The 243,793-nt window shown below is 36.1% G+C and overlaps 1 protein-coding gene across 3 annotated transcripts; it reads right to left on the reverse strand.

The window, feature by feature from the left end:
- Nucleotides 1-5,462: 5,462 nt before the first annotated feature.
- On the reverse strand, nt 5,463-243,547 carry LOC144372373 (interleukin-20 receptor subunit beta-like). Of its 3 annotated transcripts, XM_078035767.1 has the most exons (7): nt 243,428-243,547; nt 241,701-241,891; nt 237,686-237,810; nt 235,485-235,635; nt 231,457-231,599; nt 225,861-227,114; nt 225,429-225,749 (listed from the first exon to the last, which is right to left on the reverse strand). In XM_078035767.1, exons 1-6 carry the CDS (start codon nt 243,499-243,501, stop codon nt 227,007-227,009), a joined length of 792 nt encoding a protein of 263 aa, XP_077891893.1. In that variant the 5' UTR covers nt 243,502-243,547; the 3' UTR covers nt 225,429-225,749; nt 225,861-227,006. The 3 variants fall into 3 exon arrangements, 2 of the variants coding, with proteins under 2 accessions (XP_077891892.1, XP_077891893.1); XM_078035766.1 differs by lacking the exons at nt 225,429-225,749; nt 225,861-227,114; nt 237,686-237,810; nt 241,701-241,891; nt 243,428-243,547 and adding exons at nt 5,463-5,815; nt 36,890-37,088; nt 51,159-51,252; nt 153,814-153,909 and having other exon boundaries at nt 235,485-235,628; XR_013432393.1 differs by lacking the exons at nt 231,457-231,599; nt 235,485-235,635; nt 237,686-237,810; nt 241,701-241,891; nt 243,428-243,547 and adding an exon at nt 227,588-229,259.
- Between the last annotated feature and the right edge of the window lie 246 nt (nt 243,548-243,793).

Below are 243,793 nucleotides of genomic sequence, written 5' to 3' on the forward strand. Positions count from 1 at the left end.
AGCACATGACATATGGCATAGTACAGGCACCTGTGTGGTCCTTTGGGGACTGAGGTGGTGCATGTTAATTAGCCCCTGGAAAATAAAATCTGTTTCCCTCTGAGAAAAACAACCTCAGTGCTTATTGGCTGCAGACATCAAAGGAATCAGGTGAAATACTGCTTGGCTCTGTCTACACTCATTAAAGATCTGACTAGAAGTAGACACTGAATCAACTGTTTCTGAATTAATTCTTGACTGAATCCTGCACAAGAAACAGAGTAGCCATGCATTTCTTTGGCCTTGTTGATTGGATTTTTGGCTGAAGACATCAAAATTACCATTTTGGTTACAGCAAGCTACATAAAGGTGTAACGAAAACAAAATAATATAATCAGAAGCTTAAAAATTGGAAGCAGCTTCTTTTTCTTCAAGCTACTTGAAACTGCCTTAATTTAATATTTTACTTTGCGAATTCTGACTCAATCTGAGTATGAGATTATAAATGCCTTTAAGAAATATGTCATCTTTCAATAAACCAAGTCTCAAGATTTTTAGGTGAAGGCACTTTACATCTTTGAAAGATAAAGGAAAGGTATTATAGAACTAAAACTCTGACTGATTAACATGTATTTATCTTGTGTTGGGTAGATCTTAAAATTAGTTCTCAGTGAGAAAAAAAAATGTCTATCCCCATTACCAGAGTGTACCTGGAAAAAGAAAACAGAAAATTGAGTGGACAGAGAGAGAGGATTAGAAAGGGCTACATTTTACAAATTTCTTTTGCTACTCATCTTCACGCCACTTATAATTCTGAGATGTACAAAACAAATCCACTTATCTGAAATATATTCACATTTAATGGGGATATTTAGAACACTGAAGCTTTTTAGGATCTTTTAGAATAGCAAAATTTAATGAGGCTTTTTTAAAGTTAGCAATTTAAACTCATGTAAGAATACAAATTCACAAGTATGACTGGGCAAATTATTTCTTTTCTAAAATAACACGTTGCTCCCCGCCCCCCGCCCACCCCAGGCTGCATTCATGATCCTGTTATCAAAGTGTTACATTGATGATATGTTTATTGGAATATTTGGGCCCATTTCCCTTCCACTCAACACATGGATTAGCAGTTTAAAATAATTCCTTTCTATTAAGCAAATGTGTGACTAAGGCACACTTAAACAGCCTATTAAACCAATGAGATGACAATGTGCTATCCTCAGAGAAAGTTTAATTTTTGAAGTAATTAATTACACATACCACAAAATGTCTCAGGGGAACATTTTGGCTAGGCCTATCAACTTATCGTGCAAATAATTATAGTATTTTATTTGAGGCAAAGATGCTGATTCATCATTAGTAAGATTGCAACAAACAATTTATTTTTGTGACACTCATCTTTCCAGTGGGGAAACTGCTGTCTGCTATATATTTATTTAATTTAAAAAGTCGATTAGTTGTTCTGAGGTTTTAAAACTGATATAAAACTGTGGTTCTAAATCACGGTATATGCCTTTTTTTTTTTTAATCTCAACAAAATCACATAGGCATTTGGAAGGGGAAATTGTGACTATGGTTTCTGTTTTCCTTTTCCTATTTATGGGTCTAGTTGCCCTGATAGTCTACAATAGTATACGTCTGATGCCTAGATATATCCCCAAATTTACTCACATGTGCATATCATTATTGAGGTAGGCTACCACCATAAGGACTCCTTTCTTCAAACTCTTTCACCATATTACAGAAGAAGTAGATAAGACAATCTGGTCAGTGGTTTTAAAACTTTCAATTATATAAATTTCTCGAATCAAAAGATTCTTCTGATGTTTTCTGTAGTGCTCAGTGTGAAGAACACAGGAGTGGACAGTAGAAGGTTCCGCAGAGAAAAGGGAAACACCTCACTATCTTTTATTAACCTTGGAATTTTGGACAAGTCACTTAACCTAGTTTCCTCATTTTAAAAATTGGTTGTTAAAGTGATTCAATTAGGGAAAAAAAAATCAACCATGCCTGACATGTAGCAGGCACAAATGCTGACTGCTTCAGAATGGTTTTCTTAGAGATAAAATAGGACCTTTTTTTTTTCTTTCAGATAATGTCATTTAATAAAACTTTATGGTCCTTCTGATTAACTTAGCTATGTTCCAACTAATGTTTTCTCAAGACCCAGAATTAATACAGATGAGAAAATCTTAACCTTTAGTGTGCTTAAGGATCATCCAGAAATCAAAAGATATTTTAAGGCTTTTTATCCCAATTTTCACATTTTGAGAAATATTACTTTAGATTGCTGATTGTACACTGAGCTGAAAAGTGCTTTCATAATTTTTTTTTTAATTTTGGTAGTAGAGACTGAACCCAAGGGTGCTTAATCACAGAGCCACATCCTCAGCTCTTTTTATCTATTTTGAGACAGGACTCACTAAGTTGCTTAGAGCCTCAATAAGTTCCTGAGGCTAGCATGAATTTATAATCCTCCGGCCTCAGCCTCCCAAGTCACTAGGACTATAGGTATGCACCACCACGCCTGGCTGAAGTGTTCATTTGTAGAAACATTATGCTCAATGTCTTCCCTCCTGTTGTCTCTTGCTTCCTGCAGAGAGGTTCTCCACTTGTTTCCCTGTCACCAGTCTCTGTACTTTGCCTGGATTCCCTGGGAAATTTTGATTTGTCAGTTATAGTCAGAGAGTAAGCCAGTGTGGAATGAAAAAGTGGTGTGCCTAACCCAGACAACATTTGACAGAATGGCTGGGTACATAGAATATACTGGATGAGGTCATGTAACCTTGTCTCCTTAGGGAGAGAGCATGATGCACAAGAAAGCAGAGAATCTGACATTCCAGCTGGGTTTTTTTCCTGTCACTAAATATGTGACTATTTCTAAATTTCTTAGTCACTGTATCATGACAGTACCTTCTCTGGTTGAAGGCAAGATCCTAGGGCTTAGATCAAAGTGTCTCTCAGGCTTCCTCACATCTCTAGGACCCAGGCTTTCCATAAAAGGGCAGTGGGTACTCTACCTGAACACAAATTCCAGAGATACACATTTGCCATGTTTTCTTAGGAAAATAATCACTTATGATTCATTATCTCCTGGCACAATTCTACCTATGAAGTATTTTGAGAAGTACCAGACACCTAGATGTCTTGGAAACAATTTAAATGTTACTATGAATTCACATAACACTTGCTGTGTGTGTTCAGGATTTTTATTTACTTGGATTTATTGTGGGGAGAAATTAAAATGATACAAATCTGGAGGGGGGCCTTGAGGTAATCATATCATAGTTGTAATGCTGTTAGTGAAGCGGATTGTCATAGTGAAAGGTGTAGAGCAGAATCTATAGAATTGCTGAACATCTATTGTAAATGTGATTAAGCTTCTTCACACAATCTCTTAAATAAACTAATAAAGACATGTTAATTCATATACTTAACTGCAGTATTTTCATATAACAAATACCTCATGATATAGAAGTAAAGAACGTAAAATAATGAGATTTTTTTTTATGTATGCCAGGTGATTTACCTATGTAAACAGTCTTTAAAAAAATAAAGAGGAAAAACAATTTTCTGCTTTCAATACTATTGTGAGTTATGGGAGTGAATTTATTTTATGTTTTTTTTTCCTAAAGTGGTAGACTACCAAATTGATAATAGTTTGTCATTATCTGTTATATAATTCAACTCCACATGAGAAACTGAGTGAACACATTGGACTTTGACTGAATATTTAAGATCCTGATATCAGGCGTTCTGCATAGGCCCATACTTGTCTGTGTGGGTAGTCTGACTGCTTGTGTGCTATTGATCTTTGCAGAGCATTCAGGGAGCTGACATCAATGCACGCAGGAACCTAATACTTTTAACCCTTTCCTAAACACATTCTTCAACATGGAAAATATTTTCAAATAAGTAAATGGGTCAAAAAGAATTGTAAAGTACTTATATTTTTCATGTAAAAATATGTGCACACAGGCAATTCAGATGCAAAAGAATTTTTGTTTGAATTGTCTAGTTAATTGCCTTAATTCTCTGCTTTGAACATATAAATATTACTTAGGGTAGAAGCAGCAGATCATATAAATCAATTAATCAATATTGATTAATTCTTCCCCTTCAGCTTTATCTTAAACTAAGGTTAGGTTTATGCTTCTCCATAAGAAGTAAAGATTCAGATGTCTAGGGATGGTCTACAATGTTGTTCTGGCAATGTGTAATGGGGAAGTGTGTGTGAATGTTGAGTTTGGGAGGGAAAATGTATTAACAGACATTTGTAAGGAGTTATCCAATATCAGAAGAACATTTTACAAATAGTTTTTAAAGGTAAGCTAAAGTTTAACCTGTCCATTAACAGAAAATTATTTTAGAATTTGTGGGGATAATGGATACTGGAGCTAGTCAATGACAAGATCAGTGTGAACAGCTGAATTTCTTACTTGAGAGAAGAACAGAAGTGAGGGAGAGATACCCTTATGGAAACATGGCATTGTGTGCAAGAATGAAGTATGCATATTTTCTACATTTTTACCTAAGCCACAACTATGGATAAAGAAGGAAAAAAATCAATTTTTTAATAGATTTACAGAAGTTTTCGTTGACGAAAACAAATATTTCTTTCATAGTAACTTCTTTTTTGTCAGGAGCATAAAAAGCACTTTGGTGATATTTTTGGTTTTCAAAGAGAAACTTTGCTATTTTGCTGAAAAAATTATATAGTGTTCTGTGAAAACTGCCTTACAGCAAGGAGTTTTAGAAAAGATGGGAAGGAAAAGCCATGTGAGATGTTTTCATTTTAGAAGTAACCTCTGTTTCATTGATTCCAACAGACACCACAGAAAAAGAAATAAGAAATGTTTTTTTTTCCCTCATAAGACGAATATATCACTCCCCAAATTCTTACAAAACCAACTGAGGCAAATTAGGGGTTTCAAAGCTAGTCACCTTATAAGTTGTTCAGAAAAAAATTTGCATTTAAATTGCTCTGTGCAGCTACCGTGAGATTTTCCCCTGGAATGTTTATGGCTCTTTTTTTTTCATTAATACTTAAAAAATACAATTTCATAACCAGTGTATTACTACATCTAGTTGTGTTAAAAAAAGGGAACTTCATTTCATAAAGTAGAAACATTCAAAGTGGTTTTGGGCAACCAATCACTCAGTCAAAATACTAGAATTCTTCATATTGAACACTTAATAGTAAAGTTAATCTGAAACCATATCAACTCTACATTTCTATTATAAAAACTCGATCATTAATAGTTCTATCAGAGAGAATAACTTGTGCTCCTACACATTTTATCTAGAGAAGTGAAGATATACAGAACTTCTTGGAACTTTCCCCCAAAATAGTTTATATATAAAAATACAGCAGATTTTTTTTAACAGATAAATCTTAACTATTTTTTTCAAATAACTTGCCTTTACATATTCAGAAATGTAGATTTAAGAAAAATACTAAATGTTCAAAGTGCTCTTTTATATGTACATTAAAAAAATACAATGTAATAATAGCTTTAAACATGTCAAAGAATCATAGGAGGGAGAGTCTTCAATGTCAGAAAATCTGGTCTGATTAGAGCTTTTGCTTGTAGAATTGTAAACAAACTTTTTAAAATGCTGAGAGTTTTCTCAGTTCTTTCCAACCAAGACACTCTCAAATACATCAAGTCCTGCTTTGAAGTAAACCTGAGCTGAATTAATGCTGTTCAACACATCTGACAGGGCTTCTTGAAGAGTCTCATTTGATGTAAGTGACTTGCAGTGTTCCCAAGCCTCCATGAGTATGGAAAACTGGCTTGTCTTCTCATCAGTGTGGTACAGGATGTTTCTGAAAGGAAAAAAGGAATATGTAAATGTTTTATGCACAATGCCACTTTCATATCAAACACCGTAATGAATACTGCCAGAAGCAGTGTTGTTTGCAATATATGAAGACATTATAAAGGTAATATTGCTATTTTTTGATACTTAATGAATTAAGAGATTGAGACATTGACCATTAGTAGTTTCCCATTTTGATGACATTAGAGGAGATAATCAGACATGGGCCTCCTGATGGAAGTATGGTACATTATGAAATAGCATAAACAATTTTGCTAAAAAAAAATGATGTGTATCTGATGAAGCTTCCAAATTTAATTGCTAATAATTCAAAGGACAGAATTATGCTAAATCATAGCACAGTATGTTCTAGAAAACCACAGACTGCAACAATATCTAGACAACCAATAACTCAGTTTGTTCAACTACTAAATTTCATTTAAAAAGTAGAGAAAGGAGGAACCTGTAGACCAGAGTTTCTCAACCATGTCCTACTAACACTTTGGGCCAGATGGGTCTTTACTGTGGTGACTCTCCCATGCACTGTGGGATGATAAGCAGTATCCCTGGACTACATGGGCTAGCTATTAATAGCATCCTTCTTTTTGTATCAAGAAATGAAAATGTGTGCAAACATTGCCAAAATATTCCTAATAGGGCAAAAGTAACCCCAATTAAGAACTAGTGTTCTAGACTAAAAGAAACATGTCAACCAGTCACAAAATAAAGATTTTGTTAGATTTTATGCAAACAAATACATTAATATGGGAAGTACAAAATTGAATGTTGATTATTGATTGATATAAAGCAATTATTAATATTTTAGATATCATGGTATCATTAGCATGTCTTCTAAAATTGCTGTTGTCTTACAATAGTATGTAAAGTAATATTTGCAAATAAATGTTATGATTTCTGAGATTTACTTTAAAAATACTTGGAGGGAAAATATAGAGTGGAGTTATAAACAGTATATATAAAATAATATGAACCATTAGGTAATAATTGTCAAAAGTGGGAAATGAAATTTATTATACTATTCCCTCTTCTTTCTTACATGTTTGACATCTAGAATGACATTGTCTTAGTGTGTAATATGATGGTTTCCTGATACTTAGTCAAATGATTGAGAAAGATGAATTTAGGTACACAATAGCATATTCCTATAATCCCAGCAGCTCAGGAGGCTGAAGTAGAAGGATCAAAACCAGCCTCAGCAAATTTGTGGCAAATATATTTCCAGAGCTTAAAAGTAAATAGATATTTTCAAAAGTTGTATCAAATACTTCTATTCCTTGAGGACATATTGCTCAGCTTGCTCACAAACAAAAATATTATAATCATTATTATCAAAACTCTTCATTAAATGAACTGTAACACTGCAGTTAGTACATTATGAAGAACCTACTTAATGTTTCTTAGGCTATTACAGTGATTTTCTCCACTATTTAAAAACCGATATAAAGTACATTCATATTTATACAGTCTATGCCTATTAAATTTTAGATATTAATATTCAGTCAAATGATAAGATGATATTAATAAAACATGCTCATAAAGGTTACAGGATTGATCCCTTGATGACAATTCATTCAATCATGAATAGTCTCTAATATATTTATGTAAAATTTTAGTCCTAACTACTGCAAAATATCTAGAAGAGAGATAATATGGAAGAATAAAAATACATCCTACAATGAATGTCCAGGTATAAAGAACAAAAAATACAATGATTATAATTACTTTTTAAATACCCACATTTGCTCTTCCTAACTAGGAAGCTACATAGTAACATGCTTTTATAATGACTGTAAACATTCCATGTGAATAAAAATGAATCTTTTTTGCTTTGTGAAATTCTACAAGGAGCTAACCACATTTTCCATATGCTACGTGAATCGAGTAGTAAAGTTATAGCAAGCTATTATACAGATAAACACTCATATCCATTTCTACCAAAATTGGATACAAATCAGAATAAAACTACAGATACTGAGATTCTAGTTGAGTACAAGACACTAAAATGTTTTCATCTCAATTTATGAGAAAAATCTTCATTTGTGTAGATGCCGATGTAACTTAAGTTAGTTTATCATTATTATAATAACAAAAGCTCATTTTCCACCTTGAAAGACTGCATTACCTGAAAAACAAATTATGGATAACAAAAATTTAAAAAATCTTTAAATTTTCATTAGATGGATCATTTCTCCTACTGATTTGCAGAAGTAGCTCATCTTTTCCAATTTCTTTGTGTGTGTGTATGTGTGTGTGTGTGTGTGTGTGTGTGTGTGTGTACTAAAAACCATATAGCTTCCTGCTTACATAAAATAAAATTCTGCATTTTCATTCCTTTCTGAAAGGTAGCATTATGTTATTTTATTTTTAATATTTGAATTAAGCCTAAAACAAAACCCAGGTAATGCTTAAATTCCATCACATATATTCTTTCATATTTCTTAGTTCTGAGATCTTTCTTATATACTCAACCATTAAACTTACATATTCCAGGATAATCTCTGAGTACCAAAACTATGACTGTACCATTTTTAATATGCAAATGCTTCTTTTCTTTTAAATATTTTAGTTAAATCAATGCTTCTGATGGTAACCTCTAAATCTTCTAAACATCTTTGTATTACCACGTGATGCCACCAAAATTGAACTTTAGTCCAACAAAATGCAGAGATTTCAACAGCATATCTGTATCAGGCTGCTTAAATGTTTCTTCTTTCTAATTATGGATCAATATTATTCCAATTAGGTCAGACCCGGAATGGATCCATAGTCTGTCAAAAGTCACAGGTCTGGAAGGAAAACTGAGTGGAAGTGAAAAAAAAATACATTTGAAGAGTTTCTATGTCAATAATCTGTATTTTACAACCACAAAAATGTATACCACTTAGTGAACCATTCATGCTCTTAGATACATCTGCTTCAGTACATTTCAGAAAGTTTCTCTACATAAAGAATGGACTGTATTAGCATGGCTCTAAATCAATAAATCAGAATCCTATTTGCATACACACAACATGCATCTCAGCATGGCATGTAGAGACATCAGACCTAATTAAAATATTATTTAATTGAAATCATTTTAGTAGCTATCATGTTTAAAATAACATTAATTCCACCCTCATGCCTATCTCCCCTCATCTGTAACAATTTGGATCTTATAAATGTAATTCATACAGTCATCCTGACCCACACACAACACAAAGAGACTACTAAAAGGAAAGTGTAATACATTATTGATGACACTAATGAAATTACAACACACATCACTCATTTTAATGGGTCTGTTTCAATGACACATCATGGTGACCAGGAAAGAGCAGTGCCAAACTCAGAAACCTAATTAATAACTCCCGGCAGCATTGGTGAGGGAGATGAAGTGTCTTTACTCAACTGACAAATCTTTCCCATTCAACTAATGCAAAAGAAAACTGGAAAAAAATGAATTTTGAAATAAAGGCATTTAAAATCTTCATGAGTCATTACCCTGTGTGTGAATTAGCAATTAATTATGGAAATGATAACTCTCTTTCAAATATTCCTTTGTATATTCATCAATGGCACAGGATGCCACTCATTGTAAACCTGAATTAACATTCCTTATACCTCATGTTGAGAAACTCTTAATGAAATCACACTAAATAATAAGTCATGTCTTGCAAAGCTGATTGTGTATACATGCTGAATGCAAAGAGAAAGGGCTAGCTCTAGTTCTCATAATTGTTTCTAATTATTTTAGGGATTGTACTAACTGTACTCCATAGTTAACAGTGGACTATTATATTTATATCAATATTCGAAAAAAATTATTTGACTTGGATGAAAATTCACTAAACACATGTCTACCCTATTTAAAGTGCAAACAAATATCCTTTCAGTTAAATTTGAATTTTGTCTCTCCTAGTCAAAGCAGAAGGAAAATTAAGACCATGGTTGATATTGTCAAGTCTTAAACTTATGCTCCAGACATCTGAGACAGAAAGACATGCATGGTAGATGGTTTGAAAAAATGGACTGGGGATCTAGCTCAGTGGTAGAGTGTGTGCTTAGCATGCATGAGATCTGGGCTCAATCTCCAGCACCAATAAATAAACAAACAAACAAATAAATAAATTTTAAAAATGGCTACAATGAGTCCTCTTTCTGTTATTAGACTCCATTAAAACTTGACTTTGCATCTCATTCCATCAAGGTAAAGAATTTATTTGAATGCTTGAAACTGGTTTGGCCTTAATATTTGCTTTGAGAAATAAGAGTGTGGCATACTTACTATGCGAAAGCCTCAATAGATCCTACATGCTGCCGTTCTGTCTCTTCCCCAAGCTATTGTGAAATTCATACTGGGTTACCTGCTGGAAGAACAGGTACCACACGGAATACCGAAGACCTGAACAGCGAGGCCTTCCTTTTCCAGTTAAAAATCAGATGAGTTGGTGCTCATCTTGTTAAGACAACCAGTGCTCACTGATTACAGACACAAATACAGCTAGGACAGAACCTCTCCATCCCAGACCAAGAACCACACAACTGACTTCAGCCTAAATGGTCAAGCTAAAGAAATATGGACAAAATAAACAATTATCATTTCAAGCCACTAAATTTTGGAATGATTTTCAAAAGATAGGTGATATAATTTGGTAGTGCTTCTTTTCCGGAAGAGAAAGGTTTATGTTGATATAAGAATGAGTTCTCTGTTATCTTTTAACACATTGACAGGGTACAAGGTGTAGTAGGATTATACAAGTCTTCAAATGACCAACTAAATTCAGAGAACAATGAGAAAATCATGTCAAACAGTCCTCATGAGGTACACATTACAAAGTTTATTTGTGTTGATTCATTCAGTTTTAAAGTTGTTTACAGAGTGCCAAGTGGGATTTTTTTTTTCGTTAAACACACACAAAGTCAACCAACATTATGAACTGAATATTTGTGTTCCTTCAAATTTATATATTAAAATCTTATCCCCACAATGTGATAGTACCAGGAAATGAGGGCTTTGGAAAGTAAATAGGTTTAGATGAGGTCATGAGGGTGAAACCTCCAGCAAAAGACTATTGCCATTATGAGAAGAAAAAGCAAGAACACAGCTTCTTGTCTCCACTATGTGAGAATACTGCAAGAAGGCAATGGTCTGCAACCCAGGAAGTGGAGTCCTCTCCAGAACCCAACCATGATGGTACCTTGATCATAGACTTCCCAGGCTCTCTACTGTCAGAAGGACATGTGTATTGTTGAAGTCATCCATTTTATGCTATTTTGTCTTAGGAAGTCTGAGTTAAGAAAATTATATAAATATAAAGTATAGATCATTTTGCTGTGGTATAGCCCAAGAAATGGACAAAAATTATCCTATTTGTTTCCACTCTTATTCTGCTATATTTTATATTTAATATCAAAGATAAACAACAATTTTTCTATTTAGTTATTGTCAAGACATCTCAGTCCACATAACTACATTGTTTTTCAAGAGAAGTTTCCTGAATAAGAGGTTATCTTTTAGGATATTTCAGAAAGACTCTCCTTCCATGCGATAGAGTACATGATGGCTGGCCAACAAGAAAAATTATATTTTTACACTTAGAAACCTTCTGATAATTCCAAAGGGGAAACAGAAATTATATGAAGATTATCATAATTCTTAGAACCTTCCAGAATTTTAAGAAGATGGTAGTACTGTTTACTACTTATTTCATGCTCACATAATTGGTTTCTTATTTTAATTGGTCTCTTATTTTTATTTTTTTTCACTACTATTACTTACTTTCCCACCACTAACGAATGTATGACCTGAAGCTTAATATTTAGATAACTTTCTTTTAACTTATTTGGAACCCATTATCTCTTAGTATTTCAACTTTCATTCCATAGAAAAGACCTTTACGCTTCAAAGACAATTTCACTTGAATACCCTAAAGGTCTTTTGACAAATAATAAAGATGCATTTCCTTTACACTTACACCCCAAATATTTGCATTTGCCCTTTCTCCATTATTCTTTTAGCTACTTTCATTAACTCTGGTAAACAGTAATGCCCAGGTCAAAAAAAAAAGGGCAATTCAGGTTTTTCTTTCATTTATATTTGATTCCAATGAGAAGGATATGATGGATTTGTTTTGGAAAGTTCACTCTAAAGGAAAAAGTTCATAATTTAGCTATATCTATTTAAATAAAGTGAGTAACAGAGTCAATATTGATCTTTTTTGCTTATTCTACTTAACAGCATTTTTTAACATCCTAGATGAGGAAGTCACTGCGTTACGTGCTCAGGGAAACAAAAGACAACTTTATTGTCTGTGTTGGAAACAAAGGACATAAACAAAAAGTTAAAATATTATTTAAGCATATTATATAAATAATTATAAACATTATTTTCCATATAATTATAATTTTATATAGTTATTATTATAGATATAAAGTTATTTTTCATATTATTATCCATATGTTTAAAATATTATGTGGAATATTATTTAATTTTATGTCTTACAATTTCCCCTTATTCTATGCATGTTAAACTATTAGAAAATTTTGCTTCAATATAAGTATTCTATCTTATAGCCTTTGCCATAATGCAGTAAAAAGTCTGTAACTATTTCTCATAGTAGAGATTCTTTGCCTTTTGGTTTAGAAAACTACAGAGATAGTTCTTGATAATATCAATTTAACTTGGGTGATCTGATTCCAATTGCCATAATATGGATTTCAGAAATAGGCATATGACCAAGTTTGGGAAATTAAATTAGAAGGGAAACTTTCTACAGGATTGTAAGAGTGGTAATTCCTTCAATTTCTGAGAAAAGTAATAAAAGCTAATCCTTTTTCTCCTTTTCAATAGCATGGTTAACAGAATCAGAAACTGTAAATGCCACGATTTTTTCCCCCCAATGGAAAACCAGTCTCTAGATGAAGCTGATACAGTATCCTGTAGGGTATTTAACATCCTAGATGAGTAAGTCACTGTGTTACATGCTCAGAGAAACAAAAGACAACTGTAAAGTTGAGAAATAAAAGTAAATTAAATCTTACTGATATGATTGATATGTGTAACCAAACTAACCTAAAATCTTCCCTTCCTTTCGATTTTCAATTTGAGGAGTATTATGGTTTAGGTATGAGGTATCCCCCAACAGCTCATGTGTGAGACAATGCTGGAACATTCAGAGGTGAATGATTGGGCTTTAAGCTAATCCACTGATAGGGATTAACTGGGTAGGAACTGTAGGCTGGGTAGGGTGTGGCTGGAGAAGGTGGCTCACTGGGTGCATATTTTGTCTCTGGTGAGAAAACTTTCTTTCTTTGTTTCCTGAGCTGCCTTCCTCTGTCATATTCTTCCACCTTGATGTTCTGCCTTATCTTGTGCCCTGAACAGTGTGGTTCTCCATCTATGGACTGAGATCTCTGAATCCATGAGCCCCAAATAAACTTTTCCTTCTTTAAAATTGTTCTTTGCAGGTCTTTTGGTCACAGGGGTGAAAAAGCTGATTAAAACAGTAGGTAAAGTTATGTTACTCTTCAAGCCAATTTCAACCAGTTTTATGTTACTTTCAATCAAATGTATCCATATATACAATATTTATTGATTTGCTAGGTGATTATTAGAACATGTGCATATTTATTTAATAGCTGTAGATGTGATTTTATTTTGAACTAAATAATTTGGAAAATTCATTTACTTGACATTTAAATATGACTGTTTTGGGATAAAAATGGCATGGTTTCTTTTCTATAACAAACATATTATTCAAGATAAACACTTCAAAATCAACAGAATATTGTAATGTTTGCTTAATCTTAGCTGGAAGGAAAAATAAATATGAAGTATAGTGATTGACCTATTGAAGCTATGAATATTGATCTCAAAGTTTGAAAGTACTTAATGGACAAATGTTTTAATATTAAATTACTCAGAGACTAGAAATATTGCATTTCATATTTTAAGAAATTGTTACAGATGCTGAAGTACCAAATATTCACTTTGAAAATGTGATAAGAAATAATATTTTAAATGAACTCTCTGGCATTGTTCCTTCACAATTTGCTCAAAATTTATTGATACATTACTATCTGTAACTCTTAGCATAAGGAAATAAAAAGGCTTTGGTTTTAATCTGTAAACAAATGAAGCATAAACAATTTACTATGTATTTTTTTTAAAAAAAGCTAAAATCATCTGATTTAATAGTACTATTAATTTTCTCAAAATACATGTACTAAGGCTGGGGTTGTGGCTCAGTGGCAGAGCACTTTCCTTGCACACCTGAGGCTCTGGGTTCAATTCTCAGCACCACATAAAAATAAATAAACGCAATAAAGATATTGTGTCCATGTGTAATTGAAAAAATATTTTTAAAAAAGTACTAGATAGGCAAACTTCTATTGATTATGTTAAAGTTAAAAAAAATACAAATTGTGAGTAGATAGTAGAAATAGTTTTATGCTTTGGGAATTCTAAAAGGAGATTCCTTCATTCATTTTAGCCAAGAATGTCAGAGGGCTAAAGAGGGCTCTTGAGTCTCTGACACAAAGTAGGAGCGCATCTAGTTATACCATCCAGAAAAAAAAATAATGTCTTATTTAAGAATAAATAAATGTATGTACATGTATACTATACATTTAGTTTCATAAATCATTTAATGGTTACAGATGTGATGGAAGATATTAAAAACCCGACAGTAATCAAAGGAAGCCGAATATTCGAAAGCACTGACAAAATCTTCTACAGGAATAGTCAGTTTAAAGCATTGATACCAGAGACCCCATCATTGCATGGGGAACACTCCACCATGGAAATACTGCTGTTTGTCAGCATTCGATCAACCCCAGCCAGTCTTGATCCCATCTTCAATGAATAATTTGGAATAGTTCTACCTCTTTGTTTCACTTCTTTCAGATTTGAAGTCCTTGGAGGTTCTCATGCAATTAGCTGAGCTAAGGTCACATGCCTGTACTGTAGATCAGGTATAAAATATGTCTTGTCACTAAATTCTAGGTCTCCCCTCATATGGGAAAGAGGCTCTGATATCAAACACTCAAAAATAATCTAAAAAACAGCAACCCAGACAATATTCACTGCACTGGTTGCTGGGAAAGAAAAGTGAATTTCAAGAGGATTTTTTAAAAGAATTATTCTCTATACTGATGTTGTATTGGACAGTGTTTTTCCTCCTCAAATTAGTTGATAAGTACTCTGTAATATTCCAGCAGAGGCTATTAAATTAAATGTGAATAAGAATAACCTGACATACATTTGAGTCAGATAGGATATATGTCAAGGTCATTGTATTTTCATGTGTAACTAATTAAACAAACAAACAAATAAATAAATTTTTAAAAATAATTTAAAAAGAAAAAAGAATAACCTGAGGGCTGGGATTGTGGCTCAGCAGTACAGCACTCTCCTAGCACCTGCAAGGCCCTGCGTTCGATCCTCAGCACCACATAAAAATAAATAAATAAAATAAAGATATTGTGTCCAAATACAATTAAAAAATAAATATTAAAAAAAGAATAACCTGAGAAATTTTAAACTGCTTAAAAGATTCTGATGCAATGGATCTGAGATACCTTCCATGAATTTGTATATTTTTTCCTTCTCCCTGACTTACCCATATTAAGCAATACGTACATATACTCCACAGTCCCTCCAGTGAGTTTTTCATTTAGCAACTGGTCTTATTTTGTTCTCAAACTAGTTTCCTCCAGGGACTTACGTAATTATATACAAAATTACATGATTTAATTAACACTGTATAAATAGTGACATATTAAGTGTGAAGGAAATAGTTATTTCTGTGAAAATGAACCCGAATGTTTTGGGAAACTTCACAAAGATTAATTGATACAAAGTATTGGTGCATTACATGTGGAGAGGTAATTGAAAAGATTATCAGGGAAGGGAGGAGTAGAGTGATGCATAAAAAAAAATCTGCATTTAGACTGTTTTGCAAGTAAACTGCAAAAAATGGGGATATTGAAACTGGAAATTTTAGATGATGTCTCACTTGTGCAGTTTAAAGAAGAGAGAAAAATCTAAAATTACAATTGTCAGAAAAATACTTTAAAAATGTGCTTCATCCCTTATCAAAAGAGTGGTGACACATGCTTCAGTTAAAACAAATTGGTTTCTCAAACATTTGAACATCTACTAGTTCTGCTTGTTTCAGATTCAAGGACGTTCACCCTCCGGGCAGTTGGACAGCCAATGCTTTACTCTTAAAAACAAAACAGCCATAATCTTGAATTCCAGTCTTTATGGACTAGCAGTGATGGCTTGAAGTTTTCGATGAACAGTGGATATGGGCTGTTGAGGGGCTCATTACTTAGACTTATATTCACAGACCTGACTTCATTTAAGATTGCTTAGCCCATTTCCTTTGTAATTATGCCAAGGAAAAGGATAAGGATATATAAATCACATTATTAAGGTGAAGGGAGAAAGTCATAATCATTTGGTTTTGCTGATTAAGGTTAAGTCAAACCCAGTAATTTCTTCTAAATGTTATTCAAAATTCTTTGCTGGTTATAAAATCAGAATCAATTTTTTTTGGGGGGGGGCAGGGATTGAATTTAGTGGCACTCAATCACTAAGCCACATCCTCAGCCCTATTTTGTATTTTATTTAGAGACAGAGTCTCATTGAGTTGCTTAGTGCCTTGATTTTGCTGAGGCTGACTTTGAACTTGCAATTCTCCTGTCTCAGCACCCTGAGCTGCTGGGATTACAGGCTTGTGCCACTGTGACTGGCTTTTTGAATTAATTAATTGCTAACTTTCCCCTTTAGTAAGAAACCAGATACTGTGGTCACTGTTTATTTAAAAATTAATCCTATCTTTTCTTAATCGATTAAATTATACCTAAATAAATTGATTAAAATTTATGTGTATTTTAGTTAATAACTATATATTATGAGTGGGTAGTTAGCTCTTTTGCAGAATGTAGATGTTAATGTCTGAAATACAGACTAGTTTTTGAAGCCATTAGTTTTCTCCAGTTGACTGTGTTCTGGTAATCTATGTCCATCCCGTTTCTCTCTTGAAGCCTTATACTGACTGACTCTGTGCAAAAAATAGTACTTGGATCTCTTATCCAGACCCTTTGGAACTGTGGCCCTGAGTTGAGAGGGAGAAAACTAATGGGTTCTTTGCACTAAACATCTTGAAACAAGTCACCTTGACATTTTATTCTATGCTTAGTGAATGTTCTGGCAGACATAATAACCCAATATCCCCCAAACACTTTCACTCATTGAATTCTGTGCCATACAAAAGCCAAGACCTCTAATAGTAAAGTGTGTTCTATGTCGAAATTATATAAATGTCAGGTAGTCAGTGAAATGATTTTTGAATTTCATAAAATACAATAAGATGATTAAGTCTCATGATGTTTCGATTATAAAATTTTTATTTTTTTAACACTTAGAAAAGATGAATTCAGGATGGCCTACATTTTGCTAGAAAAAGAAGAAAGTGGTTACAATGGTATTATTCTCATCATACCTATGAAAATTTAGGAAGACTTTTAAAAGATATTTCATTGAATCTCTCTACCTAGCTCTATACAGCCAGGTAAACTTTGCTTTGCCTTTTGTAATAGAATTTGAAAATTGTTTTTCACTTTCTGAATGGAAATGAGGTACAATGATAATGATCATTAGTGCTACTATTGAACAGCTGTGAATAAATAGAGACTTGGAGGATAAGCCATACAAGCTTTTCCCCCCTGTGGTTTTATTAGCATATAAAGTATCAACTCAGAGAAACACTTCATATCTGATAGCATTTTGGAACCATTTCTTCCTTATTCTTGCTATTTCAGTATTTATCATCTGTATATACATTTTGAGGTATATACATTTTGTATATATATGTATTTTATGTGTGTAAATACATATATATGTTTATATATGTGATACATATATGTATGGATAAGAATAGATATATATGTACATAATCAAAATATATGTGTGTATATGTACAGTAATTCTTTCCTATGATGAAATATGAAAAAAAAATCTAAATTCTGTGCCTCCATCCCCAAATCATATAACTGAACAGAAAGCTGTTTATTATACTGTAAAATGCTATGTTTAGTCTCATAAAAATCAAGAATAAAAGACATTCCAAACTCTCTCTCTCTCTCTCTCTCTCTCTCTTTATATATATATACACATATATATATCACACTGTGTTTTAAGAGGTAAAGTGCTGGTTGTATTGTTTCATGGGCACCAATGTAAATATGTGGAGGTAGAAAGCCATGGATTTCTTACAGGCTGTAGAATATTTCCACAGCAGCCTGTCTTGGTATTTACTCTCAAATCATCATACTCTTCTTTCCATTCCAAGAACCATCTTCAAATCTTAATATTCATTACATATGCTTTATCAAAATAGGACATTATTTATGGAAGTGCTATTTATACCAGTAATCAATTCATTCGATTGCATAGTGTGAGGTTCACCAATATACCTAATTTTTATGATTTATGCTGTAACGGACTCATTTATTCCCTATTGAGGAAGAACAATTTAAAGAAGGAACATATTTGAAAATAATATATACTACATCTAAAACATAATAATTGAGGGAAGTTTAAGAGGGGAATACTAAGTGGTCCGTATCAAAATTATGTCCATCTGGGTCTAAAATCAAGGAGTCCAAACATGGCATTATAACACATATCACTTTGTCTATAATTATTTTTAGCTGAACACACTTGAAAAGCAGCAAATACATGAAGGGTTCTCTCTTCATTATTTTTCTTCCTGAATGCCTGAGATAGAACAAAGATGCACTCCTTGGACAGTGGGAGGGGGGAGACATTTTGTCATGAGCAATGAGAAGTAGAGGCCAAGGGAAATGTACAAATTGTGTCCAGGTGAGCCATTTCTTTCTACAGTTCATTGTCCTAGCCCAGTTCCCTTTGTCTTACCACAGTTTCATAAATACTCACTTTTCTTGGTGTAGTATAGGAATTTGGCTCTCAATTTGAGTCTTCAATTTCATTTTATGGCTCCAAGGTACTTAAAAAAATCATCAAACAAATTGTGGTATGCCTTCTTCTATTAATCTCTCAAATGTTAATTTTCAGGGCCAGCCAGAAATGATAAGAGGGTAGAGGTTCTATTTTACCTCTCTATGCCCACAACACAAGCCACCAGACCCATCACCACCATGTTCTGGCCTGATGATCTAGAATATTGTGAAGCTATTTACCTTCTCTGAAACCCTTTCTCTTCATTTGTAAAATGGGAAACACCAGTTCCTACAATGTTTATAATATATCATTTATTTGTTATTCTAAATATACGTATTTCTAATAAATGAGTTATTACATGTGAAATGCTTTGCGCAGTACCTGGTAGGGTCAACAACAAAATGCTCTATCTTCTGTTGTTATTTGAAATTTCTGTTTTGTTTTCTGGGATAACACACATACTAACCCCCTTAACTTTCAGCTGACTTTACTCTTAGTTTCATAGAACTCTTGAGATCATTAGATGACTTCTCTTGCCCAGAAAAATGTGGATCAAAAGCAACAGTTAGAGAACAAGGGAAAGGGCACTTCCATGGATTTTACAAGACACATATGCCCTGCAAGTGTCTGTGCAAATAAAACCACCTGTCCCTTTGTACTTCAACATGCTGTTAACTACTAGATCACATACCTGTTTGCTTTTCCTGTAACTCTACTTCCCTAGTAGAGTTTTCTGAGATACATTTGTAGATTGATAGGGAAGGTCTTTTTTTGTAATTTTTTAAATGATCGTAGCAAATTAGCTAATGCGATTTCTGTGACTTGGAATCCAACTGCTAAATCAGAGATACTAATGGGAAAAGAAGTTCCTCATGGTCTGAATGAACACAGCACACGTTTGATGTAGTTAAGAAAGGAGTCCTGCTACTAGTACTTTGCAACAAACTCAGGCAAAGTTTATTAATCTTTCCTCAGTACCACCATGGTACAGAGCTGGATGAATCTACTATAGTATTAATCACAGACCATTGTGACTCTTTTATTGATACTTATCTTTCTTCAGGCAGAACTGCTCAAGAATGAAGAGAGTTTCTTGTTCATTGTTTATCTTCTCAGGTTTCTATCAAGTACACACCAAATAAATTTGATTATATAAAGTATTTATGGTGATAGTAGTAATCGCTAAGATTCCTTGAGCATTTAATGTATGCTTGACAACATTCTAAGCATTTTGTGTACTTTAACTCATATAATTCTCAAAACAATTTAATGTAAGCAGCCTTATTTTTATAGCGTTTTTTTTTTTTTTTGTACTGGGATTGAACCCAGGGCTACAGCTCCACACCTTTTTAATTTTATTTTGAGACTGGGGCCTGATAAATTGTGAGGCTGGTCTTAAACTTGCTATCCTTCTACCTCAGCCTCCAAAATTGCTGAGATTACAGGCATATACCTGGCCTCTTATAGCATTTGTGGGGGATTACCAGGGACTGAACTCAGGGGCACCTAAACACTGAGTCACATCCCCAGCCCTATTTTGTATTTTATTTAGAGACAGGGTCTCACTGAGTTGCTTAGTGCCTCACCATTTTTGAGGCTGGCTTTGAACTTGCGTCAGCCTCTTGAGCTTCTGGGATTACAGGTATGCACCACTGTGCCCAGTTTATAGCATTTTTTTTTGTATAGAAAGAAACTAGACATGGAGAGATTAGTCTGCCTAACATCCACAGGCCTGAGGAGCAGAATTGAGATTTATAAAAGCATACAGTGGAAAGGGTATTAATCCCAATATCTTATGGGTTTTTATACTTATGCTAAAACAATAGTCCAACAAATATGAAACTTGAAATTCATGGCTCACACACAGAAAAGGCTTCCAGCAGAAACAACAAAATAAACCTTTTCCAATCTTCCAGAGTATAGCATGTCCCAAACCTACAATAATTCATAGCTTCATCAATAAGAAAACTGCTTATAAATGTTCTTCCTTTCTTCATGACAATGGTTTCCTTTCAAACATCATGTTAGATGGGCAGAGATACTTGCTTCAGGGTGTTTTCTAACAAAAGCAGCAGTTTATCACAGACATTAAACCTTGTCCACCCACTCTGAACACTTAAAATCTATGTCTCTTTTAACACACCAATAGAGGGTTGAACTAGCAGAAACTTTTCGAGCATAATAAAGACATTGTTCTAAAAGAAAGTAGGAACATAAAAAAGAATATGACCTTCAAGTATGTGCTTTATAACCTCTGACTCTATTCACTTCTTATTGAATCTATCTTTGTGAAATCCCTGCCTCTTTTGATAGTTAAAAAAATAGGAAACCTCATTAATTGGGATTTTATCATTGTGAAATTCTTAGTCCATTTTCTGATGCTAAAACAGAATATCACAGACTGGGTAATTTATAAAGAAAATCCTCTCTCACAATTCTGAGACTGAGAAATCCAAGATTGAAGGGCGCCCTCTGGTGAAGGCCTTCCTGCTGCATCTTAACATGTCCAAAGAAAAAAAGCAAGAAAGCAAGTGAGGGCAAAAGGCTGGGAGGAAGAGAGCATAGGGGTAAAAGAGCTCACATGCACAGCAAGACCACTCTAACTAACCACCCAGTCCTTTGATAAAGGCATTAATCCTTTCACAGGGGCAGATTTGCATGACCTAATCACTCTTTAAGATCCCATCTGCCAATACCATCACAGTGGAAACTAAATTCAGCACGGGTTTTGAAGGAGACATTCGAACCACAGTATTGACTTTGTTAAAAAAAATAGTAATAATAATAATCATAAAATATTGAACTATTTATTTTAAGCAAAATTGGCTATGAGTCCAAACTTCTGGATGTTAACTTTGGGAAAAAGTACTTCTTAATTTAAAGAGAGTCTAACAAGTAACTTGAAAGAAAAACTTCTAAGATAAAAGTGAGCAACTGAAAACAGAATGGGGAAACTGAGGCAACCCGAGTTGGGTACACTCCACCAAGGATGAAAATGGAGGGCTTCCAAAAGAGAGTTGAAAACCGAGTGGTAGTCTTCAATGATATGGAGATAATAACAGCAGTACAATGCTACATGAGGAAGGGGAGCCAACGCTACAGGCTTAAAAAATAAGTGGGTGAATTGGACATAACTTTTCTACACATGTTTGTGAATACATGACCAATGTAACTTCACATCATGTACAACCACAAAAATGGGACCCTAATTAGAATAAGTTATACTCCATGTATGTATAATATGTCAAAATACACTCTATTGCCATGTATATATATAAAAAAGAACAAATTAAAAAAGAGAAGAGAGAAGCCATAGAAAAATATATATGTGTATAAAAGAATATGTATATATATATGTGTGTGTGTGTGTGTGTGTATATATAATATATATATTAAAGTTATATATATATATGTATATTAAAACTTTAATCCTACTTTAAAATGCAGGATTAAAGTAACCAGGTAAAGTAAACCAGGCTTTGGGAAAGTAGGTCAATGAATAAAGAAGGGTATGGTAGTGTAAAAGAGTTGGGGAAAATGATTTATTTTCACATAGGCCTTAGGAATACGTTTTCAAAGCAAAAGGTAGAAATCACTGCAGCAACCAAAACTGATAATCAATGTGTAGAAATAGAGGTGGGAGGATTTTGGAAAATTGGTAGAGTAAGGTCAGGAGTGAAAGGGTTAAAGAACGGACATGACCAAGTTAGTGTTGAAAAGGTCATATTTTTATCTTAGTCAGAAGAAAAAAAGAGGGTAAAAATAGCAAAAAAATAATTCATAATTAATAAAAAGAAAGTTACTAAGCTAATTTGGTTAAAATATTTTCATCTCAATTTTAACATTTGCTCACTAGTGTTCACTGATAGCCAGGGTGTGTAATATCCTGCACAAGCATTGCTACAAAACTTCTAGCCCACAGGGCCTCCCACAATGCTTACATATTGTAATTTTTCAGCTGACCCTGTGTCATCAAAATAAGCAACCACTATGGAAAGCAGTACGGAGATTCCTCAGAACACTTGGAATGGGACCATCATTTCACCCAGCTATCCCACTCCTTGGTTTATATCCCAAAGACTTAAAGTCAGCATACTACAGTGATACATCCACATCAATGGTTATAGCAGCCCAATTAACAATAGCTAAACTGTGAAACCAATTTACGTACCCTTCAATTGATGAATGGATAAAGAAAATGTGGTATTTATACACAATGTAATATTACTCAGTCTTGAAAAAGAATGAAATTATGACATTTGTAGGTAAATGGATGGAGCTGGAGAATATCATGCTAAGTGAAATAAGCCAACCCCCCAAACCAAAGGTTGGATGTTTTCTCTGATAAGCGGATGCTAATCCATAATGGGGTGGGATGGGGGAGAATGAAGGGTCTTTGGATTGTGCAGAGGGGAGTAAGGGGAGTGGAGCAGGTGTGGAGATGGGAAGGAGACTGGAATGAGAGATTACTGTCCTATAAACCTGTATGATTGCACTTCCAGTGTGACTCTGCACCATGTTCAGGTAGAGGAAGGAGAAGTTGTACTCCATTTGTGTACAATATGTCAAAATGCATTCTACTGTCATGTATAACTAATTAGAATAAATTAAAAGTAAAAAAATGTAAAGAAGAAATGTCAAGTACTTTTATTATATTTGTTTATCTCCGTATTATCATTTGAACATGGATCAATAAAAAATTATTAGCAATATTTTTCATTTATCTTTTTTCATAGTAAGTCTACCATAATTCATTGTGCATTTTATATTTTTAACATCATAACTTAGACTAACTACATTTCAAACTTTTTAATAGATTTATGTTGCTAGTGACTACCATATTAAAAAACATAGATTTATAGATTTCAGTCACATAATTATAAGCAGTTGTTGCATTAAACAGCTAATTGAGGTCCTTAAAAACTTGATTCATGATATTTTCCTATGAACAATCCTATGAATCAAAATATATACTTTGTTTGTACTGTTAGGTCTACATAGACATCTGATAATGGAATAGTAAGAAGCCAGGAATTTAAAATAGCATTGCTTTTTAAAATATTCTCCTTAAATTTATTTTTAAATAAGTAAAAACTGAAATCTGAAATAATTGTTTCTTAACATTCATGTAAATAAAGCATTTTTACAGGCAGAATGTTGCCTCTATGTAGTTTTGCTTATGACACTACTGAAAACAAGCATAGCCTAAATTTTATGGTTTAACATTATAGTAGGGAAAAAAAAAAGCAAATAAATATCTTACTATCTTATTAAAGAACTTGAAGATTCTCTCCCAAGGTTAAGGCCTTGCATCACATAATTCAAGAAAGATTAAGGATAACCAATCATGTTATGAAAACCTGAAATAATAGTGTACATTGACAGATTTTTAATTGTAATAGCAAAAAGTGTAACACTAAATGTACCATACATCATCAATGAGTAGAAATTTAGGGTACAGTTTGCTGCCTTGACCTTCAAGCTCCAACTATGTTTCAATCATCAAGAGTCCATAAAAACTATAATTTACAATCTTTGGAAAGAGACTATGTGGACACAATAAACCACATATTTTATATGGGATAAGAAAGGAAAATGTAGTTGGCCTCATATGCTCAATTTCAAACTACTCAAAAAATTCACTTGCATTTACACACTGATCTTCAATGTGTGGCAAAATCCTAATGTTTATCTTCAGCTCAGTTATTTATGATCTCATAATGTGGGTTCATTTTCTAAATCTTAGATATTGTCCTAGAGATCGAAAGAGTTGAGGTCTCAAAGGTCTCTCCGCAAAGTTTCTGCTGATTATAACGCCAACATGAATACTCCAGAATCTCATGAAAGTTAAAACTGCTCTCTCCTGTGCCAGAAAGGGCGAGCCGAGATAGGAATGAGTTTATGTATGCAGGGTAACGTTCCTCCTTACACTGAGGTCATGCTCTGGAACACACCAATCAAACGGAAATAAGCTAAAAGAGCACTTTCAAAGGCAAATGACTTTGCACAGAGCTCAACAGACTGTTCATTAACAGAGGTAGAATATCACCGAATAACTGCAGCAATCACCAGCAGTTAGAGGTAATCAATAAAACCCAGGGAAGAAGAAATAATGACAAAACATCAAACTGTTCACTTCTATTTCCAGTTTTTGACAGCAGCCTATTCATAGTTATTAGGCATAGGGGCAAGGGACTCAATGCTCTTTGAAGGCTTTATCACATTCTAAGAGAACATATAACTTTGATGATCTCAATCAACAGTGAAAAATGTTAAGTGTTACCAAATTGATTGTGAGAAACATAAAACCTGATACTATTTAGGAAGCCTTTGTTGGGAAGTACCCTTCAATTTGTTCATTCCCATCTTTGGAAGACCAGGTCAACTAGTTTATAAGATCTTGCTTAAGACTTACCAACATGATATCTGCTTGGATCCTACCCCAATTAAAGAAAACAAAACAAGAAACTTCTCTTATCTCTATTTCTCTGTAACTCTGTTTTTTTTTCATCTTATTTGGCAGTTGAATGCCCAAAATGATTTTCTGTTTATCTATTTGATATTCCATTTTGAAAAAAAAAACTGGCTATGAATCTGCTTTCAGAAAACGTCTATTCTTTGTTTTTTCAAGACTATTTAATTTCATAGTTAAGAAAAAGAGGACGAGATGAACAATGAGAAATGGGGTAGATTCTTCAAAAAATACATGTAACATTTGGTGACATACAATATACTTTCTTTCCTCCAAAACTTTTGTATCAAGCAAGGCTATATTTTATTGGATCTTAAATGATATTGTGTAAAATTACGATGAGTTAGTCTATCTTCAAAACTCCCTGGTGTAGCATATGTGAGCTTTGATTAGAAAGTGAACCTACTATGATTAGTAATAAAAATAAAAATTGGAGACTCTTTAACTGGCAAAATTAAGAGCTACTCCTTCCAAAAATATTTGGCCACATTTCCTCCCATTTCACATTATTGCACCAAGAGCCGATTACTATTTGCATGTAATTACTTCTGGATGAGAAAGAGAAGGCAAGGTGAATTTTTTTGTCGACGTTAGAATTAGCCAAATATAACCAGACAGATATGGACAGAATTTCTTTCCAAGAATATTCATCCACTTAACGAACTTAACAAGAGTTTTCTTATCTTGTCAATCATATTATTTGAGCAGAAATCAGCAGAATCTCTTTTAGACTCATTCCATTTACTTCATAGTGATTAAAATTCACTACTCACGAGAAAGATGTTATTTTTTTTTAATTTCTCCTCTCATCTTCACTCTTAGATCTTATCCATCACAAAGTTTTGTAGGTTCTATATCCAAAATATTACAAATTCAACTGCTTTTTTTCTATTCCCATTTCCACCAACATGATCTCTGTGATGGCTAATTTTAAGCCTCAGTTTAGCTAAGCTATGTAACACAGTCATTTGGTCAAGCACTAGTCTATATATTGCTAGGCTCATATTTGGTACATACTATTAACATTTACAATCAATCAGTTAACTTTAAATAAAGGAGATTGCCCTTGATGATGTGGCTGGGCCTTATCTAATCAGTGGAAGGACAAAGAGCAAAATCCCCTACCCCCACCCTACCTAGAGAAAAAGAAATTCTGCCTCAAGATGGCAAGATAGTAATTCCACTTGAATGTTCAGTCTACCTTTCTTGACGTATTTTGGACTCAAGACTACAACACCAATTCTTTCCCTGAGTCTCTAGTCTGTCTACTTTATAGATCAGATTTTAGCTCTGCAGCCTCCTCAATCATATGAGCCAATTACTTAAAATAGTTTTTCACCCTCTCTCTCTCTTTGTTTGTCTCATTTCTCCCCCCAGCCTCTCTCTCCTGCTGTTTACCTGGAGAAATCTGACCAATACCCCTAGATTATTAAAATCATACATTACTATAACCTCTTCATTTCTTTCATTACCTTAATAATCTTTTTTTCTACACATCAGTAATACATAGATATGGGAGGATAGACTGATTAATAGGTAGATAAAATTTTGCTACTATCTGCATAATAGCTTCTAAGCCCTTCCCCATGGCCTCTAGGTTCTTGCCTATTCTCTAGTTTCAGCTTAAATTACTTCCCCCAAATAATTAGGCTTTGTTTAAAAAGAAAAAGTTTCTTAAGGAGAATTTAAAGTTTCTAATTATATATTTATTTGATCCTCTGTCTTCTTATTCTGTTTCTTTCCAAAAAAGGGTAAAGACCACAGAGTAGGGCTGATCTTTTCATTTATGCACATTATATTCTCCATGTCTGGGCTAGTTTTGGCAATTGTTGAACTCTAAATATTTGATGAATTAATGGATCTAATGTTATCAGTAGTTATTCTGGGTACATATATTGAAGAAGAGGCACCAATTCTTACCTCACAGATGAAAAATGAAAATATTAAATTCAGGAAAAGGGCAAATACAAGGAAGAAATTATTCACTTAACCCATTGCTATTAATTATAGAGCCTAAGCAAAGTGATTCATATCCAATTTTTGTTAGACAAAATATATTCTGCTTGCCTTATTAGCTTGAAATATGATTGTTTAAATCACTCATCTTTTTAAAAAAGTTTCCTTTTTAATTTTACTCCTGTCAACTTATTACCAAAGCAGTCAATGATTTGGTTAAAAAATAAACCAGAATGGCTGCAACCAGGCTTTATTGGTTCACCAGTATATGCCATTTATCATCCCTAATAACTTTGGAAAAAAGTTTTCATTTTTCTGAGCCTCACACAGTCTACTCGCATAATGAGTAAACTATGAACCCAAATGATTCACAGATCAAGAAAAAGAGCATATGTAGAGCAACTAAGGAAAAAAATAGGATCTTACATAAATACTTTGGAGAGTGTAGTAAAGAAGAAAGAAGGCTTTGAAATAAGGGATCTGGGCAAAACTACCAGCTCCAACGAGATCATGCATGCTGTTGTGAAGAACCAAGATATACATTAAGCACATTAGGTACATGATACATGATGATTATTTTATTTTTTAAAATTCTGATGTGCTATTCCCTAAATTTTCTAACTTCTGCTTGACAGACAAATATATTATAAATTAAACATTCCATTTAATATCTGGCACGGGATATAGCTCTACCTCCACTACCACCACTGCAGCATAGAGAAAATCCAGGAGGAAGCCCACAGGGGCACACATCTGTAATTCTATCTCCTCAGGAGACAGGATGAGCACAGGTTTAGTCTGAGGCCAGCCTAATGACTTAAGAAGACCCTGTCTCAAATTTAACAAATAAATAATAAATAAATAAGGGTGGGTGTAGATTAGTGGTAGAGTATCCCTGGATTCAATCTCCAGTACCACACACACACATAAACACACACACACACACACACACACACAAATTATAATAATAGTAATAATAATAATAATAATAATAATGATAATAATAATAATAACACTAATAAAACTGATCCAGGAAGAATAAAACTGGATTCTGTCTCCCATCTCATACAGAAGTTCTCAAAATGGATGAAAACTGAGGCCTAAGAAGCTTGGCAACTTCCAAAAGAAAACCAAGGGAAACACTTCCACATATGGGCACAGGCAAAAAATCCCTGAATAGTTCCTGTATACTCAGAAAATTATAACAAGAATCAATAAGTTGTATCCATAAATGGTATCAAATTTTTCTGCACAGCAAAGCAGACAGCAGTCAAAAGAAATAGCCAACAGACAGGGAGAAAATCTCTGCTAGTTCTGCTTCTCACAGAGGATTCATATTCCAAATATATGAAGAACTCAAAAAACTCCATGCCAAGTAAATAAAAACCCAATCAATAAATAGACAAATGAGCTCAACGTACATTTCTCAAAGGACAAAGTACAATTACCAACAATAATATGAAAAAAAAAATCAACATCTTGAGCCATGAAGGAAATGCAAATCAAAACTATATTCAGTAACTATCTTATTCAGGTCAGAATGGCAATCCTTAAGAATACAAATAACAATACATGCTGGTGAGGATGTGGGAAAGGGGAACTTTTATATACTCTTGGTAGTTTAAATTAGTTCAGCCACTATGGAAATCAGGATGGAGATGCCTCAAAAAAAAAAACTAAAAACTAAAAATGGAACTACCATATGGTCAGGCTATTTATCCAAAGAATCAAAGTCAGATGCTTGAGAGATACATGCATATACATGGTTTCTTTCACAACTCTGAAGTTATTGAATCAGGGTAGATGTCCATCAACAGCTGAGGGAATAAATAAAATGTGGAATATATACAAAAATCTAGTTTTATTCAGTCATAAAAAAAGAAAAAACAATTTAATTTGCAAGAAAGTGTTTAGAACTGGATAGTATCATGTAAAGTGAAATAAGCTGGTCTCCAACAAGTACAGTAGTTTTCTCTCTTATGCAGAAGACAGAGAGGGAAATAAGGAGCAAGTGCATCATGAATGAGAAGAGAAACCATTAGGGTAGAGGAAGGGTATCAAGTAACCTTTTTAAGAGCACAGGAAAAGATGCACAATGAAAGACTTAGAAGGCAGAAGAGAAAATTAATCCGTATCCCTCAGCAGTGGTTGAAGGCAGGTAAGCTGGAGGCAGAAGGAGATTCATGGATTTTCATGGAGAGCTACTGGAAATTGGCTGCTTGAGAGCTGCAGGCAGCTAGCACTGTCAGGGCGGGTGTTGTTTCAGTTCTATGGTCCTTGATTTAAGAGACAACCTTTGTTGTCTTTGACTTGTATATCTCCAGCACTTTGAAAGCACATACAAACTTCTAATTCTCTCTACTAAGACTGTTCCTACTTTGAATTCACAGATTACTTTCTATTTCTCACAAAATAGAAAAATCTGATAAAGGCAGATTGAGAAGACATACTAGAACCCTGCCATATATAACTTGGTGGTTTGTTGTATTTTTATAAGAATGACAATTATCTATTCAATTGAATGTTTAGATCTAATTATAGACTATGAAATGAGTGTTTACCATTTCATCTTTTATTGTCCTTGTAAGTTTCCAAGTTGATGTCATTCTGGCGGCCTGAGAAGGCCTTTCAGATGACCATGAGCACAGGGCAGATATGTGTCCATTTCTTCCTCAACTAGAGGAGCTCATGTAAACTTTCATTTCATGAAAGGATTCCACTGAGGGTGAGGGTACAGAAACAAATATGACTCTAAAGAACCATGCCTATTGGTTCCCAGTCCTTTCTGTCTCAATACACTATATCTACTACATATTTACTTACTCATGAAATAAAGATCTACTTCTTACAGGAAGAAAATGACAGTATTAATAATTTAGCTATTGTTAAGAACAAAATAATTCCTGAGCATTTGATCCATTAAACATGCAATCTATGAGTACTTTCATTTTTAGCAAAAGGAGATGTTTTGTGCTTCAGTGGTTACAAAGAAAACACTGAGCATGATCATTTCTCTCAATTTTCTTTGGATCATATTAAATTAGTTGGACGATTGTAAACATGAAAATGCTGTGTTGATGATAGTAAAATCAGATAACATAAAGGAGAGAAAATCATGTGGTAAAATCCTTAATGTAGAACCTGATTTTATCATTTATCTACATTCAATAAAATCATTATTTCTCTGAAATGCATTGAGAAGAAATCAGAATAAAAAAAATCATAATCAATTCATTATTAGCTTTAAATATTTTCACAACTAATATTTCTATGAACTTACAGATACACTGCTTTATAATCTCTTACATAATTGTCTAAAAGAATAACATGGAAGACAAGTGGAAGATTCTAGGGCAACTTGATAAGTGGCCCTTTTGGGTCTCAAATCTACATCTCTAAATTCTTAGCCTAGTGATCTCTCCCCTAAAATACAGTTATTTAGGTTAGAAAAAAGTATCCAACTATGATATATGAGATTTATCAGAGAAATTTCCCTACCCTTGCATCTGGTTTATGGAAACATAAGGGGTAGAATAATATTGGGGGACAAGGCAATTTTACTGATTTGAGATAATAATGCATATCTTTTCCCCAGAAGCAGGGTTAGATTTGGCACCTCACAAAAGCATTTTTGCAATCATCAGGGTTAGAAGATGCAATTCCAGAAGTGTAGAACTAATTAAATTTAATGAGCACCTAAGAAAATTGAACTTATACAATTTTTGACTATATTAGCAGTCTAAAATTTTTACTGACTGCTGAGTAAACTACCAAAATTTTTGGTCAAATATTAGGGGTGACTATCTAGTAGAATTAGCAGTGGTTTTAAAGCAAACATTCCATGTTCAAATCTAATTCTTCTACATATTAACTTTCCCAAAGCCTCAGTTTTCTCATCTGTATAAGGGGAAACTAAAACAATCTGACAGGATTGTTACAAGTGTTACTGGCAATATGCATATACAAATGTACAGCAAAGCACCTGGTACAAGTAAATCACCCTTTGTGACAGGAATCATTATTATTATCAGTCTTAATATTATTAAATGCAACATGAAATCCAATTTACACTCCCCCCGCCCCAGATTGGGAAATGTGTCTTGACCTGCTAATATGTCAAAGATAGTGTTTCTCCTCACTTTAAATGGAAAGAAACCTCAAACCTGAAAGAGCTATTTTTACAAAATCCAAATAGAATATGTACATGAGTTTCTATTTTGATAGTGGCAGACTGAATTGAAGACTAATTACGCTTATAAACTGAACACTCTCTTTTTAAATAAGGGGATACATGTCTAACCAAATTGCATCTGAATATTTTCTGTCAGTATGGTATGCATGGTTTATTTTAATGTTAATAAAAAGAGAGATTACAAAAGATTAGGCAGAATTTCAGTATGTTAATTTTGTTTCTCTTAAAACTCAGAATTTTATTTTTTATTTCTTTGCTCCTTATAGAAGTGGAAACTTTTAAAATATGAAAGGGATATGTAACTATAAAGCTAACATATGCACTTATTCATAAAAATGTAAAAGGGAATGTATACAATGAGCATCAATGTAAAAATTTTGTGTACAAGCCAGGTCTTCAACCTCCTTTTGGAAATTTTACATTGTGCAGACAATGATCCATATTCATACATAGACTCTTTTGTGCAAGTGGTGGCTATTAAAAATATTTTTAAAGCATTATGGTAATTCTTAATCACTAGTTATTTTTTTCATAGCCTAAAGAAATCAGAGGCATTGCTGATAGAATTAATGACAAGAGAAACAATGGTGAGATTTTAGTTCCATTCAGACCACCCACACCTCACTAAAAGAAAGAGTACAACCCGAACAAAGTAGTCATTATCCCAATCAAAAACTGAACATAAGGTTTTATTAGTACTTACATAACTAACTCTTATTAAAACACCATGAAAACTGTATAATGAGATCATTGTTATTCTGAAATGCTTGGGGCTTTGGATTTTCATATCTTAAATTACTTAAAATCAAATGTATATACTGAATGTATAGCTAGAAACCTGATCACAGGGTTTCTGAGAAATGTGTTTTTTAAATAATTCTGTGTAACGTCATTTCTTGAATAAATAGTTCTAACATTTTTTTAAAACAAAGTTTGGTAGCTTATGTGTTTGAAAACTACTTTTAATGGATTGCTTGGTTTATTTATTCTTAGTTCAAGGCAGAAGCATCTTGACATTTACACTGCTATTTTCCTGCTTTCAGGGATTCTAACAACAACAAAAAAATTGCCTTGACCTGGATTAGCTTGAAATGGTCCTCTGAACTTTCACAAGGCCATTTTGGCTATCTCCAAAAGAATGTACTTTATCATAAACCTGTTGCCACATCTTTCATAAGGATACATGTGTAGGCACATGGACATAATGTCCCCCAACTTACAAATAGTCCGTGTTCCCTAAGTCACTTATTATAGCCATCTTTGTGTACTCTGATGTAACCTTGGAGAAATAATGTTAGAAATATAGTTACTTAGAGACTCCTACATTCTACTTAACCAAGATGTAACTAAAAAAATCAGATTTTGAAAGAATAGGATGATTTTATAACTTAATCAGTGGATCTCTTTTAAAGGTAACATTTAGACTTTAATTCAGTTTTAATGATGGAGCTTAAGATGTTCACTTTTCTAAAAGTACCATTTCTACCTGGTACCCATTACTAGACACTGGCTCATGTCTGCTTCCTTCTCAAATTCCTATATCCTTCAATTAGAACCACTGCAATGGTAAACTTTGATGCTTCTCCCCCAAACCACATCAAATATCTTAAACTTTGGTAAAATTCTCTTAAAATTCTGCCTAACCACAGTTGATGCTGCAGAAATGTGTGAGGGTGGGAAGAAAGGGGAATAGGAAGGAAGAGAAATTACTTCTTTCTAATTGCTATCCTTTAAATGTGTAAACATAGTAAATGTGTGATCTTATGCAGATATTCTACCCCAATGCATGAATATGAGTTCATATTGCTATATCTAGGACCCCTATATTTGGGCTGCCTATTAACAGAAAACCTTTGCTAATCATTTTTGCAGAAAGCAGTTTTGAAATCCCATGGTTTCTAGTCGAACATTTAAAATTTTCAAATCAAAAGTCTCTGTTTCCACTCATTTAAAATGAAGGAGCTGGTAATATTTAACTTTAAAGACTATATAGACTGAATGTATCAGTGAATGAAAAAAAGGAAATAATAGATACAACCTCAGCCTCAAGAATGCATGCCTGTAAACCTAATAATTGATGACAAGGCCAGAAATCTTGCTGAAATTTGCTAAAATAAGCTAGGAAGAATACACACACAAGATAACATTTCAATCACAAAATGGCTGATGCCAAATTCTAAAAAGTAGTTCCAATTTTAAACATTAATACATGTAACAAACTCTGTGTCAGGAAACCAAAATGCTTACAGTGACATTCCCTGAACACTTTAAAAAATGGTTTTTAACCTCTTTTTTAAAGTACCTTGATTTATTTTAGAAGCTAGTATATTCAAATAATCTGTTTACTCTTTTTTTTAACTCCATATTTAATTCAATCCCCTCTCTCCAATTTTTTTTTTACTTTCTGTGGAATATGGAAATCTCTCAAATGGTAGGTGATTAGCAAATGTTTACTAATGGAAAGAAATATATAATATATATTTTAAAATTTAAATGAAATATGTACCTCACTATAGTGATTCTGGCAGTAAAGAACCTTTTGTGTCATTTAATTTAACAATATCTCTCCCTAGGCTTTATGGAAAAGAGGGTTTGGAAATGAGAACACTAGATAGTCAGGAATAAAAACAGCATAATGATATACAATTATTTTATTTTGTAATTATGAATTATTATTATTATGAATCATCTTCTCACATCTTATTCTCATTTCATCTCACTTTATGTTAATATTAACAGCCTATTGAGATTTTCTATTTTAGAGATGAGCATCTGGTTCTCATGTACTAATTAGCTTGCAGGTCATCTGAATGGAAAAGACACATTTTAATGCTCAAACGTCTTCTCACTTTTGTAAATCCCAAGCACAATGCCCTTTCTCCACTATCACTTTTCTTTTTTTAAATATTTTTTTTAGTTGTTGAACCTTTATTTTATTTATTTATATGTGGTACTGAGAATCGAACCCAGTGCCTCACCCGTAGGAAGTAAGTACTCGTCCACTAAGCCACAACTCCAGCCCCTCCAGTATCACTTTTATATGGCATTCTTAATTCTGAAAGCTATTCTACTGGGAACTAGTAAGATGCTGCCGGCAAAAGGCAATATTAAAACTACATTGTGTGACCAAAGAGCAGAGGCAAGTCAATGAAGAAAGGTGGAGTCTAAACAATGTGCGACAATGGAACATTTTTGTGCAGAAAAAGAAAATTTTATATATAAGCCAAAACTTATATACAAAAATAAACTCAAAACTGATCATAGACCTAAGTGCAAAACACATAATAATAAAACTTCTCGAACATAGCGTAGGAGAAACTCTAGGTAACCTTGGGTTTGACGATCACTTTCTCCATACAACGCAAAAAAGCATGATGTGTGAAGGGAAAACCAATAAGCTAGATGACATTAAAACTAAACAAACTTTATATCAGCAAAGATATAAAAATCTCTTTATGAAACATATATCCGATAATAGGATGTTATATCCAAGTTACAGGAAGGATTCTTAAAATTCAACAACCAGAAAACAAACAGCTCAGTTTCAAAAAATGGACAGACTATTGCAACAGATATTTCATTGCTGAAGCTATGGTGATGGAAAATAAGCATACAAAGAGATGTTGCAAATCATGTGTCATAGAGAACTGTAAGTTCAAAAGAACAGATCAATATATAACTATTAAAATAGTGATTTCCCAAACCACCGTCAATACCAAATTTTGGTGAGAATGTGGAACAACCAAAAGTGTCATTTATTACTGGTGAGAATGTAAAATGGTAGAGCCACTTGGGAAGAAATTGGACAGTTTTCTTATGAAGCTAAATATCAGTTATTCATATGATCTAGCATTTGAACTCGGGAAAAGAATGTCAGATATATATCCATTTAAAAACAGTAGCAAAAGTTTAGCACAATATCAAAATATTTCACAGTAAGTTTTCATCCCTAAAGTTTGTTATATGAATCAGGACATTTCATAATCAACATTTCAAGGCCTGTACAGCTGGGATAAAATGTACTCTGTTATAATATTACTCACTGAAAAAAACAATACCATTTGTTTGCTCATTATTAACTCAGGGGCAGGCAAATACTTACTTTTCTATTAAAAAATGCTTGATAAAGTAAATTAAGTACATACAGGTTATTGAAAGGGTAAAGAATTTACTAGATGGGAAACTTAGCTTATAGAGGTGTCTTTTATATCTAGTGCAGGTGCCAGGAAAAACAAATGAGGAAAGTTTACTATTTTGTCATATATCAAATATATTCATCTTGTATGATTTTTATTAGCCTCTAAATTTTTCTTAATAAATTAAGAAAATAGAAAAAATTACTAAATGTATCCCAAAACATAACGTGCCTAACCTGCTAAGGACTTTTTAATAAAGCTGGATTTTATGTGGTTTGCTTTTTCTCTTTAGTTCTTATTACAATATCTACCATCACTACATTTTATTTAAGTACCTTGTTCTTTCTGTTTCCCATTCCTGCACTAGAAGAACCTGTTTTTTAAAAAAAACAGGTGTTTTCAACAAGGGGAATGCTCCATTTCTGATGCTTTTAAAGAATGCATTGGAGCATACAGTTCATTTAAAGTATTTTAATAAGTGACTATTTTCCAAAGTCTTACTGGATCATAGTGTTAGAAGACATTATATAAAGGCTGGGCATGGTGGTAGACACCTGTAATCCAGCAGCTTAAGAGGCTGAGGCAAGAAGATCTCAAGTTTGAGGCTAGCCTCAAAAATTTAGCGAGCCCCTAAGCAACTTAGTGAAACCCTGCCTTAAAATGTAAAAAAAAAAAAAAAAAAAAAAAAAAAAAAAAAAAAAAAAGATTAAAAGGACTGGGGACATAGGGTTTAATCCTTAGTACCTACAATTTTTTTAAAGGATATTATATAACTATGGATTTTAAATGTAAATTTGAGTTTAAAATCATAAAGAGAAATTATCAAACATCAGAAATATGAAAAGCTTTTTTTTTAATAAAAATATTTCATTTTACTGTCTCACTTTATTGACATAGAAATTAAGATGTGGAGGGAGCTTAGATGCTTGTTGGATCACAGAACTTTTGTCCTAAAAGCCAATATCCTAAAAACCTTGTGTTACCCAAATATTCAGATGCTTAAGGCATCCAGACTAGGATGTAATATCCACAGAGCTTTAATTCTGTTGCTTTTTTCAGTAGCCATATCACATTTGACTGATGCTGAAATTAATGTAAAAATATTCTTAGTCATTTTCTATATGGTTACTGTTAAAATAAGTTTTCTTTATTCTCTATTTTTACATTTGAACTTTTCTTTGGCAGAGGGATAGCCTTCAAATTGTAGATGTTACGGCCTCATAGTTATTTTTTTTAAGTGTCGTGTTCACAGAAAATACATATTTTAAAAATTAAAACAACTTAATCAAGGGCAAAAATCAATAAATAAATACATTTGGAAATAAATATCCTACCTATAAAAACCCGGTGGCACCTGCTGCACCAGGAAGCTCTTCTCCATGTCTTGGAGGATGTCATTCAGCATCCGAACACGGACAGGAGCTCTCTCCTTGGGATCATTAGCAGGTCGCATTTCATCTGACTGAAAGAGTTCAGCGCTCTCCCGAAGTCGTGATGCCATGGCTAGCAGGTGCTGAGCATTGGGATGATCACCTGTGGAAGATAAATGAGCCATCTCAGAAGAGACACACTCAAAGGAGCAAAGTCAACTTCTGCCATTGTGACTCTAAGTTGTAAACCAGGCAGACCACCCAAGAAGAAGTGTATTATCTGTGACAGTTCACTTTTTTTCCTGTCACTTCATAAAAAGGAATGTAGGTATTTGAATTTTGCCCATCACAAGGAAAAGATTCCACATCAATTAAACTTTGATAATGTATTCATTTTGCCAAAAGTGTTGTCTAACCTAGTTTTCATAGTAATACTAAATTAAGTTTATTACTACCAGTCATAGTAGCAGTAAATAGGTACTGATTGTTTAGAGATTGCTATATTACAGACATTATCTTGAGCACTTACTTAATTATTTTATTTCATATTTACCAAACCTTGCATTGTCAATTCACCTTATTAGAACCTGAGAATGGATTAAGGTAAGCAAATTTCATAGGTCATCAAGTAAGGTAGTAACAGTCCACAATTAGAAACCCAGTTTTTCTGATTCAAGTATTTACACTTACCATGGAATATTCTCTAATAAGAGAAAAATATAAAAAGAGTCATCTTCACTTCTGACAACATGAAATACATTACTATATGTCATTATATGTATGTGTACTCTTTTTTTTTCTTTACTAGAGATTTTCTGTAATTTGACAGTGAAATAAATCTTTGAATTTAAAATGCATCAAAAACTATCTGGTGTAGTGTCAGTTTTGTTTTGATTTTCTTTTGAGAATTTTTTCTATTTCTTTTACTTGTTTTGCAAATTACTGAAAGTTCTTCTTATGCTAATGGTGGTTACAAGAGGTGCACAAAGTCACTCCTTTGAGAAAAGTAGCACTAGAACTGTAATGGACCCTGAACCCTAAATGAGACAGTCCACCTGACCTAAACTCCTTCTTCACCCTATACTATTTGAGTGAGATTGATAAAGTTACTGAGCCTCAGTGTCTTTAATTATAAAATGAAAGTAATGATAGAACCTACTTTATAGAATTGTTATGAAGATTCACTAATTAATAAATATAAAGGATTTTCCCTACGGGTAAGCAGTTCCCAGGTGATTTGTTTTGAGACATCCTTTAAAACTCTTTCTTTTGTCATATCATGACAGGGGCATTCCTTCATTCTCTTCCAGACATTCCACCACATCACTTAGTTTTTAAGTGAAACAAAAGGTGGTGTCATTCTCAGGAGACTCGGTACAAGTGACTCCAACAAGGTCAGTGCATCACAACAGAGGACTATTTCAAGGCAGGGTGATGAATGAATACAGACTGAAAAATCTAAATTGGCAGTCTGAGAGTGTGACAGTGAGACAGGCAGATGGAGGGATTTGAGGAGGTCTGATGTTGCCTTCATTAGGGAGAGTCCTGGATCAAAAGGACACATCATGTAAGTACGCTTTCCAAGTAAAATCCAAGAGATCACCAGCTCCCCAAACACTTCATGAAAATGCAGATCCCCAGGTCTGCTTAATCTTTCTAGGGGTAGAGCCTGGGAATCCCCATTTCAATATGTTACTCCAATTATGCACCTTAAAATTTAAGAAGCACTGCAGAAAAGTAATAATAAATTAAGAAAAGGAAAATAAGTTTAGAAGTAGTACTGATGCATGGAATAGGTGAATCATAGAATAACCAACCTCTAACAAAATAATCTTTATTATTTCTCATTTAAATTTAATGGGGACTGATTTACATGTCAATTTCTTTAGAGTCCAATGGAGTACTGACACTCAATAATTGCTTACTAAATAAATCTAATAAAGCATGTTTAGAAAAAGGCTAATGATAAAATAAAATTTTGTAAATATATAATCATTTTGTAAAGGATACAATGAGATACACAGGCAGTGGTATAAGGGTATAAGGAGCATTTTCAGAAAATATAATAATTGTTTTTATTATATATGCACAAACCTAGTAAAAGACTTTGGTAGAAGAAAAAAAGGATACTTGAAGCTAATATGTAGTTCCCTGTTTACTGAAATTAATATGAGTAAAGTCATTTGTAGGAGTCCACAAAGTTTTGGCCTTTGATATTCTTAAAATACATTTCACATTCATTATCTTGTTTGATTTTACAGCAAAACTTGAGGTTGCTGGAGCAAGTATTTTTATTCATTGTGCAAATGTAATCCCAAATATGTTGCTCAGACTTATTTTATAAAGATTTTTCTTAAGTTATAATGATTCACCAAAGTTAATATATAGCGAACTTAGAGGGAGTATCTGTACAAGGAATGCATAAGATGAATGACTCACATTCAGAGTACACTGGAATTGAAAGACTGAACAACAGAAAAAACAACTTCGACATCCTTGAGAGTCTTCCATTTAAGAAAGAAAAATCTGTTCTGATCTAACATACTCTACAGAATTGAAGGCATTACTACTGAATCAAGTGAGACAAATTGTACCATTCTACCTTATTTAGCTTTAAATGAATTTATCTTTCATGGTGGAGCAGATTTAGAAAATTCACAGCTTCAGGAAATAGCTAGTTCCACAAAGAACCCTGACATAGAAACCTGCCCCACACAGGTACAGTATGCATTGCTTCAAGGGTTCAAGGTTACAAATTAAAAAGCATCTCTGCTTTCCATGTACCCTCAATCATTCTGATATATATATATATATATATATATATATATATATATATATATATATATATATATATATATATATATAATTCTCCACATAATTCCTAGTTACCATTTCTCTGGCAATAAGAGCTTGCTTTTTTTTCCCCCTTTAAACAGGATCCAGAAAGAAATGCCCCCTTCTTCACTGGAGCCTTGGTGACCCAGAAGGACTGATCTTTTGTGCCCCTTGGGACCTGCAGTAGAATGTCCAATTTGCTGTCTGATGCACTGTCATTTCCCTGACACTGAAACTGTACCAGGCATTTCATTCAACCAACAAGTGATTGCACTGTGTACTTTTATCATAGCATCAAAGCATTTGCAATATTTTTATCCTCATTTGCCTTGTCTCTCTTGTTTTCTTGACTGAAAAGAATCACACATGGTCAGCAAATGTTTTGTCTTTGCATTTTCAGATGCTTGCATAATAACTGTTCTATGGTAGTTATTTATTAAAAATTTTGTTGATGGAATGTTGAGTTATAAGATAATGCCTTCTTTGAGATATATTATTATGTTAAACCATGTCCACAAAATCATTCAAGGGAGATGTTTGGTGCATCATGAGCAACAAGAAATACTATTTAATTTACTTTGGTTGCAACAAATCAATTGTTGGAAAAGAAAAGAAAGAAACTTAAAAGAGAAGAGGTAATTCAAGGTAATGAAAAGTTAAACTAAATTGAATTAAAATATTCCTTACAAATAAGCTGTAAAAACTAATATGTAAAATTTCACTTAAGGCATAGTGAATGTTGAAATCACAGAATTGAAGAGGCTATTAAAAGTTTAAGTTTAATAAAACAATAAGTCCATTCGACTAAAGAAATTGAACTGGAAACTAGAGATTTGTCCTAGATAGGGTTATTTTTAAGTTATATGTACGGATTCTAAACACCAAGCACTTAATGTTCAAAGACAGATAAAAAAGAGGCCAGTGAACATAATTTCTATCAGTGCAGTCTTGAATAAATTACTCAAATACTGTCCTTCAGTATGTTTGGGGAAAATGATCATTTCACTAAACACAGTAAAGGAGTGAATCTAGAGTGTTGAGATCATGAATTTACCTAAACATCAAACTTTTAAGACGAGCTCTTCAAAGTCCTAGGATTTTACCTACACTGAAGCATTGGAAAGAGGTTGTTTTATCTGTAAACAACAATATTCATATCTTACTTTCTTCCCTGAATCTTCACCCTTCTAGTGGATGGATCTAATTCTTACATAAAACTTTCCTCTCATAGCTTATTGTGGAGAGAATGGAGGTGGATATTATAAAAGAGACAATGGACACTGAGATGGATTTTGATATCTGAACAGGTCAACTCAGAAAAGACCTAAAGGTGTATTGGAGGAAACAAATCAGGGAATCCTCTGCCTTCCAGCCAACTTTTATGATTACTGCAGATCTTCCCCTCAAGACAGTGTGGTTCATGAGGCAGCCAGGTGCAGTAGGAAAGGCAGATTCAGGCCTGACCTAGGACTTACTAAATGTATACATCTGGCCAAGACACAATGTCTCTCTGAGGCTCAGTTTCTTAATTTATAAATTGGACTTAATCCCCAGCTCAGTTCTGAGCTAGAGTGAGGTGGAAATGTCACAATGCCAGAGCTTTGTAAAGTGACCTTGATAGTATAGCCTAGGTGCTTCCCTTGACTCAGAAGGTACTCCCAAAGTGTCTTTCAAGTGTAGATCAGCAACTTCCTATCCACATATGACTTCCAGATAAGGCCTTTACCTGCAGGGCTGACTGCATCCACTGAGTCACCCAGGTTCCCACCTGCCAGGGTCTGGGCCCTGCAGGCACCAACTCTCATCTGAAACACTTCACCGTGTGATGAGTTTCATTGGCATAAACTCCTGTGTATTATGTCTGTTTTACAACTTCTGACAAATTTATACCAGTCCTATTTTAAAGAGTGATTTTACTGTCTATTATTATGGTCTCTTCAGGGCTTTATACTCCAAAAGTTTTTTGGATTTTAGTTTATTTCTATTTCTCTATCTTTTGGTTCTATTTTGTGGCTGTAGTTTTAAAAACCCACTCAATTTCATTTTAAATTAAGAGTGAAATGTACTGGTCATACTCTAAAACTACATTTTTATATCAAACAAACACAGCCTTTTTCTTTAAAGTATTTCACAGTACCTATTCTTCTATGGATGAGCTTATCACAGTTTTAAAGGTGCTAACAATTGCACAATCACAGCTTAGACTTCACTGATTTATAGTGACAAGAAAAAGTATGATTTATGTTGCACATAATATGGTGGTTAAAAGCAGAATAGGAGATTATTTGGGGAGGAAAATGTATGTTATTTAATGTCATCTTCAAAATATCTTGTGGCATCACTAAAGAGAAGAGAAAAAATTGCCAATATGATTTCAGCCAGTGGAATCAACAGTCCTTCATTTTTCTACATTTTTCTATTCTTCATGCTGCCTTCTTTAGTATGAATCACACTGTATCACCTTGGCTGGTTACTAAACGATGTTATACAAGCAAAACTCAGGTAAAGCTAGAAATCTGTCAACTAGTGGAGTATTGATACTCATAGAATCTAACACTGATTTTATAATGCATGTATATACAGGATATTATATACAGAAGACAATGGATAATTTGGCTAAACAATACAATAGAAATGCTTTTTTGCAAAAATGCCAGATCAGCAGGTTTAGAAGAATTCAGGTAGCCACTTTCTTTTTAACAAAGTGACAAAAAATATTTATAAATTTTTAAGATTTTCCAATAATCTAGATGGCCCCAGCAAGTAAAAATTTAGCAAGATTTCAATATACTACATGACACGGGTTCTACCAGTCTGTCAGCCTGGTGCAGAAAGTGAAATTTGGGCTCTTTCTATCATTCATAGATGTCACTGTGATATATTTGTGATTAAATGATCTAGTTATTGGCTGCTTTAGAAGAATGAGCCAAAACATTCTTATGAATTACATTTATGTGTGGTTTATTCTTACCATTATCCTCCTGCAGCAGAAATCTGGAATTGTATGTTTAATAATATATGTGAGTTTAATTATATATTGGCTAAACCAGGAAATAGAAAAAGACCAAAAAAAAAAAAAAAGGAGCTAAAACAAAATTAATCACAATGAGGGCAAGGGTATTTATGTTCTATTACAAGACAAGATAAAAAGTTTTTTTTTTGTTGTTGTTATTTTCTTGGTAGGGATCAAATCCAGGACCTTGTGCAAAAATATTTTTTAATAGAAATAACTTTAAAAGTGTTGCCAGGGAGACAGCATACATAGAATAAAGAATTATGGTTCTATACTGTCATGGGCAAAGAAATTTATCCTAAAAATACATTTAGAGAGAAAAGTCATCAAACAACAGACCATTACTATAATGTAAGAGTACAAAAAATGAGAACTCACTAGCAGCTTTCAATCCCCATACTGTCACATGTAAGCAACTAAAAATGAAGAGCAAACTTGGGTGAGCATGTAAGTAAAGGATGACCACAAAGAGAAGCTGACTGTGAGACAGAAGATAAATAAAAGAAGTAGGTTCCAAGGAGAACAAAAGGAACAGAGATATTAGAATAATAATTAAGGGATAGTATGTGATAAAAATATAAGAAATGGTGTTGAAGAAAAGCTTCCTTCTAGATGCAAATATAGACAATGTGGAGAAAAAACAGATTCTCTTACAGATCCAATAGTCTCAAGTCCTTTTTCTGAATTAGGTGTGGATTACCAACAAAGGCAATACAATTCTTAATAGAGCTGTACAGTTAGAATTCATACAAAATTATATTGAACATCAAGACTAAATTTGTTGTTAGAAATATTTTATCAGATTTCTTCATTAATCCAAGCAAGCAAGTTAAGATACCTCTCAGAGAATGCTTTGAACTCCTTGTGACCTAAAGGTCAGTTTTCAAAATGCCAATTCAGGTTCCAATGGCTACCCATCTAGCAGGATTCAGAATTCCCATGGGAACAAAGTCTTTCTTGGAGTTGCTTGGATTTCTAACAGAGTGCCTTGGGCTTCTTAGGGAGTTCAGAGCACGAGGTAAGCAGTGTACAGATCCCTCACTATCCATAGGACTGTGTAGAGTTGGAATTTGTGGTAATTAAAACCAAGATTGGAGACATGCAATTTGTATAGCACAGAACTTTGTTTTACCAGTTGGAAAATTCATTCTATATTACTCAAAAAGAAGATTAAATACAGTAGATATGTCTATCACTTGTGATTGTAGGAGTTAACAGTGACACTTAAAAGTTGAAACTACAGACACAAAATGCTTCTCTTAGTGGTAGGATCACTTTGAAATACTGTCCCTTCTAAAATAAAGTTATGGGCATTAATGAACTATCAGAGATAATAAAAAAAGAAAAAATCAGATCAAATCAGCATTGTCAGTTATTCAAAGAACAAGAGGAAATGCTGCCAATAACTATTTTACATTTAGTGAGAGAATCAGGAGGTGGCAACAAGCCATAGAATTCAAAATTATGTTTCTTGCTAAGTCTTTGGCTTGCACTAAATAAATGTATACAGAGTTAGATCAAATAAAAATTTATTTTCCTTTATTTGGTCATATACATTTTTATAATAATGCTAAATAATTAACATTCAGAAATTTGACAAAGAAAAATAGCAAATATTAAACAAAAAGCATCAGAACTCTACAGTTGTTATCTAAAGTGTTGCTTTATGCTTAAAAAGCAGATAAAGTGGGAAATAGTGAACTAAGATCACTTCTTAGTCTGCTTCAGGTTCCAGGATATGGTTATACTTTAATTTTTTCCTTGATGCCTCCCTCTGACCCCACAAACCAGTCCCAGTGCATTTTGGTGCAAACTTTTCTTTGTCACAAATATATCTGAAGTGTGTCAGTTACCTTTTCAGTTACTATTTGTGCTCTATCTTCATAAACCCATATAAATATTCATTTTATATTATGTGTTTGGCATTGACCAAATATTAGGAGCCAAGGTCACTCATCAAAATGAGCTTCCAAGAATGACACAATAAATCAACTCAAACAAATTATTCACTGGTAAATTATCCTTCTTTCGGGTGGTTGTGAGAACGGTGGAGAATGGTCTGCTGCTACTGTAAACTAGTGTAATAAATAAACAAGATGGCCGGTTGTCAAGGGCTAAAAATTACACTGTTGAAAATGCAATTGGGTTTCAGAGACCTTCATCCTTACACACTTTGCAGGAAGGAGAAACAGTATTTCATAGTTCAGCCCTTCAAGGTCACTTTTTTTTCCTACTGTAATTTACAACTTAAGACTAATCACTGCTAACTGTCATAACAAACTAAAAAATATATCAACAACTTAAGTTTGTATTAAGCAGTAAAATTATATTCCCGTTAACACAATATGAAAACTCTTTTTAGATAATGACATTATCTATCATTGTAGACAAAAATGAAATATTAATTTAGGTGTTGGTAAATCCTGTCCATTATTCACAATTAGTACTTTAAAGTATTCTATTTTAGAAACAAAGACATTACCATTATAATAAAAATAGAACAGGTGCCTACAATTTATCTAACATTTAAATAATGTTTGACCATGATAATTTTAATTCGGTAGTGATAAACTACAAAAATGTATCCTTTAAAGGGGATCAGCCATGGGACTTTGATCAAATATTCATTCATTTCCAGGACATGGTAAAAGGAATTTTTTGAACCTATTATCTATTACATTTTGTTTTAGTGTGCTTTTATTTTTTAAGATGGGTGCACCTCAAAGACTGGCCACATTTTCTGAGTGAAAGTAACAGAGAGAGATTCAAGGAATTTCACATCAAAAGAAAACAAAACACAGAAGTAACCAAAGGAAGAGCTCTTCACCTGCAGCAGAAGCAGTCTGTTAAAACAGCAAGAAGCCAAAGGGCTCCTGCTCATCCAACCCAGAACGTGCATTTCAGGCAGAGCCTCATCTGTACAAAGCAGTGCCGGACCTGGGGAGGGAATCTTTGGAGAAAAACTGAAGTCTTGCTTTTTAATTTTGTCTTTTTCCTCCCATAATGACATGTTCTTGAATGTAACTACTGAAGAAAAGCTTATCAATGTGGCCTCTTCTCAGGATATTTACTTTTTTGTTTGAGTCAAAACCTGGCTTTTGTCTATTGACAATGTCCTCTCGGATCTCAATTTCTCCCATGCCCTTCCTATCATGGGCCCCTGGAGGATATTCTGAGTCATTTCTAAGTTACTGTTCATGCTCTAAAGAATTTAGTTCCTGACTCACAGTCGCTCCCTCTTCCACCACTTCTGTCTTAATTCTTGGCAATTTCAATGTCCATGTTGATGTATTCTGGTCTTCATTCATATTAGCCAGTTTAGCTTTCATGACCACTTGCCACATTTCCCATGGTCCCACGCTGGCCTGGATGCTATCATTGCCAATATCCATACTCTCCTTTTCCAGGGTCCCATTTGCTGACCACCCTTCCTATCTTTCTAGAATCAATTCTTTGAATTGCCCAAGACCTGATGTGGGCTCTTCTTCCCCCTCCTTTTTCTCACTCCTGCATAGACTCACTTTGTTCTACCGTGTTGTGATACATCACAAGAAACACTCCTTTGCATGCAATCTCAGTTTGATCTAACTAGTTTACTATCCTTTTAGAAAAACCCTGGTCCTGGTTAAAGCTAAACCTCTTGGCTTTATGCCTATGATGGGTTTCAGGACACATTATCCCAAAGTTTGGCACCTTGACATTTGAGGAAATATCAAAAACAAGAAGTTCTCTCTGATCGTCTCCCACTACTTTCCCCTGAAGCAGGCCATTAAAGAATTCTCTGACCTTCCTATGAAGTAGGTTGTAAAACTTTCCAATCAAAGATGCCTTGCCTGTACCTGGAGGAAGAAACATTCTTATCCTTGAAGAGACAGGAATGCAGAGAATAATCTGAACAAACAGATCAGATCATTGGTAACCACCCACCTCCATAGTTCATTATCATTAGGCCATAACCTTCTGTACTACAATCACCACGATCCTATACAACTGTCTATTTTTCATTAAAATTAGCTTAAAAATATAATCATTTCTCTCTTTCTTTGGACCTTCATTTCTGAAGGCTCTTCTGTCACATGAAATTTATATTAAATAAATCTGTTGGCTTTGTTCTTGTCAATCTGTCTTTCAACAACTATCAACATGGTGATGAGTTAAGAAAGAAATCTTTTATCCTTTACACCTTCATCTCCATCTGAAGGCTGGAAGAAATGTATACTTATGCTGAATTACATTTATGATTACAGATTTCTTTTTGGGATTTGTTTTGTTTTATTTTTGGTCCTGGGGATTGATTGCAAGGATACTTTACCAACAAGCAACATCCCTGCCAGGATTTTTAATTTTTTTGTATGGAGAGAGGGTTTCATTAAGTTTCTTAGGGCCTTGCTAAGTTGCTTAGGCTGGCCTCCAATGGATCATCCTCCTGCCTCAGCCTCCTGAACAGCTGAGATTACAGGTATGCTCTACCACAGCTGGCGATATATTTATTTAAATATCTATTTCTTCAGGACCCTTAGTGTGCCCAATAAACTTGTCACATTTTTATAGTTCTTTATTCTCCCACTCCCTTACAGAGCAATTTTACTGCTTTTTCAGACTATAGAGACTTAGCAAGAGCTGTCCCAACCCCATAAAACCATCTACAATAAGCTTTGTGTTTCTGCACATGGCTATGGATGTACTACTGTGTTCTTGCTTTGGGCTGAATGGTTATGTTCCCCCCGAGTTCATATGTTGAAATCCTAACTCCCAATCTTAAGAGGTTGGGTGTTTGGGACAATGATTTGATTATGAGGGAGGCTAGAACCCTCAAAAATAAGATTAATGCTCTTATAAGAGAAGCCAAAGACAGCTACCTCACCTCTTCTGCCAGGTGAGGTTATAGAGCAAAATGATACCTGTATTGCTTTGCCTTCATCTTGGACTTCCAGCCTCCAGAACTGAGTGATGACATTTCTGCTTTTATAATTTACCAAATCTAAGGGACTTTGTTATAGCACCCTAAAGGGACCAAGACAGTTCTTAATTGAGGCAAAGTCATTTAAACTTATGCTTCCCCTTTCAAGAAAATCAGTCCAGAAATTCTCCTTTTCTCTCTGGTTTGAACAAATTTTCCCTATCCACTGTAGCATTGTCATCAAAGGAAAAATCTGATAAAGTTTCTTTGCTCTATAATTCTTAATAATTACATCACTTGCATTCAGTTTATTCCTACCCATTCTCCATTGAATCCCTTTTATCAAGCTTTGCTTATACCATTACCACCACTACCCAAAACAACAAAAAGGCATGAAAATGTCTGTTTTTGCTGATACCCGCAGTGACCTCCAAATTGCTAAATACAGTAGTAAATTCTGTGTTCATATCATTTAGCCAATCAGTAGCATCTTCCATGGTCCATTATTCCCTGTTCTTCTTCTTCTTCTTCTTCTTCTTCTTCTTCTTCTTCTTCTTCTTCTTCTTCTTCTTCTTCTTCTTCTTCTTCTTCTTCGTTTTCTTCTTCTTTAATTTATGGGGCTTTGAGATTTCACATTCACTTTTTTTTTCTCTTATTCTTTGGTTATTCCTTCATGAGCTCCTCTGATTGCACCTCTTCTCCCAATTTCTAAATCCAAGAATTCCCCAGACATCTTAGACCTTCATTCAAATTCTTAACAACTCAGTTAGGACATCTCCCAAATTGACACTCCCCATTTGGATCTCTCCTTGGTACTCTGGATACAGCTGAGATAGGGATTTGGAGATAAAAGTAGAGAAACTGTCTCAAATGAAACATCCATAAAACTCTAAAATGCAGAAAACACCAAGAATCATTGAGTGGCAGGAAATGCCCATGACTGTTGCACTTTTGAGTAACCCAACCCACACCCTTTGTCTTCATCCTTAACCAATGTCTTTGCCTGCAAAAAATAAGAGGGCAATGTGCAAGCCCAGGAAAAACTGGCATGAAATTGTGTACTTCCACACTGAGTCCAACTTTAGTCCAGCCCCTAACACTCTGTACCAACTGGCTCTGTTTTCTCCCTCTAGGGATGGTCCACATTCTCCTTTGAATGTTCCCTTGCTTTCCTAAATAAATCTCTGTCCATGTCTCTGGCTTGTGTGGAAATTCTTTTCCATCAGGGTATTCCAAGAACTCCCTGTTCCCTGAGCCAAGTTCCCCCTTATCTCCAGGAACTCATTGAACCTTTCTTCAAAGACATCTTTTCTCCTGTAACACAACTGCTAAGTTCTAGTGTAACATTCATTTTGAAAATGCAAGTTTGATCAAAAGATATTGATCGATATTAGGGCAAAATTTAAGCATAATGGTATTTTCAAATTTGCTCTTTTTTTTAAAAAAAATTCTGCCTCTTTTTTATATTACAGAAAACTATCTATATATGAATGTATGTTTCTCAGAAGTGGGAATTTTAATTGTTTTTTGGCTGTATTTAGCTTTTGTATTTTGTTTTAAGTTGGTTTTTATTTTATTAAATTAATAAATAAGGAATTCAAGAGATCCTGTGAAGTCCATAATGATTACATGAAAAAAAATCTGTAGATATTTTACTTTATGAAATAAAAAATCATAATTCATATGTTGAAAGTGGTCCTTAACCAAAAACAAAATTAATAATATAATTCTAATGATGAACAATAGGTCCTTTTTTGAGCTTCAGTATTAGCCTACTTTACCAAAAATGTTCACATAGCAATTATAATGTGAAATATTAGGTCTAGTTATGGATTTTTAGAAATAAACTCAGTTGTTTAAAAATGATAGCATTTAGCATTTAAAATACTATTGCTAATACTTTTGTTTTTGCTGGCTTTATTGCTTTAACCTTTCTTAAATATAATTTTTCATGTCTTTGTTACTAAGATGTTATACATTTATCAAAGAAAATTTAGACTCAGAAAACAACTTTATCATTTATAATTCTATTATATTATAACATTTTGAAGTCTGCTCTTTGGGTATCCTTAACCTGCATAATAGCTACTCCTTTTTAGATGGACAGTATTTACATAATGTAAATAATGACCTCCTCTTTTTATTCTCTGAAAGCTTAAAGTATCATTTGCAATTTTCTACAGGATGAAAAGGAAAACCAAAGAAAAAGCGAAATAATCAACAGAATAAATAAAATAGATGTTCTAAAATATATTCTTGCAGAAAAGTTATTATTCACAGAACTATTTGGTCTCTTATTTATACCTGTTCTGTTCTTACTTTGCAAAATGTTATATGCATAGCTATCCAGTTTTTAAACCCAAAATATTCTAGACAGCAAATCTGAAGTATGGGAGATAGAGTTACTGCTATAGGTATCCACACTGGAGACTGTCAGATAAAAGCAGGAAAGAACACAACTACATGAAGACTGACTTAAGTATACAAAATGGAGAGCATGTTGAGGACCATGAGGGACACAAACAGACCTATGGCTCTATTGCTCCTGAGTCATAGTTGTTCAGCCACTTTAGTAAAGAATCTTTATGAACTATTGAAGGAAAAAATAATTGTTGGAGAATTTTCTGAGTAAAATGGCAATCCAGGTAGTTAAGGAAAAAATAAAAAGAACTAAATTTCTAGTTACTGGAAATCTCTGACTCTAGAATGATTTGTTTTTCAGAGATAACCACTTAAGCACTGTAGTTGGAATATTGGCTTTTGCATTGAGAAGTAGTTGTCTACAAATGACTCATTAAAGACCTAATAGGAAGATGTGTGATTCAAGACAAGAGTGAAATCTTTAATTATAATATTGCTCTTTGTTGTGTGGTTAATGAAGGGAAATAGGAACCTAATGGAAAGATTCATATACAGAAATAGAGGAAGTGAGAGTAATTATTAGGGTGGGGTCAGAATTCTGCAGAGAGATCCATATTCAAACATGAACAGACTAAATCGAGTCTGTGGAAATACTTCTCTGGTTGTCTCCTTATCATCTTTGACCAGAGACAACATTTCAGTCAAATGGAATGGGGCCCATACTCCATAGAAACCAATCCCAAAGGAGAAATTTCTGGGGCATCATTGTTTGGAATGACTGGGTGTTAGGCACAATGTTGAAAAAAAATAGATCAGATCTCTGAACTATATTATCTCATATGTAACTGGTAAATAATGACAGAAACAGAATTAGAAATCTCTTTGATTAAAGAAAGCAGGGAGACCGGGATTTAAACTCTTCTGTTCACACTGTGTACATCTCATTTGTGTTGACATATCAGTTAAAATTCTTCCAGGCCCTTCTCATGATAAGTCTCCATAGGAAGGGAGGGACACCATTGCCATAGCTAATGAGATAGTAGGTGACTTCATTTATTCCTTGTTGAAAATTAGTTGAATAATTTTTCATTTTCTAAAATTATTATAATTTAAAGAAAAATTACCTTTAAGGCTGTTTTGAACTTCTAAAGCTATATCAAGAGCATTAAAGGGCAGAACTGGTTCATTGGCAATTTGCAAAATCACTTCTCCTGAGAGCTGAAATGAAAAAGAAAAAGTAATTAGCATTTGGTAATTAAGAGTTTGCTTGTTTATTATTATTATTATTTCATGTATTTTATACATCTAGAGTATAAAAACACAGAAGGAAAAATAGAATTTAATAAAAATCTCTATTTTCTTAAACTCCCTTTTATATAAACATAACATTTTGTTCCTTTTCTTTTTGAGCTAAACTATTATGAAGTATCTCCTCTAGTTGAAGGAGCCATAACCAGGTTTAAAATATTTCCTTATACAATAGTTCAGATCACTATCACACGAACAGTTGAGATCCACAATCTGCTTATCAGACTAATTAAAACTCCAGACAGAATTAATGCTCAATTTATTTCATTTAAAATATAATTCAATATAAAGCATTCCTTTAATATTTTAGGAACTATTTTCCTTAATGTTTTACTCTTCCTAACCATGTTTCCAAATGTCAAAACCAATTCTATTTATATATTTTTTTCAGATCAGTATTTAAATTTTTAAAATGAATAAAATTTCAAACTGCATTTCCAAAGTTCATATCTCGAGTTCATGTACACGCATATTCTACCAACAACCCATCTGAACTTATATTTGAAAACCAACATAAGCACCACAGCTGAACCAGATCTGTTTCATAGACTCAACAAGTCATTTGTGCTCAAACACACATCTCAAAGGACTGCAAGGCTGGCAGCAAATGTCATTGTTCTCTCTCCCTCTCTCACATAACTGATATTTAATATTTACCTAGGCTTAAGAAATGTCCCTATATCTTTTAAAACTCTGAATCCAGCGCCCAGGGAATGACTTGTGTTGAGATTATTAATGCACTATGAAATGTGAGTAATGAATGAAGACATTGTGTTGTGAAACCACACAGGGAAATCAGCATACCACCTTGAGACAGTAAGGAACACATAGAAGATATAAACTTACAAGGAAAATAAAATTTTATAATTCATATATATATATATATATATATATATTCAACAAGAACAAAATTTCATTTAACATTTAAAATTATATTTTTCAATTGTTCGTAAAATTCACATCGTGATAAAAATATAATTCAATTTGATTTGGGAAAATGTGTTTTCTAGAAACAAATGAAAGAAAGAAGCACCTTTGATCCACCTTCATTCCTTTGAGGTACGTTTCCCTGCAAATGTAGTAACCAGTACTTTCTCAATGACTGGGATGTCTTTGCAGAGTTTTCTCCCCAGCATAGTGATCACAAATATTCTGGGAAACTGCTGGCATGGATCATGCTGCACTACAGGCAAGGAGAATTGTCTGCAATAGGTTGATATTAATCCTCTTTCTATTCCACCCACCCCATGCAAATTGTGTAAGGGACACTGATATTTGGAAATAAATTATTTGTAAAAAGAAATTTTTAAAGAAGATTAAGAAGCATTATGGTTTCCTTTTCCAATTTGCACTGGATAATAGAAACTACAGAACAGACAAGTTTTGTTTACACTTTTGGAATCTGAAAACCACACATTACAGAAGATTAAAATGAAAGAAGGTGGAAGGAGGAGAAAGGCGACCTTGTGTGCTGCTAGAGAGACTGACTTGTTTTGTTATTTTTTTTTTTAAATTCATTTGGCAGCTCCTATAGCTGGAATTTAAGCCAACCACCTTTCTATTTCTTTCAATAAGAATCTGGCAATAAAAAGTGGGACTTCCTAGGCACCTGGCCCATGATAAAATGCTTAGACTAAATCAGCCTATTTGCAGTTTCATAAGCACGAGGGAAATTTGTACAGCCCTGTTACCATGTGAGAAGAGATGAGCCAAGCTGCACACTTTCTTCACGCACTCTGGAATTCAGTATTTGTTGGGCACACCAGGGCAACTCAACTGCCCCTTATGTTTATGGAAGACCTTATTCTTTTCCAAGTGCTTTATACTTATCTCATTGCATTATGCTGACAGCCTTAGAGGCTGGTAATGGGAGAATCAATATCTTATGCTAAAAACACTGAGGTCAACAATGCAGGAGGCTGAAGCAGGAGGATTGTTGCAAGTTCAGGGCTGGCCTCAGCCACTTAACAAGACCCTAAGTGAAACCCCGTCTCAAAACAAAAATATAAAATGGGCTGTGGACAGAGCTCAGTAGAAACCCTGGGTTCAATCCCAAGTAAATAAATAAATTAATAGAAAAATAATAATAAAACAAAACCCAAATATTGATAATCAGAATTTACTGAGCATCTACTAGATATATCCGGTACTTTTCAAAAGTTTAGATATTTTCAAACATGATTCTTTAATTTTACAACAGCTCCGCAAGGCAAGCATTTTCCATTCATATCATAGAAAATAAAACTGAAGATTGTAAAGATTAGGTAACTTTCTCAAGTCATTCCCCAAGTCTGACTGATTTGAAGGTCTATGCTGTTGGCTTTGCTGTAGCATAAAATGTATAGTAGGATCCAGCAGAAGTCCCTCAGCTGGTTGTTTGTAAAAAACTACAACTACCATATTTCACCTCACAATCATTGCCACTACATAATTGTTGAATTCTGTTTTTTTTTCATCCAAACATTGGTTTATAACCTTTCATTATGTGGTTGTTGCATACTATAATTCTGCATACGTGGTAAACAGAGCTGCAAAGTATTCACCAGTGGCACAAAATGGATGAGCATTTGTCTTCTCACTCACTGAAAGCACGATGCCAACAATTATTAGTTCATGCACATTGTCAGTAGCTTTCCAAAAGCCCACTTGCAGGGTTTATTCAGAGTGCTGCAGTATTAATGGCAAACACATCTTGTGTGAGTGGTGCAATGGACAGCACATCACACAATGAAACCAATGATAAGGAATGAAATGGGCCAAAGCAGTAGAGAATCTTCTAACAGAAGATAAAAGTTTCTAAGTTTATACTTAGCAACACTGTAGTACATTTTCTCAGTTTGACTATAATTCACAAATCAATAACATCTAATCTGTTACCATTTTCCCTCCAGGGTGGAAAAATGTTTGCTAATCACAGAGAAACAATGTATGTTGATTTGGATTATTTGATTTTAATGTATATTCACGGGAATTCTATGTATTCTAATCTCACAACAAAGACAATTTAATTTAGTAATAAAGATTTTCAAGTAATACTGGCACAGTTGTTTTCAAAAGCTTTACATATGGTTGTCCCCCATTTTCTTGCAAAGCAATTTTCCATAATCATCTGCAATGATTATGTGGTTAAATACAGTGGATCTGGCTCCTTTACTGTTCTTTCTACTATACAACCATCTTTTCTAATATATATATTATTTGTAATATTGGCCAGTATCTATACTATCTTATCTCAGCCCCTTAATGATTATGATATTTAGATCTCCATGTGTAGTATTTGAAATTTTCTTTTAAATACAGGTATGAGAAACTCAGTCTCTAATTCATATGTGAATGGAGGTGGGGGGGTGCTTTGAGAGGTCATGACAATTAGATCAGTTCCTGAGGATGGGTCCCTGTGATGAAATTAGTGATTGTAAGAGGAGAAAGAGACCCAGGCTTGCACTCTCTTCAGCTCTTTCACAATGTGATGGTGTGATGTCTTCCACCATGCTGTGACAGCAAAAAGGCCTTCACCAGGTGCTAGCACCTTGATATTGGACTTGGGCCTTCAGAACTGTGAGCTGAATAAGCTTCTACTGTTCATAAATTACCCAGTCTGCAATATTCTAATGACACAAAGTGGACTAAGACACTGCAGCACACTTCATCAGCAAAGAGTGATTCAAATTCTGTGAAATTCCATTATTATAACTTTACAAGGACAAACTATGCCTCATGACCCTGGTGTTCTTCCTTCTATACACCTCTTAGACCATTTTACTCCTGGTCAAAAGATGAAGAAAAAGTGAATTGGAAAGAAAAAATTATTATGCAGAACAAAAATATTTTAAATTATAAAATAAATTAATGATCACCACATTGCAAAGGCATTCTTTTATTACTAAATAATATTGACCCTAGTGGTCTCATTGAGGTTGGGCAAGGTCTGATTGTCAAAAAAATTATTAATTATACATCAAGTATTTTAGATTTTAAGGGTAATAATGGAAAATTATAGTTATCTCAAATAAAGTTTGCTTTTTCTCCAACCTGATACAATTTTAGTTGTATTTAAAGGTTCTTAAGAGTATTTTAGGAAAGTTTTACACAGGAAAGCTTCATTTTGGGGGAAAATATTATATACACTCACACATAGATGTAGCATACATTTTAGACTTTTTCTTAAATTTAATAAAGAATAATAATAACCTCTTTCATTTTGCCCTATGGGATGTGCTTATTTATCTGACTCTGTCACAAATCTAGATCAGTTTGGAGGGGAAAAAAGATAAATCTTTATTTCATAAACTGTGAATATTTAGAAAATAGGGCTATTTTTCTACCCTTAATTATTTTAGCCCATTGCTCAGCATGGTGATTGTATTTGCAGTAAATGCTTCGAATGGATTTATTAGTCAAGGCACAAACAATGTAGTTGGATATAAATAGGTTCACTAAAGCAATAACAATACCAAGGCTCTATAATGTAATTTTTCTTTAGTTGCAGGCCAAGAAACTCATTGAACATTGTGTGGTTTGTTTCATTTTTGTAAATTCATAGTAAAGTAAGCAGAGTTCATATCTCATACATGAGCTGTAAGTTAAAACTATCATTGTGGGATTGTTTTTATGCCCTCAGTGAAATTTAAAATACAACAGAATCCTACTGCAGAAGTTGATGCTATGAGATAATCATTAAACCTGTGTTATAGGTAGCATGAGAAAGACATTGAGAGAAACTGTATCACTAGGACATGGTGTGACATAATATGACAAAAGGTAGATAAATCATAAGCTTTTTTTTCTGAAACTTAAGTCCTCCATAATAATATATCATTTTATCCTCCTGCTATTGGCCTTTATGAATGTAAGAACGATAAGCAAGTTCTTTAGCAAGACCTCCATCAAAACCTTTCTGCAGAAAGACACCCTTGAGTTACTCACTGGCAACATCAGTTTATTCAGTTGCAGAAAGAATTTAGTAGCACAAAGTTATTAAATATGAAGCTTTTGTTTCCTACAAACAACAATGTTTTATTCTATCTTGAAGACATCAGGTAATTACACATCATATATGTGTTTTGGGCTCAGTAAGGTGGAGGGTAACAGAGGAGAAGTAGTCCACACTATGAAAGGAGAATGAGCAAAACCCTGGAGGTAGAAAGAAGCACAGACTTTTTATACAAACTTGAAGAATTCTTTTTTTGATTGGAGCATAGTTCTTGATTAGTGGGAAGGGAGCTGGCATCGGGAGTCAGAAAACTTGAACCTCAACCAGTGCATAGGGCCATGATTCAGTGATCTGCAGGGAGTCCTTTCCCTTCTCCTAAATTTCAGAGCAGCAGTATTATCTGATAAATTACGGTATGGTGAGAGTCTGCATAGCATGATTTTGTGGTGTATGGTGACCTTCAGGCTGTTACATTCATCCTGAAGTGGCCTGGTTCTGATTTATAGCCTCTTAATACTAGAAAACCCCCAATTTACCAACAAATACCCTGTAGACAACAAACTTCATGGCAGCCTTCCAGGAGCTGGGGGACTGGGGGTAATCTCCTTGAAGATAAGACCTTCCAGTTCTCATGATCCTTTTCCGAAGTTAGGGTATCAGTATAGGAGAGGTAGTAAAGATATTACTTCTGACATACCTGATGTATTTTCCCAGAAAAAGGAGAAATTATATAGTGTTACACAAAACCAGTACACACAAATCTAGGCACTCATAACATGGCTAAAATATAGCTTTAAGCCTTCCATTACCTCTCATCTAGAATGTTCCATAAACTTTCTAAATGATCTGACATTCTATATCTTACCAATTCTTCATAGTATAGCTAGAGTTATATATTCAAAATATATTTTGTGTGCACCCCTCTAAAGAATAGCCATATTTGTGTTACTTCCTTTCTGTTGCTTGCCCTTGACAGGAAAAGTAATGGAATCCGTATTGAACTTCAATGTCTATATTTGACAAAGTTTACTTAAACAAAAATTATTTGAAAGTTAAACTCTCTTAGAAAATGAAGGACTTATATAATCCTGATAACTACCAAAATGGATACTTCTGAGAAAACTCACATCACGGAGTTTAATCAGCAAGATCCAAGTCACCCTGCTCCCTACCCTCAGCCCAAGAAGAACCACCATGTAAGAGCTGCATGTGGAAGTAGAGACATTCAGGCACCTGGAAGATATCTCCTGTTGTTGCCAGTGAGTAACTCAAGGGTATCTTTCTGCAGAAAGGTTTTGATGGAGGTCTTGCTAAAGAACTTGCTTATCTTGCTTACGTTCATAAAGGCCAATAGCAGAAGAAGAAAATGATATATTATTATGGAGGACTTAAGTTTCAGAAAAAAAAATGGTTTGAGACCCAACCCTTTCCCTCTTAAGATTTTGAAAATACTGGAATATTCTTGATGGACTGAGATAGACTTAAATAAGTTTCCTAGTAGCAGAGAATTTCAAAGTCATTGAAGAATTCCAAAAGCCTCTGAGATAGCAATTTATTTTAAGAAAGATTTTAACCCTAGAGATGTATATCAAATATTTGATTCCAAAACGTGGGGCTCTTCTTAGGAACTCCTTGTGACCTATCCTGTCTGGTCCTTAGATTCACCACAGGGAAAGTACATGAGACACTAAAGAACTATATTAGCAAACAGTGGTAAACTTAGAATCCAGCTGTTGAAATTGCATAGCTGTGGCTATCCCTAGAGGAGAAAGAGTTCTTTCCTCTCCAGTACCCTGAGGAATTATTTCAGTCCCTACAATGCTACCAGCTGTTGTCAAGGGCTGAGCAAGATTATTGGACACCTGGTTTGGGGCTGGTAACTCCTTTCACTACAGAATTGCTACAGCTGACAGACCATGTAGAGCCTGGCTGGATTCCTTAGGCTTGATGGGAAACAGATGGGTATAGAGCAAAAAAAAAAAAAAAGAGAGAGACACAAAGAGGCTATGACTCCCCAGAAATTTGACTTGATTATGAAAGAGATGGGCCTTTAATTTGTCCCATACACTGATAGAAGCAGATTTCCTATAAATATGCACTAACAACTGTCAATTCCAAGCCTTCAAGGAAGAAAATAGCCCCAACAATTGAGAAACCAACAGCCAGGGACGCAAACTTCCAGATTTTTATCCTTCCTATTCTCTACTCTTGCTGAAAAAAACTTACCTCCTATGTTCTGAGCCTAAACTCTGAAGACACACCTGGAGATTACCATGAGTCTTAATTTGGGTTACCCCCAGAACAGACCTAGAGACAAAATTTGAATGTAAGTAGTTCACAAATAGGTGAGGATAGTAGAAAGAGGAGAGGTGAGAAAGGGAAGACAGGCAATAGAAGGCATCTTATCAAACCATCTTCCACCCTGGAAGACTGGAACCTAATCTTGCTAGAGAATACTGAAAATCCAGTATCAAATAGGTGTGTGAGAATTTTCTTATTCAAAGGGCAAGGAAGCTGGGTATTGAGTCACTAAATCCCCATCAGCCAAGAGAGCAGGGCTGCTCCAAGGAGGTACTGAAAGTTACTCCTTCAGGATTATCCTCTGCACTTGCAACTTTCCATGGCTGTAGAGAGCTCCAGGCTAAGAGAGGAAGCTTGCTATCTAGAAACCTTTTTACTGAAATAGAATGCTTACTGTCTTCTATCAGACCACCACTGAAATATAATGGATCTAATTTTTTCACTTTTTTGAGATATCTTTCCTCTTTCAGGGAATGTCATCACTCATCTGTTGTTAAATTGTAGCAAGCAAAATATATTTACATATTAACTTGGAAATAATTTATGGGTATTTTTAATGACTTTTAAAAGTGTTATACTCATGTTTTGACTGTAAAACAAGTTGTTTTCTCTACCAGTCGTGCTGTTCCTAGAGAGGGAACACAGTATGCTAGAATTTCTTAGCAAGAAGAGAAGCTTCAAGGAAACAATTTTTGTTTTACTATGTCTAGCAGCATTTTGCCTGGACTGGTTGACAAATTAAAAGTTAAATATCTTCATTACATTTTGCTAATAACTAACTTCAGCATGATATTAATAATGGTAATAGCAACTAACATTGGTTAAGCTCTTTCCTCAGCCAAGCATTAGTCTAAATTTTTGTATGAATTAATTTGTTTTGTCCTTACAATAGCTTTATTCTATTTTGCAGATGAGAAAACAGAGGCATTGAACAGTTAACTAAATATCCCAAGGCCACTTAGTCAGGATAGTAATTTTGTGTTTTGAGCTTAAGTATTCTGGCTACATAATCTGGACTCTCAAACACCAATTAGCATCTTTTTTCTTTATTTTTCAATCTCTTTCCTAATTTTAACAACTCAGGAATAGCAGTAGCTACTGAGACAATGTTTCCCAAATCTGAACATAGGATTTGAAAGAATAATCAAGAACTAAGAACACCTATCAGTGATATTTGTAAAGACCTGAGCAAGAGGTCCCATCAGGGTTATACATTTTGACACTTGCCATTGTTAATTTGCATGTTTGTAGATTCCGGTTTCCTGTTCTCCTGCCTAAAATTGATGTAAAGGCTAATAAAGTTATGCAATTACCTAAGATGCCCTAAGTAAATAAAGATACTTTATTATTATATATAGAATTTATTAAATACATATCAAATACAGCTAGCAGCAAGAGGGATAACAAAAGAGGAATACAAGTTGGTATGCAAAATGATTGGTGTTGACCTGTCTTATATTGTACCTTATTATTACTTCAACTTAGGACTTTGGATAAGGTTCAGAGAAATAGTTCTAGAAACTAATGTGAACACCTACCAAATTGCTATCAGGGATCATTTATAAATCCATGTTCATTCTGCTCAAAGACATTTCCAGTATTAATTAAATATTTATTGGGCATTAGCTATATGTCAGGGACTAAGTCAAGTCCCCACAGGTTTTGAAACATTTTTTATGAAGAGGTATTGACTTTAATTATAAAATAATTTCTACATGGTGCTAGGGAAAGGTCTACAAGGGTCCTCACTCATCTGAGGGATCAGGAAGGACTTCCAGGACAAAATTTCTTCTATCAGGAAGGTACTATACAAGGTTCTATATCATACAGGAAAGAACTAGAAGCAGATTTGGTGCAAAGCACATCTTCTTACATCAGTTTACAAAAGGCTGCTTAGTTATATATTTTATATATCTATATACAATAAAAATTAAAAATGAAAAGTATTCGATTGCATATCACATGTATTTCTTGAAAATTTCTTGTATAGGAAGATTCATTCTCTGAGAGGGGGAGATGTGGCTATCCTCACCCTGCACCTCCCATATGACTACCACAAAAAGAAATCAAGTTCTCTGTAGTTGCAATCACTATAGCTGTGGTGTGGCAAATAGGCTAGAGGTTGTTTATCTTTAAAGAGTCATTGTGCATTTATTAAATCATGTGCTTGATAAATTATCCAAATTCAATAATCATAGAAAGATTAGAGAGCTGATTTAGCAGAGTTCCTAATAATACTAATGCAACATACATCAAGTCTACTTAATGCAGCAAGACAGAAGAGGCCAATGATTTCCTACCTATAGCTTATTTTTAGGAATTGTATTTTCAGATTGTAATGCTGGGTATCTGTATATGCAAAATAATATGGTTTTAAGAATTTAATAAAAATTAATAATTTTAATAAAAAGTAATAAAATGGTGCTTTAGTAAAAGATAAACATCATTTTTTATAACACCCAACCATTAAGCAAAGGACATTTGGTAACAGTAGATTCAATCACACACAGAGGCAATTATTTAATTAATTAACCAATATTATCATTTAGATATAAATTGATAATATAATTTTTCCTTCTGTATGTCCTAGTTGAGACCAACCTTTGTCCTATTATACATTGGGACATTGGCAAAATATTCACATTGAAAAATAATGACATCATGTTTTTATATTATAGAAGCAATCAAAGCAATGGAGAGGGATGGAAAATATGTGAATGAAAAACAGATTGTTCTTTTGAACTTGCTGCTTCTATCCAGAGAGATGTTAAATAATGGTCAAAATATATGTGACCCTTACTGGATGCAATTACATTGTTAATGCAGTTTCTTTTCTGGCTATAAACACAATAAATGTTGTTGCAGACTGCATCCTACCAAGTGAGACTTGACATTTTAAAAATAGTCAGAGAAACACAAGGGCTTTAGATCCTTTGATGTGCAATTGTATTCATGACAAGTTTCTTATAGCAACTTTCTCTGAAACAGGATATTGTTGAGTTGAATAAAAAAAAATGCATGTAAATAAGGACTTGCACAACAAAGCACACTGTCAAACTCTAGAATTTTCATGGTTTTCCTTTTCTCCATATGTTGCATGGTAACAGATAGGACTCTTAGGGTCCCTTGTTTCTCAAACATCACAGAATGGCCTACAGAACAACATAGAGCAACATCTCAAGGATTGATAAATCTTATTTTAGTTAACCAATTAACCTGTGTTATAGGATCCTGCAATTTCATTAGAACACTTCATCTTGAGAGATAGTTATCTTGCTGAAATGCTGTACAGCACCTACCATTGAAGGATTGTAGGTTGAACACTAAAATGTGAAGCTGTTCCAATAGTAAAGGGGCTTATTGGTTGGAAGATAAGATATTAGCAAAGAAAAACAAAAAAGCATAAAAATGGACCATAGAAAGAGTCAAATGAGTAGGATCACAGTCGTTACTATGGACCACAATGGTCCATAGACAAATGACAACACAGAGAAAGACATAGAGTTGTCTGCAGCACTCTCAGGAAGAGGAACAGGCAAGTGCAAACTCTGACTCCAACCACTGAGTAAGTCAGGTATGATGGAAGGAGGATTCTTTTAAAGAAGAGAAGAAAAATAAAATTGGAGATGATAACTGTTTTGTAAGATATCTCTTTACTTGTCAACAAACTCCTTGTAAAGGAGAAACATATTCCATTTATCTTGGTATTACTTGACTGAACAAAAATATTTTAAAAAGATTTTTGAGATTACCAATACATTAAGCTGGAAAAGGCTTAAGCCATTCCATGAAACAGGCTACAGGGAAAACCTAGGACTGTTTTCATGTCTTCCTGTTCCCATATTTCTATCATTACCAAAAATTATAATACAAGCTGATGAAAACACAATGGCCTTCAGTTTAGAATGTACGGGTTCAGTCTTTGAACCCCTATGTGCATTTAAGTCCAATCACAATATTCTCTTTGTAGTTTTAGCATGTGATTGGTTATCTAGGGGCACTGAGAGTACTGGGACTTAATCTAATGCTGAATATGTGAGGCTATCTAAAGAGCCCAGTAGTGTGACTATCTTCTAGAAGCTGAAATGACTCTTAACAAATCCTAACAAACTCCATGTTTCTAAGGTCGTTTTGTCCTCAGAAGTTTGTGTGATCTTGGCATTTTTAGATGCACAAAGAAATTTATCACATTAGATTATCCATTATTGTATTATCTGCTCATTCTTTGCAATGAAATTGGCCCACCAGTTCAATAAAAAGATACAATTCTGTATGTTCCAAAGAGGGGAGAGGAGAGGATTAAGTGTTAATTAAAATTCTACTATGCACCAGGCATGTCACTGGGATTGTGAATACCTGATTTCATTTAATTCTACCAGCATACCTGCCAAATTATATTAAACGGTACTGGTAATAATGCAGTTTGGTTATGAAGGATCTGGTAGGTTACAATAAAGAGTTTGAACCTGGTACTACAGAGTAGAAATATCAATGTGATTGCTGGACTATTTACATCAGAAAAGATTATGAAGGAACTTTTTTTGAAATGCAAATTCCCAAGCAAGATTCTCATGTACACACATAAAATTTTAAGTCAGTTGATTTGGATAAAGATCATGGAATTCATCATTTTAAAATAAACACCTCTAATGATTTTGATGCAAGTGATCATACTTTGAAAACACAAAATAGAGACATACACATCCAGTGAAGGATGTTTGAGAGGAAATTGATATCAGGTTTATATATTTCAGAATGTCTTCAGAATTTATGTTGAAAGTCTTAAAATGTAAATATGAGTGAGGTGTCATAATAGTTTGCAACAAAGTACATATAATAAATGAGGCATAAGAAAACTTTCAGAAACTTGAGGACAAAGCAATAACAGCAATTTTGAAAAGCTTATCAAATCATTTAGGTAATTTTTAAAATGGAAAAATTTATCAAGTAGTAAAAATATAGGTTGTTCCTTTTAAAACATGACTTACTAGAAAACAGCACCAAAAGAGAGTATATTTAGTAATATATGATTAGCTACTAATGATTTCTTTTTTTAAGGTGACAGGAAACAATGATCGTCTATCATTCAACTTATTTAGAAGTTTGTGGACACTTCCTATGGTCATGCTGTATTGAACCACCTCTTTTGTTTAGGCAGATTAAAAAGTAACTGGGTTTTATCTTAGATCTGTATTATGAGATTCATGGAATGAATAAGACAACTTTACTTTTCCTCAATTCATAATGAACAATGAATTGCAGGACAATATACTTCTGTGAAATATATAATCTAAATATATGTTTATAAGCAACACAATTAATTCTCAAAAGATCAAATTTTTTACATAAATTTATGGAGTAGCAAAGGATGAAAGAAATCTTGGCTGTCTGATCTTACCACCTCAATTTTCAGATAAAGAAATAGGGGTTGAAAGTTAAGATTACTTTCTGGACACCACACAACTGTTCAGAGGCAAAACCAGAAGTGGGATTAAGGCTTTAGAGCTCTTTTTGTTGTTGTTGTTCTAATTAGTTACATATGACAGTAGAATGCACTTTGACACACCATGTATAAATGGAGTATAACTTCTCATTCTTCTGGTTGTACAGAATATAAAATCACACAGGTCTTGTAATCATGTATGCACACAGGGTAATAATGTCCAATTCAATCTACTACCCTTTCTAACTCCATACCCCCTCCCCTTCCTTTACTACCCTCACCCAAATCCATAGTAACTCTATTCTTCCCTCGTACCCCTACCCCTTATTATAAATTAGCATCCACATATCAGAGGGGAAAAAATCTGGTCTTTGGTTTTTGAAGATTGGCTTATTTCACTTAGCACGATATTCTCCAGGCTCTATCCAGTGGCAAATGCCATCATTTCATTCTTCTTTAAGGCTGAATAATATTCCAGTGTGTACATATACCACACTTTCTTTAGCCACTTATCTGTTGAAGGGCATCTAGGTTGGCTCCATAGTTTAACTATTGTATAATATTGGCAAGAAGGGGGAAAATTACATTCATACATTGCTGATGGAACTGCAAATTGGTACAAGCACTCTTGAATAGTGGTATGGAGATTCCACAGAAAACTTGGAATGGAACCACCATTTGACCCAGCTCCTCAGTTTTTACCCAAAGGACTTATAAAGTCAGCATACTACAGTGAAGCAGCCATATCAATGTTTTTAGCAGCTCAACTTATAATAGCCTTAAAGATCTTAATTCATTGCTTTTATGGACAACAAAGTTGTTGTCCATAAAAGTAGGATCAAACTTGATTGGTGTGTGTGTGTGTGTGTGTGTGTGTGTGTGTGTGTGTGTGTGAGAGAGAGAGAGAGAGAGAGAGAGAGAGAGAGAGAGAGAGAGAGATAAAAATATGAAATAATCATAAAAAAATCTGGTGAGCATAATTGTAAACACAAAAAAATAGATGATAAGACATGGATAAAAATCCTATATTTCACTTATGGATGTATTGATCCCTTCTTATAATGTGTCTGGTTTTTGTCATGTGTACATGTTGGTAGGTGGTAAATATCCAGAAATGCTGAATCTTCTTGATTGATTGCTTAATCCTCTTGTGAGATAATCTCTAATTAGATAAGCCTCTAAATTTGAGCTTCACCTTGAAGTCTATTTTGTCTGATGATAATCTTGCTGCATCAGCTTTTTTTTGGTTAGTATTTGTCTAATACATCTTATTTTCAGTTGCTTTTACTTTCAGTTTTCTCTCTCTTAATATTTTGTAAAACTTGAAATTAGCACATAACAGTATTTTTGAAAGTTCAACAATCCAGTCAGAAATTTTTGTTCCCTTGATTTGCCTTATCTATAGTTATTATAACCACAGATGTGCTTCATTTATTCTATTGTGTCTTCTAGACAGTGTGATCTTTTTGCTTCCTTTTCTCCTTTTTAAGCTCTATTCACTTGACTTTGTTTTTTTTTTATTTTTCCTGCCTGTCTTTCCCTTCTTCTCTGTAGATTTAGGAACTGTATATTCTACTTTATTTTTTTAATGAGTACATTATGTTTTAGGTAAGCTCAGACTGACAGAGACTAGAGTCCATCAGTTCTCTCTCCAGCTCCCAACCATGCAACTCAGCAAGATCCTCAGAATATTCAAGGTCTTCCTCCCTCACATGCTTATGTTGGTGTTTCCTGACATTTTAAAACTATCACAAACTAGTCCTTCTGGCTAATGTGATTTCCTTTGCAATCACCAGTTATTTAGATTTATCCACAAGTTCACCTGGTTTTTCTTTTGCTTTTGTTGTTTTGTTTGCTCCTTGAAACCTGCAGCTTTCTTTGGGATTCAGTTTCCTTCCTACTCAACGCTATTTCGTGGAACACCTGTAAGTTGTGATATTCTTAGCCTTTTCCTAAAAGTATCTCTGTTTCTTCCTCTCTTTCGAATAGCACTCTGCATGAGTGTAGACCCTGGGTGGCGTGTTCTTTTCCTTGGAATTCCACAGTTATTTCTTCCCCTGGGATGCTTGGATCCTGAGGAGCCTTCCATTGCAGCCCCTTGCCATCTTTTCTAAGAGTAGTTTCACCCCAATTTGTTTAGATGTGCATTTTGTTTTCAACACATCCCACTTGCCATGTAATCGCTAAAATAAAAAATTAACATCTTTATTAAATCTGGGTTAATTTTCTTCCATTTTATCTTTAGATACTGCCTCTCACTCATTCTCCCCAGTCACTTTTGGGGGTCATTTAGAATAAGATGGTCCAAAAGAGAACTGTGTGTGCATATATGTATCTGGATATTTCTAAGGAACAAGATTAAAAGGTTGCTATAGTCTCAATCAATGTGTTCTCTTAAAATTCCTGTATTGGAATTACAATCTCCAAAGTATTGATATTAGGAAGTGAAGCCTTCCGTGAGGGGGGAAGGGGGAAGGAGGAAGGGGATTAGAACATAAGGGCAAAGCCCTCATCATCGGAATTAGTATCCTTATAAAAGAATCTAAGCAGGTAGTCCCTTCTACTCTGTGAACACATAACAAATAGACATGGACCATGTATGAATCAGGAAGTGGCCCTTAAGTGACAATGAATCTGCCAGTTCCTTGATCTTGGGCTTCTCAGTCTCTGGAAATGAGACTCAAATATGTTTCTTTTGAGCTATACAGTTTATGGTGTTTTGCTATATTAGCCCGAATGGACTAAGTATAGTTCAAAATAAGGCTGAAGACTGGATTGCCAAGGGAAGTCACTTTTCCGTTGTCACTGTTATTTCTCAGATCTTCTAGGGTCTTCCTTGCCTTGATGGCATTTGCATCTGCTTTTCCCACTGGTAGGAATGCTGTGATTTCTATTCTTTGCAGAGTTGACTCCTTAACTTTGTCATAATTTTGAGTTTCTTAGTCGATCTTCCATGTCAACCACAGGGAAGAAAGAGTCCTCCCTACTTCTCCCAACATTTTTTTTCTCTTAAAAAGCTGTGTTATTACTTTCATAGAGCTTTTTTAACCTTTGTTTGTTTGTTTGTTTTTGTGATGCTGGGGATTGAACCGAGTGCTTTATGCATACAATACAAGCATTCTACCAACTGAGCTATATCCCCAGCCCTCATAGAGCTTTTCTCAAGTATGTGTATGTTTACTGTGTTTGTTTATTTGTCACTATCTATGGAATCTAAGTTCTTGGAGATCAGCAAACTTATGTATTTGTTTATGGCTATATGTCCTATACCTATCCACAGCTCATTCCTAAAGTAAGCACTAAATGAACATGTGCTGACCACATGAGTAAAGGACTTGTGAAGCTGGCTATTTTTATATTTTCAAGTATTTGAGTATTCACCCTATGGTATTTACTTAAATATTTCGACCCCTGACATTCTTTTATCAATTAGCACCAGACTATAAAAAGACTTGGGAAAAATACATCAAGACATCTAATAAGAATATCTACCATTTTAATGCAAAAAAGACTCCAGGAATAACACTTTGATAATTTTAGTGTTTACTATGCATATACTCACCAGAATTATCAGTGTATTATACTTGAATATTTTTTGCATAGAAATGAAAGATATTCTTATTAGATGCTTTGATGTATTTTTTCAAAGTCCTTATATTAATTCTGTACTGAAAGTGAAAAGCAATAATTGTATAGTTACTTTTGCACCATTATAAGTTGAAAAACTGTAAGACAAATTATCATAACTTGAGGACAGTCTATCATTTACACAATACCAAAGGAATATTCTCCAAATATTCAATGTATTACTGCTGTTAATCTTGTTATAAAAAGTATTAGAAAAAATGAACTTTAAAAAATATTTATCCTTATTTTCAAAGTGAATGTATAATCTAGAAAATATAAAATATTGATTTTTTACGTCTACTTTGAGCAGAATCTCAAGGTTATTTAGTAACTCTTACTAAATAACGTCATATGTACTTTATATACTAAACATTTAAACTCTTCCTCAAAAAGTCATATATTAGAAGACAGAATTATTTTAAACATATTTTAGTGGCCAATTCCACATGCATACTATCACACTTTTTATACTTTAAGGCAGTTGAAGACATTATAAAAATTAATGGTATTAAGTATGTCTGCACAACAAAAATGTATGAATCATAGGCTTCCTAGAATATTTTTTTTCTAAACAAAAACCAATATGTATACATTAAATGAATTGAGTTCAAAATAGTTGATGAAAAGTATGTGTTGGGCAGGCAAATAATAACTGGCAAAGTCAACTCATTCTAAGCTGTTACAGCCTTTAGTCACTAACAATTTTACCAATTCACTACAACATTATGATTATCTGTAAATCTTAATATTGCCATTAATATCTTATAGGAAAATCTACTAATTTCAATTTTATATATATAAATGAAACCTATATTTGACTTCTAACTTCAGGATGTATTAGAAATAAAACCATTTATGAAGTTGTGTTTGGATTCTTCTGCTATTAAATCAGAACCACCATTGTGGCATTTATATGAAGAGCACAGACTTTGAAGTTTTGTTTGGTCATGAACCACAGTTACAGTCTCGGTTGTGCTGCAATAGCAAATGAAACCCCAGATCTCAGTCATTTAATTCCATAATGGCCCATTAGGTTTATAACTATACTGAATGGTCATTTTAGCCTCAGGATAATTTAGAGTCCATTTCTTAATCTGGTCAGGCTGTTTATACCAGGAACTAGGCAGCTTAAAAACAAAAGCTTTTTATCTCTCACAGTTCCAGATGCTAGGAAGTCATAATGTAAGGCACTGATAGACTCAGTGTCTAGTGAGGGCCCAGTCTTTGTAGACTTCTTCATAAGTCTTCACTTACTAGAAGGGGCAAACAACTTCCTGCAAGCCAATTTCATGAGAACACTAATTCCATTCATGAAGGTGACCCTAGACACCTCCTATGGTCCCTACCTCTCAATACCATTATTTGCGGAATTAGGTTTCAACCTATTAATTTTTGAGACATGGATATTCATATCATATTGATTTTTCATCATGCCTGGTGGTCGCTCTGACAATCAGAGAAGTCATTCAGCATTTGTTTTTTTGAGGTTGGCTAATTTCATTTAGCATTATATTCTCCAGCTCCATCCATTTACCTGCAAATGCCATGATTTTACTTTCTTTTAATGCCAAATAATATTCCATTATGTATATATACCACATTTTCTTTATCCATTCATCTACTGAAGGGCATCTAGGTTGGTTCCAGAGTTTAGCTATTGTGAATTGTGCTGCTATAAAATCGATGTGGCTATGTCCCTGTAGAATGCTATTTTTAAGTCCTTTGGGTATAGACCGAGGAGTGGGATAGCTGGGTCAAATAGTGGTTCCATTCCCAGTTTTTCAAGGATTCCCCATAACGCTTTCCATATTGGTTACACAATTTGCAGTCCCACTAACAGTGTACGAGTGTGCCTTTTCCCCCACATCCTCACCAACACTTACTGTTGTTTGTTGTCTTAATAGCTGCCATTCTGACTGGAGTGAGATGAAATCTTATAGTAGTTTTGATTTGCATTTCTCTAATTGCTAGAGATGTTGAACATTTTTTCATATATTTGTTGACTGATTGTATATCTTCTGAGAAGTTTGTGTTTAGTTCCTTGGTGCATTTATTGATTATTTGTTTTTTTGGTGTTAAGATTTTTGAGATTTTTATGTATTCTAGAGATTAATGCTTTACCTGATATGCATGGGGCAAGAATTTGTTCCCAATTAGTAGGCTCTCTACTCATCTCACTGATTGTTTCTTTTGCTGAGAAGAAGCTTTTAAACTAATGTGCTTTAAAGACAAAGAAAGTGCCGGGGGAATATAGCTCAGTTGGTAGAGTGCCTGCTTCACATGCACAAGGCCCTGGGTTCAATCCCCAGAACCACAAAAACTCAAAACAAAACAACAATGATAATGCTGTTATCTTGAGAAAGTGGATTATTTACCACAGAAGTTGGCTCCTAAAGGATTATTTCAGCCTGATTATTTTTTTCTTGTATGTAATCTCTTCTGCCATGTTATGACATAGCTTGAAGACCCTTGCCAGATGCAAGAATCATGCTCTTTGACCTTCCAGCCTCCAGGACTGTGAGCCAAATGAACTTCTGTTGTTTTTAACTAATGATCCAGACTGTCTGTCCCAATCTATTACAGCACCAGAAAACAGACTAAGACACAGTGACATATTTCTAATTTTTCTAAACTATGAGCCCTAAAAGTTATGGACCATGTGGCTTCCTCAAAAGTCAGTATAGTAACTAATATAGTGATTTTCAACATATTTCTGTTGAACTTAAAGCTTTGTACCATATAACATGATAAGCAAGTGCCAGTTGTTAATATGTAAAGGAATTATAGTAAGCATCAATGCACATATCTATAAAAGTGTGTTGCTGAAATAATTGCTATCACTGGTTTGACTCTTTTCTGCTGGATTCAGAGATCAATGAAACTTATTTCTTAATTACAGGTACTAATTTGTATATTGCATTTCCCAAATGCAATGCAATCAAATCCACATTGTCTCTGGGGACTCCAATATGAGAACACTAAAGGGATTCTTTTTTACCATCTTGCTTCACTCTGAGATTTCTTGCTTTCAAATATTGACTTTACCTCAGCAAGAAAGAGATAGAGAATAAAATTTGATGTTTTTTTGTATCTTTTTAGATAGATTATGAGAAAAGCTGAAAGTGTATGTTAATATTACCGTACAGATTGATAATATGAAAGTTATTGATCTCATTGAACTGTCAATCAACAGAGAAGGAAGTGAACAATTGAAGTCAAATTTTTAATTAACTTTTACATATTTATAATATGAATATTTAATAAAATGTCATGATTATTGCTTTTTTTACTTTACTATACCTTCCGATATAACCATAACCATATTTCTACATGTATTCCAACAAAAAAAGCACTTCTCTATAAATTCAAATCATCTCCTATTTTATATACCTTATCATTTCTGACAAATAGATTCTATACATTCTTTCTATCTCTTAAAAAAATAAATAGTGTAACTTTTCAAAAAGAAAACCTTTTGTGAATTGTATATTTCTCTATAATGAAAGACAGTTGGATAAAGTTGAACACTATATCTCAACTGCCCAGAGATAAATGCACATTGAAATTGCATTTGAAATGGATTTGAAAATGCATGCTAAGCTGAATTTAAAAAACAAACAAACAAACTGAAAGCCCGTGTTCATTTTAAAGTAAATATATGACCATTTATCACATAATGCTTTTTTCTCCTCATAACTAATCATTCTGATTTTGTCTGAAATGAACAAACAAACAAAAAAAAACAAAAACCAGAAACAACATTAATGTCATTGAAATATTACCAGTCAAATAGTAGAATGCCTTAAAGTAAAATTCAACTTTATAAGAAAGGGAAATGTGAAGGCCAATGGGCTATAGGTGGTATGCAAAGTTTGTTCTTTATGTGATACTTTTACTTCTGAGGCATATTTCTTGTGAATGATAAGGTTGACTGGCAGAGATGGTCCTATTTTGTGAATAAATGGAGATTGTTTAAATCCATCAGTAATATTAAATCCTAGACTGATGAAGACATATAATTTAATCACTCTTTAACTATTTCCATTAATTTTAAGCTTTGTAGTCATTTTCTAGTAAACTACACTGCAGAATTTTTTAAAAATGAAATAGGTTCTTTGAATGATGCTCAAAGTAAGATTCTGATAAAATTTCTTTAATCACTCACCATTATTGAAATGACATTGATTTAATTGAACCTGTAAAAGAAATTGCACTTTCTAATCAAACTTCATCTGTAGATGCTTATTATTCAAAGAAAGCCATATGTATTTTCAAGCATCCTTAATTAAAATAATGCATATAATCTTAGATGTCTTTCTTCTTTGGTAATTATTCTGGAATTATTATGGCCTTTTTATCTTTTCTTATGTATAGAAAATATTTTCTTCTTAGTATTGAGCAAATAGAAATTTGAAAATAATTCATTAATACCTGTACCAGTAATCTGCTGAATCATATCTTTGTATATTAGACATATACACCAAAATTCAACAACAGGGTAGTAAATTGTGCACATACATAGAGTTCACAAAGCAATAATAATTATTGATTAAACTCATTTTTGAGCAACCAAAATAGAAAAACCATGAGATAATTTTGTCTAACCAAGTGCATATATATCAAGCCATTTTGTATACAGTACAACCATACAAAGCATATAGTAAATAATATACTTCTGAGGGTACAGAAAAATATGTGACTATATTTCTTATGTTTAATATATGTGCATATACATCATTATGTACAATCACAACATGTATATATCTGTATATATGTGTCAGTATATGCACCTATATTTATTCCTCTCTAAATATATCAGGAATACATATGTAGATATGAAAAAATCCTGAAATAAATACATATGTATTCTGCATCTTCTCTATTCTTTTATTTCTGTATATGTATAAATATTAATATATTTGCATATGTATGCATATATGGATATATGCATATAATTAAAGCTACTTATACATTCTATAGAAATATTTACAAGAAAACCTTATATTGAAAAATTTTTTTCTAAGAATTTCATTACTTTAAATCAAAGCATATTTAATTGCAATATTAATTCATGATTGCCAATTTCAATCTGGCATTTTCATAATAACATACCACCCTCCAACATGACATTGAGATACAAACATCTTGATATCCTACTCCTTTCCCTCCAATTTTCACTGTTTCACCAAACAAAATAAAACAAAAACAAAAACATCTCTCCAGAGGTGAAATTTCTCTACTGCCTAATATCAAGTTTATAAGTACATCTATCTTGCATTTATACTTTCCTACTCTCCTTTTATTTCAATAGCAGCACAATTCACAATAACTAAACTGTGGAGCCAACCTAGATGTCCTTCAGTGGATGAATGGATAAAAAAAGTGGCATGTATACACAATGGAATTTTAATCAGCAATAAAAGAAAATAAAATCATGGCATTTGCAGGTAAATGAATGGCGCTGGAGAAGATTATATTAAGTGAAGTTAGCCAATCCAAAAAACCTAAATGCCAAATGTTTTCTCTGATATAAGGAGGCTGATTCATAGTGGGGTAGGAAGAGGGAGCATGGGAGGAATAGATGAACTCTAGATAGGACAGAAGGGTGGGAGGGAAAGGGAGGGGGCAGGAGATTAGCAAGGATGGAGGAATGTGATGGACATCATTATCCAAAGTACATGTATGAAGACTCAAATTGGTGTCAACATACTATATATACAACCAGAGATATGAAAAATTTTGCTATATATGTGTAATAAGAATTGTAATGCATTTCACTGTCATTTATTTTAAAAAATCAATTAAAAGGTATTATTTGGCAGAATATCTTCTACATCTTTTCTAGATCCATCCCCCTCCTACTTTACCAGTGGTTTTTATCCATTATCCATCTCACTCACAGTCTTCAACATCTCTTCTTACTGACTTTTCTATCACCAATGTAACATGTTTTGGTGTCTCATAAAAAATGTGCTGAACAAAAAGCAAACATTTTTTTAATAGTGGAGGATTAGATAGCAATAATTGTTCTATCTTATTTTTAGCCGTTCTAGACCAAACTTCCTTACAAAACTATTATGCTCACAGTCTTGATTTCATCCCATCACACTTACTCCTATGCACACTGCATCAGATTTCCAATCTCATTATTAACACCAGTTTGGTCAAGTCTGTCATCAACTGTTTTGCTAAACCCAAGAGATCTTTAGGAAGTCGTAAAACAGGTTGCCTTGTGCTAATAATACTTCTCCAGATAATTAGACTGGTATTTCCTCTACTACCATAGTTTTAAATGTCACATACAAATAGAGTAATTGCAAGTCCATATTTCAAGCCCAATGCTTTTCTTTACATTCACATAAGTATATACAACTGCCCAATGGACATATCCCCCGGGGGGTTAAGGCTTCATAGATACTTCTAACTTAACATGCCAAGAATCAAACTTTTCATTTTACTCCGTACATTTTTTAAACAGAGAGCTCCATTTGCTAAGTTTTTCTGTTCACCTAACTAGGGTACTTTATAAAGATTTCACTTCTAGCTGTGGAGTATTTTAGAAATATTTATGAATATGGTTTATTGTATGTAAAAAGTATAAGCCGTGAAGCTGTGTGAGTTAGTTTAACAATAGTGATAAGTGCACCTCTGGAAACCATTTAAGCTTAAGGCAGAATAATCATTAGCTAAAAATTATGGTGAAGTTGAACTATATTAATTGGTAAAATATCATTCTAAGGAAAATTATCTGTGGTATTTACCATTTTCAAAGGTCCCAGGGAATGCTGAAGGGAGGTAGGGTGGCCCCATAAGACTGGTGGGGATCTTGATATATTGATAGGGATCACCTTGGATGAAGAATGTTACCTAAGAAGTCAAGATTCTGATCTTCAGTGATATAGTCAATTAGTACATAAAATCTCCAGTACACTATTTTAAAGTAGTGAAGCTTTTACCTCAGAGGTAAAATCTATTTTGGGGGTGGGTAAGAAAGGCACAATATCTGAGTACTTTTCTCTGATATCTGTCCATTAGTTATACCTACACTTGCTTTATACCTCCATCCATATATTTCTTCTCCTCTCTTTTGTTGTTGTTTTTATTTATTTTATTCTTTCTCCTCTGTTTTTTAAATTTCCTTTATTTTCTGGATATAAAAGTTAGAAGAAAGTTAAAAGAATAGGAAGATTCTTTTAGAGAACCACAAACTTACTCTATCTTTTATATTGGCTTCTGACTCCAAATGTCTGTGGGGTGATATGCTAAGATGGAATTATAAGGAACTTAGTCAACATTTTTAATAACAAACACCAAATTTCTTTCTTCGTTTTCTCATCTCAATTCTTGTTACTACAATCACCCAGTTTTTAAAAGTAAAATCCTAGAGATAATCTTTAACTGTACATTATCTATCATTTTTTTTGAGAGAGAGAGAGAGAGAGAGAGAGAGAGAGAGAGAGAGAGAGAGAACTTTTTAATATTTATTTTTTTTAGTTTTTGGTGGACACAACATTTTTATTTTATTTTTATGTGGTGCTGAGGATCGAACCCAGCACCCAGCGCATGCCAGGTGAGTGCGCTACTGCTTGAGCCACATCCCCAGCCCATTGTCTATCATTTTAATAATGGGGCTGAGATTCCAATTTGTTTTGAGTATTGCATCCCTAGAGCAGAGTATAAAATATATAAGTATATAATAAATATTTTAAATGAGTTCAATAACTTAGTATTTCTTGAATGTGTTTCTCTTAATTCCTTCTGTCACCATTCTGGACTGAACCACTATCATTCAGCTAAACCATTGCATCTACTTTTCAGCTGATCTCCCTGGACCTATTCTTGCCACTCTCCAATTTATTCTTCATTTTGCAGTGGAATGACCTTTTCAAGATGAAAGTCTAATCATGTGTCCTCATTGCTTAAATTTCTTCAGTTAATTTCCTTTGTTCTTAAGATACTGCCCAGACTTATTAACATGTCTTTATGTGCTTTTTATTTCTCTAACAATATGTCCTGAACTTTGCTTTATTTATGTTTTGAACTTTATAACCAAGTCATGTCTAACTTGTTTCAGTTTCTTAATGAGCCAACTCCTTCTACCTCTGAGACTTAACTTAGAATTGCCCTTGCCTGGAAAACTTTTTCTCACATATATATTTCATTTTATCATTTTACAGCTTCATTTGACACTATTGTTTTCCAGAAGTCTTTTCATACCAACTGGGATATGTACATATGCTATGTTCTCCCTTAGACCCCATTTTTCCCTTTGGATGTTTATCACATTTATTATGATTTCTTATTGTATAGCTTACAAACTTAATTACATGCTTCATGTGGACAATTCAACTTTCCCTTGTAATATGTGAAAAATTCTGCAACTAGAAATAACTTAATCATATTTGAATGAATAATTTTATTCATTACCCATAATAACTTTACAAATGTGCACATTTCTCCCTAGTTTATATAGAGAGAAGACTCAAATATGTCAAGAAAATTGTGAAAGGTTTGTAATCACTTTCTATGTGATGTTCATGTCAATTTAATGTCCCTGGTGTTCACTTGCATCATGTATGCAACAGAGCTGATAAATCTTACCTGGAGACAGGTGACAGAAATGGAGATGTGGTTAGAAAGCTAAGTGTACACACAATGAATGAAAAACAATGAGCTATGTGAAAATTCAGCCTACCGCCTGCTTTTGGATGGATCATGAGTTAAGAAAGGTTTTTAAATTTTCAAAGTAGTTTTAAAAATCAAATAAGAATCATATTTTATAATGTTAAAATATATGGAATCTAATGTTCGCTTTGTTCATAAAATCTTATTGCAACATAGCCATACCCATTCACTGAGGTATTGTTATGTTTGCTTTTGTGCCAGCAGAGCTGAGTTATTATAAGAGAAATGGTCCACAAACTCCAAATATTTACTATCTGCCCTGGGGTTTAGAACAGTGCCTATACGCATCCAATAAGATATTATATTATTTTTAATAAAACTCATCACAAGTTTCTTTATACCCTAAGTGACTTATAATTCATCTACCGGAAAAATTTCTGACAATAAAAACTATGATAAAGTTCTCTGTTCTTGTATTATGTAATACATTTTATACATATAATATTTCTCTCTATATATATAAATATATAATAAATATATAGTCAAATAACCAAATGTTTTGCCTTTAGTGGGAAAAAACACTTACACTACAAATACAAAGAATTTACATGATTTTTAATATGATTCCTACAGATGGGATTTAATTTTTTTTACTTTTTTAAAAAATTACCTCACTTTCCACCTTTGCACAATAAAATATGCTTAAAAAGACTCCATGAATATGTATCAGAGATATTCCTCCAAGATCAGAATCTCCAAGAAAGACAGCTAAATGCTAAAGAAATAACTTGAGTATCCAAGATTTGTGAAGCTGACTAGATTAGACTCAGACCAGTGTTGAATTTCTTTCCTCTTGCTAGAAGTAGTCTCTCAAACACTAGTATTTTCCTCCTTGGAGCTTGTGTTAATTGGCCTGCCCTGCTAAAATATCAATCTGCCCTATAACTTGGCTTGGTCAACAACTGTAATTTTAAAATGCTTAGCTATTTGGGATTTCAGGACACAAGACCATATGGGATACTGACCCTTTGATAAATACGGCTTTGGGGTATATTGCAACCCAGATAACACTTTAAGCAAGCAAATGGAGCTCTTGATAACCAGGTGTTCTACTGTCCTCTTCTGCAGTGTAAGTATTTTTACTCACTGTTTCTTTTTCATGCTGCCTCATGACCTATTTTGTCCCTCATATATTTTTCTGACCCCATCATTCTTTCTGTAAGTTTGGGGTCCAACACTACCTAAATACCAGATTGCTTATGTAAAATTAAGTTGAAAATGCTCAATTACTCCATTTATTAAGGTATGTTTTTTTCCTAACGATACTATCCCCCAATTTTTCCTTCATTAATATTTCAATTTACTGATTGGTTGTGTTTTAAACTTAACATTGAACTTACAGAAGCACCAGCTGGATAAGTTGATGAGACTGAGACAGAACAGGAAGGGCCCTGACCCTCATGAAGCTTTCCTGTCTAACAAAAGTTACTTTCAAAAAATTGTTTTTACAAAAGATGTTTGTTCAGTAGCTGCTGACATCAACTCCTGCAAGTGCCATAGGCCTGAACTTTACCAATATTCAACCTATCTGGTATGGTGGTAATGAGCACTTCTATCATGTTTTGAGAGCAAATTGCAGAGGAACTCAATGCATGTGTTCAGATCACCATATTAAGAGAAAATCCTAGTGTTGAAAGCAAAGATTGGCAAGATATGTGCAGAAATGAGGAGTCCAGGTACAACAGCTGACAGTGCACCTGTGTGAGCTCACCCTTTTTGTCAATATAAGCTTTGCTCCTTATGTCCTTAGAGAGCAAGCAGTCCTAGGAATCTTATCCTATGCAGTTTCCCTGGTACTTGAGCACAAGTTCCAATAAAGCCTTCATTGGATGGCATCACTTGCTTCTTGGTTATTTCTATTTCAAATTGATCAACAAAACCCTCAGATGAGCTAGAAACATTAAGAGCAGATAACATCAAAAAGAGCCACTCTTTGCCTTCTCATGATTTATATCCTGAATTGGGTAAAAGAACCTCATGCTGCTTGGTAACAAGATGATTTTGACCTGGGTCAAGCAGGCCTAGATTATAAACTGAGTTTACCACTTAATTGGCTATAAGACTTTGAGCAAGTTACTTGAGCAAATTTTCAGATCTGAAGATTCCTCATCTTCAAAAATGAGTGAAAGCATCAATTTCACAAAACTGTTGTGAGCACTAAAATAATATGATAGGTAAAATATTTATAAAAAATACAACACAAAATAATAAAATCTGTGGCTTACGTGAGATACCCAAACAATATATATTTTTTGTTTTCTTTTTCTCTTCACCTAGAGGGGTGCCTTCAACATCAAGCTCTGATTCATCTTTAAAGAATCAGGCAAATGTTTCTTATTTGGAAAATAGTTTTAGCATTGACCTTTGGAAATACAGGTGCTCCTCCTGTCTTTATTCCCACAGGATTCTATGCAGAGGGTTTTAACATATTTAAATGAAATTATTATCTCCCCACAGACCCCAGACTTCAAGAACAGTTTGAATTTCCATGCTTGGGAATTATTAAAATCACCAAAGTATCCAATTTTAAGGTTTCGTGATAACAAAAGTGTAAATAAATGCAAAGCTTGTAGCTGTTTGAACAAAGATTCTGTTGAGAGTCTGTGGGTAGTGAGGACACATTGAGGATTGAGATGAAAAAAAAAAGAGAGACAGTATGAGATAAAGGAATTTAGAGGATAAAGAAACAACTTTATCTAACTGTCTGGTTCATATTATCTTTGTGTTGGGAAAATACTATCTGTGAAAAGCTTATTTTAAGTCCTATTTATGTCATCAACATAAGCTAAGTGACTCTTCCAAAAGTATTGCTAGAAAGTACCATTAGAAGTATGACTTTGACATAGTTCTTAATGGACTTCATGGAATGCAAATGAACTTTATATATTACATCTTCCAGATCTTTTCAAATTGTGTTAGTCAATTTGTTAGTTATTGTGATAAAATACATAAGAAAATCAACTTAGAGGAAGAAAGGTTTTAGAGGTTTTAGCCCATGCTTGGTTGGCTCTGTTGTTTCTAGAGCTGTGTCAAGGGAGTAATTATGGCAGAAATGCACAGTGGAGAAACTCTTCTCATTTCAAAGTATTCAGGAAGCAAAACAAGAGAAAGAAAAAAAGCAAGGTCCCAATTTACCCTTTACAGCTCCAGTAATCTATTTTCTTCACCTAGATCCCACCTCCTAAACTTTCTATCACCTCCCAAGAGCACCACCAACTGGGCACCAAGTCACCAAACATGAGTTTTCAGGGGACTTTACAGGTGCAAACTAAATTAACATTGAACTCAGAGAAACACCAGCTGTGTCCAGATCACCATATTAAGAGCAAATCCTAGTGCTGAAAGCAAAGATTGACAAGATACAGTGCAGAAATGAGGAGGCCAGGTACCACAGCTGACAGTGCACCTGTGTGAGCAAATGTTTGTACTTAATGACACAAACTGAGGAACATCCTTTTTCATACAGCAAATAGCTTTACCTTATAACAATAATAGCTAACATGTATGTAACATCTAGTATATTACAAGCATAGCACTGTTATATATAATATATATGAAGTTCATTATATATACATGTGTGTATAAACTTTTGCAATCTTCAAACTGTATTGCATAAATACCACTAGAATTCTAGAGAGTCTTAGAAGGCACTTGGGAGAAGTGTGAAATAAAGCTCTCTTTACAGAGAAAATAGTTAGAAAATTACTATTTTCTTCCTAAATCCAAAAATTTAAATCAATTTTATTTGATTTTTAAGTAATAACAGAATCATAATCTCTATAAGCTTGGCTCTGTATTTCCAAGGAAAACTCAGGAGTCAATTAAATATTTAGATCAACCCATACCATTTTATTTTTCATGAATGTATGCAGTCACTGAAAGTTTCTATAAAAATAAAATGTAATCGTTATGTTAGATGAAAAAGGCAAAAAAGAAAATACAGGTTGATTTATTTGACTCACAGTTAAACACTTAGGTTAAATAAGAAGGAAAGGAAGGTACTTCAAGAACAAATTAATTATGGTCCCCATGTTTTGGGGACTGTCCAATTTCTCCTCAGACTAGTAAAAAATACCAAACCTGTCAGACTTATAGCACCTTCGGGGAATCTCTAGACAGTTTGATAGACCTCCTGAAGTATTTTGTAATTACTCTGCTTGTTCCCAAGGTTTAAGATTCACCTGCAAGGAAAAAAAAATCTCTACTTTTAAAAAAAATACAACCATAAGCTTGGAAATCAGAGTTTGAGAATGCATTATATTTACAGTTATTTATCAGAGAAATGCTATGAGTGCTAGCACATTTTGATTAAGTGTTATCCTAACCCTAGATTAGATCTCCAGTGAAATGTTTTTCTAAGCTTTCAGGAGACAGGTCAATGATGGGACTACAATTAATTAAAATAATTTATACAGCAGCAGGTAAAACACTAGTATGCATATTTCAGAGGACATCTCCACATTGGTGGAATTCCCCATCCTCTTCTTGTATGAGAATCATGTGACATCCTCTTCTATTTTGTTTTATTTCTTTTCTTCAAGTGTCTTCCAATTGAAGTACATGATCAACATATCTACTCTTCTCACCCATATCACTAGTTCATCCAGAAAATTTTGCTGAAAATTTAATTCACTAATAAATGTTTGGCAAATAAAGGAGTTTCTGTAAGTACCTGAGAGAGATGAAGAAGTTTTGATTCCTTGACCACTGAGGAAAGTTTCATTCTTAGTAGCTTTGGGTTCTAAAATTAGGAACTAATATCAGAACTCTTAATGGACTGGAAAACAATTTCTCTTATGTTTCTTTCAATGGATTATAACAGAGATGCCAAGATTACAGCCCCTGAGCATTTTTAATAGAGTGTTCTTAATTCCCGTAATTCAAGTATGCTTTGCTTTTCTGTAACTTTACAGGCAATAATTCTGTTTTCTTAACTTCCATAAATCCCAGCAAATTGTCCGTAGTAAGTTCTCTATAAAGATGTTTTCATTGAGTGAGTTGGTAACAAAAGGAAGGTCAACACTATGAAGAGAATTCACTTTGAAGGAGACCTTTAGGTTATCTGTATCTTCAAGTTTCATCAGTGACAATTCAACTTAAGGATATATGAACAAATTATTATTTTTGGATCAAAATATTCTTGATGCTTTGTGACCCACAGAGAGGGAACACAAAAAAACTTTAGCTCTAGACTTCTCTATAAACTACTGTTAGCACAAAATTGCAAGATTAATTTTTTCTTTTCTTTAGTGTTGTTTTATAAGACCATTTATTATCTTGTTAAATGTTAGAATTTAAATGTTTGATATATTTATAATTTATTTCCTCGAGGAAAGGAACATCAGAGGAAACTGTAAATAACTATTTGAGAGGCAGGATCTTAAACGTTTAGCTGGATACATTAGCTCTCATGGTTGCTAAAGTCCATTGTTCAGAAAATTGAAATTTTGGAAATTAGTGTGGTATTTATCTAGTTCCAAAATTTGGAAATGCATAATACAATTGAAAAACATGCAATTTTAAGCAAAAGGGCAGAAGAAGTACAAAAATATAGAAAAAGTGAATGTATTGTAGTATTACCTACAATGGAGGAGCCTATTCAATAACAACAATGTTATCATGTTAAAATATGGAAGTATTACTTTAAAAAAGTTGGCTTGATAAATATTTTTATTCTTTTCCATAAGTAAACACAGTCCTGATATTAACATCTTTGCTACCTATCTATTTGCACTGGCCCTGGCTTTTTCTGCTGTCTCTTCTCCTAGACACATCCAACATAGTGGAATCATAGCCAACTTGCCATTTGGTGCTGTGTTTCTCCCATGCCCACAAGTGCAATTTTTCAATGGAAACAATGACATTTCTGGGCAAACACATGTGTGAAATCAGCTGCTAATTACATGTACACATGGGCACATCAGAGACTGAATATACAAATAAACAATGACCAGACCCACATAAAAATAGAACTCAGACTCACAATCTGCTACAATAAGTCCAGGAAGCCAAGCTCCAAATTCCATGCTATCAAATTAAAGCAACATTTCTTAATGAATAACTGATGGCTTTTCTAATTTTCAATCTACTTCCAACGTAGGAAAAAGCAGAAAAAGTCAAATATATTCCTCTAACCTAACAGGATGCCCCACTTCTAGTCAGTTTGCCTGCAACTTCCCCAAACCTACAGACTCCAATCAGGACATTTCTGAAACTTTCCCTTTTTTTCTACTATAAAACTATTACACTCTTTTGCCTGTTTTTGGTTCTCTGCCAAAGTGGAGTGATGGTGAACTGCTCCCAGTTATAATAAGTTCTCAATAAAGAGCCTTTACTTGTTCTCATCTGAGTGATCTTCATTTATTTCCATAGCAGTAAGCAATATTCATGACCAGTATGACTCAGAGTAGAGCATCCTAGAAATTTTTGTGATGGCTTCTCTGTGATGCTTTCTTTTTCCTTGTCTTGTTACCAAGTAAAACAGTACTGTTTACCAACACCACAACATAAGACTCCATAAAATACCTCCCTGCTCTAATGTATTTTTTCAAAAGTAAATGAGCATTTTATGCAAAAGCAATAGAAGAATACTAATCAACCATAATTATTTTAAATATAAAAACATACCAGGGTAAGATTAGAAAGGATGAAGAAAAAAGGGTTGGGACTTACTTTATGTCATTTGTAATAATTTCCTCATTAAGATAATTAGGATTGTTTAGAAATTTTAAAGGTTGTTCTAAAATCCTATGATCCTATATTTTCTCTTAAGAAATTACATACATAGACTTTTCTAAGCAGTTTTAAATAGCAAAAGTTCTGACTTTAAAAAATCATATATATTGCTAATCTCATATGCTTTGCAAAGAATAACAAAAGTTCTTGTAAGATTCTTCAATAGGTTTAAGAAAAGGTGGTTGCTTTTCTTAGGGATTGCAAGTATTTATTGGAAGTAATATTTAAATTAATCTGATCTAGTGTTATATGATCTTCAAGACCAAATATTTGGTTACTTTGAGTAACTCTTCTTAAAGGAGTACCTGTCTTCCAATTAAATTTGCCACAGTAGCTTTTTTCCTCTGAATACATAAGGTTTTATGATCTTCAATGTCATTTGCAGAAGGTTCCTGAGCTTTTACTGGATTCACATCCTATCAGCCTGGTGACAGTATTGATCCTTCTTAATCTACTCCAATCAACTGCCTCAATTGAAACTGGGGAAACTTAGCAATTTGATTTTTTTTTTTTTAAATCTAGGCTTATTTTTTTACACACACCTAACAAATCTGAATAAACAAAATTCAACATATTATATTTACAAATACAAACAAGGCCTTCACAGTTTTATTTCAGCTTTCAAAAGAGCACTGTAGTACACAGTTTATTGCAAATATATGAGAAGTAAATCCTTTTGGTTTCAGTAAATCATTTTGGTTTCAGAAAATTCATATGAGAAATTTAAAAAGCAAAACCTCAATATGTAACTTGGAAACCATAAAAGTTTACCATCTCTGGTATTTTAACTATACTATAGAAAATGCCCTTAGACATTCTGCCAAGTCTTTGAATTTCCTGTCCTCTGACATTACAAGTACAACATTGTTTAAAATGGCTTGAAACTAAGTATTAAAGGATTTGGCATTTATCAATTATTTAAAGAGGACCTATTATAATAATGACTGTGCTGAGAAAAAAATCTTATGATATATGTCATAGCATACAAAAATATCTAAATTGTCACTCAGTGATACTCAATAAATATAATGATTTATTTGTGTTTGTGTACATATAACTCTGTTCTAATTCATGTAGTCCTATAAAGGATACACAATGGGCATTCAATAAATATTAAAAGAGAATTTATTTTTGCAAGACCAAATTTTAGAGTATTAATCTCATGGCAGATAATTGCAGGACACATGAATCTATGGTCTCTCAAGCAGAAATGAAACAGGACTAGAGAAGCAGAAATACCTCACAGAATCTCAGTGGAGGCTGTGGACATGCTTTTAAATATAGAGATAACGTCTTACTTTGCTATTAGAGAAAGATCAAGCTAGAAACTATTGACTACCTCTTAAACATTAGCATCCAAAGCAAAGCAATATTCAAAATAGCAACATCCTTTGTTCTTAATCCCTAGCTGCCTGTCCTCTATATAGATAATGGAAAAACAAAAAAGACTCAATTTAGAAAATCACATATGTAATGCTTTATGTTCACACTTATATGTCCTTAATACTGCTTTTGTGGATCCTCTATTTTTTTGAACATTTAAGGTAACATTTAAATTAAGTATTTCCAGCAAAGATGTGAAACCTAAAGCCTAGACAGTTTGCCACAATATCCCATCCATGACATAGCTTCACTATTTAATTATATAATTGAAAAATGATTATTAAAACTTAAAAATTTAAAGAAAAATCTACTTTGTGGAGGCTTTTTGGAGTTCTTCTCTATAGGAGTATGTTAGACTGTAGAATCAAAAACTTTGAGTCTAACAATTCAAATTCTGGGCTTTAGGTATTGTTATAACACCTGAAATAATGCCAGAAAAGTGTATGTGTGTTTAGAGCTTTTCACAGCATTTGATTTTCTATCTCACTTTGGGATTCCTAGTATTTATTGGAAGTAATATTGAAATCAATCCGAGTGTATTGTTATATGATCTTCATGACAGAATATTATTTGGCCACATTCTGTGTTGTATGAAGATAAGAAAGCTAGAGATTCTTGTATTAATGTGTACAGATGGTTATAGTAGTGCCTGTGCTGCCTTTAAATGTCCATCCCAAATTCTTGTTGAAATTGCCACTGTGATAGTATAGATAGGTAGGATTTTAAGAGGTGATTAAACCATGTTTTACCCTCATAAAGGGACTGATGCCATTATCCCGAAAGTGACTTTTTTTATGAAAAATGAGCTCTCTCACCATACAATGTTCTCCATCATGGTATGAGGCATCAAGAGGCCCTCACCAGATGCAGTCCCTTGACCTTAGACTCTCCAGCCTCCTGAACTGTGAGGCAAATAAACATCTATTGTTAGTAATTTAATCAGTCTATGATGTTCTGTAATAGCTGCCATATACATACCAAGGTAGTCTGTACCCTAAATAACAAACTCATGGCACATGGCAAGAGAACTCTAAAATTTTATGTATCTTAGCTAATTCATTTACTCTTAATATATAAAAGCAAAAGGGCTCTCAAAGGATGCACACTGTCTAAGGATACAAAATTCTTACTCTCTTTTCAAAAATGCAGTCATCAGAATCAATCTTTCCGTAGTCTATCTATATAAGAGTTAACTAGGCTATGTGCCTGCCTTTCTGTCTGCTTTGTCTGATATCTCTATCATCAGTTGTCATTTTTAAAAATTCAATTGAGCATCATCTTGACAATAACTATGATTTGCAGGATCATGAGATTAGAAGAGGGTATCAGTTAGCTTTGAAGTTAAGTCTTATTTTCAATCCTTTAGAGTTATCCCCCAACTGTAATTTAATATCTACATCTGAAAAGCAAAAATAACAATATGCTGGTAGTTTTTATATTCAGTTGTTTTGGTGTAACTTGAGCCACCAGCACACTGGAAGTAGTTTCCAAGGGAAAGCAGCTTGTGAGCCTTGTCTGTAAAGCATGCATCTGTGACATAGGATTTAGAATATTCATACCCATTACACAGGAAGGATCACATCTAGTAGGAATCTCCTGCCCCTACAGTCCAGCTGCATAGGCTCAAGAGGACAGGCAGAGTTACATGTTATGGAACTTAGTTAGAGCGTCATCATAAGACTTAAGTCTGAGGCTTCTGATTGACTGGTATATCCAAGTGCTCTTAGGTTAAAATCCATTGCTGAGAGACCAACAGACCAACATCTGAAATGAATATCATGAGACAATAATCTAGCTATACACAACACACTTTTCAATATTTTCCCCAATTTTTGCGCCATGGATTTCTTTTATGGTTCAATGAAAAAGACACAGCCCATGGGTTTGCATCTCTGGACTTGTTCACTCTTTTTACTATATAGAATGCTAAAAACCTCAATTGTTCTCTTCTTTTTTTTCTGAAGCCCTTGTTCTATGGAATTCCAAAGGATCCCCAATCTGGAGGAAAACAGACTTTCTATTCTGAATTGTTTATTATATATAATTGTTTATTATTTATTTATATATGTTCCAGCACAATAATTCACCTCTTGCTATCATATAGTTTGCAAGTCTGGTCTTCCTTCAAGGATACTAACCTCCTTAAGAGAAGGCCTACATCTGGCTCATTTTTATTTCTATAGCATCAAGCGGTATACTTTGCACATACTAGATGTTCAGTAATATATACTAAATAAATGTTAATGATAATAAATGTTCCCTGAAAACACTAGGAAGCAAACTACTTTTCTGAGGGTGTTGAAATTTATCTAAATGTGTTTCTGTCTTGCTATTAAAGTTTATGGCTAAACTAGAGAATATTTCACCATGCCCTTCCTTCAGAGACAGAACCACAAAGATGAAGATTGGGGAATGACAATAATAACACAATGCCATTTATTTCTTGTTTGCATACCTAGTGAGATGGCCAGTCACTTGCCTCATCCTGTTTTTTTTTTTAAGTTGGCTTTGTATTACTGTTTTAATTTCAAAAGGGACAGTCAAGCCAATTATTGTTAATAAGTACATTACCATCTATGAGGTTTGGGGTAATAGATATTATTAACTTTGATGATTAAAAATTTTAACCATTTAATTGTTTATTTCTCCAAGGATACTTTCCCAACTATCTCCTATACATTTAAATCTATTTTTGGAACCATATGCCATTCTAAGAATATTTTATTTGATTATCTTAACTATTTTTTCAGTACTATTGCCTAAAAATGATGTTTTCCAATTATTATTTTTGATACTAAAGGAAATAAAGAGCACTAATTGCACATATGAAGATAAAGAGGGTGACACTGTGCCTGCTACAGCCCTGCATATATCACTAGGCTAATATTATAGTACATTTCTTCAACAAGTATTTTTTTAAACATCACTGTGAAAATCACTACAACAGATGTTGGGAAGTAAACTCCAACAACAAAATTGCAATGTGGAGTCTACAATTTGAGATTATTTTGATGCAAGGAAGGGGGGAAAACAGAAAGTCCCTATTCAAAGTCTGAAGGGATCTTGTTAGAAACCATGGTTTATGTATAATTGGAAAAAATCACTCTACATAAAATTACCAGTGTGTATTGTACAAAAATGCCCAATTATCCCAGGGTTTTTCAGGCATCTATATGGATCTCACCACAAGCACATCAAATTAGGTGATGCAAACATGGCAAGGCACAGAAAGTCCAACAGCAATGAAGTCAAAACTGCTCATTAACAGCTGAGTACTGAGTCTAATTTTGTGTTTATCAACTACATTGTTGAAAGCCCTCAAAAGCTTCACTTGTACGCTGCTGGGAAAGGTCTTTCACTAAATTACATAACTTATTTACCTAGATTTCTGTTTTTACATCCTTAAAAATATAATTGCTAAAATGGGGGCTTGAAGAGGACTACCGCTTTTATTAAATACTGACAAAAGACAAAGGACTCAAAGATGATAGCAAAAGAGACTCTCTAAAGTCAGCATTTCCATGTTTTGTTTTTAATATGAACAGATTAAAAACAGATGTCATAAAGGCATCTGAAAGTTCCTTCCCTGCACTCTCCGATGCTGATTCCTTCATCATCTTTAGGAAACCATAAAAGCACACACAACAACAACCACATCAAAAAAAAAAATTGAGATGAAATGTAAAATTGGAGCTCCTGCATAATTCCTTGGCTTTGAATGCCACCCAAAGTTAATTTTATCAATAAGATAACTGAAATAGACCACTACTGCCTGTGTGTAATTTTACCTTTTATCACTCTTTTTTTTTTCCTTTCCCAGTATTGGGGATTGAACCAAGGGGTATTCTGCCAGGGAGCTAAATCCCTAGCCTTTTTTTAAGTTTTGAGACAGGGTCATGTTAAACTGCTGAGGCTGGCCTTGAACTTGTGATCCTCCTGCCTAAGCCTTCCTAATAGCTAGGATTATAGGTGTGAGTTAAAGGTCAAAGGGCCTGGTTGTTTTTTCTACTCTTCTGTCAATATTTTCACACAAGGTTTACTACTGTTCTCTAGAATGCCTTACATATACCCACTGTAATTAAAAAAAAATTAAGCAAGATTTTGTTGTTAGAAGTAAAATCACTTCCAAGTAATAAAAAGTAACTGGTAATAAATGAAGAATTAAATTAACTATTCAAATGGATTAATGTTTCACATTAAATTGGGTCATGTTTTCTATGAGTAATATAACAGGTGGGAACATATATAAGAAAAACTAAAGACATTATTATTCATTCATGAAAAATTTTGCTTGAATTTATTTTTTATTTAAGTTATAAAGAGAATTTCTAGACTGGCATTTTGAATTTTTAAAATTCACACAGAGCCCTGTGTAAAATTATATTCATTCTTAACAATGTTTTTGTACTTCGTTTTATGGTTCTTACAGTAATTTTTCTAAAACTCTTATTACAATATTGGTTGTTGTAATAAAGATCTTAAATAAGTGATGTTATTATAGCTCCCCAAAATATATTTCCAAAATGTTTATATCATGGGTAGAAGATTCATTTATATAAAGAGCTTTAGAGACAAGTGGCAATATATACCCTATTTTTCTTTAGTGCATGTAGTAAATAAAAAAAAAATCACTTTGATGGGTTATGAATATAAATAGATGTCAAGTATGGTGGTGCACACATGTAATCCCAGTGGCTCAGGAGGCTGAAGCAAGAGGATCATGAGTTTAAAGCTAGCTTCAGCATAGGCAAGGTGCTAAGTAATTCAGTGGGATCCTGTCTCTAAACAAAATACAAAATAGGTCTGGGATGTGGCTCAGTGGTCAAGTGCCCCTGAGTTCAATTCCAGGTAAAATATATATATATATATATATATATATATATATATAAATGGGTACTACAGTTATAAAATTATTATAGTGATTACTATGTTTAATACTCATTTTATGAGACAATAAGCCTAATTTTATGGCTACTTTAAAAAATTCTTAATTACAAAATTATGTACACTTACCTAAATTTGTAAATGGAGAAAAAGGGAAAAAAATTTATATGGAGTTTGCCTACAACTGATACTTTTATGTTTATTTCAGTTTCCTTATAAATTACATACTTACAAACATAGCTTTTGTATAATTTTTTCTACAAGTCAATTTAAATTTTGACATATTTATTCATTTTTAAACCATTAAAGACAGATTAGTAGATCCATGGATTGCAAATAATTTGCATTTTTTTTCATTTTTGACTATTAATCACAAAAGGAAAACAAATATAAAATTAAGTGCCAAGAATTAACTGCTGAAAATCATTCAGATTCCCCAACACTTTCTTTTTCCCAGTCATCTCTGACTAAACAACTTTAGCAAGTGTGGAGAATAAGAATTTTATGTATTTAACAACTGGGTTTGATGTAATATTTTTTATTAATTTTTGCTTAATTTTCTATGTTCTTTTCCTCTGAATTTTTATTTCATCATTTTATATTGCACATGTGCTAATAACCTGCTTTCCATTATTTGGTATCTAGTAAGGAATACACACATAAGTGGGGTTGACCTTTTTGTTCACTTAGGTTTAATTTTAAATATGAAGAACCCTGAAGAAGGGATTAGAAATGATTCAGTAACTGAGCTTCCAAAGGACCTGTTAGCCTATTAATTTGACTTCAAAATATGTCTCTAATCTACATTAAACAGATTATGTGTATCCAAATTTTACAAAATACAAATTCTGAGGACCTCTTCAGTTTAGGGAGTTGGCGCTGCTGCTTTAGCAGATAAGTCTAATGGAATGCAAGGAGGACCCTAAGGGAAGTCTTTCTTTGGAGCTAAAGGATGCTGCTTCCAGGCTCAGCTTTCTTCCTTCCCATCCCTTTGAAGATTGGCTTATCATTTGTTGTCAGAAATTTACTCATCAACATTCCACAGCAATATCAGATAATGTTTAAATTATTTCTACTTCCTCTTAAAAATATGAATAATCTGTTGATATTATCAGTTGCTATCATTTGAATCATGAATGTCTCCCCGAAGCCTATGTGTTGAAGGCTTGTTCCCTAGACTGTGGTACTCTTGGCAGGTAGGACCTAGTAGAGGGAAGTCAGGTCATGTGGGGCATGCCTTTGAAGGGAATATTAGTATCCCAGATCCCCTCCTTCTTCTCTTTCGGCTTTTGGGCTATCGTAAGGTACATGGCTCATACCATCATGTATTGGCCCAAAGCAACAAAGTCAAGTGACTACAGACTGAAACCTCTGAAAATATAAGCCAAAATAAACTTTTTCTATTTTTAAGTTGATTCTCTCAGATATTCTGCCACAGTCATAGCAAGTTGACAGTAACACTAGTGAAGATAAAGTAAAACATGTTGACAAACTCAATACATTTAGGCTTAAACTTTTGAAAGGAAAGACTTCAAAAATTTCTGTTATAAAAAATCCTTTCATGGAGCTGGGGTTGTGGCTCAGTGGTAGAGCATTTGCCTAGCATGTGTGAGGCACTGGGTTCAATCCTCAGCACCACATATAAATACATAAATAAAATAAAGGTCCATCAATGTCTAAAAAGTTTTAAAAAATCCTTTCATGCTGGTTGCAGCATCACACACCTATAATCCCAGTGGCTTGGGAAGCTAAGGCAGGAGGATCATGAATTCAAAGGCAGCCTTAACAACTTAGTGAGGTCCAAGCAACTCAGCAAGACCTTGTCTCCAGATAAAATATTTTAAAAGGGCTGGAAATGTGGCTCAGTAATTGAGTGACTCTGGGTTCAATTACCAGTATCCAAAACAGAAATTTTAAAAAAAATCCTTTCACTTTGCTAAGAATGTTTCTGTTTTATTTCACTGATCACTATTTCTATTCCAAATGAAACTATCTAAAATAAGAGTGAAACCTTATAATACATTTTATCAGTCTCTTTTCTAGCATATATATTTCAGTCAGAGTACAAAACTTCTTATTTTGAGATGGAACTATCTTCAATGAGTGAAATCTTATAACATCTTATCAGTCTCTTTTCTAGCATTTATATTTCAGTCAGGGTATATAACTTCTTACATTTTGAGAACCAGAACCCTACCTCTGTCTACTATATATTAAAGAGTTTAACTTTGCCTAAGGAAATACCTGGTCTTTGTCCTCATGTTCTGGTAGGTAATACCTATGCCACTAGACTATTTTGCCTGGTAGACTATCCTTGCTTGTTTGTATAGTGCTTCCTTACTAGTAGATTGTCTAACAGTATGATTTAGTGTAGGGTTTAGCCAAAGCAGCTAGTTTAACAATGTGATTTAGAGCTGGCAGTTTAGATCCATGGGATCAGCTCATCCTCTGGGAGGGCTGGTGATAGATGTCAACCACATGTCCAGTCAGTCAACCATGCCAATGTGAAAAGCCACAACAAAATCTCTGTACCCCAAAGCTTGGATGAGCTTCTCTGGCTGGCAGTACTTCACATTTATTCTCACTCATCATTGTGGTAAGAAATAACATCACATGATTCCAATGGGAACATGATTCCAGTAGGAAAGAAGAATTGGAAGTGTCCCACTTGGCCATTTCCTGGAATCTGCTCACTGCATTTATTTTCTTGCCTGAATTTAGTCTGTATCCTTTGCTGCAATAAATTGTAACTTTGATAATAACAACTTTTAATGAGTTCTCAGAGTTCTTACAGTGCAATAGTGTATCTATGGCTGTACTTATAGACTCAATAGCAACATTGTCAGAGTGAGGTGATCTTGTGGACAGCTTCCTGACTCTGCTGCACACTCCCCCAAGAAAAAGTGACATAAAAATTGTTAGTTAACTGATGAAAAAAATCATTAATTAGGGGAAATTTAATCTTATTGTGCTCCCACAACTTGATTGGAGTATAAATAGAACTTATTTTATTTTCATATATCTACTTTCTTCATATTTTTTATTTCCATGTTTCCATGTTCCCAGTTTCATTCATAAGCCTCAATTTCCCTTTTGGCCATGGGGTGAATGAAAACTTCCCAATTCAAACCCAGAAGGGCTTTGGAAAGTCTCTTGTTCCTCACTACTCAACCACAAATAAAAATATTACTATATCTATTTTGTATCATCATATACCTTTCTTGGGTTAAAAAGAAAAACAAACTACTATGGCTAGGATATTACCATCCCTCACTACTTTAGGCTGAGTTTCTGTGGCTAAATCTATATAATTCAGGATGTGCTTAAGGATGATTTCTATGCAGGGTATGATGGCATTTGCTTGTAGTCACAGTCACTTGAGAGGCTGAAACAGGAGAACTGCTGAAGTCCAAGTATTTGAAGCCAGCCTGGGCAATGTAACAAGACCTTGCCTCAAAAAATAAGTATATAAATATATAAATAATGATTTGTAGCATTAAAAACTAAACAAATATAGAAAACCAAAACAAAGATGCTTAGTAATCTAACTTTGACTTTGTCTTAGAAATTATATAAATTATAACAATGAGGAAAAACTACCAACAAACTTTGTCTTCAGAAAAATTCTATAGAGAGAAAATTTCTGATTTAAAAAATTCATAAAGAGGTGCAAAACCAGAGACCAAGCAAAGTTATACAAAAGGACATTAGAAGAGAAATAGGAAGAGTAGTGAAAGACTAACAGATTTTGCTTAGAAAGTAGAAGCAAAACAATCTCAGAAGCTGACAGGTTCACTTTAAAATGCAACAACTACATCCTTTTAATAGCATCAAGTATAATATTGACAAATTATTTCAGAGCACACAGAAAGAAACTTCTAAATTACATTTATATGTTTAGTATTGAGCCTAATCCTTAAGAAGACTGTGTTCTAAAAATGTAATCCACTCTAATTCACAAATGATATTGCAAAAAATCCTAACATATTAGCAAACAGCACCAGGTTTAATAGGGATTCACTGGAAGTCCTCATGCTGAAGTTAGAAATAATTCAAAATGCTTAGTACCAGCACTATTATTTTTTACTTTTTTTAAAAAAAGGAATTAATCTATATAATTAGGAAAGAAATATAAGTAAGTTATATAAAATTGACAAGGAAGAACAAAATAGATAATAAATTTTATTACATGAAAAATCCAATGTTGAGTTGAAAAATAATTTTAGTAATATGTATTATGAGAGAGCAGCTGCCATGTGTTTACAAAGTCATATGAAAACAGGATTATACATAAATTTATCTCACTTATAATAAAGGTCACAATATTTTCACCAAAAAAATAATTATATAATTAATTAATTGTTTCCTAATATGTAAAACTTTAGAGACAAATATTATATACATGTAGATAGAACATATATGTTCTATATATATGCATGTTCTATATGTAAATATCTATTCTACATTCATATAGAATGTGTATACATTTGAAAATACATCCTGATCAGTTATTTATATATTTATGAATATGGATATATGGAGACACATATGTACACATATGTACTAACTTATCAGAACATATAATTAAATTTATGGTTATCAATAAATGTAAAGAAAATATGTACCTAGATATAGAAAGAAGTTTTCTTTTTTTTTTTTTTTTGTACTGGGTTTGAACCCAAGGAAGGGCATTTAACCAATTTTATCTTGATACAGGGTCTTGCTAAGTTGCTTAAAGCTTTGTTAAATTGCTGAGGCTGTCTTTGAACTCTTGATCCTCCTGCCTCAGCCTCCCAAGTCACTGGAATTACAGGCATGCACCACCATGCCTGGCTAGAATCTTAAAATGGCACTAAAGGACACAAAGAAAAACTTGAACACAAATGAAAGATGAGGCATGTTCTTGAGAAACATGATGAACCTCAAGAAGGCACCATTCCCTCAAAGGTAAATTAATTTAAATTTATTATCAGTAGAATTAGCAATAGATTAGTTCTCTGTTTGCTTCAATATAACTAGGTGCTGAATTTCAAGTTTGTATACAAAAAAAAAGAAAACCTAGTCAGAAAAATAATGAAATTTTCATATTTTTAGATACACATCCAATAAAAATATTTATTAAATGATAAATTAGATTTTAATCTGGTATTAAATCTGTCACTTTAAAGAGCAATGTAAACAAGTTTTTGTCTTTCCTACTTCCCAGTGTTCTTTTTCCTAGACAAGTATGAATTGTGTGAATTTGTAAATCTGGTAGCATTTTAGAATACACTGAAAATTCAAGAGAAAGAAGAAAGTGAAATAAACCTCCCTGACTTTGGAGTAGATCTAGGTATGATCTGTGAAGCTGAGTTAAGTCTGCATGGAAATGGAATTTCTCATGGAAATGGGGAAAGAAATTACAGATTCAAAACTGTCCATCAGTAAGCTACTACTAAGTAGTTTGATTAAACCAGTACTTATTTTCTGAGTTCCATATCACTGACCCATTCATACTGTGGATAAGAAGGTCCAAAATGATACGGCTTGAGTCTCACAGATCTCAGGGCACTATGTTGAATTTTCCATTTTTAGCCAGTTGGAATATTCATTCCTTCTATTTGCTGATTATTTAGTTTTCCCCAGATTGGCCATCCCTATCTGCAACGAATGTATAAGGAAAAGCAACATGAAATCTCCATTCTGTAAAGGAGAAGCACAATAAAACAAATAAATTCTTGGGATTCACTCACTGAAACCTTTTCACAAGGTAAAGATTTTCCAAATATACCATATGATTTTGGTTAAGAATCCTGTATTTCTACCTTCTTTGTAGGGCTTATCTATTTACCCTGAATTGTAGGAGAGAGAGGCAAAGTGTACAGTTGTGGTATAAATCAGATTTGGAGCTGATTTGGCTTGAATATCAATCTTGTGACATAATCTATATATATATAACATGTGAGCAAGTACCTGAACTCCTTTTACCCTCAATTTTCTCATTTGTTAAATAGGGAAAATAATATTTCTTATGGAATTGTTTTAAGGATTAAATACAATAATGTATGTAAAGTACCTAACTCATAACAGTAACTCAATAAATGTAATTATTACAAAGTGATTCAACTACAAGTGTAAAGGCATATTTCAAAGGTAACTTGTGGATCAATAACAGGCCTTTCACAAATATGAGAGTTAGGATCTTGAAAAATTACTAACATAAGAGAACTGACATGCAGGTATTTAAGATCTTACAGAAAAAATAGAGTTTGAGGACTAGGGTAATAGAAAATCCATAAAAATCTTGGCTCTATTTTTACACTAAAATAAAACAATAAAGAGAGCTTGTTAAATAAAATGCTATGAATGACATTTTTATACAGCCTAAATTATTAATGTAATTAATTCTCATTTATCATCCCTCACTAGCTAAAACCTTCCTTAATCTCCTCCCTCTGTAATTCCAAAGAGATTCTTAAACATCTATTTTTTAAAGATTCAGAGAATGTGCCTCCAGCCTGCCTGCTACCCGCTCTCCATATGTGGTCCTCTGTCTAATTGATTACTACCTTCCTGATTTTATTATTCAGTTTTTTTATGATTCCTATACAATAGACTCTATCATAACCAGGAAGTAATGTAATTTGAATGACAAGATAAAACAAAATACAAAAAAACAGAAACAAAAACAACTTTGGGTGATCTATCTAAGTAACAGATTTGGCACAACCAATAGATTTTTCTTGAATTTGCTTTATGTTAGCAGTGTTAAAAAATTTTCTACATTTTGAACCTTTGGAACCTCCTAAGATGTACCTAATTATCCTCAATTCCTAGCAGATGTGAGAATACCTTAAAGGATATTTTCTTCCTCTTCCTCTATCCCCTCAATGGTACATTATTTCTACTGTTTGTTTCTTGCATTTTTCATTCATAACCAAATTTTTATTTTGACCAATGCCAGTGACCTACAAGTCACAATACTAACTTTGGAATAAAAATTCTTTCAGGTGCTATGAGAGACTACAAAATCAAACCTTCCATGTATATTAATAGAATCAATGTATCTTTCTTTTCTCTATATATTCTCTTTGCATACTAAAATTCCAAGTATAATTCTCAGTGCAGGAAATATTAAACTCCAAGGTTTTTTTGAGGGGCATTTTAATATATTTACTTAAAAATCTAATTAAACTCAGTTAGAAGTAATTCCAAAGATGGAATTTGGAATTAGAAAGAGAAAAGGGAGTTGAAGTTGATAGAAAAAAGGGATGGTGTGACTACACTTGAAATATAGCTAATAATGCTCACTGGGCAAAAGGCATTTTAAAGCTGCAGATTTTTTTTTAGCCTGAAGCTTGTGGAGAAGGCGAACATAATGACTATGAAGGTAAGAATGTCAATTTTCTAAACCCTCCTCATCAAAAGGAAAGGAAGCATTTAAGTCCATTTATCCTGCGAATTCCAGTAAGTTCCAGCAGGATTCATAACAAATGTTTACATTTACCAGAGAGTCTTGTTATATGGAGGGTTAAACAACTTTATATTCCAAGTTGTATGTGAGGAGTCAAACTCTAGTTAAAAATTAATATGTGTGCTCTTCTTCGATTATGGGAGTTATTATTATTGTTGTTGTTGTTATTATTATTATTATCATCATTATTTTGCATTCTGCCTTTTTTTCTGGCATTCCTGTTGTGTATATGTTGTACAGAGGATTGAACCTAGGATGCTCTACCACTGAGTTACAACCCCAGCCTTTTATATTTTTTGTTTGGTGACAGTGTATCTTAATTGCCAAGTCTGGCCTTCAACTTGAAATCCTCTCTCAGTCTCCCACATAGCTGGAATTATAAGTGAGCGTCACCATGTCTGGCTCAAATGATGAATCATTTTCCCACATTTTTTTATTAGTACATTAGAATTGTCCATAATTATGGGATGATGAATCATTTTTTTTTTATTTCTGGCAAGACATTATTTATATTGGGGGATTTTAAGTTTCCCTTAGTGATATATTTCACATCTATCCCACATATTATTTTTTTTATCATATTCACCTGCACTAGTTTATTATTTTATCTTCTAATGGAAGCCATATTTTACCTTTCCTTATTTGCCCAACATACATTACATCTTTGTCAGATTCTTCAACAAAAGTAACTTCATCCACAAAAGCAGAACAACAACAAAAAGCCCCATATAATTATGAGATAATTTTTGACCAGGCCCTATGCAATTACAAAGGACCTACCTGTGTCTGGGGAAAAGCTGCCCACATAAGACTGTTAGCACTGACAGTACATTGGAGTCCCTGAAGTGAGCTGCAGTCAAGAACTCAGGCCCACCTGCTGCATATTTGCATCTTTAACCTGTGTGCCTCTTGATCTGAGGCCTTGGGTAGAGGTCCTTTTCAGGTACCTCCGTAAGGCCACTTTTTAGAGTGTAGGGAAGAAAGGGGAAACCACGAACATCACTCTTCCCTGCTCCCAGTGCCTCTATTCATCCACTTCTATTTGCCACCTTCCTCTGGATCCCTGGGTCCATAAAAACACATATGCCTATTTATTGATTGGGTTGTTTGTCTTTTTGGTGTTAAGTTTTTCACGTTCTTTATATATCCTGGAGTTTAGTGCTCTATCTGATGTGTGTGTGTGACAAAAATTTGCTCCCAAAAATGAGGCTCTCTGTTCACCTCATTGATGGTTTCTTTTGCTCAGAAGAAGCTTTTCAGTTTGACTCCTTCCCATTTATTAATTCTTGATTTTATTTCTTGTGCTTTAGGATTCTCGTTAAGGAAGTCGGGGCCTAATCCAACACGATGAAGATTTGGGCCTACTTTTTCCTCTATTAGGTGCAGGGTCTTTGGACTAATTCCTAGGTCCTTAATCCACTTTGAGTTGAGTTTTGTGCATGGTGAGAGATAGGGTTTTCTTTTCATTTTGCTACATATGGACTTCCAGTTCCATCAGTACCATTTGTTGAAGAGGCTATCTTTTCTCCAATGTACATTTTTGGTGTCTTTGTCTAGTATGAGATAACTGAGCAGACACTTCTTAGAAGAAGATATAAATTTGATGAACAAATATATGAAAAAATGTTCAACACCTCTAGTAATTACAGAAATACAAATCAAAATAAGATTTCATCTCATGCTAGTCAGAATGGCAGTTATCAAGAATAGACAACAATAAATGTTGGCAAGGATGTGAGAGAAAGGGCACATGCACATATTGCTGGTAGCACTGCAAATTGGTGCAACCAATCTGGAAAACAGTATGGAAATTCCTTAGAAAACTTGGAATGGAACCACCATTTGACCCAGCTATCCCATTCCTTAGTCTATACCCAAAGGACCTAAAATCAGCATACTACAATAACACAGCCACACCAATGTTCATAGCAGCTCAATTCACAATAGCTAAACTGTGGAAGCAACCTAGATGCCCTTCAATAGATGAATGGATAAAGAAACTGTGGTGTACATACACAGCAGAATATTACTCAGTATTAAAAGAGAATAAAATCACAGTATTTTCAGGTAACGTAGGGAGTTGGAGAATATCATGCTAAGTGAAGTAATCCAATCCCCAAAAACCAAAGATTGAATGTTTTCTCTGATAAGTGGATGCTGATTCATAATGGAGAGGGGGAAGGCATGGGAAAAATGGAGGAACCTTGATTGGGCAAAGGGGAAGGGAGGGTAGGGAGACAGCATGGGGCAGGAAATATGGTGGAATAAGATGGACATCATTACCCTAGGTACATGTATGACTGCACATATGGTGGGATGCTACATCTTGTACAACCATAGAAATATAGAGTTGTGCTGCAATTGTGTATAATGAATCAAAATTCATTTTATAACACAAAGTATATCTCATAATGTCTTATATTTTATAAAATCATATTTATTATATGATTCATAAAATATAAGACATTTTGTTAGTTTATATCTCTTATATTTTGTAAAATTGTCTACATCTACATACCTGGAATTAAGGAATACAGTTATTATTCAAACTAGCCTGTTAATATACTTCACAAATAAAGGATTAACTTAACTTTTAATTATTGAGGTTGTTCATCATTACTTCTGTAATAGTTATGTATCATCTAATCTCCACAAATGCTATAATAAGTAATGTTACAGCATGACACTGGCCAATTTTCTTTTAAATTTGTCTTCAGTAATGTTCATGGAGGGAGCATCTTTGATTATTTAAGAACAATGGGGCAGAATTTGATGTAGGAAAAGCAGTTAAACTCAAGGAACACAGAAATAGTAATTAGGACAACTGTTTGTTTACTGGTTGGGATGGTTAATTATTTATGTCAGTTTGACTAGGTCACAGAGTGCCTAGATATTTAATGAGACATCATTATAGTTGTTGTGGATGAGATCAACATTTAAATGAGTGGACTGAATAATTTAGTTTGCCTCCCTCATGTGCATGGCCCTCATCCAACCAATTAAAGGCCTGACTAGAACAAAAGGACAGACTCTTCCAGCAGAGAATTCCTTCCTACTTGATGCCTCCACCTAGGGGGTCAGGGGGGCGGGCCTGGGAAGTGGCTCTTTTTTCTGCTTTGGGACTCAAATAAAAACACCTGTTCTTCCTGAGTCTCAAGTCTGTTGTCCTTCAGATGGGAACAGTATCATTACTTCTCTTGGCTGTTAGGCCTTTGGATTCATCTCCAGCTTCCTGACTCACCCTGCAGATCTTGGGAATCTGCCCTCCCTCTTTAATTATGTCCACCAATTCCTTATAATCTCTCTTTCTCCTTCTCTCTCTTTACACACACACACACACACACACACACACACACACACACACACAATCCTATTGATTGTTTCTCTGGAAAACCTTGAATATTGCACCATATATATCTTCTATAAAATGTGAAAAAACCAAAGTTAAGAAGCATTTCTCCTTAATTTTACTATTAATGAATATGAAAAAAAATCACAGACCAGGACCAAATTGAAAATTCAGGCAGATTACAATTGGAATTGATATGAGGGATCAGAAAAAATCTGATGAGTCTGAGATTCACATAGATACAGGTGGGCAGAGCCTTAGGCAGTAAGGCACTTGTCTATCAAAATCCTCAGCCCTAAGAGGTATAGGAGTGATATAAAAAGCTAGTACATAATTATTCAACAAATGTTTCTCCTTGAATTCACTAATGAAATAAAGTATTAAAAGTTAATCATGGGGCTGGGGTCGTGGCTCAGTGGGAGGGTGCTTGCCTAGCATGTGTGAGGCACTGGGTTCAATTCTCGGCACCACATATAAATAAATAAAATAAAGATCTATTGACAACTAAAAATATATTTTTTAAAAAGTTAATCATGCTAGGAGAATTTTGCATTGAATTTTAGAATTGTGCTAAATAGTTTACTTGTCCATAAATAACCTTTGAGAAAATTAACTCTTTCGCTGTGTAGTTTATTTAAAACTTAAATTTTAATGATAAGCATGTCAAAGAAATTTTCTAGAAGAAATGAGGAAGAAAAATATTCTCTGGTATTTAACAGAAGATTTTTAAACATCAGTTTTAATATGTACCTTTAAATATATTTTTCTATTCATAGAATTTCTACATAGGCATTTTGTATTTATAAAGTGATATTGTATGATAATATTTTGGAAATTAGAGTCTATATAGTCACTATAAAAATAAAATCCCAGAAATGTGAATAGGATCATGAGGATAGTTGTACTACAGTTCAAAAGGCTTGCTTAAAGACTTTGGTAATTAATCTGATGATATTTAACTTACTTCATATTGATATTTAAAAAACGATCAAAAAGGAATAAAATGGATAATATTTTTTCCTTTATGTTATGTGGCATTATTTTTCGTTAATATTTTTTTAATGACCATTATATCCTATGAATCAACTAACTCCTTTTCAATGGAATGCATCTCCTTTACAAAAGTAAAATTTTATTATGAAATTGTTCCTACTATAAAATGTTCTATCATAATTACTAGGCTTCTATAGTCAATGCTGATACAGCTTAGTCCTGGGGATGTGGGAAATTATATTAAAGATATTACTAATATTTCATGCTACTTTCTTTCTTATTTTCAATAATTTGTATGCTATAATTTATAGTGTTTGTTAAGTTTTGGAAAACCTGTGAGGGAAACAAATCTACAACTTTTTTTTTACACCATATTTATACTATATTACATACTGTACTTAATCTAGAGATGATGGAGAGTACTTGGAACAATGGGTATAAGTTACATGCAAATATTACATCATTTTATATAAGAGAGTATAACATCTGCAGATTTTGGAGTCCATGGGGGTTCTGAAGCCTATTTTTCACATACACCAAGGGACAAACAAATATGCAAATCATTATGATATTGTGTTATATGGTAGGGTGACAGGACAAACATATTTAGCCTCTAAGTTAATACAACTATATTTTTGCCTTACATTTTTAAAAGCAACAAACAGCCTCTCCCAAGTAGAAGAGTAATATTACTAATTTATATAAACACAATTATGTTTTTCTGAAATTGAAATAATAAAAATTATGGCATACCAAAGCTAACAATAGTTTGGCTTTACTGAATATAGAGTGAAGATAAAATTAGAAGCACAGTCATCTCAAAATTAGAGTAAAAATATCAAAGTTGAATTCTACTCTAAACTAGTATTCCAATAACTATTAAGAGATAGGAATCAGGAGTCAGATTTCAAGATGCCAAAATCTGAAATCTGTAATCATTTTATTTTTGAATAAGAAATGGAACTATATTAACTTCTGCTACTCAGAATACACAATCTTCAAATCTACAACTTTTGTTTTTAAACCTTTTATATGGTGCTGAGGATTGAATCCAAGGTCTCGCACATGCTAGGCGAGCACCCTACCGCTGAGGCACAACCCCAGCCCTGCTTTATAGCTTTATATTCTTTATATATTTAATAATAAGATATTTAATGGAAACTTATATCCTGTGATCTCATTTACCAAATCCTGAGTTCTCTGCTGATTCCTAACACTTCTTACCATTTTTCTCAAAACCAACAAGCAAACCAAAAAATCAAAATATATGTACAAGAAGGCTTTAAATAGGTACAGTACTACTGACTATAATGATGTAACACATTTAAAGTTTTATTAAATATTCCAATATTTACTAACACATTTTGGAGTTTGTTTGATAAAGGGAATATTTGTGTACCTTAATAAGCATTACTGCAACATAAATCACATAAATCTTTAGGGGTTTTATCACATTAAAACCTTAAGAATCTGAATAGAGATTAGTTTTGACAGCAAATTCTAATCCAATAGAAGCAGAAATGTGTCTATGTCCCACATCTAAATATCCCCTTTTAAAACTTCTTAGACTCATCCAGTAGTATTATAGCTGGTATAATATAAAAATATTGACAAACCATAAGTAATGAATATTGATTTGAAAAGAATTTTTTGCTATAAAATTATTTTTAAAATATTTTCTTTAATTATTTTTGGTTATATTTTTAAAAACTGAAATTCTATTGTCATCTCCATTTTTTTTCCTGGACTTTGTTTTGGGTAGATATTAGAATTCCCTAATCTAGTCTACAGTATTTTATAATTGCTTTTCTATATTTATTATATGCTTATCTCTCAGTGGATGTGTTATAGATTAGCTTCTCAGTGTTAACCTCTAATTTATTCTTTCTGCAACTTTGTCTAGTCAAATCAAAATTATTACATTTTAAATGTTTTATTAGTTTATTAGAGTTACATAGAATATTTTGACATAATCATATGTGCATGGAATGTAATATGCTCTATTTTAGTTCTAGTACTTTCTCTTTCCCTTCCTCCTTCTCTCCATCTGCTCCATTTCCTCTGTTCTAATGGTTTTCTTTCTATTTACTCATTATTTTTCAAATTGATGCATTATAGATATACATAAAGGTAAAATTTACTGTGGTACATTACTATGTACATCATATACATACATCATTTACTATATATATGTACATAGCATAATTTGGTCAATTTCATTCTGTAGTTCCTCCATTTTCTCATCCTTCATCCCTCTCCCTCTATCCCTTTCCTCTACTCTAATGATATCTCTTCTATTTTTATAAAATAATATAAACAAAAGGGTATGGCCTTAATGCTTTATAATAAAAATCATATAAGTTCCAGACAAAAAAAAATAGCATATTATGGATCAGTATTGTGTAAGGAATTGACTTATATTTAGAAACTATGATAGTGGTAATAGAATTAAACTAATAATACAGTTAAAATTAGAAATGCTCTGAAGAATGCAATAAAGGAGATTTCCATGCATCATGGTATAGATGTAAGCCATGAGATTGCAAGTACTTAACTTGAAACATCTAGAGAAAATTATACTGTTCTTACTTTGTGAGTAGCTAGTTAAACAATATTTAAACAATATCATAGATAAACATTTCTATGGTGGCATAACATCAATGAAAGAAACAAAGAAGAGGATGCAAATTGACAATGAAAAATGAACATAAAGATTTTAAAAGATTTCCATTAAACATTCTCTAATACTTGTATGTGATATGATATGGTTTTTACATAAAGAAGAAATTTAATAGTGATTTGGCACTCAAAGTCTGATATCTAACAGTTCTCGATATGAATCCAGGATTGCCATTTTCTATGGGCACTCATGCCCTTAGTTCAGGTATGCAGCTATTTTTAATTTCAGTCAATGTGGAGATGCTAGTTATTATTCATAAGAGTGTCATGAGGTTTAAATGGTATCATGAAGGTGAAGCACATAACATTTTGCTTAAAGTTAGGGCAAATCTCAAAAATTACTATTCTGAAAACCAGCAAATTAGTACTTACATTTTTTACCCCTTTACCGAGGTGTAAATATCTATTATCTTTTACATTTCTGAGTTTTAATGTGCGTATGCTCAGCTATCACTGGTCCTAGACCATAAGTTCTTCAAGAAAAGAAATTCTTAGATCATCAGTGCCCAGCAGTGCCTATAGCAGATCAATAAATCAATGGAAAATACGTACACATTCCTTTAGAGAGCTCTCATATAGGAAACAAAATCTTTTCACTGAAACATTGGACATTTACTATACATTCAGAATCACTATAGAACATTTTTTAAGTGTAACAACGAAAAGCTTTAAAGATACTAAGCTACCAAAGGAGCAAGTCTTTCCTAAAATGGGATGTTAGGGTTAAAATAACACTAAGCCTATAACATCTCAAAGCAATTTCTATAATTCTCAAAGCGCTTCTGGGTTATTCAAAGTTCTCAAAGAATTGGTACCAGTAATGATAATTTCTTACAAAGGAAAGAAAAATCTTTTTCATCACTCTTTCTTTTCCTTTTTCAGGCAGTAAATAGCAATCCTGGATTCATATCATGTGTGAAATCATCCTTTTTTCCCCTTCTTCACCTTCTCTCAGCTATCAACTCGATTCTCCACCAGACTATCTTGAGTTGTCTGAGCTCAAGTTCCAAATTCTATTTCTGCTTATTTGTTACATTCTTCACTGAGAAATCTTTGCTCAAATTGGGTCTCTGAAATGCATTGACAAGGCAATTTTCATGGTAAGAAAATTACTAGCAAATATAGCCTTCTTTCACTTCTCAGGCACAGCAGTGCTGATGTTGATAAGAGCTAGTCATTTGTTTATCATGGTTAAAATAGATTTCATATTGATTGGTTTGATTCAAGACTATAGTATTCAAACTAAGACCACTAAAAAGAACTATAGAATTAAACCCAAGTTAAAACAAGCGAGATGCAATAGCATCCAGCTATCTATGCTCCAGTTCACAAGTGGTTCGACACTCCAGTGTTTCAAGTTCATTCTTGAAAGGCTCAGTAGAGAAATGAAAATGCACTTTAGAGTATAAAAATCACATTTTACTTGAGTAATTTCTCTCTTGTTATAGAATTATTCCTTATCAGCCATTAGATGCTACCTTAAATCTCACTTTTTGGGGTATGTCTTCAAATACAGCATCTGAGACTCATTCAGCATAATAAATACTGTCTCAGTGTAGGCTGAAGTTCTACAACTCCCTCTGTATTTTCCACTGTCAAACACAGTTTATGAGTACACTGTACTGTGTTCCTGATTCTGGAGACAGAAGGAGGAAATAACTGCTATTTTTTGCTTTAACTTGTTCTTATTTTGTTAAATATCAAGCTTAGGCAGAATGTAATGTTTCTTGCTAAAGGTATCCTCTTTTATATTTCCAATCATAAACCATACATTTGTAAGAGACACATGTACAGAAAAACCCAGTCCTTGCAGTTGGGAACACAGGACTTCACTGAAATTACAAGAATGCTGTGGTTTTGTTCTTTAGTGGTCTAGCCACAAGGCTCTGTCTAACCCTTTGAATCTTCAGAATTCCCCAATGAGTCCCTGAGAGGCTGAGTTTTTCAGTCAAGTATAATTTATCTGTGACTATGTGAGACAGCTGAGGACCCCCTACTCAGGTGAAGTGGAGACCTGAGGCAATTATCAGAGTAATTCAAGCAGAAACATTTCCTACTGTGGAAGAGATAATGTTTGCTTGAACTACTCAGATAGGCTATCTATAATAATTAAATCCATCAACTCACTCTTTCACACCACTTTGCCTACGAAGCCTTGTTACTATTAAAAATAAACACACAAGGCATTCTCAAACATGTGCGAGTTTACAAAATACTCTATGGATTATTGATGAAACAAGTTCACAGGTTTAAAGAGCTATAGTTCCCAATGAATGAAATGAAGGGTCCCCTGAAGGGCATAGTGAAGATGGAGAAATGAACAATGAACCATAAATAAGCTATTTTAACTTTCTGAGCTCTATCCTTCTATCTAAGTGACCCTGCTGTAGATATATCATGTGTATGAACACACATACACACACACACACACACATTATGCTATTTAACTGTTACTAGACATCTAAACTCAAACGTCAATTATTTTAATGATCTTACAATAATTATCAGAATAAAAGGGCCAGTGATCCTTTAACTTTTAGGGCATCACACAGATTCCTTCAAGGATTTAAACATAGGTATCTATAAACATGTTTTTCAAAAATAAAATAATCTAATTGATTTAGATCTGTCACTAATTGTGTTGTGCTGTAGCTTGTCATTGAGGTCTTCAATTATTACTACCCCTTTAAACTAAGGGGTAGTCAGTTGTTCCAAATCAATTGGGTATATTAGAATGGCTTAGACTGGATCAGAGAAAACATGTGATCTGCTATCAGCAAAATTCATGTCAATCATTAGCTATTTCTAGAGAGAAAGCATGGGCCTTTTCACATGGTGCTCCTGACAGCCAAGGAACTGGCCAATAAGTGAAGGAAGTAGCTGCTGAATACTATTATGCATATCACTTAGAGTCTATCTGTAGCTATGGTGATGCCCCCCAATGACCACAAATGTTATTTGAAGAGAGATGTGGAATCTGTATTGTAACAACTGGAAGACTAATCAACTATAAGTGTGTGAGAAAATCAGTCTGAGAAGCTTGTCTACTTTTTCCCTGATGAAACTCAGAATACTAACCTATACTAGATTAGATATAACTTAAAACTTGATAGGGAAACCCCAAAGTAGGGTGTAGCTTGCCAAAAGTAAAACAGGCTGCTGAGAACTTCCTGAAAGCCTACATTCTTGAGAACTGAAATTCATGAACTGGAATGAATGAAAACATTCTTCATAGTGTGGATGTATGTAATGACATGTATGAAAAACGTATTTGTCTGATGAAAGCAAAAGAAGATGTGATGAGCTTATCAGAAAATTGAGAGGAGACAGATGGCCTACCTTGGGTATTCATGGGGACAAGAGTCAACAGGAATATGTCTGAGTTCTAAATTAATTAAAACATGGAAAATTTCCTATTCTGTTTACTTCAGCAATGGCTTCCAGAGAGCTAGATGTGGAAGCAGGGGTTTAGTGGATATTATCTTAAATTGGAACAGGTAGCAAAAACAGCAAAATGAATCCAAGCTCTCAAAACTTTTCAGATTTTTTTTTCAACATAACATTGCAAAAAAAAAGTCCTTTGTAACAAAGTTCTTTGGAAGCTAATACATAATATAATGAAGAAAAAATTAATATAATATTTTCTTCTTATATCATGTAAATATTTCTTTAATATATTTATATATATTCGCCTATTTTAATCTATTTTTAACAGTGTTTATGTATTGAAAGGTTATTAAAATAATCGTCATAAAGTGTTAATGATGGTTGTTGGGAAGGTAAGATATCAGTTAATCTTTAAAAGTTTTATTTTTTAAACTCTATTGATTGAAAATTTTATAGTAAAATTTTGTCAGAAGATATCGAGAATATTAGTTTCCATAAGAAGGGAATTATGTGATTAGGGAATGTGGAAATGAGGAAACAGTAACTTTAAAATTTGAATCTTATAAATATTTTCATAATTGAAAAATTAGCTAAAATTATTTTAGTACTTTTATTTAATTTACATGACAACAAAAACCACTAATATTTAAAATTAGTTGAAACTTAAGGTCTAATTATATTCCAAATGTTCTACCATTCTATTCATATATGGCTCTATCAATAAAAAGCCACTGGCAAACCAATAAAAAAGAATAAATTCTTATGATTAATAAAAGAACAAAAACATTGTTTTTATGTTAATGGTATTATTTACTTTGCCGACTTATGACTTCCAATTTACTTTACAGGAAAGCACTGCCCAGGTCTATGTAAGATACTTTGTGATATGCAGATGTGGTAAGTTGTTTCAAGTTCTGTACAAAAATCTGACTTTTAGAAGAGAGAATACAAATGATTCCGTCTGCTAAAGGGATTCCTGGTGTGAGTAAAATGAAGTTAGAGGGTGACAACAGAAGGGAGTCAGCTGGACATAGGTAGAAAATAAAGAGAAGTTAAGAAGGAAACTACCTCATAAGATTAGATACATACTTGATATGAAAGATTACACATACTCCTTCAAAACTCACTAGCATTCCTCCTAAAGTAACTATGACTAGTACCAGCATAGCTATTAAAAAGTGAGAATATCTAAGGCAGATTACCCTCCAGTATGAACCTGAGAATTTTAAGGAAACAATCTATAAACAACATATCTCTAAATAATATCTATCTATCTATCTATCTATCTATCTATCTATCTATCTATCTATCTATCTATCTATCTATGTATAATAAAATGTCAAACATTTTATTGTGCTTTTAAGACCATCATCAAATTCACAAAATCTAAGAAAGTCACTAATCATGCCAAAAAATCCTAAGTTACAAATCTTTTTGATTTACAAATCTTTTCTGTACACCTTAAGGATAAACAATAAACAATGACAGATTTACAAAGCAGTGTTTTGGGACTTACGTCATTTCAAATGCTATTATACATCCAACTCTTTTGTTTTAAACTTCTGATTTATAAATCCTAACTAGCTCTTTTTTGTATTGCTAGTTTAGTCTTTTGAAGTTTCGATTTTATAATGAGCTCCACAAGAGGTTATGCAATTTACTTTGCCTGTCTTTTTTTCTAGAGCTCAAACCCAAGCCAAAACAAAACACCCTTTTTCCCTTGTCTAGCTGCCAAGTATAAGAAGTCTTGATCAGTGGTATTTTCATTTAATGACATTAACAGGTTCATTTTCTCCATAGAATACGCAGGATAAGAGGATCAGTTCCCATTATTAGAAAAAAATATGTCTGCAGAAAAATAGCAAAGTAATTCCAGACTTGGTATTTATGCATGCTGCTCATTATTTGTCACTTATGATTTAGTCACAAACCAGTGTTCCCTGATGGGGTTAAGATGGGAATGTGCTTCTGCCAGTTCCAACCAAGCACCAATGAGACACCAGCAGAATTTCTAAAAATGATGAACTCTTGAATCCAGTTCAAGTTCTAATTCAACAACACTTCCCTCCCTCAGCGATTCCGGCTTTACCAGGCTTCGGTAATTAAAGTAATGTTAAATACCATCACAGCATCGCCAAAGACGGGAAAAATAATCTCTTTTGGTAACATTTTAATAAAAACTAATCATTGATTAAAAGCTTACTATTGCTAATATTGTCTTAGAAGTTAATAAAACAATCTTACAAGAAATTTGTGAGAAAAAGTTCCATTATAAAAAAAAATTGAGGCATAGTAATGAATTGAAGTAATTTAAACTTATTTTACAACAACTGATTTTTTCAATGATTCATTTCAGAAAACTGAGGAAAAAACATTTTTTAAAAATATTAAGATCAATTCCTGTGAGCTTGAAGCAGTTTAAATTTTGGTAATAATTGTCTCCTTAAATATTTCTAAAGAATAGTAATTCAGTGTACATAATTTGACTTTCTCTAACAAGAAATGCTCCTCTAAATAATTCTAAAAGAATTTAGCTATGTATTTTTAACAAGCTGTCAACTCTTTGAGTTTTCTTTGAACAAGTTTGTAAAATGAGGCACCAATCTCCACAGAATAAGCTCACTTAGGATTCCTAATAATTAACTTCTTCAGGCAAACCAGAAACCAAATTGAAATAGGTAAAGATTCATTATGAATGCATTAAATATGCAAGCAATATGCTCTTTATAAACTCAACACATAACAATGGATATCACATGTTAGTATTATTTCAACAACAAATTTCCAAAGAGGCCTGAGATTATCTTTGAGGAAAGACAGCCAATACTAGCAACTTAAAGAGAAAACAATGGGTTAAATTCACACAGATGAATACCATTACTGGGGCAACCATACACTTTTTCTTTCAATATTGAAGAGGTTATTCACACATCCAAACTTCAGATATATTCAGAAAAAATCATTTTAATGTATATTTTATTTTTTACTTTTGGGTACTGAAGATTGAATTCAGGGACACTCAACCACTGAGCCCCATATCCCCGGCTCTATTTTGTATTTTACTTAGGACAGGGTCTCACTGAGTTGCTTAGAGCCTTGCTATTGCTGAGGCTGGCTTTGAACTCACAATCCTCTTGCCTCAGTCTCCAGAACCACTGGGATTACAGGTATGTGCCCATACCTGCCCTCAAAGTATATTTTAATTTAAAAAATGGAATTAATGTTTTTTTAGAACTTATGCAAAAAGGAAAAAAATTCAAATTATCTTTTTACTCTCTCATGCAAAATTTCAAATTCACAAATCCTAAGTCATATATAAACACTATAAATTAATTTGCTTATTTAAAATGAGACAGTATTTCTCTTGGGAAATACATATAAAACATCCTTTCACTGTTAAGGGTTTAAAATTTTTCTTTTTCTTTCTTCTTTTTTTTCTTTTTGATAACTAGATATCATAAATTACTCATAAGCCCAAAATAGAGTAGTTTACATTTGATCTATATGTTATTTTGAGATGATTTTTTGAAAATAGGACAAATAACATTTTTATTTATAACATTATTGAGGTATGTTATACTTTAAAACAACAAAGTTCATAAAGAAACACAATTTGCCAAACTGTTAGACAATTAGTACAGTAATTTCAAACTGTCATAGGTCAAAACAGCCACATGGTTCTCTATTATCACATTTAGACAAAACTTATATGCTAGTAATTTTTATTAAAATCTAAAAATAAAAGTCAATTAAATTTAATTATCTTTAACTTTATTTCACAATCTTCATGATGTCAGTTTATTTACACCCTATATTAAAATGGTTATTGTTGATTGTGCCTAGTTTTGGGAATGAACATACACACTAGAGCTTGATTGCATAGGTTCAAGCTAACTTTGTGACTTCTGACTCTAATATCTTGGACAAGTTACCTTTCAGACATAACCCTTTCTTCAATTGTAAAATGGACACAATATCTGGACTAGCCCCATGAATCTATGAATAGGAAATAAACTGTTGTAGAATGAACAGTGTCTGGTCTTCTCTATGTGTTTTTATTATTACATTTATAATACTGATTATAAAATGATTATCAAGCCTGAAAAGAGTGTTTTAACCAACCATCTGAATAATTCCAATGAATTTTATTGTATCACCTGAGAAAGTATTCACTTACCTCATATTGCCACAAATGAAAGACAGTTAGGATGTTTCCATTTTAGAGCTGCACTTAAAGTCATCCCAGAGCCAAATAAGGAAATCAATCTCATTCAAGGTGCTACAAACAGTATTTCCCAGTTTGGGGATTCAATGTAGCTATTCAACTTGGTTTTTACATATTAATAATAGCAAAGCTCCAATTTACTGATATTTTATCACCAAGTACAATAGTAAATATTATATGGCTATAATCCTATTTCATTAACAATTTGAGAAAAAATGTTTTTTATCCTTAGTGAATAAATATGCATATAATTGGGACATTATACAGGATGTGATGAACACTTTAGAGATGATTTTAACAAAGAGACCATAGAAGTTTTCACATCATAATACAATTCATGTCATAACTACCAATGTGGCTAAGAAAGATACACATCCCTGCATATTATATATTTCAGTGTTTTGATTAAAATAGAATGTCACTTGATTTTATTAGTACCTTTAATTCACATGAATTTCATAAGTAATAATAAATCAAAAACTGAAATATTTATTTAGAATATATATTTTCCTTTTGTTCAATGGCTTTAGGGTTAGAAGAGAATGTAGAATTACATAATTTTGCTATCAATGATTAATAAAGGACCAGAATAGAATAAAATATCTATCCACTATAACTTTGATTAATCATCCCAAAGTAGAAATTCTAAGTCTCTGTTGCTGATTGATAAATTGGGTAAATATTCACTAAAAAATGAGTAACTAAATAAATAAATAAGCAGCACATGATTCATTGTCTGCTACAGAGTAAATGCACAATAAATAATAGCTGTTATTAATAAATACTGATTATTAACTTGCACAAAATTTGTATTGGAAAAGGAACATCAAATCATAGATAAAAGTGTGTTTTCTTACCTCACTGAAATTCTTCTTGGTCATTATCAATTGATTACCTTTAAAGGAAAATGGAGGGAATCTGGTAGTTTGTCTCAAAGGAAAAAAAATATTTTCATATACAAACATGTCTGACATTGCTACCAAGGCAGAATCTGATGAGGGGAAATTCATCGTTGCAGAGGAAACAGCAATCATAAGAAAGAATCAGAAATCTCATTATGATTGGATATGACTATAAACTAAAAAGAAGGGCTGAATGTATAATTTTCTTTCATCTCACTAATGTTTCCTTGTACAGTATGATGGCTGTTATTTATTCTGTGGTCACTTAAACAAGACCAAACTTATTCACATATGGCATAGCTACAATTTTTATGCAGTTTCTGTTTTGTTCTTGAAAAAATAAAAATCTCTGAAAACGTAAAAGTCAAATGCAATATACAGTTAAATTACAATACTATTCTTAAGGTAATCATAATATAGCAAACAATAGTTCATAGAAAAGTCTGTGGTCATAGCACAAAATCTATCAAATGCCCTGATGGATCTCCTTCTTATAGTTACATAGACCAAGTTTAAGGAAGATTATAACATTTTAGTAAACATAGCAGCTACAAAAGTTTATTGTAAAGAATAAAAGCACTAAAATGACTAAGGTAATCAGTTTTCTCCATCTCTTTGAGTAATTATTAATTTAATAAACTTCACTAAGAGGCCAGTTTAAGACTACCACCTGTTAGTGATGTGAAATGGGTGCACCCACAACACTGCAGGCTGGACAGTCCAGGAGTCAGTGAATGCCCAGTGGATTAGTCAAGGGACCAAGGAGCTATACTTGTGTGAATCATCTTTGAGTAGAAATCATGGTAGATTTCAAGGGTGTCAAAACCAGTAAATACCCAAATTCAAACAGATATTCTGAGTGTCAGGACAGACTCACAAATTTAAAGGAAAAACACAGCCTTGGGTCTAGTTTTATTCTTTGGTAACTGGGGGGGGGAGGAAGAAAGGAAGGGAGGAAGGGAGGGAGGGGAGGGAGGGAAGAAGGAAGGAATGAATGAAAGAAGGAAGGAAGAAAGAAAGTAAGAGAGGAAAAGGAGGAAAAAAACAAACAGATATCTGAGGTTATGTATCTAAGGTTGCCAAAGAATCTCAAAGAGAAGTGAAAACCAAGATGTACATGTTCTAACTTTCAGTTTAGTGTCCTTCTGGCTGCTAAACCTGATAATATTTGCATAAGAGTTACGATATTGGATCTTTATGGCCTATTCTTTGTGCCAGCAGTAATAAAAATAGTACTCTGAAGAAGCAAGGAAAACATTCCCACAGCAACAGAACATAATCATAATGAAGTCAGCCTTGCTCTCCACCTCCTAATCACCAACCTTCATTAGGCAATAAAAATGGTTTTCAATAAATGAGGCCATCTACTGAGATTTTAAAATACATGACAATTTGGAACTTTGCAAACATTTTCATATTCTGTAATATTAGAGCTGAGGTTAATGCTGGACTTTGAAGCATCTAATCTAAAGAAATTCATTAATTTAATCCCTTGAGGTCCTCCCCACCCTCTTGTTTCTTGCTAGCACAGACTTAAGTTCTATAATGATTTACATAAAAGAAGCCTTTTAAAAATTAAAACCAGATCTTTACCTAATAAATGTTTATTTATTAGTATTTACCTAAAATTTACCCTGTATGATTTTTTAATTGACAAAAGTACACACATGCCAACTACATGTATCTGAAATCTAGAAATAGAAGAATAACTAAATGATTTAACTCAAAGAGAATTAAGTGTTATTATACTTAAGATCTTATCACTGGTTTTGTTAAACTTTTTCTCAGACTACCTAAACATAGGTTTTGTTCTATTTATCCATCCAGTTACTTATATAAAAAGATAATTCACACTACAAAGGTGCTAAACCTTCCAGATAAAGGCTAGAATCAATATCTAAAGTTGTCATATTCATCTGCAGTAATAGTTTTATAATGGTATAGATATGCTCCAGGGACTAATTCCACATCTATAAAGCTAAGATAAATGGGAAAACAAAAGTTGAACTCTTTCTTGTGGGCTCATAGCATAAAATAATGATATTTTACCTTAAATTTCAAACTCAAAGTTTTTTTTTTATGTTAGGTTGGTACCTAGATACATGCAAGTTTTGAGAATAAGCATCTTTCAGTGAAAGCATTTATAATAATAAGTGGTATTGTTTGTTTGGAAAAATGTTATAATGATATGATAGAGATAATATATTTACATGCTCTAAAATGTGAAATTACTAAACTGAGTATTTGAGGAGAAGCTTGGCATTTTGGAAAGAATATTTGGTTGATGAATTTAGGAATTTTTAATCCTAATTTTATTTTCCCCACCCTAAAATTCAATATCTTATCAATCAAATCATGTAGATCTCCAAGGTCCATTTTAACTCTCAAATTCTGATGCTCTGCTTAATGCCATATGCCAATACTTTCTGAACCTCCAAAGTATCATAAAAAGGCAATCTGAACTCTGACTGAAAGTCTTGAATTCAGGAGGGCTAAATTATATTTTTAATATTTCCAGTACCAGTTATATTACTTTGAACAAGTTTCTAAACCTCTCCAAATTTCAGTTTTCTCATCTATAAAATAGAAATGATCATCTATGTACTGTCTACTTTAAGCACTCTTTCTGATCAAGATTTTGAAATCAGGAAAGTATGCAAAACCTTTTTTTTTCTTTTTTTGTGGTGCTGAGGATCAAATCCAGGACCTCATGCATGAAACGTTTTAAAAATATTAAGATGCTATTATAATCATGATGTCAGAATTTATTCTACCATTTAAACATAATGAGAATATAAAAAAATTTTGAAATGTCTACTTTCTATAAACCCTTCTATGCATTAGGACTTAAAAAAATTAGGTAAATGATAAATTAGGTAATTTATAATTCTATGAAGTCAAAATCTTTAATAGTTTCCTTCTAATTTGATTCACATCTTTTATGTTTGAAAATTTTTACATCTGAAATCCATAAGGAGTTGTTTTGGATCCACAGTGCAAAAGAATATATTTAAAAGGATATCTATTTTCAGCCTTACTTGAACATTTAGATGTTGACAAATAATTGTATTAAATTATGGCCTTGGACCAGGTTGCTTTATGTCACCTTGCATATATAATCTTGATTACACCAATCTCATTTTCTTATTGTAAGTTTCAAATCCCACTGAGCTTACATCATGAACTTTGATGGATGAGCTAGACTGTTGTGTCTGTCTGGGCAGGTGTGAAATAAATTGCTGGGCAGGCTATGATCTTTGGGCAAATTACTCTCCTTGACTACAATATATATCGATGAGATGTGTCAGTGTTCATACACACACTTGTCAGTTGCATTACCCAGGTGATGAAAATACAAGTTAAGGGACCATTAAAATGAAGAGGGAGAAATTCAGTGTGTCATAGGAAATTAGTAAAAGAACTGTCACCTTAAGCTGGAAATATGATGAGTTACAACCTTTGGTAGGTTTAGATAGAGGAGAATAATTCAACCCATTTACTCAAATATAAGTAATTATATTTTTTCCTCTTCATCTAAGATTAGTTTTTCTTAATACAAATGAGAGTGAACATGAGAATAATTTAAGGTTTTTAGGTGGAAAAGAGCAGATAAAAGGCTTATAAATTAATTTCAATAAGGTTTGACCACTCATTCAAATTAAACATTGTTTTTTTTTTCTTTGCTTTAAGAAAAAAAAAAGATCCCTCTATGGAAGGGATATTTAGAATATACGAATATCTAATTTAGAGTCTTTTCAGCAGATGTCCAATCTATGGGCACAGGATTATGGCACCATTTCAGGTCTTACAAATAGAAAAGATGGAAAAAAAAAAACAGAAGTCAAAAATGACTTCCTTATTGGGTGGGGCTATGGCTCTGTAGAGCACTTGCCTGGCCCATGTAAGGCACTGAGTTCAATCCTCAGCACCACATAAAAATGAATAAATAAAATAAATGTATTGTATCCATCTACAATTAAAATATTTTAAAAAAACGACTTCCCTAAAGAAGCCTGTTTTTTATAAAATAGTCCTTGTATTTTTCTGATTCTTAATGAAAATATGAATTAATCTTGGGTTAAAGCATTAGATATCTCATGCACAAAAATCCAGCTCTATCCAATAATGAAGAAAATTTCAGGAGGAAGTCAGATGATTCCAAATAATTTTGTGCCTTACCAAATTGCCCCCAAAATAATATTGTACTCTCTACAACCTAAAATGGTGCTCCCAAGGATTCACTAAACCAGGTTATTTAAGACTAGAGAATTGATGTAATACCCATGCTGTTTGCAAGCATGGGTATTTAGAAAAAGGAATCAGAATCTACTATAAAATATTATAACTGGCTAAAGATGGAAAACTATTCTAAATTGTCTAATGCCTGTTCTTACATCTCCCACTGTTATTGTTCAACAAATTGTACTATTCTATATCCTCCACTGTGTTTCTCCCTGAAAGTGTTTACACTGGCAAACAACTAATTCAAAAGGAGGCTCGCCATGTCACAAAATTACATCATATTAATATCAGTTAACATGTATCTATATATATCCTTCAGGCCCAAGTTTCAGGTTATTTTTTTCCTGTTTCCTGGAAATTGGGTATTCTCCAATATTACAAACAGTACCAACTCAATTAACAAATTTTGTATTTCTCTCTAAATAAAAATTAAAAGTTTCAAATAGTGTGACAATTGCGATTAAAAAGAGGAGTTGGATCCTGTCATACTTATGCCAAGTTTCTGAAGTATTGGATGCTTCATAAAACTCTGAAAATATTTTATACAATTTACTTTAATCATATTCGTTTTCAACAAATTATGGAATAATAATTTTGTGTAATCACTAAAATTTTCAAAAAGTAAGAATTTTAAATTATGAGAGAACATATTACACAATAAAAACAATACTTTGGGAATAGTAACTCATGTCTCTGTCTTTAAGATAGAGATAAAGGTAAAATGAAATATATTTTTTTTAAATTCTGATCCTCCTTACATATCACAAAGTTTATAGAAACTTATATTATTTGCTATTTTTGTGTTGATAATAACCAAGAGTAATGTAGTCAAACAAACAACCCAAAATGAAGAAACAATGTCTTTTGGGAGAGGGTAAAGGGTCTATCCTAGTATCATGGTGGATGGTGGATTTTTTTTTAAGAGAGTGAGAGAGGAGAGAGAGAGAGAGAATTTTTTTTCTTAATATTTTTTTTTTAGTTCTCGGCGGACACAACATCTTTGTTGGTATGTGGTGCTGAGGATCGAACCTGGGCCGCACGCATGCCAGGCGAGCGCGCTACCGCTTGAGCCACATCCCCAGCCCATGGTAGATTTTTTTAAAGTCTTTAAATTGTTACTATTGTATGTTGCCTTGATTCAAAAAATCATGAGATACACCATATATTTCCCCTGGGCAGTGCTACAGTCTCCATAATTGTGTTCCTCCAAAACTGACACACTAAACCTAAACTCCAATGTGGTAGTATTAAAAGCTGAGGTTTTTAACGTCTTCATGAGGATGCAGCCTTCATGAGTAGGACTAGTTCCCTTATAGAAGAGGCAAGAGAGAACTTGTTTATTCCTTCAAGAGAGAAAGCAGCAAGGAGACTCCATCTTCAAAGCAGAATGGAAGCCCCTGTAGGACACTAAATCTGCTGGTTGGCTTGATCTTGAATTTGCCAGACTCCAGGACCATATGCAATACATTTCTGTTATTTATAAATTCCCAATTGAAGGTATTTTGTGATAGCAACCACAACAGTACCCAATTGAAAAAAAATGAATTCAGTTTCCTTAGTATCGTTTTTTACTAACTATTAAAAGACAAAGAACAGAAATGATACATATAGAAATCTAGACTCATCTTCAGCTAGGTAGCTGGGTGTGTACCAATGTTAAGATCAAATTCAATTTTATAAAATGATGAGTTCATATAATTTATTTTTGAGAACAAGTCTAAAGTTTCTAAGAAATAAGTTTCTTTAAATCAAATACTGAATGCAATCAATTCAATTGTATAAAGTGGAATGTTTAAATGCTTTTAAATTGAAAAATGTCAAATTTAACAGTGGGACTTACTGATGTTCATACTATGTGCTCTTCAGCAATTCAATGTTCTAATAACTGGAAAAAAACAATGGAAGTCATAGAAATTTGAATAAATAAAGATAGACTGCAATGTAACTGCTAATATTAAGAAATAATGCACACTTTACAGGATGTATAATAATGACACCCAGGGATGAGATGACCTAGTTCAAAAATCTAAACAAAATCTTAATTTTCCTTAAAATCTGAGAATCCATTAAAAGCATCATGCTATAATCACTGGGAAGTGGTAATGTTTCTATTGGGCTCATAGTATTTATAATCAAAATTTGGGTGGTAATGTTAAAAACTTAATCAAGAAATATTAATAAATATATAACACCAACATTGATTTTGCTTTTACTATATATGACACATAAAATCTTCAAAACAACCCTATTTGCACATAATATTATCACTGATTTATAGTGCAAGGACCAGAGAGTTTGAGAGTTTACCTAAATTTTTCAAAGTGATATGCTTAATAAACAGACTACCTAGAATTCAAGATCACATCTGTGTACAGATCTTTAACATCAACACACATCAGCCATAGAACTGTAAATCCAGTAGGCAGCAAATGTGTGTGTGTGTGTGTGTGTGTGTGTGTGTGTGTGTGTGTTTATTATCTTTGAGTAAATAGTGGAAATTATGAGACCTAGTAAAATAATTATCTATGGGATACTCAGAAATATTGCTTTGACAATTTTGATGTAAATAACAGCAGAAGTACAACTTTAAATAATGATCTTATTGAATAATAATCAATTAACTTGAATGAATAATAAATTGATTATTATTCAATAAGGTCAAGGTACAATGAACTTGAATGAATGAATAATAAGTTACAATGGCCTTTCAAAATTAGATTGGATGTATCAAAACATTTTCTAGTCGCTATGTACTTTTTTGATTTTTGCATCCTGAGAATAATATGTAATTCAATCAGTTATGAAACCTTAAAAAGCATTTCTGAATTCTGACACCTTCTGATTGTACATTGTTCCTTGTTTTACAAGGAAAAAGCAAAGCTATCATAGTCAACTTCTACTCTGCTGCATATTTTATACTTTAAAGAACTAACTCTTTCTGTATTCCTAAATACCAGCTAACCATAATCACTACTTGAACAGAAGAAAGAAGTCCAGTCAAGTGAACATCAGAGATTCACTCCAAAAAAAAAAACATCATTCTTAATGACTTGTAAATAAGTGTATTAGATCATATATTCTTTGCTCAGACATTTTCCCCAGAGAGTAATTAACTAATTTTGAGGAAGTCTTCAAAAAATCCTAAGAGATTATATTTCGGTCCCTGTCACTTAGGTTTCAAAACCCATAGCAACCACTTCATTTGTATTACATAATCCATAGCAACCACATCAAGTGAGGAATGCATACATGAGAAATATCTCTGAGGTTATAATGACATGATAAAATGTTAATTTCATCCAATGTAGCAGTCCAATTACAGAGAGTAATTTCAGAATCTACAATGCTGAAATGTTTGTGATCATGTTCCGACAAAGAACCACAATATTTGCCTTTAGAGAACGAGTAAAATTTTCATCTCACATACCTATTAGATTGAGTCCTTTGGCAGAGATTGTAACCTGGCAACACTGAAAGGGACAGAAATTCTAAAGTCCTAATTAGAAACAGTAAAAGCACTCTTCCTTTCTGACTTGCACCCAGGGATGAGATGACATGGTTCAAAAAGTTGTGAGGTTCTCTTCTCATCCAAACCTCCAAGAGTCAACAATTAGAAACTACTCTGTTTAGAGGAAGTCCTGTCAATTCAATCTCTTCATTCTGAAACCTATGTAAATATGCTAACAAATGAAACACGAGAGCACTATGACTTATAAAAATGGAATTCTACTTTTGCCTTTAATTTCTCTGATATTTATCCTACGTTTGCAGTCCTATTGTGGATTTTAGAACACAATTTACAGTGACTAAGCCTTTGAATTAGATAGCTTTTTCAGACTCCATTATTATATACTCACTTAAACAATTGCATAAATAGTACATCCACCCAGACAAAAGTTCTTAACAAATAGTTAGAATGCTGAAATTATAGTGGAACTTAGAATGCAGAAATAAGAACTGGTATAACTCTCATAAGGGGAAAAAAATACTGAGATTCTAAAACTAATTTTCTAAAGTCACTTTGAAACATTGTTGGCATGACCATGACTTAATGAATCTTCTTTTTCTAGATGTGAGATGATAAATCAACCCTCATTTTTCAAGGTGAGTGGAAGAGTCAAAGACAAAGGAAAAATGAAGGTTCCTAGTCTCATATCTGGAACATAGTAGATACTCAATTATGGTGGCCATTTTTATGGTTAAGATACATTCACTTTGAATTTTAATTCTATTTATCTGATATAAAACAAGGTGATAGGCATGTTGCAGCTAAATGTTTGCTTTTAAGAAGACAATTCTGATTAAGAGTTGTAGTGGGTTTGGTTATGGTTGCCCCCAGACAACAAAATTTTGATTTCCTCTGGAGTATTTTAGGAAAAGAGTTTATATTTCTGATCAGACAATATTCTACCTATTCTAAGGAACTTAATGTTTAAAAATGATTTCCCAAGTATGGTATTATATGTCTGCTAAAATTGGATATAAGACAAAATGTTCTTGGTTGGTTGAAGTTTTGTCTAAATATAAAAATAGATTTTGAGACAGTAGGCAAAATTTTTGACTGTAAATTCCCAAGAAGGACATTCCCTTTTATGGGGCTGTTTATTCTCAGAAGGGCGAAAGCATAAATGAATTATAACTTAATTAAGTGTAAATCTGTGTTTTCCAGAAAATCTTTATTCAGTTAAACTGAGAAGTAATTTTATATGGAATTAGACAGCAAACAACTTTGTAGATTTTTTCCCCATCTCAAATAATTCTGGGGTGAATGTTCTTGAATATCCACTTATATACTTTTGTACTGTTCTCTGTCAAACCCACATATGGTATTATCACTGAACAAAACTCTCATCTAAAATGTAGGTTGAGAGGAAGGTACAGCAAACTGAACAGTTAATAGTAGACTAAACATCAGCATTTTAAGAGTTGCAACTCAGCTATAGGATTAACTAGCTTTGAGACTTTAGCCAAATGACTTTAGACAACCATTTCAAACTCTTATACTTCAACCACCTATATGTAAAATTAAGGGGTCAGAATGGACAATTTCTTAAGCTCCTTTCAATGCACAATAAGAATGCCAGTAGCAAGTGACTTTAGACATACAAAGAACATACTATTTGCTTTCTTTTTTATATTAATTTTCCTTTCACGGGGAACCAGCTGCAAATTCCAGCATCTATAGCAGGCATCAGTCAAACCTTGAAAATAGCAAATAGGAAAATAATGGTAGTCGAAAGCAATATGGTAACCTTATCTGTCACTTAAACATACTTTAAGGGGGCTTTTTAGAAGCACAACTCCAGTGCCCTTTGTTTCCTAATACTTAACTCTGAAGTAGTGCTCCATATTGTTGGGATAGGAGAAAATCACTCGCTCTTGCTGATGAATGTTTTTTTGGTGATTTTCAAAAGTGATTTTCTAGTGATTCTCAAAAGCACTTTCTTTTAGCAATCACAAGGTACATACCATGCAATCCAAGACTGTAATAGCATTTGTGTTCTTCACTACTTAGGAAAAAATATACATAAACATAATAATAGTAATAATTTTGCATTGTTTGATATATACATATATACAATATGTGTGTATATATAAATGAAATAACTCTAATGAAACACACTAAAATGACATTTTTTTATTCACTTTCTTTCCATTGCCCAAAAGTAAGAAGGACATGAGTTTGACCGTGCTCTTCAGCACCAGTTATGATACTAATGATTATGGTATTTAAAGAAAGAGTCCTTTTGAGCTAATAATAAAGTTCTGATATTCTGAAGCAAAACAATTTTCACATCTATTGCTGACAGATATTCTAGGAAAAAAAATACACACACACACACACACACACACACACACACACACACACTGGAGATTGAACCCAGGATGCTCTATCAGTGAGCCACATCTCCACTCTTTTCATTTTCTTTTATTTAGAGACAGAGTCTCAATAAGTTATGGAGGTTTGAATCAAACTTCCACTTCAGGCTCCCAAGTTAGCCAGGATTATAGGCATCACTACCCCTAGAAAATACTCACATTTTAAAGTATATAACATCATGAAAAAAAACCCCCACATATTCCATATAACGTATATATAGTACCATTTGAATCATACGTAAAAATCATTGTCTAGAAATGATTTTCTTTCTAATTGAAAGATGAAAAATGTGAGCATGATATATTATTACTGTGCTATGTTTTCATTGTGAAGCCCGAGGATCTCATATGAGATCCATTTTGGGGTAGTGATGAATCCTCCTTTATTCAAGTATATAAGAAAATATAAAATTCATTCATTCTAACATCTGCTTTGTCCTCATGGCCTCTCCCATAATAAATAATTAAAGTTTCTTCTGATGTATGCAAGGGGGATATTACAGAAACAAGGATTTATTGCTGATGATAGTGGGAAATTACTGAAAATAGTTAACTTTTTCAAAGTGTATAGGTACAAAGAGAGTCATATAATACTTTTCTTTTTATTACAGAATAGTTATTATTTTAAAGAAAGACTAATAAGCTAACATCCACATTGAACTTTTAGGTATGGTTTCCATCTCACCATTTCTGCTCATGAACCATAAACCATTGAAAGAAATAATTCTTTTATTCCATAAGCAAACACAGTAGGCAAAATCCAAAAAACTTTGCTTATGAGCAAGTTTCTCCTTAGTTTCTATTTTGCTTTGCTTTGTTCCAGGCATTTTAAAAGTCTATTGAATAGAAAATAGTTGCCCGTGTTGGTTGTCAGAGTCATATGGTCTCTCACTTGTTGAAGGATTTATATTTAATAGCTGATAAAAAGTTAAATCTGCTGTAAACAAAACCTGCACATATTACAAAGCTTTTGCAGAATGCTAAGAAATGGACTGGAAACATTTCAAATGTATGTCTTATGTCAAGGTTAGTCTCTATTATTGAAGGTAGAAAACAAATTTATACCTGAAAAGATCAAGTGGGTTGTGCTGAAGAACTTGCATAAACTCTTGATAACATTTGAATCCCCATTTTTATTATGTTGTTCCTATAAATCCCAAGTGACTTCTGCTGTCCTATCTTTAAATAATAGGAATCCTCTAAACTATTTTTTCCTCTGGATTAGCTTTGATAAAAACCTTTCTGAAATGAATTAGAGTGTAGCCAACCAGTCACTTCCCACAAAGGCTCATGCTAGTAGATCGTATCACTTAATCATTAAATGCAATATGTCCGTTCATACTCATAAGCTTCAGCTAAAAAGACTTAAATCATCCACAAATATTTGACATGAATTTCCTACTTATATTGTCCTTGAAAAAGTTATATTCATGCACTCATTATACTCAAATAATTATTTTGTTGTTGTCTCCACATCCTTTGACATTGATTTAATAGTTTTCTTCAATTATGGAAATTCCATTAAGCTAAAGACAATGTGAAGTTGAATTAGAGAAATATATGAATTATACAACATACTAAAGAAAATAATAAAATATTAAGGGGCTGAAGTTGTAGCTTAGCAGTAGAGTGCTCACCTAGCTCGTGCAGGGTGCTGGGTTAGATCCACAGCACCACATAAAAATAAAATAAAGGTATTGGGTCCAACTACAACTAAAACAAATATATATATTTTAATTTTTTGGTAGTTGTAGATAGACATAATGTCTTTGTCTATTTTTATGTGGTGCTGAGAATCGAACCCAGTGCATCATATGCATGCAAGTCAAGCACTCTGCCACTGAGCTACAGCCCAAGCCCTCCAAAATATTTTTAAAATAATACATTAAGAGATTTTTTTCAGGGCTGGGGATGTGGCTCAAGCAGTAATGCGCTCGCCTGGCATGTACGAGGTGCTGGGTTCGATCCTCAGCACCACATAAAAATAAAATAAAGATGTTGTGTCCACCGAAACTAAAAAATAAATATTAAAAAATTCTCTCTCTCTCTCTCTCTCTCTCTCTCTCTCTCTCTCTCTCTCTCTCTCTCAAAGAAAAAATATTTTTTCAGGAAAGAAACAAGAAAACATTTAAGGCCCATTCAATATTATACCAGCAATACTAGAGACATTACAATTTATTAGTATATATATACTAGTGATCCTCCTGATGTCATCCATATTATTGAGATGAGGAGCTAAGCTCAGAGAAGTTATGTTACTCAACATGAAGCAGAGCAAAGATCTGAACCCACATTTTCTGATTCAAATGAATGGTCCAGGCAATTTGAGCTACATCATATGGCAGCACCCAGACTCACAGAGATGTTTCCCTTTCTAGTGCATCTTTCAGGAGATGTGAATGCCAGTGATCCTTAATAGAAGACAAAATATTTCATATAAGGAAATACTGAGAAATTTAATTTTGGAAGAAGAAGAAAATATCCTCTAAGGGACATTAATACTCAGACTGGGAACTTCTTCCTGGAAAACAGAAGGGTTAGGGACAACACTGATACAGGCTCCCGGAATTAAAGATCACTTCAGAGGAAGAATAAAGCTGAATCTTAGTGAACACTGATAAAAATTTAATTTGAAAGTACTGAAATGAGTTAGGGACACATCTTTTATGTGAGGGAACTTTAATTTGAACAGTTTTTTGAAGTATAATTTATATAACATAAATTTCACCCATTCCAAGCATATAATTCCATGCTTTTAAGTAAATTTATAGGGCAATACATCCATCTCCACAATCCAGTTCTAGAATATTTCCACCACTTCCTCAAAATTCCCTCAAGTCCCATATGTAAGCCATCCAATGGGATCTCACAGGCTCCCAAATCCAGCCTTAGACAAACTATCTATGTTGTCTTTCTCTACAAGTTGTCTTTTCTAGATGGCTCATACCAATGCAATCATACAATAAGTAGTCTTTTGCATCTAGTTTCTTTTACTTAGAACAATGTTTTGGAAGTTCATCCACGCAGATGCATGTAGTAGTACTTCATTCTTTTTACTATTGACTGATAGAAATCTTGATTGTTTGGAGTTTGGGGATTTCTGAATAGTGCTGCTTTGAACATTTGTTTTCATGTATTTCTGCAAACATAGAATGCCAAAAAAAATCAACATTCGCATTTTTCATAGATTCCTACGATTGGAATTGTTGAATCACAGAGTACTTACATTCAACTTTTTAAGACACTGCCAAACGGACTCACAAGCTGTATATTAAGACAGCTTTAATTTTTATTTTGGAATTAAATATCATAAAACACAAGTGTTCATATAAATAGTAAACTTCTCTAAAATTTGGGTGCTAAGCAGAATATTATAAACTGAAATTTTATGTTTCCCCTAATTCATATGTCTATATCCTTACTTCCAGGGTGTTTATATTTGTAGATGGGCCCTCTAGGAAAGTAGTTAAGGTCAAATGATGTCATAAGGGTGGGTCTTTGATTTGATATAATTAGTGTCTTGATAAGAAAAGGTATTGGAATATATGCTCTCTTTCTATGTCTACAGGTGCATACAAAGGAGAGCCTCACCAGAAACCAGTCCTGCCTGCACCTTCATCTTGGATGTCCAGCCTTCACAAGAGAAACTAAATTTCTGTTGTTTAAGTCACTGAGTCTTTGCTATTTTTGTTAAAGTAGCAGAAGCAGACTAATACACACACCAAGTATATTCAGTTGATAGCATGGAGAACTTGGCATGTATAATACAGCCAGAAAAGGATCTTTCTTCACCAAATGTTTGATAGAGCCAGTAGAAGTTTAGAGTCTGGAATTCCTCTAAAATGTAACTAGATAATATCATGTTTTTTATTTTTGTCATATTTTATGCAAAACTATCTTTACTACAAATAATAACAAGCAATCAGACTGAAAAGGTTATGCAGGAATATCGAGAGCTAAAATACTATAAAATTGTTGATGCCATATCTGCTATGGTGGTCCATCTGTAGATTCCTTTTTTTTTTATAAGTTATCTTGTTCTCAGAGGCATCTAACTCACTAATTATATGCAAACAATAAGAATTAAGCTTCTGCCAAAAGAATTAGCTCTGTAGCCAATAGCAACTGCCTTTGGCAGGACAAATGTATTCACCAACATTAAAAACACTTAATATTTTATTCCTGAATTAAATATTTGGAACTAATTTCTAAAAGGGGCACTAAAGATATGAAGAGAGGAGACAATTGACCCTAGGCAGATTGTTTGATTCTTCTTATTGGAAAAATAGGCTTAACCTTATTATTTTTAGAGTTGGAATTTATAAAGAAAAAAGAACACTTTTTATTTTCTCACTTTTATTTTTTTATTTTTAGTTGTACAGCTTTCATGAGATGCAATAAGCCTTAGTAATGATGTTTTTAAAATAGAAAGTATTTAGATCTAAGGAAAGTTCTCTGGAGTGCACATGGATTGGACTAGATATATGAGAGTATAATTAAAAGAGCTAGTTAAAGCAAACACTGTGTTTGGAAGCAATTGCTGGCAAAGTATAACAATCTAAAATATATGTGATATGGGCACATATTCAAAAGTAATGTGTTCTTTGTAATTCAACAAAAATTAAAATATGGAAGAAAGTAAAGAAAATTATATGAATTTCAGATGCTTCATTTGTTGCCAGCAAGAGTAGTATAGTTCTAACGTTTCATTTAGTTTATGTATTTTAAGTAAGAATCATACCCAGACTTTAAAAATATTTTTTTATATATTGGGCACAATCATGGAATGAACTTTTACATACTATGCATTTTCTTATATAATTATCTAGTAAATATTCCCCCAAAGAATCTTTTTATGTCTGCATTTTGTGCCCATTTCTTACGGAGGAGAAAACCAGGGAGAAATAGTGAAAAGAGAGAAACTGTCACCCATTCTCCAGTTATGCCACAGTGAAATTGAAGTCAATATAAAGTGGAACTTATTTTTCTTTTGTACCAAGTATTGAACCCAGGGGCACTTAACCACTGAGCCACAGACCCAGATCTTTTTATTATTTATATTGAGACAGGTCTCCTGAAGTTGCTTAGGGCCTTGGTAATTTGTTGAGGCCGACGGCTTTGAACTTGCAATCCTCCTTCCCAGCCTCCCAAACCACTGGAATTACAGGCCTGTTCCACCTTACCTGGTTTAAAGTAGAATTTAGTATAAGTGCTCATAGTCTATTAATCCTTTTACCCCCTCCCTGTGGTTCAATTGTGCTTTTAGAAAAGTACCTAAGTGAAAGTACTAGATCTCTAGTCCGGTGAACCTGGCTGCAAGGAGCTAGCAAGAGGCAGAATGGAAAGACAAAACATGGCTTTAGTGTGCACTACTCAGTGCTGAACGTTATTACAAAGCTCTACTGGGGGCACACCCGATCTTGCCCAAATCAACGTTGTAAAGTAATTGCTTTGCCTCTGATTGCTCTCAGGGAAATCCATAGACAATAAATACCGAGAGTTAACAAGCACAAGAAATGAGAGCTGCTGGCGAGAGACTTTCTTTTTGCCATGATGCCATAGTAACTGTCAAGGAAGTCCTCTGTGGACACACATTTAAGTGCTACAGAGGCGCGTCTTTCTCAGAGAGCTCTTGCATTTACACAGGACTCCAGGTGCAAAGCGCTGCACAAACATTACCTGGAATCACTGTGCTTTCCAGTGAATTATGCTTCCTTTTTGAAGTTTAAATAAAAAATATATCACACAAAACTGCCCATTAGATCTTAATCCTCAGAAACTATTCCCAGTTATATTTCCCAGTCATATTAAGACACTCTTGAAAATTTTAATATTTAAAATTCTGAAATCAAATATTTAAAGATAATTCAATTGTCATCAAGACAAATAAATGGAAAAATATTTTGAATGTAGTAGTGAGAGTCTGAAAAAAAGTTGCAGGCATCTGTATCTTAATTTAGAAGAACTTCAAATGGTGAATTACATCAACATATATTTCTGTCTTTTTGAATAAAGTTTAATTTTGAGAGTTTAGATAATACCCCAAAGAAAAGCTCCTCCTTTTTATTACATCACTCATGACAGACATGGAGGAAACATTTCAAGGTGCACATGCTGTATCGTCACATTTAGTCATTAACACATATGTGTGGTTTTGTGTTTGAATCTCAATAATTCATAGGGAAACTAACATACTTATTCAAAATAACCATAAGTGTTAATTGCCTTAAAAAGCATAACATTTTAGCACAAAATTTTTGATGAATTTAATTTACATTTTTGTAGAACTAAATGCTTAATATTTTATAAACTATTACGTACTTTCATAATATATTATATGATAGAGCTATGGTTAATATATCGTACTTTGTGAAGACTCTATATGGAGTCTAATTACTCATTTTATATGGCTGTATGTTTATTTTTAAAAACATAAGTCTCCTTCCAAAAATATTTCTTTAGTAAAAACAGTAGAATCATATACTATTGTCAATACAAGAGACCAAAGGTTTCATATAACATTAGTCTAAAACTATAGAAGTTTATTACACTGTAAGAATTTTTCTATAGATGGGTTTACAAAATTATTTACCTTCAGCTATTATTTTAGAAGTCTGTTCAAAGACACAGAAAACAATATTAAGAACTATTTATAGTGTCTAACCACAGAATTTGAGAAGGCTTATTTTAAATCAGTTCTTTAAATCTAGCAGAATTTGTATTGCTTTTTTAGCTGGAATTGAAAAATTTCCTGAAAATCATTAACATAGAGGATTTCACATGTATGTATTTGAAAGACATCTTAGACTGTGCATAACAATAGAAGATCTTTACTATATACATAGACTGAACTATGAAGGTGCCCACGCAGTCTGTCTGGGCACAATTCAGGAGCCACTTGTCAAAAGAAACTAACTTTATTTTTAGAACTACAAACCCAAACAAAACAGCTCCTCAGGAAAAAAACCCTCGGAGCCCAACTGCCACCACCGGCTTCCACAAGCCTCTCACCCACACAAACCTTACCACCTCCCACAATCCTCCTTCTCCTGAGGCCGATTGGCTGGGTCGCGTGGGCGGAGCCAAAGAAGTCCCCCAATGAGCAGCTCCGTGGTCTGAAAGGGCAGGGAAACAGCCCAATGAGCAGCTCCATGGAGGAGCCAATCAGCTAGTTGTTGCTGGGGCCGCTGTGAGCCAATCATCAGCCGGTAGCTGGAAGTTTGCTGGCAGCTGGAAGTTTGCTGGGGCCCCTTTGGCTGTGGCTCTTATCATGAAGGAAAGCCTAGTCCTTAACTTTAATTTACACTAGTGGTTTCCCAAATTAAAAACCAGCTCCATTTGAGAAATGTTGCTCTAAACAAAGTTAAACAGGTGAGTTTGCTTCACAGTTTTTAGTCTCTGATTTAATAATGTGCTTCATAATCATCCAGTAGCATGGTGTATACATAAAACCTTTCCAAAAATTATTTGATTGGAGATTCTCCTTTTTCCCCCCAGATAATCTGATGTAATTGCTGTGTATAGTCTTCACATTGAGAATGTAAATATAGGCTTTCATAATTGGGAGTTTTAATATATAAAACTTAAAAGACATAAAAGTAAGAAAACCAGAAACATTTGTTTTCTTACCATTCATAGCAGCTAGTAAATCAAATCCATGAAAATCAATTATTCAAGAAAGGCATTAAAAATGTAGCCTGCATTTCCATAATAACTATATTTCAGTGTCTCCAAATAGAGATTTTACAGAAGAATACCACTACTAATGACAGAATAAATAATAGAATTAGAAAATCAGCAATTTATAATATTTAATGAAGCTAGTCATTCTGGAAAGAATTAAGAATTGGCATGAAAACTACCAGGTAGGGCAAAGGGGAAGGAAAGAAAAGGATGGGGAATGAAGGTAGGAAAGACAGTGGAATGAGATGGACATCATTACCCTAAGTACATGTATGAAGACAAAAATGATGGGACTCTACTTTCTGTACAGAGAAATAAAAAATTATGGTATATGTGTGTAATATGAATTGAAATGCATTCTGCTGTCATGTATAACAAATTAGAATAAATAAATAATATTTTTTAAAAACTACCAAGTAAATTGTTAAAAGGTGTGATTTATGCTGATCACCATTATTCTACTTCTCTGTCAAGAAGGCATAGTAATAATTCATTTTCCTGTGGTTTGAACTTGAGCATAGCTACATAATTTGTTTTGTTCCAAAATATATGAATAGAATCAAGATGTATGATTTGGGGGCAGAAACATTTAGGGAGATTGCATATTTGTAGATTTTGCCCTTTCTCTACCTTGGTGATTATAAAGGGTGTTGGTGTAGAGACATATTTAACAGTCATCATATGTTGAAAAGTGTAGATTTGTAATGTGAAAAAATATATTTTTGGTCATTTTAAGTCACCTAGATTTTGGAATTATTTTATCTTCCAGGATAACCCAATCTTTTATTATAATTGTAATGGGGAATCGAACCCTTGACTGTGATCAAGATAACATATAATTTTCTGACAACAAGGAGAAGAATAACTGTACAATAGATGAGAATGTTGTCACCCTCATCACATGCTCAATCTTAGGTAAACTGATGAGAGGGTGACCAGCAAAGAAGTGTCTCTAATGGAATGCAATGGGATATAAAATTATCTACAGTAAAAAAAAAAAAAATTGCTTCATGCAAATGTAATCAGAACCAAACTTCAGGTTTACAGGAGGCTAGAAGGATACATGAAATATATGTTAAATGGTACCCCAAAACCCGTTGGAAAACCCAATGTTAGGACAAGTAGCCTGGTCTCTTCAACAGATGAGTTTTGTAAATTATAATAATGATGATGAAAACATTAAACTACACAAAGAACTTACCCCAAATGCAAAGTAAAGTTGTAAATTGCATCTGGTTATGAACAAGCCAGCTAAGAAAATTATATGGAAGACAACTAAAAAAAAAATCCCAAAATGAATTAAATATTAGATAATATTTGGGGAATTGTTAGTATTATTTTGAGTATTTAGGAACATATTGTTCAAGTATTTTAAATGTGAAATGCTACTTTTAAATATGTCAACTTATTAAAGCTAAGGTTTTAAAATACTGTTTTATACTTGCTAGAACAAATGTCACTTTAAAGTTTTTGAACATAAAGTGCATGAAATGAACTAAAAGAATAGTGAAAAAGACAAAAAAATAGTGATTTAAACAATTTATGTTCATAATTACATCTAAATTAATTCAAAGCTAGAAATCAAGTTTAAGGTTTTACATGTCAACAGATACTAATTATTTTATACTGGATTTTCTTTCTCTCCATCCCTCTCCTACATTTAAAATTTAATCATTGTCAGACCATTGAATCAATTACTGCTCAGCCATGTCAGCTCTACTGACTGGAGCTATTTACTGCCAAATGAAAATCAATAGAATCAGTCATCATTATCTATTCTAAAGAATGTGAGTATCGATTTTGCAAACCCCCATTTCATTCATTTTTGGAACCTTTTTCATATTGTCTTGGGAACTTCCTTTATCTCAGGAACAATGTGAAGCACAGTGAAGTCCTGTTTTATCAACTGACCCCAGCCTCCCTCTGTAGTCGGGAGTCACACTACCTCACTTTGGCTCTGGTTTCCAGTGACATGAACTACTTTCACTTCCTAGAATGAACTGTGCTTTCTAACTCAACTTTAGTCATACAGGTTTCTTTGCCTGACTCTTTTCCTTTTCTTCTCTCTGTTTAATTATAAAATTATTTCATTCTCTTTGTTTCAAAATTAAACAATCACATCTCTAGCAAAAATTTCCAGGTACCCCAGACTAGGTAGGACTCCCCGTAGCCCTACTTTCATCCCAGTGATATTGTATACTTTCCTTCAAGCAAGATTTGTATTGAATTTATTTTTGTTATATTAATTTCACATAGACTTTTAGCTTTATGAAGACAATTAAACTTTTTTTTTTTAAGCACCGGGGATTGAACCCAGGAGTGCCTAACCACTGGGGCATATCCACAGCCTTTCTTTGAGAAAGGACCTCACTAAATTGCTTAGGGCCTCACTAATTTGCTGAGGCTGGCCTTGAATCTGTGATCCTCCTGCCTTAGCCTCCTAAATTGCTGGGATTACAAATGTCTGCCATTGTACCCAGTTTGTTTTTTTGTTTATTTCTATATCCTGTGAAACGAAGTCACTTAGAAGGTTGTTAGTAAAGATAAGTCTACTGGGTTTATTGAATTGGGGCTATGAAGTATTATATAGTGAGATACCTGGAAAGTGCAGTTTCTTATCTTGTTCATTTTATATCCCTGCACATACAGAAGTGCTAAATGTCTTTTTTGTTTGAATGAATAGGAATGGAGATAAAACAATTTTAAGTCTCACTTCAGCTACCTACATTCTGTATTTTTTACCTCCAATTAAGTATCTTAAAAATTGATTGTTAAAATGATGATTTTGAAGGATACTTTCAACACTAATCATCTTTAAATCTAGAATTTTCAATTATTTACCTTGCAGTTGCAATCACTGCATTTGCACGGTAAATGAGAACAATCAAAATCAATAGCATTAGAGCAAGAAAGTATTTATTAGAAAGTTATATATTGACTTTAACTCAAATAAGTACCTTAACAGGACATTTTAGAAATTGGCAAGCTGATTTTTGCATTTTTATGGAAGTGCAAAGAGCAAGAACAGTCAATATATTCCTAAGGAAGAATTAAATAGGGAACCATGATCTATCAGATAGAACAGCTTATTTTAGAAGTATGAGACTAAACAGCATTGAGCTTATACAGATGGACAATAAAATGAAGAAAGGATTCAAGAGTCCAGAAACAATCTTTTATATGTAAACTTCATATATGCTACAGTTTCATAGTATAACCTTTGAAGTAGGATGTAATTCACAAAGTTGAGGTTGAAAATGGAAATTACACTCCTACTTAAATTATCACAGCCATCATCATCTTCATTACCATCATAATAACCATCATAATAACTGAAATAAAAAAGAAAATTTATAAATATTTATAAGATAATATGTTATTATTCCCTCATAGTAGGTAAGAATTTAAGACCTTACAAACATTAAAGATAAAGAAAGACATGGTAAGCTAAGTAAAACTGAAGTGAATAATTAACTGTTCATAAAAAAAAATGTGTAAGTTAAGGTCAAAATCTGGGGGAAAATATTTGCAACACATCTAGCTAATAAAAATCTCATTGCTGGAATATATAGACATTATGAGTAAACAAGAAAAACAATCCAATAAGTGTTATAGTTGTTTTCATAGTTACTTAGAAAACATGCATGCAAACAATAAGAATACCAGAATTGCCAGTACAAATATATAAAGGTCCTCAACTTCACCACCAATAAGAGAAAAATAACTTAAGCCACAATTCAGCGGCCTTGATACATTTCAGATTGGCAAAAATGAAAGAGCAAACTAAAACAAAATCAAATTTAGTAGAGGATTTTATCAAAGATAATTGTCAAACATAGTTTCAAGGATTAAGATTACCTGTAACCACTAAGTTTGATGATCAACACTAAAAAACAAGACTACTTGTGTTCATAGCTATTTATTTCAGGATATTCTTGCTTATGAAGATAAGGTTTTAAAAAACAACTTCACTGTTTGATTTGAGAAATTTTTTTAAGCTTAATTTTAAATTTTATTTTATTTTATTGTATTGGTTGTTCAAAACATTACAAAGATTGCAGAATCACATTGGTTACACATCCACATTTTTACATAATGCCATATTAGTAACTGTTGTATTCTGTTGCCTTTCCTATCCTCTACTATTCCCCCTCCCCTCCCCTCCCATCTTCTCTCTCTACCCCATCTACTGTAATTCATTTCTCTCTTTGTTCTTTTCCCCCATTCCCCTCACAACCTCTTATGTGTAATTTTATATAACATTGAGGGTCTCCTTCCATTTCCATGAAATTTCCCTTTTCTCTCCCTTTCCCTCCCACATCATGTCTCTGTTTAAGGTTAATCTTTTCCTCCTGCTCTTCCTCCCTGCTCTGTTCTTAGTTTCTCTCATTATATCAAAGAAGATATTTGGCATTTGTTTTTTAGGGTTTGGCTAGCTTCACTTAGCATAATCTGCTCTAGTGCCATCCATTTCCCTGCAAATTCCATGATTTTGTCATTTTTTAGTGCTGAGTAATACTCCATTGTGTATAAATGCCACATTTTTTTTATCCATTCATCTATTGAAGGGCATCTAGGTTGGTTCCACAGTCTAGCTATTGTGAATTGTGCTACTATGAACATCGATGTGACAGTATCCCTGTAGTGTGCTCTTTTAAGGTCTTCAGGGAATAGTCAGAGAAGGGCAATAGCTGGGTCAAATGGTGGTTCCATTCCCAGCTTTCCCAGGAATCTCCATACTACTTTCCAAATTGGCCGCACCAATTTGCAGTCCCACCAGCAATGTACAAGTGTACCCTTTTCCCCACATCCTTGCCAGCACTTGTTGTTGTTTGACTTCAGAATGGCTGCTTCGAGAAATTTCTGTCAACAAATATATCCAAACAAATAACTTGCTATTCTGAGCAAACACCTCTTCTCACAGGACAACACATCTTTTATTGCTCACCTGAAAGAAGAGTTTTCTTATAAAATAATCCTCTTTTACCATACTTCTCAATCCACAAATATTTTTCTGACTTAAGACATTCACCTTAAAACTTTAGCTCAAATACCCAAGTACTCAATAAATCCTGAGATACTACTAAGTTTTCATCAAGTTGGTGCCTGTGTTATTCATCTTTTTCTCCCTGTGACTCAAATACTTGACAAAAGCAACTTAGAGGATTAAAAGTTGGTCATGTCCCATAGTTTCAGAAGTTTCAATCTATTGTTGGCCAACTCAATTTCTCTGAGTCTGAGGTGAAGCAGAACAGTGACCAACTTCCTCTAACCATGCCCATTCACCTACAATTACCACCCAGTAGTCCATTTAAACTATTAATCCATCAAATGGATTAATCCACTGAAGTAACAGCTCTCATCATCCAATCTTTTCCTAAAAGCCCCATCTCTGAACTCTGCTATGCTGGGGACTATGCTTCTAAAACATGAGCTTTTGGGGAGGATATTAAAGATCCAAACCATAAACAGCCTCCCTTTGTGAAGTAATTGTAGTAAATTCCACTTGATCAATAGACTATTCAGTTGCTCTTTGGGGGTGTTGGCGCTTAACTGTTCTACCAGCTTGGCATTCCCCAGTAAAATTAAAGATATCCATTTCTTATAAAGCAGTAAATCCATTCCAGTGTACATATCCTAGAGAAACTCTTATACTGGAGATATTTATTTACGAGAATATTCTTAATAATTGTTGGAAAGAGTCCTAATACCCATCAACAGTAGAGCAATAGAAAACAAAATTTGATATATTTATGCAACAGAATGTTTTATAGTAATGAAAATAAACAAATTATTGTCAAACATATCAACATGTATAAGATAAGGGAATAAGTCTTCTTTTTATTATCAAAGTTTATGTGCACTAAATAAAATACAAAATAGGGTGGGGATGTGGCTCAGTGGTTGAGTGTCCCTGAGTTTAATTCCCAGTATAAAAAAAAAAGTTTATGCTTTTGTTCAAAAACTTAAAACATAGCCAATACACATCTCCAGTGCTGATTCTTCAAAATCAAATGCACCTTTATTCTGAACTGATACTGACTCATTTTCCTTCGAAACAACTATTTGGATTTCCTTTTAGAAATGTGCATTAACTTTAGTTCTTTAGTTTCTGTGCTTCTCTCGGGTTCAAAACGTATATTTTAATATAATTTCTTCTCACATGTGTATCTGATCATATTATCACTCCCTCTGCTTCTAAAATATGTTTGAATCACTTTTCAAATGTGCTGCAGTCCGGCTGACGGGGGATGACAAGCAACTTGTATCAACTAATACAGAAGGAGTGAGAGCCGTTTATTGTAGAACAACAGAGGTATTTATACATTCCACACAGCTTATCTTAATTAACATAAACTAGATACAGCAGAAGTCAACCAATAGGAAATCTCTCCACACTTAATGGCTCGCTGGCACCACCTCACAAACCACTCCCCCTGGCAAAATGCCAGGCGCCATCCAGACTTGTTTACAGACTCTAACATTTGCCAGGCGCCATCCTGACTTGTTTACAGACCCTAACACAAATGTATAATTGTAGCCATTTAATGCTTGTACATCTTGGAATAGGGCTGCTCTACTCTGTTGGTCTTTCCTAGAACGGTTTTGGGTGATGAATATCATGGGTATATTTATCTATTAAAAAAAAAAAACTTGTAAAACTTAAGTGTTACATTTTGAGATATTTACAGGCTCCAGGTTCTTCCTGATTGTCAATCTCCCTCATTTTATTTTGAGTAAAAATTAAGGGAAACAACATTATTTTTAATTTTTAATTCTTCTGTCTATAGTTTTCTGTAGAAAAAAAGTTTCAGAGAATAAAGAAGCAAATCACAAAAAAATCTATAATTCTCTTTTTAGAAATTTGAAAATAGATAAACAATATATTTATTTAAGGATGCATATTAAGGAGATGAATGTATAAAGAAAAGCAAAGATAGGATAATTTAAAATACAACTTAGTAGTTATCTCTGGTAAAAATATTTGGATTTGTAATGGAGAAGGGACACTTCAGCAGTAGTCTTTTAGGAAACTGGCATTGTTTCCTAACCTGGATTATGGTTGTATATGAGGTCATTTCATGAAAATTCTCTAAGGTGCACATATGTTATATAATTGCTTTTGTGCATATGATCCACTTTATGATAAAAAAGAAATATAAATTTGTTTCATTTTCAATGGCATGTACTGATAATTAGTAAATCTGACATTGGAATCATAAACATAAATAAATTTTAAATATTAATATTTATTTTCACATTTTCTTGAATAAATTTAATTTATTATAATTTTTAAAACTCTACAAAATGGCTATAAGTAGAAAAGTTCCTCCTCAGAGGGACAGCCTTGTTGGTATGACTACTGTTACTGACAATAAATCTCTTGTGTGACATTCTGGTATGTGGCATGGTCCTTGGACTTTGCATGGACTCTGAGAGTGTCCTTTCACTGATACGTATGGTATATAAGGCTGCCTTATAGGGTATGGAATCAGTATGTATATGTATTAAAATTGAAAGACACGTGAAGTTGACATGGAAATAACATGCTGCCTTGTGTCCTTGTGTCATGTGCTAGGTCAAGTCAATCACCACTGGAATGAATAAGACGTGTACAGAAACAAAGAATCACACGATTTTAGTTTATTTCCATGCTATGCTGTCAATTGTTTTTTAGTCATTTATTCAACAAACAATTTTTGAGCATCAACTATGGGTCAGCTTCTGTAGGTAAAGCAGGGAAGAAAACAGACCTAGTCTCTGCCCTTAAGGAATTTATATTTTAGTGGATGACAGGACAATAATGTAAAAAGGGTGAGAGAAGGAGACAAGAGGAGAGAGGGAGGGAGAGAGAGAGAGAGAGAGAGAGAGAGAGAGAGAGAGAGAGAGAGAGAAGAAGAAGAAGAAGGAGGAGGAGGAGGAGGAGGAGAAGGAGGGGGAAGAGGAGGGGGAGGAGGAGAGTAGAATGGAAAGAAGAAAAGGAAGGAAGGAAAGCAGGAAGGACTGGGGAAATAGGGGAGGGAGAAAAGAAAGAGAAAGAAAAAAATTATGTCAGAGAAGGTAAGGGCTTTTAAAATAAAAAAGCTGATGAGGAAATGGGTGCTACTATATAGGGTTCCCAAGAACTGCCTCAGAGGCAAGGTAACATTTGAAAGGAAACATAAAACAAGCTTTGGAGTGAGCCACTGGGATATTCAAAAGTAGACTATTGTGGAGAAAGCAGAAGGGAACTTTTTGCATTTGAAGAACAATGAAGAGTTCAATGAGGCTAGAGGAGAGTGAGAAGAGAAGTGGGAGATGAAGTCAGATAGGGCTTGCTTACTTTGAACCTTTCACAATGAGGTATGGGGGCCAGTGGATAAATGCATTCTTACCCTTCCTTTCCTGGAAATTCTCTGTCAATTTTATGGGATTGAGAAAGCAGTTTTCTGCTAAAATAATCAACCCAAGGATGCATGTGTCTTGTGGCTCTCTGTTCCCTCTTAAGAGTTTTTGCAATACCAAAGTCTCTTACACTTCCTTATCATGACAGCAAAGAAACCACACTCCATATTTCCTGGTTCTCTATTTCTATTAGATTTCAAAACCTATCGTACCAAAACCCATATACATTTTGAGTATCACTTTATTATCAATAGAACATGGTAGCATGACAATATTTTATTTATAGACCTATTATGAAAATAATATGAGAACACGTACATAATCAACAAAGTTAGTCCTTTCCACCTGGTTTGACTTTTTTTTTTATTGATTGTTCAAAACATTACAGAGCTCATGATATATCATCTTTCATACATTTGACTCAATTGGGTTTTGAACTCCCGTTTTTACCCCAACTACAAATTGCAAAATCACATCTGTTACATACTCACAATTTTACATAATGGCATATTAGTGACTGTTGTATTCTGCTACCTTTCCTATCCCCTACTATCCCACCTCCCCTCCCCTCCCCTCCCATCTTCCCTCTCTACCTCCTCTGCTGTTGTTCAATTCTCTCCCTTTTTTTCCCCTTCCCCCTTGCCCCTCATAACCTCTTATAATTTTGTGTATCATTGAAGGTCTCCTACCATTTCCATATGCTTTCCCTTCTCTCTCCCTTTCTCTCCCCCCATTCGTCTTTGTTTACTGTTAGTCTTTTCCTCATGCTCTTCCTTCCTGTTCTATTCTTAGTGGCTCTCTTTATATCAAAGAAGCCATTTGGCATTTGTTTTTTAGGGCTTGGCTAGCTTCACTTAGCATAATCTGCTCTAATGACATCCATTTTCCTGCAAATTCTATGATTTTGTCATTTCTTAGTGCTGCTTAATACTCCATTGTGTGGAGCTGCCACATTTTTTTTATCCACTCGTCTATTGAAGGGCATCTAGGTTGGTTCCACAGTCTAGCTATTGTGAATTGTGCTGCTATAATCATTGATGTGGCCGTATCCCTATAGTGCGCTCTTTTCAGGTCCTCATTGAATAGTCCGAGAAGGGCGATAGCTGGGTCAAATGGTGGATCCATTCCCAGCTTTCCCAGAAATCTCTGTACTGCTTTCCAAATTGGCCAGTAAACAGATAACACTAAATGGTTGCATTTCTTCACAATGAACGGTGCTAACAAATATAATTAGCATTGTCTCTAATTAAATATTTTTTCTACATTACTTGTGATCCATCACTTCTTCACAATTCTATATTTATTGCTCTTTACTGTACATCTATGGCTGATCTAGATGAAGAGTGCTTTCTACTATTTGACTGAAGCAGTAAATGTGACCTAGAGGGGTTCAATAAAGTCCGTATTGTTACAAACAAAGCAATAACTTTTCTCTCTTTTTATTTTAGAGTGTTTTTATTATTTCCTCAAGCCTTCCAACATGAAAATTACATTTTTTTTTCTAATCTGAAGTATCTGTGCTTTCTATGACTCTTGTCAAACTGTTTTCTATACATTCACTACATGGACCCCTGTACCCAGACATTTAGTGCATCCATTCTGGCATATCTATTTTGCCCACAACCATCCTCCCTCCAGGTAATCCGCACTCTGGATTAGCCAGGCTATGAATCACTACAAGCAGAAACAATGAACCATAATTACTTGATATTCCTTAGTCTCATTCTTCCAAACCAGGGGATTTTAAGACATCCACATGAGCCTCGGAAAATGTTTAGATTCAAGACATTCAATAAATAGAACTTAAAAATATCCAAGCAGTGAAATCTTATTTCAAAAAGGAAAAAAAAAGAGTAAGTAAGGGTGTGGAGAAAACAATTCAGTTTATCAACTATAGAAATGTCTGCTATGCTCTATATATTTAAAAATAGATCACATTTAAGGATAACACTTTTGGAAAAACTGCTGTGAGCAGAAGCCAGTTTGATAGCTAAGCCACTTTGAACAGGTGAAGTAGTTACCCACCAGGTCAGACTGTTTGCTACAGAAGCTTCATGCAGGGCATAATTCTTATTACTTAACTGTGACTCCCGACTGCATCTGTGCCAGTGTAAACATGATGCTTTATGCTGTAGCTGAAATAGGGACAAAGTGCCAGCTAATGCAGAGGGTTTCAGAGCAAAGAGACTCTAGTTATTTAATAAAAGATGTAACTAGTGGTTAATATAACCAACCAGTGACAAACGTTATAGGATATAAAGCGATGGACTAGAAGAGATAAATTTTGGTCCAAATCTTATAACTTGTTAGAAGATATAAGGTATATACAAGAACAACTTCAATTCCCAATAAAGCTGGCTAAATGTTGGAGACTGGTATATGAAATATTTTATCATCAGTGTCACACAGGGGATTTGTATAGATTTCTTTCTTTCTTTCTTTTTTCCCCAGTGCTGCAGATAAAACCAAGGGCCTTGCATATACTAGGCAATGGATTTTTCAGAAAAGCTACTATATGCATTAAAATATCTAGATTCTTAAGTTTGTTCAAATTCTCCAAATGGTATATATTAATCTGTGTAGGTTTCTTGAAAATAATCTTGTGATTTATTTTTAAATAAAAATATTTTGAATTTAATTGTAAAGGTAGCTTTATAAAAAGCTCATGCACTTGATCTCATATGTACTACCTAGAGAGGCTATACCTATGTAACACATGCTGCCAAACTGAGGGAATAAGCCATCTGTGACAACTATTAAAATTTTAAAGCTCAAGTTCTAGGCACAGTGACCATATTTCCTAGAGGCAACTTGGAGTAAAATAGCTTGACTTCATAATTAACTCACTGGTATCAGAAAAAATCTGGATGGGAATCAACTATTTCAGTAAAGACACCTGAGTCTTCTCCTTGAATCTTTCCTAGGATAGAAATTGATATGGAAAAATGAAAAGGAATCACAGAATCTATGTTTTCTTTCCACTGCCCTGAAAATTGGTCAAATACTTGGATCAGATAAATGTCTAATTAACATTCGGGACTTGTGGATAATGTTTAATTTGTTGTATTTAAGTGATTTATTAGTATGGTGCTGCATGCTTGTAATCTCAGCAATTCCGGAGGCTAAGGCAGGAGGATCACAATTTCAAGTCCAGCCTCAGCATCTTAGGAGGACCCTATTTCAAAATAAAGAATAAAAAAAGGGGCTGGGGATTAAGTTCACTGTTAAAATGTCCCTAGGGTCAATTTCCAGTAATACCCCTATAAAAAAACTTATGATTTAGGTAATAATCTTGTTTTGCTCATTTATTTATTTTGAAAATCTTTCTTTTCATGTTTGCCACGACTTTTTAAATAGTTTGATATGTATTGCCTTCTCAACTATTTTAAATTCCACAAATTTCTCCTATCCCTTCCTTCATTTTTTACATATTAAGCTATTATTAAAATTAAATATAAATTTTGACTAGTGTAATATTTCTATAGGTTCCTAAATATGGACTCTGATCTTTTAACTCCTAAATCTATGAAATATACTGTTACTAATGTTCAAAAACAAAACTGAAAATATACATGTAACTACTAAATTGAATTTCAGTATCTTTGAACTATATGGCCAGGAAAAATTGTGGGCTTTATAGAGTGCTATAGTTTGGGTCTAGAATGATCCCCAAAACCCAAGTGTTTATAAATAAAGGATTGGTCCCCAGGCCACAACACTATTAGGAGGTACTGAAATTTTAAGATGTGGGACCCAAGTGATCATCTTCTGGTTATTGGGGGTTTACCCTCAAAGACAATTATGGGACACCCCCAGTAATTTCTTTCTCTCTTTTCTTATTCCCTGCCAAAAATAAGTGGGTTTTCCCTAGCACACCCTTTGGCATTTTCCAAATACTGGTTCTTACTCCTGTGTGGACAACAGCATTTGTTACAATTATTGGTTGGAGCCCCCAAAGCAATGGGTAAAACTGGCCATGCATTCAAAACTCCCAAACTGACAGCCAAAATAAACCCTTCTTATTTATAAGACAATAATTTCAGGTATCTTATTATAGTAGCAGAAAGCTAGTACATAGAACCTCTTATAAACTATAGCTAAATCAGAAATATGAGGAATTAATTTGGTAGACCAATAACTGACAGCCATATCATATATAAAATACTCATACAAATTTCTCAAATGGGAACTTCAGAATCCAAATTTGGGCATGAATAAATGATGATAGCTAAATTGGAAGATATTTAGAGTGTAAAGCATTTCAACATCTGTATGCTTATTTCATTGAATTGGCAATTATGGCTAATTGGTTAAATTCTGGATCAAGGTTAAAATTTTAAAATAGTGAAAAGTGTAAGTACATTATCATTTGATCTATAATCAAAGTCTTTTAAGTGTGAAGTCTTTGAGTAAGCAATAGAATAAAACACTTAGATATGTGTTACACATAGTGGCATGCTCTTAAACATTTCTAACATTGACAAGATGTCTCCTTTTGAAGAGCAGAAAGATACTGTGTCTTTAAACAGTTTTAATTTTTAAAAATGTCTCATATTTTGAATGTAAGTTACTATAAAAAAATATTTATTAGTTCCTTCAATTACTACATGGGCTTGCAGAGTCCCTGTCCGTAGCTGGGGTACTCAATCAGAGTTCTTTAAGGTTCTGAGAGTCACCCACCTCTGTAAGAGCATAGTGTTATAAGAGATGATTATCTCAGATCCAGATTGGCAAACAGGTGTTGCTCATCTGTCAAATCCAATCAATTCATTGTTGCATCAGTCTAAGCTGTTATATTTGAGAATGACTTTGAGTCTCAGGGTGAATATGGGGATTATCCTCAGATGTCTATGAAGAGGGCAGGAAAAGACATTTTCTTGGTAAATGCAGTGAGCTTTATTTATTTAAAAAAAAAACTCTTGTTAGTTTCATTTAATTCTGCAGAAAAAGCAGTGAAGCTATGGGAATAAATGCAGTTAGCCAAATTCATTTTATGAATAATTTTCATATCATATTTTACCCTTTTTTAAAAACTTTTATATACCTCTCCTGTTCCATTTCTGGTGATTATGATGATTAAATATACCAAAGCGTACAGCATCCCATCATCAGAAAATGTCTCCATTATTGAGAACTGATTTTGCATTTTCCAAATACTGGTTCTTACTCCTGTGTGGACAACAGCATTTGTTACAATCAGTAGTGGATTTTGGTAGTTGCCTGTACAACATTTTTGCTGCTCTGCAACTCATACTGTTTTGCATCCACATATTAAACCCAAAATGATCCCCCTTGCACCAGAGTGACTCTCCTAAATTCATCAGGGTAACCTTAATCTGCTTTCTACAGTGATTGGTTTATGCAAACCAGGCTTTATTCAGTTAACAATATATCCCTGTTCATAAAGACTGGTTCAAAAAATGAAGCCAGAAACCAATTCAGAACACTAAGATGAAAGCTAATTTTTCTGGGGCTTTCTAGAAATTGGCATAGTCGCTGTTTTGAGAAAGTCACCAGAACAAAGGTTCTCACCTGATTTGACAGAATCATGTGCAAATAGAAGCCCACAAATTACTAACAGTATTTTTTTAATATGAAGAAATTCCAATGATAAAATGTTCAATATAGAAGACAGAACTGAGATTAAAACAGATAGTGGGTCTGGCACTGAATTTGATCCACACCTCATAAATGTCTATTCTAGAACTTTCATTTACATTAGTCAATAGAATTTCATTATTTTTATTAAACAAGATTGCTTATGAGTGTTTAACAAAAAGCAAACAAAAACATTCTATCTGATATGTATCTTTTTATCATTAAAGAAAATGTTTGAACTGGATACCATTTTCTTTACATTTTTAAAAGTCTGGAATTATTAGGAATCATAACACTTTTTCTTAAAGACTTAAGAATATAGCTATTATTTGTTATAATTTTATTTTTAAATGCAGAAATTTTACTATTTGAATCTTTATTAAATTACCTTAAGCCACTGTAATTTCAAAATTTAAGCCTTAATTTTTAAAAATGAAATGAACCTATTAATAAGTAAATATAATTACACCAAAATAGTTATCTCTTATGCTTTTTAAAACATAAATTTGCTTGATTTATCCAAATATAATTCTTATTTAGTGGTAAGAATTGTAATTCTATAATAAAATAGTCCTGCTTGGGGGATATATTCATTTCACACTAGAAGATTGCATCAGGGCTCGGGAAATGACTCAATGATAAAGTGCTTGCCTGGCATGCATTAAAAACAAACAAACAAAAAAAGAACAAAAACCATTGCATCATTCAAATGGTGACATACTATAAGAAATCTGCAATTTGAATATTTTATGTATCACACCAAAAGCAGCAGAATATACAGAACCAAGGGTCAGTAAACAAACAGAAACAATAGTAAGACATTTATTCATGCCCAAATTTGGATTCTTCCTAGAAAAGAAGAAAGACATAGATACACATAGAAACTGATAGAGATAGAGACTTATAAATATAAACTTTTTCTTAATGTGTGTGTTATGTATGTGTGTGTGTGTCTTAGGGTTTTCCAAGGAAGAATATCAAGAGTGATTTCACTGAAAATATGTACCATTTTTAGTCTATGCTATATAAGTTTGTGTACATTTGTATGTGTTTGCATCTTTTATTATAGCCATACATAGGGATAAGAGGCACTATTCCCAGGATACCTCAGTATCAGTCTCAAGATTAAAATCTACTATAATAATAGACTTCAAGATGGCTCAGATTCTTCTGATATGCTGTGTTATATTCAATGTGCTTTTATTAAGTAGATAGTGTCTGGAGGCTTTAAATAGTTTTGTTATACAGGAGTTTGTTTCAACAACACTTTTTGAAAAGACACTCAACCTGCCTACCTTGGATTAGTTCATTGATTATTCTGCCCTTTGCCTTTGTATTTCTGTAGTACTTTGAGAATAGTATTATCTAAGAATAGTTTGAAAAGATAGTCTCCTCTTCAAAGTGAGGGAAAAATGCAGAACTTAACATAAAAAAACTCACTTTCAACTTCTTAACCGGTTCTTAAAATAAGAATTTATGTTTAGAATATACAAAATTCATTTATCACTAAAAATGTTACTTTATAGAATAAACCTACTTCTTTCCAATTAGATGTGACTGTTTCCTGAAAGATTGTGCCTTTAAAATATTGCACATTATTTTTAGTGATCATATAACTCATCTTCTGATTTATATGAATAACATATTAATATTATAATACAAATACATGTGAAAATTAGTTTTTATGTAAATGTATACTCGGTCACAGCCTTCCTACTTGTTCCTAACTTAATATGCAGTACTAGCTCTTTTAATATACTATAGCATTGGGTAAAATATTCACTTTGATAACTAACTTCTGGTTAAAAAGAGAGTCAAATTTTAACAATTTCTTATTATGTGATAATTCACCTTTGAGTAATGAAAACATAAAGAAAAAAAAGAAATGATAGTATAAGGGTATAAGGCATGCCTTTAGAAACTATAATGTTCATGCAGCATAATGAAAAACAATAAACCAAACCTCTCTGGGCAAGAGAAAATAGTCATAACACAGTCTCCAATTTCAATAAATGAAGATATTGAGTTTAATTATACATTTATGAAGAAAATGCACACCTATAATATTTTCTCTTCAAAGCAAAAGGGGTTGGTTTTAATATACCATTATCTCCCTCGAGTATTTCCAACCAACATTTTTTTATTACAACATGCAATCTCTGGATTGAAAGTACATATTTGGGATGTTTTCTGGTTTAGCTCAATGTCATGAAAATATAGAGTGTAGATCTCTATGGAAACATTTTGAATATAGTACCAATAATTTAATATAGCAGGGGAAAATTACAAATTTTTTTAAAACAAAAGCTTTACATCCTCATTTTTTTAGAATAACCTCAAATGTATACATACACAACATTATAGAATATCCTTGAACTTGCTTTCCTAAACAGAAAATATATTTTCATATTTTATCCAAACAATATATCAACATTAGAGAACTAGGAAATCACTTATATTTGGGCATTTAGATTAGAAACCACAACCAGGTCTTCTAAGCATTTTAAAGTATTATATCAGAAATTATAGTAGTCTAATGAATACAACATGCCTTTGAAACTTAAAAAACTAAATAAAGGATGTGGTCTCTTTTTTTTCTTTGTTTATATAAGGCAACTCAACTCTTTTTGCAAAGCTATGATTAAGAGAATTTAAATCACTGTGTATTTTAGTCTGTCTAGTTTACAATTATAAAATCATTAGATTTTCTTAAGTTTTCAGTTAACATGCTCTAAGAATATTAACAATATTGTAGCAACTGGTATAAACATGTTTTCAAAATGATATTTTTTAAAAATAGAAAATTTATCTTTCAAAAGCCACATAATGTTAACAAATATGATTCCATTAATCAAAATAATTACAGTTTTATAACTCTAAAGGATGATTTATAGCTGAATGCAATTATTATTAGCTGAAATCATTAAAACTTAGAATCATTTAAATGTTTTTCATCACTAAAGACATCACCATTAACCTTTGCTTATATCTTTATTTACATCACTATAAAACTGAGTTTAAATTATATCCAAAAAAAAGAAAATATAAATGTATTATAGGATACAAACTATATAAGGATTACTAACCATAATTTCTAGGCTTTGATCAACACTGCCTTACTCTAAAGTTTAATCTTACTTTAATATTTCTACACATACATAATGAGAAAAAAACACTATTCCTACTATATTTTCTTTGTAATATTGTAATACCCAATAGTTCTTTTTGTTGTTGTTAAATAGAGAGTACATTTAGGATTAATGCTATAGATTCCCTGAAAAATAGAGATTTTAAAAAAACAGATTATATGCATGCACTGCAGATTGAATACACTGCCTACTCTTAATATTCAATATTAATTAATGACAACTGTCCTGCAAGGCTATTTATCATGACTAGCAAAATATCTGGAATTCCTGAAATACTAAGGTAAAATTGATCTGAAGCAGTGTGTCTTGCAAACTTACAAGGTGCAAATTGGAGCAGGTGCAAAACTTGCTAATGTTTTCTTGTTACTAAGTTGAACCACTGATACTTGTCACTATTCTATTCTGCTGGGTACATAGATATACTTAAATAACATACAAAGTTATGCACAGCCAGTGCTATCTTTACGTTTTTAAAAAACATTTAGTTTTTAGTTTTAAGTAGATACAATATCTTTATTTTGCATTTATGTGGTGCTGAGGATCAAACTCAGTGCCTCAAGCATGCTAGGTGAGTGCTCTACCCCTGAGCCACAACCCCAGCCCCCCCGCACCCCTGCTATCTTTACTTTTTAAATATTATTACTCCTTGCCACTCCTTTCCACTCAAATATCAGATGTTTACTAATGTATTCTTTTACTTCTGAGAATTTTTATTAGTTCATTATAGTTATACATAATATTGGGGTTTATTTTGACATAATTATATAAGCATGGAATATAATTTACTCCAATTCTGTTCCCTTTACTTCTGTTTCCCTTCCCTCCTCTCTCCTCCTGTTTTCTTTCCTCTACTCTATTGATCTTTCTTCTACTTATTTATAATTTTTTTTAAATTAATGCATTATGAATATATATAAAGGTGAATTTCACTTTGGTATATTCATATATGTACATAGAAATGTTTGGTCAGATTCATTCCACTGATCTCCCATTTGTCATCCCTGCTCCCACCCTTAATACCCCCAAATAATTTGGGGGATACTGAGGATTGAACTCAGGGGCACTTGGCCACTAACCCACATCCCCAGCCCTATTTTTGTATTTTATTTTGAGACAGGGTCTCACTGAGTTGCTTAGCACTTCACTTTTGCCGAGGCTGGCTTTGAACTCAGGATCCTCCTGCCTCAGCCTCCCAAGGCACTGGGATTACAGGCATGTACCACCACACCTGGCCACCCCTAAATACTTTTAGTAAAAGATCATAGTTGGACATTATATAAAGGAAAAGGAAATATGTAATTCTTCTTAAGGAAGTATTATTGAAAGCCTTATACTATTACTGCATATCTAATATTAAAGAAAAACAATGACATTCTTTTCTAAAATAGGGTTAGAAAGACAATAAAAAGTCAAACTAATATTTCTTGAAAAACTTGCAAAAATAATTAGATAATTTGTTGGTTTTCATGATACCACATATATTTTTGCTTCACTGGATGTACCGTTCATATTCAGAGATTTTTACTTATAATATAGAGTATTTGAAGTGCCAAATAAAATGTAATGTCAACCCAATAACATAATAGATGATACCTTTCCTCTGGTACCCCAAATAACCTATATTCACATTTGTTTGTAAAGTCTTCTAAATACAGATAAACTATTTTTTGCTTTGTTTAAATATAAGTTTATGCCCATCATTAATTAGATATCTGTTATGAACAAAATTTTAGGAATAAAGTGCTAATAAAATAACTTAAATAAAAAATAAATATTAAATACAGGACATTACATCTACTAAAATAGTCTAAGGAATGAATAACAAGCAATGTGAACCTGTTTACTGAATATAGCAATGATCTGAAGGTCAGGCATAAATGAGGAAGAAAACCATAAAAGAAATCCAAATAATTGGCTTAAAAGTTATATGAGTAAAAAGTTGATTGAATGGATGTAGTTTTCAAAATTTTCCCCTTTAAAAATTATTCTTTTTTTGCATATTACAAGTGCCATTTTATCCTAGGACTTTTCCATCTCATTTTGTTCTTCCTCCTCTGCTTGATTGTCAGGGTAACATCACCTGCATTGTCAATGATGCTATAATTTTTTTGTAATCTGCTGAGACACAGTAGCTACTGGCATACCTAGACACCCGTCATGAGTTGTGGCTAATGTCACTGAGGAATTGAAACTCTGATTGAAATTCTAATTTAATCAAAATTAATTTTTAGTTTAAATTGATTTGTGAGTAGTGGACACTATATATATTCTACAGTGCATTGTAGGCCAGGATTTCCCAAGGAAACTCATATGTGTCCCGCTACCTCCTGAATACATCTGCCTGGATGTACCATAGCATGTCAAATATCCACATGTCCAATGTCAAAGTCATCACTTTCTCCAAACCAATTCCTGATTTAGTTAATAATTAACTAATAATGTCAACTTGGCTTAAGATAGAACTATTAAAATTACTCTTGACTCCTCACTCTTCTTTGTGTTTCATATATTATGCAACATATTATTTGATTTTAAAATTGTCCCACAAACCTGTCATTTTTTTCTAAAATGCACATCATTATTTTTCACACACTATCACCAACAGCCCAATCTTTAAATCACTCTCAGGGGAAGCTCAATGACATTAAGACAAAGTTTAAAACTACTAAATTTCTCAAATGTCACTTCTCTGGTGAATTCTTCAAATCTTCTAATAGTAATCTCAGGTTCCATCTTCTTCCTTCCATCCTTTCCTCACAGATTACATAAATCATTCTATCCTTAGTCTTTTCTTTCCCCTTCCATATTTTGACCACATTACGATCACCTCCTGTAACGCACTATGAAATAATTTACTTGCCTTACTAATTACCTGGGACCAATTCCTGTGTACTAATTGTTTTGGAATATCAAGTGTTTTTACTCCCTGTGTCATTTACAGTAGACTACTAGAATGCTTAGATAACTAATAGCAGCTTACGAGTGAAATGCTGAAGATTTGAAAACATAGCTAGAAAATTCCTAGGTGTAAAAGGAGAGTGTAAATAAGCCTACTTCAAAACATGAATCCATGTTGGTTTTTATTCAGTTATTGAAAGATTAAGCAGCTAAGATTTATACTGATATTTAATTTCATGTTTGACTTCTGTGATAATTTTAAGAATAAATACTACCTTTAAGGTAATTACAGAGGATAAGAAAAACAGCCTCAACATTGCTGCAGCATGGGTCGCCCTTCAGCAACTGTATATGGACCCATCTGACAGTCACTGGAGCCATGATGGATTACACCTTTTGGTATCAATATTGAGCTTCACTCATTACTTTATAAGGTTCCATGCTTTACATCAAAAAGACAAATGCCAAGACAAATTAAAACTTCATAAAAAAAACAACAACAACACTACAGGACATTGAATACCCACCTTCAAGGACTCACAACTCACATACTATATGACATTTATTTAAAAATATTATTTAAATCCAGCACAGCACAAATAATACATTCTTATATGCAGAAATTATTTATATTCACATAAAAGCATATATAATGTAAGAGAAAGTCTAGAATGCAAATTGTTACTCACTTGGAAAGGATACAAGATGATATCACTATCATCACTGATGATACTAAATGCATGTATTTATTATGTTATTTAAACAGATAACTAAGAATATGTGACTTACAATGTTATGTCAAATACAAACTTTTATTGGAAGAAACAAGGAATATATCTCTAATATTTCACTTACTCTAGCTTCTTGAAAATGTTTTAATATTTATTAATATTATACTACTGGTTATTCCTTAGTACTAAATATTAATATTTAGTACTAAATATGTGTCACAATTTTACCAAATATTTCTTATATTTTATATCAGTTTGGCATAATTGATAGACAAGAATTGATCCTAGTGTGTCTTTTAATATAGGTCAAATGTTGTTTTTATCATATTGTGCTATTATGTGGAACAGGAATGTCATAAATATGTGACATGCTGTGAAAACACCAGCATTACCCCTAGTGAAATGAGACATTCTAAAGACTTCAATTCTTCACAAGTCCATTTGGGTCACTTCCTGTATTCTCAGCATTGAATTAATTACTTTAGCTCTCTGTTTTCATACTTTGGAGATAAATACATACATATTTTCACATCTTTGAGAAAAAGCAAGAAAGCATGAATTAGACAGATTTTTGCCTTAAAGTAAAAACAAAACTCAGAAAATGCAGGTAACAATCTATTTAAAGATTTTAGCCCTAGAATTTTTTAATGTTAATAATGGTACTGAATCACACACATGCAACATTTCTAGAGAAAACACAATAAATAGTGTCTTCTGACTTCAGAGACTGCAAGTGAGGAAGAACACTGGGAGTATATGACTTATTGGTGTAAAAAATAACATTGTACTAAATGAGATGGCAATTTGGTAGCTAAAACAGAACTAAAATCTAAGCTCCATATTTTCTCATCATGTATTTTGTTCAGTTATTCTATACTTAATAGGCGCTTTTATTTTGTTGTTTTTCAAAAAAATTCACATTGAAATAAATTCAGACACTATTAAACAGCTCTTTGTACAGGTCCTCAGTTCTGTTATTTGTAAAATGATTACACTGTAAAGATCCTTTTCTTCCCTTTGTCCATGTCTACAATATCAATGAAAGTATCCACTATAATTGGGAAGAGAAAATTAAATCTGGATCATACATGTGGTCATAAAAAAAATTCCTAGAACTCTTGTTTCTGCCTTTAAATGGGTTCTATTTTTTTTCACAGACATGGATTTTTCACAATATTCATTGGTTTAATGAAATATCCATTTACACATCAAATATTTTTGAAAATATATAAAAACATTTATACCTTCTCTTTTAATAATCTCTTATCTTCTGTCTAGTTCACATTAAATACTGACCTCTTAAAAATGTCAAGGCTCCCCTTCTCCCTTCCTATTTCTCAACATGCCTATTTCTCAACATGTTCTCAGCACTGTTCTTAAATACAGCTAAGATCTGAGAATTAGCATGTGTGTGTATACCTTTATAATAAAAGAGCCAACGGTTTCTTTGCTAAAAATACTCTCATCTCATTATATATCTGATGTTAATATGGTCTCAAATCACCCCTACCACCAAAATCCTTGATATTTCTGATCATCAGAAAAACAAGAAAAATGGAGAAAATATCATTATTCCATTACCTTTAAATCTTCAAATTATTTGTTTAAAAATAAATAAAAAACCTATATTCTAAGTAGCCAGAATATCTGAAAATATACATTTATTTGTCATAAAGTATATGCATATGTTCACCCAAATATATGTATATATTGATTCAAATATATATACATATTTATATTTATTTATACTTGTGTGAAATAATATGTAGGTATATACACACACATATATAATCAGTAAGTTTTAAGATTGTGGATACTAAGGAAGTAGTTAAACTCATTTCTATTCTTCTTATATCCAAATAATAATACAAAATCAAATGATGGAGATATTAAAAAGTAAAATATGGAACTGGGATAGACTAGAAATAAAACTATGATAAACATTTAGCTAAGATCCAGATATTTCAAGCTTAGAACAATTTTAAATAAAATATAACTCACACTTCTCTTATTTTAAAGGTTTAGAAATAAAATAAATTCTAGCTCTTAAATGTCAGAGATGACCTTAGACTCCTGTTTCTCTCCTGAGCTCACTCCATCACCAAAGCTTGGTTCATTTTGCCACACTTCCTTTTTTTGAAGGAGAAAAAAAAAACCTTGTAAAATTTCACTAAGATTTAAAGATGATTAAATCTTTCAAGTAAGCACATATAAATATGGATTATTCTTAAAGTACTGAAATGCCAATATCCTTTATAAAATCTATCCCAAAAGGCAGGTTTTGACAGTTCAGATAAATAATTGGCAAATGTAAAAATGTGTATGATGTCATGTGATGCCAGAAACATTAAATTTATTTATTTCACACTGTAAAACTTAATTTTCTTCACAATAAACTTATGGTTAAGGAAATGCACTAAAGATATAAATACACCTACCATAGAGTAAAAACAAGTTTTATTTTTAAAGCAGACTAACCTCTTCCTTCAAAAAAAGAATCACTTCTTACTATAACCAGTAAGTACCACAAAGAAATATCTTGAATATTGAAAGCAACTTTGGACAGAGAAATTCAAAGACCCATTTTGCATTGATGTAAATGTCTAAAGTGATGAAGAGCATTAGGAATATAACACAAACCTATCTTCAGATTATAAATGAAAAGTTAATTGTTATATTAAGGACATATTTTAGTATAAAATACCAGTTATAGATTTGTATGACCTTGAATGAATTTTTTTTGGATATTTGCTTATTAATTTTACTCCTTAGAAAAACAATATGATACATTAAAATTCTTTCTAGCATGCTTTACAAATTATTTCTCACGATTATTTTTCTTTCTTGCATCTGCCAACATAAACAATAAGTCACAAAAAAACCTTTCCAATTCCATTTATGAGTTCAGGATGGACTCTTCCCCTACCTTGCTTATGGTTTCATGAAGGTTGAAAAAAGGATCCATTTCTTCAATTTTTGTTGCATGTTTAGGAAAAACGGCCTCAGAGAGAAAATTTGGACCCTGTGGCAAATCAAAAAGGAAACATTTAAAACTCACCATTGATTTTGTTTTTCAAGTGCTTATTGGATTTTCTTTAAAGATTCAAAGTGACTCTAAATTGCTTTAAGGTTCCTGTTGATTGTTGAACTTCATTGTACTGATCTAATTATCCATCACTGAATATTTGTAAATTAAAATGAGTAGAATTCTATAAACCTTGACATTGTTTGTATTTACAAAATAATGTTTTCTTAGCAAGAGAGATTAATCTTAACATCTGTCACCCCTTTCCCCTGAAATGCAGATATTTATGTATCTGCTTTGATTACAAAAGACCTATTTGAAATTCTGTTTTAAATTTAGAATTTTCTGTTTTAAGACAGGTGGAACAGAATAGTTTTGACAAATATGATCACCTATAATATCTTAGACAAAGTGTATATAGTATTTCAAATATTTTCAAATTAACTTCAAAATAATAGGAAGATGAATTTGGGGTAGAAATCCCATATGGTTATTTGTGCTGCCATTAAAATGGTAACACTTAGTGTTAGAAGTTTAGTGTTAAGATGATTGAAATGAATCAGACAAACTCTAATTCATTTTGTGGTTACATGTGTAACCAGGTTTTAGGAAGCAAAAATATATGTAATGATGATGATATTACTACCCAAATCAATGCTATTAGACATATCAACAAAATCATCATCCTATAAAATTATTATTATTTACAGTAATAGCTTTTACTTGAAAACCTGAAGGAACTAGATTATTTGGCTAGAAAATAGAATACATGGGACTTGATAAATTAAGCTAGATAGACAAACAGATTTAGAGACCAATGAATTAATAATCTTTCTGGAGACAATCATGGAGGAGAAAGATTCAAAGCAATCTACAACAACAGTTACAGCAGAGTTACAAATTTAGGCTAAATTTTATTATTCATGGAGCTTTCCAGCATCAGAACAGATTACTTTGGGTTATACCAATCAATGGTGGGAAGTTAGGATTATGTAATTGAAGTTAATATAGATGAGGACTGAAATCAACTGAATCCCAAGTTCTTATGTATTAATCAATTCTGTGACAAGATATATGCTTTAGTCCCTATTTACAAAAACACTGAAATCAGGCAAAATTAATCTGACTGGTCCAACATATTCCCAATTTTAAATAAGACCATGAATCAACCAATGGTGTTAGTACCTATCAGGATTAACAGTTTGTTTAACAAAAACATGTTTCATGTTCCTCTTTTCATTTGCCCACTAATCTAAAAACTGTCAGAACATCTGCTCAGTCCCAACCAGTACTCCACTTTGTAAAGACTTACCATAAAATTCATATGATCCATGCCTAAAATTTAATAAATAATCTTTCCTAATTTCCTCATTCAGAAAGCGTGCTAAGACACAGTATTATGGGTTGAATTGAATCCATTAAAAATGTACATTTTAAAGTCCGACTAAGAACATGACCACACTTAGAAAATAGCTCACTGCAGATGTAACTGTAACCTGTTAAGTTACAGTAGGTCATATAAAAATGGTACTTGTCACTGATGCAATATGACTATTGTCTTTTTAAAAAATAGATATTTGGGGGCAGAATTACACACAGAGAGAATGTAATGTGTACATGAAGTCAGAGACTGGGATCATGTATCTACATGTCAAGGAATACCAAAGGTGTTGCAAGAAAACTCACAAAATCCATGCAGGAGGCAGGGGAACTGGTTCTCTCTCACATCTCTTAGAAGGAATCAACCCTGACAACAGCCACAACAGTAGACAATGAATTTCTATTAATTTACCCTGTTTGTGGGATTTTGTTACAGTAGACCTATCAAACTACCACGTCACATTCATTCTTCAATAAGCGATAGGCCTAATAAACTTAATTTTGCTTATCAACATATTTTTAGAGATATTCTGGGTAGTCAACCTAAACGTTGGATAAAAGTTTAATTTTTCTACTTCATTAGTTTGGTGTCTTATTCTCTAAAGGATAAGTTACCTCATATAAGAAACATGGAAAATATTATATAGTTCAGAAATATGTAAGTTCTTGGGTGCCTGGCCCATGGAAACACCACATTTGTGGCATTGTTGATGTGCTAAAACCCATAGACACCACAATAAGGAAAGGGAGGTGGAGATTGATGGCAATATGAGCATTACTAGCTTGTCAAGGACATTATACAGAGGATTTCTTATTATGGTAGGATGGTTGAATTAGAGGGAATCCATGATCTTATGAGGGACAGTAAGCAACTCGCGTTTAATTATATTTATTTTCTAAATGGAGATCATTTTGAAACTAGATTAGTGTATGCATAACATGGATAATCTGTTGCATTCATTTTCACTTTATAATTCATCTTTGATATCTTTAAAAGTTTGCCACACAAATAGTTTTAAATGAACTTCTTGAAGTGTTTTTATCTTATTAGCTTACTTAAAAAATAACACTTCATAAATATTACATAGGTAAAATATCAGCCAGCCTCAAATTGAATGATCCCATAAAGATGTACGCTGGGAATTATAATTACCGCCATTTTTATTGAACTTTCAATTATTCAGTGGCAAACCCTATTAATTTAAATTATAAATATGGTTCTTATTCTCTAATGCAGTTCCTTTATTTGTCTTGCTCCTTCATTTATCTTTTAATAGATTACTCTTCTTTGTGTTTACTACCTCACTTATATAATCATTTAAAAAAATATTCATTTAACACTTACTATGTGCCAGGGACTGTGCTAAATGCAGTCCATAGTCCTTAATCTTATGATGTTTAATCTACTGAGATCTGTACATAAAAAAGATCAAACTTTACTTTGTTCAAAACAATAAGACAAAACCACTACTTCATACACATGTGAAGATAACAATTCTGTTTAGTAAATAAGTATTTATATAGCCTTACAAAAATAATGCAATGATTTAAAAAAAATACACTTTATGAAAATTTTCTACTGCTATTATATTAACTGTACATGATTACTATTTAAATAGTATTTTATATTCACAGAGACAGGGCAGTAAAGCAATACTAACCACTAAGAAAGTGTTTTGTTTAGAATAATTCCTTCATGGACTGAACTTAAGCAATTCTTGAACAAATATGGACTGAATGCCACTTGGAGATCATATTAGAAATACTGCACAAGAATAAACATTGACAATAAAACTTTTTCTGAGATGTGGGGTAAAATCCAATTTGCCTCCCATATCCCCTAATTATGTCTCCTTTCTGTAACATTTATCAGTATTTACCAATTCTCTTGCCTGTACTCTATGATTTGACTTTCCTGATTCTTCTTTTGCATATTGTTACCTTCCTATAACTACATTTTCTTTGTTCTTTTGAGTCTTTATGTTGTTCTTAGTATTACTCAATCATTTTGTTTACATAAACTCCCTGGGTGGAACTGTCTGCTTGTCTGGATTCACCTATCAACTTCAAGTTGATAACTCCCATATCTTTATCTCTATGCCTGATCCCTGTTCTCAGTTTATCATTTCTGTTTATCCACAAGACCCTTCAAATGCATAAATATATAATGTTCTGAACCATGATCATGTGTTCCTTCATTGTAGCCTTCATTTCTTATCTTGAATGAGCACACATATTTTTCAAAATATGAAAATCTATATCATTCTTGACTCCAATTTCCTTTACCATCAGAACCATAGAATTACACTACGGTTGAACAATCATTTACAAGTTCTTACCTCTGGTCATAACCCAGTTATATGTAACTTACAGCCAACTATGCTTCCTGTTATCTAGATGTGTACCAAATTCATCAGTATGTCATTTCACAACCAAGTCCCAACCCTATTTTTCTTCTTTAGACTTTAATCATTTCTTTTTCTCAAAACTCTTTTTGTACCATTTTTATATTGTTTCTGCTTCTTCTGCAACAGGGTATTCACCAGCTCTACCCATACTTTTAATATCTCTGCTTTTTTATTTATGCTATTTCTTATTCTGCCTAGAATAGTCTTTCATCTCTCATCTGTTTACCAGACTTCACCAGATTTTTTTCCCTGATCCTCAAGATCAAGCAAACAAACAAAAAACCCATACAAAATTATTCTGTAAGGAGGAAGAAGTGACTCTAATGGTGAATGTGTTTGATATTTACCATTCTGATCAAGAATTACTTTTCTATGTAGCCAAGAATTATAGTTGGTTAAAAAATTTCAATTACTAAAAATAAGCCTCTACATATTGCATTCTATGTGAAATTTTGCTTTTTAATTGTGGCAGGTGACAGGAATTAGGGGTAAAGTATTTGTTGAGTGAAACAGTGATTTTTTTTTTCAGGTTGCATTGACAATAGCATTTACCAATGCATATGTGGTGGATAAATTTAAGATATATGCTGGGAAACAAAAAATTTAGAAAGAAGGATATTGCATTAATATAGTGAGAAATAACATGAGACTAAAACCAAAGAGTGATGTTAGAGAAAGAGATGAGGAGATGGGTTTGGTAAATGTTTAATAACTGAAATTAGCAATATTGGAAAATAATTGGATGCAGAAATCTTAAAAATAAGACAAAATTTCAAGTGTTTCTAGATTTGATAGTTTGAGTAGTTAGAAATTTGTTTATTTAGAAATTATAGAAATGCCTGAGGGGTTGGGGTAGAAAAGTCATCTAATTTTAAACATTGAAGGTAAGATGTTTGTGAGATATTCCAAAGAAGTCATCTAAATGTGAATAACAATATTGGTCTGAAGTTCAGACCAAATTCTGGATTTGAGACATAAAGATAACTTTTGAAATATGTACATGGTAGCTAAAATGTAACAGCGTAGAACACGTTTTGAGTAATTAGAAAAAATACTCTGAATAACACCAATGTTTAAGAGGTAGGAGGATAAAGTATAATTTGTTGAAAATATTATGGATGAAATATCAGAGAAGTGTATAGAGAACATGCATATTTGATGTCATGGAAGGTAGACAAGTAGATAATGTCTCTGAATGAAAAACTGATACAGTAGAGGAAGTAAATTAAGATGAAGAAGAAAAATATGTGTTGGAGGTGGAATTTCAGAGGTCCCTGAACTTCTGTCAGAGAGGTCTCTGAGGAGTTCTAATAGGTGAAAGAGACAGAAGGCAATTTGTTGCAGACAAAATGTAAGGAGAAGTAGACATCAACACCAAATCACATTTCTCTAAAAAAAAAAAAAAAAAAAACAGATCATCTTGAGAAGTTAGAAAAATAAATCATTGGCTAAATTAAAAGAGTTAAAGAATCAAGGTAGGAAAAGTGTATTCATTGTATTTTAGATAGAACCGGCATGGGTGTATTTGTAATGTAATAGAAAGTACCCAAAAGACAAGTAGAGATTTTTTTAAAGAAGAAAATTTGAGGGAATTCATAGATAATGAACTTGAGGAAAGAAAATAATGTTACCTAGAAAACAGAATTGTAAGTATATGATGAATGGAGAACAAATACATTGTAGGATTTAAATATAATAGGAGACAGTATTAGTACATACACAGAAGAAAAGAATAGAAAAACTTGAAGTTATTTTTAATTAAGTTTTAGCCTCAATTGAGACAGATAAACATCAACTCGCCATTAAAAAATAAATATATTATTTTGCATATTTTTCAGAAATGATCACTTAACATTGTTTGTTTACATAGGCTGAGTCGAGACACTAGGCAAAACCATTCTAAACATCCCTAGTCTTTGGTCAACCCTCAGTAGGTACAGCTTGAGATGAACAGGATAATTGTATTGCTTCTATATCACAGCCCCAGGTCATGTGTTCCACATGCATCACCTAATTTAATCTACATGCATACTTTTAGGTAGAAGCTATTATTACCCCCCCCAACACACACACTTTTACAAATGAGAACAAACATGTTTCAGGCACTTGCCCAAGATGATACCATAAATCAGTAACAAAGCCAGTTTATCTGACCTCATAGCTCACCCTTACATCCCCACACCAACACCCTCCCTACTGCCCAAGTTTCTCATAGACAATGATTCTGTGTATTTAGTTAACAGAGAAGATTTGCCTACCTTCTGTTCTAATTTCCTTAAAACCTTCATCTATTCTCCATAAGCAGCATAAGCAGAAGGTACAATTTAAAGGATATGATCAAAGACTCCCTGCTTATTCTAAATAAAATTGTTATCCAAAAAGCCCCAAGTGTGGGTCCCTCATTGCAATAGTCTTCTCTCTGAAGTCAGAGAACATACGCATCAATACTTAAATTTAATATGTGAAATTAAAGCACTTGCAGCCTTTGAATGGCACTGACAGTCATAATGTGCTAGACTGAGAGGAAGGTAATTACAGTCATAATTTTTGAAACATAACGTTCTCATCACTATTAAAAGTAAAAAAAAAAAAAAGACCTGAGATAATGTGGAATTTAAATAGAAGTGTAACCATCCAAGGGTCAAATGAGGAACAATATTAGCACATTATTTTCTGAACACACTCATTTTTATATTTCAATTATTTTTTTCAGGTTCTAAGAAACTCTGTTCTATAGGCTTTATGGAAAATAGTCAAAGTACCTTTATAGTTCTATTCATATTGATTTAGTGTCCTAATTTCAGACCTAGAAAGACATTAAAACTTTTAATTCGACCAAATATACACAGTAAAGCATGGAATATTCAAATAATTGAATGATTTTATGAAGTCATGAAACTGTTGTAGGAAAGTGAACACTAAAATTTGGCTAAAGTATATGTGTGTGTGTGTGTGTGTGTGTGTGTGTGTGTGTTGGTATGTTTATGCTTTTCTAAAATATTTTGCCACTTCTTTTAAGGTAACTTGAGATGGGGAAAACAAATGTAAGCCTTACAATGTGAATCATTCCAATGAACCCACATGTATTTTTGGTATTAAAGTCCCATATGCTTACCAAATATTTCCTTAGGATACAGTCTTCTTATTTTAGACTACTTTCAAACTAATATCCCTTATATTTATTGCCTTGTTTCATATCTTAATCATTATCTTAGCCATTACACATATCATGTGTTGTTATTATAATATTTTTAACAGTATACTTTCTAGGCAGATGAGATGTTGGGAAAGCTAAGGGATAACTACAAGGAAAACATTAAAGATGCTCTCAGAAACATTTTCTAATAAATACCTTCAGGTTAGTATTTTAATGGTAAATAATTTAAGATTGAGCAGATATTGTCAAACCATTATGTTTTCTTAACAAGTATTTATTATTTCATATACATTAAAAAAACAAATTGTCTGATATTTTTTAATGTTGCCATGTCTGTTCTGCTTTTATAAATGGAAGACTGGACCTGGCATAAAGATAAGGCAGATGAGGAGACACTCTGGAAAAGTGAACCCATAATAACAAAAGAACAGATGTAGAATATGTTCAAAGTCCTCTTTACCAGACTCACAACTTCGAAGATCTCATAATATTAACTCAATGAAGAATTATTAGCTCTATAAATCAATCCTAAAGGGATAACTCATCTCTTCCAATATCCTAACCTGGAAACTTTCTTGAGAACACTCCTGTAATTTTTATTTTCTTGTTTCAGCCAAAGTGGGCACTTGACACTGTGTATGTGTTCACATCAGGAAAAAAGAAAATTATGTTAATATTCATTGTTGTTTTTTCCCTATTTTTGGTATTAATGTCCTATATGACTTTACTAAGGATTCTTTGGAGCTATATTCTTTAGTTTATGCCTCGAAAACAAACAAAATCTCCACCAGTGTATAAGATAGAATAAAGTTTGAGAAATCAGCAGGCTTTTTCTACTGTCAATCACTCCTTGACTGCCTGTAATATCCTTGCTGTCTACCTACCACCAAGGGCCCCACATTCCTGCATTCAACACCTGAAGGTTTGAGAAGACAAACTTTTCTGGCCCTTCCAGATTCTGATGGCTTCAAGCATTCCTTCTTTGTGCTTGAATAACTCATGGTTCTGCCTTGGTGATCATGTTTCCTTTTCCACCATCTGTCTTCTCTTCTAATAGAACACTTGTCACTGGATAGGGGCCCACTCAAGTAGTTCAAGATTATCTTATCTCAAGATCCCTAATTTAATTTCACCTGCTCAGAGTCTTTTAACAAATACGGTCACATTCACAGGTTTCTGGGTACAGATTCTTGGGATCAGCAGTACAATCCCACATCTTCAATGTATTAGAGCATGGGAAAGTTCTTTCTAACAGCAAACTGCAAGATTTCAATTCCAATCCAGACATTTTCTTGCTTCTCTTTTTGGGAATAGATATAAAATAGAAGACTTGTAAATTTCTAAAAATCCTGGAGATAAGGCGAAATTAATTTGTATTTTCTTGTTTCAGCCAAAGAAGAGGTAATCTTCTTTGAGGTAATTCCGATCTACTGTTCCAAGTAGTTATGGAATATCTACAAATTTTTTTAAAATTCTAGATTTGAATGATGGTCACATGAGTATACAATGTCAAAGCATATTTAAGATTTGTGCATTTTATTATGTATAAATTATATCTCAAAGGAAAATAATCTTTCTATGGAGCTATCATGTCAAAAAATCTTTCTTACCCTTTCATATAAATTATCTAATATGTTGTTATATTTTGTTATAAAATTGTCCTTAATATCCTCTTACTACCCATTTCATAAGATCTAGTTTGCATCCCCATTTCATTCTACTATGGGTAATTTTTTCCCTCTCTCCTATCAACTATTTAAGTTAACTGAAATCTTGGCTGTTCTTCTGTTAATCCTATAATTTCTTATGAATGCGTTCAGTGTTTTAAAGCCTTCCATGTTCCTTTAATATTTACTTTTTGATAGCACAACCATTTAAGATTAGTAAAGTTCTGTGACTACTGTCATTTTCTAGGTGAATAGACTGAGATTCAGAGATATTTTTTTCCCAGATTTTGCTGGTCATTGGTGGATTCTGAATCTTCAACTCTCATCTGATGCTACTCAAATTTCACATCCCTGTATCTCAAATGCCTAAATGAAGCCAAATTGGCAATGATTACTAGATAATCCTGATGATATTACAGAAATCAAAAGAAAAATAAAGAGCTCAGGCTTGTTAAACTAAGCTAGACGCAACAAAGTTCCTTTTAAGATGTAAAGATCCATGATAAAGTTCTCCACATCAATGAGAGATTTTTGGGCTATGTTCTCTGAATGATCAGAGTTGGAGACAAAGTATTAAAGTCCCTTTAAGGATTTCTTGATATTTTTAAGACTTAGCTAAGTGGGCATTAGATTTAAATGATGTTTTACTATTGAAATCACTGCCATCTTACTATCCACAAGAATGGGGTGGCGGGGGGGGGGTTCAGTCCAAATAAATAACATGTTCTTAATTTGTACAAGTATTAACATGTAATATCAAAAAATTTCAAGCATCTATAAAAACTCATATATTCATATATAATACATTTATTAATTCTCTTGAAACAACAAATTAAAATGAAAGCCTTAAAGTTTGGCATCTACCATTAATAGTAGGAGACTATAGCAACATCAAGAAGTTTCTTTTAAGAGAATGAGATCAAAAATAGTGATTATACAGCTCTCACTTACTAAATGTCTAATATGAACTGCACTGTCAGGCAGTGAATACTTCTATATTCTGCATGGTAAGGATTTTCTGAGAAAACTTTATTAAAACCTGGATTAAAGGATAAACTTTAGAAGTTAAATGATGACTGAATAGTGATAGAAAACCAGAGAGATTTACCTCCCTGTAGGTATGTGTTTCCACTTCAAAGGGGCTAAAACCCAGAACAAACACAGCATTCCATCCCATACATAACACTCATGACTTCCAGTATATCCAGAGGGTAAGAAGTTTAGAACTTTTCCTTCTTTCCCTTGTTCATCTCCTTCTTTCAGGAAGGGAGAAGGTGACGTGCATAAAAATTCTCATTTTCATATTTTCAGGGTTCCTATACTGTGTTACATACAGCATGCAAATTTGTCTGTCTCTTACTGCCTCATCCCAGAATGGGGAAAAGAATGGGAAAAAAAGAAACCAATATGGTTGCTATAAGTAATAATTTTAAATATTGTTGTATAGAATTCATGTTAAAATTTGGGATAATATAGAGAGAGAGATTATAACCCACATCAGCACTAAATGTTTTAATAACAATAACAATAAAGTGAATGTTAATGAACATGAACAAATAAATAAGTATATAAATATTGAGTAAATATGAGACTTTAAAATACAAGTTTAATCAAATGTTTGTTTTAAATTTATATTTGCTTATAATGAAATATTATTATTTAAGCAATAAATGTACAATGCATCATATTTATAATAAATATACAATAACCCTTCCATGATAAATTAATAACAATATATAATATGATATATTATACTATATATACTGTATGTTATATACTATAATAAATAACAAATATTTAATATTAATGAATATTATTGAATGTTTACCAATACTTATTGAATATTTGGCATGTGGCAAGTGACTTAAATTCTCTGTGCCTCAGTTCTCTCATCTGTAGAATTAATAAAATAATTTTACCTCCCAGGATATCATCATACAAACTTAATGTGCTAATACACATAAAACTTTTAAAATCATGTCTAGAACTGTCAATCCATATAATAGCTTTAACATTAAGGTACTATTTTCTCCAATTTGCAAAGGAAGGTAACAGGCTAAGAAGGATGTCGGTGTTTGCTTAAGGAACTACATTTATTGATCCATCAGGATTCACTCACTCTCATTTAAGTCAAATGCTAGTGGAAAAAGTTAGTGTTGTAGTCTAGTCCAAGACAAAACAAGAAATGCAGAAAATTAATTTTTTTCATAAAACTAAATATATTAAATCAAAGAGCTGCCATTTTCCTGAAGTTGTATTTTCATCTTTTGATATTAAAATATTTATTTTTTCTCTCCTAAAAAAACTTGAGAGTAGATTGCAGTCTTTGTTTTTTATTTGTTTTCTCTTAATGTCTTTACATGGTAAATTTAGATTTAATACTTTAGGTCAGTCTGAGCATTTTGATTTTCTAATTCAATTTTCCTGAAAGATGAAAATCTGAGAAGCACTTTTAAATCCTTTAGTATCTTGCATCATGCCAGTTTTACAGGTTAAAAAATTGCTTTTTGGTGAATTTATTCAATATTTTCATGGTTGCATACCTTGGGTCAGGACTGAAACTTTAACCTTGGTCATTTGAGTCTTACAGAGGTCCTTACACTTACAACCCTACATCCAACTACACAATTCTACACCTTCAGTAGGAGATGGCTTTAGAAGGTTAGTAGGCAATTTCATGACTCCATAACATTAAAAATAAACAAAACACTTAACGGGAACACTTTTCTACAGAAGTAATAGCTACATGGCAAAATGTCAAGATAATATAGACTTTCTGATTGGTAGGAAGGCTTAACAGAGTTTTCAATATATATGCTAAATACTACTTAGCAGGAGGTCATAAGCACTCCCAATGTTTAAATATAATTTATTGTGAAAGATGTCTTATAATTTAAGCTTGAGTTTATAAACATATGTAAGCCAAGTACCATTTTAAAATAAGTATTAATTGTCTTGATTGTTTCAGAGATTCTGCAAGCCAATTTTGTGTTAGTAGAATATTGGGGGGAAGGTAGGGGTATTATATGCCAATTGAAAATCACTGATGTGCAAAAGAAATATACCTGTCTATAGATGAAATAAGGAACTATCTATAGATAAAACATACTTTATGCATCATGAATAGTATCTAATATTAATGAAACACATTGAAAATATAGCTCAATCTGTATAAAATCCTTAATAAGTAAATACATTATTATACTCACTTTATGAATAAAGAATTTGAGGCACATTCATTTTATATATCTTGCCTAAGCATTAAATATGGAGAAAGAATCCAGATAGTATCGGTGCTATTAACCATTATAAAATACATTGTCTAGAAAATGCAGCATATAGATCATAATACTGTAAATATTTACTTATATGCTTTCAAGAATGATGGTAGGTGAGAAAAAAATGAAATCTACATTCACTTCCTATAATTTTCTTATATGAATAAAAATCACAACTGTATAATACTGTCATTTAAAAATCTTTTCTTGCCCTTGTTTTATCTTAGCCTTGAAACTTATCTCTTCTTTCCTAACTTTAAATCCATGCAGTATTTTATCATATTTCAGTTTGAAAAACAGAATGTATGAAACTAAAATTCCTCAAAATATTGCAGACCCTTGCATTAAAGGCTGAGTTAAAGCAATAATGATTCTATCTCTATTTTCACATGAAGTTTCAATGACTGTGAAGTGAAGGAGGTAGTCCCATAACTCCAAGTCATTAAATGGTTAGTCGAGTACTCTTTTCTTCAACTTGTCTCCTTTTGGGAGGGAGAAAGATGTTCTCCTAAGTATCAGATACACTAATAGATGATTCTAGGATTATTTAACCATCAATCAGCTGGTTCCTGGAGGATCCTGGAGGTCAGACCCAGAGTAGATGAGAGAAAGGCCTGTAGGGTCTCAGAGCAGCAGCTACTTACCATTTTTAGTAATGCATTTTATTATAATGGGTTCAACTCTACTGCTAGATATTTGTTACATACAGGTTCGAGGCACTGCACCCCATGGCATAGTGACACAATTAGCATTTTATGTTGTTGAGGGCCATAGCCAAGTTGGGATGACACATGACATTTTTGCCAGAAGTAGGGGTTGAGAGGTGATGCCAGCGAGTTCTCCCTGAGTTCCCCTTGAGTTCCAGTTGAGCTCAACGGGGATTCCTGAAGAGTTCGCATTGGCTGGGGAAGGGCTGGAGGAGGGATTTCCGATGTGTGGTTCCAGGAGGAGCCACGTGGCGTTGGGGAGAGTTCCCCGGAGCGTGTGTGGAGTGTGCTGGTGAAGTTCAGAAATAAAGTTTGTTCCTGCTTCAGTGGCTTGTGATTTGTGCCCAGCCAGACTGCAGCATTATGTATCACTTAAAATGTAGAAGTTACACAAATAAGTTGCAAGGTAGGAAAAGAAAAACTGTTGTTCTCAGATCTTATGGGGGGCAGAAGTTTTCTCAATAATGAAGACTCCATACTTATTGTGGTCTTTTGAACAATCTGGTCTCTGGTAAGGTCTCAAGTCAATTTAACTGCAGCATTTCTCTGAGGTCAGAGCCTGTTAGCCTCCTGAAAAGCTTTCTATAGAACAGTCAGGCAGTGCTTTTCTCAGGGCTGTACTTAATCAACTGTGAAAAAATTGAGGGATTTGAAGGTCTTAAAGTTAAGGGCAAAAGAATCTAAACATCAGTTTAAGAAGAAACAAATGCATTATTCAAATCCTGGAAGACATATTTAGCTTTTCAAAGTCCTTTGGCTAGAAATAGGAAGACATTAGCTTTATAGGATTGACCTCCTTTTACATAATCTGGGTGAAAACAACCAGGGAAATTAAAGCTGAAACAGTAATCTATCAAAATTTTACCATTCATCCTATTATTATTAGCATCATCTTAAAATTTTTTGTCAAATACTAAATTCAGTATAGATACTAGCTGTGGGGAATTCAGAGAAATGATTCTGGAAATGACTGGTTACTGAAATCCCTCTTAACCCTCCTTCCCCTTCTCATGGAGCTGACCCTGACTGTTATTTCATTTAGCTACCTATGAATGACTTCATATTAATGCTGTCAGATATCCCTGGGCAAATTATGTATTTCTATTATAGCTATTACTAATTAAAAGCTAAGTGAAAGTCTTTATTTTTCTTTGTATCTCAGGGACGACAGGTAGATTTAATTTTAAAGACTAAGAATGATTTCTTGAATATCTTGAGTTTGGGGCAATGTTTTCCTTTGGCTAAATGCATTCATTTTAGTCATTCATTCCATTTACTTGTTTGGAAATCAATGAAGACACCAAATTAATTCTGCAATTCACTAAAGCAAAAATCCCACTTAATTGAATAAATAGGTATTAAAGAAACGCACTGCTATCTTCGTCCCCGTAGATAAAGCACATGTGGTTTCATTTGTCTCTAAGGACTCTATGTAGCTCCACTTGGAAGAGCAAGCCAACCTCCAATAGAACAGACTATTTCCTCTGTGAATTAAAATATAAAGAAAGAAAATATGTTTTTAGTTGACTTCTGATACTATCTTTCCTTAATTTTCACTTGAAAATAATCAGTTATCTCCATGTTCCCGAATGTCCTCATTTAATGACAGTGAAATTAAAAAGACATTGACGTTCTCCTTTTCTAACAATGGGTCACTTCTGATTAAACTTCGATTGAACATTAAACTTTCAGACTTAAAACAAATTGCCTTCTTTTTCTTTTTAATTTGGACCCGATTTTCTGCTGCCCTCGGGTCTCTCAATGGTAATTAATTGATTTATGAATCAATTGAAGGGAAATTTCAGGTTGGAAAAAGAAAATCCATTGTTTTAAAAAAAATTATGACCAACATTTTACAAATGACTCATTTCTCTTTCAAGTAATGCAGTTATAATTCAGAAAATTTTACATTTTTAAAGTATTTTCAGAAAAGTTGAGTGTTTGCATTTAATTTCATTTGAGATTATTTATTTGCCTTTGGAGTAGATTCTTGATCAAGATTCTCATCTCATTATAAAATGACTAAATTATCCTGGTATAATTGGATAGATGGAGGGCAGTGAAGCCCATCAAACTGCTCAATGCAGGCAGGATGGGATGCTAAGTTCAATGGGAATTTGGGACCGGGAGTTTAATAATGCTATTTGACTATTATTATTGTTTGTGGAGTATATACAAAATTAGACTTTGTTCTTACCACTGAAGTATATCCTCATCCCTTTTTATTTTGAGATGGGACTTCATCAAACATAAAATAAATCAGAGAGTGTGTCTACAACCACAATGTAATCAACTAAAATTTAATAACAGATAACAGAAAAGTCTTAAAAGAAACACTTCCAAATAATGCATGAATCAAAGATGAAGTATTTAGGGAAATCAAAAGACAATTGAATTGATTGAAAATTAAAGTACAACATATCAAACTGTAGTATACATCTAAGCATATCCCTCATTAGAATAGATGCAAAAATTCTTAACATAATATTGGCAAATAAAATTAAGTAGTATATAAAAGGAATTATATACCATGACCAAATGAGGGATACAAGGCTATTTCAATATTCAAAGTCAATAAGTGTAATCCACTACAGTATCAAGTTAAAGAAGAAAAATCACATGATCATATTAATCAGTGCAAATCCAATACCCACTCATGAATTAAAAGAAAAACACTCAGTTTCACTTCTTATGCTTTAGGAGTCTTACTGAGGAAGTCAGTTTCTGAGCCAGTATAATGGAAAGTTGGGCCTACTTTTTCTTCTAGTAGGTGCAGAGTCTCTGGTCTAACATCTGCGTCCTTGATCCACTTTGAGTTAAGTTTTGTGCAAGGTGAGAAATAGGGTTCAATTTCAATCTAGGGTTCAATTTAAATTTCCACTACATATGAATTTCCAGTTTTACCAGCACCATTTGTTGAAGAGACTGTCTTTTCCTCCCGTGTATTAAACATACACTTGTATGAGATAACTGTATTTATGTGAGTGTGTCTCTGTGTCTTCTATTCCATTCATCTTCATGTCTGTTTTGCTGCCAACACCAAGCAGTTTTGTTACTATAACTCTGTACTAGGAGTTTAGATCTGATATTGTGATGCTACCTACATCAGTCTTTTCTCACTAAGGATTATTTTGGCTATTCTGGGCCTCTTATTTTTCCAAATGAATTTCATGACAGCATTTTCTATTTTTATGAAGAACATCATTGGGATTTTAGTAGGAATTGCATTAAATCTGTATAGCACTTTTGACAGTATGGCTATTTTGATAATATTAATTCTGCCTATCCCAGAATGGGAGATATTTCCATTTTCTAAGGTCTTCGATTTTTTTTTTAGTGTTCTATAGTTTACAAATGTAGAGGTCTTTCACTGCTTTTGTTAAATTGATTCTCAAGTTTTTTGTTTGTCTGACTAAAGCATAAACAGTGGAATATTACTCAGCTATAAAGAATTAACAAGAATTTTAAATTGTATAGTTTTTCTGATTTCTCTTTTGGCTAATTCGTCATTAGTATATAGGAGTGTGCAATAAGTAAAATCAAGAACTGTTAAATGAGATGGTATCAAAGCTTCTTCACAGCAAAGGAAATAATCAAGACTATAAAGAAAGAACCTACAGAATGGGAGAAAACCTTTTCCACCTGCATCTCAGGTAGAGCATTAATCTCCAGGATATACAAAAAACTCAAAATACTTAACACCAAAAAATTAAATAACCCAATCAATAAATGGGCAAAGGCACTGAACTGGAACTTTACAGAAGAAGAAATATGAATGGTCAATAAATATATAAAAAAATGTCCAAATCTCTAGCAATTAGATAAATGCAAATTAAAACTATACTTAGATTTTATCACACTATAGTCAGAATGGCAATTATCAAGAATACAAGTAACGGGAGGACTTCTGCCGAACCCTGGTGAGAAAGGCCTACCTGAGTCTTGGGTGAGGGTCTCCTGGGGTTCTTTGGGGCCAAAGGAATCCTGAAACCATGAATCACCCACATAAGCTTTGAGACATTTTCTAGATTTCTTCCTGGAAGCCCTGTAACTACCCTAAAATTGAATGGATTGCAGAACAGACCTATGTATTCTGGACCATCAATGGAGCCAACAATTCAAAATTCAGATATTTTCTTTGAAGAAAAGCTTAGCCAACATTTTTTGGTATCCAAAAAGGTGACATTGTGATTGCAAAAAGCCCAAGTGATCCAAAATCAAATATTTGTAAAAAAGTAATTGGTTTAGAAGGAGACAAAATCCTCACCACTAGTCCATCAGATTTCTTTAAAAGCCATATTTATGTGCCAACAGGTCATGTTTGGTTAGAAGGTGACAATTTACAGAATTCTACAGATTCCAGGTATTATGGACCGATTCCATATGGACTAATAAGAGGATGAATCTTCTTTAAGATCTGGCCTCTAAGTGATTTTGGATTTCTATGTGACAGCCCAAATGGCCACAGATTTTCTGATGATTAGCAAGCATTATTACTTTTAACTTGATTATTGTTTCCTGTTCAAGTGAATTTATTCCTGCAATTGAAACCATGTACTTACCAATAAACTATTTGCTGTTCAATTTTAGTTATTTGTTAAATGTAAAGAAATACTCATTCTGCAAACTCTTGAGTTCAAAATATTTGTGTAAAAATAAATATAACCCAAGATCAGTGTTCCATCTAAATTTTATGTTAGATATAAAATATTTGCAGAGGGACCTGAATGACTATATCTCACTTGCAAATTTTTGTCTTATATAAGTAAAATGAAAATAATCTATTCTTCTTGAAAGTGCCTTATACTTCAGCTATAGTCAGTAAGTCAGAATAGTAACTATTCTTATTTATATGTTCAATCTGACAACCTCAGGAGTTCATTCTAAGTGAAAAGCTGCTAAGTTATATGCTTGACTCACTCATTTGAAGTTAAGTAAAAAAGTTTCGGGCTGGGGATGTGGCTCAAGTGGTAGTGCGCTTGCCTGGCATGTGTGCGGCCCGGGTTTGATCCTCAGCACCACATACAAAGATGTTTTGTCCGCCGAAAACTAAAATATAAATATTAAAATTCTCTCTCTCTCTCTCTCTCCCTCTCTCTCTCTCTCTCTCTCTCTCTCTCTCTCTCTTTAAAAAAAAAAGTTTTGGTGATCCCATAAATGATTCTATGAAGTTCTTTAAATGAGTTCTAATTTAGACTGTACACAGAATATTAAATACATAGGGGGAAAAAGGAATGCAAGCAACAATAAATGTTGGCGAGGATGTGGAGAAAAGGACTGCTGGTGGGAATACAAACTGGCTCAACCACTATGTAAAGCCATATGGAGATTCCTTAGAAAACTTGGAATGGAACCACCATTTGACCCAATTATCCCTCTCCTCGGTTTGTACCCAAAGGACTGAAAATCAGCATATTACAGTGATGCAGCCACATCAATGTTGATAGCAGCTCAATTCATAATAACCAAGCTATGGAACCAACCTAGATGCCCTTCAACAGATGAATGGATAAATAAAATGTGGTACATATACACGTTATGGTTTGGATGTGAGGTGCTCCCCCAAAACTCAAGTGTGAGACACTGCAAGAAGGATTGGAGGAGAAATCATTGGGTTATAGCATTAACCTAATCAGTGACTTGATCCCTGAGGAGATTAACTGAGAGGTAACTGGAGGCAGGTGGGGTTTGGCTGGAGGAAGTTGTTCACTGATGGCAGGGCTATGGGGTATATATTTTGTATCTGGACAGGGGAGTCTGTCTGTCTCTCTCTCCCACCTTCCTGATCATCACATGAGCTGCTTCCCCCTGCCACACTCTTCTACCATGGTGTTCTGCCTCACCACATGCCCCAAAGAATGGAGCTGGCCTTCTATGGACTAAGACCTCTGAAACCTTGAGCCCCTAAAAAAACCTTTCCTCCTTTACAGTTGTTCTTGTTGGATCCTTTAGCAACAGCAGTGAAAAATCTGACTAAAGCATACACAGTGGAATATTACTCAGCCATAAAGAAATAAATTATGGCATTTGCCTGTAAATGGATGGAACTGGAGACTATCATACTAAGTGAAATAAGCCAGTCCCAAAAAACCAAAGACAGAATGTTCTCTCTGCTACATGAATGCTAACCCACAACAAGGGGGATAAGGAGGAGAATTATAGAAGTTTATTGGATTAAACAAAGGGGGAATGAAGGGAAGAAAGGGGGGATAGGAGTAGAAAAGACAGTAAAATGCATCAGACATAACTTTTCTTTGCTCATAAATGAATACATAACCAGTGTAACTCCACATTATGTACAACCACAAGAATGGGATCCTAATTGGAATGGGTTGTACTCCATGTATTATATGTCAAAATAACTTCTGTCATGTATGTCTAAAAACAACAAATTAAAAAAGGAAACAAGATACACTAAAAAAAAATAGTAATACAGGAGAACTTTCTAAACTTCATAAAGAACATACACTCCCGAAAACCTCCAGCTCACAGCACAGTTAATGGTAAGATACAAATGCTTTCCCCATAAAAGGAGTAACAGGGCACTGATTTCTGTTCTTTCCACTCTTAGTAAACAGAATGATAAAAGTTCTATCCAGACCTATAAAGCAAGAAAACGGAGTAAAATACAAATAATTAGAAAAGAAGAAATAAATCTCTTCCTGTTTTCAGATGATATGATGATCTGCATAGAAAATCCCAAGGAATCACAAAAAAATTTTTAAGAACTAATAAATGAGTTCCACAAGATTACACGATACGATAAACATAGAAAATTTTAATTGTACATTCTATATTCCACCAATGAATGTTTGGAACTCAAATTAAAAAATATAATACCATTTTTCTAGGTTTGATCCTCAGCACCACATAAAAATAAATAAATTGAATAAAGGTATTTTGAAATATATATATATATATATATATATATATATATAAAATACCATTTCTAATCTCTCAAGTAAATTAAATAGGTATAAATCTAAAGAAATATGAATAGGATTTATATACTGAAAACTCCACCAGGCAGACAAATGACATCAACGAAGATCTAAATAGATGGGGAAACATACCATGTTTAAGGATTGAGAAACTCAGTGTAGTAAATATGTCAATTCTCTCTAAATTTACCTATACTTTAATGCAATTCCTACCAAAGTTCCAATAAGAATTTATGCTAAAATTTATATAGAACACAAAGAAATTAAAATAACTAAAAATATTTGTAAGGAAAAAAAAGTGAGAGGAACTGGTCTAAGTTCAAAATTTATTACATAACTGCACTAATCAAGACTGTACCCAGAGAGAACATAAATGGCATTGTTCTTGGTATGGTGAATTAAAGAAGAAAGATCACACACATGATATTCTACTTGGAATTGGCCAACATTTGTAATACTGTAAGTATAGAATCCCCAAAGGTGTTTCAACATTGTAATAAGCTTTAGGTAAGTCTATGTAATATGATAAACCTAAATAAAAATCAAAACACTGAGTCTCTCAGTGTTTTGAATCTGAAGTTGTCTTTTAATCTGAAGTCAACTGTCTGGTTTTGCATTTTCTCTTAATAAAATGATTCACTGTGTTTGGTTTTAGGGGAAAAAAATGGAACACATAAAATGCCATAGAAATGGAAAAGCTAGATGTTCTGAAAATATCCAAACGAATTAATGTGCTGATTTTAAGAGAAAAGACAAAAACAATTAGAATTAGAAATTTTGATTAGATTTACTAGATAGAACTGAAACTTCTACTCCTAATAAGATGGTAAACTACATAGTAAGCAAGAAACTGAGAATAAATTGTACTAGTCGTATTTTATATGTTTTTCCCTGACAACACTGGCAAAGATTTACAGTTTTTAAAAAAATGCAGAAGAAGCCAGCCGCGATGGCACAAGCTGTAATCCCAGCAGCTCGGAAAGCTGAGACAAGAGGATCATGAGTTCAAATCCAGCCTCAGCAATGACAAGGCACTAAGCAACTGAGTGAGACCCTGTCTCTAAATAAAATACAAAATAGGGCTGGGGATGTGGCTCAGTGGTTGAGTGTCCCTGAGTTCAATCCCTGGTATCTAATCAATCAATCAATAAAAATTTTTAAAAATATTTTAAAATAAGCAGAGCATTCATCTTTAATTACTACAAGTCTGAAGGTGAAAAGACCTCTGGTAGAATTTACCCTCCAAAAACAACCATCAACTTCCTAAAAACAAATGGGACTTGAATTTAACTGGTGGAAGACAATTCTGGCATCCCTATTGCAGAGTAATACAAGGACCAGAGGCCTAGGGAAAACCAAGAAATGGGTCACATGCATTCACAGGTTGCTGAAGAAGGCAGGTGGGCTTCAGTGCAATAAAAAGAACTTGGGCACAACCTGCAGAGCAGAGACGCTCACACGTGAGCATCCATCAGTCACCTGGTAGGCCTGAGGAAGCCGAGATGTCTGGGCCCCCTGCTCAGAGTATCAGATTCATAGGTTTGGGGAGGGGCTAAGAGTCTGCATTTCCAACAAGCTCCTGGATGCTGCTGATATTGCTGGTCCAGGCACCAAACTTAAGAAACCACTGAACTAGAGGAACTTAACACATTCGTTTAGCAATTACTTATAGAAATTATCACAAGATAGTATCTGTCTCCCAATGTGCTAATATGCTTCCCTTCATCAGAAACAACGTGTTTTCCGTCTTAGAACTCTATAACCAATTATACTGAATGTCAGCTGAGTTTTGGGGATACATCTATATTCCAATCCCTCGGTGGTTTCTACTCTTACTCAAGGAAGCGTCCATTTCCAAGAAGAAGACAGAGTGCAATGAATAAATAAATGACTGTAGGGCAGACCCCAGCTGAACAGTTAGGCTCCCTTGCAGAGACTTCCAGCCAGCTGTTTTCATGTGTAGCCACAGAATGAAAATCTAGAGGACAGTCTGCCCAAAGGAAGACAACGCAGAGAAAAAAATGTGCAGAAATAGAGAGAGACTGAGTTCACTGACATCTCTGAGCCCCTGAATCCAGCATACCTGAAGCTAACTACCCCCAGGCCTATCAGTTCTGTGAGATCATACACGGATGTTTGGTCCTGAGTCAAGTTGAGTTGGGTTTTCTGTCCCTTAAAACTGAATGAGCTCTTTGGGAACATTTATAAACCCCAGGTCTTAGCAGACAGCACTCACTGGTCTGGTCCTGATTCCCCCTGTTCTTGCTTTAATTCGTTTCTTTCAAAGAATTCAAATAAGTTAGGGGGCTGGGGGTTGAAAGGATGTATGTGGAGTGGTGAGGAAGAGGAAAGGACCAGGAGCCCAGGACCAGAGAGTCTGGTTGTTAGCACAAAAGACCAGGCCAAATGCAAACTTCATGGATCATCTTGGCCTTTTATTTAGGAATGGGATTGCACTCATGGGAATGGATCCACTCTCCTGTTGCAAAATAAGCCACTGAACAATAGAGGGGACTGGGCTTATATACCGAGAGGTGACTTAACTAATGAGCGTGTCAGCTTGCACACTCAGGAATTTGGGGTCTGCTTTACTGGGAAAAATGGGAGGGGGTCTGGGGTCACTGGTCAATATCTGGGATTTTTCTCACTGGACCAGATGGAGGGCCTGGGGTCAGTGGTTGGTATCTGGAAAGGATTTATTTAGGGAAGGATCAATGCTTTGGCCTCTTCTCAAAGACTGCCTTTCTAGATTTGATGGAAACCTCCTCCCCTGGGTTTGTCTTATCTCCAGCAAAGAATGTACTGGGAAAGGATCAGTGCCACCAAGGTGTGGCTTTCTTTCTCACTCCCCTTTTCCCAGGCCTCACATTTTTTTGGGGGGGGTGTCATTTTCCATATCTAATAACAGTCAAGTCAGGTCCCAACGGCATTAAGGGGGGACCACCGGAGAAAGTGTTTTCCACTCTGCCACTCCACAATCACAGCACTCGGCTCCGGTCAGGTAGCTTCTGTCTGTCACAGCAACCCCATGCCATTTCTCTGCCTCTGGTCCCTGCCTCCTCAGAACTTCACCAACCCAGGGCCCCTCTTGGCTCCCACTCTTCCTCGGGGTTCTTCTTTACACAGTTGTTCAGCTCCCCTCCTGGCTCCTCACAGCCTCTTTGTCTTGGTATTTCCTAGGCCAAGGTCCTGAGAGAGACTCTGATTGGCCCAGCTCCTTTTTGTGGGCAGGGCAACCTCCCAGGTTGCTGAGGATCCACCACTTGGCTGCCCTGAGATTAGTAAGCACTTTCTATTGAGTGAACTACAAGGAGAATTCTTGATTTTTTTTTTCCAAGAAGGGGCTGTGAGAAAAAAAAAAAAAAAACTCTACATCTGGCTTGTTTCTTCCAGTACAAAAAAAAAAAAATGCATGTTTTTCTTTCTGCCTAGAGATCCTTTTCTTTCCTCTCCCTTTCTCTGCTGAAAAGGGCCACCTCAAAAGTCATCTCTTCCAGGAAGAGAGTGTTACATTCCCCCTTCACAGTGCTTCCTCTGTCGAAGCACCAACCATCTGGTGTCATCACTGTGCAGATGGGGCAATGTTTCAGTATTTTAATTGATGCAATTTCTGCAGGATTTCCCAATACCTCAAAGCTCCCCCCATTTTGAGAAGCTATACTTTGAGAACATGGGAAATCCTAAGTGCCTTATTCTTGGCTCTTGTATTTCTAAAATCCATTTGGGGAAGACAAACCTAGATTTCAGAGTTTGCTTATATGTATGGAGAAAGAAAAACTGCCCCTGATGTTTGGAAATGAATGCTACCAGCCTGGCCCTGGTTTTGGAGGATGTGGCCTGGCACTTATAAGAAGGCAGCCTGTTAAACGTAACTAGTTTCACAGAACATAAACAGTAGATGATCTGTGATGGATCATGATGATCAGACAAACACGAGACCACTTCATAGGCACGTCTGAACAAAGAACATGATTGTTGCCAAAACCACAAAAATACCCAACATCTCCCTCTCCAAGGTAATACCAGTAACTGCTGCTTCTTTACCAGCTATTGCTTTAGCCTCTACCTACTCATTCCTCCTTCTAGATCAAAGATGCAAGATAATCACAGAATTACCCTACTTCCTGACAGTAACAATCTAGAGCAATACCCCATTTCCTTAAACCCTTTCCAAAACCTCTTAACACAAGCCCAAATCCTGTAGGTTCTTTCTAACTCTTACTAACAATATCCCAATTCCCTGTGGTATATGCTCCTACTCACTGCAATGAGTTACAAACCCAATTAGTTCAACTACAAATGCATTCCCCTTGGTCTTATCTGTGGGGGGTGGGGTGGATTGACATTCTGAACCGTGAAGATGTCAAGGCACAGTTTATGCTAAAAATAAAAAGATGTAAAGGAGGGTCAGTGGTGCACACCTGTAATCTCAGGCAGGCTTGGGAACATGAGGCAGGAGAATCATAAATTCAAGGCCAGCCTCAAAAATGTAGTGAGGCCCTCAGCAACTTAACAAGACCCTGTCTCAAAATATTTTTTTGAAAGAGAACTGAGGATGTGGTTCAGTGGTAAACTACCCCTGGGTTCAAACCCCAGAACAAAAAAAAAATTTAAAGAATTTATGTGGTCATGCAAAGTTAATTTTATTCCAATTCCCAGACACAGTAGATCATATAATATTTTGAATATTCTACAGTTCAGGAAATTGAGACAAAGGGAATAGGAGATAAAAGAAAAATACACTGGCATTATGCTACTGAAAAATAAGTACACCCTACAAGAATATTGGGTTGACAGGTTGATATAAGACAGTATTACAGTGAGTATGAAGGAAGAAATTTGAACCCTGATGGTTCCCTGAAAGAGTAGCCCTGCCATTTACATTCCCATCTACCCCATCTACCTCCACCCACCCTCATGCATTCAGAGTCTTTTGGAAGTAGGATATGTAAGAGAATTCCCGTATAGGTGTGAGGCTGAGAGGTAAAGAGCATCTGTAATCAACTCCTAGGTGGTGCTCAGCACTGGGCCAAACCATGGAATCTCCCTAAGCCCAGTAATGTGTAAGGAAGCAAAGTTGAGGGCTGGGGTTGTGGCTCAGTGGTAGAGCACTTTCCTAGCATGTGTGAGGCCCTGGGTTTGGTTTTCAGCACCACATATAAAGAAATAAAAAAGGTCCATTGACAACTTTAAAAATATTCAAAGAAAATAAGTTTTTTAAAAAGCAAAGTCAAAAATAGCCACCAGGAGTTCCCAGAGGAAGGCCCAAAGCTTCCTCCCAGAGTTCTCAAGCTTCTGAGCACAGTGCAAAGAACAGCCAACTGTCTGGGACAAGCCTTGTGGTTAGGACAGACACAGCTGCATTCTACATGGATCATCCCTTAGGGACCAGATGAACATGAAGTGCTCAGTGGAGGCCAGATGGAAGACAATCTCTCCATTCCCTGACGTCTTGGCATTTGGATACCCACCCCACCCCCAGAACTCAATTGCATTCCCATGGAAGGGGAGGGGGCAGGAAATCTGAACTGACCATCTATATTGTTTGAAAACATTCACTTTCCGTAAGAATAAGAGCTCAAAATAGAAATTTATTTCCATTCTAGAGACAAGAAATTGGTTTCACTTCTGGGCACCTGAATTTGTGTAATTTCTGTTGTCATTCACCCTAGGGTACAGATCTCTCAACTCTATTGACTGAGAGTTACGGCCACACCATCTGTCAGGCTTTTTCACTGTGCCCTAAGTTCCTGGAATATTGGAACCCTATATTATTTGCCACAGGTCAATAAGTGCCTACCACAGTGTGGGTTTTGCAAGGTGTCCTGAATCAGTCATTAACCAGCTGCACAGCCTTAGGCAAATTTTTTTAATTGCCTTGAGATTCCATTTTCTCATGTTAAAATAAGGGAATCTACTGATAAACATAAGGCATAATTTTGCACTAATTATAGCAAAGACTAGTATTACATTGGTAATATGTATGAATTGTAGACTATTTTTAAAAATGAAGGGTTTTTTTATGTTATAGCTATACACTAATCAGAACTAGGTTAACTACATTCAACTACTCCTTTAATCCAAAAGACTCAGAGTAGTCCTTAGGGAACCTAATTTAATGACTAGATAAGGCAAATTTGTAATTAGTGTATCAACTGCTTATATGGAATTAAGTCTTTCCAAAGTGCTGGAAGGTTCTTGAAACAGTTTATCTTAAGTAGACCAAGTATTCTCAAACGTGGCTCATCATCAGAAACATATGGAGAACTTTATAATCAGAGATACCTGGACTCACCATGGAGATTTCTGATTCCCTGAGTCCTGGTTGGCTCTGGGGTCTACATGTTTTAAAACCTCCCTGGGAAATTCCAGTGATTAGCCAGGTATGAGAATCAATGCATTAGAAAACAAAATTAAATAAACCATGGAAACTCCGACCCTATTGGAATTATCATGGATGCCAAATTAGTTTCTCTCTCTTTTTCATATTAGAACATTATTTTTCTTTTCTAATTTGATACATTAGTGGTAAAGGGCCATAGTGTTGGAGAGCTTCTTTAAAATAAACTGGAAGGTTGAGGGCGAACTGGGAGGAGGGATGTTCTGTTCAAATGAAACAAGTTTATCCATGAATTATCACTGTTGAACCTGGGACTAAGAATGTGTTCTATTTTGTTTCTATTATTTTATCCTACATTGGTATATGATTAGAAGTTTTTAAAAAATAAAACTGAGGCATGTAAATAATAACTAAAGCCTCCTGTTTCTCCCTTCCCACACTCTTGTTCCCCAGTTATAACTGTTATTGGGAGTTGGTTATATTACCTTCCAGATATTTTTCTGTATATTCCATTTAAATCTCCATTTATTTATTCCACATAGGTGCCAACCTCATGACAGATCCTGTAATGAAATTGGTTTAGAAAATGTGACTAGAAATTTTTCCTGGGGAAATCACTGTAAACCCCCTACCAACCTTCTTTCTGTTTCCTTCACACCCACAACTACTGTTTCACTCCAACCAAAAACAGAAGCTGGCGGCTGAACTCCCAATCCAACTGCCTGAGAGCCATTACGGCCCACAGGGCAATTTCTCTTCTGATTCTCCCCTCTTCAAGAACTCTGAAGGCTTTGAGAGCAGCCAGACAGAGTCCAAATCCCAGATTCACCATTTTGTAGTTGGGGATTTCACTCAGTCTCCCTGAGCGTCAGGATACTAACAATAGAGCCAACTCTTCAAGATGCAGTGATAAGTAACATCTTTGAAGTTTAAATTCTGGTCCAGAATCTTCTCATTAATGTTTTTGCTTCTCTGTGTTTTTGCCAGACTCAAGCGCAAAACCCAGTTCTAACCTTCTGAAAGCCTCCTCCCAACACAAAGCTGTCTTTCCACTGAGGGGGGATGGGAATGGACACACACATGTTCATGTAGATATCCATGTGTCCCAAGCACAACCACCAGACAGTCACTTCCCAGGTTTTGGTCTTATTTCTGTTCTTAACTCTCATAATTTCACAAATTTATTTTCCAACTCTTCCTTTTGGTATGATGATGCAGTACCTCGAGCAATAGTTTTCTGAGACCATCTTAACCCACCAAAACTCCACTTGCAATACATGTTCCAGAACCTGCTTGGATTAGTGTTCCTTGACACTAGATTGCATTTTATCTAGGGATACATCTGCACAGTGGGTATACATCTAAAATTTATGCATGCATACACATATATGCATACTTACATGCATATACAGTGACAACGAGAGAGAGAGAGAGAGAGAGAGAGAGAGAGACAGCAAATGCCTCCAAATACCTAGGTCATTACCTGAATTTCTCATTTTTAATCCAGATATATTCGGCTCCATGTACTCACAGGCAGAGATACACTTCAATGTGTATTTCCTAGCATGAGCACACACACATATGCAAACACATATATAAATCTTTTTTTGACCCTATAGTATACGTAGTTTGAAAAGTTTGTTAGAAGAACCAGACTGGTAATAATTCACTGCACCTCATGTATAATAAGCAGCAATGCTCTGGCCTTTATGATGAATTGCCAGGGTAACACAGGGACATCTTGTTTGCATTTCAATGCACCAAGTGTCAGATTCTTATTTCATTACTAGCTGGCACATTAGTGGATGTTTTTTAATTTCTTTCTCCCCCCCCCCTTTTAGCAAAGCTCCATGGAGACCTCTCACTCTTGCCACTTGCATTGGGAGCAAGGTTGCATTATTTTTAAATACTATAGTGTCTGGGTCTCACTCGAAATGTTGCTGAATTAACAAAATAAATGATAGCCTACCACCGGCAATTTTATCTGGTTTTTTCTCAAAACACAAAATTCTCACTTGCTTTTATTGAATTCATTCTATAAAAAGGAGATTATGAGAAGATTTGTGGCATCTTCTTTGTATTTTAACTTGGAGACCATTCTCTGTTTTTAATGTTTTGTTTTTCTTTTACTCAGATTCATATTGTTCCTTTTGTAGAACAATATGTGAAACTACAAGGAAATATTCTCAGAGAAAATTTGGTTCCTAATTACCAACTGGAATCTGCAGAATTGCAGCCAGCTGAAGGGCTGCAGGATGCTTAGACCTGCCATGAAGCCCCCTAGGCTGCCCCACACTAGAAGGCATCAGACCAAGATGCTGATTCCACACAAGTGAGAGCACATCTTTTTTTTTTCTAATTTCTCTAAAAATTTGAAGGGAAAAAAACACACACACACAGATTTCTGGTCCCACATCCCAGACCTTCTAATTCAGTAGATCTATAATGAGGTCTGAGAATCTGCATCTAACAAGATCCCAGGTGATAGTGATGGTGACACTCAGGGGAAAAACACACGCCAGGGTGGGAGTCTAAGCCAACCTCTGTCACTTATCTTCTGTGTGGTGCTAGAAAAGTTATTTTACCTTTCTGAGTTTTAGATTCCTCAATCAAATGGAGATCATAATAGCACCTTCCTGTAGGTTAATTGTAAGGTAAAATGAATATATGTATGTGTGTGTGCATGTGTGTGTTTGTGTGTGTGTTTGTGTGTGTGTGTGGCACAATTCTAGGCATGTAATAGATATTCAAGAAATATTAGCTCCTAGACAGGTGTAGTGGTGCACACCTGACATCCCAGCCACTCAGGAGTCTGAGGCAGGAAGATAGCAAGTTGGAGGCCAACCTGGCAACTTAGCAAGACCCTGTCTCAAAATAAAAAATAAAAAGGGCTGGGGACGTAGCTCAGTGGTAGAGCACTTACCCAGCACACACAAGGCTCTCGGTTCAACCCCCAGTACTGCTAAATAAATAAATATTATTTCCCCTTCTCAAGGAAAGGAGATGAGGTAATAAAGTCCCACACCTCACAAAGTGCAGGAGTTCCTCTTCCATCCTGCCTGCCATGGTCATTAGGCACCTACCTGTTTAGTCACCTCCAAATGTGAGCTTTCTACTGTAGGGAAATCCATCCCTGTGTGGTAAGTTCTCCTTGTTAGAAAGTTGTGCTGAGTTGGATCCTATATCCCTGAAATTCCTTGTTCCTGCCCTCCAGAGTCACAAAGAATAAAATTTTCTCTGGTTTCAATTTTTTTGATTCAGAATATCCTATAGACCTATCAACCTGATGAGTGGGCTTCTACAGGGGCAGATCTTGACCTGCTTGGTACACTTGTTGTGTTTATTAGTGACTTTAATGATGGATTCTTTCACTTATTCATTCTGTCACTGAGCATCGTATGTTCATAGAACTCTCCTAAAGATGAGGCTGGAAAGATGAATAGACGCTGGATTATAGCAGCTCAGGTGGGTCAGTCTAAGAAGCCTAGGTTTTTCCTCTAGGTGGTGAGAAGACTCACTAGTTTTAAAACAGAGAGTGAATGGTCAGATTTGTATAAGCAATGATCAAATGTGTATAAAGATCACATTGATAAGAGTTTGACGAATACATGGATGATAGGTGTGGTGGCACGCACCTGTAATCCCAGCAGCTCGGGAGGCTGAGACAGGAAGATAGCAAGCTCAAAGCCAGCCTCAGTAAATTAGCAAGGAACTAGGCAACTCTGTGGCACCCTGTCTCTAAATAAAATATTAAAAGGGACTGGGGATGGGTTCGATGGTAAAACGCCCCTGGGTTCAATTCCTGGCACCAAGGGGGAAAAAAATGAAGAATACATGGACTGTGGTGAGACTCACTCCAAAGAGAACAATGAAAAGATTATAGAGAAGAGGAAACAAACAGGAGAGATATCAAGCAGTCAGAAAGAATAGAATGTGGTCATCGCTGTGTGTGAAAAATAGGAAAGCAAGGGGTCTTGGATGATGTCCAGGGCCTTGGCAACTGAATACACAGGATCAACATTTACTGAGAAAGGTAGTACTTGATGCAGACCAGGCTTCCTAGGAAAAAAAAAGGGTCCAATTTGGGCACCTTGAGTTTCAAGCACTTCTGGTACTCTGTAGGTAATGTGATACATGGGTATGAATTCTCAGAAGTGAGATGGATGCAGACTTAGATGTGAGTGTCAATGGCTGATAGATTTCAGTCAAAATTATAGGAATGATCAAAAACATTCAGGGTAAAGGAGGAAAGAAGAGGTCAGGACCAACGTTTAAGGAACAACAACATCTGAGGGACAAACAAAATTAAAGGAACCCACCAAGGACAGTCAGAGATAGAGGGGACACAGCCGTAGTAAAGAAAGCAAAGAAGAAAACCAAGAAGAGATTCATGGCTGACAGTATCCAATACCACCAAATGAGCACTTCCAGAAAGATGCTCTTTGGATATAGTGATGCAGTGAGGATCTTGGTAGAAAAGGATCTGTGGGGTGATTGTGGAGAAGACCAGGTGATTGCACCCTTGTAAAAAACAGGTAGAAAGAAATAAAGTGGAAATGATAAAATTACACTCTCTCCAAAGAACTTGGAAGGAATAAAAAGAAAGGTAAATGGGATGAGGTCAGGGAAGGATATTTTGTCAATATCAGAGAAAAAATTGTATATGCCTTACTGTGGGTGGCAACAAGTAGTCATGGCCAACACTTCTTACATGAATCACCTATGTGTTTATGGGTGAAATTCTGTGACTGACAGATGTGAATGTAAAGAGGGTCACGGCTGAATACTTGATGTCAGTCACAGCAAAGTCAAGAATAATAAAAAGTTGATCTGAAGCAGTGGAGGGTAGAAATTTGGCTTGATTCCCAAACTATGCTGATATTTTAGTAAAATGAAGAGTAGTCATTTTAAGGCTACTTCCAAACTCAGCCCCACTGTGCCCCCACGAAATGTCCTCATGCCTCCTCAAGAATACTTAAGCCTAGAGAAGGAAGAAGGAAGATGATTGCTATATTAGGTGATGGGCACCTGCCTCATTACTTCACCATAGGCACGCCATGAAGGTAGAAGCAGGGCCTGGGGAGCAGCTTCTCTCCAAAGTATTCAGCCATGACCCTCTTCACATTTATTCTCTCTCCCCCCATCCCCTCTTCACCTCCACTAATAACCTTCTCCCTGGATCCAGTATTGGTCTCCTTTACAGTTGAGGGGTAGAAGGTTCTGGCCCACCACCCCCCATAGGACACCACAGCAGCAAGAGCAGGCACAGCCCTACAAGAGATCGTAAGGATGTCCACTGCCTTAACTACACCTCTGTCCTTACGTCCTCTACAGCTCAATGCATCCTACACTGTGTTCCTTAATGATTATTTATTGAATTAAAATGCACTTAGAAGTACTCTCATTTAACATACAGTATTTTTATCCAGTTCTCCAGGACAGAGGAATTCTTACCATCCTGGGATTCCCAGAATATCCACCTCATGAGAGAAGGCCATAATCAGACCTTCAGTAAAGCAGACCCAGCTCCCAACAATACGGGGTGGCAGGCTTTGCCCACTGTGAACAGATAAATTCTCACGTAGATGCATGAGGTCTTGTGAGTGATAGAGCCAGGATTTGAGCTCAGCCACTCTGGCTCTAAAACCTGTGCTCTTTGAGACTCATCGACTATGCTGTCTTTATCTGCCCACATAAATGGCACAAGGAAGAGAACATCCTGTCCCCAAAGCTCTCCTCTACCTGGCAAACATTGTGCCCTGTTCTTGAACAAGCTTTTGAAATGATAGTCATCAAAAGACCCACTGAATCTCTTAGGGCTGTGACTAGGTGAGACGAGAGGCTGACCCTGCACCTACCTATATGACACCAGGAATGAGTGGCACCTTAATTTTTGCACCCTCCAAGTCCTGTTACCTCATCCTAGTCCCAGACCTGGCTTTTTTTAAGGATTGCCTTTTGACATTCTAAAAAAAATACTATTCAGGGATATATAAAATATCTATAAACTTATTTCAACTCTCTACATTTCTGTGTATGAACATAGATTCTGGAAGGGTTTTCATATTGAAGAAGATTATTTCTGGGTTGAGTGATTGAAATGCATCTTGGGACAAAGATGATAAACAGATAATTAATTCCAGAAGTTATTTCTAGAAACCAAGAAGAATGGAACAGGGAAGGAGAAAAAGTCAATAGGAGGACGCTATCAAGTTGAGCATCACCATGAGCAAATGGTGGTCCATCGAGCCAGTTTCTCCTGAGGAAATGAACAGAAGTTTTCTCAGAATTATTCCCCTCTCCCAATGATTACCATGGAGTTTTATGTATCTGCTGGCTTCCATCCCCACTGATTGAGTTGTCAGTGTTGGGCTGTGTGAGTGCCAAGCAGGCTTCCACTGGCATCCCATGTCATGGTGTCACAGAAGGCCTAGGTCAAGTAACTTAAGTCAATGTGCTATTAACGTAAGAAGGTCAAATCCTGTAAAAAGTCATTTGCCATAGCTGAGGCTGGGATAAGGCTCAAACAGAATATAAAGTGTCCAGTATGGAGTAATTTTCACTTTTATCATACTCTTTAATTTGCTGGAATGTTTTGTAATCAGCATGTGTCACATTTATAAAGATACTATATAACCTTCATTTTAAATAAACACCTATTTGCAATAAAAGATTCCTTTGCCAAAAACTCCACAATTCTTGCCAAGCCAATGTCTACTAGTAACTGACCTTACTGTCACAGTTGCAGGACCAACTGTGTGGCATGCTGGAAATTAGGGGTCCTTTGTAGGTAGAAGAACCATCTGTGGACTTATGTTGCAAAAAAACTTGAATCCCCTTCCTGGTGTACAAGTGCCCTTCCCCCCACATATACACATGGGGGCAACTTCCATGGCTTTACATAAAATTTAAGTCCACCAACATTCCTAAGTTTGTTTCTCCAATCCAGACTTCACCTCAGAGCTCTAGACTCTGTATCCACAACTGCTAGCCTGACATTGTCCTTATATATCTGAAAGTTATTTCGAAATTGATATGTTAAATACTAAACAACTCAGTTTCTTCACAAAACTATTCCCCCTCTTGGTCATCTCCATTGTTCTAAGTTGATCTGTGCTCCTCCAAAAACTCACGTGCTGAATTCCTAACCCTCGAAACCTCAAAATGTGACCTTATTTGTAGATAGAATCTTTAAAGACAAACTTAAGTAAGACCCTTTCAGTAGACCCTAATCTGTTAAGAGTAGTGTCTTACAAGAAGAAAAAATTGGACATTGACATGTACAGAAGAAAGACAATGAGAAGACCCCGGGAGAAGCTGCTCATCGGCAAGGCAAGGAGAGAGAGACAAGGAACACATTCTTCCATTATATCCCTCATGGGGAATACACCCATTCCAACACATTGATCTTCAACTTCTGGTGTGCAGAACTATGAGAAAAAATAACATGTTTTATAAGCCACCTACTTTTTCACTGCATCTCTAGAAAATGAATACACCATATAAACAACTCATAGAACCCCACCAACATCTAGTAGCTAAAAGCCAGAAAACTGGGAGTCATTCCTGAGACATCTTACCCATCCCACCGCCAACTCATAGCCAAGTGTGTGTGTCAATCCACAAAGTACATCTCAATCTGTCCACCTCTCTCCTCCTCCATTGCTACCTCATGGCCATTATCTGTTGACTAGAACCACTTCAGCTATCTGATAATCAGGCATGTTGTTATTAGTTCCCTGCAGCACAGCAGATGTGGACTTGCTAGTGGAACTTTGTCATTGCCTGACATTGGGTAGTCAGGGGAGGAGTGGTTAGGGGAAGGTGATGAATTGGCTGGGGTCACAATTCCTGCAGGTCCTTCCTATTCCAACTGCTGAGCTGGCCTCTGACTTCTGACCTCTTCTGCCCTCCTCAGGCTTGCTCTGACTCAATCCCTGCCTCCACCTTTAAACTTAATCTCACAGTGCTGACTTTAGATGCAGGATTTCAAGGCCTTGTTCCCAATTGGGATCTTCCTTGCCTATCTGTGCACCTATGGCTCCCTCCTGCTCTAGACTGTTCAGACTCTTAACACCTGAGGGGCCTAAGTCTCCCCTCCTCAGGCTCCCCCTGCAGCATAGCTCCCCAGTCTATGCAAGACCCACCCTTGCTTTTGGTCATTCCCCAAAACCTACAAGAGAAAGTCCAAACCCTCTACCGTGCAACATGGCACCCAACTGCCTGGCCCCCTTGCCTCTGCAGCCCTCCTCTCCTGAACACTCTAGCAGCCTACTGACCTACAAGACCACTCCATCTCATACCTCCATGGTTTGTCCATGCTGTTCCCTCTGCCATGATTGCCTCTCCCCCATCTTTAGTCCTGGATACTCTAGCAGGCTCTTTGAGACTCAAATCAGATAGTCACCTCCCTCCAGAACCTATTTCTCACCCTTCCACACCTACCAGTCTCCAATAACTCTCCTCCTGCTCCTGTAATACTTTCTCTCCCTGAACTCCACCCATTATATATGCTTTATTTCTCTATTTCATCAGTAAACTGTGAGTTCTTGGAGGGCATGCACCACCTTTTATTGACTTCTGTATCTTTAGACCTAGCATCATTGCTCACACACAGAAGATGTCAATTAAGTGTTGAGCCAAACTGTTCTGATTCCCAGACCCACTGCACCCTAGGTCCCAGGCACAAGCTCACAGCGGGGTGCCATATTTCACCCTCTCCACAGCAGGGGATCTGGCTGCTACTTTTCCTGAACTGAGTCACATGGTCAAAGCTCTAAATGAAGTACACAGGTGGTAGAGCCTAGATGGCTTTTTTAAGTTTCTCAGGAAAAGGAAATTGTGAAATGTCCCACTGGGGCCATGAAGCAATCTCTCCCAGTCCAGACTTGTGCCCAAAGCCAGCTGCTTGGGCCGGGAGATAACGGGGGCCCCATGCTGAGCTGCTACCAGCAGACTCAGGAAAAAGTAACAAATTGACAACATTCAGGAAGAAGATTCATCATTTCCAGTAGTATCATCTATACCCTGTGGCATAAAAGCACCTCCTGCCTTATTAGCATCTTTTACATTTTTTAGTGCTGAATCCAAGGTGAAAGGGAGGAGGGGGAGAGGGAACGCCTGTACCAGAGTCCTTTAGGAACCAGGAAAATGCCGTGGCAGAGATGAATTGTAGACCCAGAAATAGCTTTTTGGGGATGAAATGTATAATGTTCACTCTTTAAAAAAAATGTTTAATACAGCCCAAATGACATCACATCAGGTCAGAAAGAGCAGGAGGAAGGAAGAAAAATACTGAGCATGAGAAGAAATTAATACAGACAGGCACTTCCTAAAAATGGATTCCATACTGCATACACTGAAGACCAGAAAGAAAGATCTTCATCATAAAAAAAGCATCTCCTCCCACCACAGCTAAATACCAGCTGGGCTCATTTAGGCTTTTGAGCACTTCAAATACTGATGTCAAAACTTGAAGGAAAAATGACATTGATTGAGTCTAGTTAGGCTCTCTTCCTGATCATATTCACTAAATCCAGTCCAATTCATCCTCACAGAACCATGCCAAGTACCCTGCAAAGCTCCTTGCCCAGAACTGCCAGTTCCCTCGCTCCCCACCTCCCCAAAACATCAGCAGTCCTGTATGTCACCAAATTCTAGAAATCTAGAGGTTAACATGTGCCCATTAGAATTCTCAGAACTGCAAGTAACAGAAGCCCACTCCATCGAGCCTAAGCAGAGAAAGGGAATTATGTTTATTTATTTCAAGACCACTAAGCTGTATCACAAAGCCCAAGAGAAAAAATGCAGCCTTTCTCAAGAAAGAATTCAAAACGTGGAACTAGAAAATCACCATGATTTTGATTCCAGCTATCCTCTCTGACCCACTTTGCATATCTGCTTCACTGTCCTGTCACTGCAGACTGGCATTTCTTGATCTTCAGTCCACAGGACAGGGGGCATTACCCAGAGTTCCTGAGACACCATGTTGCTACGCAAATAAATGAAATAATTGAGGTACACTGGCATTTATTTCAGAATTCCCAGAGCAGGGAATCTGACCTTCCCAGCCTGTGAAAGTTTATCGTCTCTGTTCCACCCAGCTGCAGCTAAGGGAACACACTTGTTGCAGTGTCAATGGCGCTGCTCAGGGCCTCCCTGGAGCACCCAGAAGCAGTTCCCAGGATAGCAGGTGTTCCTGTGCTGTCCGAGGTCCTGAACCAACACTGTATAGAGCACCATTATGCCTCTCCCAGCCCTAGCAGTGCTGAGTCCTGTTCAACCTCTCCCAGGAAATCTGAACCAAGTGAGGAAGGAGAAGGTGAAAAGAATGCAAGAGGTGAAGATAGACAGACAGACAGATAGGTAGATGGAGAGATAACATGCAGGGACATCAAGGGATTGCCAAGGAATTACTTTTAAATAATGATTTATCAAGAAGGAAGCCACAACCATGGAAGAAATTGTAAAGGGAACTGCAACATTATAATGGAAAAACAATTAACACACCTGACCTGAAGGACAAAGATGACGGAAATGCAGTGTTCTCATTCACCGGTTTATAATTCCTTTTATTTTCCTTTTTCTATCTTGATGGGAAATTCTTGACTTTTATAATTCCATGTAACAAACCTATCTTAATATGTATAGCATTGCTCGGTTTATTCTTTAGGCCCTTTATATTTTTATTTCATTAACATATTTTTGTAGATTTGTGGCATAAAACATGATGTCTTAAAATACATACATGTTGTGGGATGGCTAAATTGAGATAATTAACATGCATTGCTTCATATACTAATCATTTTGTGGTAAGAACACATAAAAATCTACTCTTGGCAATTTCAAAGATACATTATTCTTAAATTTAGTTGCAATGTTGTACAATAGCTCTCTTGAGTTCATTCCTCCTATTGAAATTTTCTATCCTTTTACTAATATCTCCACAATCCCTTCTACCCAGCCTCTAGCAACCATTATTCTACTCTCTCTAAATTTGGATTTTCTAGATTCCACATATAAGTGAGGTCAAGCAGTATTTGTCTTTCCGTTGCTTTACACCTAAGGACTCCTCACACTTTTATTTAATTTTATTGTTAAACCATAGAAGAATGCAATTTTCATAGATTAAAACTGCCAAATATTAGAAAATTTCAAAATAATGCATATACATATTTTTAAATAGATCTATAGACTTAAAACATCGGTTCTTGGAACCCTGACCTCTGTACCCCTGAATCACACTCCACTGAGGGAAACATTTTCATTGTTTAAACCATTTCTTCTGATTCCTTATTTCTAAATAATAATAATAATATGTTCTTATTTCTTGAGATTTCTGTTTTATACTTTATATATGAACTTGCTTCTGGGGCGGGGGGACATGAACCATCTCAATGTCACCAAGCACGCTGGATATTGTCTGTGTTTCAGACAATATCTCAACTGGGGCTCTCTAGACCTGCTAACTTTTCTATCCAGGAACCTCTATTCCTTCCATCCTGGGAATTCCCATTCTTTCCTGTTTCCCTTTCCTCACATTGTCTTCATGCTCTCTTTCTTGGTTTGCAATCTCATTTGTGGAACACACACTCCGTAGCTTTCTGAATATCAGGCAAAAGAAATATTTGTTTAAAAACACATATGTTTTCAAAAGTCATTCTACCTTCACACTTGATCAATGGTTTGGTAGAACATAAAATTCTAGGTCAATATTAACTTCTCCTAGGATTATGAAGGCATTACTCATTGTCTTCCAGCTCCTGAGGCTGTGCATTAGCTCCATGGCCATTCTGATATCTGATTATCTACATGTACAGGCTTATTCTCTGTAGAAGGTTTAGGACTCTCCTCCACATCCCTGGTGTTCTAAAATTACATGAAGATGATGAATGAGAGAGAGCCAAACCCCATTAATTCATTGTTGGGGCTTAAATTCAGAAATTCCTGTCCTGTATTTCTGAAAATTTCTCTTGTATTATTTCTGTGATACTTTTCTATCCTCAGTGTTCTCTCTTCTGAGCTTCTATCAGTCAACTGTTGACATTTTGGACTCATTCTTCAGTTTTCTTATCTTTTTTTCCACTATTTTCTATCTCTAGCTTTTTTGTTCTACTTCTTAGGGATTATATTCCACATTTTCTTCCTCAATGCTATCTCCCATCACATTTATTGGATATATCATTTTATCATATTTTAAATTCTCAGAAGCACTTCTGTACTGTATCATCTTTTATCTCCGCAAAGGTACCTTATATAATATTATCTCTCTGAGGCTATGTAGTTTTAGGGTTGTTTGTTTTGTTTTGAAGTTCTCTTATATATTTCCTGTTGGCATTTCCTTGGAGTTACTTTGTATTATTTGCTTGTTCTGATCACTATCTTTTCAATAGGAGACTTTTCTCAAGTGCCTGATGATCTTTGGTTCTTTGGTTTTCTATCTAAAAGTGAAGTCCAAAATGTTCTTGTGCCAGGTTAGAGTTTTTTGGTTGATGGGTTTCACAGCAGAGGATCATATGGTGACACAGCCACTTTGTGCGTGGGGTTTCCAATAGCAGTACCTGAAGGTCTGTTCTTTCTTGTACTCTTGTCCTTGAGGTGTTACACCTTTTTATTCCTTCTATGATTTTAGTGAAATATGAGTAGGAAAAAGAAATAAGTGTATGGATTTAATCCACCTCACTGAGCTGCAGGTCTTCTATTATATTTATGATAATTCATGGTTTTTTTTCTGGGAAATTGGGGGGTTGTGTGCTGTCTATGGGCCCCTCAATTGTGTCTATACCTGCTAGTGAGGTAGCACTCAGAAGTTACAATGTCCCCTTGTCTCTCCCTAGTTTGTCTCTGCAGCCCTGTTACTGGACAGAACCTACTGGGAGTTCCTGGGGGTTTTCTGATTCCTTGAGTGCACAGCACAGTCTGAATAGTTGGGAATTCACTTACCAGATTTTCCTTCCTGCTTTGGCTGAAGCAGCAAGGTCCTGCCTGCCAGAGCCTGTCTGTTGCCTGCACACTTACCATGGTTCCCACAGCCTCACCTGGCAGAGCCAAGTCTCCAAGTGATGACTCTTGTCTCGGTTGCACTCAAGACCAACAATTTCAGTGTGGCTTGGAGGCCTGTCACTCATTATATGGGCCTTCTTTGCAGCTATTCAGAACCTGGCACCGATCTCCTCTGAAGAGTAGCGTGGTTTGGTGGGGCAGTGGGGAGAAGCATCTGCTTTGAGACACCTCTGGGTTTTGCCCCAGCTGGGACCTCAACTTGGCCTCAACATCTCCAAGGCTTGATTTCTCCAAGTGTGAAATGGGTATAACATTAGAATCATGAAATAATATTTCACAGCTTTTGCTGATGTACTGCTAGATAGCAGGTGTCCTACCCAGGCTCTGCAACTCTTAACAGGAGAGGGCATCCAATTGACTGAGCTTCTATCAGTATTAGTTACCTCTGGGAATCGAGGGGCTGCATTCTTTATATTGTGAGGCCAAAGGTGTGAGACAGGAAAACTTTGAAATGAAGATGCCAATAGAGAGAGCAGGTTTGTCCTTGTACTCTATAGCAAAAGGAAGATTTCCAAGCTGGGGGAGAAGGAAGGAGATGCTTTTTTGGAGCCCAACACCCTGTCCCTCATCCTTGTGCCAAGCCCAGGGTGGGCAGAGAGGTTCTGAGAGTGGAGAGGACTGATACACTGCCCATCCTGGATCTTTGAGGGTGACAGTGACAGTGACCGGTTATGACATTGAGAGGCTGTAGGAGTTCCTAGAGTTTGCATGGACCCAAGTAGAGGGCAGAAGGCCACTGAGAATGAGCACTAAGAACCATTCTAGAGCCAGGCACAGTGGTGCACACCTGCAATCCCAGTGGACTTGGAAGGCTGAGGCAGGAGGATCAAAAGTTCAAGACCAACTTCAGCAGCTTAACAAAGCCCTAAGGACTTAGCAAGACCCTGTCTCAAAACAAAACATAAAAAAAGGGCTGGTACCAAAAGAAGGAGGAGGAGGAGGAGGAGGAGGAGGAGGAGGAGAAAGAGAAGGAGGAGGTAGAGGAGGAGAGGAGGAGGAGGGAGAGGAGGAGGAAGAGGAAGAGGAGGAGGAGGAGGAGGAGGAGGAGGAAGGAGGAGGAGAAGAAGAACCACCAGCCATCCTGGAGGTAACCACAGACAGTACAAGGCAAGGGGACCTGAGAGCTGAGAATGGGGGACATTCTCTGAAATTGAATTTGGGGTATCAACAGCACAGTAACACCAGGGCAGAGGTAGGGCTAAACTAACAGATGAAGAAACCTAGGCTCCAAGGATGAGCACCATGCCATACTAAGATGGGATAAAGAGGAGGTCAGCAGCATACCCTGAGACCACAGGCCAGGTGCCCCCCACCCCAAGGCCACTGGTTTCTGAAGACTCTCTTGACCAAAATGCAGGAGTATGAGGGAGCAAGCAGAATGTCTTTAAATGGTCAAGTTTTGAGCCAGAAGTGATAAGAAAATACACATGTTGCATTGAAATCTTGAACTATCATTAGACTACATTTTCTCCTAGGAGCAGAAATAGAGATTTGCCATCTGAGTTCAATGAGAAAATTTTTATTTCGATTCTTCTCATCTGAGTTTTATGGGCTACTATACTATTAAAGTCATGGTCATTGTGCTTGCTTCACATAGTTTTTATTGTGACTAAAGGAGGCTCCATCTACAAAGTCCCTGGATTTGGCACATAGTAAAAACTCAAAAATATTAGTAGCCCCTCTGCCTTTCCCTCCTCCTTCCAGACTTAACACCCATGGGCTAGAGCGAGGAATGTGAAATCCTGCAGAGAGCAGACACTCCCAGGCTGGGAGTCCCACCACCCACCTATATTCCTCAGGCTCTGAAGCCTCATAGACACAGGCACCCTAAACCCACATCCCTTCTCTGAAGTCACGCAGGCTAGGCTTCTTGATCTGGTTCCTGTGACTTATTCTGTCCCTTTGTCCACCAAAGCTTGAGTCCTCAGTTGATCCAAAACACCACCATTTAGGACCAATGAGCACCTTATCTCTTTCTTTTGTCCCAAGTCAACGTGAACTCTCAGCCACACTGCTGTCGACATTTAGTAACGCCATTTACTCTGGCAAGGAGTGTTCAAGACAGCCTGCTTCAAAGAAAGACGTGTGAAAAGGTCCCACTGAAGAGAACGAATATCTTTCTATCAACTTCCAGGAGGGCAAATTCAAAACCTCTGTGACCAAAATGAGACAGTCCTGTCTAGAAGGTCCTCTACCACCTGAGGGTCTTAATTGCATTCATCTGCTTCCCCCATTTTATAGTCCTTCAGCCAGTTCTGCAATGTGCATCAATTTTTCCTTCTAGAAAAAGATGAGCTACTAAGCAACAGAAGATGAGATTTCCAGGAGAAAGTTAAAGGAATTTTATAGCCTATCTATGTTGTCCGTACCACCCAATGACAGCAGGGCCTTCATAAATTCTTACTAAAAATAATATTGTTTGAGTCAAAAGTGAAGAAAATTTTTCTGCAAGTCTGTGCATAATATAACTCTCCCTGCACAAAGCCTGGGATCAAGAACAGGATATGTTATGATGCTGTTGTGATGGAAAGAACATTGTGCAGGGAATGAATAAACTCTGTCTAAATGGCATCTTGGAATAACGGTCCCAGGGGTGGATAAGCCTGGGTTTAAGAATCTAACTGTTCATTCATGGCACTTGTATGATTTACCAGAGGCATCCACACACATCTAGCATTGTGACACTGATTTGGTCAAGTCTCAAGTCAAATCAGAGTTTGACACAGCAATGAATCTGCAGTCAGCATCTGCTATCACACATTTAACCTGCAGCAGAAGTGCTGAAACTCTCAGCCAATTCCAGGAATGCAAAGAAGACTCATCAGAATCAAGCGCCATCTCTAACCACCATTAGAGTGGCAATGTGTGCACTTTGGCCAATTCCAAACACCCAATATAGAATCAGTAACTATAATAACATATACACATATGGTACTTTTAAAACTTACAAAGGTGTTTTGAATAACTTTATGACTACTTATTCTCACAACATAAGAATAGATATTGTATCCCTATTTCAAAGGGAAAGAAACTGAGGCTCATAGGAAATAAGAGATTTGCCCAAGAGCAAGGAGCTGGTAGTGTACAGCTGGGACTAACACCCGGGTCATTTCAGTGGGTATCACAGCAAAGCACAGTGATGTTATTCCCAGTCATTCACCTTTGCCCATGACCTTTTCCCACTCCTCAGGCAGCAGGTAGGACAGTCTGTACTTACTGCATTGGAAAGGAAGGAAAAACTAAAACATGAAAAAGTTAATTTCAAGCTTTTAAATTTTGGAACTTCTGGCAGAAAAAAAATATATTGTAAAATCTCAAAACCCTGGTTTCTAAGTACAAAAAAGGCAGCATTGTACAAACAGTAGAACATAACTGGAGGAAGAGCAAGTCATTTCCCCCCAAAGAAGACTTCATTGGCCATGAGGAATCAGAGAAATTAAAAAAAAAGGAATATAAAAGTGGAGGTTCTGCCCCCCACCCCAGGTGGGTGCACTAGGTCCAGGAGACAGACTCTAAGGTCTCCCTCTTCCTGGTGTCCATGCTGTCACATAATCCCCTCCTCTTGAGTATGGATGGACTCTTAGACTTTCCAACAGAACATGATTACATATATGTGATTATATGCTGCTATGATTGTAGTGTCCATTGACAAGGAAAAAAATATCTTGTTGGCTACAAAAAGCCAGCTGCCATATTGTGAGTTTTTGTGGCAAGGAACTGAGAGCAGTCCCCAACTGACAACAGGAAAATGAGGAGGACCTCCATCTGGCAGCCTCCAAGGAACTAAATGCCAGTCACCACTATATGAGCTTGGAATATCTCTCCTCAGTTGAGGTCCAGATGAGAACTCAGTCCTGGCTGAAATCTTGACTGCAGCCTTATAATAGACCCAGCTAAGCAGTGACCAGACTCCTAACCTGTGGAAACCGTGAGATAAGAGAGCCTCTATGTTGGTGGTAACGTCATTAGGCAAAAATAGAAAATTATACAGATTAGTTTTAGAAATGTGTGGGAGATGGGATGTCTTTCACTTCCAGCTAAGATTCAGCAAGGTAAGTGAGGTCCAACATAGGACAGTGAAAAAAAAATGGCAGTTGGAGATGTTTGAGCCCATAGTATCTACATCACTTCCCCAAGTCTGTGTCAGCCTTGCCAAGGCTCAGGAGTACATCCAAAGAGCTAAAGGGCATAGCTGAGGAGGGACAGAAGATAAGAAGGGTCTGTGGTCAAGACAAGGACGTCCTGGACCAATGACACAGATATCTCAGCAGGTGCCACTAGGATCAATACCAGAAACTGAACTAGAGGTCGAAGGCACACCTCTCAGATGCTAGCATAGACTTGTGATCAGAGATCAAGAGCTTACCATGAAGCCAAGGGATCTACAACTCCTCTGCCTTGATGCTACTCCAGGGAGACGGTGGGAGTTGAGGGGATGATCCTGAACAATCATGTTCAAACCTGAGCTGAACGTCTTTACTTGGAAATGCTTAAGTTGCATGTTTTGCCATCAATAGAGGAGGAGGACAACCAAACATCCTGAACTGTAGGCTTCTGAGGGCTTGGATAGCTGGAAATGCAGGTATCTTGGGATGTGGGGAGGAGCTGGTAAATGTTTCCTGGAGGAAATGACACCTGAGTTGAGGTTTAAAGAAGGAGTTAAGGACTAGGGATGTAGGTCACTGTTGGAGCACTTACCTAGCAGGTGTTTGTTCCCCAGCACAGTGAAGAAGAAAACAGATTCTATGAATAAAAGATTTCAAATTCTTATGGTTCCATGAGTTAGGCTTTTTAAGGTTCTAAGATTCTTTATTTCTAAAGCCTGAAGATCAAGGTGTTCTTGCTAGCATTGTTCTCTACTGGGTTTCTACTGGGGAGAGAGAAGACATAAACTAATATATCCAAATGGCCTTGCATTTCTTCTTGTTTCTTCCATCCTTGGCTTTAAGACTTTCTTTACATGTATAGTTTCAAGAATCCAAGCAACTTATAAGACTGGTATGAAAAAGAAGAGTTGTACCCGTGGCCCCATTTCACCATGCAGAGAAAACTACTTTCAACTTTAAGATACTTTGGTCTTGGGCTTTCGTCCCTATCTGTAAGTAATACACTGACACTGTGTGTTACTTGGACTTTTCCACCATTCTTTCCAACCCCTCCACACACAGCTACTTCCTATTCCCAACCTCCTAATGAAGTTCATTCATTTTTAGTTAAATTCAATAAACTCAATGTTTACATAATTATGATCATATAAATACTATCCACAACTTACTCCTTAGGTTTGTAGGCTATGATTACTTGTATTTTCTAATACATTTTCTTTTCCGTGGAGTTTTAACATGGTCTTGGTCTTTCATCTGCTTAGTTTTCTATATTCTTATCATTAATTCAACTATATACAGAAATCTCTTCTCAATATGTTCAGAATCATTAGGCAGTGTATCATTTTTACATTCTTGAATATTTCTCTCCTAGTCTTCTGATCTTCTCCAATGGTCTGAATTACTGCCTAAATCCAGTGCAACTGTGATCTTGAAATTTCCCTTTACCATTGTTATGGTTTGGTTATGAGGTGTCCCCCTCAAAGCTCATGTGTGAGACAATGCAAGAAAGTTTAGAGGTGAAATGAAATGAGAGCCTGGATTTTGTCTCTAAAAGCTTTTTAAATCTTTCCTCATCCCCAGTGTTCTAAAATTTCATGGTGTGTCATGTTTGACACTCGATGGGACTTCTCAGTTTGGATACTTGAGTTTTTAATTCTGAAAAAGTTTCAAATTGTTTCTTAAATGATGTAGTCTTCTTTATTGTCCTTGTTCTCTCTTTCTTTGACTTTTACTATTTGGGTATTGGACCTCCTGCACTGGTTCTATAACTTTCTTATATGGATCCTCCTATCATCTATCACCAGACTTTCTCTTCTACCTTTTGAGAAAATTTATCAAATTTTTCTCCTACCCTTTCTATTGAGCTTTTAATTTTGTCTCTCTTTTTAAATTTCCAATAGTTTTAGATTCATAGCGTTTTTCTTGTCTCATGAATGAAATATCTTCTTTTACCTCTGAAAATATTATAAATAGCTGGGTTTCACACTTTTTCCTACTGCAGACTGTTTATTGCAAAAGTCTTTGTATCTGTTGTTTTGGTCTCTCTCACACATGTAAGAAAATGTCTTTATAATATAGAGAGCCTGGGCCGGGGTTGTAGCTCAGCGGTAGAGCGCTCACCTAGCATGTGTGAGGCCCTGGGTTCAATTCTCAGTACCACATAAAAATAGATAGATAGATAGATAGATAGATAAAGGTTTAGAAAAAAAAATAATAATAATATAGAGATCCTATGCTATCCTAAGAGTGTGACTTTCAAAAGGTCCCTAGAAGTCCTAAGGATGTGCGGCTGGAGTTCAACAGTTCCCTTCACAGTCAGGTGATGAGGACTAGGACTGTTCATTAGAACATCCCGGATATTAGGATCCTAAGTCTTTCCCCTTAGCCTGATCAAACTTCTCAGAGAAGTTTCTTCCTGTTTCCTACAGGAGCAGTGAGGCCTGTACTATGGGTTAAGTGGCTCCTTGGATTTCTTGATTACTAGGTTAAGATTCAGCTTCCTCGGGTCTGACAAAGTCACTATCACTGGCCCATCTGCTTTCCAAGCTCGGTTGGTTGGATGAACTGATTGACTCTCCTTTCTTTGTGTTTGTTGAATTTATGAATTTCAAAACAAAAAAAGGATCACTTTTTGGTCAGTGGGATTACAGGAAGAAGCAGGGGTAAATATGTGTCTTTTCCCTCAATCTACCCTCTCTAACGGGGAGTCCTCCATGCATTTTAATACTCTGCGCTGTGTGGATCTGAGAAGCCCTCCATCTCCTGAGCCTTTACGAGCTACATTAGTTTCCTAGGACCGCCATAACAAAGTACCAACAACTAGGTGGCTTAAAATAACGTAAATCTATCTTTTCACAGCTGAGGGGCTGGAAGGCCAAAGTCAAGGTGTTGGCAGAGTTGGTGTCTTCCGCAGGCTGGGAGGGGGGTGGTCTCTGCAGGCCTCTCTCCTAGTTTCTGGTGGTTTCCAGGGAATCTTTGGTTCAGTGATGCGTCCCTCCCATCCCTGCCTCCATCTTCACCTGGTATTCACCCTACGCCATTTTCTCCTTCATTGTCTTCTCTCTGTCCATGTCTGTCTCTGTGTAGCCAAACGTCCCCTTTCTATCAGGACACCAGTCATATTGGGTTAGGCTCCATGCTAGTGATCTCATTTGAACTTGATCACTTCTGTAAAGATCCTATTTCCAAAATAAGGTCACATTCAATGGTTCATCAGAGTTTCCATCTACCTTTTCTGAAGTCACCATTCAACCCAACACAAGAACCAACTCAACTTTCTTTCCCTGCATTCAAGATGACACCAAATGCAGGTGAAGGGCCACCTACTTAGAGGTGTCTCCTGTGGGAATCTCAGCCACTGAAGTAAGTACTGTGCTCTTTATGAAGTTGATGGCTCTGAAAATGGCAGCAGTGTATGGGATAGAAGGCAAGCAAAGCTGTCCAGCGAGGAATAGCAGTGACATCAGTGCTTCTAGAAGGTTCCCATTCAAACTCCTCAATTCAGGCACAAGGACACTGACTGTAGAGCCATGATTCACCTGACATTCCTCAATAAGTCAGTCCTTTACCATGATTATTGCTGATACTTGGAGCCTGGTCTGGAGTCAGGAAACTTGATGGTCTCAGGAGCATCCTTCCTACCTCACGTTCAACCTTTTTTTATGCTTTAAGCCTGAAAGTAATGCAATCCTTATATTCTACCCCATAATATATACTTAATTATCTGGGAGAATACTCCAGGCTTATATCCTAAGGCTTATGAATCACTAACACAAACTGTTTTCTAGATACGCTTTTTGAGAGAGCCTTACTAAATGCAAAGGGCTGGGACAATGACCGGTGATGTTCTCTCACTCATATGGCTCTATAAGAACTTCCTCCCTGGAATCAAACTCAAAAGCTTCTTCATAGCAAAGGAAACAATCCATAATGTGAAGCAAGAACCTACAGAATGGGAGAAAACCTTTGCCACCTGTACCTCAGATATATATCCCCAGGATATATAAAGAACTCAAAAAAACTTAACACCAAAAAAACAAATAACTCAATCAATAAATGAACTTAGGACCTGAACAGACACTTCACAGAAGAAGAAATATGATCAAAAAATATATGAACAAACATTCAACATCCCTAGCAATTAGAGAAATGCAAATTAAAACTACACTGAGATCCTATCTCACTCCAATCAGAATGGCAATTATAAAGAACACAAGTAATAATAAATGTTGGGGAGGATGTGGGGGAAAAGGCACACTCATACATTGCTGGTAGGACTGCAAATTGGCACACCCACTCTAGAAAGTAATATGGAGTTTCCTTAGAAAATTTATCGCATTCCTCAGCCTATACCCAAAAGACTTAATATCAGCAAACTACAGTGACTCAGCCACATCAATGTTTATTGCAGCTCAATTCATAATAGCTAAACTATGAACCCACCTAAGTGCCCTTCAACAGATTGGATAAAGGAAATGTAGTATATGTACACAATGGAATATTACTCAGCCATAAAAAAGAACAAAAATATTTTTAATTTCTTTTTAGTTTCATATAGCCACAATATTTTTATTTTGTTTATTTATTTTTATGTGGTGCTGAGGATGGAACTCAGTGCCTCACATGTGCAAGGCAAATGTTCCACCACTGAGCCACAACCCCAGCCCAAAAGAACAAAATTATGGCATTTGCCTATAAATGGATGGAACTGGAGAATATCATCCTAAGTGAAATAAGCCAATCCCCAAAAAAACAAAAGCTGAATGTTTTCTTTGATATGCTGATGTGAATTTCACAATGAAGTGGGCAGGTAGGGAAGAATAAAAGTACTTTGCATTAGAAGAAGGGTCAAGAAGGGAAGGGGGACAGAATGGGAATGGAAAAGAGAGTAGAATGAATTAGACATTACTATCCTGTGTGCATATATGATCACATAACCAATGTGATTATACATCATGTACAAGGGGAAGAATGAGAAGTTACATTCCATATAAGTATAATATGTCAAAATATATTCTACTATTATGTACAGCTAATTAGAACAAATAAAAAGAACTGGAAAATTAAAAAAGAACCTTCTCCTTAGATCTTATGGACCCATCAGTGGAAAATCCCAGAGAGGTGATGAGAGCCGCAGAGAAGCACATTTCTTTGTAGAGGGATATCACAAGGCAATAGAACCCTGAAGACAGGAAAGAGGAGGAAGCAAGCCTGACCGGAACTCAGAGGCAGCAGGAGGTAGTATGACAACTAGGGGATGGCTCCTGGTTCTGCCACTTCTCAGTCACATGAGCCAGGACAGACATGGATGTTTCCTTTGGAAATCGAGGTTGAGAAACAATCCATTTGTCCCTCAAGGACTCTGGATGACATCTGTCTGGAAAGAAGGCATGGAGCCATCATCTGAGGATTCTGAAAAGTAAATGCGAGCAGAGATGAGGGAAGGAAACCAGAGTAAAGGAACTATCTTTAAAAAGAAAAGAAAGATGAGTTTCCTTGTTTTATTCTTCAGTATCTCTGAACCTAGATTCAAAGCCAATCCAAAACCTGCATAAGAGGAGGAACAGAGAAACTGGGTTCTCCATGTCATGAAGAGAACCCCGCGGGTTTTTCGTTTGCTTGCTTTTCTCTACCTATTCACTCACGCCATGGCTCCGGATGCAGACAGGGTCACAGTAAGTAGGTAGCAGAGTGGGAAAACTAAAACCTGAGGTTTCCAGCCAAAAGATCGGAAGCAGAGGACCTTGGGATTGGTTTAAGCATGAACCTAGAATGCAATTCTGGCCAATGAGAAATGAAAAGAGGCTCTGAGAAGCAGGGAGAGAAGGCAGATTTTGGTAAAATTTTCTTTGCTCTTATGAGGAAAGAGAACAAGACAGTCCTGTGCATCACACTGTGGACTGGGACCCCAGCAGCCATGTGCAGCCACCATCTGAGCCCACAGAGGACAAAGCTAACACCGACACAGAGCGAATGGGGAAAAAAAAAATAGAACCCGGAGCCCTGGAATAAACCAGTCTGGAGTGCAGGGCTTCTTGTGATGAGACATCATTTTTTTCTATTTTTGAGTCAACGAAGAAGAATTTATGGAACCTGCAGCCAAAACGTACCTAAGAGTCATGTCCTATAAGGTACATGCAAGACAAGAAGTTTGCTAGACCAGAAGCAAGGGTCAGGCCCTTAGCTTCCCAGCCGAATATTACATCAGTCTTCCCCAGCGCTCAAAGGATATGTTAACTTGAGGAAAAATGAGGAAATAATGTGTGGAGCAGAGAAGGAAGGGAGATCCCAGGTATTTGCAGCCTCCCTGAAATGGCTTCCTGAACAAGCCACAGGCTCTACTACAGGGATGACCCAGCTATAGAGATAGTGAGGTCAGTTCCCTACAGGAAGCCGGAAACACCAAGGTGCTAGAAAAGATAAGAACTTGTCTATTCTTCCCTAACCTATCATCTTTATCTAATTGATGTTCAATAAATGTTTAAATAAATAAAATTTATAGGGAAAAGTACCCCCCCATGAATTTAAAACTCCCAGATTTTTACATTCACCTACATTTTCCCCCCAAGACTCATGAAAGCACAGACACCATTTCCTTGAAGCTGTAGAAGTGGGTGTCTTGTTCTGCACTTTGCCTGGTGATGAACACAGACTTTCACCCAGGAGCACGGTTCACGGACTTGTCAATTTTAGTGATCACACAGAATTCTGATACATGATGGTTCACCTAACCATTCCCATTCACTGGGAATTTTGGTCACTTTCCATCTTCCCCTAGAATGAATATGCTGCCATAAATATCTTTGTACAGATGACTTGTTTTTTTCAATTTGGATTATTGCCTTAGGGCATATTCCCAGAAGTAGGATTACCAAGTCAAAGGGTATGAATGCTTTTATAGTTCTTATTACAAATTGCCAGCCTGCACTCCAGAAAAATGGGGACACCTTGCAGGGTGGCCAACAATGTATGTGGGTAGTCTTTGTCACAGAGTCTAATACGGTGGATTTTATCCATCTTATTTAGTTTTTACCAATTTAACATTGACGCTCCATAGCTGTTCAAATCCCTATTTCTTTCATTCTTATTTAGGCTGAACATTTCTTCATGTTCATTTACTATTTATAAAACAATAAAATAAAAAAACACATGCCCAGAAAGCAAATCTATCTATTATATGATCTGGTGACATTATAAGTTATAAAGGTGAAAGATATCATCTGCATTTCTTTATATGTAAGCAATGTCTTCATAGCTTTGATAAGTCATCATTCCGAATTCAGGTCTTAACTATAAGACTATATAATTCTTTATCTATGTTGGGCTGTAAGCCTTATTCATAATAGTTATAATAATTTTCTAATTTCTTCATTTCACTCAGTCCTTTCTTTTTTTTAACTCTCAAAAGTCAAAATTTTTAATGATTGATTCGACTCACCTTGTTTCTGATGATATCTTCTATTACCTTGAATAACACAAATATATTTCTCTTTCGCTGTAGATATAACTATTCTATTTCATCCTCTTTTGATTTTTTTATGGTTTATGTTACGGTCATTTGTAAGGGCAAACCTGAGGTAAACTTCATTACTTCCTGGACTTCTGAAATGCATCGCTAAGCCTTTCCCTTATAACATTAACCTGCAAATAAGAGCATGCAGCTATTTGTTTCTGCCCTGAGAAGGCTGGTGCAGAGCAGCTCTGGGTCCAGGATGCTGTGGTACCATATGCATGATTCCTTAGTGTTGTGGTCCAGATCTTGAGGGTCCCTCCAAAAGCTCGTGGGTTATAAGCATGGTCCCCCATGTGACAAGGTTCAAAGGTAGAACTTTTAGGAAATGATTGGATCATGGGGGACATAACCTCAGTAATGAATTAATCCATTTGAAGGATTAATAATTTAAGTGGACTACTGGGTATCTGCTGCAGGCAGATGGGGACATGGCTGGAGGATGTAGGCCCCTGGAGAAGTGGCCATGGGGACTGTATCTGTCACTGGCCCCTTCCTGTTCCTCTCCTCTTTTTGATTCTTGGCTGCATGTGCTGAGCACCTTTCTTCCACCACATTCTTCTGCCATGATGTTTCTACCCTGGAGCAGCAGATCATGAGCGGAACCTCTGAAACTGAGAGACAAGATCAATCTTTCCTCTTCTAAGTTGTTCTTGTCAGGTATTTTGATCACAGTGACAAAGAGTTGATAATGTGCTTAGTAACCAGAAAGACTAAGTAGAGGGGTACTTAAGCATCCTAAGATTAAAAAATAAATGCACACCACACACACACACACGCACACACACACACACATACTTTGTATATCTTTCTGAACTATTTCTTACAACTGCATGCGAATCTATAATTGCCTCAAAATGAAAATTTTGAGAAAAAAAAACACATTTTGCTAATGTGAACATTTAGCAAAGTGTTTTCTCTTAAATATATAAATTTCCAAAAGTATACCCTGACTCTCAATAAAAGGCCTGACACTCAAGGCAAGGGACACCAGGTTGTGAAGTCTTTATCCTCAACCTCCCATTATTTAAGGAATCCGTCTTCCAACGCTGCAATGTTAAGGCCAAAGGTAGGTTTCGAAGTGCTAGTTTTTATCAAATTACCAGATATTTATTAAAGAGAACAAGCAATCTTGTTTGAAAGTGGGGCACCAGCTGTCAAGTAAACAACTTGGAACAGGGAAAATTAATATGTTTTAAGCTGCTACAGGTGAAGTTTAATTTTTGAAGCTGCGTAGCTGTCATTGGGGTAACCAAGTGGGGTTTGCATCCTTGAGTTTCAGCAGGAATTTGTCCTTGGTCGGGTTTCCTTTCTGCTGTCAGGGCCCACTCCGCTTACCTTTTCAGCCATGCAGATTGATAAAGCAATTTCTTCCTTCTTTTTCCTGAGAACAGCCCAGAACCAGCCAGTGCTTTGGACAAAGATTGTTAAGTATTCTCTTCGCTCATGAAAATTTGGCTTATATCTCAACAGGACTGCCCTCACAAATCAGTTGTTTTAAAATGTGAATTTAAATGTCCTGGTCCATGAAAATTATTGCTTATTTATGAGAGAATTCCTTTTTTTTTAAGTCACCAATGCTTATTCCCAGAAGGTTACCAGACCAGCCCTGGCCAGGTGAAACATAAGCCCTAATATCCTTGGCACAATGCAGAGACAGAACCTGGGCTGTGCTCAGCAAGTGCTCCCTTGGCCTATCCAGCTGGGACCCCACACTTGAGGCGCTGCCCCTTCTGCTATTTTTGCCTCCATCCCAGCAGTCCCAGGCCCTGAAACAATCCAAATAGAATAAATGTAGATTTGAACCTCAATTCCACCAGGGTGCAGCTGTGTGACCTTGAGAAATTCACTTTACCTCTCCTGTCTCAAGTTTCCTCATCTGCAAACAGGCGGTGGGGAATGTTACTTACTAGAGGGGTGCCAAGCAAAAGTTATTCTCTTTCCCGGGCCCCTGCCCTGGATTGGAGAGTTTGCCATCCTGTACATACAAGCTGCCCTCCAGTCTATCAGAGGGCTGGGCAAAGGCTCCAGCAGCCCAGGTGTCGTCCTTGGAAGACTTCCTGGAAACTGGGGCACCAGCTTCAAGTAAATGACTTGAAATATGGAAAATTAATATTTTAAGCTGCTAGAAGTAGAGAAATTCCTGCCCATCCTTCCAATGGACACACCAGCAGAATCTGTTCTTAGCAGGCAGTGAGATTTAACAAGTGTGGGGACAGCCTGGAACTCTGCCCGGGGTACAGGGTGGTGACAGGGACTCTGAGCCAAGATCCTCAGCTTGCATGTCTCCTCACAGATTATAGGGAAGATCTTCCCACACTCTGTCCCTCTCCCCCAGCACATAGAGTAGCAGTTGGCACCAAGGCTGACCTCGGTCTCCTCACATCTAGCAAAGAACATGAAGACCCTGGAGGGCAGTAGCCTCTGCCCAGTGGGCCACTGTCATTGATCTACCTGTTCAAGCTTCTGCTCAGTTGGTCTTCTTGGGCCAGAACCAATACCCAGGGCTCTTCTTCTCCCCACGCCCCTGCATCATCCCTCTGCTCCTCGAAAGAAATCTCCCCACACCTCCAGTCCTACATTCCTCAACACACAGACACTGATCTCTGCCCAGACCCCCTTTGCCAGGTCAGAGTGTCTGTCCCCGGGGTTCCTCTTCCCCAGTGTGCTTTGCTTCTGAGCGCTCTCACCCTGCAGTCTTCTCAGGATGATGCCTGGGCTGCTGGAGCCCTTCCCCAGCCACACTGACACACAGAAGAACCTCGGAGGGTAAGTCCCAGCTCTGCCTGAAGCCCATGCATGACAGGGGCAAGGGTCTCAAAACCAGCTCCATCGCCTTGATGAGGAACAAAATGGGGGTGACTTGGGCTCCTGAATGCACCAATAATCCAGCAGGTCTGCAGCTCCACCCAAAGCCACATTCTCTCTCTCCTCTGGGGTCACCCTACTCCCTCCCTGGCCTCCCGCAGGAGCACTGCCTTCATAAATCACTCACCTGCTCCCCCCATCTCAGATCTGCCCCTGGGTACCCTGATCTAAGGCACCACACTTACTTGTTACACTCTGATGAGACAGAGGGTTGGTCAGTTCACCACATATGTGTCATTGGCCGTGTATATGCACATGCACACGCACATTTGTGTGGAAAGGAGTATAAGAACAGGCATGTTTGTGTGTAGGGGTGGACGTGTGTAGGTGTGCTGTGAGTTTGCCTGCATTTGTGTGTATGTCCAGATGTATGAGTTTCTGTCTGCAAATGCAGGTCTAAGTATGGGGGGAGGGTGCGGGGGAGGAAGTGGTCGTGTGTGTACACATGTTCACACCTGTGTCTTGCTCTCCCACTGGGGGGGGGTCAAGGGAAGAGGCAGCTTGAAGCATCTGAACACCCCCACAACCCAGAGCTCACACGTTTCCAAGGGTCCTGGATCACAGTGGGATGACATTTCACCATAAACACAGCCCCGTTGCTCAGTTGAGCAAACATCAGCTCCATCTCCACACATGTCCACTGACACATGAACCAAAGTCTCAAGTAAGAGAAGAGTCCTGGGATAAAGGAATCCTGGTGGCCAGGCATCTGCTCCATTTAACTACTTCCCACACATCTGGGTGCCTGGGAAGCTAGAGCCTGCCCCCCACTACCACCCAGAGGGCTGGAATCACAGTCTTCTACTTGGTTTTGTACATTTAGATCCATAGCTTCTCCTCTCTGCCTCGGTTTCCTTGACTTAAAATGAGATTTAAATATTGTGATAATAGTGTATTTACTATGTTAATTTGCTACAGCTGCCATTACAAAGTACTAAAGCTGAGTGCCTTTAACAACAGAGAGTTATTGTCTCAGGGTTCCAGACAGTTTAAATCAAGGTGTTAGCAGCATCGGTTCCTTTGAAGGGCCATGAGGGAAGCCTCTTCCAGAACCCTCTCCTTGGTGTATAGATAGCTGCCTTCTCCCTGTGTCCCTTCACATCATCTTCCCTGAATGTATATCTTCATAACTACAGTTTCCATTTATACAAGGACACCATTCATATTGGGTTAGGGCCCACCCTAATAACCTCACTTTAACTTGATAGCCTCTGTGAAGACCCTACTTCCTAACAGGGTCACTTTCTAAGGGTTAGGACTAGGAATACAATCAACCCCTCACACTTGCCCATAAGGTTATTATGTGGATTAAAATGAGTTAGTTCTTATAAAGTGTTTAGATCAGTACCAGGCAAATAGGAAAGATTTTTCTATAATGATAATGATGACAATTATGTAAACTTCCTAACTTTCATGTCCTATACTTAAAAATAAAAATAAAGTAAGAGTAATCACTAAGTGACTGTGAGACAAAGTATAAAAAAAAAAAAACTTCATAAAACACAAAAGGGGACTGGGTACGGTGGCACAAACCTGTCATCTCAGTGGTTCGGGAGGCTGAGGCAGGAGGATGGCAAGTTCAAAGCCAGCCTCAGCAAAAGCAAGGCACTAAGTAACTTGTTGAGCCCCTGTCTCTAAATAAACACAGAATAGGCCTGGGGATGTGGCTCAGTGCCACTGAATTCAATCCCTAGTACCCTCCAAAACACACACACACACACACACACACACACACACACACACAAGGTGAAAGAGAATACAGAATCCATCCAAAAGTGTTTACTCTCTGGTTATTGCCAGACCAATTTCCACAAGTTTAAGAATCATTTCAGCCTACTTTGTGCAAAGCAAAACTGAAGAGGTGGGCAAAATGAACTTACCTTTAAATAATTCTTTTAACGAATGTCTATCACATCTGCAAGACACACTTCCCACAGATACCACATAGGAGCTCCCAATAAACAAGCAAAATCAACCACCATTGGCAAATCTCAGCAAAGACAGGACATGGGGCCTTGCCTCAAGGAACCTCTCTTTTCATTAACTGGTTCTCTTAGATCACAGAACCAGAGACAAAGGAGAGGAGATCTTTGAATGCACTGTTCAGTTTAAGGCTCAGGGGAGTTTCCAGGATAAATACTATAACTGTGTGTTTATATTGTGCGGGTCAATCAGGGAGCCCTGCATGCACGCAGGCCAAGAGAAAATGGAAGTGACGTCCCTGGGGACCCCTGGCAGGAATATAGAGGCTAGGTTTGCTGAATGAGCCTCCCAATCAAGGTGTCCAGCAGAGACCCTGGAACTGAATCCCAGTGTGCTCCACCCCACAGAGCAGCTTCTCTCACTGACCAGCATTTCTAGCTTTCCCCTGCAGGCCTGGGAACAGAAGCTGCACCCACAGGCCAGGCCAGAGGTCACTGTGGCCTCAGCTTTCAAAGGATTGGTTGACTGTAAGTGCAGATACTTAATGTAATGCAAATATTATTATAAATAGACTTTTCTAGGACTTGGATAAATATTGCATCAGACATATTTGTCTCTAAGTAACAGAAAATATCACTAACAGGTTCAAAATATGCAGACATTTATGATTTGGAAATAAGAAGATAAGAAAAGGGTGATTTTAGAGTCAGTATGCAGCCTAATTATGCTATAGGAGAACCAAGAGTTTTCTCCATCCACGCTCCTATCCTGGGTGGTTGCTCTTGGTTCTTACATTTGCAGCCTCACATTAGCATGATGATGGTCGCTGGTTACACCATCTCTTGTCCGTTTTTCTCCTCCAAACTAGGGGTGTTAATTTCTGGTTTCCTCATCCACTGCTTTTCTTTTCTGCTCCTCTATCATTGGCTTACACAATTTCCTATACTGAAGTCTTTCTGTTGTAATAATTGAAGTATTTTTTTCTCAGTTAAAACCCAACTGCCATATGGCTAAAGCAATAATAAATTCATACCCTTAGGAAGTTAGGTTTTAAAGCACATGCTTATGGCAAACACAAAGGTAGAAAATTTTCAATGCAAAGTAGTTAATAAGATCATATTGAAAATAAGACATAGTGATCATGCGACAATGGCAGTCCCCTTAACAATAAGAAAGTGGAAGAGGGTGGCATCCCTTTAAGTTGGTTCTATACAAGGCCCCTGGGCAGGGGATTGAGGGGGTCATTTCAGCCTGTGTTCCCCTCACTTTTCTTTGCACCCTGTGTGGGGATATTCCCCCAAGGAAAAGGCTCCTTTTATTACATGCCCAAAGATTCCTCAAAGTTGCCTCGAATTCCCGCAGGCTAGCCTTGAGCTAGTCTTGGCTCCATCCAGAGTTTCCAATAGTCATGGCAGCCAGGAGGAAGATGAAGAGGAACATGAAATAACAACAGAGCCTAAAATGCTGCCAACCTGAACCCTGAAGAGCTTTGTTCAAGATTTTTTATTTCCCAGGAACACAGGGGAAAGGATGTTTAAGAAGGAGGCTCAAAAAGAAGAAGAAGAGGAGGAGGAGGAGGAGGAGGAGGAGGAGGAGGAGGAGGAGGAGGAGGAGGAGGAGAAGGAGAAGGAGAAGGAGAAGGAGAAGGAGAAGGAGAAGGAGAAGGAGAAGAAGTCGTCTCCCCATCCAGAAGCAGGGTTTGAACATCAAACACAGAGTCTGTCCTCTGAGAAGCCTATGGTAGTCCACTGGAAGAGGTCTCATTAGAAAGGGACCCCATGCTTTTGACAAGTGTCCTGTTCCTCAGATAATGTAATCTGAATGTTTGTGTCGCTCCAAAATTATTATGTTGAAATCCTAACCCCTAAGGGAATGGCGTTAGAAGGTGAGAGCTTGGGGAGATGATCACATGATGAGGGAGAAGCTTCCATGAATGACATTAGTGCTCTTATAAAAGAGGCCTAAGGAAGCTTCTCACCACTTCCACTGTGGGAGGACACAGCAAGAAGGTGCCATCTGTGAACCAAGAGATAGGTCTTGTCATAGGCCAAATCCACCAGAACTCTGATCTTGGGCTTTCCATCCCTCAGAATGGTGACAAATTTCCTCAGATGCCCTCCAGGTTCTGGGGTCCTTGTAGAAGTGGAGAAGTGATTCTCCTTACCAACTCTGTGACGCTCCTCCTCATCTAGGTCCCCAAAGCAGCTTAGATGGTACCCAGAGCCTCATTGAGCATCTCCATAAACTCATGGACCACTCCACCCCTCAGCCCTGGGCCTAGCAGCCTAGAGAGACCCAGGCTTCAGAAGGGATCCCCTTGTCTTGCAGAACCCCCAGTCCAGCCACGAGGCCTCACTCCCAGTCCCCTGAGCTAACTGGACAATGACCTGGGTAGACACAACTGTACCCATCTGTTCTCCTCCTCTTCTTCTTTTACCTCCTCCTCTCACAAAAAAAAATAATATTTCTATGCTTTTCCAATGGTAAAGCAAACACTCCCAGATGCTGGTATGTCTGAATGAGAGAAACAGAGAGAACTCAGTATCCGACGATGCACTGTCTGGTGTACTTGGCAGAAAGGAAAGTGGCTCTACTCAGCAGGCAAAGGCAAAGCAGATGGCTGTCAGAGTGAAAAGAAATCATTGCAGAGACAACTATTTCCTTCTGATGGATCTCCAAACCCCCAAAGGTGGCTCAGCAGCAACATCCTAGGACAGCAGGGACTCCCCAGAGAGTCTGGAAAGGGGCCAGCTCTCTCTGGAGCAGGTAGCTGAGCAGCTCCCTTTTCTTTCTGTTCCCGTCTTCCTCTCCATGTCCTATCTCCATCCCTTCCTCTTTATTTCACCTCCTCTCCTTCCCATTCCTAAGCCTCCAATTCCTTGCTCTTCTCCACCTCCCTCTTACTTCCTTGCTCTCCAGAACCACTGTGGGCAGTATCTCTCCTACATGCTGTTGGAGGTGAAAAAAGAAATAGCAGACTCTGGCCACACCTCAGAGAGTGAGCGATACAAGAAGTAATGGCAGAGCCAAGCAATGCAGTAGGACTAAGCCAAAGATGACTTTGAGCCCTCTGTATCCATCTATTACCACCTACAGCATCCTTAGGGGAAGATTGCCTGAAGAGATAACTCCTTCTGGATCAAAAGACAAAAGGATGGTTTTAGAACCTCAATGACACATTGAATTATCTAATGGAATATAAGAAAGCAAAGAATTTCTATGAGAGACTCATCTATTTTCTTTTAAAATTTTAACCTGATCTAAACATTATGCAATGAATCCATGTGTCAAAATGGTATATGGTATCCCATTAATATGAACGATTCTTATGTTTTATGCATCAGTTACCATAATTTTTTAAATATTATAATATTCTGTTCAAATATTTTTAAAGAAAGGTCCTTATAAAAGCTTCCCACACCTTATTGTCAAAAGTCCTATCATACACAAGGACATAAAGCTTTGGGAGGGCCACAAATACTGTAAATAAAAGTTCAAAACTTCATCTTTTTTTATTGGTTGTTCAAAACATTACAAAGCTCTTGACATATCATATTTCATACATTTGATTCAAGTGGGTTATGAACTCTCATTTTTACCCCAAATACAGATTGCAGAATCACATTGGTTACACATCCACATTTTTACATATTGCCATACTAGTGACTGTTGTATTCTGCTATCTTTCCTATCCTCTACTATCCTCCCTCCCCTCCCCTCCCATCTTCTCTCTCTACCCCATCTACTGTAATTCATTTCTCTCCCTTGATTTTTTCCCTTTCCCCTCACATCCTCTTATATGTAATTTTGTATAACAATGAGGGTGTCCTTCCATTTCCATGCAATTTCCCTTCTCTCTCCCTTTCCCTCCCACCTCTCATCCCTGTTTAATATTAATCTTTTTGTCATGCTCTTCCTCCCTGCTCTGTTTTTAGTTGCTCTCCTTATATCAAAGAAGACATTTGGCATTTGTTTTTTAGGGATTGGCTAGCTTCACTTAGCATAATCTGCTCTAATGCCATCCATTTCCCTGCAAATTCCATGATTTTGTCATTTTTTAGTGCTGAGTAATACTCCATTGTGTATAAATGCCACATTTTTTTAATCCATTCATCTATTGAAGGGCATCTGGGTTGGTTCCACAGTCTAGCTATTGTGAATTGTGCTGCTATGAACATCGATGTGGCAGTATCCCTGTAGTACACTCTTTTAAGGCCTTCAGGGAATAGTCCGAGAAGGGCAATAGCTCGGTCAAATGGTGGTTCCATTTCCAGCTTTCCCAGGAATCTCCATACTGCTTTCCAAATTGGCCGCACCAATTTGTAGTCCCACCAGCAATGTACAAGTGTACTTTTTTCCCCACATCCTCACCAGCACTTGTTGTTGTTTGACTTCAGAATGGCTGCCAATCTTACTGGAGTGAGATGCAAAACTTCATCTTAATAATCAAGGTAAACTCAATTTTTGTATTCAGAGAGAAAAGAACCAGGCAGGAAAAGATTACTCCTTTCTAACTTGAAACGGTACAATCCTAAAGATTTCTGGGGTCAGACATGCAAGAATGCTTAAGAAAGACAGAGTCAGATCTACTGAATACAAACACATCTTCTCCTTTGTACAAAGAGGCAGGGGTCTGAGCTCTTGGGGGAAGCTAAGTGTGGGCTGACAGTAAGAAACTCCCCAAACTGTCTAAATGTCATTGAGACCAAGGTTCTGGCACATCCCAAACAAGCAAGAAAGTGCCAACATCCTCTACTATCATCTGGGAGTAGGAACCATGGACAGGCAAGCTGGCTGGTTCTCCCATTTTCTTCTTTATATTTCTTTAAAACTCATCCTAGAGATAGTAGTCTAACCCACATATGTTGTGTTGATAAGAGATAACTCTGGGGCTGGGGTTGTGGCTCAGTGGTGAAGCCCTCACCTAGCACATGCGAGGAGCTGGGTTCAATCCTCAGCACCACATAAAAATAAATGAATTAATTAAATAAAGGTATTGTGTCCAACTACAACAACAAAAAAAATTTTAAAGAGTTAACTCTGCAGTGGTTTCAATTTCAACATAGCTATGAAAAAGAAAGTTAAATTCTCTTGCAGCTTCCCATAGGTATAGGAAGCCTTCTTTAAAATATATATATATATATACATAAATAAAATATATATATATATATATATTGTAGTAGTTGGACACAATACCTTTATTTTACTTATTTATTCTTTTGTGTTGCTGAGGATGGAACCCAGGGCCTCGCATGTGCTAGGCGAATGCTCTACCACTGAGCCACAACCCCAGCCCCTGGGAAGCCTTCTTGCTGACCCCTGTCTCCCAAGGTGGACAGATGAACTGGGAGCAGCCTCCCTTAAGAGGATGCCTAGCATTAAGAGGTAACAGCAGATAGCTGTTACCTGCTAATGGATGGGTGAGGTGGGGACCAAGGAAAACCAACTAATCAGACCAATGACTTAGACAAAGCAAAAAAAGAGATGGATAACAGCCACATTTTCCTGTTGCTGTCCCATGGCTGCTGGATTAAGGATGATGGACAGGAGAGCTACCTTCTGCCAATTAATTCCAGAGTATAATTTGTAGCCTGGGCCCATCCTGGACGATCCTGGGCTGCTAACAAACCATGACACTGCTTTAATTTCTCCTTTGCCCCCACACTTTATTAAAACCTAGAGTGGGTTCCATCAAATATCTCTTCAAGGAAAAAAACAGAGAGAGGGAGAGAAACGGAGCAACATTTGTCTCAATGCAATTTGAAAGATTAGAGTTTGCTGGATAAAGAGGGAAAGAGGAGGGGGTAGGAATTCTTGTGAAACACACACACACGCACAGGGACACACACACACAATTTCTCTTTCGCAATGACCTCCTTATGCCCCATCCATCAGCCTGGGGTTGGCTTATTCTAAGGAGCAGATTCCTTTATTCTGTATAACAGGCCCATCAGACACAATCTGCATGCCAATTACTGGCACACACCCCTTGACACAAAAAAATGGAAATTAGCTGTCAAGAAAAGGCTTCAGCTCTCTATTTCCAGCTCATATACACCCTCACTCTGCTCAGCGCCTGGCTCTCACCAGGGAGTCCCCAGTGGAAAAAGTCATCTAAAAATACAAACATATTTTATTGTTATTAGTATTAGTTGCTGACTTTCTCAGTACAATGTGAAATTCACCAGTGGGCAAAAGCTGCTTAGGGCAGAAATGGGTGAGAGAGGTTGATTTCTGATAATTGCATTTCTTTGGGAGCAGATCAAGACGTCCCATGAAAGGACATTCAAAGAAATGTGAGGATAAGGGCAAAATAAAACAGACAAGGAATGGGATTCTGTTACCGAGAAAACAATCGGAACTTCCACACTTAGGAATGGGCCTAGGCAGAGTTGAGGGGCAGAGGTGAGACAAGCTCTATGAACAAGCCTGCATTTCCGCTCCACATCCTAATCAGCTCTCACAGAGCCAGGCTGCGGCCAACCTGAGGGCATCCCATGGACAGCATGCTCCGCTGTGTGCTAACCCAAGCAGGCTACCTGCAAGATTTCTACCCCGCTGCTCCCAGAATCTCCAGAAGGAGCAATTTTACCATAGATTTCCTCTTCTTTTTTTTCCGAAATGAGCCAAAAAAGAGGAGAGAGTTTATTTCCCATTATCAAAGATCCAGGACCCCACTGAGTCTCATGTCGTAGGACAAAGGAATCCATAGGGAAGATTAAGGGTAGTACCTTCACTAAGGAACACATACAACCCAACACTAAAATGGCACTTATCCTTAAAATTTTGATTAAGGAGGGCTGGGGATTTAGCTCAGTGGTCGAGTATTTGCCTAGCATATATAATTTTTTTTAAAAAGTGGGGGGGGTGGTACTGGGGATGTAGCTCAGTGGCAAAACATTTACCTAGCATGTGCAAGGCCCTGGGTTCCATCCACAGCAGTGCAAAAAAAAAATTGATTAAGGGACATCCCTTTTTTAATTGCTCAAGGATGACAATTTTATTTGTATGGATCCATCCAATAACAACAATTTTTATTAAGTATTTTTATGAGTTTTTATTAAGATTAATAATTTTATTAAGTATTATCACTATCATAATTCAAGACTTGCTCAAAATATGAATTTCTTCATGGGCAAATAGAAAATGGTGGTACTTCTAAATAAACTGTCTCTTCTTCCCAAGCTAAAATTGTCAGGCAAGCGAATCTGGAGCTTTTTAGATGAACAATTTTCAGAACATGATGTATAGACAGCTTAATTCATCCAATATGTATACACTGAATGCCTGCTTATGTGCTTAGTGCCTCAGCATGCAACAAAGGTTGTAGAAGAAATGAATAGAGGCAGGTGCCGTGGTACACACCTATAATGCCAATGGCTCAGGAGGCTGAGGCAGGAGGATCACAAGTTCAAAGCCAGCCCCAGCAACAGCAAGGTGCTAAGCAACTCAGTGACACCCTGTCTCTAAATAAAATAGAAAATAGGGCTGAGGATGTGGCTCAGAGATTGAGTGCCCTTGAATTCAATCTCTGGTACCTTCCTCCCTCCGCAAAAAAAAAAATGAATAGATGCCAGGTGTTGAACTAAGTACCACAAGTAGGTGGTGGATAAGTTGCATACTCTGCCCTGAGGAGCTCTATCTAGGCCAGACCTACTTTAAATCCCACATCATCTTTTTTTTTTTTTTAAATCATGATTAAGAATGTATTTTGCAGTTGGTGTTAATAAAGAATCTCCGTGCCTTCCACTGGAGGGTGACTTATGTGTCCTTTATCCAAATGCTCATTAGGTTCCCTATTTTGAGTTACCAACTTAAAAAAAAAAAAAAAAGTTAATGTCTCGAATCACTCCAAACTATTATTGACATAGAAACAAAAGCCACTTGGCCTAGGACCTCCTAGGGTTCTCCCCCTTCTCCTGTATTCAGCCCCCAGAACAAGAGAGAAGGGAAGGAGAGTCAAAGCCAAATCTCCCTCCCCACCCCCAGGTTTCTGGCTTCATCAACGGACAAACAGAGATTCTAGTCAGGAATTTTGGATTGCAAGCAACAGAAATGCATGCAAACTAGACAAAGGTTTTATGAGGTCTTAAACCATCTCAGCCACTTACAGAAAACTCTGGGCCCAGGAGAAGACAAAACCCACACTATAAAAGTACAGACTGTCACCTCTTCACCCTTGAGTGGCTCCTCAGCTTCTCCAGTTCCCTCTGTTCCTGTCCACCCTCCCCGTCAGCCAGCTCTGAATGTCCCCTTCTCTCTAACTTCAGTAAGCCTCATTGCCACTCCAGACATGACTCTACCACAGCTTTCCTGCTCCAGTGCCAACCATGAACCGGAAATCTTGATCACTTAATAGAATCCTCAGAATAGGGATCTGATCAGCCCAACACGTCTCATCTGAGCCAGCCCAGCTTCTCAGTGAGCTCCCTTAGGGATGGAGCAGACCCTAACACCTGCCAGATGTGACTGATGTGGGGCCAGGTGGCCTGCTGTTCACTCCTCTGGGATTGTGAACAGAAAAAGAATCTCTAAAGGAGGGGTTTAGGTGATGTGGGTGTCCCCAAGGGTCCAAAATTCAGTGATATTCTTAAACATCTAGATTTATTCTGTCAATATTCATTATGAAAGTGCTAGACGCAAGACAAGAGAAGAGGGTTGAGGTTTAAAATTCCCCTGTTTAGGAGGACAGAATGAAAAGGACAGCAGAAAAAGCAGAAATTTTCTATTGTTTGGCTATGACGCTCTTGGGAGAAGTTTGAACACTCTGTCGTTTTCTCCTATTGCTGCTTTAACAGATTACCATATACTTAGTGGCTTAAAGCAAAGCAAATGTATTCTTTATAGTTCTAAAGGTCTGAAGTCTGCGTGGGCCTTATGGGGCTAAAATCAAGATGTCAACAGAGGCAGGTAAAGTGGCACACACCTGTAACCCCAGCAACTCAGGAGGCTGAGGCAGGAGGATCGCAAGTTTGAAGCCAGCCTGGGCAACTTAGTAAGATCCTGGACTAGAGATGTAGTAGTAAGGTGTCCCTGGGTTCATTCTCTAGTACCCAAAAAAGACACAAAGCTATCAGCAGGGCTGTGTTCCACTTGGAGGTCCAGTGGAAAATCCACTCCTTACCTTCCCCAGCTTCTAGAGGCTGCCAGCATTTCTTAGCACATAGCCCCACACTTATTATTCCACAATGAATATTCATAGATTAGGTCTATATATCCAAGAATACCACTGTCTTTGGCACATTTGGGGGATGCCTGCCTCACCCACATCTGCTTCATGACCTTGCATCATTTCTACCTCTTTTTCTATTATCTCATCTCTGATGTGACACTCTCCTGTCTCCCTCTTTCTCTCACAAGGACCCTCGTGGTTACCTTAGGTCCCCTCAGATAATCCAGGATAATCTCCCCATCTCAAGATTCTTAACTCAATCACACCTGCCAAGTCCCTGCCATGTAAGGCAACAGATTCACAGGTTCCAAGGTTAGGACGTGGACAGAGGGCCCAACACAAATACAATGATCACATGGGTTAAATCCTACCACGAGGCTGTGGAAAAATCACCAGGTCTAGGCTCTACCATCTGATCTGCTTTCTTCAAAAGCATCACTTGAATAAAGTAGGAGTTAAAATTAAATGCCAAGAGATTAGGAGTATGTGTGATGGTACAGAAAAGGAGGCAGAAATTCTGACCTCTCCTTGGAGAAGTCTAGCGATGGGAGAAGAGGAGAACACTGTAATCTGAGGAGTCATCAGGCCAGAGGAAGAAGTTGTGATTTGCTTGCCACAGCCTAGTAAGCCCCTGGCCACCAGGAAGGAAAGGTCATCCCATCAGTTTTTTCCAAGGTTTCCATCATTATTTTGTTCTATGTTTTTCGGGAGGAGCGAAGGGGACAATTTTATAAGACATCTTGAATGGCTAAATTCAAGCAAAACCTAAAAACATGTCTCCACTTGCCATGCAAATATTTACCCAAGCTTGTCAGATGGACCCCGACAGAAAGCACATTTTGCCACCAGAGTAAAGAAAGATGTCACTGAAATTAACTTGGGTTTCAAGGGTGACATTAATACAGCTAGACTGTGGAGCATCAGGTCCCAATTTACATGTCAGCTTCTGTGGTGTTAAATGGAAATCTTCCCCTTGTTGAGCCAATTATGTAGGTGAGAAGCCCCCTGCTTCAGGGCCCAGTGCTGGACTGTCTGTGAGCCTAAGGGCCACTTATCTACTCATGTGGGTGAATTTTTTGATGCTTGGCTCTAGAGGAAAATGCATCTTACATAAGGTGCTGCTCCATAGATAAGTCTGTTGTTAATATGCCTAGACTGCATTTGCCATGGCTATTATCACAGATACATGCAATGTACATCTTTTTTATCGGTGTACATTGTACTCATGGTAAAAATAAATAAATAAATAAAGCAAAAGAGACCACAGGATGTCATTTTTTTAAAAAAGAAGAAGTTTTGCTACAGATTCAACCCATACCACATATTATTCCTGATGTATAAAACTGGAACACCAAACAGGCATTAGTCAAATTTGTGAGATTTTCAGAATGGAGTTCTCTACAGTTGGTGTGCTTCAGCAGTATTTCCAGGATGCGTGACTAGCTGAATGAACTGCTCTGTACTTCCTGTTATGATTCTGACTGTCATTACTGTTTTAAAATGTGTGGAGGTGTTTTCTGCCCCCCACAGTTCCCCCCTCCAAAAAAAAAAAAAAAAAGAAGAGGAGGATTTGGTTATGAGCTCTTTTAGCTCAGGAAATAGCTCAGGGAGTAGAAAAATAGGGGCAGATATTCCTATCTTCTCTGGGCTATTTATTCTTTAACATCTATTTATTCTTTAACTTCTCACCCAGGGAAACTGAGGCAGTTCCACCTCATGCCTGTTCCAATGAAAGCCTTCAGCAGTGTGAGCCCCAATGACATTATGTTGGGGGAACTGTCATGTCCCTCTGGTGAAAACTCCCATCTGCCTGGGGGTTCAGAGGCATAGCCGGTAACCCACAATCCAGCACCAGTTTTAAAGGTGTTCAGGCAGTGGTGGGACAATAATTGTGCTTCCCATTTTACTGGACCCAGGAAGGCAGAAACTTGAACGCAGATGAACAATACTGAAATCAACCAAAGCAGCCAGAGCCAGGCCCAGAGGCTCATGGAGGCTGAAGAGGCAGGTTGAGAATATCATTTCTCTGTGTCCTCACCTGCGAGAGTCCTGGAGTGGAGTAGCTGACCAGTGACAACTTCCACATTCCGACTGCATGCACGCAATCCTCCTGGACAGGCTTCATGGCCACTCTTAATACATTTGAAAGCAGCTGAAATGCTGGCCAGGGACCAAAGTCAAGCCCTGGCTGACCCTTCTGGCCTGAGAAAAGCCCAAATGCCTGATGAGCACTGATACTGAGAGGAAAGAGCACAAGGCACATGTTAGGAAACCGGGACAGGTGGTGAGACTGGCAGGGCCAGCCACCTAAGAAACAGGAAGCCTCAGTAGAGGCTGGGAGTGTTCTGGCTCATCACTTGCCCCAAGAGGGTGCAGCTGACAGCTTAAATTTCAAACAACAGAAATCCAAGGGAGGAGACTCAGCACCCCACTCCCTCCCCTGGGCTCTCTCTCTCTCTGTGGGTCCTTCTCCTGGCTGCACTAGGCTTTCGCTCTAATGGCCTCCTGTGCTCCACCTCCAGACTTGACCCCCTATAAACAGAGATCGGTTTTTAGAGTCCTAGACAGGAGTGGACACTAGGAGAGAGTCTTAGTCACTTCCCAGAGCTCAATCCAGACCACAGAATTCTTCTCAGCCCAGAACTCTTTGTGTTCCCAGCTCTCCCCATCCCCCGCCCTCTGCTGCTCCCATCCACAGCTGACTCTCCACCCACTGGTGAACCCTAAGTTATGTTGCTATGTTGCCTTCTCCAGAACATGGAGCATAAAATGATTCAGTCAAAAGCTCCTGCATTCCCCCCCCACACACACACCCACAAATCCCCTTCCTAGCCCTCTGCTGTTGGCAGCATAGTAAATGGTATCATGCAGACTGTGCCAGGGTGCCCATGTTTTGCTCTGGACCCAAATGACAATTCTTCTTCTCAACATATGTTTAAAGACCTCTTCATTGTTGATTGTAGCAGCAAATAACACTAAGAAATCAGGACAAGGAACCCAACAAAAAGGCCCCCCAAACAGACTGAATGCTCCAGTTTAGAGAGGGCAAAGGATGAGAGGGAGAGATGGTGGGAGGAGGTGAAAAGGATGAACAAGAGCACCATCATCCGCCCACCTAGCCTGTCAAGCTGCCAGCCAGTTCTTCTACAGAGCACAGACAAAACACCCTGCATTTGTGAATTTAAAAACCGACATCAATTGCCTCTTGTGTGCCTTTCCATAAAAATCAACAAATAAAGAACCAATGTTTAGAGATTTTTCTTTGAGCGTCTGCAAACACAAAGATAAGCAGTTTACTGTAAGTAGGTCCAAAAGTGAGTCCAATAGCTAGTAAATTATATTGGCTGACTGTCAATGTGGTAAGGATAGCATGTCATCTTGGGACCCTTGGAGATCCTTATTAGTTATGCCAGTAAAGGCTACACATTTTATGTAAATATGTATATTTATATATTTCAGTAGATGATGCAGAGGCCCTCGGGGACATAAGGTGAACAATCCCTTATCATTGATGCCCTGGAGGACTGTCACACGATTTTGTCGTGCTGTGAAGACATGTTCCTGCCCGAGACCCCTAGAACTGCTGAGCTCAGAAAAGAGGTAGACAGTTTGCAGGGGCAGCTCAAGCCTTGCAGGAGTAACAAGTTTATTAAGATCCAGACTTGAGGCTAGGAAAACTGTCAGGATAGACAAGCCTGGAGGCAGGGAAGCCTAAGGTGGGGTGGGGACTCAGGCTGCAACAGAGTATCTGGGGTCTGAGGATTTGGGAGAACTAAATCTAACAGGGTGCTTGGCTGGGGCTTGTGCTGGGCTCTGAGAGTAATAGCTGCTTACATAACATTGACACTAGCTGACAATTCACTCTGCAGAGTACAAGCATTTACCCATCCAAGACCAGACTTTGGCAGGGATCAGGATCAGCCCTTGTGGCAGTGACCACACTGGTGCCCAGGCGTGACCATCTGTGGTTTAGGAAGAGCACGGACAGGGTATGGAGGCCTTAAGAGGTGATTCTCCTGACCCAGTATTAAAAGCCCATGGGTACTTGCACAGGTAAGGTGAACATCAAAGCAAAAGTTTGGAATTTTTATTCCAAACTTGCGATGTGATTCAAACGTTAGAATGCTGATTCTGAAAAATAAACTAAAAAAAGGGAGAGGGGGGATTGTTTGTTTTTGTCCTCCATGGGGTGCAGTGGAGAGACCAGGAACCTCCTCCACAGCCTGGGGGCCTGGACTTCGCTCCTAGATGCGGGAGAGGGCAGCCTGCTCAGTTTTTCCAGCCTCTCACTGAAGGAGGCAGAGAGGAAGCGCTGTCCTCCAGTTGCGAGCCTCATTCTCCACCTCAGGCAGGCGTGGGTTTTCCAGACTCACTTGGTTTGTCCAGGATTTGAGGACCTGAAGGTCCCAGGAGCCAGAAAAAGAAGGCCATAGTTTGGGATCAGCTCTGATGTTTCTGGTCCCAATTTCACAGACTAGGTGTCACAGTGGCGCCCCCTAGTGATCCGTAGCCAGAGGAACACCCCCAAGAAAGTCAGTCTGGCCCAGGATGGTTGGAAATAGGACACACAGCAAGGAAGACATCAAAAGAAGTCTTTTTTTTCTTTCTTCTTCTTCTTTTTTTAAGAAGTTGGGAATGGTCACAGTACAGAGGGCGAGCCAGGCACTCTGTGAAGCCACCAATGTGCCAGGGACAGATAGAACACAGACACAGAGGGAAGAGATAGGCCACTAACGTCTCGACTCCACAACTGACAATGGAAGTTTGTTAAAGGCAGAGCCCGTGGGAGTTTTCCAACTGAGTCCTCATTTGGAAAAATGGTCAGAGTCTTCCTTTATCCCGGAGGCCCAGGGAGTTTCACTGCGCTTGGAAACAGCAGAAGGAATTTTCCAGGACTCACCACAAGGTGGCGCCAGACACCCACGGACGTCATGAGGTCCTCCCGTCCAGGTGGCCCCAGAAGCTGACGCTGGAAACTCAAAGAGATCAGCACTTACATAGTCAAAGGCCAAAGGATGAAATAAGGCATGGAGGAAATAAGACACCCTTTTTAAAGAGATGGGGAGGAGTGGCAGAGAGTGTCTACAAAAGGAACTCAAAAGAACTTTGCCATAGAACCTCTTGGCAGGACACGATGTAGGCGTGGGCAGACTAGAGATGGCCTCTGGAGAGGCTGTACAGACCTTCAGGTGGAAGAGGGCAGTGACTGGGGCCAGAGATTGGTGGTGAAGGAGAAAACACGTTCTGAATTGTGCATTTACATTTACTAGTACTTTTTATTGACACAATAAATGAGTTAATAAGCCCAACCCAACTGAAATACATTCTATTCAATTATTTTTTGAAAATTCATCTTGTCAGCTCTTGTTGGATATCATTAGGGACTGATGAATTCAAATGTATTGTACCAATTGATGCCAGCCAACCCTCTCCTGATGTTCCCACTGCCAAACCTTTAGCTAGTAGGAGCATTTTGTATAGATGGGTTGTGGATAAGTTTGAATGACTCAATCATTTAAAGCTTTGTTTTATGATCCAACAAATTATAGGTGTTCTAGAATTACCTTGTACCTTTCAGCCCCCAGACTTGTAGAAAAATAGCATCGGAAACCAAAAATCTGGGAATCGGGGTGCATTTTGGCAGTGACATTTCTAACGGGCTGTTTCAGTGGGGAATAAAAAGCCAAAATACGTTTGATTTACTGTTTTAAGCAAGCATGACTACATATTAACTTGTTTGATTCAGTCATAACCACATACAGTTCTTATTCAAACTGTGAGATCAACAACTGGCCCTCCTTTTCACTAATCCTGAAAGCTAGGTTCCCAACAAAATAAACAATTATTTCTTGCTCTAACTGATAATTTAGGAGAATAACATTTTTAAATGAACTATCAATAATATTAACAATGCAAATACTTAACAACATTTTTGCATTAGTCTACATACCTCCAAACATTTGTTGCCAAATTGCTTTGTTATTGAATCACTGGTAATTTGTCACACTGTATGGCTATGAAAAAAACTTACCCAACAGATATCTTAGGTTCCATTGTTTGAGTTCACTTTCATTTTGAGAAAGCTTCAACCGGCTGCCAGGCTCCATTTTCTACTCTACCTTTCATTTTTCCATAAGCCTCATAAACTCCCAATATACTAATTCACTAAATAATATACTTCTTTATTATCGCATTATTAGTATTCTTCCCTTGTCCTGTTGGAACATAAGCCTCATGGAATAGGGTTTCTTCATTGGACACTGGGAGATGTTCCCTGAAGGCAAAATCAGGACAGCTGGGCTGGACTCTGGGGCATCCTAGGGACAGCTCCTAGGAGGGCAGTGGCAAAAGCTGCAAGAGACATCACTGAAACCAAAGAAGCCACCCTGGGCTACTCACAGACACCCAGTGCCCTCCAACTCTTCCCCAGAAGTCTGTAGGTCTCAATGACAGCTGTGAGAGGAAAGCCAGCATTAGTGCTGAGCCTGCTCCTGGGCCTGGTAACTGAGCATCTGGAAGGCTAAAGCTTCCAGAAGAAGCATGAAGTCAGAGCTCTGCCTTATAACTAGGGTGACCTCACTCCTGGCTCACCAGAGTAATCCCAGTTGATAGCTCTTGTCCTGTTATCATTAAATGCTCCCCACGTCCACTTATTAGAACGTCCTGACTTAAAGGACCAAGTGACAGGGATAAATTAGTTGAAGGGAGAGGCTCCAGGAGGGAGGAAATCTTCAGCTACAGAGGAGGCAGCCCCTCTATGATCAAGAACTAGTTCAGTGCCTGGTGCATGGTTGGGGCTCAATAAACACATGTGTTGGGGACATGGGGAGACAACAAAGAATTGAGAGAAATTTCCATGTACCTATACAGACTAGCAAAAATGGATGGAATCCTGTGAGAGATTCAAGCAGAGGAGGTCAGGGGTCATTTCTTGGTTCTGGGCTTGGTCAGGTGATGGAGGGACGATACAGATTAAAGAGGCAGGGAAGAGGAAGGATCAAGTATGACCCATGTAGTCATGTGGTCTTTATTTTTTATAAAATGAACATGATTCCAGTTCAGGCACAGTATAAAATTCACACATAAAGGAGTCAAACCAACAAGAAGAACATAAAGGCAAAGCACTTAGGATATCTCACTCTTGGACACAGCCCTGCCCAATCTACTTGAGACCCTGCCAGGTGGAGAGAGGATGGTGGGGTGGTGGTGTTACAAAGGGGAAGACAACTAGTTGAGGCAGTTAGACTGTCCCCACCACAGGTTGGCTGGAAGGGCCAGGAAGTGGGGGTAGAGAGGAACCCACTCAGAGGCTCCAGACCTGGGAGGGAGTGGGGAATAAAAAGGTACAGGTCTTGATCAACAATCAATCCTTCACTCCTCAAGAAACTTCCTCCCTCCACTCCTTCTCTAGTCTTAGGCTCTCTCTCACCTGGTTGGGGAGAGGAGAGAGTAGTGGCTTCCAGAGTTGAGAACAGGAAAAGCAGAGTAGAAGAGGCAGAGTCTGGATCTCTGAGTGGAATGCCTAAAGGAAAAGGAAGTCCCCACATAAATCCTATGGAAAGGGGCCTCTGGGAAAAACCAAGAGTGCCCTGGTCAGGTGATCTTGTTGACACCTGAGTCAGTTGGAGCTCTTGTGCAGTAGAAGCTGTCCCCAAAGCAGGCAGCCTGTGACTATGGGCTGAAGCATGAAGCCAGAACTGTGTGTATTTTTCGCTTCTCTGGACCCAAGGCTGGTGATGTAACTAAAACCCCAAAGCCCATTTTTTTTTGCAGGAACCAAAAAGACCACCCCTTTTGATTTTTACTTCTGCACTTTGACAATGCCACAGGAAAAACAGATGCTGCAAACATTACACTTGGAACCGACCACCTCCTGCCCTCTCATCACACCACACACACATTTTACCGGCCGTCCTCAGGATGTGCACTCAGTCCACACTTGATGGTGTTCTGTGGATCCCCAGCACTGGTGCACTGCCTACGTTGGGGGGCTGTGGCCTTCCAGGTCACCCACCATGGCTAGCTGAGCCCTCCACCTCTGCATAGGCATTTGGCTTGAAGTGAGATCAATACTTGCTCCCATCCTTCCTTTCCTCTTCCATTTCCTCTGGGAAAGCGGGGAGCCCAAGCCAACTCACGTATGGCCTTTGGTCCTTCTTACTCCACATTTATATCCTGCTCTCCAGGAGCGCTGGCCTTTCCCAGCATGAATGCCACCCGCAGACCTGCAAGGGCTGAATGTATTTACATACATAGAAAGAGAGACAGAGAGCAGAGACAGGTGCGTAGTTAATCCCCATTGCAGAAGAGAAACCTGAGAACCAGAGGGATGAAGTCACTTTCCCCAGGGTCATTCAGCTAGCAAATGTCAGCTCTGGGTCTGGAAGTCACATCTCCTGAACTCTCACCAGTGCCATTGGCACGACACTCAGCCTCTGACAGTTGCTCCCGCACATGGACATGGCAGGCTCTTCAGACTTCTCTTGTCCTTCATCCGTGGAGGAAAACAGGAACACAGCCTCACCCCTCACGAGTCCTGTGTCCTGCAGGCCAGTCTGTGGGCCCTTCCTCAGGTCTAGATCCAGGCCTTGAAGAGTTCCTCAGAAGACAGCACAGCTGTGGCACAGACATCCACCTCTTCCCTTCTGCAGCTGATTAACTTCTGGGGTGAATTGGTTACTTTCTGAAAATTAATTTTCATCAATGATTAGATGTCACTAATAGAAAGTAGTGAGAGTAAAGAGTGTCACAAAAATCCCAATTATTTGATGAAATTTCAAGCTGTTAAAAAAATCCCAAAGACAATTCCAACCCCTAGATCAGTGACTTCCAGCATTTGCTGAGGTCATCTCCCAGTTCACTGCCAAGCTATTCCCTCAAGGCCCTGATGCGTCAGTGCTCCAAAATTCCAGAATTCGGGGGGCAGGGGTGGGGGGGAACTAACCATTTTCCACCAAGAGCTGAAGAACAATGAACTAGTCTAAGATGCTTCATGAACAGCAACTATCACAGTGCCAAGTCCAGAGAAGGTGCTCATAAATGCAATCTCTTTCTTAGTCATATTTTTTTTCCTGAGACCCTGGTGCATAATCATTGCTAGTTGCAAACATGCAGATACCCATTTATTCAAAGGGACTTCATTGCTAGTATGCTCACCTCCACAAATTCTCTGTGTTCTTCTATAGTTACCTTCCACTGACCTCCTGGTCATCACTCCTAAAGTACATGCACACAAATGAACAGGCATGATGGTTTCCACCACCTTGGTCTCCTAGACATCAGCATCATCCAGCCAATCACTCTTGATCCTGTTTCTAAAGAGGCAGCTTCAGGGGTTTACTCTTGGTGTCCAACCGACAATAAGAAAAGATATCATACAAGAAGGGCTCTCTGAGCAGGAGTGTTAGCCTGGAGCAGCCATCAATTCACTGCTGCTGGTCCTAGTCAGATTCTCAGGACCCTGACTGCCAAACCTGTAGTGGTTTGCTTGATTATTTTTAAATCCTAGAGCAGTGCTGTCCAGTGAAAGCAATGAGAGCCGCATATGCAATTTTTAAAATCTAGAAGCACATTTTAAAAAGTAAAAAGAAATAGGTGGAGTTATTGTTAGTGATATACTTTATTTAACAGATACACCAAAATATTGTCATTTAACATGCAGTAAAAAATTACTAAAATTTTTCAAATCTTTTGTACTGTCCTCCCAATCTATCACACATGACTTTAAAGGACAGCACAATTCTAAAACATTTAAATTAAATAATCCCAGCAGCTCAGAAGGCTGAAGCAGGAGGATTGCGAGTTCAAGGCCAGCCTCAGCAAAAGCAGTGTGCTAAGCAACTCAGGGAGAATCTGACTCTAAATAAAATTCAAAATAGGGCTGGGGATGTGGCTCAGTGGTCAAGTGCCACTGAGTTCAGTCTCCGGTACCCCTGAAAAAAAATTTAAACATTGTTGCACAATTAGAACTAACTTTCAAGCAAGGTTCCAATGATATTTTAAAAATATGTGTTATCATTTTTTTTTAAATTTAGTTGTAGTTTATTTATTTTATTTGTTTTTATTTTTATGTGGTGCCAGATCAAACCCAGTGCCTCATGCATGCTAGGCGAGTGCTCTATCACTGAGCCACAACCCAGGCCCTCCAAAATATGTTTTCAATATTTAAAAATCATGAGATTTCTCATAAGGATCTGGACTTCGAGGTTTCCTATTTACAACTTGGAGATCTCAGACTGGGGTGTAGCTTGGTGGGAAAATGCATGTCTAGTTGGGTTTGATCGCCAGCACTGCAAAAAATAAATAAATGAATCTTGGAGGTCTGGCAGCACTGGCTCAGACCTTTGTGGCAACCTTCTGGAGCTAAAAAGCAGCTGCTTTCTTTAGATGGAATGATTTTCCCTGGGTCCATCACCTCTTCTTATTGAGTGATGGTCATTGTACTGCATTGACATTTTTTCCAGTACCTATTTGATCCCCAAAAGCATCTGAACTCACAAATGCCACTTTCTGTGAAGCACACAAGGCCACATTTGGGGTGGTCCATTGTTACTAACTTGGGGCCATCTCTATGCTTGCCACCCACCTTATAGTAGAATATGACAGCAAGAAAAGAAAGAATGAAGTCAGTCACAGAAAGGAAAGAAAGACCCGTTAGCACCAAAGCCCCATCCCTGGGAAGCAACTATGGATGAAAGACATGGGAAAAATTATATTTTTAAATAGAGAATATACACTGGACCGAATTAACATGATTGTCCTTGCATGGGTACTTTTGCTTTGACTGTTACATGGTGATATAAACTTTAATGGAAAGGAATTCTTCATGGCACATTTCAGAGTGCAGCCGTCCCAATTGTAAAATTGTAGATATAGACATGTAACATTTCACCCACACAGATAAAATAAGCACAAACCTGGAAGGACATTTTGGAGAATTGCCAAAGATTTCCGATTGGTAATTTTCTACAGTTTAATTGGCAAGATGAGTGGATTTTGCAAGGCTGGCTGGAAATTGCTTTTTTTTTTTTTAACAGTTTGGAGGATTATGTATAAACAATGCAACTGTCGGAGAAGCTAGGCTCTGCTGAGAGAAGGGGGATGGTGGTAGTGACGCCCGGCTCCAGAATGTGTTTGGGATTTAATAGACACTAATGATATATCTCTCACACAGCACCGTGGGGAAATGCATTGACTCAGAGAATTTGTCCACTTTAGAAATCCAGGGGAGAAAACAGAATAGAAGTTGGAATATCCAGGGAGGCATCTAGAGAGGTGGCCAGATGCACCGTGTGGGAACTGCTGGCTTCTGCTTCTCCCCACCATGGCCCCGGGCACACTCACTCCTGTGCTCTGTGTTCCCTGGAGTAGAATAAGAATCCTAGGCTAGTGCAGAGCTAGGAACACCGGCAGGGACCCCTAGTCTTTGGGAGTCACTATGAAGTCCAAATTGCCCCTCATGTTTCCACACCATCCCCACCAAAGACAAAGCATAGTCCAGACTTCCCGTGTTCCCACACATGCTCTTGGCGGATCAGTTGAATATATTGTGTTGGAGTATGTTATTGAATGTAGCCACTGTTGGAACTGTAGAAAGGGACCAAGAAGGTTCAGCAGGACAGTTCAGAAGAGAAAAACTGTGTATGACTCCTGAAATGGCAAGCATCCTGGGCTGGGCAAACACCAGGTTGTGTTCATGCCAGGTCCTGGGAGAAAGCAGAGGTGGCCTCAGGGAGGTGCCTATACCCTGGAGAAGGGAGATCTCTCCTAGACCCTCTGATTAGAAATTGCTGTGGTTTGAATATGTTCTCCCAAAAGCATGTATTGCAAATTGAATTCCCAAGGCAACAGCCTTAAGGTGGGACCTTTGAGAGATGATTAGCTGAGGGCTCTACTTTCACCAATGGATTGATGTAGATCGTAAAAGGACTTGAGAATGGGAAGAAAGAACCTACAGAATAGGAGAAAAACTGTGCTGCTTCTTGTGACAGAGGATTAATAGCCAGAATATATAAAGAACTCAAAAAATTCAGCATCAAAAAAACTCAGCCAGGCTCTGTGGTGCATGCCTGTAATCCCAGCAGCTGGGAATGCTGAGGCAGAAGGATCCCAAGTTTAAAGCCAGCTCAGCAAAAGCATGGTGCGAAGCAACTCAGTGAGACCCTGTCTATAAATAAAATGCAAAACAGGGCTGGGGATGTGGCTCAGTGGTTGAGTGTCCCTAAGTTCAATTCCTGGTATTCCCCCCCCCAAAAAAAAAACCCTCAATTTATTAATGAGCAAATGAATTAAACAGATGTCTCAAAAGAAGAAATGCAAATGGCCAACAAATACATTAAAAAAATGTTCAACATAATTAGCAATTGGAGAAATGCAAACCAAAACTAAAATGAGATTTCATCTCACTCCAGTTAGAATGGCAACATCAAGCACACAAACAATAATAAATGCTGAAGAGGACATGGAGAGAAAGGAACACTTCTATACTGTTAGTAGGATTGTATATTACTACAGCCACTACAGAAATCAGCACAGAGATTCCTCAAAAGACTAAGAATGAGACCACCATATGACCCAGCTATACCACTCCTCAGTATTTATCCTGAAGAATTAGTTGTTATACTATAGTGATCCATGCACACCCATGTTTATAGCAGCACAATTCACAATAGCCAAACTGTGGAACCAGCCTAGGTGTCCATCGATGGATGAATGGATAAAGAAAATGTGGTATATATACACAATGGAGTTTCAGCCAGTCATAAAGAATGGAACTTAAGAATATTATGTTAAGCAAAATAAGTCAAACCCAAAGGTCAAAGGTCATATTTTCCTCAGAACCAAATGAACTTCTATTGTTTATGAATTACCCAATCTGTGATATTCTATTCTAGCAATACAGACTGAGACAGGTGCTCTTCTCTAAAAACCAAAAAAACCACAAAAAGCATGCCATGCCCACCTAAGGCCTAAGGTACAGCCCTCTGATCAGCATCATGCTGCAAGGAAAAAGGAAGCTTATTTACCAAGGTGTCTGGGAGGACCACCACGGGGCAGCAGGAGTACTGGAGCAGCTGACCCATTTTCCAGATGGAGAACAGCACAATCACGAGGATCAGCATGAAGCCAAGGAAGGCAAACAGGGCCAGGGCCAGCGGGAGAGCCTCTTCTGGAGACAGAAAGACAAGAAGACGCTTAGAAACCACAATGAAGGGGAAGCCTCCAAACCCAGGCCTCCCCTGACCCCTGGAGTTGACGCCGAATGTCAATCAAGATGGCAGAAGCCAGAAACCTGAGATTTGATAATGTGCCCTGGTAACCAAAATTGCCGCCATTTTTCTAAAATCTAAATTTTAGATTTAATCTAGAAAATCTAGATTAAGGTATGCTTTCCAGAAAGCTCCAGAGAAGATTAAAATCTCTTTCTCAGGAAGGGGAAGGGAGGAGCATTGTGTGTGAAGGCAAGAGTGGTGTTAGCACATACCTGGCACAGCTGCCAGAGGAAGGCACCCGGCCAGGCCCCAGAACTGGCTGAGTGGTAACCGAAAACAAAGTGTTTCGCAATTTGCTCTTAGCACTGATCCATCTTATGGAGGAGAATATTAAGTCTGGAAAACAGTCACATAATAACTATGATATATCAAGCCCCTGTTATGTGGCTCCTCCTTCCATCTCTATTCTGGGGGCTGGGTGGTAAACCCCTGTTCTTTGCAATGGGCATGAGTTTCTCTGCTTTTATAAGATGATTCTATGCTCAGAATGGTTAGGCAATTTACCCCAGGTCACACAGATAGGGTTAGCTCCAAAGCCCATAATTATTGTAATTGTAAATGTAGCAGAAAGGACCAGACCTGGGCATCTGGAGATGCAGAAGGGGAATGCAGTATTTTCCCATCTCTGTTCTGTGTAACCTGGAGTAGCTCATTTAAGCGCCCCCTGGTCGGGTAGTTAGCTCACAATGTGAAGGGTAACTTAGCCAGGAAGGTTGTGGAGAAGCTGGTAGTCACACAAGTGGCTGGGGCCATGCATATTGTTTCAAAGATTTTGAAAATTATTTTAGCAGTATACATTGAGAGATACACAAATGTTCATACCCTTTCAATCCACTCCTATGATTTCAATTCCAAAAAAATAATTCCAAGAAAGGAAACAATTATATGCATCGGTCTGTTCATGGAAACTTCTGGAATACAGCAACAGAACCCCCTTCTCTGCCCAGAGTGGTCCCTGCCCCTCCCACCCCTCCAGGCATGTTCTGGTACATTTTCCCCATGGAACCCACTGATACCATCCCATCTTTTGCTTGTTGGGAGTCTGTCTCCACTAGAGGGGAGGTTCTTGAGAGCAGGGATTTCCCTGCTGTATCCAAGTGCACAGGCCAGGATTTGGCACACAGTGAATACTCAGTAAATATTCATTTAATAAAAGAATGAATATCATCTTCAAAAGCAAATGAAAGCTGGGTGTGGTGGCGCCTGCCTGTAATCCCAGCGGATCGGGAGGCTGATGCAGGAGAATCACAAGTTCAAAGCCAGCCTCAGTAAAAGCAAGGTGCTAAGCAACTCAGTAAGACCCTGTCTCTAAGTAAAATGTAAAATAGGACTGGAGACATGACTCAGTGGTTGAGTGACCCTAAGTTCAATCCCTGGTACCTCCCCTCCCCCAAAAAGCAAACAGAAGTGATTCAAATACCCAATAAAGGGGATTCAACAGAATGGTAGGCTAGTCATTCAGCTATTAAAATGAGAATTGGGACAGATACACACTTGGTTACTACAGCATGGTTTATAGTGGCAAAGGACTAGAAAACACAAAATATTCTCATTAATAAGGAGATATTAAATATACTGGTTTACTATGCAGCATTTAAAAAAACTGAGGTGGACCCAAAGATACCGACATAATACGATGCTCATGATATATTGCCAAGTGAAGACGAGCCAGGCACAGAACACTAGGTATGGGATAGGCCCCTTTGTGTGTGTGAGCACTGGAATCACACAGACAGTACTGGGAGGATTAAATGCCAGACTCACCAAAGAAAACCTCCTGAGTGGTATATGGGGAAGAGTGGACAATATTTAACTCTGACCCTTTTTAAAATTTCTGTGTTTAATCCATTCATCATTGGAAGAAAAATAAGGAGAGAAATGAATTACAGTAGATGGGATAGAAAGAAAAGATGGGGGGGAGGGGGATAGTAGAGGATAGGAAAGGTAGCAGAATACATCAGTCACTAGTATGGCATTATGTAAAAATGTGAATGTGTAACCAATGTGATTCTGCAATCTGTATTTGGGGTAAAAATGGGAGTTCATAACTCACTTGAAACTATTGTTCGAAGTATGATATGTCAAGAGCTTTGTAATGTTGTGAACAACCAATAAAAAAAAAAAAAAAAAAAAAAAACAAACAAAATAAAATTTCTGTGTTGATTGGAATTTTTTAAACAAGACATGATTTTTTTTGAAAGTGAATAAAATAATAATCAGAAAATTTACATGGGAACAGTTATAGATATGTTAGTTATTGGGGAAAAACAGAAAAATAGGCACAGTGTTTTTATGCTATAGAACTCCGACGTGTAGGTAATGACTGAGGGCTACGCTCCTTTGGAGGGCAATTTGAAAACAGCAATCAAAATTAAAGGTCTATATCTTCAACCAAGTCAATCTACCTCGAATAATTTATTCTTCAAATAAATGTATACCAGAAAAATTATCTTTTTTTTCTCACAATGTTGGGAGGGTCAAACTTAAGGTCTTGTGCATGCTAGATAAGCCCTCTACCACTGAGCTACACACCCATCCCTGGCAAAATAATCAATGTATTAGCGGAAATTAATTAGAGCATTGGCTGTAATAGCAAAATATTTTGGGAAAAACTAAGTGCCCATTAATAGGGGACTAGTTAAATCAGTTATTTCATATACATATAATGAAATAGTATGTAGCAATAAAGAAGAATAAAGGAACTACTTTATTAATATGGCAAAATATATAAGATACATAAAATGAAAAAGACAAGATCCAGAAAAATGTATAGAACATGCCACCATTTTTGCTAGCCTCAGCAACAGAGAGATGCTAAGCAACTCAGACAGACCCCTGACTCTAAATAAAATACAAAATAGGGCTAGGGATGTGGCTCAGGGGTCAAGTGCCCCTGAGTTCAATCCCTAGTACCCACCCCTCAAAGAAAAGGAAAGGCAATATATGTAAACATATTCTCATTTACTTGTATATGCATTAAAAAGTCTTCAGAAGTATATGCAAGAAGTCTGTATCTATGGTAGAGGGTATAGGAATTTTATGGGTGGGGAAAATGGACATGGAAAATAAAATTTCCATGTGTCTCATATTTTTTGTACCATATGAATGTACTATATATTCAAGGCTAAAAGATCACTCACACACACACACACAAGTGGTGATATTTGAATGGTAGGATCATAGGATGTAGAATTTTGTTGGGTTTATTTTTTCCAAAAGGGTTTTCAAGTTATTCACGTTTTTAGACCATATCTGGAGGTGTAGCTCAGTGGTAGAAAACTTGCCTCGCACCTGTGAGGCAATGAGTTCAATCCTTAGCACCACATAAAAAAATTAATTAATTAATTAAAGGTATTGTGTCCATCTACAACTAAAAAAAAAAATTTTTTTTTAATGTCAAGGGGGGAAAAAAAAGAGGCTTCTGGAGACACTCCATAAAGCCCCTTCCAATAAAAGAAACTGTGGCATTGTATGGTGTATGACCTCCTTCCCAGGCTCACCAAGGAACCTGGTGGCCTGTCCTGCAGCCACCTCTAATCACAGGCAGTATTCATCAGCCTTGACACATCTGGCCCAGGGAGAAGGAAGCTCTCACGGGGAGAGTGACAGCTGCTTAAAGATCCCCACCCAGCACTAGGATGGCCTCCTGCACACATTGACCACCGGAAACCCACCCAGGTCTGTGAAATCAAGGGAAGGCTCAGAATCAAAGGCACCTGAGCATGCACCAAGAGGGGCTGTCACCTCTGCGGGGGCCCAAGGGACAGGCATATCTTCTTTACCTTGTACCTCCACACACTCTGCCTGGTTGAAGGCACTGTGCCTCCCGATGACCTTCACCAGAGACTGGGCCTTCACACAGTATGTGGCTCCTGGGTCCATGGTTTCCAGGTGCACAGGAACACCCCTACTCCCCACCACTTTGGTCTGTTCCTTTGGGAGAATAGAAAACACAGTTATTCTCTGAGGGTAGCAGGACTGGAAAGGTTGAGGAGAGCCAGGAAGGAAACACTGCAGAAATTTCCTATCTGGGGTACGTACAGAATGTTCCCTGTTACTCACGCATGTTTGCACTCACTTGCTCGTTTATCCACTCACATTTATTAGGCACCTAATAAGTATCAGGCACTGTTCCAGGAACAGGGACAGAGCATATAACAAAGGAGGCAAAGTCTCTGCTGTTGTAGAGCTGTCGTGGGGAAGACCAACAATATATACATACATGTCAGGTGGCCATAAAAGCTGTGCAGAGAAAAGGCAAGGGGCTAGAGAGTGACAGGGAGGCACTAGTTTAGACAATGGGGTTAGCAGAAACCTTTCTGAAAGGATGATACTTGAGCAGAGACTGGAAATTTGGAAATCTGACTGGGCAAGGATTTGGCATGGTCACTGCTGCCACAGAGATCAGTGCATAAAATCAGAGAGCTGGTGGGCCATGCCTCCCCACTTGCCCATCCATCCCTCTGTCTATGCACTCTGCTGTCCACCTTTCCACATCCACCGCCTGCCCCGGGCCTGTGCTCTGCATCTGAGCCTGCAGAGGCTTGTGTAGGCTGAGCCTAGGTGACTCAGGGCACATACTTCTCTTTCAGCACTGGCCCTGCCAGTTACAAGGGTGGGGAACCACTCTGTCCCAAAGAATCTGAGGGAGCTATGTGCTGCCTCCTGCCAGGTGCTGACCCTGTCCCCAGCACCACTCCACCTGTCTGGTTGGCAATGTCATGTCCTATCAGTTGGCTCTGACCTCATGGGGATAAGGGCTGGTATTATTGCCTGCCCTACCTGCCCCCACCCACCTTCCAGGGGACACTTCTCAACCTAAAGCCCCTATTGAGTGTGTGGCAGGGCATATGCACTGCCCTCAGACACCACTAAGTGATCTGGGATACCTCCAGTCTGAGAAGGGTCCTATCAGAGACCAACTAGCTCCCTGCAACCACTAAGCTTGGCCCGATGAGCATGAACAATGGGATTCCTCTCCAAAGACTTTGGTCTTGGGAAAGTGAATACCTAGATCTGGAATTAGGGATAAAGGGGAGAGGATACTGTGAGAGGCCTCAGGCTCAGAGGCCTTGAGTGGCTGGGAAGGCACCATCATAGGCGTATGTTGGAAGCTGTGATGAAAGGCAGGGCCTGGGAGTAAGCTGGGCAGGAGCCACAGGAAGAGGACTCAGCAGAAGGAAGCAAGGCCACCACAGGTAGGGGTCCCTGGAGAAAGGAGACTCTGCCAGCTCTGCTCAGGGATTCTGTGAGAGCCCATATTAATACTCTGAGAAAGCCCATTACTTCCTGGTGCTGATGGGAGTGGGCCTCTAGGCCCTGTCTCCCTCTCAGCTTGGACAGGGGCTCCATGGATTTGAGGGTCCCCTCACTTTCCATTGGTGCCCCACCCCTTCTGCTGCTGCTGTTTTGTGAGGGCTGGACTCCACTCTCCTGGACTACAGCAGCCTTCCCACGGGGAGGGGCAGCTCCCTCCCGGGCTTTCTGCATGGCCTACCTGCTCCTAATTAAATGGGTTTATTCATAAGCCAGCTCCTGACTGGCTGCCCCCTTCTCTTCCCTGCCAAGATCCACACCCTCAAGAGGCTTGTACCAGCCTCGTAGGCTCTTGAAATCATCCAGTTGATCTGGAACACCCTGGCCTGCTTCCCTTAACTGGCTGAGGAGATCAGCTGATGAGAGAGGGGAAAAGTCCATTCAAAAGATGTTCCAGGTCAATCTAGCTTAGTTCGGGGCATGAGGCTGTCCCCCAAACTTCAGCAGATCTGCCTGAAAATGTTCCCAGCCAAGATCAAAGTGGACTAAGGCATTTTTATTTTTTAAAGAGGCCCACGGGATGGTCAGCATCTAGTCATCTCTCCCTCCACAGGCTTCACCCAGAGCTGCTCATTCTCAGGCTTCCCAGACAGTGAGCACTGCAGGACCTGGCTCTCCTCACCCACCCTCAGAGAGCTATGCCATCTCCCCGCAAAGCCCGACTCACCTTGGCACCAGGCTCCCTCCTCCAGTAGGCCACGAGGAACTCAAACTGTGGCCCCAGGTCTTCCAGTTCAATGACCAGGTGGAAGCCATCCTTGGACACCTCCATCCTGGGTGGGGTGAGGATGGCTGTTGGCAAGACAAGGGCAGAATCAAAGCCAGTCCCAGGCAGGACCACTTTTTTAATGATAAATGAATGAAACCCAAATGGCAAAGATTTACTATGATTCTGGTTTTTTTTTTTTTTTTTTTTTTTTTTTTTACCTCTTAACTTCGATAAAGTCTTCTATTCTTTTCCAGAAATATATATACTCAAGAAAAGAGGAAAAGGGATTACATACTCAAGTAGACATTATTACTTTCCCTTCTAAAATTGTGTGCTCCAGGTTCCACTAACCTAATATTTTAGTAGACATTGCTCTTCACCTTGGCTCATCTAATGAGCAGATGCCGTTTCTTAATGCTTGCCAAACACCTGCCTGAACTTGGATCTATGTGGAGCATAGCTGGGCCCCCTCTTTTCCCCTTAGGAATGAACATACCTAGCAGGGCATGTGCATCCCTATAGTTCTCATAGACAGTGGCATGTACAGGCATCTGAATACTTTCAGACATCTGCAAACCACCAGAGGCCTGTGGATAGGTTAGCTATTCTGTTCTAGGCCTCATCTCATATCCTGACAGAGGGATATTATTGGCAAGTCAAAGGCTTTTTACAAATTTTAACATTGACTCTAGAAATTACAATTTAAATATAAATACCATCTTTTACATTACTTGGATCCCAAAGAGAGAGGAATCCCCACCAGCAGGCCAAGAACAGAAGGGGTCACAGAGGCAGCTCCCACCCCCTCACTACTGATGATGAATCCATATGTGCCTTGCAGATCCAGGTCCTCTGACCTCCATCTTTATGGAGGATAGATATTATTAGAGAAAATGACCCAAAGTTCAGAGAAGAATTTTTTGACAGTGTTGGGCCAGGAACCTCTGTCCTAAGCATTCTGCATACTTGTCTCATTTAATCCACCCAGGAAACCTAAGAGGGTAAATATTATTCTGTTTGTATGGAAATGTTAAGGGACTTTCCCAGAATCACAGTTAATGACCAGAATTTGAGCCCATGTCTATGTTTCTAGCTCCCCCATGAGGGGTGTTTATTCTTTGTACCAGGCAATCCCAAGTCCAGCTATAATTAAAATAACTAGGAAGAATTTTGAACTCCTAATGACCAGGATGCACACAAATCAGTCAAATCAGACCCTCCAGGAATGGGCCCCAGGAGTGTGGTTCTCAAGCTCTTCCTCGACTCCAGCATGCAGTTGAGGCTAAGAACCTCTGCTCCCAACAAGGTTAAGGGCAGAAGATCCTCTATAGGGGAGCCTTAAAGAAGGATCTTTCACATTCCTGGGGAAAAGTCAGAGTGGCCTTTTACAAACAGAAAAGGACAGACAGAATGCCTTTAAGAGATCACCAAGCCACCCAGCCCAGTTGCTGATTCCACTGTGCAGGGATAGCTCAAGAACACATCTTCAACCTTCTGATGCAAGTACGGGCTCCTTTCTTTAGCTCCCCCTGCAGCAAGACCTTTTCCTGTTTATTCTGGCCTTCTCAGCCCATGTTTGACAGCACAGCCCTGCCCACATAGTTTGGAAGGCACTCCCTTATCTATTTGACCCCAGTCTTCCTTCCAACAGCTGCCAATCCCCAGCAATAGTCTTGGCATCTCCCAGGTGCCAGAGGGAGGTGGTGCTGGGTGCTACCTGGGTACTGCAGGCAGAGGCAGAGCTGCAGTGCCCTCCCCCAGTGCCTAGGATCCTGCCATTTCCACTAAGTCCTCCCATTGCCTGGGAAGGAGGCCAGAGGGAGGAATCCATTTTTGGCACCACAATTCCTACTGGTATTTCATTCCAACAATCCTGTTCCTGCCCCACCCCTCCACTCCTCTGTTCTCTGGCTCTCTCGACTCCAGGCATCCCTAGAGCAAAAAGTGATAACACCTACCCACAGTTGAGTGCTATGGTAGGATAGCACTCCGCTGAGTAATTTACACATTTCTTCTCATGTGGTCCCTACAACTATCCAGTGAAGCAACCTGTTGCCCCTTTTACAGAGGAAAAGGCAGGGACCCAAGCATCAAGTGACTGAACTGGGATTTGAACCACATCCCTCAAGTTCCACGGAGCCAACTTCCCTTTCAAAGCTGTCTTCATCTTCCTCAGCCTCTTGCTTGGGCGCCCCCACCTTCTAAGCCCCCACCTTCTAAGGTCCACCCAATGTCACAAGTTCCTTAACCACCCTGACCTTGTCCCATTACTTCCTCTGCCCTCACTCACAGCAGAGAATCTTCTGCCACCTCTGAATAAAAGGCTACCAAAGGCCCTTGCCCTTGTTCTTCCTGCTGCTCCCAACCATCTGCATTCTCACCCACACCTGCTTAGAGGAAGAGCTGCCCTGTTGCTTCCCACCTCCATCAGTCTTCCACCCCGGCAACCACACTGTCATCCCCTCCATTCCATGAGGTCACTTTCTTGAGGACCCGTGCAGGGGCCTCCTTCAGCCTTTTCTCCCTCCATGACCTCCCAGCCCATCCATCTTCTCTCCATAGACATGTTAAACCCTGAGGTTCCCCAAGACCCCAGGATCTCTTTGTCTCCCATATCTTCTCCCTGGATAATCTTATACTCTCCCAAATCTTTAGCTACCAACTCTGGTGTTATGTGTCTCTGGCTTTGACCTCTCTGAGGCCCAGATCCTGATGTCCAGCTGCCAGTCAGGCATCCATGGCATGCTATTCTGCTGGAATCTCCATCACAAAGGGCACAGAAACACAGATGTCTCTCATTGCTCAAGACCAGTTGCTTCTCCCAGTGTCTCTGCTTTGGATGGCATTCTCTCTGACTCTAATCAGAAGCTGGACACCATCACCATCTCTCCCAGCCCTATCCCCTAATAACTGGTCTCCAAGCCCCGTCCTTTCTAACTCATCATGTCTCCTGAATTCATCCTTTCCTCCTCCTCCTTCTCCTCCACGCTTGGGACTGGGCTCCATCTTGAATCAGCTGGAGTGTTACAACCCTCTCCTCGCTCTTCCGCTGCTCTGGACAGGCTTGCCCATTCCAGGTCACTTTCCACACAGCAGCCAGAAGGATTGTGCTGTGAGACAGACCTTGCCTAGACACTCTCTCTTCCATGGCTACCTTCTGTTGACTTGACAAGCTTCATATCAAAGCCACATGGATAGCTGATTCTCTACCCCCTGCCATCCATCAAGTCCTGGCTTCTACTGTTTTCCACCTCTGCACATCCTGTCATGCTCTGGCCATTGCTTGCACTCAGCTATATGTGAACACCTACCCGGATTCTTGTCTTCTTTTTCAATCATTTTCCAGGTACTATAGCAATTAGAAGAGTCATTTCCCAGCAACCACAGAAGGGTACTATTTCTCATGGCCATTAAAGAAATAGATCTTTTTAAACAACAAAGTTGCTGACAGTCAGTAAATATGGAATTCAGGAGGCACCAGAAGGGAGGCAGTATAAGATTTATGGAGGTACGAGTGGTGTAGTCAGAGGCAATCTTAGAGCTATCTCCCTATTTCTGGAATAGCCAGGTTCCCAATGCCAGGGTCTCCACCATCCACAAACCCTGACCAAGACAGTCAGCAATGACATCCAAACTCAAAGAACCAAAGAGAGGAAAGTGATCAGCAATTTTAAAAATATATCAGCAAGCTAGGGGTTTAGCTCAGTGGTCGCGCGCTTGCCTAGCCCATGTGAGGCACTGGGTTTGATCCTCAGCACCTCATTAAATAAATCAACAAACAAATAAAAACAAAGATATCATGTCCATCTATAACTAAAAATATTTTTCAAAAATGTATCAGTAAGAGTGGTTTACATCCACCATACTCTGGCTTTGAAAGATTATTTTGATGATAAAAAGGATCCTGAAAGTCTTGGTGAACATGAGAAGGGGAGCATGGTAGAGCAGAGAGTAAGGAAAAAAAGTGCCTTACTTGAGTTTCGATTAAAGGGGTGCTTCAGGGTGCTCCAGGCAGAAGTCTGGGAGCCCAATGTGGCCCTGACGCGGAGTTTGTAAGGGACTGTGGCAGTGATGTCATCCGTGACGTCACACTTGGGTTCTTCAATGACTGTGCACCAGCTGGTGGGGATCCAGATCCAGCTTATGTACAGGCTCTCGTACTCTCTGGCCAAAGAAAAGAAGATGCAGCATCACACCAACCCCTTGACCCAGGCACAAAGGTGATGGGAACTGTCTCCATTCTCCCACTCGTCATAGTCAGCATTTGCTCCCCACCCCCAGCTCTTCCACTCTCTTCCCTCACCAACCATCCATTCTTTACTCCTTTTGTTACCAGCCAAGGGAAACCTAGGCATGAACCCCAATCTGTGTATTTCTCTCCATGTCCACAGTCAGCACCCTTATCTCAGCCACCCTCATGTCCTGCCTTGCTGAGGTCTCCCAGCCTCCGCTCTTGCTGTTCTTCAAGCCATTCACCACCCTCAGCATACCATGACATTTCTGTCTTCCATGGCTTTTTACAGCACTTAGAATGGAATCCAAACTCATCCCCATTGCTATAAGATTCTGGCCTTCTCTCTCACCCTGCTCAGAAGAGAGATATTCTTGCCACACTGACCTCCTGGTCATTTCTCCCAGAATGCTGATCTCTTAATTCCAAAGGACCTTTGACCAGCTGTTCACTCTCTCAAATGATCTGTCCTGCTGTTCACAGGGATGGTTCCTTGCAGATCTGATGTAAGGATCACCACCTCAGAGAGGCCTTTCCAACCACCTATTATAAAGCAGCTGCAGAGTCAGCACTTTTGCCTCAGCATTACAGTTGTTCTAGCACAAATCACTCTCTGAAATTGCCTCAAGCATTGCTACCCAGTAGAACTTTCTGAATTGATGGAAATGTTCAGTACTGGTAGTGCTCAATATGGCAGCCACTAGCCACGTATGGCCCTGGAGCATCCAAAATGTGACCGATGTGACTGGGAAGCAGATATTTGAGTTTAATTTAAATTAATTTAAACTTAAATAACTCTCTGTAGCTAAAGGATACCATATTGAAAAAGAATGGACCTAGTATATTTTCTGCCCATCTCCTCCTTCATATATTAAGTTCCCTATATCCAGAAATGTTGTCAGCTGTGTCTTGAGCCTACAATACTTACACACTTCTAAATAATGTGATCAGTTTGTATTTACTGCCAATGAAATACATTGAGCACTTTCTCTGCTGCTGTCACTACTCAACAGTTGCAAATTCCTGGAGAAGACTAGAGCCTGGTAGGCCCCAGGGCCAGCTGATCTTTAGGGTGAATATTTGTTTTGGCTTCTAAGTACAAGACTATATATAGTCAAGAAAACTGAGATCTCTCTCTCCTCCCAAAGGATCTGGGTCTCCAATGATTTGTCCATCTCAAGTCAGGGTCAAACTCTTTGGACAGCTGACTCACTGTTGAAAAGAAGCCACAACAAAATGTATGTCTACACATTCATGTTTCTAGAGAGTTCACTGTCAAAATCAAAGGGCAGTTCCTTGCTTCCTTGACTCTTTCAATGCCCACTCACACAGAGGGGGCAGATCATTGGATATAATCCATCCCTGGGCTCACAAGGCCTCCTTGAGCCAAGAAGGAAGGGGCTGTGTCTCCAGGAACTAATTGCTGTCTGAGGGAGGAAAAATTATTCAAATAAAAACCAATCACTCACCCCTGATACTCAACAGAATAGTGTACTGTTTCTCCAGGCAGGATCACTGGGCTCCATGTCAAGAGATGCTTCATGTTGATTGAGTTCACAGAGAGGTTCTGAGGGGCAGGCAGACTGGCCACTCCATCTGAGTGAAGGCAGAGAGGAAGGCTGAGGGGTGGCTGACATGGGGGAATGCCACAGCTTCAGACTGGTAGCGTCCAGTGAAAGGCCACACAGGTTTATGAATGATGACAACTCCAATTTTATCATACTTGTGTTAATGCTAAGTTTTGGCTACCATAATTATAATTCTGCCTTTGTGATAAAAAGGCATATTAACAATAATAATGGGTAATCTTAAGCAAGATCTTATATTCTATTAAG

This window comes from Ictidomys tridecemlineatus (genome assembly GCF_052094955.1).
Source record: "Ictidomys tridecemlineatus isolate mIctTri1 chromosome 12 unlocalized genomic scaffold, mIctTri1.hap1 SUPER_12_unloc_8, whole genome shotgun sequence".
NCBI classification, from domain to species: Eukaryota; Metazoa; Chordata; class Mammalia; order Rodentia; family Sciuridae; genus Ictidomys; species Ictidomys tridecemlineatus.

What these genes read in the sequence shown, in the direction of transcription:
- LOC144372373 (XM_078035766.1), bottom strand. Translation starts at nt 235,584, where the DNA reads ATGGACCCAGGAGCCACATACTGTGTGAAGGCCCAGTCTCTGGTGAAG. An exon ending in AGAGTGTGTGGAGGTACAAG is followed by an intron (nt 231,600 to 235,484) that starts GTAAAGAAGATA and finishes TTCTGTCTCCAG; the next exon opens with AAGAGGCTCTCCCGCTGGCC. An exon ending in TTCATGAAACCATAAGCAAG is followed by an intron (nt 51,253 to 153,813) that starts GTAGGGGAAGAG and finishes TTTTCATTTCAG; the next exon opens with CTCTCAGGAGAAGTGATTTT.